This window comes from Ranitomeya imitator, chromosome 7 (genome assembly GCF_032444005.1).
Source record: "Ranitomeya imitator isolate aRanImi1 chromosome 7, aRanImi1.pri, whole genome shotgun sequence".
Taxonomy (NCBI): domain Eukaryota; kingdom Metazoa; phylum Chordata; class Amphibia; order Anura; family Dendrobatidae; genus Ranitomeya; species Ranitomeya imitator.
In genome coordinates this window covers 18,060,334-18,348,691 of record NC_091288.1, presented here as the reverse complement: position 1 = coordinate 18,348,691, position 288,358 = coordinate 18,060,334, and the positions used below count along the sequence as shown (strand labels likewise).

Here is a 288,358-nt window from a genome sequence, read left to right as displayed (position 1 = left end):
TAGATCAGTACCGGACATGCTGCCCATAGATCAGTACCGGACATGCTGCCCATAGATCAGTACCGGACATGCTGCCCATAGATCAGTACCAGACATGCTGCCCATAGATCAGTACCGGACATGCTGCCCATAGATCAGTACCGGACATGCTGCCCATAGATCAGTACCGGACATGCTGGCCATAGATCAGTACCAGACATGCTGCCCATAGATCAGTACCGGACATGCTGCCCATAGATCAGTACCGGACATGCTGCCCATAGATCAGTAACGGACATGCTGGCCATAGATCAGTACCAGACATGCTGCCCATAAATCAGTACCGGACGTGCTGCCCATAGATCAGTACCAGACATGCTGCCCATAGATCAGTACCGGACATGCTGCCCATAGATCAGTACCGGACATGCTGCCCATAGATCAGTACCAGACATGCTGCCCATAGATCAGTACCGGACATGCTGCCCATAGATCAGTACCGGACATGCTGCCCATAGATCAGTACCGGACATGCTGCCTATAGATCAGTACCGGACATGCTGCCCATAGATCAGTACCAGACATGCTGCCCATAGATCAGTACCGGACATGCTGCCCATAGATCAGTACCGGACGTGCTGCCCATAGATCAGTACCAGACGCAGTTAATGACACTATTTTTCTAGACTAACCATAAATTTATGGACAGTTAGTAATCAGGTTGCAAAAGTTTTTTGTTAAAATGTATTGTTGAAAGTGCATAGCAGAATATCCCCTCTTTTTTGCCACTAAATGATACCACCCTAATCCACCCTCCTGGCACTTGCTTCCCCCATTAATACTGTATAGTGGAATAGATCGGTAAGACCCTCAGGGCCGCTCTGTATTTGACCCGCCTTTGTGTTTTTCTGACTCCTATAGCCTTAATGCAGCTGATATGGGGTGTAGAGACTGAGGGGCCTTTCTGGGTTCTTGGGGGTTTTCTCCTTTTTTTTCAGCTTCGTTGATGCATGAAATGAACCATACAAGTGAAGGGTCATTGTCCCCGGCTTTATGACATCAGGCACTTAAGAGTGTTTACATTAGCAAAGTGCTGGGAAGAAATATAGTCTCCGGCCAACTAGTAAATGGAATTAACAGAACTGGTCTGCAACCTGTGAGTTACCATCTGTTGTACAACCACAACTCCCAGCATACACTGCGATCTTACACCTTATATAACATGCTGGGATTTGTAGTTTTATCACCTCTAACGAGCCATGAGTTGGTAATTGCTCGGCTAGAGTGGCAATTTGAGATTTAGGGTGCAATGTCCTTCAGATTATTACTTGCAGGACAACTTGATTACTGCAGAACATGATTCCCAAATTCATGAAGTGTCTCCCCAAACCAAGCCTGGGCATGTGCCCCTGGTGTTGCTGCAGGCCCGGATTTCTTGGAATGTCCATGCCTTTTATTAAGTCTATCTACACCCGTGAGAATGTAAACGTCTGATTCCTGCTGCCCGCGGTTCACCCATCACTCAGCTGTCAGGTTCAGTTCTAATTGTCTTCTTTCATTAATGGATCAGCCAACAACTACTTGTTGACGGTTTCCACACTTTGTATCTTTAACAATGGTACGCATGGTGTATATTTACTGACAACTCTACTGACACAAGAGTCTACAGTATAATACACTAGTAAAGGCAGTTATAGGTGTAAAAAAGTCAACCCCAAAAGGAAATTCGGTCACCATAGTGTGGCGCCCCAGGGTCCTGGTCGTCACAGTAGCATTGCTTTCCTCACGGGGAGAGTGATGTTATGCTTGAAGTCAAGAAGGGATAACTGTAACCAGGTACCACAAACATGCAACACATTCACACTCCAGGCCACCAGGGGGAGCTTCTGATCCTATTTACTAGGTGACTCCCTATATATATATATATATATATATATATATATATATATATATATATATCTGGTAGTCTGTAGGGAAAGTCAGTCAGTTCTTGCCAGGAGACAGACTGGATCAGTCTGAGGCAGAGGAGGGTTTATGGAGCTGTGTGGCCGCAGTGCAGCAGTTCCCGGAAAGAGACATTCAGAAAGCCGAATTGATTGCAGTGAACGTGCAGGAGAGCAAAGCACAGGAGAGGATATCAGGGGGAGACCAGCCCTGAGCAGGCTGCCTCATTCTGAGGTGCAGGGACCGGTAGCCAGAACACCGAGGTTGTAAGACCTCTATGAATTACATCAGAGACCGGCAGGACAGCTGAACTCCAAGTTACCTGTCTGACCTAATACCCAGGAGGCACGGTGACACTCTTAGAGCCCGGGGCGTGCTAGAGTCCCTATAAACCGCCTCAAGTCACCAGTCATATGGGTTATGTCCTATCCTATCCGGGGGACAGAGAGATAACATCTGTGAGGATCTTATGTGAAGCCATAGGCAGTAAGGGACTACAACACCACGGCGCTGGAGGAAGGCTTTGATTTCCACCTGGATAAGGGGACTCTGGACTTGCCTCCAAGCCGGCTGAACCCTGCCTGCCCTGTGATCTGGTGCACTGGACTGTGGCTGCCTGAAGTCTTCAGTAAACCAGATAAAGAGACTGCAACCCAGTGTCCTCGTTCTTTTCTGCACCTCTCACCATCTTCCATCTACACACCGGGAGCCCTGGGGACCTACTTCACCTGTGGGAAGGTATACCATCTAGCTGCCATAACATCACCCCAGAGGACCCCTTAAAGCAGCGTCGGTCCCCACTGACTTAACACCACAGGTGGCGTCATGAACATAAACTCTATTCATTAAATCCCTTTAAAGACCATTCCCTTTTACATGGGTGGGCACGGCCATGGACCGGGTCGCCACCGTGACATCCTCCTGTTAACACCGGACCCGTTACAGATTACCACACGGCCCTGGCAGGGCGACTCAATAACTTATAAGAAATACCTAAAAGCAAGAACTGGACAGATGGAAAGATTCCCATGATATTTCGAGTTAGAAAATGTTACAATTTTACTTTGTACAGTAATGAAGAAGCGACCAGAAGACAATACAGTCTTATGTAATGGTCGGCAGCCGGCATGGAGAACATTCACACTGTAAAGGAAAGGCCATCTGCCTGGGGTCTGAAGGGCTTCATGGGGTCTTTGTTGTGAATTCTGTGGCAGAGCTCCCTCCTGTGGTCACAAGTGGTACTTCGGCTGATTCTCTCTGGGAGCTTCCGTTTGTGGAGGAAAGTGGTACTGCTGCTTCTGAGTTTCCTCCCTCAGGTGATCTGGTGAGGTCGTTAGGTGCTTCTCTACTTAACTCCACCTAATGCTTTGATCCTGGCTTCCTGTCAATGTTCCAGTGTTGGACTTGTTTTTCCCTGGATCTTTCCTGTGGCCTGCTGCTCTGCATAGCTAAGTTCTTCTTTGCTATTTGTTTACTATTTTTTCTGTCCAGCTTGTCTTATTGTTTTGCTGGAAGCTCTGGGACGCAAAGGGTGTACCTCCGTGCCGTTAGTTCGGTACGGAGGGTCTTTTTGCCCCCTTTGCGTGGTTTTCTTTAGGGTTTTGTGTAGACCGCAAAGTTATCTTTCCTATCCTCGCTCTGTTAAGAAAGTCGGGCCTCACTTTGCTGAATCTATTTCATCCCTACGTTTGTCTTTTCATCTTAACTCACAGTCATTATATGTGGGGGGCTGCCTTTTCCTTTGGGGTATTTCTCTGAGGCAAGGTAGGCTTATTTTCTATCTTCAGGCTAGTTAGTTTCTCAGGCTGTGCCGAGTTGCATAGGCAGAGTTAGGCGCAATCCACGGCTGCCTCTAGTGTTGTTTGGAGAGGATTAGGGATTGCGGTCTGCAGAGTTCCCACATCTCAGAGCTCGTTCTATGATTTTGGGTTATTGTCTGATCACTGTATGTGCTCTGACCTCCATGTCCATTGTGATTCTGAATTGCCTTTCATAACAGTACAGGAAGCCAAAAGTGCTAATGATTCTCAATAGAGGGAAAAAAGAAGTTCTGAGACCATTTTTTTTTCTTTGCACTGTGTTTTGTCTTTTTTTCCTCCTAGACATTTGGGTGGTTCAGGACACAGGTGTAGCAATGGACATTAAAGGTCTGTCTTCATGTGTGGATCAGCTCACAACAAGAGTTCAAAATATTCAAGATTTTGTGGTTCAGAATTCTTTGCTAGAACCGAGAATTCCTATTCCAGATTTGTTTTTTGGAGATAGAACTAAATTTCTGAGTTTCAAAAATAATTGTAAACTATTTCTGGCTTTGAAACCTCGCTCCTCTGGTGACCCAGTTCAACAGGTTAGGATCGTCATTTCTTTTTTGCACGGCGACCCTCAGGACTGGGCGTTTTCTCTTGCGTCAGGAGATCCTGCATTGAGTAATATCGATGCGTTTTTCCTGGCGCTTGGGTTGCTGTACGATGAGCCTAATTCAGTGGATCAGGCAGAAAAAAATTTGCTGGCTCTTTGTCAGGCTCAGGATGAGATAGAGGTATATTGTCAGAAATTTAGAAAGTGGTCAGTGCTCACTCAATGGAATGAATCTACGCTGGCAGCTATATTCAGAAAGGGTCTCTCTGAAGCCCTTAAGGATGTCATGGTGGGATATCCTATGCCTGCTGGTTTGAATGAGTCTATGTCTTTGGCCATTCAGATCGGTCGACGCTTGCGTGAGCGTAAATCTGTGCACCATTTGGCGGTATTACCTGAGCTTAAACCTGAGTCTATGCAGTGCGATAGGACCTTGACCAGAGTTGAACGGCAAGAACACAGACGTCTGAATGGTCTGTGTTTCTACTGTGGTGATTCCACTCATGCTATCTGATTGTCCTAAGCGCACTAAGCGGTTCGCTAGGTCTGCCACCATTGGTACTGTACAGTCAAAATTTCTTCTGTCCGTTACCTTGATCTGCTCTTTGTCATCGTATTCTGTCATGGCATTTGTGGATTCAGGCGCTGCCCTGAATTTGATGGACTTGGAATATGCTAAGCGTTGTGGGATTTTCTTGGAGCCCTTGCAGTGTCCTATTCCATTGAGAGGAATTGATGCTACGCCTTTGGCCAAGAATAAGCCTCAATACTGGACCCAGCTGACCATGTGCATGGCTCCTGCACATCAGGAGGTTATTCGCTTTCTGGTGTTGCATAATCTGCATGATGTGGTCGTGTTGGGGTTGCCATAGCTACAAGCCCATAATCCAGTATTAGATTGGAAATCCATGTCGGTGTCCAGCTGGGGTTGTCAGGGGGTACATGGTGATGTTCCATTTCTGTCAATTTCGTCATCCACCCCTTCTGAGGTTCCAGAGTTCTTGTCTGATTACCGGGATGTATTTGATGAGCCCAAGTCCGATACCCTACCTCCGCATAGGGATTGTGATTGTGCTATCAATTTGATTCCTGGTAGTAAATTCCCAAAAGGTCGACTGTTTAATTTATCCGTGCCTGAGCACGCCGCTATGCGCAGTTATGTGAAGGAATCCCTGGAGAAGGGGCATATTCGTCCGTCATCGTCGCCATTAGGAGCAGGGTTCTTTTTTGTAGCCAAGAAGGATGGTTCGCTGAGACCTTGTATAGATTACCGCCTTCTAAATAAGATCACGGTTAAATTTCAGTACCCCTTGCCATTGTTATCTGATTTGTTTGCTCGGATTAAGGGGGCTAGTTGGTTCACCAAGATAGATCTTCGTGGTGCGTATAATCTGGTGCGAATCAGGCGAGGCGATGAATGGAAAACTGCATTTAATACGCCCGAGGGTCATTTTGAGTATCTAGTGATGCCATTCGGACTTGCCAATGCTCCATCAGTGTTTCAGTCCTTTATGCATGACATCTTCCGAGAGTACCTGGATAAATTCCTGATTGTGTACTTTGATGACATTTTGATCTTCTCGGATGATTGGGAGTCTCATGTGAAGCAGGTCAGAACGGTTTTTCAGGTCCTGCGTGCTAATTCTTTGTTTGTGAAGGGATCAAAGTGTCTCTTTGGTGTGCAGAAGGTTTCATTTTTGGGGTTCATCTTTTCCCCTTCTACTATCGAGATGGATCCTGTTAAGATCCAAGCCATCCATGATTGGACTCAGCCGACATCTCTGAAAAGTCTGCAAAAGTTCCTGGGCTTTGCTAATTTTTATCGTCGCTTCATCTGCAATTTTTCTAGTATTGCCAAACCATTGACCGATTTGACCAAGAAGGGTGCTGATGTGGTCAATTGGTCTTCTGCTGCTGTGGAGGCTTTTCATGAGTTGAAGCGTCGTTTTTCTTCTGCCCCTGTGTTGTGTCAGCCAGATGTTTCTCTTCCGTTCCAGGTCGAGGTTGATGCTTCTGAGATTGGAGCAGGGGCTGTTTTGTCGCAGAGAGGTTCTGATTGCTCAGTGATGAAACCATGCGCTTTTTTTTCCAGGAAGTTTTCACCTGCTGAGCGAAATTATGATGTGGGCAACCGAGAGTTGCTGGCCATGAAGTGGGCATTCGAAGAGTGGCGTCATTGGCTTGAAGGAGCTAAGCATCGCGTGGTGGTATTGACTGATCATAAGAACTTGACTTATCTCGAGTCTGCTAAGCATTTGAATCCTAGACAGGCTCGTTGGTCGCTGTTTTTTGCCCGTTTTGACTTTGTGATTTCGTACCTTCCGGGCTCTAAAAATGTGAAGGCGGATGCTCTGTCTAGGAGTTTTGTGCCCGACTCTCCGGGTTTGTCTGAGCCGGCAAGTATCCTCAAGGAAGGAGTAATTGTGTCTGCCATCTCCCCTGATTTGCGGCGGGTGCTGCAAAAATTTCAGGCTAATAAACCTGATCGTTGTCCAGCGGAGAAACTGTTTGTCCCTGATAGGTGGACGAATAAAGTTATCTCTGAGGTTCATTGTTCGGTGTTGGCTGGTCATCCTGGAATCTTTGGTTCCAGAGAGTTAGTGGCTAGATCCTTTTGGTGGCCATCTCTGTCGCGGGATGTGCGTACTTTTGTGCAGTCCTGTGGGATTTGTGCTCGGGCTAAGCCCTGCTGTTCTCCTGCCAGTGGGTTGCTTTTGCCCTTGCCGGTCCCGAAGAGGCCTTGGACACATATCTCTATGGATTTTATTTCAGATCTTCCCGTTTCTCAAAAGATGTCAGTCATTTGGGTGGTCTGTGATCGCTTTTCTAAGATGGTCCATCTGGTACCCTTGTCTAAATTGCCTTCCTCCTCTGATTTGGTGCCATTGTTCTTCCAGCATGTGGTTCGTTTACATGGCATTCCTGAGAATATCGTTTCTGACAGAGGTTCCCAGTTTGTTTCGAGGTTTTGGCGAGCCTTTTGTGGTAGGATGGGCATTGACTTGTCTTTTTCCTCGGCTTTCCATCCTCAGACTAATGGCTAGACCGAACGAACCAATCAGACCTTGGAAACATATCTGAGATGCTTTGTTTCTGCTGATCAGGATGACTGGGTGTCCTTTTTGCCTTTGGCTGAGTTCGCCCTTAATAATCGGGCCAGCTCGGCTACCTTGGTTTCGCCATTTTTCTGCAATTCTGGGTTCCATCCTCGTTTCTCTTCAGGACAGGTTGAGTCTTCGGACTTTCCTGGTGTGGATACTGTGGTGGACAGGTTGCAGCAGATTTGGACTCATGTAGTGGACAATTTGACCTTGTCCCAGGAGAAGGCTCAACGTTTCGCTAATCGCAGACGCCGTGTGGGTCCCCGACTTCGTGTTGGGGATCTGGTTTGGTTATCTTCTCGTCATATTCCTATGAAGGTTTCCTCTCCTAAGTTTAAACCTCGTTTCATTGGTCCGTATAGGATTTCTGAGGTTCTTAATTCTGTGTCTTTTCGTCTGACCCTTCCAGATTCTTTTTCCATACATAACGTATTCCATAGGTCATTGTTGCGGAGATACGTGGCACCTATGGTTCCATCTGTTGACCCTCCTGCCCCGGTTTTGGTGGAGGGGGAATTGGAGTATATTGTGGAGAAGATTTTGGATTCTCGTGTTTCAAGACGGAAACTCCAGTATCTGGTTAAATGGAAGGGTTATGCTCAGGAAGATAATTCCTGGGTTTTTGCCTCTGATGTCCATGCTCCCGATCTTGTTCGTGCCTTTCATGTGGCTCATCCTGGTCGGCCTGGGGGCTCTGGTGAGGGTTCGGTGACCCCTCCTCAAGGGGGGGGGTACTGTTGTGAATTCTGTGGCAGAGCTCCCTCCTGTGGTCACAAGTGGTACTTCGGCTGATTCACTCTGGGAGCTTCCGTTTGTGGAGGAAAGTGGTACTGCTGCTTCTGAGTTTCCTCCCTCAGGTGATCTGGTGAGGTCGTTAGGTGCTTCTCTACTTAACTCCACCTAATGCTTTGATCCTGGCTTCCTGTCAATGTTCCAGTGTTGGACTTGTTTTTCCCTGGATCTTTCCTGTGGCCTGCTGCTCTGCATAGCTAAGTTCTTCTTTGCTATTTGTTTACTATTTTTTCTGTCCAGCTTGTCTTATTGTTTTGCTGGAAGCTCTGGGACGCAAAGGGTGTACCTCCGTGCCGTTAGTTCGGTACGGAGGGTCTTTTTGCCCCCTTTGCGTGGTTTTCTATAGGGTTTTGTGTAGACCGCAAAGTTATCTTTCCTATCCTCGCTCTGTTAAGAAAGTCGGGCCTCACTTTGCTGAATCTATTTCATCCCTACGTTTGTCTTTTCATCTTAACTCACAGTCATTATATGTGGGGGGCTGCCTTTTCCTTTGGGGTATTTCTCTGAGGCAAGGTAGGCTTATTTTCTATCTTCAGGCTAGTTAGTTTCTCAGGCTGTGCCGAGTTGCATAGGCAGAGTTAGGCGCAATCCACGGCTGCCTCTAGTGTTGTTTGGAGAGGATTAGGGATTGCGGTCTGCAGAGTTCCCACGTCTCAGAGCTCGTTCTATGATTTTGGGTTATTGTCTGATCACTGTATGTGCTCTGACCTCCATGTCCATTGTGATTCTGAATTGCCTTTCATAACAGGTCTTGCAAGAAACCGGAAGAGTCATTTTGCAAGGACCATTGTTATATCAGACTGGTGCAGAAGACAGATCACCCCAGGAGTGAAAGCCACATGTTGGCACTCAATTAATACTAGTGGTAGTAGTAATATTGCACCCGTTGTCTCTAGCAGAATTACTAGAGACAGTGAAAGAAGGTAAAACGAAGCAGATTTAAACAAGTTGACTTCTGGAACCCCCAATAAACCAAGATCAGGTTTCTGGAACCTCAAGAGTAGGACCCTGAAGCACCATCCTGAACGGAGGCGAGGTGCACATGCTCAACCGCTTCATTGTCTACAGAACTGCATCGACCTTTCAGGATGGGACTGTAGATCCCATTCTCAATGTTCCAGAGCCCCTATCTGAGGATTACTGAGGTCCCAGAAATTGGACCCCCAGCAATCAGAAAGTTATGGGATGACTTGTTTATGAGGGAATAACCTTTTATTGTTCAGTGCTTATTTCCTGTAGTCAACCAATCAGAGGGTCTTGACCAGAGCCACCAAGGCACCCAAACCCACCAAAAGAAGACGGTCTAAGGGGCTCAACTTACAGCTATACAGAGATGAATGTTCCCTCAAGTCCTAAAATCCATAATCCGCAGGAGCAAGCGGTGTACTGTCAGCCTTAGATTGAGGTTTGCTGACTGGAAATGATGGATCTTAGTGTCTAGAACTCAAAGTCTAAACCCGATAGTCCTCAATAAACCCATGGTACCTTAATGATGAGATGCCCCAATAGCCTCATATATGGGTTACACATCCAAAAATTACTTTACATAGATCATTTTCCTGAAGAGCCTAAGGGCCACCAATATCGCTACTATCATTGCTTCAACGATAGTTGTCACCAATTTTCAGCTTCTTGGAGGACATATCTACTGATACATCGATGTAATGCCACAAATCTAGGAAGATTTGCCATGGTATGGCAGCCATTCATGTACAAAGCTGTCATGGTGGGACGGAAAGGAGCACAAAACGAAAACCGACATCACGGAAGCCCCTGATGGGGTCAAGAACGGTGTTTCAGCCAATGAAACGTATTAATATTCTTGGTTTCCCCAGAAATGCCTTGACCTGGTAATTTCAGATAAAATACCTGGTGCAATTTTGTACATAAGTTAGTTGGAAGGTGGTGAGACAATGTCAGGAAACATGTATGGAAACTGAGGGTAACTGTCATTTCTACCACGTTAGAGAATGAAAGCGATTTCGTTGGTTGCTGTGGTCAAAACCACGGTGTTCCTTTTGTAGAAGACACGTCTGTCTGTTTCATTGAATGAATCTAGTCACTGGAGTTCTCTACGGCATGACGGTGCAGAGCAATACTGAATTACTCATTGACGTAGTGACATAAACTGTCCCCCCAGTGTCCATGTGCACGTAGGTCTGGATGCCCCTATCAAGCAGTAGGTCTTCTGGAGGACTTCGTATGACAACGAGAGTAATTTATCTCCCTAGGCGACATGTCATTTTGCATCATTTGCATTCTGTATCAAATTTATCATTCTGTATGTCAGTGAGATCTTCTGGTGGTGCATTCTGAGCATTTGTAACTCTTTGATCTGTCTTATCTTAGCCCTCTATGTTAATGCAAGGAAACAAAGAGCCTGTAAAAACGATAAAAAGTATATTTTTTAGCCCCAAATATATATTTAAGCAGAAAAAAAATATCCTGATAAATGGACAACCCCTTTTAATACTGATTTGCAGAGCCCCCTCCTGTAGCTGTATGTTGGGATCTCAAACTCTGCATAAAAAAATGGATCTTTGAAAAATTTCAGTTGTTATATTATATCTGAGGACTACATAACCCAGATGACTGGCATGGGACCTACATCAGGAGGTGGGGTGGTGCTAGGTGGACAGCCCCTTTAAGCCATTCTTGATACTCATTTCCTACAATAAATGATACTTCATCACACTTGTGGTTGATGTTTCCCACTGTCAGGAAGATCTAAAACGAGCAAAAGTTCTGGGTTGTCGAGAAGTTTGTTTGACCACAATGAAAGTTCATATAAAGGAAACCTGGGAACCAGCATCTCAGAGATTAGAAATGAGAAAATTCACCCCGTGCAAACTACTTCTCCTATACAGGAACCACTGAAACTCAGGCGTAAAGTCTAGACAACAACTTCATGACCTCGAGTTTGTCTTCTTATTTCTCGAAAAGTCGTTTTACACGTACGCGGAGGAGAGAGACGTGACACAGAACTGCCAAAACAGTGATGTAACTCCGGGCTTGAGATGAGTGTGATATATAAGCCATAGAACTAGTGATCATCATCCGGTAATACATGTATGATATAGAAAAAATGGGGGAAAAGAATGGAAAATCTGAGGTTGTGCTCAAATTAAAGCGGTTATCCTCCTTACAATATACATTGGATCTAGTGATGAGCGAGTGTGCTCGTTACTTGAGACCTCCGAGCATGCTCGGGTGTTCTCTGAGTATCTTGGGCGTGCTCGTAGATTATGTTTTTGTCTCTGCAGCTGCATGATTTGCTGCTGCTAGACAGACTGAATACATGTGGGCATTCCCTAACAAACAGGCAACCCCCACATGTATTCAGGCTGTCTAGCCGCCGCAAATCATGCAGCTGCGGGAACACAAACTAAATCTCCGAGCACTCCCAAGATACTCAGAGAACACCCGAGCATGCTCGGAAATCTCGAGTAACGAGCATACTCGCTCATCACTAATTGGATCCACTAAGACATTAGAGGTTGGAAGCTTCGGTACTCCATGCTAAAAAAAAAAAATAATCTCCAACATCTAATGAAGTTTATTACTAGACTTTTCAAGTCTCCTGAAAAGTCAAGAAGATGACACAAAACATAGAAGACCTCCTGAATTCCTGAAAAAGCTCATGGCACCACAAAAGCCTCCAAGAAAGCCTTTCCATAAGATTTCCTGGCACCAGGATGCTTCCTCCTTGGACAGAGCCTGGCATCCAGACCCAAATTTAGGGGTCAGGTAGGAAATGGTCTACACTACACATTGCACCAAAGAATTTGCCACAAAAGTATGACTTGGGACCTTTAAAATCAAAATCCAAAGCGACCCTTCACTCTTTTTCAGCATAGCATTGTCTTGGCCACCCCCTGTACAGTGTGAATGGGACCCTGCCTAGTGGGGGTCAATCATTATACAGGAAAACGTGAGTTCTGGTGTAAGCCCCCCTTCATTGTGTGCCCCTTCAGGTCTGCAGAGGCTCAAGGGCTCCGGCTTTTGAAGGTTTTCATCACTTAAAGACATTGTTTAAAGTCAGATGGGTTTTCGACCAATAACCTGATCCTTCTAGTGAGAACGTCAGCAATCCTCAGCTGTTCTGCTGGGAAATGTTTTATCCCCCTACAGCGCCGCCAAAGGGAAAAGGAAGCAAATACCCTGCAGTAAATAAATTAAATAGCAAAAGTATATAAAAATAACATTGGGCACTTAGTTAACGTTTCGCCTCTACAGCACCTGGGCAGAAAAGGGGCACCGAAGCTAGCCAGTGCTAAACAACTGACAAGCTTCAACGTAGCGCTTACAAGCTTTATAGCAAAGAGCTTGCAAGCGCTGCACTTCTTGTCTAGGAGGCCGACGGTAATCTAGGCAATGGGCAGTAAACAATAAAATTAAAAAGCCCTCCGTTCTTGAAAGCAGAGAAATAATAATATGTAAATTGCAAAGTTGTTCGTTTTTACAACTATTTGCAAAGATGAGAAAACCCCTTTAAAGTGGACTTTTCACTGCAATTTTTCATTTAAACAACGTACTTCGTCCAATTTCCGCTGTTCCACTGATTCCGAAACAGTTTTTCTTTTTTCTTCTGTGCCCTTATGTTCTAAAGTTAAGTTTCCAGAAATAAAGGTGCACATTGTTCCATCAGCCAACTGGGCGTGTATCATAGAACTTCTCTGTGGGCGCGGCCGTGTTTGATTGGCCGGCATCAGGAGAAAAAAGAGCAAAACCCACAAAGAAGTCCTATGGGAAGAAAAAAAAACTGTTACAGAATCGGCGGAGCAGTGGCAAAAGGAGGAGGAACCATAGATTTAAAAAAATTCAGTGAAAGGTCATCTTTAATGGCAAAGGATGAAAAATACAGATCAGAAGTGGGTACAAAATGCAGAAGTGGTGAGTGGTGACGTGTTTCTATTATACTTTTTCTCTGATTGCTCAACTCCTGATTTTGGCTTATAAATACTGATGTAAAATACTGACCAAATACTGAAGGTGTAAATGTGGCCTTAAGATAACACTTATGATTACCAGGATAGTTAAGGGGAATTATGGCTCATACCGTCATCGTAAAAAAAAAAAAAGGTCCAATATTTTTCCTGAAAAGTCGGATGAGTGTCACGCAATTGCCATACAATTTTCATGCAAGTACAATACAATTTTTATCACCTAGTGTCCAATTGACGTCCGATTAACATGCAAATGCAATTCTTATGCAATGTGATTTTCAACATGAGCTTTTACATAAAATAATTCTCTGTCATTTAAACATGGTTTTCAAGGAAATATTCTTCAATATATATATATATATATATATACATATATATATATATATATTAGATAGATAGATAGATATATGTGAGTGAAATATATTATCAGTGCTTTGCGTGTGCAGCTTACTTGTATTTTATTACTAAATAAATTATTTTATAAAAAAAAATGTAGTAGGATCCATAGAAATATTATTAACCAGCAGAGGGAAAGCGGACATCTGGGGGCAGATGTTTATAGCCTGGGAAAGGAGGAATACCCATGGGGCTTCCCAGGCTATTAATATCAGCTCACAACTATATACTAAGCCTTTACTGGTTACTAAAATGGGGGACCCCCCCAAAAAAAATTACATCAGGTGCCCCTACAATTAATAACCAGCATCAGCTAAGGGCGGATATTAATAGGCTAGGAAGGTGCCATGGATATTGACCCCATACCAGACTAAAAACATCAGCTCTCAGCTGCTGCAGAAAAGGTGCATCCATAAGATGTGCCAATTATGATGCTTAGCTTCGCACTTCCCACTTGCCCTGGAGTGTGGGCAAGTGGAGTGATAATATTGGGGTTGATGTCAGCCTTTCATTGACAGCTGACATCAAGCATCTTATGTATGCACCTTTTGGGGCGGCTGAGAGCTGATGTTTTTAGTTTGGGAGGGGACCAATATCCATGGTCCCTTCCTAGCCTATTAATATCAGTCTTCAGCTGTCTGCCTACTCTTTGCTGATTATTAATTATAGAGGGACACTATGTAATTTTTTTTTTTTTTTGGGGGGGGGCATTTTAATAACCGGTAAATGCTTAGTATACAGCTTGGTCTGAGTGCAATCCGATTTTTTACCTTTTTGCACTCGCCCGTTTTTCTCGCAGATGAGTATGCACCCTTAGGGTATGTGCACATGTTGCAGGCTTGGCTGCAGATCCGCAGCGAATTTGATGCTGCGGATCTTCAGCTGTTTTTCATGCGTTGTACAGTACCATGTAAAAGCTATGGAAAACCAAATCCACTGTGCACATGCTGCGGAAAATACTGCGCAGATTGGCTGCTGCTTATTTTCTGCAGCATGTCAATTCTTTCAGCGGATTCTGCCGCGTTTTACACCTATTCCTTAATAGGAATCCGCAGGTGTAAAAACGCAGGTGAAATCCGCATGAAAACCGCGGTAAATCCGCAGGTAATCCGCAGGTAAAATGCAGGGTGTTTTACCTTCTGATTTTTCAGAATCTACGCAGAAAAATCCGCACATGAATCCACAACGGGTGCACATACCTTTAAAGAGAAAAACATCTAAAAGTTACATCCAGCAAAACTGTGTCTGGTAACAAGGGCCTAAATCACCCTGGAGCTGAACTGGTTAATGGATCTTTTGCATTGCAGAAAATACAATGAATTCCAACAAAGCGAAGAGGAAAAATACCACGCCTGGTCCGCCTCTCGTATAATGCATAGGCATACGGTGCACATCTAGAACACATGTATCCATATAATGCACGCGCCCTTATTACCTGCAGCTATTTACGATAAGGCATTTGATATTTATTGCCTTTTTCCTGCCAAAATTCTGATGTTCACGAACAAAAATGTTTTTCATTACATATTCCGGGCCTCAAGCCCCAAAACTTCAGATAAAAGGGGGAATTTCTCATAAGAATCTCATTTACAATTTATTGCTATGGAGGATGGATATTACTGAGATATTCCTAGTATACGGAACTTTTTAGGGTTTTATTGTGACCTCGCTGAACGTTGCCCAGCGCCTCCCCCAGATGGGATTTATTAGTCCGTGGATCGTCGGCCTCTCCTCTTGGCAGCGATATAAGAGAGCGACGCTAAGATCCCGTCCAAGAATGTATCGGTGCCAACAATGTCTTCATACAGGCGGACAAATATTAGCCGGGTTTTAATCAGTGTATTTTAGTATTGTAAAAAAACGCAGGTTTACGGGGTGTTATTTTTTTTCTTTTGGAAGTCGACGCAGGTTATATTGTGAGAAAATAAACCTAACCCTATATTATTATTTCCTTACGTCCCAAGTTCAAGATTCAAAACAATGACTTCACCGTAGTGAAACGTCGAGTGACGGCATCATTCTGTCGGCCATGCTTTCATCATGCTGCGGAATATTAGTGACCGGATCCATATTGATGACCCTGTGCACAGCGTTAATGGCACTATACACTTGCTGTTGATCTTTTGTGTTTGCTGTTGAGCGGCCGCAGCTCTCAGACGAGTCTCATAACCAAAAATTTTTGTGCAACTTTCCTGCAACTTGCTGTTATGTGACTTTGCACGTGGACCGCAGGCAACGTGTGACCAGCGAGAGGAGATACAACACATTTGGCAGCACATTTGCAACTCTGTGTTGCAGTGAAAGTAGATCACAGGTCGTTATGCAAATGCAACACCGTAGGAAACCATTGGATGAAACAACGCAACAAGAACACTGCGAACTCAATGCCGCGAGGCTCATGTCTCCGTGTAGCTCTAACTTTAAGATTGAAGAAGTTGACTGAAGTGGGATGACTGATAGGTAATAACCGTAGAAATCCCTGCCCCAATGATCATTTACAATTAATATCCCAAGCTGTGTTAAAAGCATAAAGGGATTGCCTCAATGTCCCCTCAGGAGCACTCCGCTCCTCTGCCCCTTGACTTCCTTTTTGTCGGTGGGTGGTGCGCTCCTGAAGATTGATAGTTCTCTATGTGAGACTCACTGCCAGAATCCTTATCTACCCACCAAACAAAAGGTGTTTAAAGGGAACCTGTCACCTGAATTTGGCGGGTCCTTTTTTGGGTCATATGGGCGGTTTTTTCGGGTCTTTTATTAACCCCTTTTTTTCCCACTGGCCACATGCTGGTCGCGAAGTTGACTTGCCGTTGATTCGCTTTCCTCCCTAGTTAACGCGTGCGCAAAGCAATCTTGCCTTGCGCACGCACAGTATGCGTTGCCCAACTGTGGGCAAAGCCGAAAACCGCACTATGTCCCGGAACACAGCAAAATACTTCCGGGACATAGTGTGCCGGCGCATGCGCACTAATGGTTTTCGGCTTTGCCCGCTGTTGGGTAAAGCATACTGCGCGTGCGCAAGGCAAGATTGCTTTGCGCACGTGTTAACTAGGGAGGAAAGAGAATCAACGGCAAGTCAATTTCGCGACCAGCGTGCGGCCAGCGGGAAAAAAAGGGGTTAATAAAAGACCCGAAAACACCGCCCATATGACCCAGAAAAGGACCCGCCAAATTCAGGTGACAGGTTCCCTTTAAATATCTGTCAGGGGAGAGTCAGGAAACACTTGTCCATATTGTTCTCTTGCAGACCCAAACACATCCATTTTTGATCCGAGTCCCAGATCAAATTCTCCCATTGATGTCAATAGGTCCATGAAATAAACAGACAGCGCACATGGGAGTCGTTCACGCGCCATCCATTTTTCACTCGATGGACAGCGGAAGTTTGCAAAATATTATTTTTTTGCATTCAAGAAACACAGATGCCACAGATGATAAAAATGGTCATCAGACAAAAAATGGATGAAAATTGTATCCAGTGCACCAATTCATATTTTTTTTCACATGCAAAAAAATGTAGATATCAATAAATGTTAACACAATAATTTTACTTGAGTGATTAGTCTGGTGATTTTATAAGGTGCGGCCAAAGACATTTGTTAAAAAAAGAGGCATTCCCATATTGTTTCCGGGTGCTACTTTTTCAGAAAAGGAAACAGAGAATTAGATGCCAAGAACAATAAGGTTCTCTGTTGTGAATTCTGTTGTCAAGCTCCCTCCTGTGGTCATGAATGGTACTTCGGCTGGTTCTGTCCATGGGCTTCCTCTGGTGGTTGTGAGTGGGGCTGCGGCTTCTGAGTTTCCTTCCACAGGTGACGAGGTTAATTCGTTAGCTGGCTGCTCTATTTAACTCCACTTAGATCATTGCTCCATGCCACCTGTCAATGTTCCAGTATTGGTCTAGTTCGCTCCTGGATCGTTCTTGTGACCTGTCTTCCCATCAGAAGCTAAGTTCCTGCTTGTTTTTCTTTTGTTTGCAATTTTTCTGTCCAGCTTGCTATTTTGATTTTTGTCTTGCTTGCTGGAAGCTCTGGGACGCAGAGGGAGCGCCTCCGCACCGTGAGTCAGTGCGGAGGGTCTTTTTGCGCCCTCTGCGTGGTCTTTTTGTAGTTTTTTGTGCTGACCGCAAAGTTACCTTTCCTATCCTCTGTCTGTTCAGTAAGTCGGGCCTCACTTTGCTAAATCTATTTCATCTCTGTGTCTGTAATTTTCATCTTTACTCACAGTCATTATATGTGGGGGGCTACCTTTTCCTTTGGGGAATTTCTCTGAGGCAAGGTAGGCTTTATTTTTCTATCTTTAGGGCTAGCTAGTTCCTTAGGCTGTGACGAGTTGCATAGGGAGCGTTAGGAGCAATCCACGGCTATTTCTAGTGTGTGTGATAGGATTAGGGATTGCGGTCAGCAGAGTTCCCACGTCTCAGAGCTCGTCCTATATTATTAGTAACTATCAGGTCATTCCGTGTGCTCTTAACCACCAGGTCCATTGTTGTCCTAACCACCAGGTCATAACAGTACAGGTGGCCCAAAGTATTAATGCATCTCAATAGAGGGATAAGAGAAGTTCTGAGACCATTTTTTTTTCTTTGCAGTGTGTTTTGTCTCTTTTTTCCCCTTTACCTCTGGGTGGTTCAGGATACAGGTGTAGATATGGACATTCAAGGTCCTCTTGTATGGATAATCTCACTGCAAGGGTACAAAACATTCAAGATTTTGTGGTTCAGAATCCGATGTTAGAGCCTAGGATTCCAATTCCTGATTTGTTTTTTGGGGATAGATCTAAGTTTCTGAATTTCAAAAATAATTGTAAATGGTTTCTTGCTTTGAAACCTCGCTCCTCAGGTGACCCTGTTCAACAAGTGAAAATCATTATTTCTTTGTTACGTGGCGACCCTCAAGACTGGGCATTTTCCCTTGCGCCAGGAGATCCGGCATTGCGTGATGTTGATGCGTTTTTTCTGGCGCTCGGATTGCTTTATGATGAACCAAATTCAGTGGATCAGGCAGAGAAAATCTTGCTGGCTCTGTGTCAGGGTCAGGATGAGGTAGAGATATATTGTCAGAAGTTTAGGAAGTGGTCTGTACTCACTCAGTGGAATGAATCTGCGCTGGCAGCTATGTTCAGAAAGGGTCTCTCTGAAGCCCTTAAGGATGTCATGGTGGGATTTCCCATGCCTGCTGGTCTGAATGAGTCTATGTCTTTGGCCATTCAGATCGATCGACGCTTGCGTGAGCGTAAAGCTGTGCACCATTTGGCAGTATTATCTGAGCATAGACCTGAGCCTATGCAATGTGATAGGACTTTGACCAGAGCTGAACGGCAAGAACACAGATGTCGGAATGGGCTGTGTTTTTACTGTGGTGATTCCACTCATGCTATCTCCGATTGTCCTAAGCGCACTAAGCGGTTCGCTAGGTCTGCCACCATTGGTACGGTACAGTCGAAATTTCTTTTGTCCGTTACTCTGATTTGCTCTTTGTCATCCTATTCTGTTATGGCATTTGTGGATTCAGGCGCTGCCCTGAATTTGATGGACTTGGAGTTTGCTAGGCGCTGTGGTTTTTTCTTGGAGCCCTTGCAGTATCCTATTCCATTGAGAGGAATTGATGCTACGCCTTTGGCCAAGAATAAGCCTCAGTACTGGACCCAATTGACCATGTGCATGGCTCCTGCACATCAGGAGGATATTCGCTTTTTGGTGTTGCATAATCTGCATGATGTGGTCCTTTTGGGGTTGCCATGGCTACAGGTCCATAATCCAGTATTGGATTGGAAATCTATGTCTGTGTCCAGCTGGGGTTGTCAGGGGGTACATGGTGATGTTCCATTTTTGTCTATTTCGTCATCCACTCCTTCTGACGTCCCGGAGTTTTTGTCGGATTACCGGGATGTATTTGATGAGCCCAAATCCAGTGCCCTACCTCCTCATAGGGATTGCGATTGTGCTATCAATTTGATTCCTGGTAGTAAGTTTCCTAAGGGCCGACTGTTCAATTTATCTGTGCCAGAGCACGCCGCTATGCGGAGTTATGTAAAGGAATCCTTGGAGAAGGGTCATATTCGCCCATCGTCGTCACCATTGGGAGCAGGGTTCTTTTTTGTGGCCAAGAAGGATGGTTCTTTGAGACCTTGTATTGATTACCGCCTTCTTAATAAGATCACTGTCAAATTTCAGTATCCTTTGCCGCTGCTGTCTGATTTTTTTGTTCGGATTAAGGGGGCTAGTTGGTTCACCAAGATAGATCTTCGTGGTGCGTATAATCTTGTGCGTATTAAACAGGGCGATGAATGGAAAACAGCATTTAATACGCCCGAGGGCCATTTTGAGTACCTGGTTATGCCATTCAGGCTTTCCAATGCTCCATCAGTATTTCAGTCCTTTATGCATGACATCTTCCGAGAGTACCTGGATAAATTCCTGATTGTATATTTGGATGATATTTTGGTCTTCTCGGATGATTGGGAGTCTCACGTGAAGCAGGTCAGAATGGTGTTCCAGGTCCTTCGTGCGAATTCTTTGTTTGAGAAGGGGTCAAAGTGTCTCTTTGGAGTTCAGAAGGTTTCATTTTTGGGTTTCATTTTTTCCCCTTCTACTATCGAGATGGACCCTGTTAAAGTCCAGGCCATTTATGATTGGACTCAGCCGACATCTGTGAAGAGTCTGCAAAAGTTCCTGGGCTTTGCTAATTTTTATCATCGCTTCATCAGTAATTTTTCTACTGTTGCTAAACCGTTGACTGATTTGACCAAGAAGGGTGCTGATGTGGTCAATTGGTCTTCTGCGGCTGTGGAAGCTTTTCAGGAGTTGAAGCGTCGTTTTTCTTCTGCCCCTGTGTTGTGCCAGCCAGATGTTTCGCTCCCGTTTCAGGTCGAGGTTGATGCTTCTGAGATTGGAGCAGGGGCTGTTTTGTCGCAAAGAAGTTCTGATGGCTCGGTCATGAAACCATGTGCCTTCTTTTCTAGAAAGTTTTCGCCTGCTGAGCGCAATTATGATGTTGGCAATCGAGAGTTGTTCGCCATGAAGTGGGCATTCGAGGAGTGGCGTCATTGGCTTGAAGGAGCCAAGAATCGCGTGGTGGTCTTGACGGATCACAAGAATTTAACTTATCTCGAGTCTGCCAAACGGTTGAATCCTAGACAGGCTCGTTGGTCGCTATTTTTCTCCCGTTTTTATTTTGTGGTTTCGTACCTTCCGGGCTCTAAGAATGTGAAGGCTGATGCTTTGTCAAGGAGTTTTGTTCCCGACTCTCTGGGTGTTCCTGAGCCGGCGGGTATTCTCAAAGAGGGGGTAATTTTGTCTGCCATCTCCCCTGATTTGCGGCGGGTGCTGCAAAAATTTCAGGCTGATAGACCTGACCGTTGCCCAGCGGAGAAACTGTTTGTCCCTGATAAATGGACTAGTAGAGTTATCTCTGAGGTTCATTGTTCGGTGTTAGCTGGTCATCCTGGAATCTTTGGTACCAGAGATTTGGTGGCTAGATCCTTTTGGTGGCCGTCTTTGTCGCGGGATGTGCGTTCTTTTGTGCAGTCCTGTGGGACTTGTGCTCGGGCTAAGCCCTGCTGTTCTCGTGCCAGTGGGTTGCTTTTGCCCTTGCCGGTCCTGAAGAGGCCCTGGACGCATATCTCTATGGATTTTATTTAGGATCTCCCTGTCTCTCAAAAGATGTCGGTCATTTGGGTGGTTTGTGATCGCTTCTCTAAGATGGTCCATTTGGTACCTTTGTCTAAATTGCCTTCCTCCTCTGATTTGGTGCCATTGTTTTTCCAGCATGTGGTTCGTTTACATGGCATTCCGGAGAACATCGTTTCGGACAGAGGTTCCCAGTTTGTTTCGAGGTTTTGGCGATCCTTTTGTGCTAGGATGGGCATTGATTTGTCTTTTTCCTCGGCTTTCCATCCTCAGACAAATGGCCAAACCGAACGAACTAATCAGACTTTGGAAACATATCTGAGTTGCTTTGTTTCTGCTGATCAGGATGATTGGGTGTCCTTTTTGCCTTTGGCTGAGTTCGCCCTTAATAATCGGGCCAGCTCGGCTACTTTGCTTTCGCCGTTTTTCTGCAATTCTGGTTTCCATCCTCGTTTCTCTTCAGGGCAGGTTGAGTCTTCGGACTGTCCTGGTGTAGATACTGTGGTGGATAGGTTGCAGCAGATTTGGACTCATGTGGTGGACAATTTGACATTGTCCCAGGAGAAGGCTCAACGTTTGGCTAACCGCCGGCGCTGTGTGGGTCCCCGACTTCGTGTTGGGGATTTGGTTTGGTTGTCGTCTCGTTATGTTCCTATGAAGGTTTCCTCTCCTAAGTTTAAGCCTCGTTTCATTGGTCCGTATAAGATTTCTGAGGTTCTCAATCCTGTGTCGTTTCGTTTGACCCTTCCAGCTTCTTTTGCCATCCATAATGTATTCCATAGGTCGTTGTTGCGGAGATACGTGGCGCCTGTGGTTCCATCCGTTGATCCTCCTGCCCTGGTGTTGGTTGAGGGGGAGTTGGAGTATGTGGTGGAGAAGATTTTGGATTCTCGTATTTCGAGACGGAAACTCCAGTACCTGGTCAAGTGGAAGGGTTATGGTCAGGAAGATAATTCCTGGGTCTTTGCCTCTGATGTTCATGCTGCCGATCTGGTTCGTGCCTTTCATTTGGCTCGTCCTGGTCGGCCTGGGGGCTCTGGTGAGGGTTCGGTGACCCCTCCTCAAGGGGGGGTACTGTTGTGAATTCTGTTGTCAAGCTCCCTCCTGTGGTCATGAATGGTACTTCGGCTGGTTCTGTCCAAGGGCTTCCTCTGGTGGTTGTGAGTGGGGCTGCGGCTTCTGAGTTTCCTTCCACAGGTGACGAGGTTAATTTGTTAGCTGGCTGCTCTATTTAACTCCACTTAGATCATTGCTCCATGCCACCTGTCAATGTTCCAGTATTGGTCTAGTTCGCTCCTGGATCGTTCTTGTGACCTGTCTTCCCATCAGAAGCTAAGTTCCTGCTTGTTTTTCTTTTGTTTGCTATTTTTCTGTCCAGCTTGCTATTTTGATTTTTGTCTTGCTTGCTGGAAGCTCTGGGACACAGAGGGAGCGCCTCCGCACCGTGAGTCGGTGCGGAGGGTCTTTTTGCGCCCTCTGCGTGTTCTTTTTTTTTTTTTTGTGCTGACCGCAAAGTTACCTTTCCTATCCTCTGTCTGTTCAGTAAGTCGGGCCTCACTTTGCTAAATCTATTTCATCTCTGTGTCTGTAATTTTCATCTTTACTCACAGTCATTATATGTGGGGGGCTGCCTTTTCCTTTGGGGAATTTCTCTGAGGCAAGGTAGGCTTTATTTTTCTATCTTTAGGGCTAGCTAGTTCCTTAGGCTGTGACGAGTTGCATAGGGAGCGTTAGGAGCAATCCACGGCTATTTCTAGTGTGTGTGATAGGATTAGGGATTGCGGTCAGCAGAGTTCCCACGTCTCAGAGCTCGTCCTATATTATTAGTAACTATCAGGTCATTCCGTGTGCTCTTAACCACCAGGTCCATTGTTGTCCTAACCACCAGGTCATAACAGTTCTCCCATTTGATAAATGAGGTTCATCTTATATCCATTGATGCAGTCATGTGTGAGGTTTAGAGAGTAGCCATACGTTCAAGTATCTTTCCAGAATAATCTGTCTTATGTGTGTACATGAAGAATAACACTATTTTTGACAATATATCCTGCATTTTTCTATCTCTTCATTTGCAATTGACACTGAGCTAGTGAGCAGATATTAGCTTTTTTGATGTCTCCATACACAGCATACACAGATGTGAGCGATTCCTGTTCTTCATTCCTTAGTTAGCACACAGGTCGAATCAGTAATAGCATGAAGGACCTTACACAGCAATACTGAGCAGTGTAGATGCAAATCCAGATCTGCGGTGAGATGAAAGACTTGTTAGAAAGCTCAGTATTATCTTTATGTGTCTCTGTTTTCTCCCTCTGCTCCTGACTCATCCCCTCTCCCCCAGAGTACAATGGGCTGTCCAACATCTTATCAAGCAGGGAGTCTGTCTTTTCTTGGACACGATGGGCTTTGAGCTGTTTTTTTCAAAGTGAATGGTGAATTAATTATTTAGGGTGAAGGGGAAAGAAGTGGAGTGAAGAAAGAAGCAGATGTCTCTGTGAAGATACATGCGGCTGTACTTTTGATTTATACAAAGTTTGTTGGAAGTACAGTTTCCACGTAACACACCAGGAGCACAAATCTTTTATTTTTTTTGTTATGTTGTATCCAGTGTAGGTAAAATATATCATCCTGGAGTGGAGAGCTTTGCTCATAGCAAAAGTCTCTATAGGTTTTCAGTCCTTGGGTGCAAAAATAAAAAAAAAATACATTTACTGTCGACAGGATAAAATGAAACAAAACAGGTAAAGAACTGAAGCACAACAATGACAAAGTCGTAAAACTTTTCGTTATACAATAATTAAAGAAGATTAGTTAGTTATAGGGCAGGTGGTCAGAGTTGAATCATATTATATTGCCATATTTCTAACGTAAGCATCTACAGTGGGGTTTTCTTCTTCTTCTTGAACAGATGACGACGACACAATGAGATGTTGGTGGGCTTACAACTTTTCGCCGGGTAAATCTTTTCTCTTTAAAGCCTTTTACACAAAGATCCTCCCAGATGTAAATGGAAATCATTGTTGGTCCGGTGAGGTTACGATTAGTATGCCGTCCACCTATTTTCCAAGGGTCCTTTGGAGCTGAAGATTCCAGTCTGCTCCTCCACTGTCTGATTGCCAAGGAGACCCGGTGACAAAAGATGTTCTGTGACTCTTAAGGTTTACATCATCGCCGGGTATTATTCGTAAAGGTTCCCTCGGTCATATTGTGTGTGAGCGGCTTAGAAAGGGCACTACAGGCTCAGTTGCCTCCTTCGTCGCACACAATAGAGCTCTCTTTTTAGAGATTGATGGGCGAGCTACTTTCCAAGCTTCTTCGCTGCCCATAAGGATTTTCAAGTAAGGACCAAGATGTCTTAAAGCGACACTACAGTTATAGATCACGAGAGCCTTATCCCGGCACTACTCCCATATCATATTCCAAAAACAGAAGGTAAATGATGTTTGCTGGGAAGCCTTCATTTTATCTCCCCCGTCCCCTCCATTTTTCCCAATCAAGTGCTAGTATATGAAAAAAACTTAGAGAAAGGGTGTTGTAAAAGGGGTCTGTCACCATGAAAATGGCATCCAAAAAATCCAATCTACTGGTATCATCTTATAGAGCAGGATTGGTGTATAGTCTCGTAGATTGTAACCTATTGATTAAAATCTGCGTCTACTCGGCTTAGGAGTCCAGTGGGCGGTCCTAATCAGTGAGTGACAGCCTTCCCTGTATGAGTATACTTACAGAGATAGTCCGTCACTGTTTAGGACTGATCACCTACTGGACTGTTAGTGTATATACGCATGGAGCTTTTTAGTGGAAATCACGTTGCTTCTTTGGAGAGTTTTGGGATTTTTTTTTTTCATTTTCTGCAGCGATTTTGAAGAGTTTTTGAACCATTTTTTGTATCTTTTTTCTGCAGCCTTTTGATTGGACAGTGCCTAGTTTGGAACAGATTCTTAGGAGCCATTTCAAAAAAGTAACTTAGAACTTTACATTGTTCCTATCAAGCATTTTTCACACCTAAAGCAGGAAAAAAAAACAAAGTTTTTTAATCAATTTTTTTAGGTGTATTTCAGAACTGAACCTCTCCGAAAAAAAAACTCTGTCTGCACATCGCTTTGTATTAAATGGCTTCCCACAATCCTACATCTCAATCTGCTCAGCTTCTGCTGCTCGATACCATGATGTTGGCACATGAAGACAAACTTTTCCAAAAAAGTTGCCACTGAGCTGATCAACTGATCTCTGTGGTTCTGGCTCCTGAAACTCGCTGCTCCGATGCTCAGGAGAAAGTGTCTGACCTTACATTTTCCCCCAGCAAATTGGTGTAGGCAGTGAAATACCGCCTCTTCAATGTGCAGGGAAGCAAAGAGCCTGTAATCCCCATGGCAAAAATTATTTTTATTCCCAAATTTATGCATTTAATTTTCAGAAAAATGTCTGTCAAAGGTAGACAATCCCTTTATTATTATTAGTAGTAGTAGTCAGTGGTGTAACTAGAATCTGATGGACCTCGATACAAAATTTGGACCTGGGTACCCCCTGCATGTTGGTGAGATGTAAAGACCCCGGTAGCATTCAAAATCCTAAAAATTTATAAGGCATGTGTTCACTCCCTCATATAATGATGCCCCTCATCCTGCACCTTCCTGTAATAATGTCCTCCATCCCGGGCCTCTTCTTGGTATAATGACCCCATCCCAAACCCCTTCCTGGTATAATGTCCCCCAATCTGGTACCTTCCTATAATAATATCCCCCATCCTGGCCGCTCCCAGTAATAATGTCCCCCATTCCTGGGCCCCTTCCTGGTATAATGTCCCCCCCTGGCCCCTTTCAATAACAATGCCCCCATCCTGGGCCCCTTCCTGGTATAATGTCCTTCATCCTGGCCCATTCCTATAACAATGTCCCCCAACCTAGCCCCTTCCTGGTATAATGTCCTCCATCCTGGCCCCTCCCAGTAATAATGATGTCCCTTATTTCTGGGTCCCTTCCTAGTATAATGTCCCCCCTCCTGGCTCCTTTGAATAACAATGTCCCCCATCTTGGCCCCTCCCAGTAATAATTTCCCCCATTTCTGGGCCTCTTCCTGGTATAATGTCCCCCATCCTAGCCCCTTCCTATAATAATGTCCCCCTTGCTGGCCCCTCTCAGTAATAATGTCCCACATTCCTGGGCCCTTTCCTAGTATAATGCCCCCCCTGGCCCTTTCAATAACAAAGCCCCCATCCTGGGCTCCTTCCTGGTATAATGTCCCCATCCTGGCGCCTCTCAGTAACCATGTTCCCCATCATGGGCCCCTTCCTAGTATAATGTTCCCTGTTCCATTCCAACGCATTAAAAAAAAAAATCAATGATTTTTCTTACCTTCCTCCCCTCCCAAAATGCACAACATCCTCTACTATACCTGGCACAGGAGCTGGCAACTGATTTTGCCTTGCCCACCACGGCGCATGACGTCACTGTCATATGTCACCTGTGACGGGCACGCCAACGTCAGCTGCTAGCCTCTGCTTGGCTGGCGGCGTGTATTGCAGTGCAGGGATCCGGCGGGTCTCAGCGCCAGAATACATTTCATCTGAATGTGCTTCCTTGAGCGCACATCCAGGTGAATTACGGCACTTGTGTCAGCGGGTCTTCTCGCACGGGCCCGGCCACCGTCGCACCCTCTGTTACACTCCTGGTAGTAGTAGTAATGGTAGTAGTGTGATCGCTAGCTGTATTCTGTAGCCGGGGTGTGTACAGAGCAGACTTTCTCCACATCCTATTTCCACACAGAGGTTACATTTGCTTTGTGATTAGTGAGGTCATAATCTCTTGGCTGGTGAAGATATATTTTATTATTTCAGCGTAGAGACGGATTACTATGAAATAAAACAAAGATGAATTGGGGGAAAGCTGGAAGAAAATGTAGAGAAATCCTCGTCCCTACCCCCGGATCACAACTTAATCCCACAGTCTGCAGTGCTGAGTGCCCCCGGAAATGTTCATATCCAAGAGGTGGATGATATTAGCTGCCTCTATGGTTCTAATCTTACAGACATCCATGAGACGAACTCTGAGCACCTTGGACATGATGTTTGCACCTTGGACATGATGTTTGCAGCGCCGGTCCAGCAGAAGTAAGCCAGGTTATAAGCCCTTAGTCGGTGGCCTCTTCCTCCGGTAAATGTCAGATGGGCTGGGAAGAATGACGGTTTTTAAAGGCCTTATATTGCCATGCGCTAATAGAGAACATCATTAATCCGTATCTCTTTGTCTGCAGGGTAAATAATGTTCGCTTACCCAGCATGGCAAGGCACCAAAAAGCCACTTACCGGAGTCTTGTGCCCATCCGTCATTTCATGGGCGGCTTAAGGTAACAATGAGGTTTCGCCAAATGCTCTTAGGTGCCATTGAGGCGAAGACCGTCCCCGACAGGTTTACTCATTGTCTCTTGTCTGTATGAAGTCGTCTGAGACCATAAACATGTCTGATATCCCAATTCAGGATGAAGATTTGATTTCTCTGTTAAAGAAAATAATTACAGTTGAGAAACGGAAACTATTGTGGCTGCAATGGGTGGTGGTAGTATTTGTGGGGCTCAACATGCAAGCGATGGCTCCATACAAGACGCACAGTCAGAATACACCAAGAAGGTGCAAACACAAGAGGAGTAATGTGTGAGGCAGGATGAAGACAAGGAGCTAGAAATATGGAAGACAAGATTGAACTGTCATGGTGCGGTAACTGTAGGGGATGAAGAGGCAGCACCGGGAATCTGGACCAAGACAACATAGAGGTCAAGGGTCCAAAGACCCCGGCCACACAACAAGCAGGATTATCAAATGTGGGTGTGATTACTTCATTGTGCAGGATGGAGCTACACAAATAAATAGATAAATGGTATAATGCATAGTAAGTACATGACTTACAGCTTATTCCACAGAGCCCAGAAAAGCCAAGCCAAACATTTGTACATCATGGGGGAGAAGCAGGAGATAAGTGAGAATGGGTATGAGGAAGTCAGGTAGGAGGAAAGGTAAGACCGCTATGGAGAAGGAAGTGCAGGAGAGACATGCAAGGGAGTGGTAGGCAGGAGAGAAGAAAAGGCAGGCATGAAGGAGGCAGGCTGGAAACAAGGTAGGACAGGTACGAAGGAGGCAGGCTGGAGACAAGATAGGACAGGTACAAAGGAGGTAGGCTGGAGACAAGGTAGGACAGGCATGAAGGAGGCAGGCTGGAGACAAGTTAGGACAGGTACGAAGGAGGCAGGCTGGAGACATGGTAGGACAGGCAAGAAGGAGGCAGGCTGGAGACAAGATTGGACAGGCATGAAGGAGGCTGGCTGGAGACAAGGGAGGACAGGCATGAAGGAGGCAGGCTGGAGACAAGATTGGACAGGCATGAAGGAGGTAGGCTGGAGACAAGGTAGGACAGGCATGAAGGAGGCAGGCTGGAGACAAGATAGGACAGGCATGAAGGAGGCAGGCTGGAGACAAGGTAGGACAGGCATGAAGGAGGCAGGCTGGAGACATGGTAGGACAGGCATGAAGGAGGCAGGCTGGAGACAAGTTAGGACAGGTACAAAGGAGGCAGGCTGGAGACAAGTTAGGACAGGCACGAAGGAGGCAGGCTGGAGACAAGGTAGGACAGGCATGAAGGAGGTAGGCTGGAGACAAGGTAGGACAGGTACGAAGGAGGCAGGCTGGAGACAAGGTAGGACAGGCATGAAGGAGGTAGGCTGGAGACAAGGTAGGACAGGTATGAAGGAGGCAGGCTGGAGACAAGGTAGGACAGGCATGAAGGAGGCAGGCTGGAGACAAGGTAGGACAGGCATGAGGCTGAAGACAAGGTAGGACAGATATGAAGGAGGCAGGCTGGAGACAAGATTGGACAGGCATAAAGGAGGTAGGCTGGAGACAAGGTAGGACAGGCATGAAGGAGGCAGGCTGAAGACAAGGTAGGACAGGTATGAAGGAGGCAGGCTGGAGACAAGTTAGGACAGGCATGAAGGAGGCAGGCTGGAGACAAGGTAGGACAGGCATGAGGCTGAAGACAAGGTAGGACAGATATGAAGGAGGCAGGCTGAAGATAAGATAGGACAGGCATGAAGGAGGCAGGCTGAAGACAAGGTAGGACAGGCATGAGGCTGAAGACAAGATAGGACAAGCATGAAGGAGGCAGGCTGGAGACAAGGTAGGACAGGTATGAAGGAGGCAGGCTGGAGACAAGGTAGGACAGGCATGAAGGAGGCAGGCTGGAGACAAGGTAGGACAGGCATGAAGGAGGCAGGCTGGAGACAAGGTAGGACAGGCATGGAGGAGGTAGGCTGAAGACAAGATCTGACAGTCATATAGATGTCAAACTGATGACAAGGTAGGACAGGCCTGAAGGAGACAGACCTAAAAAGGTAGGACAAGCATAATGCACAAGCTGGGACAGGCATGAATGAGGCATGATGAATACAAAGTAGTGCATGCACCAAGTAGGCTGAAGACAAGGCTGTATAGGCATGTAGGAGGCAGGCTGAAGACAAGATAAGAAAGGTATGAAGGAGGAGACAAAGTACTACATGCATGAAGTAGGCTGAAAACAAGGCTGGACAGTCATGAAAGTGACAGGCAGAAGACGTGAAGGAGGTAGACCTAAAAAAGGTAGTACAAGCATAAAGGGGCAGGCTGAAGACATAGTACGACAGGTAAGAAAGAGGCAGTCTAAAGCCAAAGCAAAGAAAGATATCCAGCCTTTTGGAAGTAAAAGGTCACCAATTTATAGCTTAAAACATTCTTTGTATATTAAAAATATTGCATGAAGGCAAAAAAAGATGGGTTTTGGACATAGAACTGTCATTAGTCATTATATGGAAGGAGGTAGGACGAGGACAAAGTAGGGTAGGAATAACGGTGGCAGGCAGCAGACAACAGAGTACAGGAAAGAAGAAGGAGGTCAGAAAGAAAACTAGAACAGGAATGAAGGAGGCATTGAGAAGGTAGGACAATAATGAGGAAGATCACATTGGTGTGAGGAAGGAAGCCTAGAACTTGTTAGTTCAGAAAGGAATACATGACAAAGACAAGGCATATACAAGACGGGCAAGTGGCACGGTGATTTTTTTCATAATTATGTTGCTTTCAGAATTTTCCTATCAAGAAAACACCTCCTTTTGTTGTACCAGAAGGACAAAGGAAGAATAGGAGCTTTTGTCAATCTCATCTCCCTCCTCTATAGATGCTCCGCGGAGCCCATCCCCCGCTCTGTCTCTCATCACAATTTCTTCTATTCCCCTTTGTCCTCTTACCTTTTTCTCTACCTTCTCCTAATCTCCTGAATTTATTTTTTCGCTTTCCTTAATGCAAAATCAATGTTATTTTAGTGAACAACAAGTGATGTAAATTAAAGATAGGATATAGGATGATGTTGATTGATGTCCATGTAATCAGCAGTCCATAGGAGACACAAGAAAGTATATGTCCAGGTTAAGAAAAAATAGGCTCAGTCAATGGATTGTGACCCGCTGTCCAGAGGTGCAGCGTGAAACTTTTGGATAATAATGTAAAATCTGAAATACCCCCACACCTCACTTCCTATTTGCCATTTTTTACTAGGTTCTTGTCATGGTACAGTGGTACTTGGACCCCAAGTGCAACAACTACCTCTAATACCCCCTAGAGTTACCCCCTCTATCTGACATTTCTCAGATATCCTATGCACAATAGGAAAAATCCCAACATATAGGAAAATCTTATTTTACACCCTCCAAGACCTGGGTAGTGCCAAAACATTGAGCCCCAAAGTAAGGTATTACATGGCCATCATAAAGGAGAAAAGATTGATCTATGTATTTCATTACCCAGGGTGAGATAATTCCGCAAACCATAAGCGTACAAATAATTAGGGGACCTATGGAAAAATCAGTATGAGGACCCCTTACTCTCAAACAGGTACTCTCTGACATTTAGTAGATGGGGGAGAATGACAATAGGTGGGCTGCACTATGGGAAATGAGGAGCTCTGGAGCTTGAGATAAGAGTATTATTAGTACCAACGCGTTTCGGAACCGAACAGGCACCTTTCTCGAGGTCAAAAAGAACAAAAGACCAATCTAAGAGTAATCCCTTACATTGTTGCTGGTCAAAACTCTAGGAACCTCTTCAGCAGGGTTACAATGGAGGGAGCGATCGTGAACCATGGGAACCATCAGTCAATTCTTTCCATGCCAGTAGCATACATGAATAATACAGGGACATAGAGCAAAGATCAAACTTGACTCCCCATTAGGGCTCTTGGTTTCAATGCTCCCAAGACAGGATCCCTGATATTCGATCATTCTCACCTGTCCTTAGAGCTAGAAAGACGGCAGAAAGGAGCATGCCTCCCAGAAAACACCCACTGACATCTGAACCTCCATGATGGCTTTGTCAGGGGATATTAATGTGCATCAACCTGTGTCTGATAGTCCTTTAATGTACAGTACATCTGTTTATGTATTTTTTAGGGTTATTATTATTATTTATTGTTATAGCGCCATTTATTCCATGGCGCTTTACATGTGAGGAGGGGTATACATAATAAAAACAAGTACAATAATCTTAAACAATACAAGTCATGACTGGTTCATGAGGAGAGAGGACCCTGCCCGCGAGGGCTCACAATCTACAAGGGATGGGTGAGGATACAGTAGGTGAGGGTAGAGCTGGTCATGCAGCAGTTTGGTCGATCGGTGGTTACTGCAGACTGTAGGCTTGTCGGAAGAGGTGGGTCTTCAGGTTCTTTTTGAAGGTTTCCATGGTAGGTGAGAGCAGTGGCGTAACTACCGCGGTCGCAGCGGTCGCCAGTGCGACCGGGCCCGGCAGGTCAGGGGCCCGGGCCCGGCAGGCAGGCTCGGACTGGCAGTGCCTCCCCCCGCTCCAGGGCCCCCCCCCGCCGCCGCCGCTGCCGCTGCCTTGAATACTCACCCTGCTCCAGCGATGGTCTCGGCGTCTGCACTGCAGCTCGTTCCTGCTTGAGCGGTCACGTGACACCGCTCATTAAGATCATGAATATGCGCATATTCATGATCTTAATGAACGGTGTCACATGACCGCTCAAGCAGGAAGAAGGTGCTGCGCCGGCGCCGCCGCCTGGAGTCGGGACAGAGCGCGAGGGATGTCGGCACGGCCGTGCAGTGGGAAGACAGGTGAGTATGAGGGCCGGGGGGACGGGGGATGAAGGAGGACATAAGCCGGCGCGCCGAGCAGGAGCGGAGAGATAAGCCTGCATACAGGGGGGAATATGAGCCATGCAGGGGGGGATATGAGCCATGCAGGGGGGAATATAAGCCATGCAGGGGGGGATATGAGCCATGCAGGGGGGAATATAAGCCATACAGGGGGGAATATAAGCCATGCAGGGGGGGATATGAGCCATGCAGGGGGGAATATAAGCCATGCAGGGGGGGATATGAGCCATGCAGGGGGGAATATGACTATGAGCCATGCAGGGGGGAATATGAGCCATGCAGGGGGGAATATGAGCCATGCAGGGGGGGATATGAGCCATGCAGGGGGGAATATGAGCCATGCAGGGGGGAATATGAGCCATGCAGGGGGGAATATGAGCCATGCAGGGGGGAATATAAGCCATGCATACGGGGGGGGGGAATATGAGCCATGCATACAGGGGGGAATATAAGCCATGCATACAGGGGCGGAATATGAGCCATGCATATAGGGGGGGAATATGAGCCATGCATACAGGGGGAGATATGAGTCATGCATGCAGGAGGGGTAATATGAGCTATGTATATGGGATAGGAGGGAGATGAGCCATGCATACAGGAGGGGGGTCATTATACAGTATTGAGCATCATGTGTGGCCGTTATACAGTATGGAGCATCATTTGTGGTCATTATACAGTATTGAGCATTATGTGGGATCATTATACAGTATGGAGAACTGTGTGGCCATTATACACTATGGAGCACTATGTGTGGGTGGTCATTATACAGTATGGAGCACTGTCTGGCCATTATACAGTATGGAGCAATGTGTGGCCATTATACACTATGGAGCATCATGTGTGGCCATTATACACTATGGAGCATCATGTGTGGCCATTATACACTATGGAGCATCATGTGTGGCCAGTATACAGTATGCAGCATCATGTGTGGCCATTATACAGTATGCAGCATCATGTGTGGTGGCCGTTATACAGTATTGAGCATCATGTGTGGCCATTATTCTATGGGGGTTACATTGAGTTGTATGGCAGGGCTGCAGGGGGGGGGGCCCCATTTGGAAGTTCGCACCGGGGCCCCTAACTTTGTAGTTACGCCACTGGGTGAGAGTCTGATATGTTGGGGTAGAGGGTTCCAGAGTAGGGGGGATACGCGAGAGAAATCTTGTATACGATTGTGGGAAGAGGAGATAAGAGGGGAGCAGAGAAGGAGATCTTGTGAGGATCAGAGGTTGCGTGCAGGTAAGTACCGGGAGACGAGGTCACAGATGTATGGAGGAGACAGGTTGTGGATGGCTTTGTACGTCATGGTTAGGTTTTTGTAGTGGAGTCTCTGGGTAATGAGGAGCCAGTGAAGGGATTGACAGAGGGGAGAGGCCGGGGAATAGCGGGGGGACAGGTGGATTAGTCGGGCAGCAGAGTTTAGAATAGATTGGAGGGGTGCGAGAGTGTTAGAGGGGAGGACACAAAGCAGGAGGTTGCAGTAGTCAAGGCGGGAGATGATGAGGGCATGGACTAGGGGTTTTGCAGATTCTTGGTTGAGGAATGAACGGATTCGTGAAATATTTTTGAGTTGAAGTCGGCAGGAAGTGGAAAGGGCTTGGATATGCGGTTTGAAGGAGAGGTCAGCATCAAGGATTACCCCGAGGCAGCGAGCTTGTGGGACTGGGGAGAGTGGGCAGCCGTTTACTGTAATGGATAGGTTCGTTGGGGATGTTGCGTGAGATGGGGGAAAGATGATGAATTCTGTTTTGTTCATGTTAAGTTTCAGAAATCTAGTGGAGAAGAAGGATGAAATAGTGGACAGACATTGAGGGATTCTGGTTAGTAGGGAGGTGATATCTGGTCCAGAGATGTAGATCTGTGTGTCATCAGCATAGAGGTGATACTGAAAACCATGAGATTCTATGAGCTGTCCCAGGCCAAAGGTGTAAATGAAGAAGAGCAGGGGCCAGACTTCGAGGAGCGGGGGCGCCATCTCTAGAGTGCCAACCTCCATGGCCAGATAGGGCTATTTCTAGGACCATTTAGGGATTTCTTTAATTGAAAAGGGTCACTATATTTTTTCCTGTTTTTTTTATTGTACCCCCTTTCTCTCTATAAATATTTTTGTTATTGGTTCTATTTCTGCTTTGTGTTTTTAATGCATATCTATTAAAGTATTTCATGTTTTTATTACTATTGTCCTTGGAATAGGGATTTTTTTTCACAAGATACAGTAGTTTTCCCTTTACAAACCACATTTTAGTTAACTTGTTCACACTGATACATGTCCAAAAATCATTCACTTATCTTCATAAAAATAGTTCAGAATCGGGTCTGTGGTTTGTTGCAGACAGTAATTTATCAAAAGGGTATCCAGTATTAGAAAACCATAGCTGCTTCCTTCCAAAAACAGAGGCGCACACACTTGTCCAGGGGTTGTGTGAGGTGTAACAATATCACACACAATCATAATCCCGGCTGCCATCATTATTACTTTGTGTCATCTATCTCCAGTTCTGAAACCCTCCAGAAATATAAGTATGATGCACATATATACAAGGATTAAAATAAACTGCCACTTTAATAACCTGCCCAGTGGGTGTATATGGAATGACATAGTGGGAACATTCTGGTACAAGCATCAAATATTCTTTTTTTTTCCTAAAAATCAATCAATAAATAATAATTAAAAAATAAATAAATAATAATTAAAAATAAATACAAAATTCCCATGCAATTATTAATTAAACTGTAACCCCCCTTCCCTTTCTCAGTAGAATTCACCATAGATCTACAGTAAAAGCCGCCTTATAAAATTGTATTTGCATCAAAACAGATTGCACCACTTCTGGTTACAGAAACCACAAAGAAAAGACCGTTAGAAAACCACAAGCGAAAATGTTTACAGTCTATGGAGCTAGGACTGGTAGGTGAATAGAGGAGGGCAAGGAAAATTCTGTAACTCCGAACCTCAGGAAACTTGCTCAACTCCGGCTTGTGGTCGAGTTCTTCCCCCGGCCCTGCGGAGTCGCAGAGGAGCTGATGCTACAAGAAATGTGCTCCCCAGAATGTCCCCAAATGCAGAAAATGTGTCTTGTAATATTTGGACCTAGGAACCAATTCATCAAGCAGAATTCTGGCTTATTCAGACATTTTTTTTTCTCTTAAATGTATATATATTGGGCTAAAAAATATTTTTGCAATTGGATTTCATTGCAGAATTTGCCCCGTTTTCCTCCTATTGCCTCCGTGCTGCGTTGCCTTCTATTACTCAGGTGTCCGTCTATCTCAGTGTAATAAGGTGTGAAGCCAAAGTTCTCAGGTGGATGAAGAAAATAGATCACTTGTGGACTGAAAGAGAATTAAAGGGATTTTCCCATAAATAACATACAGTTAGGTCCATATACATTTGGACGGAGACAAAATTTTTCTAATTTTGGTTATAGACATTACCACAATGAATTTTAAACAAAACAATTCAGATGCAGTTGAAGTTCAGACTTTCAGCTTTCATTTGAGGGTATCCACATTAAAATTGGATGAAGGGTTTAGGAGTTTCAGCTCCTTAACATGTGCCACCCTGTTTTTAAAGGGACCAAAAGTAATTGGACAATTGACTCCAAGGTTATTTCATGGACAGGTGTGGGCAATCCCTTCGTTATATCATTCTTAATTAAGCAGATAAAAGGCCTGGAGTTGATTTGAGGTGTGGTGCTGCATTTGGAAGGTTTTGCTGTGAAGTAAACATGCGGTAAAGGAGCTCTCCATGCAGGTGAAACAAGTCATCCTTAACCTGCGAAAACAGAAAAAAACATCCGAGAAATTGCTACAATATTAGGAGTGGCAAAATCTACAGTTTGGTACATCCTGAGAAAGAAAGAAAGCACTGGTGAACTCATCAATGCAAAAAGACCTGGGCGCCCACGGAAGACAACAGTGGTGGATGATCGCAGAATAATCTCCATGGTGAAGAGAAACCCCTTCACAACAGCCAACCAAGTGACCAACACTCTCCAGGAGGTCGGCGGATCAATATCCAAATCTACCATAAAGAGAAGACTGCATGAAAGTAAATACAGAGGGTTCACTGCACGGTGCAGCCACTCATAAGCATCAAGAAGAAAAAGGCTAAAAAACATCTAAAAAAGCCGCACAGTTCTGGAAGAACATTCTATGAACAGATGAAACCAAGATCAACCTCTACCAGAATGATGGAAAGAGAAAAGTATGGTGAAGGCATGGTACAGCTCATGATCCAAAGCATACCACTTCATCTGTAACACCCGGCGGAGGCAGTGTGATGGCGCGGGCATGCATGGCGGCCAGTGTTACTGGGTCACTAGTGTTTATTGATGATGGGACACAGGACAGAAGCAGCCGAATGAATTCTGAGATATTCAGAGCCGCCATACTGTGTGCTCAGATCCAGCCAAATGCAGCCAAACTGATTGGTCGTCGTTTCATACTACAGATGGACAATGACCCAAAACATAAAGCCAAAGCAACCCAGGAGTTTATTAAAGCAAAGAAGTGGAATATTCCTGAATGGCCAAGTCAGTCACCTGATCTCAGCCCAATTGAGCAGCATTTCACTTGTTAAAGACTAAACTTCAGACAGAAAGGCCCACAAATAAACAGCAACTGAAAACCACCGCAGTGAAGGCCGGGCAGAGCATCAAAAAGGAGGAAACACAGCGTCTGGTGATGTCCATGAGTTCAAGACTTCAGGCAGTCATTGCCAACAAAGGGTTTTCAACCAAGTACTAAAAATGAACATTTTATTTAAAATTATTGACTCTGTCCAATTACTTTTGGTCCCTTTAAAAACATGGTGGCACATGTTAAGGAGCTGAAACTCCTAAACCCTTCATCCAATTTTAATGTGGATACCCTCAAATGAAAGCTGAAAGTCTGAACTTCAACTGCATCTGAGTTGTTTTGTTTAAAATTCATTGTGGTAATGTCTATAACCAAAATTAGAAAAATATTGTATCTGTCCAAATATATATGGACCTAACTGTATATCACTATACACAAGATATTGCTGGAGGTCCAACCACCGGGACCCCAATATGGGGAAGTTTTGGAAGTAAAGTCCACATCTATTTTCTGGCATCAAGCATCCGTGTTTTTAACTGTTCAATTTCTTGGACTCATTCCACTGACTGACAAGCGTCACATCACTTATTTTCCTTGAGAACAAATGATTGGGCATACCGAAATATAACATGTATGATCCTGATCACATGGGATGGTCTGGCAGTCCTGTAATTTTGGCCAACCCTTGTCTTATATGTATACGTCCCTCAGTGCAGATCTGTCACGAGAATCAACAATGCAAACTGCATATATTATTACATAGATAGAATAGAATCTTAGCCCTCATGAGACTGGTGTACTTACTTTGATAATTCAAGTCTGAATGGCTGTATAATTCGTATGCTAAAATGAACATTTTATGAGTCCAGCTAAAGAATACAACTGTTCATGAGTCCTGTTCCTGTTCCTGTTCCTGTTCCTGTTCACGAGTCCTAGTATAATCAATCTCTTGCCAACATGGATGACAGTTGCAGCTTGTACTGAGCAATGTGAGATTTCAGCAGCAGGGTGGAAAGACACGGAGGAGCTGTCAATCAGGCTGGATGGGAGGAGATTGAGCAGCATAATGGAGGGACGCTGAGGAGCTGTGAATCAGGCTAGGTGGGTGAAGATTCAGCAGCAGGGAGAAGGAACATTGAGAAGCTGCCAGGTTAGGTGAGCGACCTTGAGCAGCAACAGGGAGGAGGGACAATTAGGAGCTGTCAGTCAGACGATGTTGGTGGAGATTTGGCAAAGCACTGAGGAGCTACAGGCTAGAAGAGCAGAAATTTGGCAGCAAGGAGGAGAGACACTAGGAGCTGTCAGTCATGCCGGGTGGGAGGATATTCCGCAGCAACAGGGGAGGAGGGTCACTGAGGAGCTTACATGCAAGTAGGGCAGAGACTGAGGTTAAACTTTAAAAAAAAAAAAGGATTATACAGCCGTTCTAACAATTTCAGATTTTCAAAGCAAAAATACCAACCTCATCAGGTCAGAAGTGAGGTGACGGCTATTATTATTATTCCAGCAGCCTGACCTCTGCAGATCCCACCGTTATGACTCATCTGATTGGCCTAAACTCTACTATGAGGCAGCAGTCTGCAGTCCAGTAGGTGATCCACTATGGTCAGAACCCTCAGCGCTCAGACTGCAGAGTTTATAGTGCACTTACGTGACTTTTTCGCACGACAGCCAAGAGGATCATTCCTAAAGTAATTTATCACATTGGTAATGAACGAAGGCAAAACGGCTCCAACCTCACGCTAGGCGGCCACGTAACCCGCCCGTTAGCATCGATTCTCCTTTTAGCTTTTATGTACTTTTTGTCACAAGCTAAAAAAAGATCAAAAAATCATCGCATTCAGGAATAATAAAAACAAAACCGTCCAAACAATGTCAGGTAAGCAGTCTAATGACTCCATGTAGAAAACCTTCAACGGCTTCTTCCTCGCAGTGTGATGTCTTCCAGGTGTCCTATTGTGCCCCGCACGGGATCCTGGCAGGTGATGACTTCACGCCCATCTCCTGCTCCTCCACGGAAAGCTGAGCTCATAGAGGAGTCCGCTCCCATATACCTCCAAGTTTAGTTCTACATAAAAAAATGTACATACAAATATTATACTGGATTTATACACCGCATTCACATCGGGTTTATGTTTTTTTCTGCCTTTTTTTTACTTTCTTGTCCGGTAATAAGAGCAGATGACGTTCTCTGCACATTGATTCACCGCGCAGTTTTCCCAGATTTCCGGCATAAAAATGCTTAAAAATGTCGCAATTGTCTTTCCGCGCAAAGTTGCACAAAACTTTTTTGATACTTTTTTGCAGCACTGACAACATTTAGAAAAGTGGGTGATGGGGCGCAACCAAGCGAGTCCAACAAATTCATCATTATTTATGCCACAAAGGGATACAAAAAGGTAACATTGAGGTAGTTGAAAGATGTGGCAAATTCATAAGGAGGTGCTCTCCCCTTAAAGGGAATTCATAAGAAGGTGCTCTCCCCTTAAAGGGAATTCATAAGAAGGTGCTCTCCCCTTAAAGGGAATTAATAAGGAGGTGCTCTCCCCTTAAAAGGAATTCATAAGAAGGTGCACTCCCCTTAAAGGGAATTCATAAGGAGGTGCACTCACCTTAAAGGGAATTCATAAGAAGGTGCTCTCCCCTTAAAGGGAATTCATAAGGAGGTGCTCTCCTCTTAAAGGGAATTCATAAGGAGGTGCACTCCCCTCAAAAGGGAATTCATAAGGAGGTGCTCTCCCCTTAAAGGGAATTCATAAGGAGGTGCTCTCCCCTTAAAGGGAATTCATGAGGAAGTGCTCTCCCCTTAAAGGGAATTCATAAGGAGGTGCACTCACCTTAAAGGGAATTCATAAGAAGGTGCTCTCCCCTTAAAGGGAATTCATAAGGAGGTGCTCTCCCCTTAAAGGGAATTCATGAGGAAGTGCTCTCCCCTTAAAGGGAATTCATAAGGAGGTGCACTCACCTTAAAGGGAATTCATAAGAAGGTGCTCTCCCCTTAAAGGGAATTCATGAGGAAGTGCTCTCCCCTTAAAGGGAATTCATAAGGAGGTGCACTCCCCTTAAAGGGAATTAATAAGGAAGTGCTCTCCCCTTAAAAGGAATTCATAAGGAGGTGCACTCCCCTCAAAGGGAATTCATAAGGAGGTGCTCTCCCCTTAAAGGGAATTCATAAGGAGGTGCACTCACCTTAAAGGGAATTCATAAGAAGGTGCTCTCCCCTTAAAGGGAATTCATAAGGAGGTGCTCTCCTCTTAAAGGGAATTCATAAGGAGGTGCACTCCCCTTAAAAGCAATTCATAAGGAGGTGCACTCCCCTTATAGGGAATTAATAACGAGGTGCACTCCCCTTATAGGGAATTAATAAGGAGGTGCTCTCCCCTTAAAGAGAATTCATAAGGAGGTGCACTCACCTTAAAGGGAATTCATAAGGAGGTGCTCTCCCCTTAAAGAGAATTCATAAGGAGGTGCACTCACCTTAAAGGGAATTCATAAGGAGGTGCACTCCCCTTAAAGGAAATTCATAAGGAGCTGCACTCACCTTATAGGGAATTAATAACAAGGTGCACTCCCCTTATAGGGAATTAATAACGAGGTGCACTCACCTTAAAGAGAATTCATAAGGAGCTGTACTCCCCTTAAAGGGAATTCATAAGGAGGTGCACTCACCTTAAAGGGGTTATCCAGGACTATTTTTTTGCATAATGGCCCTAAGAACTAACAGGGAGGTAGTTGCCACCCACCTGCCTGTTGTGCCCGGCGCCGTCTCTGCCGGCACAGAGTGGTCACATACTAATGTTGCCAGTGATTCAGCGGCTTTTTCTGGCATTTCTCTTCCACTTTTATCTGCTGACGGGGTATGACTACTGACATCATACTGACTGACAGCCGGTTCTCCATTGCCCAACTGTCAATCAGCATGATGTCCATGTCCTCGCCCTGTCGACTGAGCAACTTGGAAGAGGAAGAACTGCTCTGTTGACCTGGAGCAGCTGAATCGCCGGCAGGAGCGGTCAATGACCTCTCTGTGCCGGCACCAGGGAGAGCAGGCAGGTAGTTTTGCATCTACAAGACTATTAGATTTTAAGCCCATTAGTAAAAATAAAAAAAATAGTCCTGGATAAACCCTTCAATGAGTCGGGCACATTTTACTCCTGCAAACAGTCAAAGACTGGCTTACAAAGCACAAGTCTTGATGAATCGATGTAATAGTATTTTTGTTGTTGGGCTTTTTGCTGCTTTTGGCACTGATGACATTTTTTCAAAGACACAGTATGCTCGTTTATGTGCTGTTTCTATTGTTTTTTTTTTCATGTTTTTAAGGAAAAATGCATATGCTTACAGCTACATATATGTAAGATTGCACACAAGCACTTACTGTTGGGATTGTTACATACATATAAAGTAACCGGCTTTTGAGTTTTTTCCTAACTTTAAATGATAAAACTCATGTACACGGAAAAACAGCATGCACAGAGCCATTGAAGAGGTAGAGCGAGTCCATATGGTTCTGTGTTCTGTAGACACCACATATATTCCCAAATGGTGCCGCCATATGGTGTCACTGCATGGTGTATGCAACTGGAGGCATACAGAGATACAGCATTATAATATGTATTATTATTATTATTATTATTATTAATGAGTACTTCTGCTAACATCATTAAAGGTTAGAGTATGTACACAAAGTGAGTTGATGTGGATTTTTTTGGTTGAAAAATCCACATAAAAAAATGAAAGGGTTTTGGTGCATTTTATTTTTATGGAGTGTTTTTTTTCTGCTTGATTCGGTAGTCAAATTTAGGGTGTATTCGCACTAAGATTTTTTGCAAAGTTTTTGAAACAGAAACTAAGCAAAAACTCTCCAAAAATCCTCCTCAAAACTCATTGAAAACTTGGAGCTTCTGTTCGAAAAACTCGGCAATAAAGAGTCAGTGTGAACAAGCCCTAAAGTCTTTTTTTTTCCAGAAGGATTCTGCTTGAAATTTGCTTAAAAAATTATTTTTAAAAATGCAAAAAAGAATTAGCTTATATGCACTGAAATGTTTTTGGTTTTTTTTACATGGATTTTCCAGCCAGAAAAATATTCACATAAAAAAAAGTCAATATGAACAGACTCTAAATGTTATTTTTGTTATGGTTGTGCAAGAGCACAGTTTTATGTGATTTTAGTAGTAAAATCAACATTAGTTAATACTGATATCAATAATATTTTCATCCATTCCTTTAGTAATTAATTAATGTGGGCTGACTGTATGCCTGCAGCAATTTTCAGATTTTATAGCATTATCTCAAGTAAGACAAAGACTTCAGATCGATGCAACCTACTTAATATGCAACCATCTGTGCAATGGAGAAATTATTTATACTGGTTGGAAAAATGCCAAATAGATGATGGAGTGACAGTGGCACAAACTGGTAGAAACATAAGGAGAAATCAACATGCTGGCACATTCTCCAGTCATTAGGAACCACCTTAAGAAGATTTTTTGTCTAGTGTAGATAGATAGATAGATAGATAGATAGATAGATAGATAGATAGATAGATAGATAGATAGATAGATAGATAGATCATAGATAGATAGATAGATAATATATAAATAGGATGATGATGATGATAGATAGATAGATAGATAGATAGATAATATATAAATAGGATGATGATGATGATAGATAGATAGATAGATAGATAGATAGATAGATAGATAGATAGATAATATATAAATAGGATGATGATGATGATAGATAGATAAATAGATAGATGATATATAAATAGATAGATAATAGATAGATAATATATAATAGATAGATAATAGATAGATAGATGATAGATAGATAATTAGATTGATATTAGATACTCATCTATGAAACACTGTCCGTACATGGCCGATAATGCACAGACCGGCCGCGGGGTCTCCTCACCTGAACTCAGCAGGCTCATATACGCCAATGAGACTGTTAGGTTTATGTCAGGAGACCCCGCAGCCGGTCTGTGCATTATGGGCCATATACGGACAGTGTTTAACAGACACCTGAATTCGGCCTAATCAGACGTCTGATTTTTTTTTGCGTACAAGATATTCTTTTTTCCAATAATGCTTTTATTAAACTTTTTTGACAATACAGATATAAAATTTAGATAAAACACACACAAAAAAAAAAAAAAAAAGGGGAATACAATTTGCACATTCTTGTATCAATCAGTAAGTAAATAAAATAATTTGCCTAAACATAACAAAGAAATAAAAAAAAAAAAAAAAAAAAGGGGGGGGGGAGGGGGAGAAGAACACATGAGGGAAATGAAGGAAGGGGGAAGGGGGAAGAGCACACGGCTTCCACTCCTACATCCTCAGGTTTATATGCGTACAAGATATTCTAATCAGACTCCGATCAGGGAGTGATACAAGCGTCATCTGATTTTCTCATACGTGACGAAATTGAAAAGCAAGACTCTCCACCTTCTCAATGCCGACAGTCCGTGAATATTGGACCACACGTAGATGGACTTGCGTTACTGATTTTGATCCGAACTTTGGCTCAGAATTAGACATGTCTCCAATATTTTCTGCAAACCTCTCACTCCGAGAAAAAAGTCGGACATCTGCATGGCCCCATCGGCTATCACAGGTACGAATGCTATCAGTGAAAATCTGTATGAGGCCTGAGACTGATCCAACTATAAAAACCGCCACCACCGACAAATATGTGCGGCAAAGAAACAACAAACTGACCAGTACCTCGTGAAACAATGAAGCAAATGTGAACAGGCACAAGCCTCTGTAACCGCAATATATACAGTACATAGAAGAGAGTGCAGCAGCCATTGTGTGCACCAAGACATGTAGGCAATGGATATATGGAGTCTGAGGAGCAATACTGCCATATAGGCTATATTCCGCCTAGTGCTAATGCACAAGTTTGTGTATACATGTGTGCGTATATATATCGGTATATGTATATATACAGTATATATACATACACATATATACTTGTGTATTTATGTGCACATAATCCTCTTTTTTATACTTTTTGCCTTTTTTTGTAATTTTTTTTTTCATTGTCTTTATGTTTGAATACACTGGCCATTGAACCCTATTCCTTCCCGAAAAAAAAAGCCTTATCTAATGTTTGTAAGTGAAAGGGGAGATCATTAATCAGCATCCTCTGGAGCCATAAAGCTAATTTATTGAGGAAAATCATCTCTATTAAAAAGAAACAGGTTGTCCTAATTGATAAATACGGCAGGCTGAGCTCATGCCAATTGGACTTGAATTTGACAGCAGGAAAAAAAAAGAAGTTAAATCAGATGAATGATTTTGGAAATTTACACCATGGAAAATTATTAAAAACAGTAAAAACAAAATAAAAGTAAGCTAAAAAAAATAAATAAAAAGAAACATATTACAGAAAAGAAAAAAAAAAGAAAAACAAACCAAAAGTCTAACAATTTTTTCTTACTTAGGTCCCATTAATGGGAGAAGATAGATGATGCTCCATTGCGATAACTGGATCAGTCGAAAAGCATGAAACCCTGTCAAGGTTGGAATTAAAGCCTCTATAAAACACCTGATCCCATCGAGAAAGAGCGAAGACTCGTATCTGTCCTGCAGCACCATCTGCGCATTCATGTCAGATCAATTCCATCAGCGATCTGTTGTTCCTTTGTTTAATATCTGTTTGAATCAAACCTGTTACCATCAATGAAAATACAAGCTAATATTGAAAAATGTTCAGAAATGTTGTTTTTTTTTTGCCTTTTATTATTTATTTTTATACAATATCTTGTTAAGCCGTTAGTCCAGTTGGATTTATAGAAAATTATCTTTCATTGTCACTAAATACAATGAGCGCTGGAGCCATCATATGCCCAGTGGGGGCAGGAATAGGGTGCGGCCCGTTGGCTCACTGTCTTCTCAATGTCGGATCAGAACTGAAATTTTTGTCACTTTAGGTGTTAAAAAGTCTCTGCACCCCCCTCCTTTATATAGCTGTGTTTTACATCTCCTAATTGATTTTTTAATTACAGTGGAATCGATTACAGAAAACTGTTAAGAAAAAAAGAGCATTTAAGGAATATATAATAGTTCTAATAAATCAATGACAAATAGATAAATAATAGATAGATAGATAGATAGATAGATAAATAGATAGATAGATAGATGCAAGATATAGATAATAGATAGATAGATAGAGATAATAGTCTGACCAAGCCATCAACCTCCATGGCCTGACAAAAGGTGAAATCCAGAAAATGGTACACAAAGTCAAAGAGGAATATCTCAGCATCTGGAGGAACGACATAAACAAATCCCAGAAACTGACAATATACCGGAATCTACAGAGGGAGTACAAACTGGCCCCATATCTAGAGAAACTAGAAAACCCCAAAGATCGACAGATCCTGAGCCGGTACAGACTGAGCGCCCACAGCCTACTCATCGAATCCGGGCGGCACCGACAGAACTACAAGCCCCGAGAGAGCAGACTCTGCCAGCAGTGCCCCCAGGAGGCCGTGGAGGATGAGGCCCACTTCCTGCTGAGGTGCCCCAAATACTCCGCAGTGAGGGACACTCACTTCAAGAGACTGTCTGATCTCCTCCCAGACTTCACCTCCATGGAGGAGGAAGAGAAACTGCCGATAATACTGGGGGAAGAGGAAAGTGCAGTGGCCGTAGCAGCGGAATATGTCAGCGCCTGCCTCAGACTAAGAGGAGCCTGATATGTCATGGACTCCCGTACCCCAACACTGGACATATCCCTATCCCCCGACTAAAGAGCCCGATATGTCATGGACTCCTATACCCCACCCTGGAAACATCCCCTATCCTCTAAAAGGAATTTGATATTCCCTGGACCTCTATATGCCCCACCCCCCACCCCCGTATTTTTACCATATGCTTTGGCAATGCTAACATGTACTTAGTCCTGCCAATAAAGCTCATTTGAATTTGAATTTGATAATAGATAGATAGATAGATAGATAGATAGATAGATAGATAGAGATAATAGATAGATAGATAGATAGATAGATAGATAGATGCAAGATATAGATAATAGATAGATAGATAGAGATAATAGATAGATAGATAGATAGATAGATAGATAGATAGATAGATAGAGATAATAGATAGATAGATAGATAGATAGATAATAGATAAATAGATAGATAGATAGATAGATAGATAAATAGATGGAAGATATAGATAATAGATAGATATATAGATAATAGATAGATAGATAATAGATAGATAGAGATAATAGATAGATAGATAGATAGATAGATAGATAGATAGACACAAGAGATAGATAGATAGATAGATAGATAGATAGATAGATAGATAGATAGATAGATAGATAGATTACATAATTCACAGAATCATAGAATGTGGTTGAATTCTCTGGGTGAAAATAGAGATTTTTCACAGACTCTGACAAAGTCTAGAAATGTGATGAAAAATGACTAAGTCCAAGGACACTTTTTGTGCCAAACGCTCTACAACTGTTTTCGGACACTCTCAGTTTTTCCTCTCTAGAAGCAGACACAGGGCGAAAATATTCTAAGTCGCCCCCAAAAAATTTTTCCAGCCAACATTTTTTTTTACATCTGCCAAGCTGACATTTCACCACACATTTGGGACTCTTTTAAGACACCATCAAACACATATTTCCCTCTCTGGGTGAAAATAGAATCATAGAATCACAGAATCATAAAATCATAGAATCCTAGAATATTACAGTTGGAAGGGACCTCCAGGGTCATCCATGCAGGAGTCACTAAACCATTTCAGACAGATATTCTGCTACAGATGGATCTGGATAAGTTAGAAACTTGGGCTGAAAGGTGGCAGATGAGGTTTAACAATGATAAATGTAAGGTTATACACATGGGAAGAAGGAATCAATATCACCATTACACACTGAATGGGAAACCACTGGGTAAATCTGACAGGGAGAAGGACTTGGGGATCCTAGTTAATGATAAACTTACCTGGAGCAGCCAGTGCCAGGCAGCAGCTGCCAAGGCAAACAGGATCATGGGGTGCATTAAAAAAGGTCTGGATACACATGATGAGAGCATTATACTGCCTCTGTACAAATCCCTAGTTAGACCGCACATGGAGTACTGTGTCCAGTTTTGGGCACCGGTGCTCAGGAAGGATATAATGGAACTAGAGAGAGTACAAAGGAGGGCAACAAAATTAATAAAGGGGATGGGAGAACTACAATACCCAAATAGATTAGCGAAATTAGGATTATTTAGTCTAGAAAAAAGACGACTGAGGGGCGATCTAATAACCATGTATAAGTATATAAGGGGACAATACAAATATCTCGCTGAGGATCTGTTTATACCAAGGAAGGTGACGGGCACAAGGGGGCATTCTTTGCGTCTGGAGGAGAGAAGGTTTTTCCACCAACATAGAAGAGGATTCTTTACTGTTAGGGCAGTGAGAATCTGGAATTGCTTGCCTGAGGAGGTGGTGATGGCGAACTCAGTCGAGGGGTTCAAGAGAGGCCTGGATGTCTTCCTGGAGCAGAACAATATTGTATCATACAATTATTAGGTTCTGTAGAAGGACGTAGATCTGGGGATTTATTATGATGGCATATAGGCTGAACTGGATGGACAAATGTCTTTTTTCGGCCTTACTAACTATGTTACTATGTTACTATGTATGTAGATGTCCGTCCAGCCTCTGTTTGAAGACTTCCATTGAAGGAGAACTCGCCACCTCTCGTGGCCGCCTGTTCCACTCATTGATCGTCCTCACTGTCAAAAAGTTTTTTCTAATATCTAATCTGTATCTTCTCCCTTTCAGAATAATTCCATTGTTTCTCGTGTTTCCATGTGCAAATGAGAATAATGATCCCTCTACACTGTGACAGCTCTTCAGATATTTGTAGACAGTTAAGGTACCGTCACACATAACGATATTGTTAACGATATCGTTGCTTTTTGTGACGTAGCAACGATATCGTTAACGAAATCGTTATGCGTAGCAGCGACCAACGATCAGGCCCCTGCTGGGAGATCGTTGGTCGCTGGAGAATGATCAGGACTTTATTTCATTGCTGGATCACCCGCTGACATCGCTGAATCGGCGTGTGTGACGCCGATTCAGCGATGTCTTCACTGGTAACCAGGGTAAACATCGGGTTACTAAGCGCAGGGCCGCGCTTAGTAACCCGATGTTTACCCTGGTTACCATTGTAAAAGTAAAAAAAAAAACACTACATACTTACATTCCTGTCACGTCCTTCAGCGTCAGCTTCCCTGCACTGTGTCAGCGCCGGCCGGCCGTAAAGCAGAGCACAGCGGTGACGTCACCGCTCTGCTTTCCGGCCACCGCTTACACAGTGCAGGGAAGCTGACGCTGGGGGACGCGACAGGAATGTAAGTATGTAGTGTTTTTTTTTTTACTTTTACAATGGTAACCAGGGTAAACATCGGGTTACTAAGCGCGGCCCTGCGCTTAGTAACCCAATGTTTACCCTGGTTACCCGGGGACTTCGGCATCGTTGGTCACTGGAGAGCTGTCTGTGTGACAGCTCTCCAGTGACCACACAACGACTTACCAACGATCACGGCCAGGTCGTATCGCTGGTCGTGATCGTTGGTAAATCGTTAAGTGTAACGGTACCTTTAGCCTTCTATTTTGCAGCTAAACATTCCCAGATCCTTTAACCTTTCCTCGTAGGACATACTTTGCCGTCCGCTCACCATCCCGGTCGCTCTTCCCTGAACTTCCTCCAGTGTTTTGATGTCTTTTTTAAAATATGGTTCCTCAAACTGGACACAATATTCCAGATGAGACCTGACCAAGGAGGAGTAGAGGGGGAGAATTACAGCAAAAATAGCATCACTCCAGAATTCAAGTGAAGCAAAGGAATACCTTTATCCATATAATGTTTTTGTTCCACATGAAACCTTTTTTCAAGCTTGGCCCAATGGTTGCACTGTATATTGTCACCAACAAAAGTGATCAGTGGCGTCCCCCAAGTCATCAAAGAAACCTTTTTGATCTGGACACTATGCTAATTAGCTAAACACCCTTTTAGACACTACAACTCACAGCAGGTACATTGGGAAAACAAAGTCATTCTGGGATCCATTTGTGGAAGTGAGACCAGAGCCAACATTTGCAAGACGTTTGTATGTGCTCCCTATTAGGTTTCTAATCTCCTCTCATAAAACTTCTTAAAGGCTAATGGGGTTTCCATTAAATTGGCCAGAGCATGCATACAGGTGATTAGGGCAGCACGGTGGCTCAGTGGTTGGCACTGCAGCCTTGCATCCAACCAAGGACAACATCTGTAAATGTAATGTGTCCGAGAGCGGTAGTCAAGACCAAGCTGCCGTCTGGTTGTGCAATGGCACTTTATAAACAGGGGGTGTCCCAGTCCCAGTGTGCCGTAGGGTGTGGGGTGAATCACTCTCACTTGTAGGCCGCAGGCCTTCGCTGCTTCCAGGCTTTCATCCTCAGGAGCCGCCGCACACAATGCTTGGTACACCAGGTTCTTTAGAACAGTCAAACTTTTACTAAACAGTCGAAGTTCATAGATGGGATAGGGCACAGACATTCACACTACCTTCATCCTTAGTACAACTCCTGTTCTGCCACCCAATCATTCTGGACTACCCCCAAGCCCGCTGACTCCATCAGCCTCAGCGATTTGTTCTCCACTCTAGCAGTGCACCCGGGACCGGTCACCTGCCCCTCATGTAACTCCATGTGCACTGACCTCGTGATGTCACCATAATACTTTACATTAGGCACACATTACTTTCACATATAAAACCGCACGGCAGTATTCACATAGTGCATCTGTTGTCTTCAGCGGCAGGTCCACATCCCTACAGAAGGAGTTTGTATGTTCTCCCCGTGGGTTTTTTCAGAGTTCTACGGTTTTCTCCCGCATTCCAAAGACTGATAGGGAATGTAGATTGTGAGCCCCAATGGGGACAGCGCCGATAATGTCTGTAAAGCTGCGGAATATGATGATGCTATATAAGTGAGTAAAAATAAAATAAATAAATTAGAGACAGGCAGTGACATTACTGACAACATTCTATTTAAATCTAAAATTATTTAGACTTTTTTAGTGATAGCAAAATATAACAGACATTAAAGACTGTCGAAGTCCTCAGAAACACGAGGAGACATTTTTTGCACTGGAGACTTTGACACTGACATGGATAAGTGGATGGATCTATCCATGGGTAGCAATAAAGACATCAACAAACATCCGGTCCTAATGGGCGTCATCCATCGCTGTCCTTTTAAAAGCACTCCTCCTAAATGTACTACCCGTTTCCTTTTTTATTAGTTATTAAGAACTGGTTGTTAATCACTTCCGCCTGGTAATGGCCGATGATGCAGCCTTTCTGCAACGAGCACTAATTTTACAAACCAAAACACTTGACATAAAAATCTGTAACGTATCCACAGTGGTCATAAACATGGCACTACGGACCGGGGGGGCACATGTGGATATTTTTTTAATAGGATATTTGTAAAGGTGGTTATAAACAATGGGGGTCCCCAAAAGAAGCAGAAATCATCTTCTGTGGGGCAGTAACGCTGGCAGTACAAGTTTCCACCGCTCTGTGAATGTTTGCGGAACCCTTTTGAGTCACCATTCTAGCCAACGTTTTTGGGAAAGGTTGCATTTGGCTCCCAGTATTTTTTTTAATGAGTTGTTCAATCTTCTGCCTATTTTGCGATAGCTGATTCACGCGAACAATTCGACCCTGACATTTTATTTCCTTTTCTGGAACAAAAAGCTTTGGAAGAGGTTGTTGGTGTCCAAATTCCTTTTTAAAATAGAATATATTTATTTGCACATTCTGAAACATCAATACCCCTCAAAATATTCTCCATTTGCAGCCAGTCTCTCTGGTCAGAGGTGAGCAGATGAGGCTCGAATGGAGCTCGTTCCATTCCACCATTAAAATGCCATAGCAACAACTCCATTAAATCCCAGTCAACTCCACAAGTTCATCAATGGTCGGACGGTGATCTCCTGGAATGACTTAGGAAATTTTTGTCATATTTTCATCTTATAACAATAAACAATAACAAAATATGCAAAAGATTGAACAGCCCGTTAAAAAAAAAAAAACACGGGAGCCAAACGCAATCTTTCCCAACCACGCTGGCTCTCATATTGATTTTGAAGAGTTCTGTTAACATTCATTAGTGAAGCCACCCATGGGGACCCCCACTGATCTCAAGAAAGAGGTACTCATATGCCCCTTTAGAATGGAGAGGTGGCTGGTGGAGATTTAAGAGACCTGTTCTCTGCTTTCTCCAACAATGAATGAAGAATATCAGAGACCCTTTCTCGGGATCAGTGTTAATACGTTGGATAAGTGATAACTTTTCATGTTAGGATTAACTTTTTCAGACTGCCAGTCTACTTGACCTTTGGGACAAAAGGAGAAGACCCTTTGGACAATCCGCACCTTAATGGTCTGTTGGTAAATGTTGAGAAAGTAAGGGGGTCACTAAATGGCTCACCCTGGAGGACCTGTAGATTGAGTGATTTAAACCGACTACCAGGGGTGGACTAACAATATGTCCTATTGGGCATAGTCCTGTTGAGCCAATTTTGATTACACAGTGGGTCATCGAAGCTTTCTTGATCCAAGCCACCTACTTGTATTGGCCAGGTTTACCAGTTTGGATCCACCAACACCACAAGACCACTTTAAATTTCCTTCCATAATCACTTTATGTTCCTAATCAATACCTACGGACAACAATTAATTTTCAAATTATTATCATCTAGCAGTTCTGTCATTAAAAACAACCACAGGACCTCCGGACCCCAACCAGGCAATCTTAATAGTGGTTTGGGTCTACTTGCCCCACCTTCCCTTTTGTCCTAGTGTTCCCTCTAAATCTCGAATTTGCAACTATTTTAACAATGAATTCAATTTGCGATTATATTATGTGTTACGTTAGGCAGCACGTTTGTATAATATATTATATTATGTATTTTTATGCTTCCGATAGCCTAAAAAATAATGGAAAATGTATTGTTTTCAAATATTTTTTTCAAATCAATTACTTCTAAAAGGCTCTACTTACAACTGCGTGGGGATGTGCAATCTTATGAAGTTCAGGGCTTCAGTTTTTAAATCTCATGTGTCTTGAAATTTTAGGAACACAGTTATGAAGTTGGATTTCAAGAAATTTGTTACATTTCAGTCTGTTACAGAAAAATATTGAAAATTAGATTTTCCTTTGCAAATCCTAGCCACAAAATGTAGAAAAGATGCTAAAAAGTATTGGGTAATTAAATTATAGATTTCCCATGTAATTAAACATTGCTTAATGGAACCCCTGGGCAGGGGCTGACTGGCAAATTTTAGCCTGGGGGGCAAGTACACAGCAGTGGCCCATGAGTAGCGGCCCATCCTTAAAGGGGTTGTCGGATCTTAAAGGGCACCTGTCACCCCGAAAATCGCGGGTGAGGTAAGCCCACCGGCATCAGGGGCTTATCTACAGCATTCTGTAATGCTGTAGATAAGCCCCCGATGTTACCTGAAAAAGGAGAAAAAGACGTTATATTATACTCACCCAGGGGCGGTCCCGCTGCTGGTCAGGTCGGATGGGTGTCTCCGGTCCGCTGCGGCGCCTCCCATCTTCTTTCCATGACGTCCTCTTCTGATCTTCAGCCACGGCTCCGGCGCAGGCGTACTTTGCTCTGCCCTGTTGAGGGCAGACAAAGTACTGCAGTGCGCAGGCGCCGAGCCTCTGACCTTTCCGGCGCCTGCGCACTGCAGTACTTTGTCTGCCCTCAACAGGGCAGAGCAAAGTACGCCTGCGCCGGAGCCGTGGCTGAAGATCAGAAGAGGACGTCATGGAAAGAAGATAGGAGGCGCCGCAGCGGACCGGAGACGCCCATCCGACCTGACCAGCAGCGGGACCGCCCCTGGGTAAGTATAATCTAACGTCTTTTTCTCCTTTTTCAGGTAACATCGGGGGCTTATCTACAGCATTACAGAATGCTGTAGATAAGCCCCTGATGCCGGTGGGCTTACCTCACCCGCGAATTTCGGGGTGACAGGTTCCCTTTAAGCTACATGTCTACAGTCACTATGTGTGAATCCTCATATCGTGCGCACTATGCTCTGTGAGGATTCTCCGGTGCCTGCGCCGGGAACAGGTTGTCCTGTGACGGCAAACATGCGAGAGATATATATATATATATATATATATATATATATATATATATATATAAAAAACACACACGCACAGTCCCAATGTATAATTGACACACGCACAGCCCCACTGTATATATAGTGCACACACGCACAATCCCACTGTATAATCACACACACACACACACACGGCCGGACAGGGACAAAAAAGCAGCCCTGCCACAAAAAACCCCACCAGTCCACATACTCAAACACTCCCCACCCCCGAAAAGTGAATTTTGCTATACTTTGTCCTGCCCTTCAACACTCCTCTTAAAGGCGTTATTTGAAGAGCCACATGTGAATGGCGCCGAAGTGCGCATGATCGACCACAGGTCCATTTACATGGTGCTCTTTAGCCACGTAGCATATTGCCCAGCCACGTAGTTTACGTAGTATATTGCCCAGCTACGCACAGAGCCACGTAGTATACAGCACAGAGCCACGTAGTATACAGCACAGAGCCACGTTGTATACAGCACAGAGCCACGTAGTATACTGCCCAGCCACGTAACTGGGCAGTATACTACGTGGCTGGGCAATATACTACGTGACTGGCCAATATACTACGTGGCTCTGTGCTGTATACTACGTGACTGGCCAATATACTACGTGGCTCTGTGCTTTATACTACGTGAATGGGCAATATACTACATGGCTGGGCAATATACTACGTGGCTGGGCAGTATGCCCAGTTACGTAGTATACAGCACAATCACGTAGTATATTGACCAGTCACGTAGTATACAGCACAATCACGTAGTATATTGGCCAGTCACGTAGTATGCACCATATCCCTGTTAAAAAAAAAAAGAATTAAAATAAAAAATAGTTACATACTCACCTCCTGGAGCCTCCGGATCGAAGCGTCCGTTCCCCGATGCTTGGCGTGCAGTCCGGTCTGAAGATTGCATTGCGGTCTCGCGAGAACGTACGTCATCATCTCGCGAGACCGCAATGCATGCAGCGGTCACCGGGACGTCGCGCGGAGCGGAAAAGGCCGGTTCCTGATCCGGGGGGGCCACCGGAGGGTGAGTATGTAACTATTTTTTATTTTTTTATTATTTTTAACATTAGATATTTTTACTATTCATGCTGCATAGGCAGCATGAATAGTAAAAATGTGGTCACACAGGGTTAATAGCGGCGGTAACCGAGTGCGTTACACCGCGGTCAATGCTGCCATTAACCCTGTGTGAGCGCTGACCGGAGGGGAGTATGCGGACGCCAAGCACTGACTGCGGGGAGTAAGGAGCGGCCATTTTCTTCCGGACTGTGGCCGTCGCTGATTGGTCGCGGCAGCTATGACAGGCAGCTGGCGAGACCAATCAGCGAATGAATAACCGTGACAGAAAGAAAGAAGGACAGACGGAAGTGACCCTTAGACAATTATATACTGTATATATATATATATATATATATATATATACATATATACATATTTAAGACAGCATTATACTATATTATGATGCATACATCACATAAGAGACACCGCGACTGCTGAATATATATCACATTGAAACTACTGTATATACAATATATAGTTGATACTGCGACTGATGTGTATAGTTGTAGTATCACCTATATATTGTATGTGATACTGTGACTGCTGTACATACATACATTATATAGGTGAAACTGATTATATATATATATATATATATATATATATATGTTTCACCTATATAATGTATGTACAGCAGTCACATTATCACATACAATATATAGGTGATACTACAACTATACACATCAGTAGCAGTATTGCCTATATATAGACTGCTGTATATACATTATATAGGTGATATTGCGATTATATACAGCAGTAGCAGCCAGTATCACCTATATAATGTATATATAGCAATCTGTATCTTATATATGTGGGCAATACTGCTACTGATGTGTATATACGTTATATAGGTGATACTGCTGTGTATACAGTGGTGTGATATATACACACACCCCACAGTGTCACCTATATAAGGTATATACGCATCAGTAGCAGTGTCACCTATATAACATATAGACTGCTATACGTACATTACATAGGTGGTATAGCGATTATATACAGCAGTATCACCTATATAATGTATATATAGCAGTCTATACACATTATATAGGTGCAACTGCTGTTTATAATCACTATACCACCTATATAATTTACGTATAGCAGTCTATATGTTATATAGGCAATACTGCTACTGATGTATATATGTTATATAGATGATACTGCTGTTGTGTATACATGTACATATATATATACATAAACACACCCCACAGTGTCACCTATATAAGGTATATATATGCATCAGTAGCTGTCACCTATATAAGATATAGATTGCTATACATACATTATATAGGTAGTATAGTGATTATACACAGCAGTATCACCTATATAATGCATATATAGCAGTCTATACACATTATATAGGTGCAACTGCTGTATATACATAAAAAAAATTCATCTTGGGAGTTGGGACTAACCCAGGTCCCTGGTGAGGTCGGGAGGATGAAGGGCTGAGGTGGGACGGGTCCTGGCCAGCGTCGGCGATGAAGAGGATCCCAGGCAGACAGGCAGTGGTGAGCAGCCAGTTTTCTCTGACGCTGGTGCAGGCCGGCCAGCGTCAGACGCACACACAGTCAGGTGGAGCCTGGAGGGCGGCGCCCTATGCGCGCGCGCGGGACATTTCAAATCTTTCGTGGTCTGATCTCCTGTGTGCCTGCGCTGGCACAGGCAGCAGACGAGCGCGCGCAGGACCTAGGAACGCGGCCGTGCTCGTGCACTAGCACGGCCGCCGCGGCGCTTCTCAGCCGCCGGCAATGCGCGCGCGCACACACAGGACCTGCCTTTACAAGATTTAAAGGGCCGGCTGGCGGAAATCGCTGCCGGTCCTCCAGCGGCCCTGTCCAGCTGCTCAGGCACCGGCCCGGGGGGCATATGCATTCCTGCCACCCGGCCCAGTCCGCCCCTGCCCCTGGGTGATGCAATGAGCCCTTGTCTGCACCAGCTAAAGAGCACGTTTACCCAGTTTTGCCCACTTAGGTTTTCCTGGTTCTAAATATTAGCAAATATAGCTCTGTATGGGCAGTAGTCAGGTAATTGACATCTTTAAAAAATAGCTCAGATGCAGTTGCTGGACCTGATGGCTCACAAGTTATTTCTGACCCCATTGTTCCGAAATCATTGCTGCCTCGATGGTTCAGAACTCAAAAGCCATTGCTGCCCCGATGGTTCAGAAGTCATTGCTGCCTCGATGGTTCAGAAGTCATTGTTGCTTTGATGGTTCAGAAGCCATTCCTGCCCCGATGATGCAGATGACATTTCTGCCCAGATGGTTCAGAACTAAGGCATTGCTGCCCTTATGGTTCAGAAGACATTGCTGCCCTTATGGTTCAGAAGTCATTGCCGTCCCGATGGTTCAGAAGTAATTTTTTTCCCTTATAGTTTGGAAGCCATTGCTGCCCCAATGGTTCTGAAGCCATTGCTGCTTTGATGGTTCAGAAGCCATTGTTGTTACTGATGGTTCAGATGCCATTCCTGCCCCAATGATGCAGATGACATTTCTGCCCAGATGGTTCAGAACTAAGGCATTGCTGCCCTTATGGTTCAGAAGACATTGCTGCCCTTATGGTTCAGAAGTCATTGCTGCCCTTATGGTTCAGAAGTCATTGCCGTCCCGATGGTTCAGAAGTAATTTTTTCCCTTATAGTTTGGAAGCCATTGCTGCCCCAATGGTTCTGAAGCCATTGCTGCCCTTGATGGTTCAGAAGCCATTGCTGCCCTCAATGGTTCCGAATTCATTGCTGCCCCCAATGGTTCCGAAGCCATTGCAGCCCTTGATAGTTCAGAAGCCACTGCTGCCCCCAATGGTTCCAAAACCATTGCTGTCTTTGATGGTTCGGAAACCATTGCTGCCCTTATGTTTTGAAATCATTGCTGCCCCCAATGGTTTGGAAGCCATTGCTGTCCTTGATGATTCAGAAGGTTCTGCTGCCCTCAATGGTTTGCAAGACATTGCTGTCCCGATGGTTCAGAAGCCATTGCTATCCTTATGGTTTGGAAGACTTTTCGGCCTCGATGGTTCAGAAACCATTGCTGACGTTACGGTTTGGAAGACATTGCTGCCCCAATGATGCAGATGTCATTGCTTCACCTGATGGTTCGGAAGCCATTTCTGCCCCAGATGGTTTGGTAGCAATTGCTGCCCTTTTGGCTCAGAAGCCATTGCTGCCCCTACATTTCACATGTAGACAAGTTACATTACACTGTGTTTTTGTTACTCTATTAATGGTTTACTTATGGGATTAACGTTTACAGTGTTTTTTTCAGGATTAAACTAAGTTTGCACAGCAGGACAAATAAGTAGTCACGTCCACTGACCAATTAGAACCATTTACCAACCTGAATATTTTTTTTCCACCACTGAATTAACATTGGGGCAACGTCGCAGAACATGTCTGTTTTTTATCTTGTTTTGTTATTTTCCCTAAAGTTTGACCAAATATCCTTTAAAATTAAGTGCACAGAATAAATAGAGGCAAAATTTGAATTGTTCTTTTTGACTTGAAACATTTTGGACTTGATAACATTATGTTCAAAATCAGTTTGCATTTTATAAGATTTCTTTTTTTTTTGCAATTGTACTAGTTACAAAAACTATTTCCAACTTTGTAAAGAGCCAATAAATACTGATGAGAACCACAACCGGTTTAAGGATATGCACAATTGTTCGAGCCGCATTTCAATTTACACCTCTATTCAGGACACTGATCAAATAGTACGGCCGAGAACTTCGTTCAGACCTGTCCTGAGGACCCCAGAGGTGACGGAAAGCTCCAGGAATGAACACAAAATCTGAAACAAGCTCTGGAAGTCATTTATGATACTACTGTTCTCATATAGGGCAGAGGGACTTATTGCATTAAAACCAAAGAATCCCACCTCCATTATCAAATGAGTCCCTATGACTATAAAATATTCTCAAAATTAGTATTGAGACATAGGCTCATTCTTATATACCTCCAAAAAGGAATTGATATTAATAAATGATCAGGTATAATTATAGTATAGTAAAATAATATAATCGATAAAGAATGAGATAAGATTAAAAAATGGAATATACTATCAGTGTATAGTAATATAATAACAAAATATAAGATGTAAAAATATTACATACAGCTATTATTGATGTATAGTTATATTCATAATACATAATAAATATCAGCCTAAAATAATATAATGTAAAAAAAAGAAGTTACTGCCTGTGTATAACATATAATAAATCTCAGCTATTAAAAGTAATAATATACAATATAAAATAAATAAATATTATAAATTAATTATTAATATATAGTTAAATTCTAAATATCATACCAGTAAATATTTTACCACTAATATTAATTATATATCAAAATGTAAAACTAAAAATCAGTTGTTATCAGTAAAAAGCAATATAACAAGCTAAAATATGATACAATATATGAATGCACGTGGTCTATTAGTATATGTAATAAGATACAAAATTATTTATCTTTATTAAATTATTTAAAAATGTTAATAAATGATATCTGAAACCCCCAAACTGTGCATAAAATATGCTATAAAATACACAGAAAAACACATCTAAAAAGTAAAAATATTGTAAGCTAAAATAAATGAAAAAATGAAGAAAAAATATATAAAATACGGTGGAGGGGCATAAAAGCGAGAACATGATTTTAAGTGCATATTTCGAGGGTCTCGAATTTTCCCTCCCTCCCCCCTTCCCCAGCAAATCGTATCTCTATATCGTAAATCAGAGACAATTGGACTACAAGCAGAATGAAATGAATGTCATTACATAGTACACCGTGGCGGCACGGTGCCGGGTAATGAGATGCGCCCCGCAGCTTCCAGCTCATGTTTAAATTTCACTCATTATGGCTCATGAATTATTCATCACAAACCTATTACCGGGAATGGTTATACTATAACTTTCCACCTGAAGATGTCTGAAAAGCTAATATTTATCAGGTGAAGAAAATTGTGATTTTCATAAGAGACAAATGTGATTTCTACGGCGCCGGCGCTGCGTACGATTGGAGACAATATGTGTGTATGACAGGTGGATTGTGACGCCGCATTCTTCACATAGTGTTAGCTCATTGTTGGTCGCATCGTGTTACACTAATGTCATGTTGCACGGACTGTTTATAAACACTGGCACTACTGATTGGGAGTGGGGTGCGTCACCGGGTATATCCGGAGGACCGCCAGTGCGGCTCTAAAGGCCTCCAGACACATCTGTTCAAAGTTTTTCCTTTTCCAGTGATTTTTGGTTTCCAATAATAATAATAATAATAATCTTTATTTTTATATAGCGCTAACATATTCCGCAGCGCTTTACATTTCGCACACATTATCATCACTGTCCCCGATGGGGCTCACAATCTTAATTCCCTATCAGTATGTCTTTGGAATGTGGGAGGAAACTGGAGTACCCGGAGGAAACCCACGCAAACACGGGGAGAACATACAAACTCCTTGCAGATGTTGTCCAAGGTGGGATTAGAACCCAGGACCCCAGCGCTGCAAGGCTGCTGTGCTAACCACTGCGCCACCGTGCTGCCCTCAATGATTGGTCAATTAAGGTACCGTCACACATAACGATATCGTTAACGATTTCGTTGCAACGTCACGCTTTTGGTGACGTAGCAACGATCCCGCTAACGATCTCGTTATGTGTGACAGCGACCAACGATCAGGCCCCTGCTGGGAGATCGTTGGTCGTTGGGGAATGAGCAGGACCATTTTTTGGTCGCTGATCACCCGCTGTCATCGCTGGATCGGTGTGTGTGACGCCGATCCAGCAATGTGTTCACTTGTAACCAGGGTAAATATCGGGTTACTAAGCATAGGGCCGCGCTTAGTAACCCGATATTTACCCTGGTTACCATTGTAAAAGTTAAAAAAAAAAACAGTACATACTCACATTCTGATGTCTGTCACGTCCCCTGGCGTCCACTGTGTCAGCGCCGGCCGTAAAGCAGAGCACAGCGGTGACGTCACCGCTGTGCTCTGCTTTACAGCCGGCGCTGACACAGTCAGTGCAGGGAAACTCTCGGCAGCAGCGCGTGCATTAGCAGCGCTCTTGCCGAAAGCAGTTTTAACCCTGTGGACGCCGGCGGGGGACGTGACAGACATCAGAATGTGAGTATGTAGTGTTTTTTTTTTAACTTTTACAATGGTAACCAGGGTAAATATCGGGTTACTAAGCGCGGCCCTGCACTTAGTAACCCGATGTTTACCCTGGTTACCCGGGGACTTCGGCATCGTTGAAGACAGTTTCAACGATGCCGAAGTCGTTCCCCTGATCGTTGGTCGCTGGAGAGAGATGTCTGTGTGACAGCTCCCCAGCGACCACACAACAACTTTCCAACGATCACGGCCAGGTCGTATCGCTGGTCGTTATCGTTGGTAAGTCGTTTAGTGTAAAGGTACCTTTAGACTGATGCCTAACTGACAAACCTTCCTGATCAGTCAAAGACCAGTGAGTGCAACCTTCTTTTCGTTATTGAGAAGTCTCAAGATTTTACAATTTCTATAAAACCCATCCACATCTATTGTAGTGTAAACAGCTGTGAACTAACGCAATTCTGTCGCACCGTGGTCTTGGCGGCCACAGAAGAAGCCAGCAATTATATGCAGCACAAGGTGACCGAGGAGAGAGGGGCCGCTGCAAATTTTGTGTTGACCAAAAATGTTCCTGCTCAGCGTTGTCCTGTTATCATGATATGCCTACAAAATTGATGGGAAATGTAGTGATGACTTTGCCATTACAGCAAAATTTGCCCCTCGTTCATTACTATAGAGAGAAGGTGCCATAATAAGGTGTGGTCCGAATTACAAGGGGCCCAATTCATCATCTGGGCTTGGTTTTTTTAAGTCACGTATTTTGTACCTTGTGGTATTTGTTGATCGTGGAATCATAGAATGTTAGAGTTGGAAAGAACCTCCACGGTCATCGTGTCGAACCCCCTGCTCAATGCAGGAGTCACTAAACCCTCTCAGACCGATGTCCATCCAGCCTCTGTTTGAAGGCTTCCATTGAAGGAGAACTCGCCACCTGTCATGGCAGCCTGATGTTTTTAGTTTCAATATGTTTATTCAAATTTTTGAACATACAACATAATATAACAGTGCATATATAATGTTCCGTGTGGAAGGAATATACAAATTATTGGCACTTATAATCCTTGAGTCAAGTCAACTCAAACTGAGTCGAACAGATAAAGAAAGAGGAAATAAAAAAACAAAAAAAACAAAACCACGTAAGCTATAACATAGACAAGGACAAAGGGAAGAAACAATAGGACAGGGAACATCATTGCTGTCTGCATACTTATAACTATAACATCGGTGGGAAAGGAGTAGTATAACACAATCCCCAAACGCGCACAGACTCTAATTGGAAGGAAGCACACATAGTCAAGTGGACTTCAATAGATAGGGAGATTTCTCCTGTTTTTTTTTTTTTTTTTGACGGAACATTTCACAGTATATACAACCAAGATCAGGCCACAATGCATACAATTATTTACGGAGATAGTGAGATGGCCAGAGCCAAGTGAGCACCAAAGTCAAGGTCCAGCCAGGGGCTCCAGATTTTATAGAAAGTGTTCCATTCATTCGTCCTGGTGGCTTGGATTCGTTCATACAGTAGGATTATGTTCACCCTATCTTTGACCAGTGAGATTGTCAGCGATGGTGTCCTCCATTTGGCAGCTATATGGATCCTGGTTGCCATACATATAGTGTTTACCAATTTATGTATACTCTTAGAAAACCCGGGGTATTTCTTACCTAGCAAGAACACCGCAGGATCCATTGGGATCGATTTACCGAAAATCAGTTCAACAATTGATTTAACCTTACGCCAAAGAGTCTCAACTATTGGGCACGTCCACCAGATGTGTAACATATCACCTGGTATATTACAACCTCTAAAACAATTTTCAGAGATGTGTGGGAACATTGCATGTAATTTTGTGGGTACATAATATGTTCTGTGTAGTACTTTTAGAGAAGTTTCAGTTAGTGATGTCTGATGACTACCTTTGGATAGCGTATCACAGCAAGCCAGCCATGTATCCAAGGACATGGTGAGGCCCAGGTCCTCCTCCCACTGTAGCATATATTTTAGTTTCCCCTTGGTGTGTTGTACATTGAACATGGAGTATAATAGGGATATCATCCCGTTCCCCATTGGGCTATTTATGCACCTCTGTTCAAAGCTTGTTGGACAAAACGGGGTTCCGTGGGGTGAGTTCTGTCTAGCAAAGTGGAAGACCTGGTTAATGCGTAAGGCTTCTCTAGGGGGAGGCTCAAACCGCTGTACAAATTCTTGTCTGGTAAATAATAAATTAAACGGTGAACAAAGATGTCTCAGAGTGGTGATTCCCTTTAAAATCCACCAAGAGTAGTGTGCTGTTTCCAGGCCTGGCTTAAACATGGGGTTACAAAACAGGGAAATGAGGGGGGAAAACCTTGACTGCAATCCGTACTTAAACCTCTCCTTCCTCCATAGAACCAGGGAGAGGGCAGAGAAGGGAGCAATAGTTGCAATATTTTGCGGGAGTTTTTCTTTAGACCATAGGAGGCCGCGAAGTGAGTGTGGTCGTAAGAGGTGAGATTCTAGTTGTACCCACCTGGGGCTGTGTTGATTAGAGTTAAGTTTGGCCATTTGGGCTATTTGGGCGGACTTAAAATATAGTATGAAATTGGGTAGCGATAAACCTCCCATTTTTCTATGGAGATTCATGACATTTTGCTTGATTCGGGGTCTCTTACCATTCCATATGAACCTAGAAATAGTTGACTGAATATCTCGAAGGCTTTTTGCAGGTATAACAACAGGAAGTGATCTAAATAGGTATAAAAATCTAGGGAGGGAAATCATCTTTATTGTATGTATACGGCCTAACCAGGACAATGTCAACCGTGACCACCTAGCTATATCTGCTTGAAAGTTTCTAATTAGAGGTGAGTAGTTCCATTTAAAAAGAGAGGATTTATGGGTTGTAAGATTAATTCCCAAGTAGGTCAGGAAATGTTCCTTCTCTGTGAAGCCAAACTGCGAAACCAAATTCTCCCGATCTCCTCTGGGGGTGTTGATGAATAGAGCTTCCGATTAGTCTACATTAATTTTTAGTCCTGATATTTTTTCAAATGTGTGGAGAAGGGAGAATAAGTTTGGCAGGGTGGAATATGGGTTTGTTAAAGTCAGGAGAAGGTCGTCCGCAAAAAGACTAACCTTATACTGCTCCCCTAGACCTGTGGGGCCTAAAATGTTAGGATTATTTCTTATAGCCGCGGCCAGTGGTTCCATGGCTAGTGCAAATAGAGCGGGGGACAGCGGACATCCCTGTCTTGTGCCTCGCTGTATATCTATAGGAGCAGGTTTGGTTGAGGGAAGTTTAAGATACGCTGTAGGCTTGTCATATATTAATTGGAGGCAAGAGATTAGTTTTTGGGGGAAACCAAATTTAGCCAGTACTGTAAAGAGGTAGGGCCAGGTGACAGTATCGAAAGCTTTTTCGATGTCTAACGCTAAGACCAGAAGTGGCTTCTGAGTGTTATTTGCTGAATGGATGACATTGAGATTTCTTCGTATGTTATCAGGACCCTGTCTCATAGGAATAAAGCCTACTTGATCCTGATGAATCAGTGAAGGGAGAATTTTGTTTAGTCTATCCGTAAAGAGTGAAGTAAATATTTTTAAGTCAACATTTAGTAAAGATATGGGCCTATAGTTTTTAACTGATAAGAGGTCTCGTTTTGGTTTGGGTATAACGGTGACATGGGCGACATAGAACTCAGGAGGCATTTGGGAACCCAGAAGGAGAGCGTCACAAAAATTTTTGATGTGGGGCATGAGGAGATTTCCAAACTTTTTATAGTATAGGGCTGAAAGACCATCCGGTCCAGGGGCTTTACCTGCTTTTAGTTTTTTAATTATTAAATTGATCTCTTCTGGCAAGATTTCTGATTGAAGCTGTTGCGCTATCGGCTCCGTAATTTTGGGGAGATTTATGTCCTGTAGGAAGGTATTTAAAAGATTTGTGGGGGGAGCTGGAGGAGAGGAGTATAATTTCTGATAATATTCTTGAAAGACTTTGTAAATGTTCTCGGGATGAGCTGATATATGTCCTGTATTATCTTTGATAGAGGGTATGGTGTTAATATATTCTCTCGCTCGTAATTGGCGTGCTAGCATTCTGGAGGGCTTGTTTGCCTGCTTATAGAAAGTGGCTCTGGTCCATGACAGGGCTTTTTCCGTACTATTAGTAAGGATGACATCCAACTGTCTTTTAACGTCGTGAATTTGCTTTGTTAGGTAGCGGGATGTAGACAGTTGGTTTGCCTGTTCTAATTTAAATAATTTGGTTTCTAAATTATTCTGGAGTTCAGTTCTGCTTTTTTTACGGTGGGAGGCAATTTTAATTAGAGAGCCGGTGATAAACTTTTTATGAGCCATCCAAATGTTTCCTGGTGTAGAGTCATTGTTTGCGTTAGTTTGGAAAAAAAGCTTTAAGTCCTCAGTTATTTGAGAGGATATTGTAGGATCTGTGATCAGTGACTCATTTAATCTCCATTTAAAAAGGTTGGAGGTGGTGATGTCAAATTTAAAAACGGATAGGACGAGGTCATGGTCCGACCAGGTCGATGAGACATGGCGAGAGTATAGGACCGTTGTGAGTGAATTTGCAGTCGTTATTTGTAGATCGATTCGTGAATATGATTTATGGACTGGTGAGAAAAACATGTATCCTCTTGTAGGCCCATTCATTTCCCTCCATATATCTACCAACCTGTTCTCACTCATCATATGCAAAATTTTTTTCCTGTCGCCCTTGGGAATGTCAGATCTGCGCGCCGAACTGCTGTCCAAGCTCGGGTTCAGGGTCAAATTAAAGTCTCCGCACCAAACTAGGTAGTGGTATGAGAAAAGGGATATTTTTGAAATTATCATTTTAAATACTGTCAGTTGGGTAGTGGCGGGGAGGTAACTATTTATAATACAGAAGTTTTTGCCCTGTAGAGTCCCTTCTAAAATTATGAACCTGCCCTCTGGGTCAGAATACGAGTCAGTTAGGTGAAAGGGAAAGGAATTTTTGAGGAATATGGCCACACCCCTAGCTTTGCGGTCCCATGAAGCTAAATAATGGCGAGTGTATTTGGAATCAAAATACTTGGGTGAGGAAGTGGAGGAGAAGTGAGTTTCTTGTAGGCACAGGATGTCAGGTTTGTGCTTATGGTAGTCCAGAAAAGCTTTTTTCCGTTTGATAGGGGAGTTCAACCCTCTCACATTGTGGGAGATTACCCTACACATGATTAGGCATATATTTACCGCTTAGAGACCTGTTGAGCTGGGCGTTGGTCCATCTCAGCCAGTGATGGCGCCTCCGTTGATGATGAAAGAACTGACAGCGATGTGTAAGTCTAAGGGGAAACAGTAGGAAAGAGACAATACAGGGGAAAACAGACATATACAACAATACGAACAAGTAGATTTGGGCCGTGGGCCCATAAAGTATGGCGATCCAGAAAGCCATAATATAAAGCTTACCAGAAAACACCAGAATTTAGGCAACATGTGGTGTACCCGACGCCTAACCCATTATAATGCAAGACCCTCCCAAGTTATAATGGTGAAGGGGGGAGGGGATTTAAATGAGAGGGGGAGAGGAAGAAAAAAAAAAAATATGGGGGAGGGGGGGGGGCAAGAGTACAAGGTAAGTATTTTTTAGGTAGGTTAGGGCCTATCCAGATAAATTCGGAACCGGAAGGATAATCTATGTTGTTATTATATAACATAGACAAACCCACGAAGCGCGGCAAATCCAGCAGTAGGCTGTGATGTGGCATCAAGACCAAATCAAGTGCTCAGTTAATCATCAGCTGCCAGTCAAGTAATTCGCGTGCGTTGGCTCCTAGTTATGGGAGCATTTTGCCAGTCCTTGGCCGGACGTGGTTTTCTTTGTGGTTGTGGTGGCAGGGAATCAGCAAATGGCAATCCAGCTTTTTCAAGGGCCTTTTTGCCTTCTTCTAGTGAACGGCATATGTGAAGCTCATTTCCCAGAGTGAAGGTTAGAGAAAATGGAAAGCCCCAACGGTATTTGACTTGTGCTGTTTGTAATGCTGAGGTGACTGGCTTTAGGGCTCTTCTGCGGAACAGCGTGGTAGGGGCAATATCAGAAAAAAGACGTACAGAGTCTGGTAGGCCAGGTAGTGTGGAGAGTGGTCTAGCAGCATTTAAGATAAGGTCCCTGGTTTCCTCATATTGCATTTTGAGGACTACATCTCTGGGAATGTCTGGGGCTCTCGGCCTGCCCAGGGCCCTATGAATCCTTGTGATGTGCATCAGAGAGGGATCCACCTCTGGTAAGAGAGCTGAGAACAGTGTGGCAATTGTGTCTTTTAATGCTGTGAAAGACTCTGGCAGACCACGTACCCTGATGTTTCCTCTGCGTGACCTGTTCTCTAGATCTTCACTCCTTAGTTCCAGGTCTATTATACGGTCCGCATGAAGCTTGAGGGTCTCCTGGTCCTCCTCTAAGGCCTCTGCTGTGGCGTCCATCTTCTCTTCAAGGTGTGTTGTGCGCTGGATAATGTCCTGCAGCTGGGTGGTAATGCTCTGCATAGCGGTGGAGACCTCAGAGCGAAAAGTCTCCTGGAGGGTTTTAGTTAACGCCGCAGTGTCAATGACAGCGTCTCCTCCGTTATCTGAGTCCTCCTCGCCAGCTCCTGCGCTGAGCAGCGGGGATGGGGTGGGAGCAGGGATAGTTGCGGCGGCCATTTTAACAGTGCCGCTGCCCGCCAAGAGCTCTGTTATCGAGCGACCCACCGGCTGGCTAGTTCCCCCCTTTTTGGGCATTATCAGTCGCCGGACTCACGGGCACGAGGGGCGTCTGCTCGTTATGAAATCCTCCCGGTTCCGGTGCTCGGCAAGGGTTAAATCAAGCGCCGGGCTGCGGAGCTCAGCAAAGCGCGTCTTGCTCCATCAGAGTCCGCGCATGCGCCCAGCCTGATATTTTTGTGGCAAATTCTTCAAAATGGCTTATAAATTTTGTGCAGAATCCAAAATGACCTTAATAAAAAAAAAATTTCTTTAACCCGTTTTGCAACTTTTTAGATTAAAATGTCACAAAAATGTGATAAGATGTGCATAAAAATGTCAGCTGGACATAAAATGCCTCCAGGGGGGGAAGTGAAATACATTTGAGCAAAATTTTTGCAACTTTCTAAAAAGTGACACTTGATGAATCAACCAAAAACATCTAGCAACCCAAAACCCTGCCGACAAGAACAAGCACAAAAAAAAACAACAGACAAAACAATGGAAAATAGACGTTAAAAAGCAGCAAATGATAAGGTGAAAAAAAAAGAGTAGAAAACGGTTAAACCGAGTCAAATAAAAGTGCAAATACAATAATGAATGGGGCCCATAGTCTCAGAGGGTTAAAAGCCCGAATGAACTTTCGGTAAATTAATTGCTGTCGACCTCTAGCCACCGGGGAGAGGAGATATCGAACGCTTGGGTGACTTCATGATGTGGTCATTTCATGGAAGTCAGTGCCTGACAGACATATCAGGATTAGATTCATTACCTCAGGGGTCCATTTTGGCTTATAAGTGTATATCATCCTGAGAGGAGGTGTCACAACAGAATGGTGAGGAAATTGAGTCATGGCAACCAGTTTTCCGGAGGGTCTCCTAATGTGGTGTTATAATAATATAAAGAAGCATATCAGGACCCCATACACAACTTTGATGACTGCTTTGCACACTCTTGGCATTCTCTTGATGAGCTTCAAGAGGTAGTCACCGGGAATGGTTTTCACTTCACAGGTGTGCCCTGTCAGGTTTAATAAGTGGGATTTCTTGCCTTATAAATGGGGTTGGGACCATCAGTTGTGTTGAGCAGAAGTCTGGTGGATACACAGCTGATAGTCCTACTGAATAGACTGTTAGAATTTGTATTATGGCAAGAAAAAAGCAGCTAAGAAAAACGAGCGGCCATCATTACTTTAAGAAATGAAGGTCAGTCAGTCCAAAAAATTGGGAAAACTTTCAAAGTGTCCCCAATAGGCGACACAAACCAATTTATTTATGTTTCTTTTACAAAGTTTTTATCATTTTTTTAACCCCTTCACGACATGTGCCGTACATGTACTGCGCATGTCGTGAATCCCCCTTTGATGTGGGCTCCGGCGGTGAGCCCACATCAAAGTCGCGACATGTCAGCTGTTTTGTACAGCTGACATGTGCGCGCAATAGCGGCGGGTGAAATCGCTATTCACCCGCCGCTATTAACCTGTTAAATGCCGCTGTCAAACACAGACAGCGGCATTTAACTACCGCATCCAGCCGGGCAGCCGGATATGACGTCATCGCCGACCCCCGTCACATGATCGGGGGTCGGCGATGCATCAGGAAGGTAACCATAGAGGTCCTTGAGACCTCTATGGTTACTGATGCAGGCCTGCTGTGAGCGCCCCCCTGTGGTCGGCGCTCACAGCACACCTGCATTTCAGCTACATAGCAGCGATCTGATGATCGCTGCTATGTAGCAGAGCCGATCAGGCTATGCCAGCTTCTAGCCTCCCATGGAGGCTATTGAAGCATGGCACAAGTAAAAAAAAAATGTTTTTAAAAATATGAAAAAAATATAAAAAATATAAAAGTTTAAATCACCCCCCTTTCGCCCCATCCTAAATAAAACAATAAAAAAAAATCAAACATAAACATATTTGGTATCGCCGTGTTCAGAATCGCCCGATCTATCAATTAAAAAAAAGCATTAACCTGATCGCTAAACGGCGTAGCGAGAAAAAAATCCGAAACGCCATAATTACGGTTTTTTGGTCGCCGCGACATTGCATTAAAATGCAATAACGGGCGATCAAAAGAACGTATCTGCGCAAAAATGGTATCATTAAAAACATCAGCTCGGCACGCAAAAAATAAGCCCTCATCCGACCCCAGATCACGAAAAATGGAGACGCTACGGGTATCGGAAAATGGCACTTTTTTTTTTTTTTTTTTAGCAAAGTTTGGAATTTTTTTTCACCACTTAGATAAAAAATAACCTAGTCATGTTAGGTGTCTATGAACTCGTAATGACCTAGAGAATCATAATGGCAGGTTAGTTTTAGCATTTAGTGAACCTAGCAAAAAAGCCAAACAAAAAACAAGTGTGGGATTGCACTTTTTTTGCAATTTCACCGCACTTGGAATTTTTTTCCCGTTTTCTAGTAAAAGACATGGTAAAACCAATGGTGTCGTTCAAAAGTACAACTTGTCCCGCAAAAAATAAGCCCTCACATGACCATATTGACGGAAAAATAAAAAAGTTATGGCTCAGGGAAGGAGGGAAATGAAAAACGAAAACGCAAAAATGAAAAAGGGCCGCGACTTGAAGGGGTTAACCCACTAAAATAATAAAAAATCTATATAGTTTGGTAATGCCATAGCCATACTGACCTGCGGAAACATGTTTTCACGTCATTTTTACAGCACAACAAACATCATGGAAATAAAACCCAAATAAAACCCAATGTCGGATTTATGTTTTTTCACCATTTCATTGCACCATGAATTTTTTTCCCCCATTTTTGAGTACATTATATGGTAAAATGAACGATGTCATTCAAAACTACAACTTGTCTAGTTAAAAAAACAAGCCCTCATGCGCCTATAAAAGATTTAATATTGAAAAATAACTCCGGCACACTACACTAGCACTCCACGTAATGGGACCTTCCCATGTCTGGGATGCCTACAATGCGCAAACATAAATCTACAATTAGATGTGGTCGTACTCTGCTACCAATACCTGCCCATTTCTCCCAGAATAATCACACCATTGCTTAACTCAAGTATCAAGACATTTATTGGGTACCTCCAACCAGGAGAGGGGGGATAGAGTTAATAAAGTTACGTGAAGCTTATTGGATCCATACGCTGCAGACCCTTTTTCCACTGGGTCTAAATAGAGAATACGAAGTCATGTATTAGGCAGTTATATATTAGTCAGTTTTACATGAGAAATAATAGATAATAATAAGAAAATGAATGTTAAGACCCTCTACTATGGGCCCCAAGGCAATACTTCCATAAAATTGTCCATAGTCCATAGTTTATACTATATCATTCATATTATAGTGTAAATATTGTAATCAAAATTGAGTTTGCTTTTATATTGTATAAATTATCCCATTGATCTATCTATTTGCATATTTTCAATAATGCCGCAAGATATTGATCATATATTTATATCTGTCATGGAAAACCTGACGCTATATTATAACTCTTCTTTTTTTCCTTTCTATTTGAATAGCATGCAGGAACGGATCCCTATTTGTAAAGCCGAGCATGCGCAAGTGCATGCGTAAGTGCATGCGCAAGTGCATGCGCAAGTGCATGCGCAAGTGCCACTGGCTCACTCGGTCTTTTTCGACCACCGGTTCTCTGAATCTGGCGTGGGGTCCATCATCTGTATATGTATCTGATTCTCATATGCATCCTATATGGATCTTTGGCACAAGAGCGCGGGTTACTGCAGGTCATGGCGTATATGGTCCTTTACCTGGGGAATTACTATGCCCTGTCTTCACGTTGTGGGACATTTATCTTTCAATAGCTTTGCCCTATGGACTATATTAGAGGCAGTGGGTTATACAAATAAGCCTGTATATTGTATTAATAATGGATTCCTTTTGTTTGGTATAAAATTTGACATGTAGTCTGGTGTCTACTTTTGTGATGGATGTGACACCAATATAAGTATATATGTATATATGTTATCTTGATTAACTTTAATTTTATATACATTTTTTATACATTATTTTCTTTTTTTATATATGATGTAGGACATAAAATTGAGATTTAATCAACTTATTTATGTAATTACAGATAGGTTTTTCTTGATAAAGGCTAAAATAAGCCAAAACGTTGAATTGCATGCCTTATTTTCTTGAATTGCTCGGATACCGAGTGTTGGACGCACAACAAGGTGCATATTTTGGGAAACCGCATAATAATCTATCTCATTCATTTGGAACGTGTAGTGTGCCGGAGTTATTTTTCAGTATTGACATACGTTTTTCTCCTGAGCACCTCCTTTCAGCAGTGAGCACCCCTTATATTCTCTGACTATAAAAGATTTAAAACGTTAAAGCTCTTTCGAGAAGAGGAAGAAAACATGAAAATGCAACAACCGAAAATTGACTGCATCGTTAAGAGGTTAATGTGCCCTGTCTGAACACGGCCTTACACAACACACTTCCAAAATATGGATGAATTAATAAGTTTTGAAAGAGGGCAAAAAAGTGCAAAATTTGTGCAAAATTGCAGGAAAATGTGATTTGATTAGAATTTGTGAATACTCCTTTACTTCGTGCACCATGATATAGTATATCCCGCGTGGTTACGGCAGTCCCATGTAAACATCCGATTACAGATCAGCGACAGTCTGCCTGCAGTTTGGGATTTCCTGCAGGTTTCATGCCTTTGCTGCCTTCGCTGACCCCCTAATAATTTTATATTCATCTCCAGCAGAAAAATGTCAGATTCTTCTTCACCCCGAACAACGATAATCTTTACGGATCCGTATTTCCATTGATTTCTTAGGATATGACAAACTCAGCTCTGCGACATCACACATATACGCTCTTGTTCTCTGCATTTCTCCAATTGGTGCCTTTAAATGCATTTATTTGCTGTCTGTCCTTTTTTCTCCCCCTTGCCCGCCCCACCACAGGTGATTATTGAGTTTTCAGGACCCTCATCATATCCGAGGCAATCACTCGCCACCGGGAAAATGACTTCACTCAGATAAGTTATCTTATGGTTAATGCAGGAAATTGACTCAATCAGGCAAATCGGCCGCGTCCAGCGGTGGCTGAAACGAGGCGGCTGAGGATTTTATCATCACAGGAGAATGGCTCAATGATTGGACGACTGATTAGCGGAACGACTGCAGACAATGGCCGATGCTTCTGGATGGAGGGGACATTTAAAAAAAAAAAAATCAAGTAAAATAAATGTAAATGTCTAATATTCAATTGTAGTAAGAAGCCGGAAAACTAGGAGGCGATGCCACCATGAACTGGTATATCGGAGCATCATGACTTCCATTTATAGCAGAAGCCTCTTTACATGGGCCAGTAGGGTGAATGAGTGTTCATCCCGTGTAAACATGCAAAATGTTAATTCGTTGGGTATTGGCTAGTTTATGCATCTATAAAATTCAACGTTGTCGGCAGCACATAGGAAATGCGCTGCCGATATTATGTTGCTGTATGAAAATAGAACCATCATTTCATGGTACAATTATTGTCGGCCTCTGGAAACAGAGCCATAAACGAGCGCCAATTAGCTCATATATGGTTGATCGACGCTTGTTAATGGGCAGAGGTCAGGACTTATGGTGGTCAGTGCTGACTATTTTATCAGTCAAACCCTCTGGTATCAGTGGGATCGGCCAACGGTTTAATGTCTATGGCATGGGGGCTTCTGCCCCAAAAGATGATGTCAAGGGAAAAAAGGATCCAGGATGCCTCATTTCAATAGCTGATACATTTGTTCTCTGAGACATAGGCCACTGCCAGTCTGGTCGAGAGACTGAGGAGTCTGGAAGGCACAGAGGAGTCTAGAGGGCGGAGTCTGGATTGCTGAGAAGTCTGGAAGGAACAGAGGAGTCTAGAGGGCGGAGTCTGGATTGCTGAGTAGTCTGGAAGGCACAGAGGAGTCTAGAGGGCGGAGTTTGGATTGCTGAGGAGTCTGGAAGGAACAGAGGAGTCTAGAGGGCGGAGTCTTGATTGCTGAGTAGTCTGGAAGGCACAGAGGAGTCTAGAGGGCGGAGTTTGGATTGCTGAGGAGTCTGGAAGGCACAGAGGAGTCTAGAGGGCGGAGTCTGGATTGCTGAGGAGTCTGGAAGGGGCAGAGGAGGATGGAGGGGATAGAGGAGTCCGGAGGTGACAGAGGAGAATGGAGGGGTGAAAGGAGACTGGAAGGGACTGAGGAGATTGGAGGGGACAGAGTAGACAGGAGGAGGCAGAGGGAAATGGAAGAGAAGTCTGGTGGAGGGACCCATGAGTCTGGAAAGAACATAGGAGTCAAGAGGGTGGAGTCTGGAATGCTGAGGAGTCTAGAAGGGGTGGAGAAGACTGGAAGGGACAATGGAGTCTGGAGAAGTGACTGAGGAGTCAGGAGGGAATAGTGGAATCTGGAGGGTGGACAGAGGAGTCTAGAGGGAACAGAAGAGTATGGAGAGAATAGAGGAGTCAAGAGGGTGGAGTCTGGATTGCTGAGGAGTCTGGTAGGGACAGAGAGTCTAGAGGGAACAGAGAAGTCTAGAGGGTAAACAGAGGAGTCTACCGGGTGACCAGTGGAGACTGAAGGAGACTGAAGAAGACAGAGGAGACTGGAGGGGACAGAAAAATCGACTGATGAGCCTGGAGTGAACAGTGTGGTGTGTGGATGACGGACAAGAGAAGTCTGGAGGGAACAGAGGAGTCTGGAGGGAGGACAGAGTGTGGAGTACTGAGGAGTCTGGAAGGAACTGAGCAGACTAAAGAGTCCAAAAGAGACTTGAGGGGTCAGAAGTGTCTGGAGGGAGAACTGAGGAGTCTTGAGGGGACAGAGGAGTCTGGAAGAAACAGAGGGATCTGGAGGAAGCAGATGAGTCTGGAGAAGGGCAGAGGAGTCTCGAGGCGACAGAGGAGTCTCGAGAAGAGCAAAAGAGACTGCAGAGAACAGAGGAGTCTGAAGGGAACAGAGGAATCTGAAGAGGGCAGAGGAGTCTGAAGAGGGCAGAGGAGTCTGGAGGAAACAGATGAGTCTGGAGAAGGGCGGAGGAGTCTGAAGGGGAGAGGAGTCTGGCAGTAGCTCTGTCATAGAGAACACAGGTGCTCTTGGCTGAGTGTTCTTGTATAAAGGGGAATTGGTAAATAATCTCTTTTCAGTGGCTCCATCCTCATTTAAAGGGAATGTTTGTCTTTGTGCATTAACACTAGTGAGTTTAGTAAACAGAATCCTGAGTTTTCCTGAACCGACTCTGATGTCTGAGTGTAATTACTGCAATAGTTAAAAGACTTAGTGGATAAAACCCAGAATCTGTCAGACCAAACTGATTAAATTAGCCTGTCATGTTCATTAGTGGTAAGTGATGTAAATTCAGAGGCTGCAGAGACACCAAGGAACGGAAAATTCTGCAAATTATAAGTTATAGTTTAATCCCCTTAAAGGGATGGACCCATCAGGCCGGTCAATTAACGAAACTGTGATGAGAAATTTATCTATTTAGTACCAGGATGTATTCACACATTGTAGTTATATTTGGCTGTGACTTTTGAGAAAAAACATGTAAAATGACACTTTGATGCCAAGTTTACCAAGAACCAGATGTAACCATGAAACAGTTATCCACCATGAACAATCTCTTTGTTGTTAAAATGGTTCCATGGAAATAAGCTGCTCACACATCGTCCTGCTGTGGGGACCCCCAAAATGCAGCTGTAACAGCACCTGGCAGCAAGTGTTCAATTCCTCTGCAGCGCCTCCACAGGAGAAATGAAGGATTACATGGTGCCTGTGTAAACTATAGGATTTATACTTTATGGCTATTTCTTATGAGAAAGGAATCTTAATAAATGGGAATATGTCTTACGGGTCATATTGTGCTTAAAACGTTTTTTTTTTTTCTTACTCTTATTGCTCATTCAGACATCCGTGCAAATCATGGACCACAGTACACGGACTGACTGCAGGTCTCCCATCCGGAGCATGACATCTTCATATATTTCTATGACGCGGTCACACTCAGGTAGGGGGAGCAGCGGTCAGTCCGTGCATTGTGGTCCATGAGCGAACCGAACTGCACAGACGTCTGCATGAGCTTTACTCAAAAAAGCCGACAAATTTTCGTCCATTTTTGGTCTAGGTCTCAGATTTTACTATCCGTGTGTCATCTGCGTCTCTTTTATGAGAAAAAAAAATGATGGAAGTTTCTTAAGATTCCCCAGCATCAAGTCAGTGAAAATGTGTGCTCTCCATTTTTTATGCCGATGCATTCAAATCAAAAACTAAAAATTTGGATCAAAATTGGACATGTCTTGGATAAAATTGGCCAAGTAAGAAGGCTATTAGGCTGATATGAGATGTTCAGATACGACAATATCCGACATATGAATGGCATAAGTTCACAGGAGGGTATGAAAAACTATCCGTTATTGATCCAGAAACAAAGGACCACTTGTCAACTGCATCATCAAAACATTTTTATACATCAAGAATTAAAAAATGATAAAAGGCCAAATGATGGGTCCAACATGGCTCTTGGCTCGAAGCCACGTGGTTTTAGTGGGAAACGAGGGAGTCGTTTTCTCTACTTTGGGACCGCCGACAATGAGCTGAGCACCCCTAATCTAAAAAGGGGTAACCAAAATTGTATGTGCAAGTCTTCCGAAGCTCCGAACCTACAAGTCCGAGCATGCGGTCGTGCAAGAACAGACATGTTCCACACCAACTGGTTTCCCGAGCGAAAAGGCAAGAGACAAAATTACCATTAATTGTGTGGACAAAAGGGCATTTTGGTCCCAGCAGAGGTGCTGGGTTTATACATGTATAATTGGAGTAAATGACTGAGATGTAAATGGCACTTTATTTACAGTGGAAGCCTCCATTCTGAACATATAAATACAACCTATTACCAAATGTGCCCCCAATACACAATCACAACCTCCTCCCCCTAGTGAGCCATTATTGGTGCAAGCAAAGCACCTGTGCATCTATGACCGATTCTACATAAAATATACTGACAAAGTATAGGTTCATATGTACCATATACACGCGACGATTTGTAATTTTCCAATATTGCATAGATTAAAGGGGTAGTCCGGTGAAAACAAGTTATCAAGTAAAACAAGTTATCACCTATTCACTTATTGATTGGTGAGGATCCGACTGCCGGAATTCTGTATTGCTCAGGCGCCGCTGATCCCTCACCCTTTCTGCTAAGAAGCAACTTGCAATAGTATCATCATCATGGATTTTACATCCACCACCAAGAAGAGAAGTTTGGGAACAACACATATTTAGGGGGGCTATAGTATTGGCGGTCCGTTGTCTTACAACCACGCTGATCATTATGATTGGTTGACGTCAGTTGCATCGCTATTTTTAAGGCTGGGAATAACGATTTTGTTTCAATGGAGCGTAAATGATGACTGGGGTCTTGGCTGCCCTACTAATCATCTGTAGGGACCATAAACCCTAAACTTGACAATAGGAAGACATTATAAGTAAAGGCCCTGTACACATTTGATTAATGTCGGCGAACCCATCGACTATGCAATATGTATGAGAGCACCGGTCGAATGATCGGGGGAGAGGTTTATCTCACATGTCTGATTTTTTACTGCTGATCGCATTGTTCTCCAGGAGATAAGTCACCGGCCAACTTGTCAGTTGTTGGCTTTTTCATGGAGAAGCATTCGGAAACATTGTTCGGCCGGCAGCCATCTAATGTGTATGGTCGGCAGTTAAACAGGAGGGTATAAATGTCTCTCACCTTCACGTGACCTTGGCATGTTTGGGTCTGTACACTAGTAAATCCCTAACCTGGAGAGATCTATCATGACTAGGTCAACAGAGGTGTTTAAATAACACACATTAAATTGTCTGCGGCAGGTATGGAGAAGGATCTTCCCAGGGTTAGGAGACAGATGCATTCTTTTGGCTAATAGCTGTCCACATCTCAGCTCTCAATGTGAAACCCCTGATGATGAGGAAATGGGGTCAAATTGGAAGATGTGGAGAATCAACTCAGAATACTGGATCCAAATATTACATAAAATAATAGTAATAATTATGAAGAACCAGATGAAGTTGCCAGAAAGACTGGATGTACCAGGTGAAGACGTTGTAAGCCCCAGATACGGGTATGACTGTGAGACTGGAATTACGGCTTATCCTAAAGATTGGAAAAAAATAACCCTGAAGGACTAGAAGAACTGGTGGAAGATATGTCCCAAAGACTGGAAATCACAATATTTGGGGATAATTTACAAGTCTAGAGATACCAGGGGAAGGTGTTAAACCCAAGAGACTGTGTATATTAGGTGTTACCCCAAGCTAAGGACTAGAAAAACTATGTTAAGGCTGAAACCACCATCTGGTGAGACTGTCCTCCCAAAGACTGGAAGGACCAGGTGTGGGTGAACGTCTAGGCTTTGTTGGACCTATTGAGGCTCTTACCCCAAAGACTAGGTCTTACAACAATCCCTGAGGATTGAAAGAACCAAGTGAGACTCTTACGCCAAGATTTCAAAGTAAACATGAAACTTTTATCCTAAGATTTGGAAGTAAAGGGGAGACTCTTAAGGTACCTTCACACATAACGATTTCGTTAACGATCTCGTTGCTTTTTGTGACGTAGCAACGATATCGTTAACTAAATCGTTATGTGTGGCAGCGACCAACGATCAGGCCCCTGCTGGGAGATCGTTGGTCGCTGGGAATGATCAGGACCTTTTCTTGGTCGCTGATCACCCGCTGTCATCGCTGGATCGGCGTGTGTGACCGCGCTTAGTAACCCGATATTTACCCTGGTTACCCGGGGACTTCGGCATCGTTGAAGACAGTTTCAATGATGCCGAAGTCTTTCCCCTGATCGTTGGTCGCTGGAGAGAGCTGTCTGTGTGACAGCTCCCCAGCGACCACACAACGACTTACCAACGATCACGGCCAGGTCGTATCGCTGGTCGTGATCATTGGTAAGTCGTTTAGTGTAACAGTACCTTTTCTGTTATGAAAGGCAATTCAGTACTACAATGGACATAGCGGTCAGAGCACATACAGTGATCTGACAATAACCCAAAATCATAGAACGAGCTCTGAGACGTGGGAACTCTGCAGACCGCAATCCCTAATCCTCTCCAAACAACACTAGAGGCAGCCGTGGATTGCGCCTAACTCTGCCTATGCAACTCGGCACAGCCTGAGAAACTAACTAGCCTGAAGATAGAAAATAAGCCTACCTTGCCTCAGAGAAATACCCCAAAGGAAAAGGCAGCCCCCCACATATAATGACTGTGAGTTAAGATGAAAAGACAAACGTAGAGATGAAATAGATTCAGCAAATTGAGGCCCGACTTTCTTAACAGATCGAGGATAGAAAAGGTAACTTTGCGGTCTACACAAAACCCTAAAGAACACCACGCAAAGGGGCAAAAAGACCCTCCGTACCGAACTAACGGCACGGAGGTACACCCTTTGCGTCCCAGAGCTTCCAGCAACAAATTAGACAAGCTGGACAGAAAAAATAGCAAACAAATAGCAAAGAAGAACTTAGCTATGCAGAGCAGCAGGCCACAGGAATGATCCAGGGAAAAGCATGTCCAACACTGGAACATTGACAGGAAGCCAGGATCAAAGCATTAGGTGGAGTTAAGTAGAGAAGCCCCTAACGACCTCACCAGATCACCTGAGGGAGGAAACTCAGAAGCCGCAGTACCACTTCCCTCCACCAACAGAAGCTCACAGAGAGAATCAGCCGAAGTACCACTTGTGACCACAGGAGGGAGCTCTGCCACAGAATTCACAACAGTACCCCCCCCTTGAGGAGGGGTCACCGAACCCTCACCAGAGCCCCCAGGCCGACCAGGATGAGCCACATGAAAGGCACGAACAAGATCGGGAGCATGGACATCAGAGGCAAAAACCCAGGAATTATCTTCCTGAGCATAACCCTTCCATTTAACCAGATACTGGAGTTTCCGTCTAGAAACACGAGAATCCAAAATCTTCTCCACAATATACTCCAATTCCCCCTCCACCAAAACCGGGGCAGGAGGATCAACAGATGGAACCATAGGTGCCACGTATCTCCGCAACAATGACCTATGGAATACGTTATGTATGGAAAAAGAATCTGGAAGGGTCAGACGAAAAGACACAGGATTAAGAACCTCAGAAATCCTATACGGACCAATGAAACGAGGTTTAAACTTAGGAGAGGAAACCTTCATAGGAATATGACGAGAAGATAACCAAACCAGATCCCCAACACGAAGTCGGGGACCCATACGGCGTCTGCGATTAGCGAAACGTTGAGCCTTCTCCTGGGACAAGGTCAAATTGTCCACTACATGAGTCCAAATCTGCTGCAACCTGTCCACCACAGTATCCACACCAGGACAGTCCGAAGACTCAACCTGTCCTGAAGAGAAACGAGGATGGAACCCAGAATTGCAGAAAAATGGCGAAACCAAGGTAGCCGAGCTGGCCCGATTATTAAGGGCGAACTCAGCCAAAGGCAAAAAGGACACCCAGTCATCCTGATCGGCAGAAACAAAGCATCTCAGATATGTTTCCAAGGTCTGATTGGTTCGTTCGGTCTGGCCATTAGTCTGAGGATGGAAAGCCGAGGAAAAAGACAAGTCAATGCCCATCCTACCACAAAAGGCTCGCCAAAACCTTGAAACAAACTGGGAACCTCTGTCAGAAACGATATTCTCTGGAATGCCATGTAAACAAACCACATGCTGGAAGAACAATGGCACCAAATCAGAGGAGGAAGGCAATTTAGACAAGGGTACCAGATGGACCATCTTAGAAAAGCGATCACAGACCACCCAAATGACTGACATCTTTTGAGAAACGGGAAGATCAGAAATAAAATCCATAGAGATATGTGTCCAAGGCCTCTTCGGGACCGGCAAGGGCAAAAACAACCCACTGGCACGAGAACAGCAGGGCTTAGCCCGAGCACAAATCCCACAGGACTGCCCAAAAACACGCACATCCCGCGACAGAGACGGCCACCAAAAGGATCTAGCCACCAACTCTCTGGTACCAAACATTCCAGGATGACCAGCCAACACCGAACAATGAACCTCAGAGATAACTTTATTCGTCCACCTATCAGGGACAAACAGTCTCTCCGCTGGACAACGATCAGGTTTATTAGCCTGAAATTTTTGCAGCACCCGCCGCAAATCAGGGGAGATGGCAGACACAATTACTCCTTCCTTGAGGATACCCGCCGGCTCAGACAAACCCGGAGAGTCGAGCACAAAACTCCTAGACAGAGGATCCGCCTTCACATTTTTAGAGCCCGGAAGGTACGAAATCACAAAGTCAAAACGGGCAAAAAACAGCGACCAACGAGCCTGTCTAGGATTCAACCGCTTAGCAGACTCAAGATAAGTCAAGTTCTTATGATCAGTCAATACCACCACGCGATGCTTAGCTCCTTCAAGCCAATGACGCCACTCCTCGAATGCCCACTTCATGGCCAGCAACTCTCGGTTGCCCACATCATAATTTCGCTTAGCAGGTGAAAACTTCCTGGAAAAAAAAGCGCATGGTTTCATCACTGAGCAATCAGAACCTCTCTGCGACAAAACAGCCCCTGCTCCAATCTCAGAAGCATCAACCTCGACCTGGAACGGAAGAGAAACATCTGGTTGACACAACACAGGGGCAGAAGAAAAACGACGCTTCAACTCTTGAAAAGCTTCCACAGCAGCAGAAGACCAATTGACCAAATCAGCACCCTTCTTGGTCAAATCGGTCAATGGTTTGGCAATACTAGAAAAATTGCAGATGAAGCGACGATAAAAATTAGCAAAGCCCAGGAACTTTTGCAGACTTTTCAGAGATGTCGGCTGAGTCCAATCATGGATGGCTTGGACCTTAACAGGATCCATCTCGATAGTAGAAGGGGAAAAGATGAACCACAAAAATGAAACCTTCTGCACACCAAAGAGACACTTTGATCCCTTCACAAACAAAGAATTAGCACGCAGGACCTGAAAAACTGTTCTGACCTGCTTCACATGAGACTCCCAATCATCCGAGAAGATCAAAATGTCATCCAAGTACACAATCAGGAATTTATCCAGGTACTCTCGGAAGATGTCATGCATAAAGGACTGAAACACTGATGGAGCATTGGCAAGTCCGAATGGCATCACTAGATACTCAAAATGACCCTCGGGCGTATTAAATGCAGTTTTCCATTCATCGCCTCGCCTGATTCGCACCAGATTATACGCACCACGAAGATCTATCTTGGTGAACCAACTAGCCCCCTTAATCCGAGCAAACAAATCAGATAACAATGGCAAGGGGTACTGAAATTTAACCGTGATCTTATTTAGAAGGCGGTAATCTATACAAGGTCTCAGCGAACCATCCTTCTTGGCTACAAAAAAGAACCCTGCTCCTAATGGTGACGATGACGGGCGAATATGCCCCTTCTCCAGGGATTCCTTCACATAACTGCGCATAGCGGCGTGCTCAGGCACGGATAAATTAAACAGTCGACCTTTTGGGAATTTACTACCAGGAATCAAATTGATAGCACAATCACAATCCCTATGTGGAGGTAGGGCATCGGACTTGGGCTAATCAGACAAGAACTCTGGAACCTCAGAAGGGGTGGATGACGAAATTGACAGAAATGGAACATCACCATGTACCCCCTGACAACCCCAGCTGGACACCGACATGGATTTCCAATCTAATACTGGATTATGGGCTTGTAGCTATGGCAACCCCAACACGACCACATCATGCAGATTATGCAACACCAGAAAGCGAATTACCTCCTGATGTGCAGGAGCCATGCACATGGTCAGCTGGGTCCAGTATTGAGGCTTATTCTTGGCCAAAGGCGTAGCATCAATTCCTCTCAATGGAATAGGACACTGCAAGGGCTCTAAGAGAAACCCACAACGCCTAGCATACTCCAAGTCCATCAAATTCAGGGCAGCGCCTGAATCCACAAATGCCATGACAGAATACGATGACAAAGAACAGATCAAGGTAACGGACAGAAGAAATTTTGACTGTACTGTACCAATGGTGGCAGACCTAGCGAACCGCTTAGTGCGCTTAGGACAATCAGAGATAGCATGAGTGGAATCACCACAGTAGAAACACAGCCCATTCAGACATCTGTGTTCTTGCTGTTTAACTCTGGTCAAAGTCCTATCGCACTGCATAGGCTCAGGTTTAAGCTCAGGTAATACCGCCAAATGGTGCACAGATTTACGCTCACGCAAGCGTCGACCGATCTGAATGGCCAAAGACATAGACTCATTCAAACCAGCAGGCATAGGAAATCCCACCATGACATCCTTAAGGGCTTCAGAGAGACCCTTTCTGAACATAGCTGCCAGCGCAGATTCATTCCATTGAGTGAGCACGGACCACTTTCTAAATTTCTGACAATATACCTCTATCTCATCCTGACCCTGACACAGAGCCAGCAAATTTTTCTCTGCCTGATCCACTGAATTAGGTTCATCGTACAGCAATCCGAGCGCCAGGAAAAACGCATCGATATTACTCAATGCAGGATCTCCTGGCGCAAGAGAAAATGCCCAGTCCTGAGGGTCGCCGCGCAAAAAAGAAATAACAATCAAAACCTGTTGAACTGGATCACCAGAGGAGCGAGGTTTCAAGGCCAGAAATAATTTACAATTATTTTTGAAACTCAGAAACTTAGTTCTATCTCCAAAAAACAAATCAGGAATAGGAATTCTTGGTTCCAACATAGCTTTCTGATCATTAGTGTCTTGAATCTTTTGTACTCTTGCCGAGAGCTGATCCACAAATGAAGACAGACTTCTAATGTCCATCGCTACACCTGTGTACTGAACCACCCAAATGTCTAGGGGAAAAAAAAGGCAAAACACAGTGCAAAGAAAAAAAAAATGGTCTCAGAACTTCTTTTTTCCCTCTATTGAGAATCATTAGTACTTTTGGCTTCCTGTACTGTTATGAAAGGCAATTCAGTACTACAATGGACATAGCGGTCAGAGCACATACAGTGATCTGACAATAACCCAAAATCATAGAACGAGCTCTGAGACGTGGGAACTCTGCAGACCGCAATCCCTAATCCTCTCCAAACAACACTAGAGGCAGCCGTGGATTGCGCCTAACTCTGCCTATGCAACTCGGCACAGCCTGAGAAACTAACTAGCCTGAAGATAGAAAATAAGCCTACCGTGCCTCGGAGAAATACCCCAAAGGAAAAGGCAGCCCCCCACATATAATGACTGTGAGTTAAGATGAAAAGACAAACGTAGAGATGAAATAGATTCAGCAAAGTGAGGCCCGACTTTCTTAACAGATCGAGGATAGAAAAGGTAACTTTGCGGTCTACACAAAACCCTAAAGAACACCACGCAAAGGGGCAAGAAGACCCTCCGTACCGAACTAACGGCACGGAGGTACACCCTTTGCGTCCCAGAGCTTCCAGCAACAAATTAGACAAGCTGGACAGAAAAAATAGCAAACAAATAGCAAAGAAGAACTTAGCTATGCAGAGCAGCAGGCCACAGGAATGATCCAGGGAAAAGCAAGTCCAACACTGGAACATTGACAGGAAGCCAGGATCAAAGCATTAGGTGGAGTTAAGTAGAGAAGCACCTAACGACCTCACCAGATCACCTGAGGGAGGAAACTCAGAAGCCGCAGTACCACTTCCCTCCACCAACAGAAGCTCACAGAGAGAACCAGCCGAAGTACCACTTGTGACCACAGGAGGGAGCTCTGCCACAGAATTCACAACACTTTTCCCTCAACATTGGAAGTAAAGGGTAAAGGAGAGGCTGTTACGCCAAGGATTGTGGTACCAAATGAGGCTGTTATCCTACAGATTGGAGGGAACAAGTGAAACTGTTATCCCAAGGATTAGAAAAAGCAATGTAGACTGTTATCCCAGCATGTGAGACTGATGGATAATGATGTTACCCTAAAAGCTAGAACTTACAGGTGAAGTTGTTACTGCAAAGACTAGAAGTCCAGGGTGTGACTGTGTTACCCCATTGTACAGCGTTGCAGACTATGGCAGAGCCACCTACATAAGACATATTGTTATGTGTCCTCCTGTAGCTGTAAATCCAGATCTACCAGTGACTTTGTGTATTACAAATCACTATAAAGTGTATCGCAGATACCAAGGCCTCCAATCCTGCCGGGAAATAATGGCTCATTAACATCACAATGCCATATAAGAGCCCTGGCACAATCCCCCACTATCCCTAATCGCCCTCTTTACATACAATAGTTGCTTTTCCCCATGTAACAGATACTAAACCTACAGAGCTGCTACATCATCATGGAGCTAGTATATAGCTGATAGTATAGTATCACAATGATACCGTCATCCTCACTGATACAATCTGCGCTCGCTCGTGCCATAAACCATTGCAATAGAAGGATTTATCTATTTCCATGGGTCACATATGAGCTCCTGACATTGCTGTGTGTATTGGGGGAGGAAACATTTACAGAATATTAAGCACAACTGGATTGTTTTTGTAACTACTTTCATCACGTCCCTTTACACTGCTCCTCAAATTGGAATATTAGCAAATATTAGATTTCATAATTTTGGGGGATATTGAAATAAATTAATGCTGATAATGAGGATGATCATTAATAAAAAAAAAAATTTTTTTTTACCCAAAATTATTTTTTACATTTTACAGTAGTAGTAAAACCGTTATTTTCCATTTATTTCCTGTGCGTCATAAAAATATATGATACATCTATGAATTTTAAACAAAACAGGTGTCAGAATGAAGAACAAAAATGTAGCACACAGAATAATGGCCGACGTTGTTTTATTTTACTTAACGATATTCAGAAGACTAGAAAGTTTTTGACCTCTCGTCTTTCAGGATTTGTCAAAATGATAAAATATTTCAATTACAAGCCACATATATAAAATTATGAACTGTTATTTATATGATACCAATTTTTTAGGGCTTGGATAAGCAACATTCAGTACTCCAGCTGATGTCAAACTACAACTCCCAACAGGCTGTGGCTGTCAGGGAACGTTAGAGTATGTTTCCACGGTCCGTAACGGCAGCGCTTTGGACGCAGCTCCGTCCAAAGCGCTGCCGGCTTTTGTACGTGCGGTGATTCCGCAAGATAAATAGACATGCTGCAGTCTATAAAGACGCGCCGCATGTCCGGTTACACAGGTCTGCCACCTTAATAAAATCTCCTCCATTATGATGTAGCATCTGGCCGCTGCGGATGTATGCAGCGTCCAATCCACAGCAAATACTCATTACTTATTACTGATGTCTTCTGTAGAGAATATTAATATTTTTTGTAACATCATTGTTAGGGCTCATGCACATGGGTATATACTATTCTGTATAAGCTTCCCGTCATATGGCATCATCAGGGGTTTAGCTATAGTGGCTGCAGTCGTGCTCGAAAACTATGTTCGAGTCCCCACGCCTGCATGTCGTGCAGCTGTTAGACCTCTTTCACACTTCCATCATTTGGCATCCGTCGCAATCCGTCGTTTTGGGCAAAAAACGGATCCTGCAAGTGTGCTCGCAGGATGCGTTTTTTGCCCATAGACTTGTATTAGCGACGGATCGCGACGAATGGCCACACGTCGCGTCCGTCATGTGATGGATACGTCGTGTTTCGGCGGACCGTCGTCACAAAAGAAAAGTTCAAGTGAACGTTTTCTTGTCCGTCACGCCTGACATTTTCGACCGCGCATGTGCGGCTGAAACTCCGTCCCCTCCTCCCCAGACTGCAGAATGGGCAGCGGATGCCTTGAAAAACTGCATCCCCTGCCCACGTCGTGCAAAACTTTCACAACGTCCGTCGGTACGTCGGCCCGACGCATTGCGACCGACCCCTACCGACGCAAGTGTGAAAGAAGCCTTAGACAGCCGCAACACATGCAGGGATTTCCTAACCAACAGGCAATCCCTGCATGTGTCATTATTATTATACTTTTTTTTTATAGCGCCATTTATTCCATGGCGCTTTACATGTGAAAGGGGGGCAAATGATGACATATGATCAGTGCAAACAACTGAGTCCTTGTAGTTGTTATTATGATATTATTACTATATATAATCATTAATTTATTAATTGTAAATATAGCGGCTACAAATGTAGTAATATTATTGTATTATTCCATTTTTTCTGCAGATTCTCTAGGCTGTACATATTGGACAATGCAAAAATAACATCCAGAACCATCAATGTACATAGATATTCCCCTCCTAAGTATGAAGCAGCCAGGTACAAGGCAGAAGGAGCTCTCTGCCCATGGCATAGTCACATGTGCAGCTGCCCCTCGGTGTGCATGCTCCTCCACTGCAGGACGCTGACATTTCTGGACTTGTTTTCGAGCTGATGTTTTTTACAGATGCTTATCTGAACACAAAACCTTTGCCAGCTGCAGGATAAACAACAGGAGGTCCTGGAGCAGCACAATCAGCAGCTATTGTGAGTGCAGAGAGGGCTGAGGGCATTGGATGGGCGGCTGATGGGTGGGTGCTTATATATAGCAGCGCAGCCTGCAGACACAACTCAATTCTTCCTCTGAGAGTGCTGATCACGGTCCCTGCAGCAAGGACTCACTGAGAGCAGCGCACACACGGTCCCTGCAGCAAGGACCCGCTGAGAGCAGCGCACACACGGTCCCTGCAGCAAGGACTCGCTGAAAGCAGCGCACACACGGTCCCTGCAGCAAGGACTCACTGAAAGCAGCGCACACACGGTCCCTGCAGCAAGGACTCACTGAAAGCAGCGCACACACGGTCCCTGCAGCAAGGACTCGCTGAAAGCAGCGCACACACGGTCCCTGCAGCAAGGACTCACTGAAAGCAGAGCTCACAGTCCCTGCTCAGACCTGCGGCTCATCTCCATCCTGGAAACAGAGGGAACAGCAGACATGGAGCAGATAGTAAGTACCCAGGACTAGATCACTGATCCAGCTCGCTTTGCATTGGTTTTTGCACAGCTCTTCATGGTGCACTTACTTTATCAGTAATTTTGCTAAACATTCTTGTAATACTTCTTTGATGAAAGGAGATAATAGAGTTTCTTAGAATGCTTGAGTTGCAAGTTTATTGCGAGTTAGTGCAACTTTTATAAACTTGTGCAGGGATTAAAAATCTCCTGCGCTAAAGATTTTGGCTTGGAAGGTTGGACTATATAGGACCACCAGAAGTTTTACAGCAATTATAGGTGGTCCAGACATTGTGCTGGTGTCAGGGACGGTGAGGGTGGGCACAGTTACCACTTTCTGCTCCTTGGCATCTTTGTTCTGCTGATTTGGTTAATGTTGCACACAGTTCTGTATTTCTGTATAGTTGTTGCTTTGCTCTGTACTTCACTTATATTACCGGTATTCTGTCATGAGAATCTCTGCTTGGAAAATAGGGCAGAAAATGAGGTGTAGAAAGTCCATTTTGTGTGTGAGATACATGAGAAAGACCTGCACATCATTCGCCCTATATACATTGCTACTGAGCTGATACACTATTTGCATTTTTGGAAATTACCGAACACTTTAGGAACACAGATGAGACAATAGGGCTCTACTATTATTATTATTATTATTATTATTATTATTATTATTATTAATTATATAATAATAATAGGGCTTGAAGAGAAACCTCTAGTAGTCATATGGATTTGCTGGGAGTCAGATCTGATTTATTCTTATACAAGACACTGGCTATAGATTATTATTATTATTATTTATTTATTTATTTAGATAGCGCCATTAATGCCATGGTGCTGTACAGGAGAAAGGGGGTTACATACAGGGTATAGATCTGAAGTATCCAGTCATATTTAGTCTACAATTCCTCCCAACTTGTTGCTCCTTTTCTGGCCAGTTTGTCCCCCTCATTTAGGCAATCGTGCTCCCTTACTCACCTTTTTTTAAAAATCCCGCTTGGTCCTTAGGTCACTGCCCTAAAATCGTTAATTTGTGCAATCGTACTTCCCTTTTATGTTACAAAAACTTTACAAACAGGAGGTGCTACAGTACGCAGGTGATCCGTCTGATATCACAAACCTTATCATGTATGCTAATAAAAAGATCAATGCATAATCCTAATCTACCTGCATGATTATTGGATCGACTGGACACTTTATCAGTAAAGAGTCAATATCACTGAATTGTGGCAAGTGACAATCTGATCATTAATGCAGATAATTTTATTCTATTATAATAACAAAGTTGGTTAAAAAATGCATGAATGGTTTTAGATCTATTTGTTGCAAAATATAAAGATGGGAGACAAATTTGGATTCTCTTTATCCATGTCTAGCCTAAAATAGGACTTTAGTGCAAGTTACATTTGGAGATTCCCTAAATTTCAGCTAGAGGGCGCCATTACATCCATATTGTCAGCTATTGCTGGCTGCCTTGAATTATGTGGACTGTGTCTTTAAAAGCGATTTTATTAGTTACCGTCACCATTAGGTGCCCATTTGGTCTTTTGGCTCCGTGTAAAGGAGCCATTTCTCAAAGCCACATTGACCTGTTGTTGCAATCGAACGACTTTTTTATTGTTCCGTCCCCATTTGCTTCCTCTGACTCGTCTAGAAGCTGTCGGCACTTGTTCCACAGTTGGGCCGGTGTCTAGCACTCGCCATCTGCACGTTTAATGCTGGTGTGTTTGCACACGGATTTTTGGAAACAAACCTTGTCAGTTGTTGCATAGGAGAAATCTTTTGTGCGTTCCTATAATGCAAATATTGGGCACTTAGCAATGACGTGAGCCACATATAGTGATTGCAGGGCGCAGCACTAATGTGAACAGTGCAGGACTCTGAACCATCTCGTCTTTCACATGCAAAGTATCTCGACTGTGTCACGTCTCGCCTGGTACTTCTCAGACTATAGGGGATTTTGTACTTGATTCTCGGTTTTATAGTCTACCTTCTATCGAAATTCATCACTTATTTTTATCTTTTTTTTTTCTTCCAGTTCTCCGGGTCGATAGATTTTCTGGATGACAATACCACAGATCCGAATAACACCGAAGACTTTTTAGATCTTCTGGGTCCATGTTTCACCCAAGAGAACAATGACTTCAACCGAATATTCCTTCCCACCGTCTACTCCTTCATCTTCCTACTCGGAATTATCGGCAATGGACTGGTGGTGCTGGTCATGGGTTATCAGAAGAAGTCCAGAACTATGACCGATAAGTACAGGTTGCACCTCTCCGTCGCTGACCTGCTCTTTGTGTTCACGCTTCCGTTCTGGTCTGTGGATGCCGCCATTGGTTGGTACTTTAAGGAGTTCTTGTGTAAAGCAGTTCACGTCATTTACACAGTCAACCTTTACAGCAGCGTCTTAATCTTGGCCTTTATAAGTTTGGATCGGTACTTGGCCATTGTCCATGCCACCAACAGTCAAGGATCTAGGAAGCTCTTGGCGGAGAAGATTGTGTATGCCGGAGTGTGGCTCCCAGCTGTTTTGTTGACTGTGCCCGACCTTGTATTTGCCAGTGTGTCAGACATCGAAGGCACCTATGTGTGTGACCGCATCTACCCGGTACAGAACAGGGAAATCTGGACCGTCGGGTTCCGTTTCCTCCACATCACAGTTGGACTAATTCTGCCCGGACTCATCATCTTAACTTGCTACTGCGTCATCATCTCAAAGTTATCTCACTCAAAGGGCCATCAAAAACGCAAAGCCTTGAAGACCACTGTGATTCTCATCCTGGCATTCTTCGCCTGCTGGCTCCCATATTATATCTGCCTTACCATCGACACTTTTGGCTTACTGGGACTCTTGAAGTTTGATTGCTACATCGATAACATGCTTCACAAGTGGATTTCCATCACAGAGGCCTTGGCTTTTTTCCACTGCTGCCTCAATCCCATCTTATATGCCTTTCTTGGGGCTAAATTCAAGACTTCTGCCCAAAATGCCTTCACGTCCGTCAGCAGAGGGTCCAGTTTAAAAATACTTTCTAAAAAGCGCGCTGGACTCTCATCCGTCTCTACAGAGTCAGAATCCTCCAGTTTCCATTCCAGCTAACGGTCTGGACACCAAGGACTTCGTTTTTGTAATATGTGTATATATAGATCGTATATTGACTGAGAGGTATAAAAACCTTATTTATACAATTTTTTTTCCATTTTTTTGTATCTCTTCTGTAGGCCGGGCCTAAAGACTATTGATTGATTCACAGTAAACTTTTTTACATTTGTCCGTTACAGTGCCAAATTTACTGTCTCTATACAGGGACCCGTCCAGCATTTCATGAATGTGACGCTTCGCTTCTATGGTTATTGCGTGATACTCCCGACCCCACCGTATCTGTATATATGTGTACATCAGTACTGTCTTGTGTGCTATTTATTCTGGGTGTAGATGGTTAAGGGTGGAGGGTGGAATATGAGGGCTAGCTAGCAGTAATTGTCAGTTTAGGGTCACATTTATTTGTAAATGGGAATCGGTGGCAGATCTGATCTGATCTTTATTCCATATAGTAGAGTAGAGCAAAATGGCCAGTGTGTATTCCAGTATACAATCTCGTGATTTCACAGGGGTGTACATAGAGGAATGGGGGTCCCATAGAAAAAAAATTTATTGAACATCCAAATATTCTCCCATCATATCGATATCACCCAAAATATCTATATTCCACATTATATAGATATAATAATAATAATAATCTTTATTTTTATATAGCGCTAACATATTCCGCAGCGCTTTACAGGTTGCACACATTATCGTCGCTGTCCCCGTTGGGGCTCACAATCTAAATTTCCTATCAGTATGTCTTTGGAATGTGGGAGGAAACCGGAGTGCCCGGAGGAAACCCACGCAAACACGGAGAGAACATACAAACTCTTTGCAGATGTTGTCCTTAGTGGGGCTTGAACCCAGGACTCCAGCGCTGCAAGGCTGCTGTGCTAACCACTGCACCACCGTGCTGCCCCACAGATATCACCCAAAATATCCATATTCCACATCATGTCCATATCCCTCATCATATCCATATCCCCATCATATTTATATCGCCCATCATATCTATTTCCCCCATCATATCCACATCTCCATAATATCTATATTCCCCATAATATCCATATTCCCCATAATATCCATATTCCCCATAATATCCATATCCCCATCATATCTTTATTCCCCATCATATTTATATACCTCCATTATATCTACATCCTCCATCATAACCAAATCTCCCATTATATTCATTTTCCCCCATCAGATCTATATCCCCCATCATATCCATATCCCCCATCATATCCATATCCCCCATCATATCTATATCCCCCATCATATCTATATCCCCCATCATATCTATATCCCCCATCATATCCATATCCCACCATCATATCCATATCCCCCATCATATCCATATCCCCCATCATATCTATATCCCCAATCATATCCATATCCCCCATCATATCTATATCCCCCATCATATCTATATCCCCATCATATCCATATCCTCCATCATATCTATATCCCCATCATATCCATATCCCACCATCATATCCATATCCCACCATCATATCTATATCCCCCATCATATCCATATCCCCCATCATATCCATATCCCCCATCATATCCATATCCCCCATCATATCTATATCCCCCATCATATCTATATCCCCCATCATATCTATATCCCCATCATATCCATATCCCACCATCATATCCATATCCTCCATCATATCTCACAATTGTTTGCCACCTCCATTGACCAAGACTCGGGAAGCCTTGGGGTGTTTCCCCCCTTACTGGTGTAAGCCCAGCTCGAGTTGACACCACCCACTAAGCAATGTACTAGGACCCCCTGTAGGGGACCCTTCTATGATTTTTGACCCCCTTCTATAATTCCATACATTTGGACCAGCGGACCTCACAGATCTCAGGAAACGGAACACTGGACCAGATGTCTATCTTCTAGCCATGACATAGTATTACCCCGACGTTCACATACACTAATCTGGGGGTATATTACGATAAATCGTCTAGCCGTTGTCTGATGGTTGGGGAGCACTGTGGATGGACTGCGCCATGTTGTATGTGATTGCACTTATCTATATGACTGTTAACCTAGATCTTCTCGTGTTTCTGATTCAGTATTGCCGTCCTTACAAGCCATATACTGAGCGCTGTACAGAGTGTTTCTTAATAAATTTGTCAGAAATTATTTCATTGTTGTGTTTCTTTATATTGCAATTGAGTTATACTCACAAATTAGCAGATGCCCCACTTACAGTATTAATGCAACTAATGACTGGGGCATGGGGCTGCTGAAGAACCTCATAATACACACATTGGCTGCTGCAGAACCTCATAATATACACCTCAGCTGCTGCAGAACCTTATAATACACCTCAACTTCTGCAAAACCTCATAATACACACCTCAGCTGCTGCAGAACCTCATAATACACACCTCAGCTGCTGCAGAACCTCATAATACACACCTCAGCTGCTGCAGAACCTCATAATACACACCTCAGCTGCTGCAGAACCTCATAGCACAAATCTCTGCTACTGTAGAAACTTGTAGCACAGATTTCAGCTGCAGAAGAACCTCACAATACACACATTGGCTGCTGCAGAACCTCGTAATATACACCTCAGCTGCTGCAGAACCTCATAATAGACACCTCAGCTGCTGCAGAATCTTATAATACACACCTCAGCTTCTGCAAAACCTCATAATGCACACCTCAGCTGCTGCAGAACCTCATAATACACACCTCTGCTGCTGCAGAACCTCATAGCACAAATCTCTGCTGCTGTAGAAACTAGTTAGCACACACTTCGGCTGCTGAAGAACATCCTAAAACACACATTGGCTGCTGCAGAACCTCCTAACACACTCTCTGCTGCTGCAGAGCCTCATAATACACACCTCAGCTGCTGTAGAACCTCATAATACACATGTAGCTGCTTCAGCACCTCCTAATAGACACATTAGCTGCTGCAAATCATCATAATACACCTTTGCTGCCGCAGAACCTCAATATACACCTCAGCTGGTGCAGAACCTCATAATTCACCCCTGAGCTAATGCAAAACCTCATAATACAACCAAAACTGCTGCAGAACCCCTTTGTAAAGGAGGAGGACATTATTATTATTATTTATTGTTATAGCGCCATTTATTCCATGGCGCTTTACATGTGAGGAGGGGTATACATAATAAACACAAGTACAATAATCTTGAACAATACAAGTCATAACTGGTACAGGAGGAGAGAGGACCCTGCCCGCGAGGGCTCACAATCTACAAGGAATGGGTGAGGATACAGTAGGTGAGGGTAGAGATGGTCGTGCAGCGGTTTGGTCGATCGGTGGTAACTGCAGGTTGTAGGCTTGTCTGAAGAGGTGGGTCTTCAGGTTCTTTTTGAAGGTTTCGATGGTAGGCGAGAGTCTGATGTGTTGTGGTAGAGGGTTCCAGAGTAGGGGTGATACGCGAGAAAAATCTTGTATGCGATTGTGGGAAGAGGAGATAAGAGGGGAGTAGAGAAGGAGATCTTGTGAGGATCGGAGGTTGCGGGTAGGTAAGTACCGGGAGACGAGGTCACAGATGTATGGAGGAGACAGGTTGTGGATGGCTTTGTACGTCATGGTTAGGGTTTTGTACTGGAGTCTCTGGGCAATGGGGAGCCAGTGAAGGGATTGACAGAGGGGAGAGGCCGGGGAATAGCGGGGGGACAGGTGGATTAGTCGGGCAGCAGAGTTTAGAATAGATTGGAGGGGTGCGAGGGTGTTAGAGGGGAGGCCACAGAGCATGGGGTTGCAGTAGTCGAGGCGGAAGATGATGAGGGCATGGACTAGGGTTTTTGCAGATTCTTGGTTTAGGAATGTGTGGATTCGTGAAATATTTTTGAGTTGAAGTCGGCAGGAAGTGGAAAGGGCTTGGATATGTGGTTTGACGGAGAGATCAGCATCAAGGATTACCCCGAGGCAGCGAGCTTGTGGGACTGGGGAGAGTGGGCAGCCGTTTACTGTAATGGATAGGTTCGTTGGGGGGGGGTCGCATGAGATGGGGGAAAGATGATGAATTCTGTTTTGTCCATGTTAAGTTTGAGAAATCTAGCGGAGAAGAAGGATGAAATAGTGGGCAGACATTGAGGGATTCTGGTTAGTAGGGAGGTGATATCTGGTCCAGAGATGTAGATCTGTGTGTCATCAGCATAGAGGTGATACTGAAAACCGTGAGATTCTATGAGCTGTCCCAGGCCAAACATTTCATATTAATGAGAGATGGATGGAAATCTCATTCTTCCTGTTGAAATTAATGTTCTGCAGCAGCTGAGGTGAACATTTCAAGAAATAATGTAACCTCCACTCCAAATTTTTAAGTTCTGTGACCCAAGACAAGTCCGGAGCTCTCTGTACAAGACCTGAATGGGGACCAGCTACCGAAAAGTCAAAACATTTGGAAACATTTGCAACTGGGAGGTCCCCCGGCGCGTCCCCCGGCGTCAGCTTCCCTGCACTGTGTCAGCGCTGGCCGGCCGTAAAGCAGAGCACAGCGGTGACGTCACCGCTCTGCTTTACGGCCGGCGCTTACACAGTGCAGGGAAGCTGACGCCGGGGGACGCGACAGACACCGGAATGTAAGTATGTAGTGTTTTTTTTTTTACATTTACAATGGTAACCAGGGTAAACATCGGGTTACTAAGCGCGGCCCTGCGCTAAGTAACCCGATGTTTACCCTGGTTACCCGGGGACTTTGGCATCGTTGGTCGCTGGAGAGCTGTCTGTGTGACAGCTCCCCAGCGAGCACACAATGACTTACAACGATCACGGCCAGGTCGTATCGCTGGTCGTGATCGTTGGTAAATCGTTTAGTGTAACGGTACCTTTAGAAATGGAGGAATGAAGAGGAGTCCGATCAGTAAGTGGGCAGCGATTAATAATAATAAAAATAATAATACTAATCTTTATTTATATAACGCCAACATATCCCGCAGCACTTTACAGTTTAACAATATTATTTCCCTGTGGTGGCTGAGATCATGGAGACAGATGTTTTCCGGGGTTTAATCTGCAGAATTACCTGTATATCTATGTCTAGCGCTAAACAGGTTATTCCGAGCTGCTGCCAACAATCACTTGCTAAAATCTGTTTGCATATGTTAAGGGAATCCACTTGCATGTGAAGTCGCCTCATCCCGGTGGGATTAAAGTCTCAGGATTGGGAAACAGGAATTTCCTCTATTTAGCAATTCTAAAGTTAAAATCCAAACTCCATGTTATTGCTGTCGTCTGATATTACAGCGTCCGGTAGGACGAGTATGGCGGTCCGGATGAGGAGCACAATCTAGGCAATCAGGTGCAACAGAAAGTGACTTTCCCGGTAATGTGGATGACCAGTCCTGCTGGAGACCCGGTCACTGGTCGTCCTGTTTTACCTAAATACGAATTAATCATTGTATAAGTTCCGAATATAAATTCATTTTCAACCATTTTCTGTATTTCTGCTTCCGGTCAGTGAATGGAGCATCGATAGATTAGAAGCACGCATCGACTAAGACGCAATTCATTATTGTGTTTGCGCCTTTTTTGTATAGTTGTTTGCGTCTTACATATCTTTGCCATCTGCACCTTCCTAAAGTCTATTTTACAATCGTTTCTCTGGTTTTTTTTTTTAACTTTCCGCCATTATGGGGTTTCAACAATTGAGACTTTTTAAAAAGTCATAAAAATTTGGTGCAAATGTATTCTAATCCTCCTGGAGTGATTTTATGTCTGAAAAGTTATTTATTCGGCGCCAAATTTGTGCCATTTTATGAAACTTGCAATTTTTTTGCGCCGAGATGCAACTAAAACAGGTCAGAGACGAAAATAAAGGGTCTTTTTTTTTTTATACTTCGCTCAATATTCAGATTCGAATTTGGTGCTACAAATGTGAACAAATGCAAGACTGAAAAAGAAAAGTGACCTCAAATAAAAACCTGAAAAGATGAATGGAGCTAATTAGTCCTTGGTGCTTGCAGTTGGCATTTGCTACAGTTGTATTATTATTTATTATTTATTATTATAGTGCCATTTATTCCATGGTGCTTTACATGTGAGGAGGGGTATACATATCCAGTTTATGCAATCCTCTGTGAACTTCTATGACACTGCAACTCCCATCATGCCCTGACAGTCACTTGACATCATGTGGTTATCAGGGAATGCTGGGAGTTATAGTGTCCAAAACAGCTGATCCCTGAATCTTCCGCTACAATGTATCAGGGTAGGATATCGGTAGATCAGTTTTTGCTGTCAGTGATTATGATAGCCCATAATCCATACTAATGAATAATACAGATTTGTGTTGGTCCTAGAAAATTGTAATGAACTAATTTATTTTCTCATCTCTAGTTATAAATGTCTGATCACAGGAAGTCCCTTTGGTCCCACTGTCCCCCGTTCGATTCGACCTCTCCATTCATTATCTATCAGACTCGCATAAATAACAAATTCTCTATCGATCCCATAGATAATGAGCGGAATGGATGTGCCCGTGTGTGTCCATGGTTCCATTCGATCATGAATGCCGGACCCCTGTTCCTGTGATCGGTAGCCCCCCTACATGCCTTTATAGAGTCAGTGAATCGATGATAAATGTTCTTTGTGGACGAACTCCATTAATATTAGGGGCGCAGAGCTTTTGGCTGTACTTGGGCCCTAGAACTAGGGGGACCCAAATGGTCCATTTGCACCAAAAATGACAGTATATGGTTCCCACGAATTGTGCTTGCAGCTTTCTGCGAGACCCATTGTTACAAGACACATGAAGCATTTGCAAACATTCCTGGACACATTGTATGTACTGTAGTATGTTTGCTTTGGGGAAAGATGTGAATATCAAAATTTGATCATGTAGGGTCCGTGGTTGGGAAAATATGTGGAAGGTGCAGATTTCTAATGCTCGTTAATAGAAGCTCCCTGAGAATATACATTGAAGAGCCTCAAGTTGGGGGAAGGGAGGGAAAAATATGTCTGATCTCATCATTTACATAACTCACGTCTCGCAACAAAGAAGAGAATCCTTCATCTTCATGGCCACATTATATGGTCAGGGACAGGAATCGGCTGATTTATACACTGGAATGTAAGAATTTAAGGGCTTCAGTCCGTGACCTGCGAAGTCATCTTATTTACATAAGAAAGGATCACTAAAGGGTTAATCCAAAGTACATCATGGAACTGATTATGTTGCTGATTATGAGACTGTGCCTGGCTATGATGCAGCGCCCCAGAGACCTGGTCGTTGCAGTATGGCGCTCTGCCGCTAAGGCGAGTAGCGGTACGTCTGATGGCACTAAAGAGTTCTCCTGACCAGGTATCACCAGAACACATTCCGGCCACTAGGGGGAGAAAAAGGCTTTATTTATTGGGCCACTCCTCACACTGGTAAAACTAGGGGCTGGGGAGGAAGTTAGTCAGAAGCTGACTGGGTTGGAACCAGGCAACATCCCGTGGCAGGGGGTGTTGCGGGGAGAAGACACAGGGGGGTCCCTGTCAGGCGTGGGAACCTGGCAGGTGCCTAGCGACAGAACAGAACGTTATGGAACCGCGCCTGCACACCCCGCGGCGGTATCCAGGAGAGAGACACGAAGGGAAGGATATTGTGGAACAGTGTAAACGAGATCAGCACAAAGGAGAGCCAGTAAGAGTCGTGCCGAGAGAGAGAGAGGCAACATCTTACTGAGGCGCGTAGTCGGTGGCCGGATCACCGTAGGAGTGACTGACTTCAGGCCTTACTTCAAATTCCGCTGGACAGTTAATCATAGGTTGGCTGTCTACCTTCTACACCTACGAAGACATAGGGGGCAACATTGGGAGAGGGGCGTCTCTAGGGTCCTGGAAGACCTGCAAGCCTTCCCGTCAAACGGGTGGCGTCCTAGCCATAACATATCTGGGGGACGTAGGAAACTAGTAACATCTGTAACCAAAGAACGAGAGAGAGAAAGAAAGCTGTAGAGAACGAACGAAGAGAAACAGCAGTTGTGAGGATTATTCCGAATGCTCAGCAGGGTAGGACTACATCACACAGGCGCTAGTGGTAGGCAACGATTTCCATCTGCGAAGGAAACTCTGGATGTGCCCATCGGACCGGCCAGTCTCTGATAGCCCGGTTGAACGTGCTCTGGACTGAGGATATTGAAGCCTTCAGTAAAGAGGTAAAGAGACTGCAACCTTGTGTCCTCGTTAATGCCTGCACATCACACCATCACCATCCACCTTACTGGGAAGCCCTGGGGACATACTTCACCTGTGGGAAGGTATACCATCCAGCTGCCATTCCATCACCCCAGCGGACCCCACAGCAGCGTCGGTCACCCTGACCGAATACCACAGGTGGCGTCACGAACCCCTGACAGACTGAACCCATCACCTTTATTGGACGCCCCTTAGCAGGGTCACGACCGGGTCCAGCCACCGTGACAACCGCATAACCGAGCAGAAAGGACCGGTACCGAGTGACCTGTGGCCCTGTGTCTGGGGGCGATCCAATGACACAGTCTAACGAGGACATTTCCTACAAAAAATACAAAAAGGTCTCTAATGATGACAAAAATTCACATTAAATATGGTCGTCTAAGATTTGTCGGCACAGGTATATGGAAGCAGAAGCTACATGGCTGCATGTAGGGCTCCAGGAATGCATGGTGGTGATCCAGACAGTATTCAAAGCAAGTTATTTGTGTGGAAGGATAAGCGGCTCCCATATGACTTTAGCTTGGATAATACCCCCCAAAAAAAAATCCTGCCAGAAGGTGGGAGTACAAGAAACATTGACTGATTATAAATTATTCCAAAATCTTAAACAATCTAGGATCTGACCAACTCCATATATCGGGAAACCTCCAATAGGGGGACAGGGACTCTGGTGCTGGCCTCCAAAGAGAGGGTTAAAACCCAAGGTCACAGGTGTAACTAAAGCCATAGCAGTCATTGTAGCTTCTATTGGGCCCAGAGGTTACGGAGGGGCCACTCAGGTACATCTTTTTCTGATACATGATGATGTACTGTCATTGTGATTGCTAACGATGCTGCTTTTCAGATCCCCGTTTAAGCACCGTGGCTCAGTGGTTAGCACAGCAGCCTTGCAGTGCTGGGGTCCTGGGTTCAAATCCCACCAAGGACAACATCTGCAACGAGTTTGTATGTTCTCCCTATGCTTGTGTGGGTTTCCTCTGGGTTCTCCAGTTTCCTCCCACATTCCAAAATACATACTGATAGAGAATTTAGATTGTGAACCCCAATGGGGACAGTGCTAAGAATATCTGTAAAGCACTGTGGAATTAATGGTGCTATATAAGTGAGTAAAATAAATATATATAGATCTAATTATCCATTGTACAGTTTGGACCATAGCAAGTAACACCACCTGATCTGCCACCACGTTACCAACCATCCAGAAATTCCTGGACAGTCGCTAAAAAAGCAAGGTTTCCCATAACGCATAACCCATAAAAACAACTGTGATGGGTCCATGATTTTTTTTAAAGATGGAGAAACCCATTCAGATTTTTGTGGCTGTGAGGACGTTATCAATACCATGGATGGCAAGAAGAACAATTTTGGAACAAATCAAGCCAGTGATGTCACTCTGAGCAAGGATCTCCAAGCTGCGACTTTCCAACTGTGGACACATGACACAAAGAGAGCGATCACTGGAGAATGACATTATGGTTGGAAGAATAGAAGGAACAAGACGAAGAGGAAGACCAGCGACCCGATGGCTTGGTACAATCAACATAACGGCGGAGAAGACCCTGGTGGACCTATCCAGACTGCACAAGATCGATCTTCGTACAGAGCATCTATTCATCAAGTCTGCCTGGATTGGGATAATCACTTTACAGTTAATAGTGAATGCAGCTGATGTCTTCACATCAGAATTTTGGGCTGTAGACAGATCTCTTGGAATTTACGGGACCAGCGGAGATGGCGGAGTGCAGCGTACGGCTGGTCTTCAGGACTCCCATTATGAACGACGGGAGCAGCGATGTGCATGATCAACCAACACTCGATTTACATAGGGCTCTTGGTTCATGGGATTGGTGGGGGTCTTAGTGGTCCTAGCAGTCAGAACCCTGCAGTTGGAAACTTATCCCCTTATCCTTTGATCAGAAGATTTTTTTTCCAAAGAGTGTATGACATTTTGTAAAGATCTTATCTTTTTTTGCTATTAATGTCTCTTAGGATTAAGAGAGAAAATCCCCCTAATGGGAGCATGCCCTCAATGTAAGAGGACTCAGATGAACCTAGTAATTGAGAAGTTGAGAAGCCAGAGGTATAACGAGGATCCATCGCCCCGCGGGGAGGCCCTTGAGTTTGTATATTTTTCTTTATATTACAGTCGCCCTAATAAACACTCGACCCTTTATTCTCCGCTTGTCCAATCTCACTTGATTCTATTTTTCTTTAATTGAAGTTCCTTGGAAGGAAGTTGTAGTGGTAGAAGTCATGGCATGGGCTGCCGTGATCCGTCTTCCTTATCTGGCTCACTTGTTATTTTATGGCTGGTTTCATTGATTAAATTAAAACGTCACTCTGCAAATGGTCACTGTGTCCATTTGTTTCATGGGACAGGGATTAAAGGTCTTTTTGTCCTTGTGGACATTCATTAGACTCAAAGAAAAGCAAACATTATAAAGTCAGAGGAGGAGATAAAGATGCGGTTTACCCATTAGTGGGACCTCTTCCTATAAGCTGCTGTGCTAGCTACAAGACAAATGTCTACATTATCTACCGTCAATGCTCATATAGAAGACTTCAAGGGATTGTCCAGGACTAAAGGTCCTTCACACATAACAATTTCGTTAACGATATCGTTGCAACGTCACGCTTTTTGTGACCTAGCAACGATCCCGCTAACGATCTCGTTATGTGTGACAGCGACCAACGATCAGGCCCCTGCTGGGAGATCGTTGGTTGCTGGGGAATGATCAGGACCTTTTATTGGTCGCTGATCATCCGCTGTCATCGCTGGATCGGCGTGTGTGACGCCGATCCAGCGATGTGTTCACTTGTAACCAGGGTAAATATCGGGTTACTAAGCGCAAAAAAAAACCAGTACATACTCACATTCCGATGTCTGTCACGTCCCCCGCCGTCAGCTGACGGCGGGGGACGTGACAGACATCGGAATGTGAGTATGTAGTTTGTTTTTTTACTTTTACAATGGTAACCAGGGTAAATATCGGGTTACTAAGCGCGGCCCTGCACTTAGTAACCCGATGTTTACCCTGGTTACCCGGGGACTTCGGCATCGTTGAAGACAGTTTCAACGATGCCGAAGTCTTTCCCCTGATCGTTGGTCGCTGGAGAGAGATGTCTGTGTGACAGCTCCCCAGCGACCACACAACGACTTACCAACGATCACAGCCAGGTCGTATCGCTGGTCGTGATCGTTGGTAAGTCGTTTAGTGTAACAGTACCTTAAAGCTCCGCATACACGTCAAACTAATGCTGGCCGAACCTCTCAATATCGATGGGTTCGACCCAGACACAGGGTAACAAGGGAATCCCCCGGTGGGCCCTGTGCAGATCTTGGCCCACAACCCCACTGTATGGGCAGTACTTGGCATAATTCACATGATTTACTCTGTACAGAAAAAAGCAGCATCTCATCATTCAGTAACCAAGTTTACTATTATGTAGAGATATAGGTAAATTTGTGAATGAGGGTACTGTAATATTTTTATGCAGGTGAAAAGTGGGCCCTTGGCTCGATCCACAGTGTAATGTATATGGGGGCCTCTGTGTGAAGATTGCCGGGGGAGTTAAGGATCCAGCATGTCTGATTTTGGACCACTGATCCTCTTGTTCTGCCTGAGATAAGCCGCCGTCACATATGTCTGGCAGTGGCTTTCCCATAGAGAACAATGTAGCACTCGGCTGGTTGAGCGCTCCTGTGTATGGGCAAGTCAGGCAGGATATTTATTTATTTATTTATTTTTTTATATAGCGCTAACATATTCCGCAGCGCTTTACAGTTTCCACACATTATCATCACTGTCCCCGATGGGGCTCACAATCTAGAATCCCTATCAGTATGTCTTTGGAAGGATAGCTATCTACCAACTAAATGATTGTCCTAGCCATTATTTAGCAGACAGCCATCTACAGGGTATAGAGGCAAATGGAGTGTCTGGTCTGAGGCTACAAGTCTGCAGTCGCTCTACATGACTGCAGACTTAATCATTCTCACTGCATGCACGCTGTGAGAATTCTCTGGTGCCGGGAGCTGCGGGTACAAGGTTGGACATGTCAAGTCGGAATGTGGCCAGGGGATGCAATCGCATACTTGTGGTCACATGACCACCCGCACCAGAGAATCCCCAAGGTGCAGTGCACCCGATGTGAGGATTCACAAGTCTGCAGTCACATAGAGTGACTGCAGACTTGTAGTCTAAAGGTACCGTCACACTCAGCAACTTTGCAACGAGAACGACAACGATCCGTGACGTTGCAGCGTCCTGGATAGCGATCTCGTTGTGTTTGACACGCAGCAGCGATCTGGATCCCGCTGTGCCATCGCTGGTCGGAGCTAGAAGTCCAGAACTTTATTTGGTCGTCAGGTCGGTGTGTATCGTCGTGTTTGACATCAAAAGCAACGACGTCAGCAACGTTTTACATGCAGCTAACAACCAGCGAGAACGATAAGTGAGTCGCCGTTACGTCACAGGATTGCTCCTGCATCATTCTGGAGCTGCTGTGTTTCTACAGCGACCTAAACAGCGACGCTCCAGCGATCGGCTCGTTGTCTATATCGCTGCAGCGTCGCTGAGTGTGATGGTATCTTAACACCGGACAGTCCCTTTATGTACTTATACATCTTAGGTGGCTTCCTGCCAAAGGGTGGTTTGAATAATCATTTGGCCGGCTGCTATCCTGGCCATGTATACCAGGATAGGGATGAGGGGGCCATGTATACCAGGATAGGGATGAGGGGGCCATGTATACCAGGATAGGGATGAGGAGCTATGTATATCAGGATAGGGATGAGGAGCCATGTATATCAGGATAGGGATGAGGGGGCCATGTATACCAGGATAGGGATGAGGAGCTATGTATATCAGGATAGGGATGAGGAGCCATGTATATCAGGATAGGGATGAGGGGGCCATGTATATCAGGATAGGGATGAGGAGCCATGTATATCAGGATAGGGATGAGGGGGCCATGTATATCAGGATAGGGATGAGGAGCCATGTATACCAGAATAGGGACTAGGAGCCATGCATACCAGGATAGGGACGAGGAGCCATGTATACCAGGATAGGGACGAGGAGCTATGTATACCAGGATAGGGATGAGGAGCTATGTATATCAGGATAGGGATGAGGAGCCATGCATACCAGGATAGGGATGAGGAGCCATGTATACCAGGATAGGGATGAGGAGCCATGCATACCAGGATAGGGATGAGGAGCCATGTATACCAGGATAGGGATGAGGAGCCATGCATACCAGGATAGGGATGAGGAGCCATGCATACCAGGATGGGGATGAGGAGCCATGTATACCAGGATAGGGATGAGGAGCCATGCATATGTAATAGAGTGCAGGGTAGACTATGTCACCACAGAACAGACAGACCAACTGTTGAGGGGGGTTTATTAACAGGGGCGATATTCTCCTCGCAGGGAGAAAACAGTAGAATATAAACTGCAGAAATAACGGTGCAAAATATAGGGGAAGCAGTATAACAGAAGTAAACGGAAGTTCTGATGAGGACTTGCTTGTAGGGTCGTCTTCTCCAACGTAGGCGCCGGCAAACAGCGGCACTTGTCATCCCTCTGTTATCCATGAGCTGTGTAGTCTCTGGGAACCCGCAACCTGGGGTTTGAGGGGTTACTGTGGTGAGTAGAGGGGATGCTAGGCAAACGGGGTCCCGTGTGCTCTGAGTCTTCTGCCTCAACAGTGCAGCCTATCTCGGGAGAACAATGCTCAGTCTATTATTGGGTCTCCCAACAGGAATCAGGGGCTCTGCACTAATGCCGTGGGTGCTAGGGGCTACTGTCTCTGCACGGGTCACTGTCTTTGCACGGGTCAATGTCTTAGCCATTCCATTGTAGATTTTGCTTTATGTTTGGGATCATTGTCTTGTTGGAAGACAAATCTCAGGTCTCAGGTCTCAGTCTCAGGTCTTTTGCAGACTCCAACAGGTTTTCTTCAAGAGTGGTCCTGTATTTGGCTCCATCCATCTTCCCAACAATTTTAACCATCTTCCCTGTCCCTGCTGAAGAAAAGCAGGCCTAAACCATGATGTTGCCACCACCATGTTTGACAGTGGGGATGGCGTGTTCAGGGTGATGAGCTGTGTTGTCTTTACGCCAAACATATCATAGTAACATAGTAACATAGTAACATAGTTAGTAAGGCCGAAAAAAGACATTTGTCCATCCAGTTCAGCCTATATTCCATCATAATAAATACCCAGATCTACGTCCTTCTACAGAACCTAATAATTGTATGATACAATATTGTTCTGCTCCAGGAAGACATCCAGGCCTCTCTTGAACCCCTCGACTGAGTTCGCCATCACCACCTCCTCAGGCAAGCAATTCCAGATTCTCACTGCCCTAACAGTAAAGAATCCTCTTCTATGTTGGTGGAAAAACCTTCTCTCCTCCAGACGCAAAGAATGCCCCCTTGTGCCCGTCACCTTCCTTGGTATAAACAGATCCTCAGCGAGATATTTGTATTGTCCCCTTATATACTTATACATGGTTATTAGATCGCCCCTCAGTCGTCTTTTTTCTAGACTAAATAATCCTAATTTCGCTAATCTATCTGGGTATTGTAGTTCTCCCATCCCCTTTATTAATTTTGTTGCCCTCCTTTGTACTCTCTCTAGTTCCATTATATCCTTCCTGAGCACCGGTGCCCAAAACTGGACACAGTACTCCATGTGCGGTCTAACTAGGGATTTGTACAGAGGCAGTATAATGCTCTCATCATGTGTATCCAGACCTCTTTTAATGCACCCCATGATCCTGTTTGCCTTGGCAGCTGCTGCCTGGCACTGGCTGCTCCAGGTAAGTTTATCATTAACTAGGATCCCCAAGTCCTTCTCCCTGTCAGATTTACCCAGTGGTTTCCCGTTCAGTGTGTAATGGTGATATTGATTCCCTCTTCCCATGTGTATAACCTTACATTTATCATTGTTAAACCTCATCTGCCACCTTTCAGCCCAAGTTTCCAACTTATCCAGATCCATCTGTAGCAGAATACTATCTTCTCTTGTATTAACTGCTTTACATAGTTTTGTATCATCTGCAAATATCGATATTTTACTGTGTAAACCTTCTACCAGATCATTAATGAATATGTTGAAGAGAACAGGTCCCAATACCGACCCCTGCGGTACCCCACTGGTCACAGCGACCCAGTTAGAGACTATACCATTTATAACCACCCTCTGCTTTCTATCACTAAGCCAGTTACTAACCCATTTACACACATTTTCCCCCAGACCAAGCATTCTCATTTTGTGTACCAACCTCTTGTGCGGCACGGTATCAAACGCTTTGGAAAAATCGAGATATACCACGTCCAATGACTCACCGTTGTCCAGTCTATAGCTTACCTCTTCATAAAAACTGATTAGATTGGTTTGACAGGAGCGATTTCTCATAAACCCATGCTGATATGGAGTTAAACAGTTATTCTCATTGAGATAATCCAGAATAACATCCCTCAGAAACCCTTCAAATATTTTACCAACAATAGAGGTTAGACTTACTGGCCTATAATTTCCAGGTTCACTTTTAGAGCCCTTTTTGAATATTGGCACCACATTTGCTATGCGCCAGTCCTGCGGAACAGACCCTGTCGCTATAGAGTCACTAAAAATAAGAAATAATGGTTTATCTATTACATTACTTAGTTCTCTTAGTACTCGTGGGTGTATGCCATCCGGACCCGGAGATTTATCTATTTTAATCTTATTTAGCCGGTTTCGCACCTCTTCTTGGGTTAGATTGGTGACCCTTAATATAGGGTTTTCATTGTTTCTTGGGATTTCACCTAGCATTTCATTTTCCACCGTGAATACCGTGGAGAAGAAGGTGTTTAATATGTTAGCTTTTTCCTCGTCATCTACAACCATTCTTTCCTCACTATTTTTTAAGGGGCCTACATTTTCAGTTTTTATTCTTTTACTATTGATATAGTTGAAGAACAGTTTGGGATTAGTTTTACTCTCCTTAGCAATGTGCTTCTCTGTTTCCTTTTTGGCAGCTTTAATTAGTTTTTTAGATAAAGTATTTTTCTCCCTATAGTTTTTTAGAGCTTCAATGGTGCCATCCTGCTTTAGTAGTGCAAATGCTTTCTTTTTACTGTTAATTGCCTGTCTTACTTCTTTGTTTAGCCACATTGGGTTTTTCCTATTTCTAGTCCTTTTATTCCCACAAGGTATAAACCGCTTACACTGCCTATTTAGGATGTTCTTAAACATTTCCCATTTATTATCTGTATTCTCATTTCTGAGGATATTGTCCCAGTCTACCAGATTAAGGGCATCTCTAAGCTGTTCAAACTTTGCCTTCCTAAAGTTCAATGTTTTTGTGACTCCCTGACAAGTCCCCCTAGTGAAAGACAGGTGAAACTGCACAATATTGTGGTCGCTATTTCCTAAATGCCCAACCACCTGCAGATTTGTTATTCTGTCAGGTCTATTAGATAGTATTAGGTCTAAAAGTGCTGCTCCTCTGGTTGGATTCTGCACCAATTGTGAAAGATAATTTTTCTTGGTTATTAGCAGAAACCTGTTGCCTTTATGGGTTTCACAGGTTTCTGTTTCCCAGTTAATATCCGGGTAGTTAAAGTCCCCCATAACCAGGACCTCATTATGGGTTGCAGCTTCATCTATCTGCTTTAGAAGTAGACTTTCCATGGTTTCTGTTATATTTGGGGGTTTGTAACAGACCCCAATGAGAATTTTGTTACCATTTTTCCCTCCATGAATTTCGACCCATATGGACTCGACATCCTCATTCCCTTCGCTAATATCCTCCCTTAAAGTGGACTTTAGACAAGACTTTACATAGAGACAAACCCCTTGGCATTATCGCTTATCGCTTGGCATTGTTGCCAAAAAGTTTGATTTTGGTTTCGTCTGACCAGAGCACCTTCTTCCACATGTTTGGTGTCTCCCAGGTGGCTTGTTGCAAACTTTAAACGCCACTTTTTATGGATATCTTTGAGAAATGGCTTTCTTCTTGCCACTCTTCCATAAAGGCCAGATTTGTGCAGTGTACGACTGATTGTTGTCCTATGGACGGACTGTCCCACCTCAGCTGTAGATCTCTGCAGTTCATCCAGAGTGATCATGGGCCTCTTGGCTGCATCTCTGATCAGTCTTCTCCTTGTGTGAGATGAAAGTTTAGAGGGACGGCCGGGTCTTGGTAGATTTGCAGTGATATGATACTCCTTCCATTTCAATATGATCGCTTGTACAGTGCCTCTTGGGATGTTTAAATTTTTGGAAATCATTTTGTATCCAAATCCGGCTTTAAACTTCTCCACAACAGTATCACGGACCTGCCTGTTGTGTTCCTTGGTCTTCATCATGCTCTCTGTGCTTCACACAGACCCCTGAGACTATCACAGAGCAGGTGCATTTATACGGAGACTTGATTACACACAGGTGGATTATATTTATCATAATTAGGCATTTAGGACAACACTGGATCATTCAGAGATCCACAATGAACTTCTGGAGGGAGTTTGCTGCACTGAAAGTAAAGGGGCCAAATAATATTGCACGCCCCACGTTTCAGTTTTTGAATTTCCACAACAATTTTAAATAACCAACAAATTCAACGTTCAATTTCACAATTGTGTTCCACTTGTTATTGGTTCTTCACCAAAAAATTGCATTTGGTATCTTTATGTTTGAAGCATGATATGTGGGAAAAGGTTGAAAAGTTCCAGGGGGACGAATACTTTCGCAAGGTACTATAGATGATAGATAGATAGATAGATAGATAGATAGATAGATAGATAGATAGATAGATAGACAGATAGATAATAGATTGCTAGATGATAGATAGATAGATAGATAGATAGATAGATAGATAGATAGATAGATAGATAGATAATAGATGGATAGATAATAGATAGATTATAGATAGATAGATAATAGATAGATAGATAATAGATAGATAATAGATAGATAGATAGATAATAGATGATAGATAGATTATAGATAGATAGATAGATAATAGATAGATAGATAGATTATAGATAGATAGATAGATAATAGATGGATAGATAGATAATAGATGATAGATAGATTATAGATAGATAGATAGATAATAGATGGATAGATAATAGATAGATTATAGATAGATAGATAGATAGATAGATAATAGATGATAGATAGATTATAGATAGATAGATAATAGATAGATAATAGATAGATAGATAGATAGATAATAGATGATAGATAGATTATAGATAGATAGATAGATAGATAGATAGATAATAGATAGATAATGATAGATATGAGATAAGAAATAGTAAATAAAGAGAATAGATAGAGGATAGATAGTATATGACTTCCTTTTTCCAGGCTGATTGATGCCTGTCACTTACAGCAATAATCGGATACTACCAGTGAACATGTCTAACAAGCGGCAGAGAAGTATCCGCAGGTTCTCGTTTCATTGAGTCTCTATTATTGGTTTGGGAAAGGAAATCGGCTGAGGAAATATATTCCTGAATGGGATATACACAGAATAATAGTCTTCGGATACTTCACAATGGTCGCCCTTTGTGCGCCGCCCTTTCATATCACACAATGGCCTGGAAGCAGCAAACCTGGTATAGAAAGTTATTGTTTACTTTTCGGCTTAGGACCCCCCTCCCTTCTCCGCTGGGTCCTGTATAGACATTTAACCTATTCCTTCTCGCCAGTGGATGGGAGCAGCCTCCCAGCCCCCTGATATCGCCCCTGAAGGGGTCATTTGTTTTCCGCACTTTAAGTATGTAATTTCTCATTCCCGAAATGCTTTTAAATTCCTTAGTGCCCCATTAAGAGCGGCTTTTATTCAATTCCACAGAGGTCGGACCATAAAAATGTAAAACAAAGATGAGCGCTGATCAGAGGCAGGCGGCCTTCATTATCATGGTGAATTATGCTGGAGAGATAGCCATGCGAGGAGAAGTCGAGCACGGAGCCAACAAGGCCGATCCTCCAAAAAATAGCAAAGAATTTCTTTTATGTCTCTATGGGACAATTGTAATGGGAGGCAAATGCTGACAATAAAGGCCAAACCCTTCAGTCCTGAGCTCCATGGGGGGATGGGGCAGGGGCTCCGCAGCTTTCTAATTCCGACCATTGAAAGATATAATCCATCCACAGATAGGCGATAATTTACTGACCACCGGGAACCCAACAGATCCTGAGAATTGGGGCTATAAAATGGCCCCGTTGGAATACAGCTGTGGTCGATGCAGGTGAGCAAATCTCAAGAAATTTGTTTCAGGAACATTCGATTCGGTCCAGATAAAATTCTGCTCTGGAATCATGTTTCTTATCCTCTGAGATCTCTGTAGACCCCAAAGCATAAGGTAAAAAAAATAAAGTAAGAATATACTCACCTGTACTGCTGTCGCAGTCCCCTGTCCGTCCCTCCGCTAGATCCCTCCAGTCTTCTCTTCAGCCTTCGCTTGTCAATAACATTGGTTTCGCCCCAAGTGACCATGTGAGGCCAAGTCAGTGACAGAAGATCCGAACCAAAGACCGAAGGGAAGACCTGAACCAGGAGGAGAGCTGCGGCACAAAAACACAGAGTCCGGTGATATGTCACTTACTGAGCTGCTTGCTGTACTTTTCATAAAATCAATGTTTTATCAGCAGGAGATTATTACTAGAGGACTAGTTGTCTGGTGCCATGTAGTCCTCCTGCTCTGAGTAACCACACCCTCACCACTGATTGGCAGCTTTCTAGCTATGCACAGTGTACACGGAAAAGCAGCCAATCAGTGGTGTGGGCGGGGTTATACAGAGCTCAGCAGTCAGAAAAAGTGCTAGATCTACAGCAGATAAAAAAGGGATTTTATCAAAACTGCAGAAAGCAGTAAAGCAAGTGACACATCACTGGAATCAGGCTCACTGCTCCTACATCATGCTGCTCTCAGATGGTTCCGCAAAAACCTGGTGACAGATCACCTTTAATTAAAAAATTGGTTTCATTGACCTTTATGATTTCAGAAATTATTTGAAAATTTGGGTGGAAATAATGTCAAAGCAAGGACATAAAAGAAGGCCACAGACAAGGAAGAATTTGGTGGAGCAGAGAATGTTAAGGGTCCTGGAATGAAGAAGGTCCGACATTCCTGCTGTTACTGAGCCTGGGACGGAGAGATGGATGTGAAGCCATTTGACTTCCCTGCCTTTTGGCCGCAGAAGCGCAGCTGTGTGATGGACTTGGACAGGACAATGGCAGGAGCCACAAGGGCTGACTCTGACCCTTGGAGGCCATTTACCAGGCATACAGCCAGCTTTTATATTGGAAACAGCTGCTGCTAATTACTAAGAAACACCAACACATTAATATACTAAAGTCCAGGACACATAAACCTGCACGGTACCTGCTAGAACCGAAAACCCGTAAACTATCCACCCGTCTGTAATTCCTTCACTCAATAAACACAGTAATGGCGCTTACTATGAAATAACCTAACTTCATGAGCACATTCATCTGAAGACGTTGCTGCTGGAAAACCCTGGCGTCACATATTTTACAGCGGACCTGTCACTTGTTTTTTTTTTTATTGTGTATAAATGCCACCGTTCTCCTGAATCCGGCGATGTCTTTCTCTTGTTTCTGGGTCTCTCCGTTCCTGAGATATGGCCTCTTCTTTCCTATATATTAATCTAGTCAAGTGGGCATGGTCCTCAAGGAGGTTGCCAGGGAGAATTGAGGACCACACCCACTTGGCTATAAAGAGCAGATTCATATACAGGGAAGAGAAGGCCATATCTCAGGAATGGAAAGGAGCAGAAACAAAAGAAAAACAACACCAAATTCAGGAGAACAGGGGCTTTTTCACCAGGTTGAAAAAATATATTATTTGTGGCAAGTGATGGAGATTAAAAGGTCAGAGGTTAAAGTCCAATATGGCCAATTCTGAAAGCAATATCAGCGCCAACATGAGAAAAGTCTTTATAATAATGAGGGTTTTGAGAGTTGGTGATCCCCCCCCGGTAGAGATGATCGATTGGATTTATTCTGTCCTGGTCTAGTATCCAGTCCGGTCTTCCTTGGCATCCTCAGCCTTGCATCCTGAATGTCGCTTGCTACATAATGACGTGGCATGACTATTCTAGTGACTGGGTCTCACCCAACATCATGATTTCATTGCGCCTAGTATATGCTAAAGGCGCCCACCGCCCAGGATCTAGTAAAGTCAGGAGCAGGCTCGATGCCAGATCTGGACAAATCGAATTGCACATCTCTACCTCTGTGACACCCATGTGCCTAGGCCGGGGGCTGTCCTAAGGTTACATATCTTATAAAGGGGATCACCCTTTTATTTTGCTGTGTGCCCCAAATAATCAACATCTTTTATTAAGTTTATGAAAGTTTAAAAAAGTTGCATTAAATTAAAATTACGGTAATCGATCGTCCACTTGATTCTCAAGTATGAGAGTCGAACTTTGCAAAACTTTTTCTGCTTTGGATTTGGACACTTTAGATGACCTGAAAATGGCTCTACGGGCCCCATGGAAGTCAATGCCTATAATGTTACAAGTTATAAGAGCGACTCTGAGAAGCTCATGGCCACTACATGACAAGTGAAAAGATAAAAGAAGCATTGAACCCATCACGACTGGCACTTTCTGATGCCAGAGCAAGCACGAGTACGGGCATGGTCACGTCAACTGGTGTCTTTGGTATTTTGCCGTGTGGTTTCCATGCATGGAAACCACAAAAATGTGAACATACCCTAAAGCTGACCACACTTACAGAAGTAGCCTTATCACTCCAGACCCAGCGTCCTGGCCCCACGCCCATATGATGTGCATCCTGACAGACGGTCAAGATCAAGATAACGGCTGTCAGCAATTGTCTCCTTTACCAACCTTTAAAGCCATTTCCAAATTTACGCTTACGTTAAAAGTCTCAATAATAAAGGATTACGAGATCTGACACAGCGCCAATCTTGCACCGGTCATGGCTGGAATTGTAATTCGGCCTAATCCCTTTAGTCGCAATACCAAGTACAACCTGTGGGCAAGAGTGGCGCTTACACACTCGACCAGCGAAGGGGTCTCACGGTGTCCAAATGTCTTATCAGGGCATAGGAATGTCATTACATCCAGTTATAAGTATCATTAAGATGTAACTGTTTTCCCGCCACCGCCAATTTTCGCAATTTTCATTTTTCTCTTCCCTTTTTCTGAGAATCATAACTTTGTAATGTTTCCATTTTCATAGCCATCGAAGGGATTGTTTTTTGCAGGACGACTTGCAGTTTAGATTGACATCACTGACAATTTACTGAAAAATGGGGGAAAAAATTCTAAATGCGGTGAAATTGGCAAAAAAAAACAAAACATTTCCACCATTATTTGTTAGGTTTTGTTTCTCTGTTGTTGATTTTGCCGCGAGAAAAAATAGGTCAGGTGACATGATCCTCCGGGGCGGTACAATTACTTTACTTATACTGTATATATACTGTACATATATTTATATTTCAGTGGTTTAAAAATTCAGACATTTATTTAAATAATTGGTTTGTGTCTCTATTTTCTGAGACCCCTATCTTTTTGGGGTTTCCATCAATGTTGCTGTGTGAAGAATTGTTTTTTTGTGTTGCGAGCTGTAGTTTTTAATGGTACCATTTTGAGATACATACAAAGCTTTGTTTTCTTTTATTTTTACATAGGGTGACGTAGTGACCCGTGGACAAGTGTGACACTGTTTTTGAAAAAAATACAGCCCTGTTTTTATAATCTTGAAGAACATAGTAATAATTCAGCAAAACAATAAACAGGGATTTAAAGAAACACTTCCAATTAATCTGATACACCGTGTTATACTTACTAATGGCTCTGCAGGGGCGGGGCATGACACAGACATCTAAGGAAAAGAGCCATGCCCCGCCCCCTCGGACCCTGAACTGGGAATTACACAATGTTCCAATTTTTCCCAAAGTGTTTTCTTAAATATTTTCTTAATCATTCCTTTTTATTTACCCCATGACATCCTTTGGAAAACTAATTTTGGAACCTTATTACATTGTAGATGATTCATTATATAAAAAAAAAAATCTGATCTGTTATGTAAAATGTAATTTCCCAAATCTTTCCACATTTACTAATGTTTCGTACAGGCCCTTTGATGACTCCGATAATATCCTGCTGTTATTCCAAATCCAGAAATACATTGTGTAAACTTTAGTTTTATGAGATGAAATAGATTTATAAGAGTCCCAGAGGAAAGTAGAAACTCTACAGAGAAAAGCTACAATTTACTGCTCCGACAGATCAGCACGATTATTTCTAAATGTAGATTTAGCCAAGGAAACTTTAATTTTCCCAGATATTTTTTTACTGTGGAAAATTTGATATTTCCATGTTTTCTAATGTACAAACAAATTAACTGTCTATTGTCTCTTGATAAGCGCCCTGCACCTTTATAAACTTTTTCTTTTTTTCCATTCTCTAATTAAACAACCGTATGTCACAGAGCACCCGTATATTACTTGGTCAGATGCAGCAGTCATTTACCGTAATTGGTGGATATGTAATACTACATTTCACCTGTAGTGGCCGCTGCAGGGAGAACGCATAGCTGAAGACGATCGCGGATCATTCATTGATCAGCTGTGATTTAAAAAGGTTTAAAAAGCAAAAAAAAAAAGCTTTGGATTTTTTGCTTGTTTTTTTTTTTTTATAAAACAGAAGCTGTAACTGTTTTATAGGCTAGAGGGTGAGCTGCAGCAGCTAGGATCTGCAAACAAAGCGGCCGCCTGCACACACTTCACAAATGTGCCCTCAGATAAAGAGTAGTCTGTATTCGGGGACATCTTTGATTTTCTTTAGTTTGATCTTTATTCCCGACTTATGCATAAAACCTCTTAAAAGGAGGCCATTGACATCATAGCCCAAGGGAGCGCCGCTCAGAACAATGTATCTCAGAAGATGGGCAGGTTCTCCTACAGTTTGGGTGCGAGGACTTCTGAGCCTCGCGAGTAAATAGAAGCCGTATTTTTAGCTTCTTGTACTATTTGTGGACGGGCTTGTTACAACTTGAACGTTTTTTTTATGCTTTTGTGCCTTGGAAAGTATAAGCTGGAAGCATCAAGCCTCCTGCAGCAATGAGGTGAAGGTGCCATATGGCGTCCATATCACAGGAGAAGTGTAATCTTGCTGCAATTGGCCGCAAGGGCCGCGCGGCGACATATGCTGCATGACAGCAAATTTCAGACTCACAACCAAAAAAAAACAAAAAACATTTGTGCAACTTGTAGGCCTGCAAGTATTTTAGGGCTGCGATTTTTGCTGGACAAATTGGCCAAATAAGTGGCACCCAAGTCATGGAAGTTAATGGCATGGGGTCATGTGCGACCAGCGCTGGAAAATCCACAACATTTGCTAAGAATTTATGTTGTGGTAGATCTCAGATCGCATTGCGACACCATAGGAAATCATGTCCATGTAGCCCAAGGGCGCGTTCACACAGCATTGCCACGTGCGCAGTTTGTGCAGTGCCACTCGGAGTCCATGCAGGTCCTTAGGCTATGTGCACACGTTGCGGATCTGCAGCTGTTTTCCGTGAGTTTACAGAACCATGTAAACCTATGGAAAATAAAATCCGCAGTGCACATGCTGCGAAAAATACCGTGCGGAAACGCTGCGTTGTATTTTCTGCAGCATGTCAATTCTTTGTGCGGATTCTGCAGCGGTTTACACCTGTTCCATAATAGGAATTCACAGGTGTAAAACCGCAGGTGGAATCCGCACAAAACCCGCCGGAATACGGCGGTAAATCCACGGTAAATCCGCAAGTAAAAAGCAGTGCATTTTATCTGTGGATTTCGCAAAAAAGGTGCGGAAAAATCCGCACACTTTTCCGCAACGTCTGCACGTACCCTAAAGGTACCTTCACACTGAACAACTTAACAATGATATCGCTAGCGATCCGTGACGTTGCAGCGTCCTGGCTAGCGATATCGTTGTGTTTGACACGCAGCAGCGATCTGTATCCTGCTGTGACATCGTTGGTTCGAGCAGAAAGTCCAGATCTTTATTTCGTCGCTGGCTCTCCCGCAGACATCGCTGAATCGGCGTGTGTGACGCCGATTCAGCGATGTCTTCACTGGTAACCAGGATAAACATCGGGTTACTAAGCGCAGGGCCGGCTTAGTAACCCGATGTTTACCCTGGTTACCATTGTAAATGTAAAAAAAAAAACAGTACATACTTACATTCCGGTGTCTGTCCCCTTGCCATCAGCTTCCCGCACTGACTGTGAGCGCCGGCCGGCCGTAAATCAGAGCACAGCGGTGACGTCACCGCTCTGCTTTACGGCCGGCCGGCGCTGACACAGTGCAGGGAAGCTGAGGCCGGGGGACAGACACCGGAATGTAAGTATGTAGTGTTTGTTTTTTTTACATTTACAATGCGCGGCCCTGCGCTTAGTAACTCGATGTTTACCCTGGTTACCAGGGGACTTCGGCATCGTTGGTCGCTGGAGAGCTGTCCGTGTGACAGCTCTCCAGCGACCACACAGCGACGAAACAGCGACGCTGCAGCGATCGACATCATTGCCTATATCGCTGCAGCGTCGCTTAATGTGACAGTACCTTTACTCTACAGAAGTCGTAAACTCTCCCCTACAATCATTTCTTCTTGCATGCCCCATTATATGTATATTCATCAGTTGGGACCTATACTGTTTCCGTTGCAATTTTTGCAAAAAAAAAACTACAATGGGACCAAAACATGCAAAAATATCTGAATAGGAATTTTTTTTTTCCATGTGGTTTTTTATTGAGAAAGGAAAAAAAGACAATGGGTAATAAAGAGATAAAGTGGTAAAAACTTTAGAAAACTAAGTTCTCCCCCACTGAGCGTGCCCTGCGTGACTCCGACAAATCCTGCGATAAGATCCGCTCCACGCCGGTGAGGTACAAGCGGCCTCACCCACGGTCAGGGGATAGGGTGATCGTGTTTTATAAGGGGATTTTGGATTCCTCGGGACGTTTAGTTTTTGACCTTTCAATGCATTGTTTAGTCAGTTTTTACTTTCCGGTGGAATACCCCGTCCCAACTTTCTGCTTCGCTGTACAATTAATATAATGAGGACGGTGCATGATATTTGCATTCAGTTTCCTCTTTCTTTGAAGTTATGATATTTTATTAGGAAAGTGATAGCAGTCTCTGCTCAATTCCAGCCTCGTTCTCGGGGTCTGTGGGGGTCCCGGATAGAGAATGAAGGGTTCCAATTTTGGGTTATGGCTTAGAGAAGGAAAGCGAGAGTCAGACCTGCAACATTTTGATTACTGATTTTAAAGGGATTTTCTACTTTAGGGCAAGTGGACCCCATATTATATACCTAAAATAGCAAACGGAGCAGGTCCTCGCCCTCCTGGGGTCCAGCACACCATCCCATGGTCCAGCGCTGCCTCCACGCCGCTGCTCGGGTTTGCGGGTGGCATAAAGGGGACATTATTACTTTTGGAGTGAGAGTTCAATGGGCATTATTAGTTTTGGAGGCGGCACTAAAGGGGCATTAACACTTTGTAAAGGGGGCAGTCAGGGGACATTATTACCGAGCCTTGTCCGGGGCTCTGGCAGCACATGCTATGCCACTGTCTTTTGGGCGCCCTCTTGCTCCAGAGTCCTGGTACCACTGCGATTTCTGCACAGACCCCTGGATGCTCCTCGGACCCGGACAGGCCGAGTCTTGAAGGTCGTCTTCTCAGGAGACTGCGGTGCCTCAGGCTGACGTATTGTGTGTAGATTAGGAGCCATAATCTGCACCTCTCAACATCTCAGCCGGACAAAGGAGAACACTTAACACACAGTGAGCTAAATAGCCGGTTACTTATGTGGTTACAGACACCTGCGAGTGTGTGAGCGAGAAATAACCGCAAAACACAATAATACAAAGGGCGGACGATGGCGCGGAGAACAAAAGGATTGTCTGAAGCTGGATCCCCAACCACACAAACAGGAATGAACATGGTGGGGCACTCCCTGCAAATAAAGGGCCCGGTGGGTTTTGTGGGTTAGAGAATGCAATGATCAAGCTATGGGCAGAGTTTTTTAGGATGAAGATTCAGTTTTGTCTTAGGCCTGTATATAAATGCCCTGTGCAAAGCCATAGGACTTGTTTCCACCCTCGCCCTGGCATCCAGGGCACATGCCTTGGCAAACTTTCCCCTGGCTTCCACCCTAACACAGGATGTCCTGCTGGGAAGATCATCAGTGATCAGCTGGGATCTGAGGGGTATGCTGGCTGCAAGTGTTCAGTTTTTTAACAGCACTCCCAGAGGTGAAATTAAGTATTACACAATTCTCATTAAAATCAATAGCAAGGCCAAAATGTGCTGTGTCCTCCAAAGATACTGTATGCTCTCTGTAGCTAGAAAATAGATGAAGATTATGAACACGTGACCCTCACAATAGGGTATTTCAAAATGCTTTTCTTTCTACAACTCCTTAAAAAGGGTTATTTGAAAAATATGAAGCTATCCTTTACTCAAAGGATAGGGGATAACGTACAGATTGCTGGGGGTCTGACTGGTGGGACACACAGATCGCGAAGCATAGGGGTTTTGAATCCCATGATTTCTGTAGAGTCCCATCTTAAATGCCGCAGACGTGCACACACTCGAGTGCCGGTACTAGCTGCAATCAGTAAGCGGTCAATACGTTATCCCTTATTCTGTGGCTAGGCGATAACGCCATATTTTGGGAATAACCCCTAATTTATTTATGATGTAGACCTAGTACAAGCTGTGTATCAAACCCAGAAGCCTTAGGGCATGTTCACACAAAGGTTTTTGATGATGATTTGCTGCAAAATCCTTGTAAAAAAAACCAAACCCTCAGACATTGAGAAGATACAGATCTGGATGCTTTTTTGTTCTGGGGATGGAAATCGACCGTCCTGATCTTGTAAGAGATGTCACCTGTCACCAACGCTGATATGACTCAGCTCCACGCTGGAGTTTGTAGAGCATCTGCCTGCAATCTGCGACAGCGCCGGTGCCAAAGTAACCAGCAACTTCTTCCAAAAATGAAGATTACTCTTGTCTCAGAGCCTCGGACCTTGGGCGGGAGCACAAAAGAAACTGCAAACCGAGTATTTTTTGTATGGTGTTTGTCAAACACTTGTAGACGCAGGCGGCCATCCCCCAGGAAAACGCGGCTTCTTTCATGTCAGGGGAGCGCCTCCTCCCTCCTGCCTCCGGATTGTGTTTTGCACTTATGTTACTAGCCGCCCTTTGTGCGCAGTTGGTGCTGTAACACGAGACCCTATAATGCTTGGCAGTAATAATAACCCCAGGTGCCTGTCGCTGCGTATAATAGGCAGGTAGGGCGGCAGCCATGCTTTTACCCTACCCTCTTCAATTACTGCAGAACGCATGACGATTCCCTGAAAAAAATGGAGATTGGGCAGATGTAACACTGGAGGAGGAGGTGCAGGCTATCCTGCATTTATATACATACAGCTTAGTTGATTCATGGACAGCATAAATCTGGGCCTAGCAACATTATTGCAGCCGTGTAGATTTTACATTGTGGCGTTTCAGGGAAAATGGACTGTGAAAATCCGGGTGGGCATTATGCATCTCTGATGACTAGTCCAAAACCGCTCGCAGCAGCTCCCCCCTGCCCTACTCCCCTTGAAATTACAGGTCTCTATTTATGCAAGTGCACAGGGAGAGACCTGTCAGTCAAAGGCAGTGGGGTGGGGTCAAGCTGCCGAGCACTAGCCACCCGAGGTGCATAAGCACCGGTTTTTCAAAGATTTTCATAGTAAAACATAGACGCCTGCAAGAACGCAAGGGGTGTCTAATTCACATTGCTTGTTGTTAGGAAAGAATGAATTACCTATCAGGCGCCCGTAATAGCAAGCGGACAATTAGCTAGAATAATGAGAGAGAGAATGTTTTAAGGCATTTTTATTATTTACTACAAAGTCATAAGTTTCTATCCATTTCATTAGTATTTGGTACCATTGCCCTTACACTGAATGACTTCAGATCTTCTTCATCTTCAGACTTCAGATGGGTCAGATGTTTGGGATCTCCTTCCACAAGCTTCTCACAATAGTTGGTCGGAATTTGGGTCCATTCCTCCTGATATAACTGGTGTAACTGCTCCAGGTTTGTAGGTCGCCTTGCTCACACTGGACTTTTCATCTTTGCCCATAAATTTTCAATAGGATTGAGATCAGGGCTTTGTGGTGACCGCTCCAAAACATTGATCCTCTCGTGTCTCCCCTTTTCCTCATAGTTTGTAAGCTTGCGAGCAGCAGGGCCCTCACTCCTCCTGGTATCTGTTTTGAACTGTATTTCTGTTATGCTGTAATGTCTATTGTCTGTACAAGTCCCCTCTAGAATTTGTAAAGCGCTGCGGAATATGTTGGCGCTATATAAATAAAAATTATTATTATTATTATTATTATTGATTTTGTTATCCTTATGTCACTTTGTTACCATTTTGGCAGTATGCTTCTGGTCATTGCCTATTTGGAAGACCCATCTCTGCCCAAGCTTTATCTTCCTCACTGATGTCTTGAGATATTGCTTCAGTATTGCCACATAATCTTCTTTTCTCATGATGCCATCTATATGGGAAGTGCACCAGTCTCTCCTGCAGGAAAACAATCCCACAACACGATGCTGTCACCTCCATGTTTCACAGTGGGGATGGTATTCTTAGGCTTCCAAGCTTCTCTCTTTTTCCTCCAAACGTAACAATGGTCATTATACCCAAAAAGTTCAATTTTCGTTTCATCAGACCACAGAAAATGTCTCCAGAAATTAAGGCCTTTGTTCCTGTGTGCATTTGCAAACATTAACCTGGCACAGGCCGGTAGTCATGGACTGCACACTCTGGCACCCTATAAATAGTGTCCCTATTCTTGTGTGTTATGCGTCTGGTCCAGTACATTCACTATTCAGCTGCTGGCCTCCTCTGTCTCCACGAGTCCAGGTCCAGGGGCATCCGCACATAAATCAGGGCACATTTGCTTCTAAACAAAGAGTTCAACCTTACGTAGCATCTTGAGTTTAATTGCAGTTAGAGCACAGTACATTTCCACATTCTCTGTCTGTTCCACCTGAGTTGTCCCTTTGCTTAATGGCTCCCTCAGCCCCTGGGATATTCCATCTGGCTTCAAAGTTTCCATGAGTACCATTCCATTTCCCTCACACATCTCCTCATCAGTCTTCCCTTTGTAGGAAGAGAAAAAGGCATGCTTCCCAGTGCCTAGTTCGGGCCGTAGGCCCTGAACATTGCAGTTATGTTCGCTAAAGACAGTTGCCGACGTTCTCATACTGCCAAACAGTCCATACGTCTCGTGCCCTCCAGCCCTCTGGCTTTATACTCCTGCTAACACTAAATCTATCGCGGATCTAATCTCCAACGGTAGACTCACTAAAACCAGGAGGTGCTCCCCTTATCAACTGACCCTGCCCCTTCCCATGCTGGGGCTGATCCCAAACCTACCTCTTATATCTAGTATGCCCACAACTGAATCTTTCCCCTTTCTAACTTATTCCCTTTGTCCTATGCTATACCTATGTCCTATACTTGTCCCTGTACTTTCCCTATATACTATACATAAATCAGATACATAATTGGGTAAACCTAGCAAAATCACCATCCTTTTGTAAAAGACAGAAAATGTGCAGTGAGCCCAAAGAGAGTCAAGGCCTAGACCTACAGGTGCGTCTCACAAAATTAGAATGTCATCAAAAAGTTAATTTATTTCAGTTCTTCAATACAAAAAGTGAATCTCCTACATTATATAGAGTCATTACACACAGAGTGATCTATTTCAAGTGTTTATTTCTGTTAATGTTGATGATTATGGCTTACAGTCAGTAAAAACCCAAAAGTCATTATCTCAGTAAATTAGAATAATTAACAAAAAACACCTGCAAAGGCTTCCTAAGCCTTTATAAAGGTCCCTTAGTCTGTTTCAGTAGCTCCACAATCATGGGGAAGACTCATGACTTGACAGAAGACCAGAAGGCAGACATTGACACACTCCACAAGGAGGGGAAGCCACAAAAGGTAATTGCTAAAGGAGCTGACTGTATCCAAGCATATTAATGGAAAGTTGAGTGGGAGGAAAACTTATTATTATTGTAACTTTAACCAATTTTCAAAGTGAATTCTGCAAATTTTCCCCATCTAAAAACTGAACAAAAAAGACCTTTTATTTATTCAAGAGTGCGAGTGCGTAACTCCGACCTCAGGCTAGTTAGTGACAATAGGGCCACATGCACTTTGTTAAAATTTCTCACCTCATTAAGTTTGTATAATAAATAATATGTGTCTTATAAATCTTTTCCAATAAGCATGGAGGCAGCTTTCAGTACAAGGACTCTTCTCCATAATGAAGTCCCTCTGCGACCATCTCCCAAAGTGTCCCTCCTTAAGATTTATGCTTTGATCTCCACAATCCTATCAGGGGGCAGAAAAGCCACTTGACCTGGACCTCATTACTTGGTGCGGCCATAAATCTGGACAAGTTTTGGTAATTTTTCAGGCTTTCTGACAAATAGTCAATTAGAATAAAAGAAACAAATGTTCCCAGATCACTTGTTTGCAGTCATCACATAGAGGCTGTAATATATACTGACAGCGGACAAATCTCAGGGCTAACAGCCCCCGGGGCTCTCATATTACATTATAGGACTGGAGGATCTCCTGCAGATTTATTACTTGATGAGGCCACTTATAACATCGCTCAAGATGGTGACTTGGATTCTTCATAATACTCAACTGAAAATGATGCAAAAAATGCTACATTTTTGTGACATTTGTTGATGGAGCCATCATTTTATCCTTTCTGACCAGGTAGTAGATGTGCTGAAATAAATATGGATTAAGAAACGGCACCACTTTTGCGCATGGGCTTTTTCCAACATTCACTCGGGGAAGGCAGATAAATTGCAATACCAGATACAGCCATTCACAATGTTTTTTATTAGTTTTTCTTATTACAAAATTAAGCACTGGATCCCAAGTTGCTAGCATGAATCAAAAACGCACTATATCTGATTCCGACTTAGAGCCGTTACTATACTCCAGAGTTGCACTCACTATTCTGCTGATGCAGTCACTGGTACATACATTACATTACTGATCCTGAGTTACATCCTATATTATACTCCAGAGCTGCACTCACTATTCTGCTGGTGCAGTCACTGTGTGCATACATTACATTACTGATCCTGAGTTACATCCTGTATTATACTCCAGAGCTGCACTCACTATTCTGCTGGTGCAGTCACTGTGTGCATACATTACATTACTGATCCTGAGTTACATCCTATATTATACTCCAGAGCTGCACTCACTATTCTGCTGGTGCAGTCACTGTGTACATACATTACATTACTGATCCTGAGTTACATCCTGTATTATACTCCAGAGCTGCACTCACTATTCTGCTGGTGCAGTCACTGTGTACATACATTACATTACTGATCCTGAGTTACATCCTATATTATACTCCAGAGCTGCACTCACTATTCTGCTGGTGCAGTCACTGTGTACATACATTACATTACTGATCCTGAGTTACATCCTGTATTATACTGCAGAGCTGCACTCACTATTCTGCTGGTGCAGTCACTGTGTACATATATTACATTACTAATCCTGAGTTACATCCTGTATTATACTCCAGAGCTGCACTCACTATTCTGCTGGTGCAGTCACTGTGTACATACATTACATTACTGATCCTGAGTTACATCCTGTATTATACTCCAGAGCTGCACTCACTATTCTGCTGGTGCAGTCACTGTGTACATACATTACATTACTGATCCTGAGTTACATCCTATATTATACTCCAGAGCTGCACTCACTATTCTGCTGGTGCAGTCACTGTGTACATACATTACATTACTGATCCTGAGTTACATCCTGTATTATACTGCAGAGCTGCACTCACTATTCTGCTGGTGCAGTCACTGTGTACATATATTACATTACTAATCCTGAGTTACATCCTGTATTATACTCCAGAGCTGCACTCACTATTCTGCTGGTGCAGTCACTGTGTACATACATTACATTACTGATCCTGAGTTACATCCTGTATTATACTCCAGAGCTGCACTCACTATTCTGCTGGTGCAGTCACTGTGTACATACATTACATTACTGATCCTGAGTTACATCCTGTATTATACTGCAGAGCTGCACTCACTATTCTGCTGGTGCAGTCACTGTGTACATATATTACATTACTGATCCTGAGTTACATCCTGTATTATACTCCAGAGGTGCACTCACTATTCTGCTGGTGCAGTCACTGTGTACATATATTACATTACTGATCCTGAGTTACATCCTGTATTATACTCCAGAGCTGCACTCACTATTCTGCTGGTGCAGTCACTGTGTATATACATTACATTACTGATCCTGAGTTACATCCTGTATTATCCCCCAGAGCTGCACTCACTATTCTGCTGGTGCAGTCACTGTGTACATACATTACATTACTGATCCTGAGTTACATCCTGTATTATACTCCAGAGCTGCACTCACTATTCTGCTGGTGCAGTCACTGTGTATATAGATTACATTACTGATCCTGAGTTACCTCCTGTATTATCCCCCAGAGCTGCACTCCCTCTGCACTCACTATTCTGCTGGTGCAGTCACTGTGTACATACATTACATTACTGATCCTGAGTTACATCCTGTATTATCCCCCAGAGCTGCACTCACTATTCTGCTGGTGCAGTCACTGTGTACATACATTACTGATCCTGCGTTACATCCTGTATTATACTGCAGAGCTGCACTCACTATTCTGCTGGTGCAGTCACTGTATACATACATTACATTACTGATCCTGAGTTACATCCTGTATTATACTCCAGAGCTGCACTCACTATTCTGCTGGTGCAGTCACTGTGTACATACATTACATTACTGATCCTGAGTTACATCCTGTATTATCCCCCAGAGCTGCACTCCCTCTGCACTCACTATTCTGCTGGTGCAGTCACTGTGTACATACATTACATTACTGATCCTGAGTTACATCCTGTATTATACCCCAGAGCTGCACTCACTATTCTGCTGGTGCAGTCACTGTGTACATACATTACATTACTGATGCTGAGTTACATCCTGTATTATACCCCAGAGCTGCACTCACTATTCTCCCATACTGATCCAAACTTACAACCTGGGTTACTCCCCAGAGCTGCACTCACAGTTCTGCTGATTGCCATTGAAAACAGTCAGTAATACTTTTGCAAAACACATTATTTCCTGGGTAACAAGTACTAATTTTTGTAAAGTTAATCGAGTACTGTTTGTCCACAATTTAATGTTGGCCCCTATCCATAGTCCTATGGGAATGACGGAAATAGTTGCATGCTGTGCTTGACTTTCTCCAGCAGGCTCGTAAACAATGAATGAAGCCCGTGCATCTCTGTTATCATTCAATACAGATCCGTGCAAAGCCTTGTTCCCAGGATCACTTGGGGTCAGAGCAGTCGGAACCTCGATGATTGGTAAATTATCCCACAAGAATAACTCTTTAAAGACATACAAGAGTCGTAGCTTTACCAGCGGTATGAATCTTATTTAGTGTAATTGTTTTCATAACATTTTATTAATATTTTTTAAATGATAAATTTGTAGAAATTAAAATAAGAAAACATCTCGCTCCGGGTCTGAACTTCTCCAAAAAATTGGGGGAAAAAAACCCATAACTGCGGAAAGCCCAGCGACAGGTGAAACTTAGGAGCCTATGTAACCGGATACAGTTAGTGAGTGGTAGGAGGCCGCAGATACATATGGCCTGATCGTGTTAAGCGTGGAGGTCTCTGAGGAACGGGCCCAGATGGAGCCTTAGATGTCAGCTTCATTGCACGTGCAATTCTAACAATGTGACCCTACCTACAACATTAGGCCTCTCTGCAGAAAGCCAACAACCCCCCCTATATGGATTTATTGACATCTGCACCCCCCCTACCCACTGACAGAGTGGGCCGCAGCAACTTAGATCTTCAGATGCCTCACCCTGACCTCTGACCTCACATACGGCCCTAAAATATACACGGATATCCCACAAAAGTGCATGTAATAAGCATGCGGTGCCATTAACTCGTGTAGTCGTGTAATTATGGGAGTTAGAATGGTCACACGCACAGTCCAGGATCTTCCCGCACAATAGGCAGGAATCGCGTGATAAAAGGGAACACTCCCAGCGAAGTGCGAGACCTTGAGTGATCCTAATTAATAGATTTCTTAGCAGTAAGATACCAATATGGCCATCATGGCTTAGGGGGAAAATCTACAAAAAAAATTCCCCATGTGGGGTTGTTGTCATAGCTTTATTGGCTGTTGTAACCCAGATTTTCCTGGAAATAAACTGAGTGAAAACAAAATATAACCTGGCTACAAGATAGATTATAATTACTCATCATGGGGGTCAGACCTGGCAGAACGGAGCACTTTAATCCCTGTTAGCGCAGTTTCGAACATTACTCCATTCATTCCCTATGGGGGTGACAACCTCCGCTCTACACTTTTTCCAGCAGCACCTGTTGAGTACTATACTTCTTTTAAGCTGTCATGGACACATGAGGAAGGGAAATGACAACTGCTTGTGACCTATACTGACATAAAATATTGTTCCATATTTACAATAATATAACTGCTATAATACTGCTCCTATGTACAAGAATATAACACTGCCCCTATGTACAGGAATATAACTACTATAAAACTGCTCCTATGTACAAGAACATAACTACTATAATACTGTCCCCTATGTACAAGAATATAACTACTATAATACTACTCGTATGTACAAGAATATAACTACTATAATACTGCCCCTATGTACAAGAATATAACTACTATAATACTGCCCCTATGTACAAGAATATAACTACTATAATACTGCCCCCTATGTACAAGAATATAACTACTATAATACTGTCCCTATGTACAAGAATATAACTACTATAAAACTGCTCCTATGTACAAGAATATAACTACTATAATACTGCCCCTATGTACAAGAATATAACTACTATAATACTGCCCCCTATGTACAAGAATATAACTACTATAATACTGCCCCTATGTACAAGAATATAACTACTATAATACTGCTCCTATGTACAAGAATATAACTACTATAATACTGCTCGTATGTACAAGAATATAACTACTATAATACTGCCCCTATGTACAAGAATATAACTACTATAATACTGCCCCTATGTACAAGAATATAACTACTATAATACTGCTCCTATGTACGGGAATATAACTACTATAATACTGCTCCTATGTACAAGAATATAACTACTATAATACTGCTCCTATGTACAAGAATATAACTACTACTAGATTGTGGCCCGATTCTAACGCATCGGGTATTCTAGAATATGCATGTCCCCGTAGTATATGGACAATGATGATTCCAGAATTCGCGGCACACTGTGCCTGTCGCTGATTGGTCGAGGCAACCTTTATGACATCATCGTCGCCATGGCAACCATTATGACATCTACGTCGATACTGTGCCCGTCGCTGAATCAGAAACGTGAGATGTCTACGTCCTTTATGACATCATCGTCGCTGTGCCCGTTGCTGATTGGTCGAGGCCTGGCGGCCTCGACCAATCAGAGAGCCGGGATTTCCAGGACAGACAGAAAGACAGACAGACAGACAGACAGAAAGACAGACAGACAGACAGACGGAAAAACCCTTAGACAATTATATATATAGATAATACTGTCCCTATGTACAAGAATATAACTACTATAATACTGCCCCTATGAACAAGAATATAACTACTATAATACTGCCCCTATGTACAAGAATATAACTACTATAATACTGCTCCTATGTACAAGAATATAACTACTATAATACTGCTCCTATGTACAAGAATATAACTACTATAATACTGCCCCTATGTACAAGAATATAACTACTATAATACTGCCCCTATGTACAAGAATATAACTACTATAATACTGCCCCTATGTACAAGAATATAACTACTATAATACTGCCCCTATGTACAAGAATATAACTACTATACTACTGCTCCTATGTACAATAATATAACTGCTATAATACTGCCCCTGTATAGAAGAATATAACTACTAGAATACTGCCCCTATGTACAAGAATATAACTACTATAATACTGCCCCTATATACAAGAATATAACTACTATAATACTGCCCCTATGTACAAGAATATAACTACTATAATACTGCCCATATATAGAAGAATATAACTACTATAATACTGCCCCTATGTGCAAGAATATAACTGCTATAATACTGCCCCTATGTACAAGAATATAACTACTATAATACTGCCCCTATGTACAAGAATATAACTACTATAATACTGCCTCCTATGTACAAGAATATAACTACTATAATACTGCCCCTATGTACAAGAATATAACTGCTATAATACTGCCCCTATGTACAAGAATATAACTACTAGAATACTGCCCCTATGTACAAGAATATAACTACTAGAATACTGCCCCTATGTACAAGAATATAACTACTATAAGGCCATGTTCACACAATCCTTTTTTTAATGCGGAACCGCCGCGATTTTGCCGCTGCGGGTCCGCAGCTGTTTTCCATGCAGGGTACATTACAATGTACCCTATGGAAAATAGGAACTGCTGTGCCCACATTGCGGAAATTCCCGAAAAAAGCCGCGCTGAATAGCTGCGGTAAAAAAGAAGTACCATGTCACTTCTTTTTGCGGAACTGCAGCGGTTCTGCACCCATTGACCTCCATTGTGAGGTCAAACCCGCAGTAAAACCCGAAGACGAAAAAAATATCTGCGGGTTTTCTGCGGTTTGTGGTGCAGAACCGCTGCAGCAGGAAGTGCGTGGGCGGAGTGTGGCTGCCCCCCCCCCGTGCCCCAATCCCACCCCCATGCTCCGATGCCACCCCCCCGTGCTCCGACGCCCCCCCAGTGCCCTAATCTCCCCCCCTTATACTTACTGGGCCTCCCGGTGTCCATCCGGCCGTCTTCTCCCTGGGCGCCGCCATCTTCCAAAATGGCGGGCGCATGCGCAGTGCGCCCGCCGAATCTGCCGGCCGGCAGATTCGTTCCAGGCACATTTTGATCACTGTGATAACCTCACACTGATCAAAATAAAAAAAAGGTAAATGCCCCCCCCCCCTTTATCACCCCATAGGTAGTAACAATAATAAAATAAAGAATTTTTTTTTTTCCCCACTACAGTTAGAACTAGGGGTAGGGTTAGGGGTAGGGTTAGGGGTAGGGTTAGGGTTAGGGGTAGGGGTAGGGTTAGGGTTAGGGGTAGGGTTAGGGGTAGGGTATTTTCAGCCATTTTAACCCTAAAAAAACTTCCTAGAAAACACACAGACTCTGCAGAGAAAACTGCATAAAAAACTGCACTAAAAAACGCATCAAAAAACACCAAAAAACGCACCTGCGTTTTCTGCCAAGAGCTGCGGTTTTTAGTGCAGAAAAAACAGCAGGGAAATCAGGAACGTGTGAACATGGCCTAATACTGCCCCTATGTCCAAGAATATAACTGCTATAATACAGCCCCTATGTACAAGAATATAACTACTATAATACTGCTCCTATGTACAAGAATATAACTACTATAATACTGCCCTTATGTACAAGAATATAACTACTATAATACTGCCCCTATGTACAAGAATATAACTACTATAATACTGCCCCTATGTACAAGAATATAACTACTATAATACTGCCCCTATGTACAAGAATATAACTACTATAATACTGCTCCTATGTACAAGAATATAACTGCTATAATACTGCCCTTATGTACAAGAATATAACTACTATAATTCTACCCCTTACGTAGATGAATATTACTATGGGGATATTGATTCTTATGCACAAGAATAGCACTATACCTGGTGAAATATTAGCTTTGCAGAGTCAAGGAAAATTTAATTTTGACTCCTTTACCCTTCAGTTCTACTATGTTCATAATCAATAAACAACGAGAACACAGACTAAAAGCCTAAATATAGTTAAAAATAGTTTTATTATAAATTATTCTTAATAAATCAACATAAAATTGGAGCAGGTGGGAACAAAAACCACAGCACAGAGGGACACAAGCAACTTAAGGACCAGCTAGATGTAAAAGAGTCATATATAGAGATATGTATATATGCACGTATGCGTAACCGGCACAGTAATGCCACCAAAAATAGTTACCATATATGTAGTACTCAATATAGTACTTTGGGTAATATTATAATACGGTTACCCCATCAGCACAAGATATAATATAAACCCCATAACAACAGGTGAGAGTTGTTACGAATAATATAGAAAAATAGTGCCAAAAAAACAATATTGAAGCAAGGATAGGTGTTGTGAATTCTGTGGTCAAGCTCCCTCCTGTGGTCATGAGTGGTACTTCGGCTGGTTCTGTCTATGAGCTTCCTCTGGTGGATGTGAGTGGGGCTGCGGCTTCTGAGTTTCCTTCCTCAGGTGACGAGGTTAAGTCGTTAGGTGCTGCTCTATTTAACTCCACCTAGTTCTTTGTTCCTTGCCTGTAGTCAATGTTCCAGTATTGGTCTTGCTCTCTCCTGGATCGTCTTGTGGCCTGTCTGCCCTGCATAAGCTAAGTTCTGCTTGTGTTACTTTTGTTTGCTATTTTTTCTGTCCAGCTTGCTATATTGGTTTTTCTTGCTTGCTGGAAGCTCTGGGACGCAGAGGGAGCACCTCCGTGCCGTTAGTCAGTACGGAGGGTCTTTTTGCGCCCTCTGCGTGGTTGTTTGTAGGTTTTTGTGCTGACCGCAAAGCTATCTTTACTATCCTCGGTCTATTCAGTAAGTCGAGCCTCACTTTGCTAAAACCTATTTCATCTCTGTGTTTGTATTTTCATCTTTACTCACAGTCATTATATGTGGGGGGCTGCCTTTTCCTTCGGGGAATTTCTCTGAGGCAAGGTAGGCTTATTTTTCTATCTTCAGGGCTAGCTAGTTTCTCAGGCTGTGCCCGAGGCGCCTAGGTCTGGTCAGGAGCGCTCCACGGCTACCTCTAGTGTGGTGTGATAGGATTAGGGATTGCGGTCAGCAGAGTTCCCACGTCTCAGAGCTCGTCCTATGTTATTAGTAACTATCAGGTCACTTTGTGTGCTCTTAACCACCAGGTCCATTGTGTTTCTGAATCACCAGTTCATAACAGATAGGTAATAATATACTCAAGTGAAGTGACCGTGTATATAAAATAATATTATTATCATGGGTGTTCACATGGTGTATACATATAGTCTCCTAATGTAAGTGGTGAAATTATGAAAATATTGTCATCAGCTGACAATAATAAATACATGTGGAGTGGATGACAAAATGGCAAGCTGTCCAAAGGATGCGTCCACCCCGACGCGCGTTTCGGCAGATTATTGTACCTTTTTTTTCCCTACGGTTGGATTTTCTGTTTTCAATTTTTGCAAGGTTGTTTCCACAAATCACTCCCATCGGGAAACAATGTACAGTCTGAGTTATGTCAACGCTGCAGTTTTTTAATTGGAACCAGAGGTGACTCCAGGTCACCAATAAGCTACAACCTTAGAAGGAAGATAGACATTTCAATGACTGTCCAATTATATGGAAAATCTGATGGTTCAGAACCTGTCCGGTCCCTTTTAGGCTGCATTCATTTATATCTTCAGTTTTAAAGCTGAAGTCTTAAACAGCTAAAGTTTTACTTTAATTCTACTTCCACATATGTAGCAAATATTTTATATGTACCTGCCTGAAATCGGCTGGGCAAGGAGTTTGGCAAGCTGGAAAGCCCCCAAGGCAAATGTTAGGATTTGTTTCAGCTTTGGGGCTTTTAGGACTGTATTGTGCTTTGGGGTACTGTGGTGCCCCCTGCAGGTCATTTTTCCTTAGTGCAGGTTTATGAAAATTAATGTTTAAAGTGTATTTTGTGATCACATCGTAGATGTGTGGCTTGTTTGGCTATTTTCTTGCTGAAGGAGGCAAGTTTACCTTTCAAATGGGGTATCATTTGTGTGTGTGGGTGCAGTATGAACTGAGATACAAAGCGATCACCGAAAAAGAGTGTTTTGAAATAATATAGAAGAATAGGTCGTGGTGACATAACCAACTTTCTGAATTTTAATTGAATGACATAAACACAGAAGAGCGGATTAGGTCATTACTACTGGAAGTGAGCACAGTATTCCCAGGGGACACTGAGGAATACACTTTATGCAGCAGCTCAGCAGATGTGACCGGCTCTTTAATCACTGCGAGTGTATTAAATAGATTTAGTTATCTCTTAATGAAAGAATCTATAGCAGAGGATGAGGTCATGCACGAAAATGGAGAAATTACGTAACCACTTAGGTATCAGAGGACTTAACCTACTGCAATACACAATAATTATACATATATTTGATTGAAGCCATGTTGTATTGAAAGTTGTCATGATATCTCATTGCACTAAACACGTCCCTTTAAATATGCATTATCACCATGTTAATCTTTGTCAGAGTCAAAAAGCTTCAAACATAATAGCTAGAGAAATGCAGAGTAACCTTTAAAGTACAAATGAAAGCTAGAACCTCGGCTCTGAGAGTGCCCTTGAAATGGTGTAAGAATTGTTGAAAACTGACATCAAAGAAGGAAGCAACTAACTTCTCGTCCTATAGGTTTCAAATGATGTAGCTAACTTTTCAGCTAAGTTCTTCACGTATAGATTTCAAAGAGAGAAGTAGATAACTTTTCCTTTTACAGGTTTAAGATGGAAACAGCTAATAATTTGTTCTACAGGTTTCAAAGAGGCTAGTAGCTATCTTCTCACATGGGTTTTATAATGAGAAGTAGTTATCTTCTCACCTGGTGTGATGCTGAGTCCCTTCTCACGGCAAAGGCATGAGTTGGGATAGTGAAGGAGTCCGAGGTCAAAAGCCAGGAGGGTACGTCATAAACAGAAGGAAGAAACAAAGGCATAGTCAGGTAATGGTTCCGAGGTCAAAATACCAGGAGGATAGCAGATCAGAGCAAAAGGGGTTAAAACTAGGATCAAAACGAGGTCCAAGGTCAGGCAACAAAAGATCAACAAACAGAACACAAGGCACAGAGAGACAAACCACACAATAGCTGAATGTGCGCCTTGCAGAGGTATGGGACTAACAGCACAGTTAAATAGCTTGGTGATCACCTGGGACAATGAAGACCTGGAAAAAACCAGCACCTCCGAGTCTCAGATTGGACAGCCGAGCTCTCAATCAAAACACTGACAGCTCAGCATACCCCTGCACCAGACTGGATGACTGAGCTGTCAATCAAAGTACTGACAGCTTCAGCATGTCCCTGTACCGGATTAGGCGGCTCAGCTGTCAGTATATGCATCCCAGACACACTGAGGGATGGAACCGTGACACATGGATTTTATAATGGAAAGTAGCTAGCTTCTTTTTCAATGCGTTTCAATGTGGGAAGTAGCCAACTTTGCCTTTTACAGGTTTTAATGAGTGAAGTATCTCACTTTTTGTTCTAAAAGTTAAAAAAAAGGTAGGCCACTAACTTCTCATATGGGTTTTTATGAAAGGAAGTAGCTAACTTCTCTTCCTATTGGGGTTTTAAAAATAATAATTTCTCTTACACCTTCCTGAATAGGAAGAAAAGCGAAGACACAAGATTTTTTATGCACACAATGCAGGCTAATGTATTGCCCAAAAATGTCACTAACAATTTTCATCCAAATCTCTGGAAACATGCTTTAAAGAAAACCTGCAATGTACTGCAACTCCACACCAAGGTCTGATATACCGTAATTAGTATTTATGAGCCATTCACAAGGCAATCTGTAGTAATAAAAAAAAAATAACTGCACTTTCCTGTTTGAAGTTGAAGGTCAGTTTAAAGCGTACTTCCACTTTAAATACAATGTCACAGTATATATAACAGATAAAGCCAGAGTCTGTTTACAAATATTTACTAATGCTTTGTGTTACGGCTTTCAATTTATAAACATTGCAGATGTCAATAAGGTGAATTGTTTCTCACATTGTATTTGACGGTTGGCAAATTGTGAACCATGTAAAATATAATACAAATTTGAGAAAGATAGATATAATAGAGATAATAACGAGATAGATAGAAAAAAAGACAGAACATAGGTAGATTAATAGATAGATGATAGATAGATAGATAGATAGATAGATAGATAGATTGATAAATAGATAATAGATAGATCGATAGATAATAGATAAATAGAGATGTAGATAATAGATAAATAGAGAGATAGATAGATACTGGCTCCCATTTTTTCAACGTATCCAGTTCAAATTACTAATACAAAGCCATCCATAACCTGTCTCCTCCATATATCTCTGAACTAATCTCCCGTTATCTTCCCTCATGTAATCTCCGGTCCTCCCAAGACCTCCTTCTCTCCTCCACACTTATTCGCTCCTCATCCAACCGCCTCCAAGACTTCTCCAGAATATCCCCCATCCTCTGGAATTCTTTGCCCCAACACGTCCGACTATCAACCACATTCGGATCCTTCAGACGGAACCTGAAAACCCATCTCTTCAAGAAAGCCTACAGCCTGCACTGACCCCGCTGCCGCCTCATCACTGCTGAAGCTACCGCCTCACCAACACTGGAGCTACCGCCTCACCAACACCGGAGCTACCGCCTCACCAACACCGGAGCTACCGCCTCACCAACACCGGAGCTCCTGCAACCCTCAACCTATTGTCTCCTTCCCCACCGTCCTGTAGAATGTAAGCCCGCAATGGCAGGGTCCTCGCCCCTCTGTATCAGTCTGTCATTGTTAGTTTTTTTACTGTAAGTGATATCTGTAACTTGTATGTAGCCCATTCTCATGTACAGCACCATGGAATCAATGGTGCTATATAAATAATAATAATAATAATAATAGATAGATAGATAGATAGATAGATAGATAGATAGATAGATAGATACAGTTATATGAAAAAGTTTGGGCACCCCTATTAATCTTAAGCTTAATGTTTTCTAAAAATTGCTTTTTTTGCAACAGCTATTTCAGTTTCATATATCTAATAACTGTTGGACACAGTAATGTTTCTGCCTTGAAATGAGGTTTATTGTACTAACAGAAAATGTGCAATCTGCATTCAAACAAAATTTGACAGGTGCATAATTATGGGCACCTCACCAGAAAAGTGACATTAATATATTAGATCCTCCTTTTGCAAAAATAACAGCCTCTAGTCGCTTCCTGTAGCTTTTAATGAGTTCCTGGATCCTGGATGAAGGTATTTTTGACCATTCCTCTTTACAAAACAATTCCAGTTCAGTTAAGTTTGATGGTCGCCGAGCATGGACATAGTAACATAGTAACATAGTAACATAGTTAGTAAGGCCGAAAAAAGACATTTGTCCATCCAGTTCAGCCTATATTCCATCATAATAAATACCCAGATCTACGTCCTTCTACAGAACCTAATAATTGTATGATACAATATTGTTCTGCTCCAGGAAGACATCCAGGACAGCCCTCTTCAAATGATCCCACAGATGTTCAATGATAATCAGGTCTATGGACTGGGATGGCCATTCCAGAACAGTGTAATTGTTCCTCTGCATGAATGCCTGAGTAGATTTGGAGCGGTGTTTTGGATCATTGTCTTGCTGAAAGCTCCATCCCCTGCGTAACTTCAACTTTGTCACTGATTCATGAACATTATTGTCAAGAATCTGCTGATAGTGAGAGGAATCCATGCGTCCCTCAACTTTAACAAGATTCCCGGTGCCGGCATTGGCCACACAGCCCCAAAGCATGATGGAACCTCCACCAAATTTTACTGTGGGTAGCAAGTGTTTTTCTTGGAATGCTGTGTTTTTTTGGCTGCCATGCATAACGCCTTTTTGTATGACCAAACAACTCAATCTTGGTTTCATCAGTCCACAGGACCTTCTTCCAAAAAGAAATTGGCTTCTCCAAATGTGCTTTTGCATACCTCAGCCGACTCTGTTTGTGGCGTGCTTGCAGAAACGGCTTCTTTCGCATCACTCTCCCATACAGCTTCTCCTTGTGCAAAGTGCGTTGTATAGTTGACCGATGCACAGTGACACCATCTGCAGCAAGTTGATGCTGCAGCTCTCTGGAGGGGGTCTGAGGATTGTTCTTGACTGATCTCACCATTCTTCTTCTCTGCCTTTCTGATGTTTTTCTTGGCCTGCCACTTCTGGCCTTAACAAGAACTGTACCTGTGTTCTTCCATTTCCTTACTATGTTCTTCACAGTGGAAATTGACAGGTTAAATCTCTGAGACAGCTTTTTGTATCCTTCCCCTGAACAACTATGTTGAATAATCTTTGTTTTCAGATCATTAGACAGTTGTTTTGAGGAGCCCATGATGCCACTCTTCAGAGGAGATTCAAACAGGAGAACAACTTGCAAGTGGCCACTTTAAGTAGCTTTTCTCATGATTGCATACACCTGGCTATGAAGTTCAAGGCTCAATGAGGTTAGAAAACCAAAAAAAAGTGCTTTAGTAAGTCAGTAAAAAGTAGGTAGGAGTATTTAAAACAAGAAAATGATAAGGGTGCCCATACTTATGCACCTGTCAAATTTTGTTTGAATGCAGATTGCACATTTTCTGTTAGTACAATAAACCTCATTTCAAGGCAGAAACATTACTGTGTCCAACAGTTATTAGATATATGAAACTGAAATAGCTGTTGCCAAAATTTTTTTTTAGAAAACATTAAGCTTAAAATTAATAGGGGTGCCCAAACTTTTTCATACAACTGTAGATAGATAATAGATAGACAGATAATAGATAGATGATAGATAATAGATAGATAATAGATAGATATGAGATAGATAATAGATAGATAATAGATGGATAGATAATAGATGGATAGATAATAGATCGATCGATAGATAATAGATATATAATAGATAGATAGATAATAGATATGAGATAGATAGGTAGATAGATGATAAATGATAGATAGATAGATAGATAGATAATTAGATAGATAATAGATAAATGATAGATAAATGATAGATAATAGATATGAGATAGATAGGTAGATAGATGATAAATGATAGATAGATAGATAGATAATTAGATAGATAATAGATAAATGATAGATAAATGATAGATAATAGATATGAGATAGATAGGTAGATAGATGATAAATGATAGATAGATAGATAGATAATTAGATAGATAATAGATAAATGACAGATAAATGATAGATAATAGATATGAGATAGATGATAGATGATAAATAGATAGATGGAGAGATAATAGATAGATGATAGTTAGATAATAGATATGAGATAGATAATAGATAGATAGATAATAGATAGATAAGTGATAGATAATAGATATGATAGATGATAGATAGATAGATGATAGGTAGATAGAGAGATACAACACATTTTATTTCTAACACATACTACCATTATACTGAGGGGTAGGCCTAGTTATCGCCTAGTTATCGCCTAGTTATCAGCACAGTTTTCACAGCGCCATCGGTGCAGGGGTTTGGGGCTGACGCCTCTCTGACACCAGCGCGTTTCACGATGGCGAGCTTTGATGCGGAGATTCTGTATTCCAGGCAGCAGCGGACACTTAATGTTGATAATGTATAGAATTCAGTTGTTTTCTTTCCACAAAGAGATATTTTCATGAGACTGATAAAACATTACTGATAAATTGATCAAACGCTTCTCTCCTCTATGGAGGCTTTGTCCCGGCATTAAAATACATAGTTATGTCTCAGCTCGGAGCGATGTCATCTGTGTGTAATTTACACAGCAATTTGGCAGAATCAGCAGCATTTCATGACAATCTTCACTCTGTTGTCACCCCCTCAGCTGCTTCCCCTGCTGCTGGAATCAATGGCGGCTTCTTGTTAGGAGGAGACAAATAAGTCTGCGGCTGTCTGGGCTGCACTCACCCCGGCTTCTGGACAATGACTCCATGGCAGTATGGGGTTTGGTTTATTTCAAAAGTAGGATGACACAAAACACTTAAAATATTTTCCATCTTAAGGGTAAGTTCACGCTAGATGTTTTTTTTTTTGTGTTTTTTTTTTTCCTTGGTTTCTCTTGGTTTTTTGGGGGGGGAGTTTTTTTTGTGCGCTTTTTGCTGTGGTTTTGGCATGCTAGATTTGTCTCTTGCGCATGCTGATAAAGCTAGTGATAAAGTCTTATTCCATAGAATCAGGTTTTGGTCCAAAAACCACAGCAAAACATGATATCTGCATTTTTGGTGCATTTTTTCAGCTTTTTTTTCACCACCCATTCAAATCAATGGGTGAAAAACGCTGAAAAAACAGTGAAAGAAGTGACATGCTCTATGTCCAAGAAAAAATGCAAAGCACAAATTACTGATGACCAAAAAAAAAAAACAATGTGAAGGCACGAGAGTTCTGAAATCTCATAGGCTTTGCTGGTACAGAAAAACGGAGCTGAAAATTAGCATAAAAAAGCATGAAAAAAAAAAAAAAACGCATCAAAAACGTCTAGTGTGAACTTAGCCTAAATAAACTAAACATCAGGAAGACAAGGCTTGTTACTAAATGCTTGTATTCTCCACAAAGTAACTTTAGAGCTTATCATTGTGATGTTCCTCTGTTTTTCCTACTAGAAATGTATGTATAAATTGACAAATGGGCAATGGTTAACATTCCCCTTGTTAATGAGGTGTGTCCCTACACAGTCTTGCACTCTTCCAATAGAATGTACAAATTCAGACTGTGGAAAGAAACACCCTATTGACAAGATGAATGATATCACCTAGTTGTCAATCCGTACATGCATTTCCAGGAGGAATAACAGAGGAATACTCCAAAATAGAGTTCTCTAGAGTTTAATGCTTTTAGAATAATGCTTTTACAAAACAGACTTATCATGAAAGATGCGAGGTCACGCTTAAGTTGTTCTCCTCTACCAAATTTAAAAAAAATAATTTTAAGCTGTAACGTAAAGGGGACAGGTCACCTCCAAACAACAGAAGGAGACCACATTATCAAAAGTATAAAATTAGGAAAATAAAATGAAAAAATTCTTGTGTCATTAAGTGATAATAGCTGCTGCCCTCTAGGATTAAGGGAGACTGAAGTTGGCTGAAGTTGGGCTCTCTGCTGTCTCACTGTTTTGAAGAGTTTATGAGACTTCCTGCTTCAGACTTGGGAGAGACAACATTGGGGGGGGGGGTAGAAACTGCGTGTAGTACAGAAGCACAGGGGAGATCTGTACTGCTATCTTACTTCATGCTGGGATATAGTTAGGTAAGAGATGTAAGATGGATTCCTGTGTATTACGGAGCAGCAGGAGAAGGTTAGAAACAGCAACAGAGGTAAATCATGTCACAGCCTTCTCTTCTTTGTGTTGTATCTGTCTGTGCAGAGTGTGTAGTGAGAGACCAAGATTAAAAGGACCATCCACTACTCGGACAACCCCTTCTCAATCACTATGTCCCCCCCCCCCATTATAAAATAATAGCTGCTATCAGTGTGGGACTGGGTTGGCAAAGGCCCACCAATAACATTGACTCTTGGGGTCCACTGTTCAAGACCTGACCCTACTATGCAAATTTACTTTTGTTTCTATGTAATATTAATTTGGCTAGCTTGTTTTCTGCATGATTAGATGACGCCTGTTTCTGCACATAGTGAATTAAGTGCAATAACACTCATTATTAATTATTGTTATTATTATTAGTAAGATCATCAGCACACTGGCGGACACAGACTGAAAAGAGCCCCTGTGCAGGAACAATACATGGGCCTTTTGCAGCACGAGAGCTCCTAAAAATGCAAAATTGCACCTGCTTTGGAGGTAGAAATGGACCCACAGGTTGCACCAATGATATGCCCACAGCCCACCCCTTCATCAGCACTCCTTCACAGAGGCCTACCGCCCAGGGTACCACGTGAATGATCCCCAAAAGTTTATATACTTCATGAATCTTCAACAAAAAAAAAAAAAAAAAACAATTTAAATTCAATAAAAAAAAAAAATAAGAAACAGAAAACTCCGGGTTTTCACGTTCATCTTCATCCAAGTTTGCACTTGTAATGTTTAATTAGGAATCCACTGTATTGTAGCAGCGGGAGGCTCGTGATGTTATTACCAGCAGACTCCAGATAACAATCGCTGTCACCGATCGCTGCCTGAAATTAATTATATGTAGCTCGGCGTAACGAGATGATATTAACCCTGCAAGTATCTGCTTCCAAAATAAATCCAGTGCAAAAAAAGGACCAGTCCGCAGTTTACAGGAGATGCTGGAATTATATCCAGGAGCCGAATACAATACCCCACACGCTTCTGTTTTTCTCTCTCTATCGGCCCTCGCACTGTTGACATTTGGTGGCTTCACGTGAAAAGATTTTTGTACATGTCGCCACTCGCCATGTTGTTCTGCGTCCGTTGGGATCTTTTTCACATCAGTTTCCTGATAGCCTTGCAATATGACTTATGATAAAAGCCAAACCAGAATCTCAGTGTTTCGGGGTAATGCCCCTCCTCAGTGCAAAGCATGAGCTCTGATTTGGCTAGGTGAGAGACTGGGATCTAAGGGGTAAGTTTGTCCTTGTGGAGAGAGGAGCATGCATGGCGTATAAGTCTCCTCACTCTGGTTTGTCACTCTCCACATGGTGAAATATTACCCTTTAGATTCCAGTCTTAGCCTCTCACCTAGCCAAATCAGATCTCATGCTTTACACTGACGAGGGGCATTACCCCGAAACACTGGGTCTGTAAATTGAGATTCTGGTTTGCTTTTATCGTAAGTCCCATTGAAGGGTCAATGTTGACTGTTAGGATTGCTACTTCCAAAAGGCGGCGTTAAAGTTCAGGTCCTCCTCCTCTCTGAAGAGACGATTTGCATATTTAATTTCCCAGAGAAGCATGCATGGCATATAAGTCTCCTCACTCTGATATGCCAGGCCTCACGTTTCCTGTAACACACTTCAGGCAGCATGAACGATGTGATGTGTTCATTTAAAGGTACGTTAATAAGCCGGATTCAGTTTTTATGGTGGCTACAAAGAGGAAGCAATAAGAAACCAAACGTGTGAGAGTTCACATGGGAGTTTTTTTACAAAATGGTTTCCAAAATCCAATTTTGAAGTGGTTTTCGGATGGGTTCCAAGTGCGGACTAATCCATAAGAATGGGCTAATACAAGGTGAAAATCTGGAGCAAAACTCCTAAGGATCTGTCTAAAGTGGTTACCATTGATTTTGGAGCAAATATGTCAGATTTTTCGGATGCGTTTTTGCTCCGTGTGAACATTGTCTAAGCTTTCTTATTGTTTTATGTGGAGAGCAGAATGGTGCGAAAATCAGAAACCATTTCTAAAACTCTGAATTTGCTTTTAGTGGTAAATGCACATTGTTGTTTATGCAGTTTTTTAGTGAGTTTTTTTTCCGACAAAGTTTCTTTAAAAACTGTATTAAATCTGAAAAACCTTTTAAAAACCCTGACTTGGATTTCTCTTCAAAACTCTATCGAATTTTTCCTCCTCCAAATACTCTGTGTATACATACTCTAATGAAAAAACAGCACCAGAGTATTTGAAGCAGTTTTTGGTGTGGATTTAGGAGCAGCATGAAAAATCTTTGTCAAGAAATTCTGGGCTGTTCACAAGGAGTTTCTTTATGTGTATTTTTCTAGCCAACAATAAAAAAAAGCTTTCTTTCCCTGCTTCTACGGATTAAGTAGTCATATTTGGAGTGGGTTTTTTTTTTCAAGCAGAAAAGCTTCTTTTTCTATGTGGATAAAAAAAAATCATTGAAAAAACAGTACCATGTGCACGTAAGAAAATTAAAAGGAAGCTTATTCAAAGAACATTTGGAGTTTGTCTTTATCCAAATAGAGAAAAGAGACAAATAGTCGACATACTGGACTATTTGTGGACATATCCAAGCCCTCTCCATTTCCTGCCGTCTTCAACTCAAAAATATTTCACGGATCCGTACATTACTAAATCAAGAATCTGCAAAAACCCTAGTCCATGCCCTCATCATCTCCCGCCTTGACTACTGCAACCTCCTGCTCTGTGGCCTCCCCTCTAACACTCTCGCACCCCTCCAATCTATTCTAAACTCTACTGCCCGACTAATCCACCTGTCCCCCCGCTATTCCCCGGCCTCTCCCCTCTGTCAATCCCTTCACTGGTTCCCCATTACCCAGAGACTCCAGTACAAAACCCTAACCATGACGTACAAAGCCATCCACAACCTGTCTCCTCCATACATCTGTGACCTCGTCTCCCGGTACTTTCCTGCACGCAACCTCCGATCCTCACAAGATCTCCTTCTCTACTCCCCTCTTATCTCCTCTTCCCACAATCACATACAAGATTTCTCCCGTGCTTCCCCCCTACTCTGGAACTCTCTACCCCAACACATCAGACTCTCGCCTACCATCGAAACCTTCAAAAAGAACCTGAAGACCCACCTCTTCAGACAAGCCTACAGCCTGCAGTAACCACCGATCGACCAAACCGCTGCATGACCAACTCTACCCTCACCTACTGTATTCTCACCCATTCCTTGTAGATTGTGAGCCCTCACGGGCAGGGTCCTCTCTCCTCCTGTATCCTCACCCATCCCTTGTAGATTGTGAGCCCTCGCGGGCAGGGTCCTCTCTCCTCCTGTACCAGTTATGACTTGTATTGTTTAAGATTATTGTACTTGTTTTTATTATGTATACCTCTCCTCACATGAAAAGCGCCATGGAATAAATGGCGCTATAACAATAAATAGTAATAATAATAATAATAATAATAAATGATAGTGCTATTTTTTCCCATGTCTCCCATGTCATTTTTGGAACCATTTGTGTTAGTTTATCTTTACAGATTCTGAAGCTGATCTGCTTCAGAATCCACTAAAACAAAAATAAAAGCGTGTACATGTCCCTTGTGCTCTAAAAAATGATGCAAATGTAACTTCTAAATTAACCAAAGAAGAAAAATGCTTCATATACAAAAAAATGCAACAATAAAATCTCAAAAACCACTGCAAAAAAAATATTTTTTTATTCTGGTTTTTTTTTTTTTTGCGTATTTGAATTGGGTTTTTCTGGCTGAAAAATCCACATCACAAAACTCAGTGTGAAAACACCCGAGGTCGCATGTCAGCTGAGCTGTTAGATTTTTTCCATAACTCGCTGGGGGTGTAAGCCCAGATTTTAAAGTTGGGGTCAGAAAAGTGTATGAAAAATCGTCGGCGTTTCATACAGAAAGCTAGGATGATTTTCATTCATATTGTCCTCCGTGTGCCATGTGTGTCTGTTTCTTACATCTGTGTAACAACAGCATTTTAGTCCTTTTTTTTTTATGTGACATCTGTATCTATACATCAACATTAGAAAATGTTCCTTATAGAATAATTTTCTAAGTTACCGTAATAATGGCAATGTATCCGTAAATATTGGATGCATTAAAAACTACAACTCGTCCCGCAAAAAGTTAGTATTTATCTATATGCTTGTCTCTTCACCTGTTTTTATAGCTGTTCTTCTCTTTATTTTTCCCAATGTCCTTTTTTTCCTACCAAACCTTTATCTTCCCCCTTTTCATCCTTTACCACCCTTAATTTTCCCCTTATCTTTCATCCCTTTAAATTTTGCTTTTTTACTTTTATGTTTTTATCTATTTCTACATTATTGTGTAGTCATAATATGCCTCCTGCTTTTTTGTTTATCCCCCATTTTATGTAAAAATCCCCCTAAATAAAAACTATTTAAACAATAAAGCAAAAAGTTAGCTCTCATATGGCTATTTCGATGGAAAAATAAAAATAAAAAAAGTTATGACTCTTGGAAGAAAGGGAGGGGAAAAAAGAAACCCCAAAAATGGAAAATTGACTAGGCGGGAAGGGGTTAATATCTCAGTAAAATTCAATTTTTCACCAATATGTCGCTGCTCTATGTAAACTTACAGGTGTCGAAAGTTGAGGAACAGTCCCTCTACTATGCGCTGCGGACAATACAGCTGTGCGGAGGATTATGCATCCCTAATCATACTCCTCATACATCAAACAAGTAAATAAAATCTATTGTCCCTTGTTATCAGGTTGGGAAAGATCAGACTATAACATTCTTTAATTGAAAATAACCATATATCACATATTTCTGCACTATACTTGCTCTTGAGTTTAGGTTTAGTGTTCCTTCCAAAATCAAAAACTAAGTATGCACAGTCCCGGAGATCCATAGAGGGTATATGACATAAAAAAAGAGCATAACACAGCATCACCATTGTCCACAGCTAAATCTGTGCTTGCAGCTGAGCAACATTTAAAGAGGACGTGTCACTTTCCATAAATATATAATTGTTTTATCTTGTATAAATGCCGCTGTTCTCCTGAATCCGGCGTTGTCTTTCTTTTGTTCCTGCGCCTCTCTGTTCCAGAGATACGGCCTCTTCTTCCCAGTACATAAATCAAATCTTTTTTAGCCAAGTGGGAAGAACTGATAACCCCGCCCACTAGTTTACAAACAAGACTAGATTTGCATACAGTAAAGAGAGAGTCGTATCTCAGGAACGGATAGGTTCAGGAAGGAAAGAAAAACAACGCCGGACTCAGGAGAACGGCCACATTCACACCAGGTAAAAAAAAAAGATATCTTTATAGCAAGTGATAGGCCCCCTTTAAGTAAAATGCTGCAGTACCAAACAAAACCATGGACAAGAGTGGTGCTGTTTCATATTTTTCTAATCCTAATCTTCCCACTTACATTTAATCCCGTTCTGGATTCTGAAATTAAAGACTCAAATGTCAGTTTCCGGCTCAACAACCATGTTGCTATTTCGCTCCATTTGGCGCCAAAGCGCCCTCGTTTATAACAGCGCAGCGCAGTGATGAATGTCAGCTCGGATTCTGTCCCTTGGCAGCCTTACATTTTCCCATGCAGATAAGATCAGGTTATTATCTTCACGTTGTGATAATGGTCTAATTAATCTTTTCTCACCTCTGAGAATTTACATGAATGCATTAGGCAGATGTTCCCGCCTGAAGCTGATCCTGTGGTGACGCTTGTCCTTCATCTCGAAAGAATAATATTCCATCTTGAAAAGTATTAAAAAAATTTGTCAAAATTCTAAAAACTATTAATAAGTCACTTTTTCCCGATATGTGGAAAGATGGCGCCCACTCTTGTTCATCCATCGATTTGAAAAAAAGAAAATACATATTGATAAAATACAGAAAAGAGAGATGTGCAAAAGTTTTGGCAATCTGTTCCACACACAGGTTTTGGATCAATTAATTTTTTAAAATATTTTTTAGTTGTTTATTTTATTTTGACGATACATTGTTTACAGCTCCTACGGAGAAGTATGTGTCTCCATTGTAGCAGACAAATCTGGTCTGAATGTGCAGTCATACTCCATTCAATCTGTCCTCAACCTCTGGCTAATGTAACAGATATATCTTAGAAAGAAGTAATGGACAAATTAATGAGAATATGAGACTGCACAAGGTTGTTTTTTTGTTGTCTGTTACCTTGGACACATATGGGTCTGCATAGCGTCTGTAGACACAAAGCAGGAGGAAGTTATTAATACAGACTGTCTGCAACATTATTATTGTTCATAGTAAATGCATTGTAGCAATAAAAAAAGACTACAAAGAGGTAGAATAATTTCGGCAAGGGGAACTCGTCACTACTTTTTACGCCCCTGTTACTCTTTATCTTTTTTTAAGGTGTCCCTTTATCTAATATTAGAAATTGAATTATGAAAATAATAAAAAGTTACATTGCTACATTAGCTAGGAGCATAATACTTTGTAGGAGTCACATGAAACAAGGGAAGATAAATTGAGATAGGCAAATAATATAGGTAAACAAATATAGTGGGTCAAAGAAAGGGGGACAGTCGGTAAATGGCCAATCGAGGAATAAAGGGAGAAGGAAATCTGACCATAAAAGTCCCAAAACGTCAGAAATAGTGAACCAAGTCCCACACACCCGTTGCCTCTGGGTGATCCTCGATTCTGCCATCACTTTCAAGCCACATATCCAAGCCCTTGCCTCCTCCTGCCATCTCAAACTCAAAAATATTTGCCGGATCCCTGCATTCCTCGACCATGAAACCACAAAAACACTAGTCCATGCCCTTATCATCTCCTGCCTCAACTACTGCAACCTCCTACTCTCTTGCCTCCTCTCTGGCACCACTCCAATCCATCCTGCACTCTGCTGCCCGACTAATCTACCTGTCCCCCCGCTATTCCCCGGCTTCTCCCCTATGTCAAGCCCTTCACTGGCTTCCTATCACCCAGAGACTCCAATTCAAAACCCTTACAATGACATACAAAGCCATCCACAACCTGTCTCCTCCATACATCTGTGACATGGTCTCCCGGTACGTACCTACACGCAACCTCCGATCCTCTCAAGATCTCCTTCTCTACTCCCCTCTTATCTCTTCTTCACACAACCGCATCCAAGACTTCTCCCGTGCTTGCCCCATACTCTGGAACTCTCTACCCCAACACATCAGACTCTCGCCTACCATGGAAACCTTCAAAAAAAGAACCTGAAGACCCACTTCTTCCGACAAGCCTACAGCCTGCAGTGATCCTACTGAACCGCCGCACAACCAGCTCTACCCTCTCCTAGTGCATCCTCACCCATCCCCTGCAGACTGTGAGCCCTTGTGAGCAGGGTCCTCCCTTCTTATGTACCTGTGTGCCTTGTTTTTTGCTCATGTTTAATGTATTTGTTTATATTTGCCCCCTATTCACATGTAAAGCGCAAAGGAATAAATGGCACTATAAAAATGTATAATAATAAAAATAATAAATACTTTATTTGTATGTAACCCCCCTTCTGGAATCAATGGTGCTATATCAATAAATAATAATAATCATATTTTATTACAATCAGGTGACAACAAATAGAATAAAAAAAACAATGTCTGACAAAGGCGGTAGCCATAACGCGCGTCAGGGTGGAAGCCACTTCGGGAATACGGAGCTCGATATTGTAAGTCCATACATTATTTTCATTTATCCTTCAAGCATATTGATTCCTGTGATGGCAAACATTATAAGCGGCAGATACTGGTCCACCTATGACAGATACGAGGCAGGAAGAGCGATTTTTTTTTTTACTATACCAATGCTTAGGACTACAACCTTTTTTCTGTATTGGCACTTTACATACATGTGGATTTTATATGATTGACTATGCACTAGCACTTTCTAAATACCATATATTGTAAGATCATGTAATCCTTTTGCACTAGCACTTTACATATGGATTTTGTCATATAATCTATATTGGTATAAACTATACATGAGCTGTATATGTGAATGATGCCATCTTAATGTGCCAATTCCTATGGACTTCCTATAGATACTCCTTTACTTAATTTTGACCCTAATACCCTCTACCCTTCTTCTGGACATCAGTCAATATTTTTCTGGGTGTGCGCCCCTTGTTTTTTTATTACATTCCTTAAGGCTACGTTCACATTAGCGTTGCGCGCCGCTGCGTCGGCGACGCAACACACGACGCACAAAAAAACGCGCGCAAACGCACGCAAAAACGCTGCGTTTTGCGACGCGTGCGTCGTTTTTTGACGAAAATCGGACGCACGAAAAAATGCAACTTGTTGCATTTTCTTGCGTCCGACGCTAGCATCGGAAACGACGCACGTGTCGGAAAACGCAACAAAAAAAACGCACGCGTCCCCCATGTTAAACATAGGGGCGCGTCGCCGCTGCGTCGCCGCTGCGTCGCCGACGCAACAGCGACGCACATTAGCGGAACGCTAATGTGAACGTAGCCTAACTTATATATTTTGAAGGCATTGATTTGTTATTTTATTTGTTGTCACCTGATTGTAATAAAGTATAATTTTGGTTCACTATTTCTGATGTATTGGGACTTTTATTTCTTGGATTTCTTTCTCTCCTTTTTTTCTTCTCTTTTTAGGAGTCATGAAGGTGGAGCCACATGGCTGAAGAGTCATGGCAGCCAGATTGTAAACAAGCCTAGGATACAGACCCTATGTGTGCGTTGGTTGTTTTTTTTTCTGGAGGGGACTAGCCCTTTGGTGCTGGGTTGCTCTTTTGTCTGCGGGACAGTAAGTTCTGGGTAGCTCTTTTTATGACCTCACCCTAAAAACAGATGCGTCAAAGATAGAATTGTTTTAGGAGGGAAAGATCTTTATTAACAGAATAGGCTTATGTCCTACATGCCAAAGGCTGGCAGAACATTTACTGCAGATGGTTTGTGCCAGAGGAGGTGCAAAATAGCCATTCTTGCAGGGCTGTAACTTAAAAATGACAACTTTGACCCCAATCACCCAATAGGTGTATCCATTGGTGGTGCTTTTCTCTGGCAACTTCCACCAGAGCTCAAGCCTTTTTAGCTAAAGTCATGCCCATCCATTCCCTTTCCCCTGTACTCTCCACGCCCCATTTATTACCTATCTATGCCCAATTCTCTGCCTCCCTGAATGAAGGAACATTGAAGAATAGCTGTTTTCCTGAAGGATTTGCTAACTCTTTTGGAGTCCGCCAATTTTCCCCTTATTCCAGGAGCCTCCAGGTTTTTCTGGGTGAGTTGCCAAATATGCCATAGGAGGTGCAATCTCCCAAAGGTGTTTGATAGAGCTCAATGGTCCCGCTACCGACAGGAGAACCCCAGTGTTCTAAATGGCACAGGAGGGTGCAAACATTTTACATCAGGACTCAGGAGCTTGAAGTTATTATTATTATTTATTGTTATAGCGCCATTTATTCCATGGCGCTTTACATGTGAGGAGGGGTATATATAAAAACAAGTACAATAATCTTAAATAATACAAGTCACTACTGGTACATAAGGAGAGAGGACCCTGCCCACGAAGGCTCACAATCTACAATGGATGGGTGAGGATACAGTAGGTGAGGATAGAGCTGGTCATGCAGCGGTTTGGTCGATCAGTGGTTACCGCAGGTGGTAGGCTTGTCGGAAGAGGTAGGTCTTCAGGTTATTTTTGAAGATTTCGATGGTAGGTGAGAGTCTGATATGTTGGGGTAGAGGGTTCCAGAGTATGGGCGAAGCACGGGAGAAGTCTTGTATGCGATTGTGGGAAGAGGAGATAAGAGGGGAGTAGAGAAGGAGATCTTGTGAGGATCGGAGGTTGCGTGCAGGAAAGTACCGGGAGACGAGGTCACAGATGTATGGAGGAGACAGGTTGTGGATGGTTTTGTATGTCACGGTTAGGGTTTTGTACTAGAGTCTCTGGGTAATGGGGAGCCAGTGCAGGGATTGAGAGAGGGGAATAGCGGGGGGACAGGTGGATTAGTCGGGCAGCAGAGATTAGAATAGATTGGAGGGGTGCGAGAGTGTTAGAAGTTACATCTAGGACCAGGACTAAACCCTTGGAGCCTGGCTACAACTTTATCAATAATGACCCATTTTCCTGCCCATAGTCTCTTAACACAAGGACAATAAAAACTCCAAAGGCTTTTCATGGATTTCCCAGTAATATTGATTGACAGGTAAACAAATTAGCAAAATGTTAAAGGTCCAAAGAGAAAAAGGGCTATTTGCTGACAAATATTAGCGCAGATGATCTCCCCGTCAGGGCACATGTCAAGGGGATTAGAGAGTATGCACAAATGAAGGTTATTTGAGTTCTGGGAGTTAAGTTTCTTTGGTGACCCTGCACCATCCATGGGTCGATCACTTACTCTCCTCACACTGACTGACCCATAACTGTAATAATACGATACCCGTATGACATATTTCCCTGACATATGTCTGCGGCGCGTCCGATCACTGGGTGTTTGATGGTCCGCGAGTCACCGCAACCTGTGAAAAACTCAGAATTTCACGGTTCTTGAAAGTCTCAGCAAATGCCATATAGAGTGTCAGGATCACAGAACTTTCCAAATAACAGAACATTTTCTCTTTTCCACCAAAAACATATTAGTCATGTAATCTATAGGAATGTGATGACATATGTGCGCAACATAAAAGAACGCCGTAATACTGCACAATATTAATGTCTCCAAGATGGATACTTGATCCTCAATAAGAATAATTTACCATGGAAGGTCACTGGGGCAGTCGTATGAGTCAATGGAAATCCGGAAAGTCTAATAACCCAACACAGTACTGCAACATCATTTACAATTTACAATAAAATATTTTTTTAATTGATAATCCAAAAAAAATCTGATAATCTGGAAAAAAAACCTGCAATATAAAATACAATTTGAAGGAAAATTTACTCTGAAAAATCAGCAATGTAATGTAGAAATTACAGTAAAATGTATTTGACCAGGCAGTTGATAGCCAAGAATTTTTTTATGTTTAATGTCATTTCATAATCCAAAAACTCTGATAATGTGGGACAAAATTACAATATAAAGTGGAATTTACAGTAAAATATCTTTCATCTGGTATGTGGTCATTATATAATTAAGATAATCTGGTATCAAAATTTGTATTAACGAATCTTTAATCTTGCATTTGATAATAAGGAAATTCTGATACTTTGGCCAAAAAACTACAACATAATGTGTAATTTATAGTAAAATATCTTGAATCTGGCACTTGATTATCCGGAAACTTTGATAATCTGGGAAAACAAAATGCATTATAACGTGGAATTTACAGTAAGATTCCTTTACTCTGGCACTTGATAATCAAGAAATTCTGATAATCTGTCACTAAACTGCAATGTAATGGGACATTTACAGTGACACTTCTTTAATCAGGTATTTGATGATCAAGAAATGTCAATATTATGGAACAAATCTGCACTATATAGTGTGAAATTTACAGTACAATTTATTTAATCAAGTTTCATAATGAACAAATTCTGATAATTTGGCACGAAATTGCAACTTAGGTATGTCATTTGACAATATAGAAAGTGAAAATCTTAAAACAATATAATGTGAAAATTATGGTAAAAAAATCTTTAATATGTCATTGGATAATTAATAAATTCCAATAATCTGGCACAAAACTGCATTATAAAGTGAAATTTAGATGCAGCGGTCAATCATGTCAGCAGCATATAAAAGGTTAAGGGTATGTGCACACATTGCGGTTTTTACTGCGGATCCGCACCGTTTTTCACACTGTGGATCCGCAGCAGTTTTCCATGCGGTGTACAGTACCATGTTAGCCTATGGAAAACAAAAACCGCTGTGCACATGCTGCGGAAAAAAACGCGCGGAAACGCTGCGGTTTATTTTCCGCAGCATGTCAATTCTTTGTGCGGAATCCGCAGCGGTTTAACACCTGCTCCATATTAAAAAAAACGCAGGTGTAAAACCGCAGTGGAATCCGCACAAAAAACACGGAAAATCTGCAGAAAATCCACGATAAATCCGCAGGAAAAACGCAGTGATTTTGCCCTGCGGATTTATCAAAATCAGTGCGGAAAAATCAGCACACCAGGACGCAGCGTGGGCACATACCCTAAGAACGGTGGTGGGAGCAATGATGTCGGACACTCATTAACCCTGTCTGACCATACTTATAAAAGGCCCCTGGGTTTGCCATCTTACTAGTCTCTGTGTTTGGGCTTCATTAGAGCTACAAACAGTGGCGTAACTTGAAGCTCATGGGCCCCAATGCAAAAGCTCCAACAGGGCCCCCAATTATTGCAAATCTAATAGTATTGGTCTGTTTATATAAGCAAAAGGGAGTTTTGGGGCCCCCTCGGCTCCAGGGCCCTGGTGTGATTGCAATCCCTGCACCTATTGTAGTTATGCCCCTCTCTATAGGTGATAAAGTGAATGCAGGATCCTGTCCCCTAATAAGGACTAATTAAAAATGTAAAAAAACCCATTAAAAATATGTTTATAAAATATCAGAATAAATTATATATTTAATGTGAAATTGTGTATTTTATATATTTGTCATTATTATTATTATTTATTATTATAGCGCCATTTATTCCATGGCGCTTTACATGTGAGGAGGGGTATACATTATTATTGTTATTATTATTAATGATAATAAAAATTTAAAAAAGTAGATAAGTTTTGCATCACCATAACTGCAAAGTATTGTGAAAACAAAATGCTATACTAAAAGCGGATCGCACTTACATTATATAGTAAAATAAATTAAGTTATTTAAAACTACAACTTGTCCCGCAAAAAAAAAGAAAAACCCTTACAAGGCAAAATAAAAAAGTGAGGGCTCTTGCAAAAAAAAAACAAAAGGGTTAAAATTATAAATGGCCGTAGCTTTATCAAAAGTGTCTTAAAGAATAAAATATATATATCTTTGTTGCTCATAGCAACCAATCACAGGGCAGCTCTCATTTTACCAGAGGTGGTTAAAAAATGAAAGCTGAGCTGTGATTGGTTGCTATGGACAACAAAGATAAATGAGGCCTATAAACGTGAACGCAGCCTTATGCCAATACAGTTGGACTGTCCTAGGCTGTAATAGGAGATGTCTGCATATCTGAAGAGCATGTACAAGTGCCAGAGAAATGTTAATGGCTGTGCCACCTTCCAGGGCAGTCATAAAACAAGTAAGAGTGGTGCAGCGGGTGTGAATCAGGACCACTCCTCTCTTCACGCTCTTTCTGGTGCTTGAATCTGCTAAGACTGTTAACAACATGAATTGTCACCATGATAAAATCTCCAGCTCTTGGTTTACAGCCCCCCTCCACTTTCATCATCTGCACTTTGAACCCCAGAGACTTGACTTTATTGATATCCATGAAGCCTAGATGACTTCCTGAGACTGACCAGCTGCCCCTGCAGATGTGGGCTCACTGCTCGACATCCCAATGACCTCTCAACATATGGCAGCAAGCAAGAAGCCAACCTGTGCATCCAGAATCATTGCCATCCTGGCTGTGGTGGCACTACAAGTCCCAGGCAAAGTCTGGCAGCCTTTGTCTCCACTGGTCTACAGCACATTATCACCCAGAGTCCCCATCAGTATCTTGTGACATGTACACAGAACTCAGACTTCACATATGGATCGGATCATGATGTACACAAGACCCCAACTCTGCAGCATTTCTGACCTGTCACCTATACTGCAAAGCTAGAGGTCCGGGCCATAATAACACCTTCTAACACTATATCGGTCTATATATAGAGTGAACTACAAACAATTAAGTCACTGTGTACATGCATTACACTACTGATCCTGTACTGATCCTGAGTTACCTCCTGTATTATACTCCAGAGCTGCACTCACTATTCTGCTGGTGCAGTCACTCTGTACATACATTACATTACTGATCCTGAGTTACATCCTGTATTATACCCCAGAGCTGCACTCACTATTCTGCTGGTGCAGTCACTGTGTACATACATTACATTACTGATCCTGAGTTACACCCTGTATTATACTCCAGAGCAGCGCTCACTATTCTGCTGGTGCAGTCACTGTGTACATACATTACATTACTGGTCCTGAGTTACATCCTGTATTATACCCCAGAGCTGCACTCACTATTCTGATGGTGCAGTCACTGTGTACATACATTGCATTACTGATCCTGAGTTACCTCCTGTATTATACCCCAGAGCTGCACTCACTATTCTGCTGGTGCAGTCACTGTGTACATACATTACTGATCCTGAGTTACATCCTGTATTATATCCCAGGGCTGCACTCACTATTCTGCTGGTGCAGTCACTGTGTACATACATTACATTACTGATCCTGAGTTACATCCTGTATTATACCCCAGAGCTGCACTCACTATTCTGCCGATGCAGTCACTGTGTACACGCATAACATTACTGATCCTGAGTTACATCCTGTATTATACCCCAGGGCTGCACTCACTATTCTGCTGGTGCAGTCACTGTGTACATACATTACATTACTGATCCGGAGTTACATCCTGTATTATATCCCAGAGCTGCACTCACTATTCTGCTGGTGCAGTCACTGTGTACACACATTACATTACTGATCCAGAGTTACATCCTGTATTATACCCCAGAGCTGCGCTCACTATTCTGCTGATGCAGTCACTCTGTACATACATTACATTACTGATCCTGAGTTACATCCTGTATTATACCCCAGAGCTGCACTCACTATTCTGCTGGTGCAGTCACTGTGTACACACATTACATTACTGATCCAGAGTTACATCCTGTATTATACCCCAGAGCTGCGCTCACCATTCTGCTGATGCAGTCACTCTGTACATACATTACATTACTGATCCTGTACTGACCATGAGCTGTAGTCTGTTATACTCTAGATCTGCATTCACAATTCTGCAGGTTATAGAGTTGAAATCTCCCAGTTATTTCTCGAAGTTAATGTGTTGGAAGCAATCCCACAAGTTCAAACACATCCGATCCATCTTGTCACTTACAGGACCTAAAGGATCTGCTGCTAATGCCTTGTTTTTAGAAAGCATGGACATCTTCAGAGATCTTGTGAAGTCCATATCTTGATGGATCAGAGACGTTTTTGCTGCACGGGGAAGTGCTGTGCAATATCAGACAACAGGTTTTAATGTTATGACAGATCACTGTATACAGCAAATGTAATGAGTCTGCTGGACACTTCTGGCACACTGTAGGTTATTTGGCCCCACTTCCATTACATTGGTATTATATCCCATTAAATTCATAGCCCGAGCATCACACCATGAATTGTGGCCAAGAAAACCAATGACCGAGTCACAGGTACTATACTAACATAACATACCGTATAATAGACAAGAGGCCAGAGACAGACCCATGTAAATAGGAGTATGGAGTAATCTTTGTGCTTATTCCAGCTCTGAAACACAATCACTTCCTTTCTGAGCCCCCTATACTGAGCCTTCAGTTCTCCTGCATTCTTACTGCTTGGTCAGCGGGAGGTAGAGGCACTGCTCCACCATATCAAACAGGACTGGAGAATGAAGCCATTAAGGCAACTGTCAAGAGACCGAACATAATACAACGCTATCGGTTTCCTACAATATCCCTCACAAAAGACAGCCTCCACCAACTGCACCAACTGCTCGGATAACCGCCTTTCCAGGATAATGGTTAAAGAGTTACATTTTCACTTTTTAGTTCTCTTCAATATCTAGAAAAAGTTAAATAAATATTCTGCAGTCCATTTTCCGTAGTCTTATCGGGAGCTGCTTGTTTTAGTAAATACATGTATTTCCCAAGAAATACAGAAATACTATACTAATGCATCCATGTGTTTTGTTCCTCTTCTGTGTCTCATGTCTGTCCTCCATGTGTCTTTTCCACCAAAGACATCTCATGTCCATGCTCAATGCATCTTTACCATGAATGTTTCTTGTCCATCCTCCACGATTTATTCAACATCCACATCTTATGCCTGCCCTCCATCTTTCGTCCACCATTCTTATCTCATGTCCATTCTTCATGTCTTTTGTCCCTCTTTAAAGTCTCAAGTCTATTTCCATGTGTCTTGTCTGTCTTCCATGTTTCTTGTCCATCCTCAATGTCCAACATTCATGTCACATATCTGTTATGCATGTCTCTCATCCATCCTCCATGTCAGTTGGACATTCTCCAAGTCTGCTGTTCCTCATTTATGCTTCATGGCTATCTGTCAAGTGTTCGTTATTGATATCTCTTGTCTATCTTCCATTTCTCTTGTCCATCTTCTGTGTCTCTCGTCCATCATCCATGTTCTTGTCTGTCCTTCAAGCATCTTGTCCAGCTTTCATGTCTCTTGTCCATCCTCTGTGTCTCTCGTCCACCATCCATGTTTCTTGTCTGTCCTCCAAGCATCTTGTCCATCTTTCATGTCTCTTATTCATCCTACATGTCTCTTGCCTACTGTCCATACTACTTGTCTATCCTCCATGAAAATGATCACCCTCCATATCTCTTGTCCATCCTTTGTGACTCTTGTCCACTATCCAGGTTTCTTGTCTGTCCTCGATGTCTCTTATCTATCCTCCGTGTCTCTTGTCTACTATTCATGTCTCTAGTCCATCCATGAAAATGTTTACCCTTCATTTCTCGTGTCTATCTTCGTTACTTATGCACCATCCGTGTTGCTTGTCTGTCATCGCTGTCTCATGTAAATCCCTCATGTCTCTTGTCTATCCTGTGTCTCTTGTCCACCATCCACCCCTCTTGTCTGTCATCTATGTCTCTTTGCCGATCTTTATGTATCATGTCCATCCTCCATGTCTTTTGTGTACCATCCAAATCGCTTGTCTACCATCCATGTCTCCTATCTGTCATCCATACTTAAGGTCTGTTGTCCATCCTTCATGTCTCTTATCCATCCTTCGTGTCTCTTATCCATCCTCTGTGTATCTATTTTGTCCACCATCTATTTTTTCTTGTCTGTCAACCAGGTTTCTTCTCCATCTTTGTCTCTTGTCGGTCCTCCATGAAACTGATCTTCTCCATGTGTTATGTCCATCCTCCATGTATCTTGGCTATTGTCATGTCTGTCCTTTATGCGAATCTACATCTCTTGTCCTTGTGTGAATTTGTTCTCCTAGTCTTCTGTTTCTTGTCCTTCCTTCTTTATCAGATCCCTTCCAGAATTTCCTTCCTACCTCTCCACTATATTACTTACCCAATGTTTCCTTAGCTTTTTATTTTTCCTTTTCTTCTTGCCACTGAAAAATACATACTTAGTGGTTATTGGTTTGGCTTTACAGTATGTCTGGCAGCTGCCTATCTCCTTACCCTTACTGAAAAGACACGGACACTTGACCAAACTAAACATGCTTGATTCTTAGGAAATACAGTATAGCGGTTGGCCACCATCTACTGTCCCATATCTCATTTTAAGTCTAGATATCCTGGAATAAGAAAGTTTCCTTCCCAACCCCACAGAAAATTGGCAATTATTCTATAAAGTATACTTTAATTATAAATGTAACCCAAAATTATATCTGGTTTACAGATTTGACTATGGAATTGCCATTATTTGTCTTACTGCAGGACAAGAGGAAGGAGAGCTGTCGGTCTGCGGCCACTTAACAAAGCCAACACATTTCATGTTATTGTTGTTTTGAAGATCCAGTAGAATTTGTGTTTTTGGGAATGGGGAGGGGTGAAAAAAAGAAAGATCTGGTAGACAACATGCACGTTTCAAATGTAAGCACCCATTTGACAAGGTTTAAACAATCAACACACAAATGTAAATGGGGCCCAGCACCTTAGCGCCTGACCTGTGAACAAACTGGGGCTAAGTCAACATTCGAGATGAAGAGCTAAACTCTCACAATTAAGAAATTGGAAGGAAGGTCCAACAAAACAATGATGTTTATTATCAGGTAATTTTGAAATGTGTGACCAAAATTATACAAAGAATCAAAGAGTGTGGATAATCTTCCAAAAGTCAAGAATAACGGATGGATATGGAAATATCTTTTCTCGAAAAACGTAAAAAATGTTATGTGTTTGGTGATGATGTAGATTTAACGCATTAGGTCCCATGTCCCACTGAGCCACCATCTTGCCGATTATCACCTATTCAAGGTGTACGAGCACCTCTATTGTACATACATATCAATGAAATGACTATTATTAAATAAATAATAAATGAGTATTGGGGGTCTGATGGGTTGGCATTTAATGGCATTGTCAAAAACAAACAACCCTTTGCTCTATAGGAGTTGTCTTGACTCAACATGATAAATTGTTAAAATTGCAAAGTGCAAGTAGAAATGGAGGAATTTATGATTCTATACTTTACTGCTCATTGCCTTGGTTACTGACCTCCACCTGCCAGTGGTGGTTGGTGTCCTAGGAGTGTGCGCGTGCATGCACTTTGCTCTAAAGCTGGCAAGATACTGGATTCAGACAGCTTCAGTGTCCTGCAATTCTCCAAGACTGCAAAGGCAAAGCTGACTGTGCCATCAGCATGGGAGAGCGTGCAGTTCAGACCACGAGTTCAACCATGCCATTGGCCAGAACTGTCAATCTTCAGGAGGGCACTGCCCTCTGGCAAGTAGGAAGCCGAGAGGCAGAGTGACGGTGCACTCCTGAACATAAAAAATGAGAAAACATCTGTTATATAACCAGTCCAGGACAGCTGCAAATTCACCATAAAATGTACACAGATAAAGGTAATCATTCGTTCCAGGTCATGTGTAGACATTAGTGTGGATAACTCCGCTACCCTCCATAGAATCTTATGAGCACCAACTGTCATTTCTTTTCTCTGCAATGGGGAAATCTGTATTCGCTGAGGACATATTTTACAGGTCGAGTGTGAAAGATCAGTCCAGGAGAAGAAAGAAGCAGATTTCTATTATATGATACATTATATTACAAAGTTGCTTATTTTCATGTGTATTATTGATTTAGGAAATACAAATTAAACAAAAATTTCTTTTAAGCTCCAATCCCATTGGAAACACCCCGGACTAACCTTAAATGCCCACTTTTTGATGATATTTATACAATATCGCCCATTTAAAGGCTAGGACATCTCCGACTTTGCCAGGATTAAATATGAAACATTAGAATATTTTGTACTTTGCTTAACTCAGAAAACTTGATTTAACATTTGGGGGTCTTCGGGGCCCGGACATGGATGTGGTCACAGAGTCTTCACCATCCAGTGGATGAACAGTGAATCATGCTTTTCCCCACTTTTCTTGGTTATTAGTGATCCGTTGGTCTCCTCCGTCCATCCGCCATCTCCCCGCACAAGCACACACGCACACTTTCCAACCAGTCCTGGAGGTGGAACCAATGACCCCATTTTAGGGAAACAAAATCCATCCTTATCCTAAATATGGCAATCACCGGATCCAGATCCCGGGATTGTAGGAGTTTATATTTGTAACCGGTATTTTTTGGAGATGTGTCGGAAGCTAGAATTGCTAGAGCGGAAGCAGGATTAGCCAACTCGTTCTCCCCAAGAATTACTTATACATTTACATATTTTATTAGAATTTATTAGAATTCTGCACTGTTCTTTTCCTCCGTTGTTCTTCTTCGTAATACATTAATACATCTCCCTTGACAAGATGACATGTCAAACTGTTTGCTCACAGCGAGCACGGGCTTGTAAAAAAAAAAAAATGTTATAGCATATTGTTCCTGAAACTTCAGGTGACTTTTATGAATAAGCTGTCCTGTGTGTACAGGTGGAGTAACACTATTTCTGGTCATTATAGGATTTGCATCCTGTATTTTTCTCCAGTTTTTCCCTCTGCGGGCTCTATCTCTAATTTACAGGTGTCTCTGAGCTAGTGAGTGAACACTAGCTGCATCACAGCACACACAGAAATTTGAGATTCCTGCTCTCCTGACTCTGTCTAGCACACGTTCAGAAGCAGCAGCAGCATGGATTACATCATATCTTCAACGGTACTGAGCTGTGCATATGTGAATCCAGCTTTGGTGTGAGATAAACACTAACTATAAAGCAGCAGAATAGAGGACTTTATACAGCAGTATTGAGCATTGTAGCTGTGAATCCAGCTTTGGGGTGAGATAAAACACTTACTGGAAAACAGCAATTTATCAGTGTGTGTTTTTCATTTATCTCTCCTCTTATGGAGACCACTTATCTTCCTTTCTTCAAAGACATGACCCTCTAAACATTTGAATGGCCGATGATTGAATTTATCATCGCTGCAAACCCATGATCTTATATTAATTCTGAGGGTCTGCTGTTACATCATCCAGAAAAGCACACAGACTGTCTACCATGTCGCTCTGACAGTGAGTGATAGATGTGACCGTGCCGCTGCAGGATTCTGCTGGCAGGAGTGGGGCATTATTTTTACAGACATCTTTGCGTCAGGTCATTATTTTCAATATGGAACAGATTTCCATTCTCTCACACCGAGCTTGTGTGACACACGTAGGCGATACATCTCGTCAGAGACTGCTCCTGGTGTATGCAGGCCCATGGTGGGCCGATCATCACTTTTGATCTTTATTCATCTCCTTTCAAAAGCTAAAACTTTTTTTTTTTCAGGCGGCAGAGTTTTATCAATACTTGATTTTCTTGCAGTAGGAGCTATGGTTTTTATCAGTACCTTTTTGGGGTCCCTATACAACATTCTGATTTCTTTTTAACCTATGTTTTGGATTGATTTTTTTCCGTTTAGGTGATCGCATAAATGGGTATTCAGGTGTTTGAAATCTAAATCCATCAACACTTTAAATCTTCTATCTGTTGCTGCATTCCTAAGAAGTTAGTGTTTAATTCACATGAGATGCCCACCGGCATCAGGGGCTTATCTCCAGCATTCTGTAATGCATTCTGTAATGCTGTAGATAAGCCCCCGATGTATCCTGAAAGATGAGAAAAAGAGGTTAGATTATACTCACCCGGGGGGCGGTCCCACTGCGGTCCGGTCCGATGGGTGTCGCAGGTCCGGTCCGCGGCCTCCCATCTCCATAGGATGACGTCCTCTTCTTGTATTCACGCTGCGTCTCCGGCGCAGGCGTACATTGTCTCCCTGTTGAGGGCAGAGCAAAGTACTGCAGTGCGCAGGCGCCGGGCCTCTCTGACCTTTCCCGACGCCTACAGTACTTTGCTCTGCCCTCAACAGGGAGATAAAGTACGCCTGTGCCGGAGCCGCAGCGTGGAGACAAGAAGAGGACGTCATCGTATGCTGTAGATAAGCCCATGATGCCAGTGGGCGTAGCTCACCTTCGATTTTGGGGGTGACAGGTTCCCTTTAAGTGCTCTGGGTGGGACAGAGCACTTCCCAAGGTCATTTCCCCACCCAGCACCGGCCTCTTTAGCTTGATCAATAACTTACTGTCTGTGTGATGTCAGGCCCCAGGCAAGGAAATCAGACAGTGAGCTATCAATCAAGCAGGAGGAGGGGGAAGGGGGTGATATTAAATTTTACAATATTGTAAAAGTTTATAGAAGTATTGCACTTTACCCTGCAGTAGTGTAATATTATAGTATATTATACAATGACAGTTGTAGGTGTATAAAGATGACAGATACCAGGATTATTACCATCATCATCATCATGTCTTACTACTTCACATGCGGAACCTCCTACTCCAGGAACCTGACCGCTCTCTTCTTGTTCCTACCCGAGACGCCCCTCGTTACACTCACCCACAGACTGTAGTGTGTCACCGTGAATTCCTTCCCCCTTTCGATTCCCGTGCACGTTGGTGACGGAAGCCGGCTTTTCGGGACTCGCTGGTGACACCCGCTGTGGTATCCGCCCGCCTGTCATCGCCATGACCAAGGAGGAGAATAAGGGGTAAGATGCGCGGCCGGGCGGATTATTAACCCCTTGCGTGCATTACTTTAGCGGCAGAGCAAGAGGTACGTGTCACGTGAATGTTGCATCAGGAGTTGTGGAGCTTCTAGTGCTGGAGGCGTCTTTCCGCTCCTGGACAGGCTGGGACTTGTGGTACTGTGCCAGCTTGCTGATGGACAGTATTGGGGCAGTGTCTGGTTGTCACAGGACATGATGCAATCGCTGCAAGTCTCCTGCTGTCACATCAATGCCAAAAGTGACCCCAGCCCCTCATAGTGGGGCGCGGAGAGGGGGCAGCGAGACAGTGGCCGACAGTCCCCACTAAGATACCCCCCAAAAGTGTCAGTGCAGAAGCCCCCGTACCAATGTGCCAGCATGTAAGTGTTCTGCAGGATCCTCTGTGACGGACCCCAGGCCAGCCCCTAAAGTAATTCTGACCCCAGGCCAGCCCCTAAAGTAATTCTGGCCCCAGGCCGTCCCCTAAAGTAATTCTGACCCCAGGCCGTCCCCTAAAGTAATTCTGACCCCAGGCCAGCCCCTAAAGTAATTCTGACCCCAGGCCGGCCCCTAAAGTAATTCTGACCCCAGGCCGGCCCCTAAAGTAATTCTGACCCCAGGCCGTCCCCTAAAGTAATTCTGACCCCAGGCCGTCCACTAAAGTAATTCTGACCCCAGGCCGGCCCCTAAAGTAATTCTGACCCCAGGCCGGCCCCTAAAGTAATTCTGACCCCAGGCCGGCCCCTAAAGTAATTCTGACCCCAGGCCGGCCCCTAAAGTAATTCTGACCCCAGGCCGGCCCCTAAAGTAATTCTGACCCCAGGCCGGCTCCTAAAGTAATTCTGACCCCAGGCCAGCCCCTAAAGTAATTCTGACCCCAGGCCGGCCCCTAAAGTAATTCTGACCCCAGGCCGGCCCCTAAAGTAATTCTGACCCCAGAGGCCATCCCGTAAAGTAATTCTGACCCCAGAGGCCATCCCGTAAAGTAATTCTGACCCCAGAGGCCATCCCGTAAAGTAATTCTGACCCCAGGCCGTCTCCTAAAGTAATTCTGACCCCAGGCTGGCCCCTAAAGTAATTCTGACCCCAGACCGTCCCCTAAAGTAATTCTGACCCCAGAGGCCATCCCCTAAAGTAATTCTGACCCCAGGCCGGCCCCTAAAGTAATTGACCCCAGGCCGTCCCCTAAAGTAATTCTGACCCCAGAGGCCATCCCGTAAAGTAATTCTGACCCCAGGCCGTCTCCTAAAGTAATTCTGACCCCAGGCTGGCCCCTAAAGTAATTCTGACCCCAGACCGTCCCCTAAAGTAATTCTGACCCCAGAGGCCATCCCCTAAAGTAATTCTGACCCCAGGCCGTCCCCTAAAGTAATTATGAATCCAGACCGTCCCCTAAAGTAATTATGACCCCAGAGGCCATCCCGTAAAGTAATTCTGACCCCAGGCCGTCCCCTAAAGTAATTCTGACCCCAGGCCGGCCCCTAAAGTAATTCTGACCCCAGGCCGGCCTCTGAAGTAATTCTGACCCCAGGCCGGCCCCTAAAGTAATTCTGACCCCAGGCCGGCCCCTAAAGTAATTCTGACCCCAGGCCGGCCCCTAAAGTAATTATGAATCCAGACCGTCCCCTAAAGTAATTATGACCCCAGGGCGTCCCCTAAAGTAATTCTGACTCTAGGACGGCCCCTAAAGTAATTCTGACCCCAGGCCGTCCCCTAAAGTAATTCTGACCCCAGGCCGTCCCCTAAAGCCTGATTTAACTTCCTTAGGTTTTTGCACCAAAAACGCAGCAGAAACTGACGTCTTTGTTTTTTGCTTAGTTTTTGCACTTGCTCATTGCTTTCTGTGGGTGAAAAAACACTGAAAGAAGTGACGTGCAGCAGTTTTCCAAATAAGTCAGGAAAATACAACCAATGTGTGTGCATGGCATTTTTGAAATCTCATAGACTTTGCTTGTACTGTAAAACGCTACTTAAAATTTGCATTAAAAAATGCTGCAAAAATCCTATGTGTGAACGTAGCCTAAAGGTTTCTTTTTGTCTGTGACAGCTTCTTTCCAAACACTGTAGCACAGTCGTCCCGATGACACAGTGCAGATTGCACAATCCCCGGTCAGGAGCAGAGCGGGCGCCATTACTGTGATCACGTACATGGCGGATACTCACTCTTGATTGACAGCCACATGTGCTGCCTCATTCATCCCTGGCACAGAGTCATGGTGGGCAGCGAGGCTTCTCCGGCTCATTAGTCATTATATGACTGACAGGCATACATGGTGACATTCCAGGGGTCTCTGTATTATCCCTTCCCCCGCTGGGTTTGGTCTTTATTTAAGGATGGTGGCAGCAGTCACGTCTTTGCAGGCGAGGCCCCGCGAAGTGAGTTTTGACAGGCAGGTGCCATGTTAGAGCTGGCTATAATTACATGTGCTGGCGTACTGAGCATATAAATGTGTACTACCTCTTTAAATAAAGAGACACAGTCACCAGTCAAGATCTATTCCTATAATTCTTAGCTTTCTGTTTCTAGGACAGCTGGGTGACAAACAATATGGCTGCCATTACATTCGTGCTCAGGTCACAGCCTGCATTTTCTAGTATTCATATTGGGTTTTTTAGGACAATTTTTTTTTGCAGATTTCTGTAAAATCTGTACCAGGATCAGTAAAAGGGGAATAACGGTGTTTGCAAATACTTCTTATTCATCTTTTAATACAAAGTTTTATAACTGTCGAAGGTACTTTTGGGAGGGGGTTTATGAACCTCTTACAACTGTTTACTGCTGTGAAAAGTTGCAAACGTTGGGGAAAACATTTTGAAACTTTTCCCCTCTTAGCTCTTATGTAATAATTGTCCAGAAGTGATTGGCTGCAGCCTGCAAATGTACTATATTGCAAATCAGAAAACGAGCAAAGATTGTAGCTGAAATCTGCCCCAACTGAGATCCAGGATATCTGGCTGCCGAAAGATGTACCAGTCTTGACAAATGTCCCTCACCTTACCAAGATCTCTGCTTGCTGTCAATGACTGAAATCATTCCTTACTAGAGCCTGAGAACTCCCCCTGACCATGTGCTACACTGTAAGGCTATGTGCACATGTAGATGAAACCTTTGCGGATTTTTCCGCACCTGTTTTGAGAAATCCGCATGTAAAAAGCACTGTGCTTTACCTGCAGATTTATATTGGATTTTATGCGGTGTTTGTGCGGATTCCAGCTGCGGTTTTATACCCGCAGATTCCTATTATGGAGCAGGTGTAAACCGCTGCGGAATCTGCACAAAGAATTGACATGCTGCGGAATAAACAACGCTACGTTTCCGCGCGTTTTTTTTCCGCAGCATGTGCACAGTGGATTTTGTTTTCCATAGGTTTACATGGTACTGTAAACTCAGGGAAAACAGCTGCGAATCCGCAGCAAAATCCGCAACGTGTGCACATACCCTAAGGGTACATCCACACGGGTCAGATAAGCAGCCGAAAGTCCGCAGCAGAAATGAACTGAATATTCAACGTGTACTCCACAGTTTGCAATTTATAGGGTGAAAACCACAAAAGAAATTCACAACAAAATCTACAGGATTTCTTGCAGATTTTCCTAATGTGGAAATCCTTGAGTGGACGTCCTCTGACACACCACCTAACTATGTCGGTTGGGACAATAATTATGTTTCCTTTCAATAAAAGCAAGCAAAGATCCTGAAATACAAAATTTAAGTTGCAGAGCGTTTCATCCTGCAGCACAGAAAAGAAGGTCTGCGGGGGCCGCTCTGCTCCCTCTATGTGTGACGCAGGTGTTCGGGGGGCGATCACAGATTAAGGCGCTGTGGTTTGGAGCAGGTTTGTGTATACACACGAGACCCTCATCTTCCTCATCCTCTGCCAAGTCTTTTGTTGTGCCCCCGCCATCGTTGTCATCACATCCACACCTGTAGCGTTTGTTAGCGGGGGGGGGCTTTAGGTAGGCACGATGTAGCCTGCGGGGGGGGGGAGGGGGTAATCTGCTCTATCACCAGACTGCAGGCAGTCTTCATACTCGCCGTGGTTTCTGGATTATATCAGTATGTCTGCCATCACAGCTCACACATGGGACATCGCTCTGTTCTCCCAGACATATGACATAATAGTGCATGAAGGCATCTGGGTCATGAACCTGCGATTATCGGTGGGGGAATGGTGGTAAAATACAGCCACACAACCACAGGGATTGTAAAAAAAAAAAAGAGATCCTCTCGGGCAGTGATCAGGATCCTCACTCCCCAGTAGCCATGCAGTGTAAGCCCAAAAAGGTTTGCCTGCATATAATGCATTTATAGAAAAACCAACATAAATTTAGGTCAGAATTCCCATAAGTTATATGCAGATTTTGATGCTGATTTTTATTTATTTATTTTTTTTTGCAGAATTGGCACGGACTTCACCTTTTGCAATGTTTAGGGTGAAATTTGCAGCAAAAAAAATCTGCCCTAAAACCTCCATATAACACATGCAGCTACTGCAGTGAATTTGTGTAGATTTTGCTCAGAAATCTGATGCTTAAGCACTTCTTTAATGAAAAACGTTTGCTTTTAAAATCCAAATCGCAGGTCAATTTATGTGCAGAAAATATCCTCGTCGTGTAGATGAGGCTGCTGAAAAATCTGTGCTCTAAATTCACAGGAATTATGCAACACTAGATGGTGGCCCGATTCTAACGCATCGGGTATTCTAGAATATGCATGTCCACGTAGTATATTGCCCAGCCACGTAGTATATTGCCCAGTCACGTAGTATATTGCACAATGACATAGTATACAGCACAGAGCCACGTAGTATATTGCCCAGTCACGTAGTGTATTGCCCAGTCACGTAGAATATAGCACAGAGCCACGTAGTATATTGCCCAGTCACGTAGTGTATTGCACAACGACATAGTATACAGCACAGAGCCACGTAGTATATTACCCAGTCACGTAGTGTATTGCCCAGTCACGTAGAATACAGCACAGAGCCACGTAGTATATTGCCCAGTCACGTAGAATACAGCACAGAGCCACGTAGTATATTGCCCAGTGACGTAGTATACAGCACAGAGCCATGTAGTATACAGCACAGAGCCACGTAGTATATTGCCCAGCCACGTAGTATACTGCCCAGTCACGTAGTATATAGCACAGCCCACACAGTATATAACAGTGGCCACGTAATATCTAGCACAGCCCCCGCAGTATATCACACTGCCCATGTAGTATATAGCAGCCACGCAGTATATAACACAGCCCACGTAGTATACAGCAGTGTGGGCACCATATCCCTGTTAAAAAAAATAAATAATTAAAATAAAAAATAGTTATATACTCACCCCCTAGGATCCACTGAAGCTCCGGCGAGACCGCTAAGTCTTCTGGGTAATTTCGCAATGCACCACTTGGAACGGAAGATGGCGGCAGGCGCGAGCGGCTCGGCGGACAACGGAGGGTGAGTATAGCAGGTTTTTTGTTTTTTTATTATTTTTAACATTACATTTTTTTACTATTGATGCAGCATCAATAGTAAAAAGTTGGGGACACACAGGGTTAATAGCAGTGGATATGGAGTGCGTTACCCGCGGCATAACGCGGTCCGTTACCGCCGGCATTAACCCTGTGTGAGCGGTGACTGGAGGGGAGTATGCGAGCACTGGGCACTGACTGTGGGGAGTAAGGAGCGGCCATTTTCTTCCGGACTGTGCCCGTCGCTGATTGGTCGTGGCTGTTTTGCCGCGACCAATCAGCGACTTGGATTTCCATGACAGACAGAGGCCGCGACCAATGAATATCCGTGACAGACAGAAGGACAGAAAGACAGACAGAAAGACGGAAGTGACCCTTAGACAATTATATAGTAGATATAGATTCACATTTGAGCTTTTTCAGACTTGCTTTGTTTGTTTTCTCATATATTAAATGAAAAATTTAGATTTTCATCAGCCATTTGGATCAGATTTTCATCTGCTTGTCCATTGTTATCATCAGTTTTTTTTTCCGTATGCCGCCCCCCAGCCCCTAGAAAAAATAAATACATATATTCTCCTGCCCATTACTTGTATGAATAATTATGAGCCGTGATTTGGTCAGACATGAGCATGTCTCTGTGATTTTTTTTTCCAGATGCGTGAGTGTGTGAACAGTCCCTTAATGAGGCCTTCGGCTGCGATCACACACTCAAATCTTCAACGGCATATAATGCCACGGATTAGAGGAAAGTCCTCGTCAAAATAAAAAAAAATGTGAGATTTGTTGCAGATTCGCTGCGTTGCATTGCAAAAAGCGACATCTGCTGTAAAAATCTGCAGCATAAGATTGTGCTTCTGTGCTGGGATTTGTAGTCCCATAATAGCTGGAACGCCATAGATGACTACCTTACTGAGGACTTGCTTTGCTGAACTCTATTTTTTTTGCTGGAGTTTCCCATTATGTGGCTCATCCAGTCGAGTGCCCTAAATCTTTACATTCTGATTCTGATACATTGTAACAAACGTGAGCTCTATGGACTGGATGCATCTGAATGTAAACGATTATCATTTCCATTTTTTGGCTGCAAGCAGAGATGTTGAACTACACATTGTCAAATTCTTGTTAACCTTTAACCCTGCATCAAAAGAATGATGAAATATTCTGGATGATTGGCCGGTCATAGAAAAGTAGAAAACAAAATCAACTTCTAAGAAAACAGAACTTTTCTGCCCCAAATCAGCAAATTATTAATTTGTAAAATTCTGCACCATGTTGTCTGCTGGAAGTAAGGGCCTGATTATCAGATTTTCTGGGTTAGAGGATGAAGGATTCACATCAGGAATTGTTCTCTCATTCCTCTAAATAGAGTATGGATCTGATGTTTTTTTTCATGGTGTGACCCAGAGCCGGCGGGTATGATGCCACAGAGGGCACAGAGAAGCCGCCATGTCTGCGGGAAGCGTCCTCCTGTAGACAGATTTGATGAGGCCGATGTGACATTGAACCTGTCGTCTGCATTCCGCTCTGTTTAGGATGAGGACAATGGATTGCGGATGTGGGGGGTCTTAATTCAGTTGATCCCCCTTTCCCCTCCATAGGAGGTGACTAGGCCAGGCAAGGTATTGCAGCATTCTCCGAAGCGAGCGTAAGTGTTCTGGTCCCTTTAAACGGCTGATTGTTGGGGTGTAGTTGGACTCCATAGGTCCTTTAGTGAAAGGTTGTACTAATGAAAGGCTAGCTAATCCCTATAGTAGCTGTAATAACCTAAATCTGAGTCACCACCCAACTTTCCTAGAGTCCTGAATGGCAGTCCTCCATATGTAAATGAGAAGGCAGCTGTCTCAATCAAGGGACTAGGAAAGCTGGATGACCACCCCTGTGTCAGGTGTTGTGCAAACATATTTATTTCCACCCAACTTTCCTGGGGTCAGGAATGGCACTAATGCTTAGCTGTGTAGTAATATTGAGAGGAGAAGATAGGTTGGCTATTCAGGAGTATAGGAAAGCTGGGAGGCAACCCTATGGAAACTATAATAACCAAATAGAAGTTACCACCCAGCTTTACCAGGGTCCTGGATGGCAATTATGCCTAGTTAAGTTGTAATTTAGGAGTAAAGAGATGATTGGACTTCCAAGGGTCTATGAAAGTTGGGTGACGACCTCCAAGTGAGCTGAATAGTATCCGAGGAGTTGACAGCAAGCTTTTCCGGAGTCCTGAATAAAAAATATTCCGTGCTACTTAGTAATACAGGAGTAGGTTATGTTTATTCAAGTGAGTAGGAGAGCTGCGTGGCAACTGCTGTATGTCTGTTACCCATCTTTCCTGAAGCCCCGAGTGACAAATCTACCTAGTCATGCGGTAATATGGGAGTGGAAGAAGCAGATGTACCACTCAAGAGTCTGTGAAATCTGGGTGACTATGACTGGCAGTTTTAATGACCTAGATTTGGGATACCACCCAGCTTTTCTGAAGCCCTGAATGGCACAAACAGTAATATGTGAGTGAAGGAGGCCATTGTGCCATTGAGGACTTGTGGAAAGTTGTGTGACAACATGTATGGGTCCTGTAGAGGCCTCTGTATTGATTACCACCCAGCTTTTCTGGAATCCTGACTGTGTAGTGATACAAGGACAGCGTCTGTGGGTGCTGGAATGGCTCTACATGTTCTTGGCTGGTAACTTTTTTTCTTTTCTGTGGCTTCCAGTACGTGTTGCTGGTGTGCACTGGTATCGTATGTGTTCAGCACCCGGCGTGCCGGCTCCACCTGGTTCATGTGACGCCGTGAAGTTGGCGTCTGTATCGCTCCATCTGCGGGGGTTACATCACGTTCTGTATCTCGTGGTTTCAGGATGTGGCGAGATTTGTGCTGCGTTTACATGCGGCGCTGCCCGTCAGCTGTCATATCACCTGCCGAATATCGCCAACATAAGAAGAGGCAATCGTAGTGTTTTGGGGTTTTTTCACCTCTTTAAGTAAAAAAAAGCATAGAATGCAATAACCTCTGTTCAATCAGATTTATAGATTCCGGATTATCAAATGTTCTGATGTTCTGGATTATACAACAGTATATTTATTTATATATTTTTATAAATAAAAGTTACTAAATGTAAAAAAAAAATATTGCTTTATCTTTTTAAAGGAACTTTTGTGTAAATAACGCTAAAAGCATTTATTTTTACTTAAACGCATGCATTTTGGACCAGAAATAATTTTTTCTACTAAGTTCCATTGAAAATTTTTTGACGTTTGCCTCCTACAGCGCTGAATGTTGGCGCAATCTATTGCTGGCTGCAGAATGAGTTAACTGAGGATCCATTAGTGAGCTGGACAGTTCGTATCTCTTACCGTATTTGTCTTTTTTCGACCTCCCGTCAGCTGATTTATTTTCAGCTCAGCCTTGATGTGGTCATAAATCAGCACAAAAGCTGAATTCAGATGGGCGTATTTCACTGTTCGTATATGAACCGTAAGGCCCGGATGGACAGTGGGTCTCCCGACCCGAACGTATAGCTTCCTATATGTCTACAAGGCTTTAGGTTCTGGTCTGGAGACCCGTAGTCAGCCCGGGCATTGCGGTCTGTATTCAGGCCGTGAAATACCTGTCTATTTGTAGTTACAAACTCCCCATAAGAACGAGCTCACTGCGGACTTCTCAGTTATCTCCTTCTGCAGCCAAAAATATGCAGGGAAACAAAGGACCCGCAAAAGCCAAAAGGTGCAACATTTTTAATGGAAACGCATTTGATAAAGTGATTCTTCAGATCATTGCACCAGTAAAAGTGCAGCTTTCTATGTTGTGTTCCATTCTCTCTACTTCTAGGATCCCCGTCTGCTGTCAGCGAATGGAAACAATTCTTAATTACACCCATAAACTGAAATTCTGCACAGGCCTGATACCTCTCATGTAAATGACCGTTTTCTGCCATTGTATCCAGTCCAGGCAATCTGCAGTTCTGGATTCAGATTAGAACGTTTTATTTGCACTGATACATTGTAGCAAAATATGGTAACATGAGCAAAAGTGCAAACAATAAATCTGCCTTTCTGCCACTGATGCAGGGTGAACTACATGGAATTGCAGTTTTTCAGCCTTTGGATATAAACGAGAATGTTTCCAGTCACTGACAGCAAGCTGGAATCGAAGCAAAGTCTATTGGAAAGTTGCAGGATTTCTTATTTCACAGCGATTAAGCATCATTTACATTAGACCGGACCGTCCCTTTAAGCCTCCAGATAATTGGTGTAATTAGAGTGCCCTCTTAAGATCCAGTCGCTCCTTTTTCCTGCACGTCTGGCACTGTGCACATAATAATGATGAGGGTTCGTTAGTGCTGCCATGGGAACCTGGCGGCATTGTGAGTAAATATTTGAGCTCATTTGCATACGTGGAGAGAGCGCTCATTGTGTTTATGAAGTGCAGCGAGCGCGGACCTCCCATATCGCAGCATGCAGACAGATGGATTTAGCGTCCGCGGCTCATCTACTCTTCACACGGGCTCACTTCATTGTCCGGGGGCTAGGAGTATGGCGAGCTCAGGCTTTCACTGCAAGTAGTCATCACAGTTTGGGGGTCACTTTTCTGGAATGAGGGGGTAAATCAGTGCAGTCAAGAGTGAGTCTATCTGCTCCGTAATCAGACTCACACGGGTTATTAAATATAGTCCATAGGAAAAAGCAGCACAGACAGGCGACACGCCGCACCATAGGGAGAAGATGACCCAGGGGGTCCCTGCATCCATTTAGTCAGAATTTTCCCAGAAAGTACTTCCCTGGTAAAAGTGAATTCAGACCAGCCAGATTTACTACAGATTTTACCTGCATCTTTGCACTGGGAAAATTCGCAGCAAATTGCAGACAGTATAAGAAAAGTACAAAACGCATCTTCATGCTGCAAATATGCATGTGATGCCCCTGGTCAGTTCACACTGCAGATTTTCTCTTCAGTATCATAGACTCATAGAATATTAGAGTTAGAAGGGACCTCCAGGGTCATCGTGTCCAACCCCCTGCTCAATGCAGGAGTCACTAAATCATCCCAGACAGATGTCTGTCCAGCCTCTGTCTGAAGACTTCCATTGAAGGAGAACTCACCGCCTCTCGTGGCCGCCTGCTCCACTCATTGATCATCCTCACTGTCAAAAAGTATTTTCTAATATCTAATCTTTATCTCCTCCCTTTCAGTTTCAATCCATTAGTTCTCGTGTTTCCATGTGCAAATGAGAATAATGATCCCTCTACACTGTGACAGCCCTTCAGATATTTGTAGATGGCTATTAAGTGTCCTCTTAACCTTCGTTTTTGCAAGCTAAACATTCCCAGATCCTTGAATCGTTCCTCGTAGGACATACTTTGCAAATCACTACCTATCCTGCTCCAGTTTTTCAAAGTCTTTAAAATGTGGCACCCAGAACTGGACACGGTATTCCAGATGAGGCCTGACCAAGGAGGAGAAGAGGGGGATAATTACTTCACATGATCTAGACTCTATGCTTCTCTTTAAACATCCTAGAACTGTATTTGCCTTTTTTGCTGCTGCATCACACTGTTGACTCATGTGCAGTCTGTGATCTATTAGTATACCCAAGTCTTTTTCACACGTGCTGTTTAGTTCTATTCCTCCCATTCTTTAAATGCAATTTTCATTTTTCTTGCTCAGTTGTAGAATCTTGCATTTCTCCCTGTTAAATACCATTCTAATAGTTGCTGTCCATTTTTCAAGCATATCTAGAACCTTTGTCTGTCTTTTCTAGTGTTGGCTATCCCTCCTGTATTTGCATTGTCTGCAAATTTGATCAGTTTACCTTCAGTTCCCTTGTTTAGATCATTTATAAACATGTTGAGCAAACTCAGGCCAGGACAGAGCCTTGTGGTACCCCACCTGAAAGACTTTTCCTATTGGATGTGCAACCATTTACCACCGAGTACGGTCACTGAGCCTGTTATGAATCCACCTAACCGTAGCCTTTCAATCCCATACTTTGTCATTTTTTCAATAAGGATAGCATTTATCAAATGCTTTGCTGACGTTGAGATATACTGTATCTACCGCATTTCCCTGATCCACCTAGTCCGTGATTCCATCATACAAGGAAATTAAATTAGTCTGACATGACTTGTTTGTGATGAACCCATGCTGGCTGTGGTTAATTACTGTGTTCTTATTCGAGTACTTGGATACATGTTGTTGGCAGTGACCAGTAAACGATGTGATGGCGCTGTGCTCTTCAGCTCCATTTACCATTTATATCTGACCACCTCCAATCAGATATTGACGACTATCATCTATATCTAAGTAATCGAAAACCTCTAGTTTCATTCATTCATTCATTTTCAGACTTCCCCAGTCACGGATAACCACTTTGCTTGCAGCCAAATTTAATTTTTTTTTATCTTGTGGGGGTTTCTTTCCCAGTAATATAAGCTTGATGTGACTTTCATGTATCCAGACTACTACTTCATTAGCTCATTTGTCAGCACAGTTTCTATCCTGTGCCTCTAGGACTGGCTGGAAAGATATACAGGTGCTTCTCACAAAATTAGAATATCATCAAAAAGTTCTTTTATTTCAGTTCTTCAATACGAAAAGTGAAACTCATATATTATATAGAGCCTTTACAAACAGAGTGATCTATTTAATAATAATAATAATAATAATAATAATGTTGTTTATTTCTGTTAACGTTGATGATTATGGCTTACAGCCAATGAAACCCCAAAAGTCATTATCTCAGTAAATTAGAATACTTTATAACAACAGCTTGAAAAATGATTTTAAAATCCAAAATGTTGGCCTACTGAAATAAATGAACTTTTTGATGATATTGTAATTTTGTGAGAGGCACCTGTATTTCTTCTCCATGTGCGACCCTCCTTACCTGTTGGGGGTCTCGGCTAGATAAATGACTTACAAACACTCTGCAGTAGTAAAATAATAGGTTCCCCTTAAAAGTTTTCTATCATTCGATTCATGCGTTCTCATGGGAAGAGGAGACAAGAACTGCAGACCCCTGACCATGATTCCACCTTGGTATGCAGTCCGCTCCATAGACTTGAATGGGGAGATGTGACCGTGTGCCCATTTCTGCATTAAAATGTGCCCCTGGATGCAGTAGCAGATGGAGGGACCACCTTTTTCACACTGGGTGGGCAGATATTTACAGCATATCCTGTGCTTCTTACATAGATAAAATCTTAGGGTGAGAAATCCCTACTATTTTGGCACATCTGATGTATATTAATATCTTGTCTTTAGGGGGCATGTGTTGCTCTGTTAATACCCCCGTCATTAGGGCATGCCTCTCGGGAACATCTTATATTTAGCCAAGAAAGCCCCCATCAGCAGGAGCGGCTGAGATGAAACGTCGGGATCATATTTTTGTGCTAATTGACTCTTCGCTTATCCTTTATTATTGAACTGCAGATATAACTGGGGCCAGAGGATAGAAAAAGAACAAGAGTCCTCCACAGCGTACCATCAAAGGGCTGCTGGAAATAACACCCGGCTCGTCTGCCCAGAAATGGCTGCTAGCCCCAAAAGTTTTGGGTAGTCTGATGTTCACTTCCGGCTTATGGTGGTCATAGGATTTTGATAATAGTCCACATGGGAGCATCATACAGAAATGGACCCCCATACACTTTAGATCCCACTTTTTGTTAGGGCATTGGACACCCATCTAATGTGTATGGGCGGGAAGAAGATGTCAGTGAAGATAAGGATCAGGCATATTGAATATTAACATGCTCAATCCTTTTTGTGTTCAGGGAAAGATGATCTCCGAGCCATGTGTATTTTGGGGGTCCATGGGAATAGCTATCTATTACCTGGTGTAAATGCCGCTGTTGTCATGAATCGGGCGATGTTATTCTTTTGTTTCTGTGCCTCTCTGTTCCTTATATTACATCCCTTTTTACCCTGTAGACCGCTCTGGTCCAATTAGTCAAGTAGGTGTGGTCCTCATGAATAGGACCACGCCTTTTTGGTAAAAGACCAGATTTATTTACCAAAAAGAGGGGGCCTTGTCTCAGGAACGGAGAGGCGCAGAAATATAAGACAAACTCCGCATTTACACCTTGTAATAAAAGGACCTATTTCCGGCAAGTGATGAGCTCTGTAATCATGTGCTGTTCTCTCCCCTTCTCCGTAGTTTTGGTTTTGCGGTTCCTGTAGAATTTCCCTTCTCATCGTACCATTGTCAGTTAAAAGCCTCTTAACACGAGCTCAAAATGGATAAATTATTAATTAAAATTCACGAGCGGTTTATGGCATGTCATCGGCGTGAAGGACAACGGCGTTTTATCACGGACGTCGCCGCCGATTGTCTGGAGCTGACGAGTCCCTGCAGAGTGTGATGGTAATGGGATGTAAATGCAGCGCAGCGGAGGGGCTCCGGGATGTGGCCCCGGCCTTTTGTTACGCCACACATCAATCATCCCCGCTCCGCCATTGTGCAGACGCTTACATTTAGCCTCACGACGCCCGCGAGACCCTCACTTACAAATCACATTTATCTTCCGATAGCGCAGATTAATATGGCTGCCACTGGAAACCAGTCACATCTTACACTGGTTACATCGGATTCTGTTTTGTTTTTCAGATACATTGTGACAAAGCAGGAAGCAGTTTCGTAACAATGTAGCAGGTGTTTAAAGGGACACTATCCTTATAAGTTTATACCGTGTCTTTTTATCCTATTGTTGTCTGTTATCAGTGAGATGAGTGAAGCCCCCAGCAGTGGGCACAGATGACCCACTTTGCTGAAGGATGATCCTTGTGAAACTTACCTGTCCGGGAAGTCAGAATGGCAGAGATATCTAAAAGAAGTGGTACGTAGCTCATCGATCACACGCCCAACACGTCCCGAGTCTCCTGATCCCTCCCAACAGACTCCCATCTTATGACTTCATTGTGGTGGGCGACCATTGATGCCAGTAATTGGCCGAGCTGGAACAGGCACGGGAGCGTCCGGTAATCAATGAGCGGAGTATCGATTTTTTTTTTTTTTTTTTTTTTTATCCTTTTCCCACTTTTACCTTCTCCTCTTAAGTTTTCTGAGTTCCATGGAAATGAATGGAGAGAACTGCACACCCATGACCCCTCTATTCTTAGATAGATGCGTGTCCCGGTGGTGGCATCCTCATCTATTGGGCATTGGTGGCCTATCCGAAGATGGGACCATTGCGCCACGATTTCTGTTATAATCGGAAACCACGTCTCGAGTCTGATAGGAGCCTTAGATCCTGACGAGTGTAAACGCAAAGTCCCATTTACAAACAGAAAGCAGAGATTTGGGGATAATAAAATCCAATGTATTAAAAAAAAAAGTGGAAATGATTAAGCTTTATTTATATGGGACCTGACAACCCCAATTTAGGAAGAGTAATGGGCACAAAGCCGAGGCGGAACAAAGCGCAGCGTCTCGTCTCCTTTCTCCGCTTGCTCGGCGGAGCGTCGCCCTCTTCATCATGTTGCGTCTCTCGCTGATCATTCACCGTTCTGGACTGAAATTCCCCCATGTATAAACCTAATCATAGAGCGATTGGCACATTAGCCGAGGCCTGAGACGCCCGAGGAATTTCTCCGATCAGAAGTCAAGTGCAAATGGGGATTTTCTCGGCGTGCAGATGGCGCGCTGGTGACAGCCGAATGTACAACGCCAATCAATTAAGCAATTTGCCCTCGTACAGAACGTCGCGGAATCTAAGGTAATCCCACATAAAGCACCACGGCCTTGAAGGCTCCTGGTAAAGCGGCGGCCGCTGAGTGACGGGGAGACTCGGCTCGAGTTCCGCACATTCCTCCCAGTCCGTTCTCATCACTTTCCCCACAGCTGAGCCCCCGGCTTCCCATGTGTGTCGTCTACTTGTAGCCTTAATCCCGTAATTAAAGGCCAGCCTGTCCGCCATCATGACTGGCAGCCGCCATTGTCGTCTTGATGTCCCGAAGGTCAAAGAATCCGGTAAATATTCATTCGGCATAAACCGGCCCCATGTGGAACAGCCGGAGACCAAGGTCGTTAAGTGGCTGCAAGAAGCGACTCCACCCAAGGTCAGATTGGTGGCCCGGAATTAGTCGCAGGGAGGCTAAAGCAATACTTGCACTTTTTTTTTATTTTGCAAAATGTTTTATTTTTAAAAAAATTGGAAGCTAAGTGAAATTTTTCAAAAAGTTGCACATATGAAATCGCACATGATTTGGGAAGACCTACTGAGCCGGGCTCTGACATTAACAAAAACCACATGCGATGTGTAGACTCGTCTCCAGCCTAAATGACCCCCGTTCCGGCTGGTAAAGTGTGTGGCCGGGCTAGTGCAAAAAGGGACATCTCGCTCCTTCACTGAGCGGCCGCGGAGGATGGTGGGATCCCGCAACCCCAGAAGTTGGGAACGACTTTAGCTCAAAAGGGGCACGTCGAAGCGCTTTTGTTAATAGGTTATTTCTAGAAAAATCACCAATGTGTGGCTGCCCACTCTTTTGTGAAAAAAGGGGCATCTCCCGACTGGTGAAAAGTCTCTGTAAATACATGTATTTGGGGCTAAAATTATTATTTTTTTACAATTACAGTAGGTTTGTTTTTTTGCACAATTCTGACTGCAGAATGAGTTAACTGAGGATCCAACAGTGAGCTCCTTCTGATGAGGATTTGGTAACTTTTACCTGTCTTTTTTTCTTAGCTTCTCTCAACTGATCTGTGACCATATCAAAGTTCAGCTCAGAAGAAGACAGATGAGAATAAAATCTCCCTATTAGGCTGTCGTTACACTAGCAGTGTTTGGTCAGTATTTTACATCAGTATTTGTAGCCAAAACCAGGAGTGGGTGATAAATGCAGAAGTGGTGCATATGTTTCTATTATAATTTCCCTCTAGTTGTTCCACTCTTGTTTTTGGCTTACAAATACTGATGTAAAATACTGACCAAATACTGCTGGTGTGACGACAGCCTTAGAAGAGGCTTACTGACGGAATCTCGGTTAACTCAATTCTGCAGGCAGCAATGTGCAGTGAAACAAAAAGCCTGTAAGAGCCAAACAGAGCAAACAGAAATACAAAATACATGTAAAAAAATAAATAAAAAAATCGATTGTGCCCATATTCTTACATTTAAATGTTGCAGTTGTCACGAAGCTTTCCAACAGAGGATCATTCATGTTATCTCTCGTACAAATCTCTTTAATTTATAGCTGGTAGCACATGCTGAGATTACACAAGGGGTCATGCTGCCGAGGGGACACAAGGGGACATGCTGCCGAGGGGACATAAGGGGACATGCTGCCGAGGGGACATAAGGGGACATGCTGCCGAGGGGACACAAGGGGACATGCTGCCGAGGGGACACAAGGAGACGTGCTCCCCAGGGGTCATGCTGCAGAGGGGACATGCTGCCGAGGGGACACAAGGGGACATGCTGCCGAGGGGACACAAGGGGACATGCTGCCGAGGGGACACAAGGGGACATGCTGCCGAGGGGACACAAGGGGACATGCTGCCGAGGGGACACAAGGGGACATGCTGCCGAGGGGACACAAGGGGACATGCTGCCGAAGGGACACAAGGGGACATGCTGCCGAGGGGACACAAGGGGACATGCTGCCGAGGGGACACAAGGGGACATGCTGCCGAGGGGACACAAGGGGACATGCTGCCGTGGGGACACAAGGGGACATGCTGAGGGCACACAAGCGGACATGCTGCCGAGGGCACACAAGGAAACGTGCTCCCCAGGGGTCATGCTGCAGAGGGGACATGCTGCCGAGGGGACACAAGGGAACGTGCTCCCCAGGGGTTGTGCTGCCTAGGGGGCATGCTGCCGAGGGGACACAAGGGAACGTGCTCCCCAGGGGTTGTGCTGCCTAGGAGACATGCTGCCGAGGGGACACAAGGGAACGTGCTCCCCAGGGGTTGTGCTGCCTAGGAGACATGCTGCCGAGGGGACACAAGGGAACGTGCTCCCCAGGGGTTGTGCTGCCTAGGGGGCATGCTGCCGAGGGGACACAAGGAAACGTGCTCCCCAGGGGTTGTGCTGCCTAGGAGACATGCTGCCGAGGGGACACAAGGGAACGTGCTCCCCAGGGGTTGTGCTGCCTAGGAGACATGCTGCCGAGGGGACACAAGGGAACGTGCTCCCCAGGGGTTGTGCTGCCTAGGGGATGTGCTGCCGAGGGGACACAAGGGAACGTGCTCCCGAGGGACTCGCAGCCATTAAACATTTTGACGTTTGCTCGCTGCTCACTGAATGGGAGCCATCGTGTATATGTCAGGTTTTGCTCCTGATGGTATGTAGGGAGCCACATTTCTGAGTAAGTTGTTGGCCACTTGTTTATTTATCCAAAAATTTCCGTAGGAAAAGCCATTTTTCCTCTGTTGCCACTGTGGGAAATGCCTTTGTTATGTTGGATTTGCACTGAGCCCATCTGACGGACGTGTAGATCTGGATTCTGAAGGTTCCCCCGATGACTAACGTGTTTTGCCCGTCCAGCGCCCCACAATGGCCTCTGATTCAGAAGACTGCGGTGCCCGATGCCAGGCAGGTGCATGCACGAGCCGGACATGAATGTGTTTGCTGCGCTGTGGCACCTGTTGCTGTTATTGTGCTGCTTTCCTGGCTGCTGGGATTGTGGCTCGGCGCCTGTTCTCAGGATCACATCCTCTCGTGCACAGCTTTGGGGTCTATACTTAGTGTTCCTGTGCGTACGATCCTGGGCCGCGCGCTGCCACCGCTGACTATAATGATCTCCTAAGTTTGTTTAGACAGCTACTAGGAGTGTACAAGCCAGAGTCTATACATGACCCATTGTAAGTGGAAGAAGGGGATGCAGCGGGGTCACGTTCCTCCCTGCAGAGAGTGACATGTCAAGCCTGACATGCCAAGGTGAGGAGACTTGACATGTCAATCTCCGCAAGGAGAAACGTTACCCCTTGGATCCTGGTCAGACGTCTCACTCAGCCAAACCAGATCTCACACTTTGCACTGAGGAGGGGCAGTACCCCGAAACAGTGTCTGCAAATTGAGATTCTGCTTTGGCTTTTATCTTACCGTAAGTCATGTGACAAGGCTCGTTAACGGGTCAATATTGACTTGTAGGATCGCTACTTTCAATAGGTGGCGCTAGAGTTCTAGTCCTACTTCCCCTCTAAAGAGACAATTTGTAGAAGTGGAAGAAGTTACGGTAATTGTATGGCTCTGTGCAACTGTACTATAATGACAGGCTATGGTGGCATTATTTATTATTGACAGAGCATAACCTGTATGGCACTGTGCTAAATACAACCATACTGTAAGCATGCGCTATGGTGGCATTATTTATTACTAGATTGTGGCCCGATTCTAACGCATCGGGTATTCTAGAATATGCATGTCCCCGTAGTATATGGACAATGATGATTCCAGAATTCGCGGCAGACTGTGCCCGTGGCTGATTGGTCGAGGCAACCTTTATGACATCATTGTCGCCATGGCAACCATTATGACATGTACGTCGATACTGTGCCCGTCGCTGATTGGTCGAGGCAGCCTTTATGACATCATCGTCACCATGCTGTGCCCGTCGCTGATTGGTCGAGGCCTGGTGGCCTCGACCAATCAGAGACGCGGGATTTCCAGGACAGACAGACAGAAAAACCCTTAGACAATTGTCTAAGGGTTTTTCCGTCTGTCTGTCTTTCTGTCTGTCTGTCCTGGAAATCCCGCGTCTCTGATTGGTCGAGGCCGCCAGGCCTCGACCAATCAGCAACGGGCACAGCGACGATGATGTCATAAAGGACGTAGACATCTCACGTTTCTGATTCAGCGACGGGCACAGTATCAACGTAGATGTCATAATGGTTGCCATGGCGACGATGATGTCATAAAGGTTGCCTCGACCAATCAGCGACGGGCACAGTCTGCCGCGAATTCTGGAATCATCATTGTCCATATACTACGGGGACATGCATATTCTAGAATACCCGATGCATCTATATATATAATTGTCTAAGGGTTTTTCCGTCTGTCTGTCTGTCTGTCTGTCTGTCCTGGAAATCCTGCGTCTCTGATGGCGGCCTCGACCAATCAGCGACGGGCACAGTATCGACGTAGAAATCCCACGCCTCTGATTGGTCGTCATAAAGGACGTAGACATCCCGCGTCTCTGATTGGTCGAGGCCGCCAGGCCTCGACCAATCAGCGACGGGCACAGCGACGATGATGTCATAAAGGACGTAGAAATCCCACGTTTCTGATTCAGCGACGGGCACAGTATCGACGTAGATGTCATAATGGTTGCCACGGCGACGATGATGTCATAAAGGTTGCCTCGACCAATCAGCGACGGGCACAGTCTGCCGCGAATTCTGGAATCATCATTGTCCATATACTGCGGGGACATGCATATTCTAGAATACCCGATGCGTTAGAATCGGGCCACAATCTAGTATAGTTATATTTGGCATAGTGCAATACCCAGCATGCTTTGTACATAATAAATAAAGCCGCCACAGTCTGTTCTTATAATACGGTTGTATTTAGCACAGCTCCATAGCTGATAATCTTTATACTTAAATAATGCCACCATAGCCTACTCTTATAATCCAGTGGCATTTAGCATAGTGCCATACCCAGTATGCTTTGTACATAATAAATAATGCCGCCACAGACTGTCCTTATAATACAGTTGTATTTAGCATAGTATCACATATAATACACTTTGTGCATAATAAGGGTAGCACGGTGGCGCAGTGGTTAGCACAGCAGCCTTGCAGCGCTGGGGTCCTGGGTTCTAATCCCACCCAGGACAACATCTGCAAAGAGTTTGTATGTTTCCTCCGGGCACTCCGGTTTCCTCCCACATTCCAAAGACATACTGATAGGAATTCTAGATTGTGAGCCCAATCGGGGACAGTGATGATAATGTGTGCAAAACTGTAAAGCGCTGCGCTATATAAAAATAAAGATTATTATTATTATTATTATTATTATAAATTATGCTGCCAAAAATTAAGTACAGAGCATATTGGGGATGGCACTGTGCTAATTATAACCGTATTATAAGGCAAGGCTATAGCGGATTTATTTATTTACGCAGCATATCCTGCGTGGCACTATACTAAATACAACTATTATGACAGGCTATAGTGGCATTATTTATCTATAGAGCTTATGTTATATGGCACTCTGCCAAGTACAGCTGCATTATCATGACACAATATGGTGGTATTATTTATGTAGAGAGCAAATCCTGTATGGCACTGTGCTAAATAGAACTGCATTATAAGGACAGGCTATAGCGGCATTATTTATGTACAGGGCATGTCATGTATGACACTGTGCTAAATTACAGCTGTAATATAACAGTAGACTATGGCGGCATTATTTATTATGTATAGAGTATTTGCCAGTGCAAAAACTGTAGATGTGAATGTGTATAACACCCTGTGATTGAAGAAAAGGTGTCCAGCGTCAGGCAGCTGCGGCACGAGTCACCGCATTAATGTGTTTGCTGCCCTGTGATACCTGTGAGGGTGATTGTACTTCTGGCTGCTGCGAGTCACGTAAATATATTGTGAGTAATAGGAAAATAAATGACAAATAAAGTCACCAGGAAATGTGCAGTCAGTGAGAACCAGGGAGCGAGACCAGGATCAGAGGAGGATCCATCCATGATATGTCACATGTAGACGTGGGTTCTGTAACCGCTGTGCTGTTCTGCGACCCTCCATAGAAGCCCCCTCTCTACTCCTGGTAGGGCCAAATGGGGCCCCGTGATCATGATATTGAGGATCCGCGTCTATCAGATGTTTATGGCACAACCTGTGCACACCTACGATGCCCATTCACCTTGTGGATAAATGCGTGGATTTATTTTCTACCCCTCTGCGCATCATTTATGTACTGTGTGGTGGTGTCAGAGCCGTCATGGCTGCAGCATCGAAAGACACTAATATCACAAGGGATGGATCAACCAACAATGCAGAGTAAGACCCCAGTGACTCAGCCACAAAGAGCCGGTGTCATGTAGCACAGTCTGCTGCCCGATGTACCATGTCCCTCCTGTCAGTCTAGACGGCATCAGGTCAGCCCGACGAGGGGTTAACAACGAGAAATGCTGAGCCTGCGTCCTGCACTGCACCACCATGGCAGATCATCTCCCATCAGAGCCTTCCTGTACTTAGACATTTATTATCACACCTATACGATGTGCCTGTCATTCGCTGCATAGTGGGGAATAATCAGGGTCAGGGGTCCCCTGTTCTGTCTATTACACCAGTCAGTGAGGCCACTGCTGGGCACATCTAGACAGGGAATGAATGGATAGGGGGTCCGACATGTGCACGGCACTCTACATTCTGAGTTACTCTATAACTAACTTGGATTACTTGTAGTTTCTACTGATGCTTTATTATACTCCAGAGCCGCACTCACTGTTCTGCTGGTGCAGTCACTGTGTGCATACATAACTGATCCTGAGTTAGATCCTGTATTATACTCCAGAGCTGCACTCACTATTCTGCTGGTGCAGTCACTGTGTACATACATTACATTACTGATCCTGTGTTACACCCTGTATTATACTCCAGAGCTGCACTCACTGTTCTGCTGGTGCAGTCACTGTGCACATACATTACCGTACATTACTGATCCTGAGTTAGATCCTGTATTATACTCCAGAGCTGCACTCACTGTTCTGCTGGTGCAGTCACTGTGTACATACATTACATTACTGATCCTGAGTTACATCCTGTATTATACTCCAGAGCTGCACTCACTATTCTGCTGGTGCAGTCACTGTGTACATACATTACATTACTGATCCTGTGTTACACCCTGCATTATACTCCAGAGCTGCACTCACTATTCTGCTGGTGCAGTCACTGTGTACATACATTACATTACTGATCCTGTGTTACATCCTGTATTATACTCCAGAGCTGCACTCACTATTCCGCTGGTTCAGTCACTGTGTACATATATTACATTACTGATCCTGTACAGGATGTAAGTTAGGATCAGTAATGTATGTGCTCAGTGACTGCACCAGCAGAATAGTGAGTGCAGCTCTGCGGTATAATACATGATGTAACTCAGGATCAGTAATGTAATGTATGTACACAGTGACTGCATAAGCAGAATAGTGAGTTAAGCTCTGGAGTATAATACGTGATGTAACTCAGGATCAGTAATGTAATGTATGTACACAGTGACTGCACCAGCAGAATAGTGAATGCAGCTCTCGAGTATAACACAGGATGTAAGTTAGGATCAGCAATGTATGTACACAGTGACTGCACCAGCAGAATAGTGAGTGCAGCTCTGGAGGATAATACAGGATGTAACTCAGGATCAGTAATGTAATGTATGTACACAGTGACTGCACCAGCAAAATAGTGAGTGCAGCTCTGGAGTATAATACAGGATGTAACTCAGGATCAGTAATGTATGTACACAGTGACTGCACAAGCAGAATAGTGAGTGCAGCTCTGGAGTATAATACAGGATGTAACTAGGATCAGTAATGTAATGTAGGTACACAGTGACTGCACCAGCAGAATAGTGAGTGCAGCTCTGGGGTATAATACAGGATGTAACTCGGGATCAGTAATGTAATGTAGGTACACAGTGACTGCACCAGCAAAATATTGAGTGCAGCTCTGGAGTATAATACAGGATGTAACTCAGGATCAGTAATGTATGTACACAGTGACTGCACCAGCAGAATAGTGAGTGCAGCTCTGGAGTATAATACAGGATGTGACTTAGGATCAGTAAGGTAATGTATGTACATAGTGACTGCACCAGCAGAATAGTGAGTGCAGCTCTGGGGTATAATACAGGATGTAACTCAGGATTAGTAATGTAATGTATGTACACGGTGACTGCACCAGCAGAATAGTGAGTGCAGCTCTGGGGTATAATACAGGATGTAACTCAGGATTAGTAATGTATGTACATAGTGACTGCACAAGCAGAATAGTGAGTGCAGCTCTGGGGTATATTACAGGATGTAACTCAGGATCAGTAATGTATGTACACAGTGACTGCACCAGCAGAATAGTGAGTGCAGCTCTGGAGTATAATACAGGATGTAACTCAGGATCAGTAATGTATGTACACAGTGACTGCACCAGCAGAATAGTGAGTGCAGCTCTGGAGTATAATACAGGATGTAACTCAGGATCAGTAATGTAATGTATGTACACAGTGACTGCACCAGCAGAATAGTGAGTGCAGCTCTGGGGTATAATGCAGGATGTAACTCAGGATCAGTAACGTAATGTATGTACACAGTGGCTGCACCAGCAGAATAGTGAGTGCAGCTCTGGGGTATAATACAGGAGGTAACTCAGGATCAGTAAGGTAATGTATATACACAGTGACTGCACCAGCAGAATAGTGAGTGCAGCTCTGGGGTATAATACAGGATGTAACTCAGGATCAGTAATGTAATGTATGTACACAGTGAGTGCACCAGCAGAATAGTGAGTGCAGCTCTGGAGTATAATACAGGATGTAGCTCAGGATCAGTAATGTAATGTATGTACACAGTGAGTGCACCAGCAGAATAGTGAGTTCAACTCTGGGGTATAATACAGGAGGTAACTCAGGATCAGTAATGTAATGTATGTACACAGTGACTGCACCAGCAGAATAGTGAGTGCAGCTCTGGGGTATAATACAGGATGTAACTCAGGATCAGTAATGTAATGTATGTACACAGTGACTGTACCAGCAGAATAGTGAGTGCAGCTCTGGGGTATAATACAGGATGTAACTCAGGATCAGTAATGTAATGTATGTACACAGTGACTGCAGCAGCAGAATAGTGAGTGCAGCTCTGGGGTATAATACAGGATGTAACTCAGGATCAGTAATGTAATGTATGTACACAGTGACTGCACCAGCAGAAGAGTGAGCGCAGCTCTGGGGTATAATATTATTTTGGCCTAGTAGAATTAGATTTGTGCTGACAGATTTATTTTGTCCCCTGCCCATAAATCACAGATTGTGCCAGATTAGGGTCACAGAGTCATAGGGGTTCACATGAAGTGTCGCCATTGTCAGCGTCCTAATTGGAAGAGGATCCTTCTTCATTTTGTGTTTGAAATGCTTGTTAAAAGAAATATCCCATTATTATTTCCAAGCTTTTGCTTCCCTAGATATTTCCTGTTTTTATTTTCTGGAAGAGCGAAAAATAAATGTTTGAATGGAGAGAAACCGAACAAATCCTTCTAGCAAACAAAGGCCTTGCGGTCCCTTCCCCCGGCTCCAGCCCCCATACTATGAATGGGTCCGGGGTTCCCACTGACTGAAAAGCTTCCTATAGGAAGTGGAATAAATAGCAGATGGAAGCGGCGAGGTCGCCTTGTGGTATCGCTGCACGCCGGCATCACTCTCTATTCTCGCTTTTTGCTTTGCAGTGCGGCCGAGGACCAGGCGCAGTCCAAGAAAGCGCAGAAGAAACAACAGAAGGAAGCGGAGAAGGCAGCAAAGAAAGCTGAGAAACAGGCCAAGCTGGTCAGTCCTACCTCTCCTTACACAAACACCCTGAGAAAACAATGGCGCACACAATAAACAATCACTGCACCCCCCCAATGTCATGTACAGTTATAGTCCTGGTGAAAGGTGTCATGCAGAGCACAGAGGTCACAGCCGCCCCCCTGATGGTCCGGATCTATGGGGATCTGCAGGTTACAAAATCAGTGCAGAAAACCCATATAAAGAACATTGCTCCAATGCATCTAAAGATACTGCAACCGTTTTGTGTCTGCAGCTCCTATCCAGGCCAATGTGAATGTGTCTCCATGGTTACAGACAACAAACTCATGGTGTGTAGTCTGATGCTGCCGTCAGATGTTACTAATAAGCTCCAGTTTTGCAAAAAGCTAGAGGAAATGATAGATTTAAAAAGTAATGAAAAGTTTTAAAACTTTCTAGTGTACTCTGTATTTCAGCACTTCAACAATTTAAAGGGGTTTTCTGCCCCCTTTATTTTATGTTATCCCCAGTGCTGCGTAGAATTAAGAAAAGCACGTTCTCGTCTATTGATCTCCTCCTACTTATCCATCCTGCCTCTCATCAGTTCCCTCTCCTTCTCTTCTGCTGTGATAGACATGTGACCGCTGCAGCCAAACAGTGTCCCCAGCGATCGGCTGCAGCTATCAAGCGCCGACTACAGTGGAAAAACATAAGAGATGAGACAATGAGGAGCAGGGGATTGATAGACGAGTATATACGGTAATTTTTCTTATTCTTTTCCCACACTGGAGCTACATGTAAACTTTCAGAAAAAGACATAAAATCCCTTCAAGATCTCTGCTTGCTGTCTTTAAATGTAAAAAAAAAAATTCTGTACCTTCAAATTGCAATAATGCCCCCCCCCCCCGTTTTCAGCTCTGCCACTGTAGTTAGATTTAAGGGACCGCCCTGGCTTATTAAAGGCCCCCATGGCTGTCCTGTAAGGTTGCAAATAATAATAATTAGAATAAAATAAAAATAAATTTTAAAATTCTCTAAATTGAAAAATGAAGTGAAATGTTCACAAAATGATACAAAATTATTCTAAATATAAAAGAAAAAATACATAATAAATGGACAAAAGACTGAAGGGGCTGAGACCCAGAATCACTGGAGATGGCGCCTTCATTCACTGGGGTCCTAGTGGTCAGACCCGTCCGATCATAAAGCGACGGTATATTCTAGCGATACCCCATTTCTCTATCGGACAGTAATATCCCGTTATCTGTTCCCTTAGTCACACATTCACGTACAATAATTTATCATTAAAAAAATTGCAGAATTGAATGTTTTGTACATTGTGAAGAAGAGAGTTCAATGTCAAACTTTATTATAAATATATTTGAAAAAGATAAAATATCAGTAAACAATGTGTGTATCTGACATCTTTTCTGTCATTGACTTCTTTTTTTTTTTTCTGTTTGCTTCAGGCCTCTGAGCAGCAAGCGGATGAAGGAGAGGTAAGGGGCGGAAGTGTTTGCCGCCCTGGGGAGGGTTTTTTTACACCTTAATTTGTGGTTATTACAGGGGGCAGGTGTCATTACAGATCTTGTTGTTTTTTATCATATTGTGGAATAAAGAGTTATCATGTTATCACAGAGACGACTGCTGGATCCCTGCAGCTATTCACACAACCCTCTGTCTATAAGGCCCTATCATGGTATATAGACATCAGAGAGGGGGGGGCACGGTGTACTTACATTACTTATCCTGCACTGATCCTGAGTTACATGCTGTATTATACCCCAGAGCTGCACTCACTATTCTGCTGGTGCAGTCACTGTATACATACATTACATTACTGATCCTGAGTTACATCCTGTATTATACTCCAGAGCTGCACTCACTATTCTGCTGGTGCAGTCACTGTGTACATACATTACATTACTGATCCTGAGTTACATCCTGTATAATACTCCAGAGCTGCACTCACTATTCTGCTGGTGCACTCACTGTGTACATACATTACATTACTGATCCTGAGTTACATCCTGTGTTATACCCCAGAGCTGCACTCACTATTCTGCTGGTGCAGTCACTGTGTACATACATTACATTACTGATCCTGAGTTACATCCTGTATTATACCCCAGAGCTGCAGTCACTATTCTGCTGGTGCAGTCACTGTGTACATACATTACATTACTGATCCTGAGTTACATCCTGTATAATACTCCAGAGCTGCACTCACTATTCTGCTGGTGCAGTCACTGTGTACATACATTACATTACTGATCCTGAGTTACATCCTGTATTATACCCCAGAGCTGCACTCACTATTCTGCTGGTGGAGTCACTGTGTACATACATTACATTACTGATCCTGAGTTACACCATGTATTATACTCCAGAGCAGCGCTCACTATTCTGCTGGTGCAGTCACTGTGTACATACATTACATTACTGATCCTGAGTTACACCATGTATTATACCCCAGAGCTGCACTCACTATTCTGCTGGTAGTCTTCAGCCTAGCATTATGTGGCACTGAGAATCCCTCGGATACATTGTTGTCTGTTTGGTTCCAGCTGTAGGATTTGCTCTTATTCTGCAGATTGATCTTTGAGGTCTTGGCAGCAGCAGTGGAGGAACCTGTCTTATAGAGGATGAGGAGCCTCCGGTTTTGGCCGCGGTTCTCTTCCTCCTGCTCAGGATAATTTTGGAGAGGACGTGTCAAAATAGGAACAATGTAGAAATGTCGGCTTGTTGGCAGCGGTCGTTATTGTGGTGCTCGGATTGGTGGTTTTTGTGGCCTCTTGTAGTTTTTTCTTATGTCTCCTCTGTGTCAGTCAATTACTTGTGTGTTTTGTATCTTCTCTCGTTACACAGGACTTTGCCAAGGACAGATATGGCGTTTCTGCAATGATCCAGTCTCAGGACAAACCAGGTATTTCTGTGCAATATTCTGTGCGCCGTCTCCACATTTACACCTTATCAGCTATAACTCACTCCTCATGTGTTGGCTCCAATTGTAGGATGATCACAAAAATGCAATCTTCTAAGAGAAGCAACATGCAGCACTATGACCAGCCTGAGACTAGCAGGGCCTTCTGGGAGTTGTAGTCCCACAGTCGCTAGACCCCTGCATAGAGCAACATTTCAAGCAATAACAGAAAAGTGGTCGTCTCATGTTAGTAAATGGTCAAGACTGCAAAGTGTAAAAACGGGAAACTTTGCAATTTACCGCCTGTTAAAACGGTTCTCAAGAGCGGAGGGATTTTTATCTTTATACTTTCCTTCTCGTTGCCTCGCTTACCGGCCACCTCTGCAATGTCACCCCCCCTGGCGTTTTTAACTAAAAGAGCCATCTTGTGCAGCACTAATGCTGCATTCTGTCTAGGTGGCTCTTTATTTGGGGTCCCTTCCAACACTGAAGTATTCGTTTTTATAATTTGCCCGCCATACCTGTAGTCTGTCCAGGGGGTATGTCTTTTCCCCCCCCCCCCCCGGACACAAAGCCTCCCCACCATCACTCATTTCCTCCATGGACCGCCTCCTCTGCCTTCATTTACGTCCCCGGCGCCTGCGCTGTAATTTTTTTTTTTTACGGGCATGCACAGATTTCGCTGCCCTTCAACTCTCATCACACGATAGGAACTTACAGCGCAGGCGCCGGGGACGTTAATGAAGGCAGAGGAGGAGGCGCACGGAGGGGCTGAGTGATGGCTCGGAGGCGGTTGTGTCTGGCGGGGGGGAGGGGGGGGGGAAGACGTGCCCCCGAGCAGACTACAGGTATGGCGGGCAGATTATAAAAACTAATATTTCAGCGTTGGAAGGGACCCCAAATAAAAGAGCCACCTTGACAGAATGCAGCATTAGTGCTGCACAAGGTGGCTCTTTTAGTTAAAAACGCCAGGGGGGTGACAGGTTCCCTTTAAGACAACCCCTTTAACATGCAGTCATACAAATAACACACATAGTTAGACAACATGGAGCCCCGCAGTTAAAGGCGTCTTCCTAGGTTAGAAAAACTTGGTTACTGACCGTGGGTTGTGAAATGAATGGAGCTGAGCTGTAATACCGCACACGGCTCGTGGTCAGGAGTGGCGCTGTTTCTGAAAGAAAGCAGCCTTTTTTTTTTTTGTTAATCTTAGAGAAGGGTTACTACTGTCAATACTTTCCCTTTTATATCTTAAAGGGTTAATCCCAAAATAACACTTTGTCCTCTATCTTCAGGATAGACGATAACTTGCTGATCACTCGGGGTCCCTGGATTCCTGACAATGGAGCTCATCAGCTCCGTCCTGACCTTCACTCCGTTTAATGCCTTTAGTGGGACAGAAACAGGCGAGCGCTGCACTTGGCCATCCAATAGACAATGAATGGAGAAGAGGCCGCACAGCTCCACTCTTATAGACAGGGCGCAGAGCCCAGATATTGGGTTCACTGGGGGTCCCAGCGGTCAGACCCCTGGTGATCAGCAAGTTATGCCTTATTCCGAGGGTAGGGGATAACGTGTTATTTTGGGACTAACTTATAAATGCAGGTAAGTCATGGTAGGGTTATATTCCAGCAGAAAGTCCTCGCACCGCACTGGGATCATTGTGCTCTGCATACCCCAGAGGACGGCTGCGTCTCCTTCTGTCCCCCTAAACATTCCAGGCTCGGGGAGATGTTATTTCCCAATTAGATTTTGCATGTTGGAATCTGTTATTAGCGATTCATAACCGAAAAGTAAACGGAAAATGTTAATAATGAGAAGTCGACGGTTAATGCAGAAAGATTAAACCTGCAAATAATGTAATCGCCTTTTATTAGCAGCAGCCAGGAGCTATTAGGGGAATTCCAGGTGCCGGTCGCCGTTTCGCGGTCAGGATTAACGGCTGAGCGTGTCTCCGCAGGGAGCGATGTTCTTGGATGGGTCTCACCTGCGCAGGTGAAAGAGAGATTAGAAATGTGTATACACCCAAGTGGGGCGACGTCTGCAAACAGAGCAGTCCTGCTTCACAGAGGGACCACCGAGCATCACATGCAGAGATTAAAGGGGAAAAGTGGACCCCAAACACTTTTATATACGTAAAATAACAAACAGACCGTTCCCAGGACCAGCGACGACTCTGCACCGCAGCTCCAGGCTCTGCATTCTCACTGCAGCAGTGATGTCGACTGCACACATCAACACTGCAGCCAATCGCTGAGCTTAGCGACCCTGCTAATGTGGACATGATGATCCACCGAGATCGGTGATTGACTGCAGGGGTGACTTTACTGCATAGAATCTGTGCATTTAATTGGAGGCTGACAGATGGGCTGCTGTTGCAGCCAGTGCAGCAGTCTTAGGCTGCAGGTGTTTATTTTTATCATTTCTGTGCATCTCATTGGGATAAATCTATGCAAAAATAGGGTTATTTCACTGCAAAAAACCTCCCAGTATTTCATTTTCCCTTTCTCCGTACAGTTTTCCTTAGTGGTTTGCAGACAGGGGCCGGCGTTGCATCAGACGAAGCTGAGTCAGCACCTGGAAATAAAAACCTATGACAGCCATAATTTCTTTTTTCTTTTTATCATCCAGAGAGGGTCCTCGTGAGAGTGAAAGACCTGACGCTGCAGAAAGCGGATGAAACAGTCTGGGTCCGTGCCAGGGTCCACACCAGTAGAGCAAAGGGTAAGCGCTTGTATGGCTCCTCTAACATGGTGTCAGTTGCATCAGTCTGATCTTCCCTTACTGGAAGGGTCACTGTATCGTTATACTGGAAGGGTCATCGTCTCGTTATATTGGAAGGGTCACTGTCTCGTTTTACTGCAAGGGTCATCATCTCGTTATACTGGGAGGGTCATCATCTCCTTATACTGGAAGGGTCACTGTCTCATTATACTGCAAGGGTCATTGTCTCCTTATACTGCAAGGGTCACTGTCTCATTATATACTGCAAGGGTCACTGTCTCATTATACTGCAAGGGTCATCGTATCCTTATACTGGAAGGGTCATCGTCTCCTTATACTGGAAGGGTCATCATCTCCTTATACTGGAAGGGTCATCATCTCCTTACACTGGAAGGGCCATCATCTTATACTGGAAGGGTCATCATCTTATACTGGAAGGGTCATGGTCTCCTTATACTGGAAGGGTCATGGTCTCCTTATACTGGAAGGGCCATCATCTTATACTGGAAGGGTCATTGTCTCCTTATACTGGAAGGGTCATCGTCTCCTTATACTGGAAGGGTCATTGTCTCCTTATACTGGAAGGGTCATCGTCTCCTTATACTGGAAGGGTCATTGTCTCCTTATACTGGAAGGGTCATCGTCTCCTTATACTGGAAGGGTCATTGTCTCCTTATACTGGAAGGGTCATTGTCTCCTTATACTGGAAGGGTCATCGTCTCCTTATACTGGAAGGGTCATTGTCTCCTTATACTGGAAGGGTCATCGTCTCCTTATACTGGAAGGGTCATTGTCTCCTTATACTGGAAGGGTCATCGTCTCCTTATACTGGAAGGGTCATTGTCTCCTTATACTGGAAATTGTAACTCATCCCACAAATTTTGGAGGCAGTGACCCAAAGAAAACCTGCACATTTGGGAACCGCTGCATTTTTGCTGCAATGGAGAATAAAATTAGATTTTTTTTTGTACCTTGCGATAAAAACAAAAAAATAACGCAAATTAGAATGGCTGTTTGTTGTTGTTGCTTTTTTGCAATAAAAAAAAAAGTTATAATAATATTAAAAACTAGTCAATACGTTGTATGTTTTCTAAAGTAATGCCAGTAAAAAAAAATGTTTTTAAAAATGCCCTTTTGCAACTTATATAAAGAATAAGTTAATACGTTCTGGCTCTTTAAAAGCAAGGATTAAAAAATAAATAATATAATAATATTTTATTTTCTGTGTCTTCGCATCGCGTGTTAACTTATAAATATTACAAAAGGCCAAAGGTCTTTTTTCAGTTCAGTAATTTAGATGTAGGAGTAAAATTTAGGACATAATTCTCAGCCTGGTAGTAAAATGACGTCATCCCCCTCCCACCCTATTACTTGACCACCCATCCTCTGTGCTCCCCAGGCGTGGCGTACATTTCCCAAATGTCAAGTTGTTATTTTAGTCCTGCAAAAAAAACAAAACCCACCAACATTCTCTTACACTATCCCAGACCCAAAGCCCATTGTGATGCAAAAGGGTATCTGCCATTCGTGATTGTCGACTGCGCTGAGTGACTGCTGAGGAAGTGGTGCCGTCCGTCCGCTGCTGCACCCGGCAGGCAGAAGAATCACCAGGATATTTTATTTTATGCAATGTCGTTGTTTTTTTTTTTTTTGCAGAATTTATTTAGTCTAAGCCTCATCTTTTAATAATAAAAGTAAAAAATAAATATATATATATATAAGAATTCATTAGTGAGCTCATATGTCTGACTGGAGACTTTATAACTCTCAGCTGATATATGGCCACAGACCTCATCAAAGTCAGATGTGCAGGGAAACAAAGAGCCTGCAAAAGCCAAACGGTGCAAATTAAGAAAAAAAAATGAAACCCATTTGCAAAAATTATTTTTTGTCCAAAATATGTACATTTAATTAAGAAGAAGAATTGTCCCCAAAGATGGACAATCAGTATAATGGGGCCTCTGACTACAGCACAACAGTTTGATAAAGGAAGACGTTGCAGCTATGAATGTTGGTAGCCCCCCGTCTTGGAGTTTCTCTGTTTACAACATTGACTTCTGTACATTATTTTAGGCTTTTTTTGATGCCCCTGTTTGTTTCGGGTCCATTCTTTCCCTCTTTGTGTACATTGTGCCACCGCCGCGCTCACAATCCACCTGTACTCTGTTTCCGCTCCTCAGGAAAGCAGTGTTTTCTGGTCCTACGTCAGCAGCAGTTCAACGTCCAGGCCCTGGTGGCTGTGGGAGACCGTGCGAGCAAGCAGATGGTTAAGTTTGCTGCCAAGTAAGTAAGCAATTCTAAACTGTTGTCAGAGCAGACAATGGTGAGAACCCCCCCGTCCATCCGTCAGGGCTGGGACCACTCTCACACATTTACTTCAATGCTCCATTTGTTTAAGAAGGAGAAAAAATTGGGGGCGCACTCGTTTAAGATTGTCACTCCACCGTCGCGTTGAATACATTACTTTCACAATGGATTCCAGGGCCCGAAATCATTTGAAGCCGATGAAGCAGCAGTCTATCCACATTACACCAAGCACAAAAGGCCTGGCCGCGTCTTCAGGATTTTAGGGAGGATGTGGGCACCATGGGGGGGTGTATAAGCAGATTTGCTAACTTTTTTCAACTTTCCTAAAACTTTTTTTTTTAACAAGACAATGCTTTCTGGAAAAGAAAGTAAAAGACTCGAAGGGTTATTCTCAACATTAAAAGTTATCATCTTTTCTAAGGATCAGCCCTCCTCCAGTCTTGAGAACGGGGCTCTGAAGTGCATGTGTGGCATCACGCCATTTATTCTGCATGGGGACTGCTGGAGGTAGCGGAGTTCAGCTCTCGGCTTTTTCCACCAATCCCGTAGAAAATGAACGGAGCGTGTACGTCCACGGTTGTCTTCGGAGGGTGCGAGTCCGCTGGAGAGGGAGCGCGAGCCTGCTGGAGAGTGGCGCGAGTCCGCTGTAGAGGGCGTGCAAGTCTTCTGTAAAGGGTGTGGGTGGGTCTGCTGGAGAGGGTGCAAGTCCGCTGGAGAAGGGCGCTAGTGCCCTGGAGAGTTGCGCAAGTCCGCTGGAGAGTTGCGTGAGTCCGCTGGGGGTTGCGCGAGTCCGCTGGAGAGTTGCGCGAGTCCGCTGGAGAGGGTGCAAGTCCGCTGGAGAAGGGCGCTAGTGCCCTGGAGAGTTGCGCGAGTCCGCTGGAGAGTTGCGCGAGTCCGCTGGAGAGTTGCGCGAGTCCGCTGGAGAGGGTGCAGGTCCGCTGGAGAAGGGCGCTAGTGCCCTGGAGAGTTGCGCGAGTCCGCTGGGGTTTGCGCGAGTCCGCTGGGGTTTGCGCGAGTCCGCTGGGGTTTGCGCGAGTCCGCTGGAGAGTTGCGTGAGTCCGCTGGAGAGGGTGCAAGTCCGCTGGAGAAGGGCACTAGTGCCCTGGAGAGTTGCGCGAGTCTGCTGGAGAGTTGCGTGAGTCCACTGGGGGTTGCGCGAGTCCGCTGGAGAGTTGCGCGAGTCCGCTGGAGAGGGTGCAAGTCCGCTGGAGAAGGGCGCTAGTGCCCTGGAGAGTTGCGCGAGTCCGCTGGGGGTTGCGCGAGTCCGCTGGGGGTTGCGCGAGTCCGCTGGAGAGTTGCGTGAGTCCGCTGGAGAGGGTGCAAGTCCGCTGGAGAAGGGCACTAGTGCCCTGGAGAGTTGCGCGAGTCCGCTGGAGAGGGCTGCAGCTCCGACCGCTGGTTCCGAGGCATATACTGCTGGAACTGGAGAATCAGAAAAAACCTGCGGGATATTCCGGGTGCTGCCAAAGGATGAAGGATGTCCACAGTCAGGTAGATGAAGAGCTTTTGTTTTTTGGGGTTTTTTTTTTTTGCATTACGCGTTACCTCAGATACAACTGTACGCCGAAATGCGTGATACAATAATATCTGACTTTGGACATCCTTCATCCTCCGGCAGAGCCCGAATATCACGCAAGTCTTTTTCTGATTCTCAAACCTGCATTCATTATATATCTCCGCACCCGGGATTCCCACCAATCAAAATGTGTCAGCGTTTGTATAAAAATACATTTATACTTTAAGGTGTGTTTATAGGTCTTACCACCATTGTGAATTTTCCTTGGCCCCTATATTAAGCCAGTCCTCCGCCCATGCTCTGGAAGGTGGCTGTATATTTGCTCTCCGCAGGGTCTGCAGTTCCCGTCTTCTTGCATCTCGGATGCCGCTGCACCGTGGACACACGTGGGGGCAGGGTAGGGTCCGCGCCGCCCCCTGCAATCCCCCGGCCACTGTGGCCACCTTCCTGGATGCTGAAGGACGGGAACGACGGTCTCTACAGAGAAGACAAGCGGAGGGAGCGAGGTCAGGTGTCCATACATGGCAGACGGAGCGTCCCTTTAATATACATACACTTGATTTATTCACCCAGTTTATGGCGATTTCACGTGATATTTTCCTATCATGGCTCTTCGTCCTGCTGCCACATGCTATGTCTCCTTCTCTGACATGTCTTATTTAGCATTCACCTTGAAATAACAATTACACAACATCTTTTTTTTTTTCTGCAGTGTGCCATTCCTCTGTTAATCCTCCTGGAACTATATGAAGTAAATTGATAACCTGGTTCCCCTTGTCTTGATCATTGGCTTTGACCCTCGGACAGATGTCCACTGAGTGTTGTCACTGTCAGACTTTGTAGAGACTCGCCCTATTGGCAAGAGGAATGGTCAGGCCTGGTATTACTGACTTCCAGGAGGAGTAACAGAGGGATGACATAACACGTCCTGGGTAAAGATGCACAGATGTCAGGAGAACAGACGAGTCCAATATTAGAAGACAGTTCTAGGAAAATGTTCCTGTTTAGATGGAAAACTCTTGTGTATCACAGTGTGACCGTCAGATAAGCCACAGTATTGCGCGGACTGGCTTTTTCCAAATCCCTTTATTTAATTTGCTAAATATGTTGTATCTTAAAGGGATTGATTGTAATAGAAGAAGCCTCACTTATTTAGGAAGAACTATTGACTTTCATGCAAAATCAAGGTAGTTGATGGGATCTGGGCGTTACAGAAAGATTCTCCTCTAGGGGGAGCTCTCTGCATAGAGTTTCACCATTGACTTCCAGCAGTCTGCAGTGAGCTCCCCCTGGTGGTGGCTGCAGGCAAGTGAAATTTTATCAGTTTTCCTACATTTATTCCTCTCTTTTGTTGAAGCAGCGATGGCCGTAATACTAACCTGCAGTCTCGGAGGATTATCCCTTTTTTTACACCAAGTTTTGACAAGAAGCAATTCATTAAATCTGAACTCTGTTGTATAGAGTCCCCGGGGCGGGAGCTGTGGTTGGGAATTCCCGGCTGCTTACTTCATATACAACCACAAGTCTTAATAGATAAATTACCCTTATAAATATCAGAATTTTTCTCCCCCCCCCCCCACTTCTGCAATTCTAAAGGAGGCAACGGCGACACAATTAAAGGCAAATCTGATTTTTATTGTGAATATCACAGAAACGGGGATTTCCTAATATGATGGACGAGGAGTAAAAAAAATTCTGTTACAATTCCTTTAGTCCAGCTCAGATTGTAAAGTAATCCGGATTATCAGATGAGTAGTGCAAAAGTCACATATGAAATTGGGAAGGGTTTATAGTATATCCTGGTCCTGACACCATGCATTGGGTCAGTGCAGCTAGCGGCAGCAAATTGAGGGGGTCCCAGATGTGAGACCCCCCACATGGTGCGTCCTGTGTTATTAATCCCATCTTCTGCGATGCCTCCTTTCTCTCTTCACCATCCACATGATTTTGCACTTCTGGACTATAAAGACAAGGATCAAAGCAAAGTCGCCATTTTTTGCTGACTCAATGAATGAACAGATGCACAGCATTCGTTTCTCTGGAGCTGGGTGTGATTGACAGCTCTGGAGGCCATACTGCTGCCCGGGGCGTCTTCAGTAACTGGCCAATAGACTGACCACTTTCTTATAATGACACCGTCCTGCCTCGGGTACGTTACTTAATTAGCCGTCCATGGTGGCTCATATGTTTCTAATTAGTAACCTGCAATTAGTGAGGAATGATTGACAGGATGAGCGGACCAGCTCGCCCTGCATTATCCCCCTTCCCTTTCTGTCTAAAATGAAAAAAAAAAAAAAAACAAAGCATAAAATGACAGAAAATAGAACAGAAAATAGAAGGAAAATTGTGCCTAGTTATAGCTAAATTTGGAAAAGTTAATGTCGATGTTCTGCTTTAAAATAAAAATGCCTGAAAAATCGCTTTACAACTCTTCCCATTCATTTCTATTGTAAAACCACTTTACTGTTCAATGTTTGCAGCATTTTCATCTCTTGAAGGATCGGACATATTGAAATCCAACATGCCCGATCCTTCTGTCTGCAGACCTCACAGAGATGGGAGGCCCCTATATACATTACACAGGTGAATAATCCCTCCAGGTTCAGTCCCAAATGTGTAGATTTTGGAGGGGGGACGCTCACTCTTGAGTGGGGGTCCAGCAGGGTGGGATCGGCTGGTGCTGCTCGATCCCTGATGATTTCTCCTCTTGGTGGAGTGACTTTGTTTCATCCCCAGTAAACAAGCTGCTCTTACATTGTTATTACGCCATTGTCCTGTTTTCTTCCATTTCCTCAGGTTTTTTTTTTTTTTTTATATATATATATTTTTAGTCCGGGAAGGAGGAAGCTCCAGTAATAGATGTTTAGTCTCCTGAAGATCTATGTATGTTACCTTAATGGAGGCGAGAGAGTGACTGATTCACCAAAACAAGCTGCCGTGTCCGTCCGCACATCCAGCAGGGGGGGAATTATTCACTTTACTCCATGGAAGTCAATGAAGAATTATGGCCGCTCATAGAAGAGAGCATGCGTTCCCTCCGATATTCTGTGAATGAGAAATACTATAGTGCCCCTTTATAAAATAAAAATAACCTCTACTCACCTCTCAGTACTAACAGCACTGTGCGCAATGCAAGCGCTGCAGACGATCTGCACCCGGCAGCCTTGTTTGAAGTTGTAAGACGACTTGCTGCAGCAGGAGCCTCTCCCCTTTATTGGGTCACCAGCTGAAGATGGACCTGGTCGCAGGAGATTAACCTCTCTGTTCCCTGCAGGAACACTTCATGGTTTAGGGTTGGCGTTCCCTTCAGCTCCCCCTAGTGGTGGCTTCAGGGAGTTAGAACATTGACGTGAGAAGGGCAGCTGGGGATTTGTTGCTCTGTATCAGTAAGCTTCACGACTCCCTCTGTTTCAGGATGGGCCAGTTAATTTTCTTGGGGCTGCTCACTGGCAGCAGAGTTCGCACTTTAGGCAGAGGATTTAGAGGGCACCATGTCGCCATTGTTCTTTTATAGAGTAATGTTACACTATGAAATCAGAGCAGCTACAACAAAGCTATATACACAGGACGTCATGTAATGCTTCATCTCCCCTGCGGAGGCACTGCAGGAAAATCGAACATTGGCTGCAAGGTTTTCCACATGGTAAAAAGTGTCTGTACACTGACCGGCAATCACACAAATTAACATTTAGGAGGACCCTCATTCCTGGTCACTGGCACATAGTAACAATGGATACCCTCGGGCATGCATCGGCCACTCATGTGTGCAGCGGCCCCTCGTGTTTGCGTGTCCCCCTCGTGTGTGTGTCCCACCCCCCTTCCTGTGTTTGCATTGGCCCCCTTCGAGCTTGCATGTCCCCCTCATGAGTGCATTGGCTCTTCATGTGCGCATTGACCCCTCATGCTTGGGTGTCCTCCTGGTCTGTGCATCGACCCCTCATGAATGCATCGACCCCTCGTGCTTGGGTGTCCCCCTCGTGTGTGCATTTACCCCTCATACTTGCGTGTCCCCCCTGGTCTGTGCACCGACCCCTCATGCTTGCTTGTCCCCCTCGTGTGTGCATTTACCCCTCATACTTGCGTGTCCCCCCTGGTCTGTGCATCGACCCCTCATGCTTGCTTGTCCCCCTCGTGTGTGCATTTACCCCTCATGCTTGGGTGTCCCCCTCATGTGTGCATCGGCCCCTCATGCTTGCGTGTCCCCCTCATGTGTGCATCGGCCCCTCATGCTTGCGTGTCCCCCTCATGTGTGCATTGGCCCCTCATGCTTGCGTGTCCCTCTCATGTGTGCATTGGCCCCTCATGCTTGCGTGTCCCCTCATGTGTGCATCGACCCCTCATGCTTGGGTGTCCCCCTCGTGTGCATCGGCCCCTCATGCTTGTGTGTCCCCCTCCTGTGTGCATCGGCCCCTCATGCTTGGGTGTCCCCCTCATGTGTGCATCGGCCCCTCATGCTTGCGTGTCCCTCTCATGTGTGCATTTACCCCTCATGCTTGTGTGTCCCCCTCGTGTGCATCGGCCCCTCATTCTTGCGTGTCCCTCTCATGTGTGCATTTACCCCTCATGCTTGCGTGTCCCCCTCGTGTGCATCGGCCCCTCATGCTTGCGTGTCCCTCTCATGTGTGCATCGGCCCCTCATGCTTGCGTGTCCCTCTCATGTGTGCATTTACCCCTCATGCTTGCATGTCCCCCTCGTGTGTGCATTTACCCCTCATGCTTGTGTGTCCCCCTCGTGTGTGCATTTACCCCTCATGCTTGCGTGTCCCCCTCGTGTGTGCATTTACCCCTCATGCTTGCATGTCCCCCTCATGTGTGCATCGGCCCCTCATGCTTGCATGTCCCCCTCGTGTGCATTTACCCCTCATGCTTGCATGTCCCCCTCGTGTATGCATTGATCCCTCATGCTTGTGTGTCCCCCTCGTGTGTGCATCGGCCCCTCATGCTTGCGTGTCCCCCTCCTGTGTGCATCGGCCCCTCATGCTTGCGTGTCCCTCTCATGTATGCATCGGCCCCTCATGCTTGCATGTCCCCCTCGTGTGCATTTACCCCTCATGCTTGCATGTCCCCCTCGTGTGTGCATTTACCCCTCATGCTTGTGTGTCCCCCTCGTGTATGCATTGACCCCTCATGCTTGTGTGTCCCCCTCGTGTGTGAATCGGCCCCTCATGCTTGCGTGTCCCCCTCATGTGTGCATCGGCCCCTCATGCTTGTGTGTCCCTCTCATGTATGCATTGACCCCTCATGCTTGTGTGTCCCCCTCGTGTGTGAATCAGCCCCTCATGCTTGTGTGTCCCCCTCCTGTGTGCATCGGCCCCTCATGCTTGCGTGTCCCTCTCATGTGTGCATTTACCCCTCATGCTTGTGTGTCCCCCTCGTGTGCATCGGCCCCTCATTCTTGCGTGTCCCTCTCATGTGTGCATCGGCCCCTCATGCTTGCGTGTCCCTCTCATGTGTGCATTTACCCCTCATGCTTGCGTGTCCCCCTCGTGTGCATCGGCCCCTCATGCTTGCGTGTCCCTCTCATGTGTGCATCGGCCCCTCATGCTTGCGTGTCCCTCTCATGTGTGCATTTACCCCTCATGCTTGCATGTCCCCCTCGTGTGTGCATTTACCCCTCATGCTTGTGTGTCCCCCTCGTGTGTGCATTTACCCCTCATGCTTGCGTGTCCCCCTCGTGTGTGCATTTACCCCTCATGCTTGCATGTCCCCCTCATGTGTGCATTGACCCCTCATGCTTGCGTGTCCCTCTCATGTGTGCATTTACCCCTCATGCTTGCGTGTCCCCCTCGTGTGCATCGGCCCCTCATGCTTGCATGTCCCCCTCGTGTGCATGTCCCCCTCGTGTGTGCATTGACCCCTCATGCTTGTGTGTCCCCCTCGTGTGTGAATCGGCCCCTCATGCTTGTGTGTCCCCCTCATGTGTGCATTGGCCCCTCATGCTTGCGTGTCCCTCTCATGTATGCATTGAACCCTCATGCTTGTGTGTCCCCCTCGTGTATGCATCGGCCCCTCATGCTTGCGTGTCCCCCTCATGTGTGCATCGGCCCCTCATGCTTGCGTGTCCCCCTCCTGTGTGCATCGACTCCTCAAGCTTGCGTGTCCCCCTCATGTGTGCATCGGCCCCTCATGCTTGCGTGTCCCCCTCCTGTGTGCATCGGCCCCTCATGCTTGCGTGTCCCCCTCATGTGTGCATCGGCCCCTCATGCTTGCGTGTCCCCCTCCTGTGTGCATCGACTCCTCAAGCTTGCGTGTCCCCCTTATGCATGCATCAGCCCCTCATGCTTGCGTGTCCCCCTCGTGTGCATCAGCCCCTCATGCTTGGGTGTCCCCCTCCTGTGTGCATCGGCCCCTCATGCTTGCGTGTCCCCCTTATGCATGCATCAGCCCCTCATGCTTGCGTGTCCTCTTCATGTGTACATCGGCCCCTCGTCCTTGCGTGTCTTCATGTGTGCGTTGGCCCCTCACGTTTGCTTGCCCCCCTTATGCATGCATCGGCCCCTCGTGCTGGCGTGTCCCCTTCATGTGTGCATCGACCCCTCGTGCTTGCTTGTGCCCCCTGTGCTTACATCAGCCCCTCGTGCTTGCGTGTGCCCCCCGTGCTTACATCGGCCCCTGTTCTTCCCTCCTGCACATCTGTAGTATGCCTGTTTCAGCAGCAGTGTTGGACCCTAATGACTCCCGCAGTATGGCCGATTGTCCTGTGTATTGTCTCCATCTTCAAGGCGCTCATTAATTCTCCAACTAATGATTCTTCTGACACTGGAAATTACAAAGGGGCCAGTGAAAGCCGAGTGTCCCCCGAGGGCACGGGGAGGATTCTGGAACACCCAGCAGACAAGCATTCATGACTGACGTCCTGCTATGGGCCCGCAGCGGGGGGCTACCTTTATGTGTGCCCCCCCAGGTACCTCTGCTCCGCTGTATTACAGAATGCCCCTGTATGGGGACGGCTCGCAGATTACTGAGGGTCTTTGATCATTTTCATACGGGGCTCTATCTCCAGACACACCAATTAGCTTGACGAATTTCCTGCAATCACAAGGATGAGGAGCAGCGTGGTCCTGGGGGGGATTGTGCATGAATACTGTAAATGTAGTGGTCACATGGATCTTCCACCGAGTCACACGTCCCTAGATATATGATTGATTGTGCTCTGTGCCGTTGCTGCAGGAGTCATATTGGGGTCCCTGGTGGACTCATGGGGGCCCTATGGTGAGATGGGAATCGCCATATTGGCTGATGGGATTAAAGTGATGGCTCCAGTGGAATATGGCTAGTCTCGGAAATGCCATCCCTTTATCATAGGTGGGGGGTCTACCCTCTGGGACTCCCCCTGATTTGGAGAATACATATGTGTAGGGATCACATAACAGTGATGACCCCAAATTATACATCAGCAGTGACGGATGGCAAGAAAAAGACCAAGGAAACACTAAGATTTGTAGTGGGCTGAGCCTGTTAGGGTCTGTGTACCCCCTGACTCTCCTCCTGTGGGGTCTCAGCTGGACCACACTGTGCACTCCTCAGGGTCTGGGGTGCAAACTACGTGTGGATGCTGGGAGGGGAAGCCATCGATCCTTCTCTGTAGCTGTGGCCTTCTGGTCCGCAGGAACAGGAAAGGCTTTATTTGGGGTCTTTCTCCTTTGGAAGGGGGCTGTATAGATCACTTCCTTGTGCACTTTTTTTCGTGTGTGGCCCGCTGCATGATTTTTGGCATATCGGATGGAAATAACCCTAAATTGTGGCAGGTTTATTACAGGGGCCCTTTACACCTTGCAGTTGCTGCAGATGCTGCGCGCTTCTTATTTTCTAGTATTCTGCGCCAGTCTATAATAAATCGTCTCCGTTTGCCCCAGTGTAATGGATGCAGATAATCCATGTTGTAAACACATCCGTGTAATAATCTGCTCGTCATTGGTTTCTATCAGTCATTGCACTAATTAGAGAGACTTTTACTTTCCGCCTTGTCGGGCAGCGACGGCTGATCCAGGATGTGACCTCTCGTCCCCCATTAGATTGTTGTCTCCCTTGTTTGTTTGTCCGGGGTAATGCGGCTATTTTGGTCCCATCTTTCCTGGATTTGTTTAGACTGTGATTCTATATGCAGCTTTAATGCAATATCAGACCCGCAACCCACGACCGATCCTATATATATATATATATATATATATATATATATATATATATCCGATGCTGGTATATGTGGAGATGACACTGGGTGAGGAGCCTTTATTGGTGGCCGATGATCTGCAGGGGTCTTAGATCATTATTATAGGAGTATCAATCTGAGCATGTTCTTCCACACCTATGACTGTATGCACCAGGCACAGTTATGGGGGGCAGATAAGGGTCTTCCCCAAAAGTGTTCCCACAAAGCAGAAGCTACAATTGTCCACAATGTCCTGTGCTGAAGATTGAGTTCCCCATCACTGGAGCTGAGGGTCCGAGGTCGCCCCCCCATTACAGCACATAGCATTATCCACCTCCACCATCTGTACAGGGGGCACAATGCAGTCAGGGGGTAACGTCCTCCTGGAATCACCAAACCCAGACTCCTCCATCAGATAGATTAGTGCGATCCGTCACTGCACAGAACCCGTCTCCTCCAGAGTCCAGTGGTGGCGGCTTTACACCGCTCCATCCGACGCTCGGCATTGTGCTTGGTGATGTACGGCTGCATGAAGCTCCCGGCTGGAGCTCACTATTTTTGCTGATACCAGAGGAGGTCTGGACTATGCAGTTTTGGGGTCAGCAGAGCGGTGATGACTTTTCTGCCTTCTGCTCCTCAGCACTTGGCCCCCGCCCTGTAACATTATGGGGTCTCCACTTTGTGGACGAGTTCCTTCCACTTCTCAGTAATATTAGTCACAAGTGATGGGAGAAGATTCAGGAGAAAGAAATATGATGGACGGACTTGTTACCCCGATGGCTCCTATTATAGGACCACGCTGGTATCCGTGAGCTCCGCACCACCGGCCGGTCTGTCACATGGTAGAGGCTGACGGATGTTATACACCGGGGGTGAGGAGCTGGATGTTATACGCTGGGGGCGAGGGGCCGGATGTTATAAACAGGGGCCTATGGTGCTGTTGAATGTTATACACTGGGGCAAGGGTCCGGATGTTATACGCCAGGGGCCTATGGTGGGGTTGGATGTTATACGCCGGTGGCGAGGGTCCGGATGTTATATACAGGGGCCTATGGTGGGGTCGGATGTTATACACAGGGGTCTATGGTGGGGTCGGATGTTATACACCGGGGGCAATGTGACTGAATGAAAAGCCAAAATTCCTTTTATAAAATGCATACCCCAATATCGTCCTCCATGTAGTGTATGTTGTTTGCTGCACGTCTGAGCGCACCGAGGCCTCCATCCTGATGGTCGGGAATTATTTTACAACCTTGTAAACCGAATGTTTGTTTGTTTTCTCCATCATTTCTGCTTCAGTATCACCAAGGAAAGCATCATAGATGTGGAGGGCGTTGTGCGGAAGGTGGACCAGAAAATCGAGAGCTGCACCCAGCAGGACGTGGAGCTTCACATCGAGCGGGTAAGTGACCCTCGGACACTGCTGATCTCATCCGTAGCAGCCGATCAGCCGGAACTCAGTCGTGTGCCCAAGAACTCCACTCGGTTCTACAAAACTGCTGCCTTGTGCTGCTGGTTTCGATCGTGCTGGTTGTACTGGTAAATCACACTGAAACCTTGTGCTTCACCACATCCCAAAACCACTGTAGGCTGCATTAAAATTCATTTTTTTTCGCACAGTTTTCTGCTACACGGCACAATGAAGCATCAATGACACCCTAATAATAGTCATATGGAAGTTGTGCATCAAACATACACTGTCCGTTTTCCTGAAATATTTGCAAATTGTCCCCAAAAATGCTGTAGAACGACCGATAAGTGCGGAGTAAGAGAGTGAGACTCCGGCTGCAGATGAGTCATTACAGCACCGTGCGACATCTGCTCGTCTCCCCAACACGTGTTCCGGTCGCGGTAACGGTTTTTTGCAGTTTTACACTGGTGGCCAGGTGCCGTCTGGGGCTCGACGGTCACAACAGTCTCAAGTTATTTCTGTCCTTACTTTCAGGTGTTCGTGATCAGCGCCTCTGAGCCCCGTCTGCCCCTGCAGCTGGAGGATGCAATGCGGCCTGAAGGCGAAGGGGAAGAGGTGAGCCGCATTATTCTCATACCTATAAGGAGGGTCTGGCAGGGTACTCGGCGCTGTGCAGAGATACTGACGTGACCCGTAGTGTTGGGAGAGCAGTGATGCAGGAATGGACAGCCGCATTATTCTCATACCTATAAGGAGGGTCCGGCAGGGTACTCGGCGCTGTGCAGAGATACTGACGTGACCCATAGTGTCGGGAGAGCAGTGATGCAGGAATGGACAGCCGCATTATTCTCATACCTATAAGGAGGGTCCGGCAGGGTACTCGGTGCTGTGCAGAGATACTGACGTGACCCATACTATTGGGGGGAGCAGTGATGCAGGAATGGGCAGTCGCATTATTCTCATACCTATAAGGAGGGTCCGGCAGGGTACTCGGCGCTGTGCAGAGATACTGACGTGACCCATAGTATTGGGGGGAGCAGTGATGCAGGAATGGGCAGTCGCATTATTCTCATACCTATAAGGAGGGTCCGGCAGGGTACTCGGCGCTGTGCAGAGATACTGACGTGACCCATAGTATTGGGGGGAGCAGTGATGCAGGAATGGGCAGCCGCATTATTCTCATACCTATAAGGAGGGTCTGGCAGGGTACTCGGCGCTGTGCAGAGATACTGACGTGACCCATAGTATTGGGGGGAGCAGTGATGCAGGAATGGGCAGTCGCATTATTCTCATACCTATAAGGAGGGTCCGGCAGGGTACTCGGCGCTGTGCAGAGATACTGACGTGACCCATAGTATTGGGGGGAGCAGTGATGCAGGAATGGGCAGCCGCATTATTCTCATACCTATAAGGAGGGTCCGGCAGGGTACTCGGCACTGTGCAGAGATACTGACGTGACCCATAGTATTGGGGGGAGCAGTGATGCAGGATGGGCAGCCGCATTATTCTCATACCTATAAGGAGGGTCTTGCAGGGTACTCAGCGCTGTGCAGAGATACTGACATGACCCATAGTATTGGGGGGAGCAGTAATGCAGGAATGGGCAGCCGCATTATTCTCATACCTATAAGGAGGGTCCGGCAGGGTACTTGGCGCTGTGCAGAGATACTGACATGACCCGTAGTATTGGGGGGAGCAGTGATGCAGGAATGGACAGCCGCATTATTCTCATACCTATAATGAGGGTCCGGCAGGGTACTCAGCGCTGTGCAGAGATACTGACATGACCCGTAGTATTGGGAGAGCAGTGATGCAGGATGGGCAGCCGCATTATTCCCACACCTATAAGGAGGGTCCGGCAGGGTACTCGGCGCTGTGCAGAGATACTGACGTGACCCATAGTATTGGGGGGAGCAGTGATGCAGGAATGGGCAGCCGCATTATTCTCATACCTATAAGGAGGGTCCGGCAGGGTACTCAGCGCTGTGCAGAGATACTGACGTGACCCATAGTATTGGGAGGAGCAGTGATGCAGGATGGGCAGCCGCATTATTCTCATACCTATAAGGAGGGTCTGGCAGGGTACTCGGCGCTGTGCAGAGATACTGACATGACCTGTAGTATTGGGGGGAGCAGTAATGCAGGAATGGGCAGTCGCATTATTCTCATACCTATAAGGAGGGTCCGACAGGGTACTCGGCGCTGTGCAGAGATACTGACGTGACCCATAGTGTTGGGGGGAGCAGTGATGCAGGAATGGGCAGCCAAATTATTCCCATACCTATAAGGAGGGTCCGGCAGGGTACTTGGCGCTGTGCAGAGATACTGACGTGACCCATAGTATTGGGGGGAGCAGTGATGCAGGAATGGGCAGCTGCATTATTCCCACACCTATAAGGAGGGTCCGGCAGGGTACTCAGCGCTGTGCAGAGATACTGACATGACCCGTAGTATTGGGAGAGCAGTGATGCAGGATGGGCAGCCGCATTATTCCCACACCTATAAGGAGGGTCTGGCAGGGTACTCGGCGCTCTGCAGAGATACTGACGTGACCCATAGTATTGGGAGAGCAGTGATGCAGGAATGGGCAGCCGCATTATTCTCATACCTATAAGGAGGGTCCGGCAGGGTACTCAGCGCTGTGCAGAGATACTGACATGACCCGTAGTATTGGGAGAGCAGTGATGCAGGATGGGCAGCCGCATTATTCCCACACCTATAAGGAGGGTCTGGCAGGGTACTCGGCGCTGTGCAGAGATACTGACGTGACCCATAGTATTGGGAGAGCAGTGATGCAGGAATGGGCAGCCGCATTATTCTCATACCTATAAGGAGGGTCCGGCAGGGTACTCAGCGCTGTGCAGAGATACTGACGTGACCCATAGTATTGGGGGGAGCAGTGATACAGGAATGGGCAGCCGCATTATTCTCATACCTATAAGGAGGGTCTGGCAGGGTACTCGGCGCTGTGCAGAGATACTGACGTGACCCATAGTATTGGGGGGAGCAGTGATACAGGAATGGGCAGCCGCATTATTCTCATACCTATAAGGAGGGTCTGGCAGGGTACTTGGCACTGTGCAGAGATACTGACGTGAACCATAGTATTGGGAGAGCAGTGATGCAGGAATGGGCAGCCACATTATTCTCATACCTATAAGGAGGGTCCGGCAGGGTACTCAGCGCTGTGCAGAGATACTGACGTGACCCATAGTATTGGGAGAGTAGTAATGCAGGATGGGCAGCCGCATTTGTGTGACTGCGTGGCGTCCGGTGGGCTATGACCGGGGCTGAGCCGCAGCAACGGACACATGCAACTCAGTATATCGGGTCTTTATTTGCAGAAAGCATATAGGGAAGATAGACCCCCAGCTAGCGCAGGAAGTGTCTGCCAGGTACTGCAGCTCCCTGGGAAATAAGTATGCAAATTAGCTCTCTCCTAGAAGAATAAAATCTGCCTCTCTAGTGCCCCCTATAGACAGCACACTCAGTCCTGTCTTATGTGTCTTTTCCAAGCTCCTGATTTGTGTGACAGATGTTTTGCAGCGGTGGTCGGACGCCCGTGACCGGCCCCCAGAGACTGAGCGCTCGTGTGTCTACGTCACCGGCGATGAACGGAAGTCATTGTCTTCTGCGCATCTCCTGTTTACAGTCACTTCCACAGGAGTTTTTTCCTTTCTGTCCGTGAGAAGCTCCTGTGTAAACATCTCTCTGACATCGCAGGGATCTCACAAGTCGCTGATCCGCCCATGTGCAGACACGTGTGCTAAAAATCTCCACTATGACAGGGATTCATTACAGTGAAATTAAAGGGAGTGTGTCATCCCCAAATGACAGTAAAAATTAAGCATATCACCCCTTTAAAATTTGCCCCTTTTAGTGTTCTGATTGCTGCCTTCGTTCTGCAGAAACTGAAGTTTAATCTAATATGTTAATTAGGTCTTTAGTGCACCCTGGGTGTGGCCAAGAGGCTCAGTGCACTGTCCGGCCCACTTTTTTTTTGCATATCCGCACCTCTTACTGATGATTGACAGCAAACATTGCTCGCTCACAAGCCAGCGCTGCCAATCAGTGATGGGGCGGAAAGACTCACTTAGAGGACGGCAGCTGCTGCGGCAGTGTCATATTATATACATTATATTAGTGTTTTCTTAATGTCCCATCAGTCGTTTCATTGAACACCACTTCTTTCTCCAACCTAATATGGCTGATACCAGAGAACAATAGATTGAATCAAATCTAGACGATGTATACAGGATAGGTAACTAATATATGATCTTTAGGGTCTGAGCGCTGGGACCCCTGCCAATCCTGAGCATTGGAGTCCTGTGCTCCCCTGGTGAACTATGCATTCACTTCCATGGGAGTAGTAGTGCATATGTTTGACCACCGCTCCCATAGACAGTGGATTGCACCGTGGTCACACATGCGATAGATGTAGCATTGAATGGGGGGACTGACTATCTGGACCCCCAATGATCTTGAGAACGGAGGGTCCCGCATGTGCAGGACAGAGGTGCGCATGCACTCTACCACTCCTGTGGAAGTAAATGGAGCAGGGGGATATGGATGCACATGGGGGACTCTGGGATCTGTGTCGATCCCTGCGATCGGACCACCACCGATCATACCATTATCATCCGCCTGGTCTGTCTTATTGAGCACCAACCCCAAGTTAATAACCTGTCTCTGATGTCCTTAGGCCTCTAGTCGGGGTCACAGTCAGAAAATCGCTTAAAGGGCAATTACATTTCTTACATCTGCAAAAAAAAAAAGGGAATTGCTCTTTTAGCATTTTCCTTATGTACCAACCTCTTCCAGCCTTTATAATACACTTGTAAATGACCTCATCTGCTCCGTCAGGGTCCCCGGATGTTGTGATACTACAACTCCCATCAAACACGGACAGATGATGGGAGTTGTAGTTTCGGCCGCACGCATTATATATCAGACACTTTTACCTATTTGCAGACGCTTTATAGAAATTTTTTGCTTTCTGAACTTTTTCTGCTCTTTTTCCCGGTCTTGTATTGTGAGTTCCCCAGCGGGACAGTGCGAGCGGCCCCGGAGCCCTCCGTGTATTATGTTACCTCGCTTGATGTTTTCTGAGTGATTTCTTTGTGTTTTTTTTTTTTTTTTTTCTGCTTTAGGAAGGAAGAGCTACTGTAAACCAGGATACTCGACTGGACAATAGAGTCATTGATTTACGGGTAAGGATTGAATTCCAGAGCATGAAGCGCTTGCCCTCCTGATATCGTCACCCCCCGAGACAAGCACGTCTTTACTGCAGGTGCCTATCACTTTACGTGGCACGACAGCCCCAGGAGATCTCCCCGCCGGCCATCGCCGCACAAGGAAACCCGATAAAATTCACACCCATCATTTCTGCCTCTCTCCGCCATCTTGGGCCTGCATGTCCCATGATGCTTCTCCTGGGCGTTACGTGGCCCGGTGTGGACCGATACTGTAGATTATGGAGATAGTGGCGAATTGCAAACAGGAAGCCGGATAGACATTGATACAGGTGAAAGGCCCAGGAGGGGCAACACACTGCAGCCCACTGCAGGGAAAGGCGGAGCTAATTGCTAGAAATAACCCTAAAATGACCGAGGGTCTCTTGTCAGATTAAACCAACCATCTGCGATAAATGTGCAATAGGTGGGAAGGTCAGCAAGTGCTGATCTTAGAAAAAGGAACCTGTCAGAGCGTTTCTAGTAATATGACGGTATTAAAGATTGTCCCTCGATTAAAAATGATACATTTTTTTTGCAGAGAACCCATGTGTCAGTCATTAGAAATCTAGCATCGAATTCTTATGCAAATCAGGCCAGAAGTGCATCGGGGCGTGTCAGTGCACTCCAAGGGTTTCTCCTAAATGCATTAACACAACCCAGGTTCACTTTCAGGAGCCCTTTAAAGGGACACTCCAGACAAAACTGATATCTACTATATGACAGGTCATTGAGTTCTAAATAAAATTATTATAATCTCCTGTAATCTCATTTGTATGCTGTCGCTTTTAAAAATTGAGAAATCTATAAAGAATTCTTCTGAATGTGTCCCAGGAACTTTGCCCTTTGCTCCTTCCTCCTCCTCAGAATCCTATGTCTTGCTGTTGCATGACTGACTGCAGCAGGAGCCTCCCCCCACTGCTTTGTTTGCTGAAGAACATCAGGAACAATAAGGCCATGTTCACACGTTCCTGATTTCCCTGCTGTTTTTTCTGCACTAAAAACCGCAGCTCTTGGCAGAAAACGCAGGTGCGTTTTTTGGTGCGTTTTTTGATGCGGTTTTTAGTGCGTTTTTTTATGCTGTTTTCTCTGCAGAGTCTGTGTGTTTTCTAGGAAGTTTTTTTTAGGGTTAAAATGGCTGAAAATACCCTACCCCTAACCCTAACCCTACCCCTGACCCTAACCCTACCCCTAACCCTAACCCTACCGCTAACCCTAACCCTGCCCCTAACCCTAACCCTAGTTCTAACTGTAGTGGGGGAAAAAAAAAAAAATTCTTTATTTTTTTATTGTCCCTACCTATGGGGGTGACAAAGGGGGGGGGGGGGGGGGGGTCATTTACTATTTTTTTTATTTTAATCACTGTGATAGATTATATCTCAGTGATCAAAATGCACTTTGGAACGAATCTGCCGGCCATTTTGGAAGATGGCGGCGCCCAGGGAGAAGACGGCCGGACGGACACCGGGAGGCCCGGTAAGTATAAGGGGGGGAGATGAGGGCACGGGGGGGGGGGGGGGAGACGTCTTCCTGCACCACAAACCGCAGAAAACCCGCAGATATATTTTTGATCTGCGGGTTTGACCTCACAATGGAGGTCAATGGGTGCAGAACCGCTGCAGTTCCGCACAAAGAAGTGACATGGTCCTTCTTTTTTACCGCAGCTATTCAGCGCGGCTTTTTTTAGTGCATTTCCGCAATGTGGCCACAGCGGTTCCTGTTTTCCATAGGATACATTGTACTGTACCCTGCATGGAAAACAGCTGCGGACCCGCAGCGGCAAAATCGCGGCGGTTCCGCAGTAAAAACCGCACTGTGTGAACATGGCCTTTGTGCCGCTTTTGTAAAATAAGCCGCAAACCTCATCTTTCTGCCAACAGGAATGGATAATTCTATCCTATGTTTTCTAAAAAATTTCTACTGTATAAGATGACTTAAAACTGTAAATGTATCTCCGGTTTACTTTTTCTATTCATTTTTTATGATTACTGTCCCTTTAATTTGGAGCTTTGCCACCGCAGACCTCTGTGGATTACTCACTGCCGCACCGCAGGGTGAGACACTCGTCCGAGTCATGAGACGTTCCGACAGTCGTCTGGCAGTTCTGCTGCAATCCCTGACAACAATTGAATCACTTTATATTTTTATATATTTGTTTTGCTTTTTTTTGTTGCTTTCAGACATTTGTATGATGTAAACAAGTTTGACCCAGACGGGGTCTGATCTGTGCACGATGGTGAACTTCTGTATTCTGGAGACCTGCGAGTGCGCACAAGCTGCAGGGACCTGTGTAGTTATGTCCCCATAATTGCACCATCCGCGTAGCATTAATCACCCCACACTCCCATATTGCTCCCATCTCAGTAAAATGTCCTAACAGAAACATTCTGCTGAGTGCAGAGCTGAAATCTCCCATCATCCCCTGCTCGTACAGTGTGTGCTCTAAAATGTAGTAAACTGACGTATTATAGGAGCTCAGCTAAACTCTAAGGATGGATGTATGAGGACTGTTCTCATCAACAATGAGAAGAATAGTGAGTGCAGCTCTGGAAGATGTAACTCAGCATCAGTACATGATAATTAATGTATGTACTCCAGCAGAATAGTGAGTGCAGCTCTGGAGCATAAAACAGGATGTAACTCAGGATCAGTAATGTAATGTATGTACACAGTGACTGCACCAGCAGAATAGTGAGTGCAGCTCTGGGGTATAATACAGGATGTAACTCGGGATCAGTAATGTAATGTATGTACACAGTGACTGCACCAGCAGAATAGTGAGTGCAGCTCTGGAGTATAATACAAGATGTAACTCAGGATCAGTAATGTATGTACACAGTGACTGCACCAGCAGAATAGTGAGTGAAGCTCTAGAGTATAATACAGGATGTAACTCCGGATCAGTAATGTAATGTATGTACACAGTGACTGCACCAGAAGAATAGTGAGTGCAGCTCTGGAGTATAATACAGGATGTAACTCAGGATCAGTAATGTAATGTATGTACACAGTGACTGCACCAGAAGAATAGTGAGTGCAGCTCTGGAGTATAATACAGGATGTAACTCAGGATCAGTAATGTATGTACACAGTGACTGCACCAGCAGAATAGTGAGTGCAGCTCTGGAATATAATACAGGATGTAACTCGGGATCAGTAATGTAATGTATCTACACAGTGACTGCACCAGCAGAATAGTGAGTGCAGCTCTGGGGTATAATACAGGATATAACTCAGGATCAGTAATGTATGTACACAGTGACTGCACCAGCAGAATAGTGAGTGCAGCTCTGGAGTATAGTACAGGATGTAACTCAGGATCAGTAATGTATGTACACAGTGACTGCACCAGCAGAATAGTGAGTGCAGCTCTGGAGTATAGTACAGGATGTAACTCAGGATCAGTAATGTAATGTATGTACACAGTGACTGCAGCAGCAGAATAGTGAGTGCAGCTCTGGGGTATAATACAGGATGTAATTCAGGATCAGTAATGTAATATATGTACACAGTGACTGCACCAGCAGAATAGTGAGTGCAGCTCTGGAGTATAATACGGGAGGTAACTCCGGATCAGTAATGTAATGTATGTACACAGTGACTGCACCAGCAGAATAGTGAGTGCAGCTCTGGAGTATAATACAGGATGTAACTTCGTATCAGTAATGTAATGTATGTACACAGTGACTGCACCAGCAGAATAGTGAGTGCAGCTCTGGGGTATAATACAGGATGTAACTCAGGATCAGTAATGTAATGTATGTACACAGTGACTGCACCAGCAGAATAGTGAGTGCAGCTCTGGGGTATAATACAGGATGTAACTCAGGATCAGTAATGTAATGTATGTACACAGTGACTGCAACAGCAGAATAGTGAGTGCAGCTCTGGGGTATAATACAGGATGTAACTCAGGATCAGTAATGTAATGTATGTACACAGTGACTGCACCAGCAGAATAGTGAGTGCAGCTCTGGAGTATAATACGGGAGGTAACTCCGGATCAGTACAGTATTTTGTGCACACCTCTGTGTACTATATGGTATATGCGGCAGTCTGACCTCCAGGCCCCATAACAATCTACAGAACATAAGGGTGTTGTGTTTTTCTGGAGTGCTGCTTCTTCTTCGCTCTTCTCCAGAGCTGACAGCATGTCTTGCATTCTGCTGATCAGCGGGAGCCTCTTCATGGTCTCCCACTGTTAACACATCGATTGCCTGTCCTAAGGATAGACCATCAGTGGATATTTCTGGGAAACCAATTTAATTCTATAGACAGACATTACCTATGAAAAGATGAGCTGTATGTGCGCGGAGCGGACTCGCACTGACAATGAAATATCTGCACAGCTGTGACTCGTTGCAGACATTGATGAAACCACCGTGAGACCGTGATTCAGCGCCGCGCTGTAAACAGGAAGAGAAAACACTCGCTATTATTTGCACGTGCTACAAAATAAACCTCTATATTTTTCCTGAACGTTAGTTCCTTTGAAGTATTGTTCTACTCGGGTGCATTCATCTGGGGGGCCGCACGGCACCGAGCCCCTCACCGGTCCAAGAACCTGACCCAGAAGACGCGGCGGCGCAGTCCTGTCCCCGCACTGCACCTGTTTATAAGACGTCTGTTCATTACCAGGTCGTGTGTTCTGGTGGAGCGGCGTATGGGAAAGGACTGCGCACAAATATTTCACATTTTCCTAAAGTAATCCCCAATAATGGTGTCGAGCCCCCAATGTAATTCAGCTCCTTCCTGTCATTGTGGACAAAGGTCAAACAATAGCGGCAAAGTGTTTGTGTTACAGGATATCATTCATACAGGGAAATATGGAAAATAAGAGCTTGACATGTGGGACCTCCGCTATAAAGAGTAAATGCTGAAAATAGTACAGGATGCATAGCAATAAGTAACGTCTGCGTTAGGAGGGGTTCAAGGGTTCGAGTGATAGAGGGGTCCGAGTACCAGACCTCGCCGCGGCCAGCTTCACATCCCACACAGGCAATAAAGGAAAATATAGTGCCCAGTGTTATAGTACTTATATTCCTGTACATAGGGGGCAGTAGTATAGTAGTTATATTCCTGTACATAGGAGCAGTATTATAGTAGTTATATTCTTGTGCATAGGGGCAGTATTATAGTAGTTATATTCTTGTACATAGGGAGCAGTATTATAGTAGTCATATTCTTGTACATAGTGCCCAGTGTTATAGTAGTTATATTCTTGTACATAGGAGCAGTATTATAGTAGTTATAGTCTTGGTACATAGGGGCAGTATTATAGTAGTTATATTCTTGTACATAGGAGCAGTATTATAGTAGTTATATTCTTGTACATAGGAGCAGTATTATAGTAGTTATATTCTTGTACATAGGAGCAGTATTATAGTAGTCATATTCTTGTACATAGGAGCAGTATTATAGTAGTTATATTCCTGTACATAGGAGCAGTATTATAGTAGTTATATTCTTGTACATAGGAGCAGTGTTATAATAGTTATATTTTTGTTCATATGGGCAGTATTATAGTAGTCATATTCTTGTTCATAGAGGGCAGTGTTATAGTAGTTATATTCTTGTACATAGGGAGCAGTATTATAGTAGTTATATTCTTGTATATAGGGGCAGTATTATGGTAGTTATATGCTTGTACATAGGGGCAGTATTATAGTAGATATATTCTTGTACATAAGGGCAGTATTATAGTAGTTATATTCTTGTACATAGGGGCAGTGTTATAGTAGTTATATTTTTTGTTCATAGGAGCAGTATTATAGTAGTTATATTTTTGTACATAGGAGCAGTATTATAGTAGTTATATTCTTGTACATAGTGAGCAGTATTATAGTAGTCATATTCTTGTACATAGTGCCCAGTGTTATAGTAGTTATATTCTTGTACATAGGAGCAGTATTATAGTAGTTATAGTCTTGGTACATAGGGGCAGTATTATAGTAGTTATATTCTTGTACATAGGAGCAGTATTATAGTAGTTATATTCTTGTACATAGGAGCAGTATTATAGTAGTTATATTCTTGTACATAGGAGCAGTATTATAGTAGTCATATTCTTGTACATAGGAGCAGTATTATAGTAGTTATATTCCTGTACATAGGAGCAGTATTATAGTAGTTATATTCTTGTACATAGGAGCAGTGTTATAATAGTTATATTTTTGTTCATATGGGCAGTATTATAGTAGTCATATTCTTGTTCATAGAGGGCAGTGTTATAGTAGTTATATTCTTGTATATAGGGGCAGTATTATGGTAGTTATATGCTTGTACATAGGGGCAGTATTATAGTAGATATATTCTTGTACATAAGGGCAGTATTATAGTAGTTATATTCTTGTACATAGGGGCAGTGTTATAGTAGTTATATTTTTTGTTCATAGGAGCAGTATTATAGTAGTTATATTTTTGTACATAGGAGCAGTATTATAGTAGTTATATTTTTTGTTCATAGGAGCAGTATTATAGTAGTTATATTTTTGTACATAGGGGCAGTATTATAGTAGTTATATTCTTGTACATAGGGGCAGTATTATAGTAGTTATATTCTTGTACATAGGGGCAGTATTATAGTAGTTATATTCCTGTACATAGGAGCAGTATTATAGTAGTTATATTCTTGTACATAGGAGCAGTATTATAGTAGTTATATTCTTGTATATAGGGGCAGTATTATGGTAGTTATATTCTTGTACATAGGGGCAGTATTATAGTAGTTATATTCTTGTACATAGGAGCAGTATTATAGTAGTTATATTCTTGTACATAAAATTGATTCGGTTCCCGGTAATTTGTGATTTGCGTAGAAGGATTTGTCTCTTCGATTACTGATCCCACATTGTTGTAATTCTTGTTTATAACAGTTTTTTTCCTCTCTTTGTTCTGAAAATAAACTGTGAAGTGTTTATGGGATGGATAAGTTCAGCGGACATAGTTGGAATATCATATGTGACCCTTCACAGTCGCCATAGGGTTCATCTTTGCGGCAGTGAGAAGTGGCTACTTGAGGCTCGGAGCTGCTTCTAGTGCCGTGTGATGTTCCCATGTTTTTCCGCTATTTGCATCTTCCGCTCTCCAGGAAATCCGGATTATACATTCATGAATAATTCTCAGTCCGTCAATACAAGAGTCTCACGGAGCTTCCTAAGGTGCAATACAATGGCTGTGTTTGATAGAATATTGTAGAGAAATAAAAGTCAGAATATTTTTTATTTTTGTCATTCTATTAAGGAACATTTCCCTTAAAAAGGAGAAAAACTTCATGTCAATTCAAGTCCTTGTCAAGTTTTCGTCTATATTTAATCCAGTTGCATCTTGGTTTTCTTTTTTAACATGCCCAATAAAGTTATGAGGCACTAATTGCGACTAGTCGATCGCTCATAGCTGCAGTTACCCAACTTTCCACAAGCTACGAATGACACAACCTTTTACGTGGTCTTTCCCAGAGTGGAGCATTGGAAACTCTACAAAATCCATCACTACGATCATAATGGCTGCAATGAATAGAAATCGGTTATGTATGAATATATGTTATTATGTTTACTAATGTTGAATTGGTGCGTATGAGGAAACCCCTGTGACTCACATATAGCTAATTTGTGGACTCAGGAGAAGGCATGTGCACTTATACCATGGAGAAATGGTTTCGGTGGGGTTGCAACTGTGATAAATTCCCATTGCTCTTTCTGTTTGCAAGACCAGCTTACTGTGACATGTGCTTGTGGCACTGCAAGTTCAGAGTTTTCTGGGTGTCCTCTACTTGTGGAGTAGCAAGTCCAGAACTCAGAGGGTGTCCCTGCTTGTGAAGCTGCAAGCTCAGTTGGTGTTCTCTGCTTTTCGAGCTCCTAGTTTCGAGCTCATTGGGTGTCCCCTGCTTGTGAAGCTGCAAGCTCAGAGCTCAGTTGTTCTCTGCTTTTCGAGCTCCTAGTTTACATCTCATTGGGTGTCCCCTGCTTGTGAAGCTGCAAGCTCAGAGCTCAGTTGTTGTTCCCTGCTTTTCGAGCTCCTAGTTTCGAGCTCATTGGGTGTCCCCTGCTTGTGAAGCTGCAAGCTCAAAGCTCAGTTGTTGTTCCCTGCTTTTCCAGCTCCTAGTTTACATCTCATTGGGTGTCCCCTGCTTGTGAAGCTGCAAGCTCAGAGCTCAGTTGTTCTCTGCTTTTCGAGCTCCTAGTTTACATCTCATTGGGTGTCCCCTGCTTGTGAAGCTGTTAGCTCGGAGATCAGTTTGTGTTCTCTGCTTTTCCAGCTCCTAGTTTAGAGCTCAATGGGTGTCCCCTACTTGTGAAGCTGCAAGCTCAGAGCTCAGTTGGTGTTCCCTGCTTTTCGAGCTCCTAGTTTAGAGCTCATTGGGTGTCCCCTGCTTGTGAAGCTGCAAGCTCAGAGCTCAGTTGTTGTTCCCTGCTTTTGGAGCTCCTAGTTTACAGCTCATTGGGTGTCCCCTGCTTGTGAAGCTGCAAACTCAGAGCTCAGTTGGTGTTCCCTGCTTTTCCAGCTCCTAGTTTAGAGCTCATTGGGTGTCCCCTGCTTGTGAAGCTGCAAGCTTAGAGCTCAGTTGGTGTTCCCTGCTTTTCGAGCTCCTAGTTTACAGCTCATTGGGTGTCCCCTGCTTGTGAAGCTGCAAACTCAGAGCTCAGTTGGTGTTCTCTGCTTTTCGAGCTCCTAGTTTAGAGCTCATTGGGTGTCCCCTGCTTGTGAAGCTGCTAGCTCAGAGTTCAGTTGGTGTTCCCTGCTTTTCGAGCTCCTAGTTTACAGCTCATTGGGTGTCCCCTGCTTATGAAGCTGCAAGCTCTGAGTTCAGTGAGTGTCCCTAGTATGTGGATATGCTAGTTCAGAGGGTGTCACTGGCTTGGGGAGCTGCAAGTTCAGAGTTCAGTAGGTGTCCCCGAGTTGTTGTTCTTTTAACTTTGCACATTTGCTTTCTGATCTCCTCAATATTACACTCCTGACATGATGGTACAAGATGTATATATGAGATGGGCACATACAAATGGAAACCAGTGCCAGATTTAGGAGAATAGTAGCATTTACACTAAATTTAAAAAAAATACATATGAGGCAAGCGAAAGATTCTATTTTAAAAGACTAAAAATCAAGAGCAAAAATAAACATGGAAAATTCATACTGTTTATCTTATGTAGAAAATGCATTATAAAATTACCCAAAATATGAAAAAAATATGCATCATAAAGAATTATATAGTAACCATAAATACTCAAATGTCTCATTATGGCTTCTTGTATAACTTTCTTCTTCTTAGATTTTTTACTTTCCGTTTGCAATTTTGTTAATCTCACCTTCGATCTTCAATCAGGTGGTGACATCACATGTTATTCTGAGATAAAGCAACATGTGTGTTACCAAATAAACAACAAACTGATAACTGCTAAACCTCGGCGTAAAGCAATAAAGAAGTGTGTCAGTATGACGTGTGTGGAAAAAAAAAAGGTGAAGCAAAGCAGAAGGCAGCAGGGTTAATGAGTTTTTTCAGGTCTAACTTAAAACAAATGAACCCAATCTGATCCTGTTTGTTAGTATAGTCATTGCAATTTTTTTTTATATAATTCCAGATCTTTATAAATGTCAAAGTGCCGTTTTCTTTCAGATATAGGATTGTTTCAACCTTAAGCCTCCAATAGGGGCAGCTCAATACATACTCAGCTTCATAGCAAATGCATCTTACTCTTACGTACTGCTTCTTCCATGCTTGTTTGTGGATCTGCAAGCTCGGTGTGTGTCCCCTGAATGTTGCGCTTTACGTTCAGGGCTCAGTAGGTATCCATTGCTTGTGGAGCTGCAAGTTTAGAGCTCAGTGAGTGTTCTTATGTAGGTGCTGGTTTAGCTTTCATTGAGTGTCCCCAGCTTATGAAGCTACAAATTCAGAGCTCAGTGGGTGTCCCCATCTTATGGAGCTGCAAGTTCAGAGCTCAGTGAGTGTCCCCATCTTATGGAGCTACAAATTCTGAGCTCAGTTGGTGTCACCGACTTGTGAAGGTTGAAGATCAGGGCTCAATGGGTGTCCATTTTTTGTTGAGCTGCAAGTTCAGTGCTCAGTGGGTGTCCCCTGCTTGTGGAGGTTGTAGATCAGGGCTCAGTGGGTGTCCATTGCTTGTTGAGCTGCAAGTTCAGTGCTCAGTGGGTGTCCACTGCTTGTGAAGTTTGAAGATCAGGGCTCAATGGGTGTCCATTGCTTGTTGAGCTGCAAGTTCAGTGCTTAGTGGGTGTCCCCTGCTTATGAAGGTTGAAGATCAGGGCGCAGTGGGTGTCCATTGCTTGTTGAGCTGCAAGTTCAGTGCTCAGTGGGTGTCCCCATCTTATGGAGCTACAAATTCAGAGCTCAGTGGGTGTCCCCATCTTATGGAGCTACAAATTCAGAGCTCAGTGGGTGTCCCCATCTTATGGAGCTACAAATTCAGAGCTCAGTGGGTGTCCCCATCTTATGGAGCTACAAATTCAGAGCTCAGTGGGTGTCCCCATCTTATGGAGCTACAAATTCGTAGCTCAGTTGGTGTCGCCTGCTTGTGGAGGTTGAAGATCAGGGCTCAATGGGTGTCCATTGCTTGTTGAGCTGCAACTTCAGTGCTCAGTGGGTGTCCCCTGCTTGTGGAGGTTGAAGATCAGGGCTTAGTGGGTGTCCATTGCTTGTTGAGCTGCAAGTTCAGTGCTTAGTGGGTGTCCCCTGCTTATGAAGGTTGAAGATCAGGGCGCAGTGGGTGTCCATTGCTTGTTGAGCTGCAAGTTCAGAGCTCAGTGAGTGTCCCCATCTTATGGAGCTACAAATTCAGAGCTCAGTGGGTGTCCCCATCTTATGGAGCTACAAATTCAGAGCTCAGTGGGTGTCCCCATCTTATGGAGCTACAAATTCAGAGCTCAGTGGGTGTCCCCATCTTATGGAGCTACAAATTCAGAGCTCAGTGGGTGTCCCCATTTTATGGAGCTACAAATTCGTAGCTCAGTTGGTGTCGCCTTCTTGTGGAGGTTGAAGATCAGGGCTCAATGGGTGTCCATTGCTTGTTGAGCTGCAACTTCAGTGCTCAGTGGGTGTCCCCTGCTTGTGGAGGTTGAAGATCAGGGCTTAGTGGGTGTCCATTGCTTGTTGAGCTGCAAGTTCAGTGCTTAGTGGGTGTCCACTGCTTGTGGAGCTGGAAGTTTAGAGCTGAGTGTCCACTGCTAATGGACCAGCAAGTTTAGTGCTCAATGGGTGTCCTGTGCTTGAGGAGCTGCAAGTTCAGAGCTCGGTGGTTATTTCCTGTGTTTTCACCCTAAATGACAGAGTCTTTCCTTTAATGCAATCCTTGTAATAATTTCTTTAGTGCCTGGAACTGCATTTTGCCCCAACATGTCCTTCAAATCAATTTGTCTTTTTGAGGGCTGCATTTTGGATCTAGGCACACCAGCTGATAAAGGACCTGGTATAGTGATAGTAATGTAATGATTGGTATTATTATAATGTAATGGCACCAGTCTTTGCTCAGATCTTTTTATCGCCTTGTGTTTTACGTTGTAGACCTCCACCAGTCATGCCGTCTTCACCCTCCAGTCTGGGGTTTGTCAACTCTTCCGGGAGACACTAAGCAACAAAGGATTTGTGGAGATTCAGACTCCCAAAATTATATCAGGTTTGAAATACTGATGTTTTTTATGTGATTTTACAGTCGAGGGGAGTTTAAAGGGAAATGGTCTCACTTAAAAGATGGTGAATTGTTCTGGCTCACATATACTGGGGGGAACCATATACTGAGGGTCCCATATACTGGGGGTGTATGTGGCCTGCACAAGAGGGATATCAAAACCGGTCAGTGGGGATAAAAATAAAATTGCATACTACTTGACTCGCACAGTATCGCCTTGGAAGGCACCAGCGCTACTGCCGCCATGGAAGATTTGGTTTTTTAGATCCTGCAAGAGCCACTTATTACATTTAATGTAGACTGAATATGAGAAACGATCTTGAAAATGAAGTTATTGAAGCAATTTTTCTTATTTTCAGACGCACATGAGATTAATATGTGGTTATTTCATTCTAGCGGCCAGTGAAGGGGGAGCCAACGTATTCACTGTGTCCTACTTCAAAACCAGCGCCTACCTAGCCCAATCGCCACAGCTCTACAAGCAAATGTGTATCTGTGCTGATTTTGAGAAAGTGTTTTGCATTGGACCTGGTAAGAAATTCATCAACATTTGGCCATAATGAGCCATTAACTGATTGATATTGAAATTAATTGTAATAACTAGTAAATGCTGCCGTCTATGTACAAGAATATAATTACTATAATACTGCTCCTATGTACAAGAATATAACTACTATAATACTGCTCCTATGTACAGGAATATAACTATTATAATACTGCTCCTATGTATAAGAATATAGCTACTATAATACTGCCCCCTATGTACAAGAATATAACTACTATAATACTGCCCCCTATGTACAAGAATATAACTACTATAATACTGCCCCTGTGTACAAGAATATAACTACTATAATACTGCCCCTATGTACAAGAATATAGCTACTCAAAAACTGCTACTCTGTACAAGAATATAACTACTATAATACTGCTCCTATGTGCAAGAATATAACTACTATAATACTGCCCTATGTACAAGAATATAACTACTATAATACTGCCCCTATGTACAAGAATATAACTACTATAATTCTGCCCCTATATACAACAATATAACTGCTATAATACTGCCCCTATATACAAGAATATAACTACTATAATACTGCTCCTATGTACAAGAATATAACTACTATAATACTGCCCCTATGTACAATAATATAACTACTATAATACTGCTCCTATGTACAAGAATATAACTACTATAATACTGCCTCTATATACAAGAATATAACTACTATAGTACTGCCTCTATATACAAGAATATAACTACTATAGTACTGCCTCTATATACAAGAATATAACTACTATAATACTGCTCCTATGTACAAGAATATAACTACTATAATACTGCCTCTATATACAAGAATATAACTACTATAATACTGCTCCTATGTACAAGAATATAACTACTATATTACTGCCTCTATATACAAGAATATAACTACTATAATACTGCCTCTATATGCAAGAATATACCTACTATAATACTGCTCCTATGTACAAGAATATAACTACTATAATACTGCCTCTATATACAAGAATATAACTACTATAATGCTGCTCCTATGTACAAGAATATAACTACTATAATACTGCCTCTATATACAAGAATATAACTACTATAATACTGCCTCTATATACAAGAATATAACTACTATAATACTGCTCCTATGTACAAGAATATACCTACTATAATACTGCTCCTATGTACAAGAATATAACTACTATAATACTGCCTCTATATACAAGAATATAACTACTATAATACTGCTCCTATGTACAAGAATATAACTACTATAATACTGCCTCTATATACAAGAATATAACTACTATAATACTGCTCCTATGTACAAGAGTATAACTACTATAATACTGCTCCTATGTACAAGAATATAACTACTATAATACTGCTCCTATGTACAAGAATATAACTACTATAATACTGCTCCTATGTACAAGAATATAACTACTATAATACTGCCTCTATATACAAGAATATAACTACTATAATACTGCCCCTATGTACAAGAATATAACTACTATAATACTGTCCCTATGTACAAGAATATAACTACTATAATACTGCTATATACAAGAATATAACTACTATAATACTGCCCCCTATGTACAAGAATATAACTACTATAATACTGCCTCTATATACAAGAATATAACTACTATAATACTGCCCCTATGTACAAGAATATAACTACTATAATACTGCCCCTATGTACAAGAATATAACTACTATAATACTGCTCCTATGTACAAGAATATAACTACTATAATACTGTCCCTATGTACAAGAATATAACTACTATAATACTGCCTCTATATACAAGAATATAACTACTATAATACTGCTCCTATGTACAAGAATATAACTACTATAATACTGCTCCTATGTACAAGAATATAACTACTATAATACTGCTCCTATGTACAAGAATATAACTACTATAATACTGCCTCTATATACAAGAATATAACTACTATAATACTGCTCCTATGTACAAGAATATAACTACTATAATACTGCCCCCTATGTACAAGAATATAACTACTATAATACTGCCTCTATATGCAAGAATATAACTACTATAATACTGCCCCTATGTACAAGAATATAACTACTATAATACTGCTCCCTATGTACAAGAATATAACTACTATAATACTGCCCCTATGTACAGGAATATAACTACTATAATACTGCTCCTATGTACAAGAATATAACTACTATAATACTGCTCCTATGTACAAGAATATAACTACTATAATACTGCTCCTATGTACAAGAATATAACTACTATAATACTGCCCCTATGTACAGGAATATAGCTACTATAATACTGCCTCTATATACAAGAATATAACTACTATAATACTGCCCCTATGTACAAGAATATAACTACTATAATACTGCCCCTATGTACAAGAATATAACTACTATAATACTGTCCCCTATATACAAGAATATAACTACTATAATACTGCCCCTATGTACAGGAATATAACTACTATAATACTGCTCCTATGTACAAGAATATAACTACTATAATACTGCCCCCTATGTACAAGAATATAACTACTATAATACTGCTATATACAAGAATATAACTACTATAATACTGCCCCCTATGTACAAGAATATAACTACTATAATACTGCTCCTATGTACAAGAATATAACTACTATAATACTGTCCCTATGTACAGGAATATAGCTACTATAATACTGCCTCTATATACAAGAATATAACTACTATAATACTGCCCCTATGTACAAGAATATAACTACTATAATACTGCCCCTATGTACAAGAATATAACTACTATAATACTGTCCCCTATATACAAGAATATAACTACTATAATACTGCTCCCTATGTACAAGAATATAACTACTATAATACTGCCCCTATGTACAGGAATATAACTACTATAATACTGCTCCTATGTACAAGAATATAACTACTATAATACTGCTCCTATGTACAAGAATATAACTACTATAATACTGCTCCTATGTACAAGAATATAACTACTATAATACTGCTCCTATATACAGGTATATAACTACTATAATACTGCCCCTATGTACAAGAATATAACTACTATAATACTGCTCCTATGTACAAGAATATAACTACTATAATACTGCCCCCTATGTACAAGAATATAACTACTATAATACTTCCCTCTTTCTAATATCTAGGAGGATATACAGGACATTAACTCCATATATGCTGCACTGAGTGCTGGTCATTTTGGAGATAAATAAAACTATTTTTTTTAGATGATTTCATTATTTTTGGGCTTTGACTTATTATTTGGGCTATAAGAAGTATGAAGCCGATCGCTGCGCTGTGTATAATTACTAACACTTATAACAGATCTAATGCCTCTGTAATTATCACACAACGATTATCTTTTGCCCGGAGGAGAATAATTGGCATTAAGAGTCTGAGCTCATTCTGGGAGCAAAGTAATTTAATTATCAAAGTAAGTGATAAAACTCTGCATTAGCGGGGGAGGGGTGACCTCCTTTCTGTTTTGCACTTTCTTTTTTTATTTTGCTTTGTTGAAGCCATTCGCGTCATGTACCTGAACATGTGAGTGACGGAAGGATTAATGTGGACGATGTGATGTTTATCCACACCAGAGAATGTTATGTGATCGTATTTATAAATCTCATATGTTTGTAGAGGTCGTAGCTTTGTTTTTCTGTTAGAGCTCCCAATCCACTGCCGTGCACGGACCCCGATCACGGACCCCAGTTAGTCCGTCTTACTGTTCGGGTTCGGCATCCCGAACATTGGCTGTTTGCTACGCTGTCATCTGTGTGACTGAGTGAGAAACACCAGCAGCTCTGATCGGCGATAAGTCAGTTACTGACAGCGTGAGCCAGCAGCTGTGATCGGCGGTATAAAGGTTACCGCTGGTCACAGGCGTCGGCTGATGAGAGAGTACTACACTCATCAGCGTACGCTTGTGCTTGCTGTCGCTGTTGAGAGTGTTCATCTGCCGGCTCCTGTGCTATAAATAAATAAAAAGTGATGTGTGGCCTCTTCTGTTTTTTATAACCAGCGCAGGCAAAACCAACAGCTGCAGTCCAGAGCTGTCAGATTTATCATGGCTGGTTATCAAGAATAGAGGGATCATTTTTTTTTTTTTTTTGGTAATTATTTAAATCATTTTTTTTTTTTTTCAATGGGGTGGGGGTTCCCCCATTCATGACAACCAGCCAAACTAAAGCAGATGGCTGGGGACTGGTATTCTTAGACTTGCAAGGGGTCATGGACTTTCCCCAGCCTGAGGATAGCAGCACGCAGCCGCCCTAGAAAAGGCGGAGCTATTAGATGTGCCAATTCTGGCGCTTTGCCCGGCTCTTCCCACTTGCCCTGTTGCGGTAACAAATGGGGTAATAGGTTTGGGGTTGATGTCAGCTGTTTTATGGCCGCTGACATCAAGTCCAGAGGTTAGTAATGGAGAGGTGTCTACAAGACAACTTCACTACTAACCCCATAGTTAGACTGTAAAAAAAAAAAAAAAAACACAGCCAGAATAAAATCTTTAATTGAAATAATGACACAGACCCCCTTTACTTGAAATAAAAATTATAAAAAAGCAAAGTTATACTCATCTTTATTCCCATGTCATCTGTAAAAGACAGAAAATAGTAAACAACCATAATTCTCACCTTTACGTCTAATCCGCCGATGCCCATGTCCCCTGTAAAAGGAGAAATATAATAAACAACCATATCCCTCACCTGTCCAAGTGAAAATAATCTATATCTGTCCCACGAACATACGGATGATTTGGATAGTCGTCACTGCTAATGAACTCGTGACCTTTCTCATGGGAGCTCAGCGCTACACACTACAGAGCGTTATTTCGCTCCTGTCTCCGTGTGAGCCAGCTGCGTGGATAGCAGTCATATCACTGATGTGACCTCTATCCAAATCATCCTGATCCTTGTGGGGCAGATATGGATTTTCTTCATGTTGGACAGGTGAGGGATATGGTTGTTCAGTATTTTGTTTTCTTTTACAATTTACAGGGGACATGGGCATCGGTGGATTAGCCGTATAGGTGAGTACTATGGTTGTTTATTATTTTCTGTCTTTTACAGGTGACATGGGTTTCAGTGGATTAGGTGTAAAGGTGCTTATAACTTTTCTTTTTAAAAAAACGTGAAAAAAAGTGTCACTGTCTTTATTTCAATTAAATGACTTTAGTGACTGCAAGTAATTTTTAAATTAATTTATTTATTGCACAGGCGTTGGCTATTCAATTCTCTCTTCAGCCTCGCCTGTTCTCGCTGTTATCAGCAACTGCAGGCGTACGCTGATGAGAGTAGTACTTTTTCATCAGCCAAACTTGTGACTGGATGTTTGAGCCTCCCATTCATCTGAATGGGGTCCGTGTTCGAGTTCGGGTACTGTTCTGGTTCCCGAACCAAACTTTTTAAAATGTTCGGCTAAACCCACCGGACCGGAATATCTACGGGTTCCCCATCACTATTAGAGGGAGCTCACTACATACAGATTTATACAGCCACCACTAGAGAGAGCTCACTACATACAGATTTATACATCCACCACTAGGAGGAGCTCACTACATACAGATTTATACAGTCACCACTAGAGGGAGCTCACTATATACAGATTTATACAGCCACCAATAGGGGGAGCTCACTACATACAGATTTATACAGCCACCACTAGAGAGAGCACTACATACAGCTTTATACATCCACCACTAGGAGGAGCTCACTACATACAGATTTATACAGCCACCACTAGGCGGAGCTCACTACATACAGATTTATACAGCCACCACTAGGGGGAGCTCACTACATACAGATTATACAGCCACCACTAGGGGGAGCTCACTACATACAGATTTATACAGCCACCACTAGGGGGAGCTCACTACATACAGATTATACAGCCAGCACTAGATGGAGCTCACTACATACAGATTTATACAGCCAGTACTAGATGGAGCTCACTACATACAGATTATACAGCCAGCACTAGATGGAGCTCACTACATATAGATTTATACAGCCACCACTAGGGAGAGAGCACTACATACAGCTTTATACATCCAACACTAGGAGGAGTTCACTACATACAGATTATACAGCCAGCACTGGATGGAGCTCACTGCATACAGATTTATACAGCCACCACTGGATGGAGCTCACTGCATACAGATTTATGCAGCCACCACTAGGGGGAGCTCACTGCATACAGATTATACAGCCACCACTAGAGGGAGCTCACTACATACAGATTATACAGCCAGCACTAGATGGAGCTCACTACATATAGATTTATACAGCCACCACTAGGGAGAGAGCACTACATACAGCTTTATACATCCAACACTAGGAGGAGTTCACTACATACAGATTATACAGCCAGCACTGGATGGAGCTCACTGCATACAGATTTATACAGCCACCACTGGATGGAGCTCACTGCATACAGATTTATGCAGCCACCACTAGGGGGAGCTCTCTACATACAGATTATACAGCCACCACTAGGGAGAGAGCACTACATACAGATTTATACAGCCACCACTAGAGGGAGCTCACTACATACAGATTTATACAGCCACCACTAGGGGGAGCTCACTACATACAGATTTATACAGCCACCACTAGAGGGAGCGCACTACATACAGATTTATACAGCCACCACTAGAGGGAGCTCACTACATACAGATTTATACAGCCACCACTAGGGGGAGCTCACTACATACAGATTTATACAGCCACCACTAGAGGGAGCGCACTACATACTGATTTATACAGCCACCACTAGAGGGAGCTCACTACATACAGATTTATACAGTCACCACTGGATGGAGCTCACTGCATACAGATTTATACAGCCACCACTAGAGGGAGATCACTACATACAGATTTATACAGCCACCACTAGAGGGAGCTCACTGCATACAGATTTATACAGCCACCACTAGAGGGAGCGCACTGCATACAGATTTATACAGCCACCACTAGAGGGAGATCACTACATACAGATTTATACAGCCACCACTAGAGGGAGATCACTACATACAGATTTATACAGCCACCACTAGAGGGAGATCACTGCATACAGATTTATACAGCCACCACTAGAGGGAGCGCACTGCATACAGATTTATACAGCCACCACTAGAGGAAGATCACTACATACAGATTTATACAGCCACCACTAGAGGGAGATCACTACATACAGATTTATATAGCCACCACTAGAGGGAGATCACTACATACAGATTTATATAGCCACCACTAGGGGGAGCTCACTACATACAGATTTATACAGCCACCACTAGAGGGAGCGCACTACATACAGATTTATACAGCCACCACTAGAGGGAGCTCACTACATACAGATTTATACAGCCACCACTAGGGGGAGCTCACTACATACAGATTTATACAGCCACCACTAGAGGGAGCGCACTACATACTGATTTATACAGCCACCACTAGAGGGAGCTCACTACATACAGATTTATACAGTCACCACTGGATGGAGCTCACTGCATACAGATTTATACAGCCACCACTAGAGGGAGATCACTACATACAGATTTATACAGCCACCACTAGAGGGAGCTCACTGCATACAGATTTATACAGCCACCACTAGAGGGAGCGCACTGCATACAGATTTATACAGCCACCACTAGAGGGAGATCACTACATACAGATTTATACAGCCACCACTAGAGGGAGATCACTACATACAGAATTATACAGCCACCACTAGAGGGAGATCACTACATACAGATTTATACAGCCACCACTAGAGGGAGCTCACTGCATACAGATTTACACAGCCACCACTGGATGGAGCTCACTACATACAGATTTATACAGCCACCACTAGAGGGAGATCACTACATACAGATTTATACAGCCACCACTAGGGGGAGCTCACTACATACAGATTTACACAGCCACCACTGGATGGAGCTCACTACATACAGATTTATACAGCCACCACTAGAGGGAGATCACTACATACAGATTTATACAGCCACCACTAGAGGGAGCTCACTGCATACAGATTTATACAGCCACCACTAGAGGGAGCGCACTGCATACAGATTTATACAGCCACCACTAGAGGGAGATCACTACATACAGATTTATACAGCCACCACTAGAGGGAGATCACTACATACAGATTTATACAGCCACCACTAGAGGGAGCTCACTGCATACAGATTTATACAGCCACCACTAGAGGGAGCGCACTGCATACAGATTTATACAGCCACCACTAGAGGGAGATCACTACATACAGATTTATACAGCCACCACTAGAGGGAGATCACTACATACAGATTTATACAGCCACCACTAGAGGGAGATCACTACATACAGATTTATACAGCCACCACTAGAGGGAGATCACTACATACAGATTATACAGCCACCACTAGGGGGAGCTCACTACATACAGATTATACAGCCACCTCTAGGGAGAGAGCACTACATACAGCTTTATACATCCAACACTAGGAGGAGTTCACTACATACAGATTATACAGCCAGCACTAGATGGAGCTCACTACATACAGATTTATACAGCCACCACTGGATGGAGCTCACTGCATACAGATTTATGCAGCCACCACTAGGGGGAGCTCACTGCATACAGATTATACAACCACCACTAGGGAGAGAGCACTACATACAGATTTATACAGCCACCACTAGGGGGAGCTCACTACATACAGATTATACAGCCACCACTAGAGGGAGCTCACTACATACAGATTATACAGCCACCACTAGAGGGAGCTCACTACATACAGATTTATACAGCCACCACTAGAGGGAGATCACTACATACAGATTATACAGCCACCACTAGGGGGAGCTCACTACATACAGATTATACAGCCACCACTAGGGGGAGCTCACTACATACAGATTATACAGCCACCACTAGAGGGAGCTCACTACATACAGATTATACAGCCACCACTAGAGGGAGCTCACTACATAGAGATTTATACAGCCACCACTAGAGGGAGCTCACTACATACAGATTATACAGCCACCACTAGGGGGAGCTCACTACATACAGATTTATATAGCTCCTATTAAACTCTATTTTCCGTACGCTCACTCTAGTGGCAGCTACAGGTCATTACATGGCAATCAAGTTGCAGCCAACTACAATGAGTGTGTCAGCTGCTGTTACTCACTGTCATGTGGCAGAAGTCCCTGCTCCCATGACTTTCTTAAGGGGATTGTCTTTGTTTTTAGTTTTTTAGTTCTTCTTTTTTTTTTTTTTTTTTTTTTGCAAATTCAGTTTATTTATAAAATTTCTGATCCTTTTTAATAATATGCTTTTTGTTTCCATTCTTCTGTTCTCACTACTTTAAAATCTCTGAATCTGAAAACCAGTATATTCCTCTTAGTGCTCACAGCTGAGAGTTTGCAGCATTTGTATATAATCTCCACATTTCCATGGGAACAGTCGGACTTCTTGCAGTCAGCCCAAGAGAACGCTGTGCTATTGATGCGTTCAGCGTAAAGATGATTGTCTTCAATTGTAACAAACCCTCAGTTGTGAGAGTTATTCGGTCAGGATAGTTTTTCTTTCATTGAGTTTTATTAAGATTAGAACGTGTTTTTTTTCTTGACAGCAAGCAGACATCTTTGAAAATGGGAAGAATTGAATGAACACTGTGTATTGGAAAGTTGTAGAACTTTTATGTTATACGGTGATTAAACCTAATGTGTAAATCTGGAGCCAGATCCTGTGCTCGACCCATGGAGGGTCCGGGGTGTTACCGCTCACAGCAGTGGTGCCACCGCACATCTACATGCACAGGAATAGATGCTGCTGTAGTATATGGTCTGTGGTGGAGTTTGGCGCCCTCCAGTGGGTCTCCCGTGTAACTACAATTTTGTTTTTAGTCTCATTCTTAATGTTTTTGTGTGCTGTTACATTAATTCTTTATCAGTTTTTGGTGACTTTGTTGCGTTTCTTACAGTTTTCCGTGCAGAGGATTCCAACACTCACCGGCACCTGACGGAGTTCGTAGGCCTGGATATCGAGATGGCGTTCAGCTACCATTATCATGAAGTTGTGGATGAGATTGCGGACACCCTGGTTCAGATATTTAAGGGATTGCAGGAAAGGTAATGACTTTTTGTGACTCATGTGGCAGGTTGGAGGCGGTTTGCATGGTCTTGCAGGCCAATGCTGTTTTTCCAGCGACATTCACAATCATAGCAATGATGATAAATAATAATCATCTACTATGTAATTGTCTAAGGGTCACTTCCATCTGTCTGTCCAGGATATTCATTGGTCGCGGCCTCTGTCTGTGATGGAATCCAAGTCGCTGATTGGTCGCGGCAAAACGCCCATGACCATTGCCACGACCAATCAGCGACGGGCGTAGTCCGGCGGCAACATGGCCGCTCCTTCCTCCCCGCAGTCAGTGCCCGCTCCGTACTCCCCGCAGTCACCGCTCACACAGGGTTAATGCCAGCTGTAACGGACCGTGTTATGCCGCGGGTAACTCACTCCGTTACCGCCGCTATTAACCCTGTGTGACCAAGTTTTTACTGTTGATGCTGCCTATGCGGCGTCAATAGTAAAAGGATCTAATGTTAAAAATAATTAAAAAAATAAAAAATCATTATATACTCACCTTCCACCGCCTTTCCTGCTCCTCGCGACGCTCCGGTAGCCGCTCCATGCAAGCGTCAGGTTCCAGTGGCAAGGATGGTATGCGACAAGGACCTGCCATGACGTCACGGTCATGTGACCGCGACCTCATCACAGTTCCTGCGCGAGAAGGACCTGCCATGACGTCATGGTCATGTGACCGCGACGTCATCACGGGTCCAGCGCTACCAACCCTGGGACCAGAAGCTGCCGAGTGCACCGCACACAGGCGACAGGACTACAAGGGCTCCCTCGGAAGGTGAGTATATGTTTATTTTTTAACCTGTGACATACGTCACTGGGCAATATACTACGTGACTGGCCAATATACTACGTCGCTGGGCAATATACTACGTCGCTGGCCAATATCCTACGTGGCTGGGCAATATACTACGTCGCTGTGTAATATACTATGTGGCTCTGTGCCGTATACTACGTCACTAGGCAATATACTGGGCAATATAACTACGTCACTGGGCAATATACTACGTGACTGGGCAATATACTACGTGGCTGGGCAATATACCTACGTCGCTGGGCAATATACTACGTCGCTGGCCAATATCCTACGTGGCTGGGCAATATACTACGTCGCTGTGTAATATACTATGTGGCTCTGTGCCGTATACTACGTCACTAGGCAATATACTGGGCAATATAACTACGTCGCTGGGCAATATACTACGTGACTGGGCAATATACTACGTGACTGGGCAATATACTACGTGACTGGGCAATATACTACGTGGCTGGGCAATATACTACGTGGCTGGGCAATATACTGGGCAATATAACTACGTCGCTGGGCAATATACTATGTGACTGGGCAATATACTGCGTGACTGGGCAATATACTACGTGACTGGGCAATATACTACGTGACTGGGCAATATACTACGTGATTGGGCAATATACTACGTGGCTGGGCAATATACTACGTGGCTGGGCAATATACCTACGTCGCTGGGCAATATACTACGTGACTGGGCAATATACTACGTGACTGGGCAATATACTACGTGACTGGGCAATATACTACGTGGCTGGGCAATATACTGGGCAATATAACTACGTCGCTGGGCAATATACTACGTGGCTGGGCAATATACTGGGCAATATAACTACGTCGCTGGGCAATATACTATGTGACTGGGCAATATACTGCGTGACTGGGCAATATACTACGTGACTGGGCAATATACTACGTGATTGGGCAATATACTACGTGACTGGGCAATATACTACGTGGCTGGGCAATATACCTACGTCGCTGGGCAATATACTACGTGACTGGGCAATATACTACGTGACTGGGCAATATACTACGTGGCTGGGCAATATACTACGTGGCTGGGCAATATACTGGGCAATATACTACGTCGCTGGGCAATATACTACGTGGCTGGGCAATATACTGCGTGACTGGGCAATATACTACGTGACTGGGCAATATACTACGTGGCTGGGCAATATACTACGTGACTGGGCAATATACTACGTGGCTGGGCAATATACCTACGTCGCTGGGCAATATACTACGTGACTGGGCAATATACTACGTGACTGGGCAATATACTACGTGACTGGGCAATATACTACGTGGCTGGGCAATATACTACGTGGCTGGGCAATATACTGGGCAATATAACTACGTCGCTGGGCAATATACTATGTGACTGGGCAATATACTGCGTGACTGGGCAATATACTACGTGACTGGGCAATATACTACGTGACTGGGCAATATACTACGTGATTGGGCAATATACTACGTGGCTGGGCAATATACTACGTGATTGGGCAATATACTACGTGATTGGGCAATATACTACGTGACTGGGCAATATACTGCGTGACTGGGCAATATACTACGTGACTGGGCAATATACTACGTGACTGGGCAATATACTACGTGATTGGGCAATATACTACGTGGCTGGGCAATATACTACGTGATTGGGCAATATACTACGTGATTGGGCAATATACTACGTGACTGGGCAATATACTACGTGGCTGGGCAATATACCTACGTCGCTGGGCAATATACTACGTGACTGGGCAATATACTACGTGATTGGGCAATATACTACGTGACTGGGCAATATACTACGTGGCTGGGCAATATACCTACGTCGCTGGGCAATATACTACGTGACTGGGCAATATACTACGTGACTGGGCAATATACTACGTGACTGGGCAATATACTACGTGGCTGGGCAATATACTACGTGGCTGGGCAATATACTGGGCAATATAACTACGTCGCTGGGTAATATACTATGTGACTGGGCAATATACTACGTGACTGGGCAATATACTACGTGACTGGGCAATATACTGCGTGACTGGGCAATATACTACGTGACTGGGCAATATACTACGTGACTTGGCAATATACTACGTGATTGGGCAATATACTACGTGGCTGGGCAATATACTACGTGATTGGGCAATATACTACGTGATTGGGCAATATACTACGTGACTGGGCAATATACTGCGTGACTGGGCAATATACTACGTGACTGGGCAATATACTACGTGACTGGGCAATATACTACGTGGCTGGGCAATATACTACGTGGCTGGGCAATATACTACGTGACTGGGCAATATACTACGTGGCTGGGCAATATACTACGTGATTGGGCAATATACTACGTGGCTGGGCAATATACTACGTGGCTGGGCAATATACTACGTGACTGGGCAATATACTACGTGGCTGGGCAATATACTACGTGACTGGGCAATATACTACGTGGCTGGGCAATATACTACGTGGCTGGGCAATATACTACGTGGCTGTGCAATATACTACGTGGCTGGGCAATATACTACGTTACTGGGCAATATACTACGTGACTGGCCAATATATTACGTGGCTGGGCAATATACTACGTGGCTGTGCAATATACTACGTGGCTGGGCAATATACTACGTGGCTGGGCAATATACTACGTGGCTGGGCAATATACTATGTGGACATGCATATTCTAGAATACCCGATGCGTTAGAATCGGGCCACCATCTAGTAAATTAATAAATGTCGAGAAAGTTTGTTCGCTTTACAAGTGCTCCCTCTTGTGGCGATTCTAGTTATTGCAGTCACACAATTTATTTATATTCGGGGTCGTCTGACTTCCTTATAACTGGATTTACTTGTATTGATTTTTTTTTTTATAGATTTCAGACTGAAATCCATACAGTGGGCAAGCAGTACCCTTCCGAGCCTTTTAAGTTCCTGGAGCCCACGTTACGCCTAGAGTACCGTGAGGGTGTCGCAATGTTGCGTGAGGCTGGAGTAGAAATGGGAGATGAAGAAGATCTCAGGTGAGTATTTTACCTTGATATTAGCAAAACATATAATAATTCTACTGCTGTGTGTTAATGGGGGTCATGGTGCAGTGTAGGTTCAGCCATAATGGAATTTGCTTGTCTGCAACAGACTGAACATAAACAAGGCTCATTGCTGGATTCACAGCCAAACTGCTCAGTACTTCAGTATAATACCTTCCATTTTGCTGCTTTTTAGTAAGTGTTTATCTCACCTCAAAGCTGGATTCACAGATACACTGCTCAGCACTGTTGTATAAGGTTCTGCATGCTGCTGCTTCTACCATTTTCCACATAGGGACAGGGGAGCAGGAATCCCACTTGTTTGTGTGCGCTGTGTATAGGAGACATCATAGCAGGAGGTCTCCGCTAGCTGAACATTAGGGAAAATGCAGAATACAAGTCATATAATGGGCAGAAGTAGTGTTATTCCTCGGGGCAGCTAATTCTGAGACATAAGGTACATAGAAGTCTATGCAGCACTTTGGAGCCTCCATCACTATGAAGATCTATTATGGTCTATACAGAGACCTCACTGCCTGGTGTAGACATCATGGACTTACTCTGTTTTTTTTCCCCAGTACTCCCAATGAGAAACTTCTGGGACGGTTAGTGAAAGAAAAGGTGAGTTCACATTTCTCGGCATTATTATGCAGATAGTTACAGTTTTCTTACAGTAACAATAATCCTGCGACTCCAGCTTGACCGGTAGGCTTACTATCCAATGTACGGAGAACTGGTAGATGCTGACGTCAGATATTCTGCTCTGTTTATCTCTCAGTACGACACTGATTTCTACATCCTCGATAAATATCCATTGGCGGTGAGACCCTTCTACACAATGCCCGACCCCCAGGAGCCAGTGAGTATTATACCCATAGTAGGAGTGTGCAGCATTTCAGGACGATCCTAGGATCCCCAGTGTCAGTGTGCCTCAGTCCTAGGATCCCCAGTGTCAGTGTGCCTCAATCCTAGGATCCCCAGTGTCAGTGTGCCTCAATCCTAGGATCCCCAGTGTCAGTGTGCCTCAATCCTAGGATCCCCAGTGTCAATGTGCCTCAATCCTAGGATCCCCAGTGTCAGTGTGCCTCAGTCCTAGGATCCCCAGTGTCAATGTGCCTCAATCCTAGGATCCCCAGTGTCAGTGTGCCTCACTTCTAGGCCGCCCAGTGTCAGTGTGTATCAGTCCTAGGATCTCCAGTGTCAGTGTGCCTCAGTCCTAGGATCCCCAGTGTCAGTGTGTCTCAGTTGTAGGCCGCCCAGTGTCAGTGAGTCTCAGTCCTAGGATCTCCAGTGTGAGTGTGCCTCAGTCCTAGGATCCCCAGTGTCAGTGTGCCTCAGTTGTAGGCCGCCCATTGTCAGTGTGCCTCAGTCCTAGGATCCCCAGTGTCAGTGTGTCTCAGTCCTAGGATCTCCAGTGTCAGTGTGTCTCAGTCCTAGGATCCCCAGTGTCAGTGTGCTTCAATCCTAGGATCCCCAGTGTCAGTGTGTCTCAGTCCTAGGATCCCCAGTGTCAGTGTGCCTCAATCCTAGGACGCCCAGTGTCAGTGTGTCTCAGTCCTAGGATCCCCAGTGTCAGTGTGTCTCAGTCCTAGGATCCCCAGTGTCAGTGTGCCTCAATCCTAGGATCCCCAGTGTCAGTGTGTCTCAGTCCTAGGATCCCCAGTGTCAGTGTGCCTCAATCCTAGGACGCCCAGTGTCAGTGTGTCTCAGTCCTAGGATCCCCAGTGTCAGTGTGTCTCAGTCCTAGGATCCCCAGTGTCAGTGTGCCTCAATCCTAGGACGCCCAGTGTCAGTGTGTCTCAGTTCTAGGACGCCCAGTGTCAGTGTGCCTCAGTTCTAGGACGCCCAGTGTCAGTGTGCCTCATTCCTAGGACGCCCCGTGTCAGTGTGCCTCAGTCCTCGGATCCCCAGTGTCAGTGTGCCCCAGTCCTAGGATCCCCAGTGTCAGTGTGCCTCAGTCCTCGGATCCCCAGTGTCAGTGTGCCTCAGTCCTCGGATCCCCAGTGTCAGTGTGCCTCAGTCCTAGGATCCCCAGTGTCAGTGTGCCTCAGTCCTAGGATCCCCAGTGTCAGTGTGCCGCAGTGCTGGGTCTCTCAGTGTCAGTGTGTTGCAGTGCTAGGTCTCTGTGTGCCGCAGTGCTAGGTCTCTCAGTGTCAGTGTGCCACCGTCTTTGGTCCCCCAGTAGCAGTGTGCCGCAGTGCTAGGTCTCTGTGTCAGTGTGCCGCAGTGCTAGGTCTCTCTGTGTCAGTGTGCCGCCGTGCTAGGTCTCTCTGTGTCAGTGTGCCGCAGTGCTAGGTCTCTCAGTGTCAGTGTGCCTCAATCCTAGGACGCCCAGTGTCAGTGTTTCTCAGTCCTAGGATCCCCAGTGTCAGTGTGTCTGTTCTAGGATCCCCAGTGTCAGTGTGCCTCAATCCTAGGATCCCCAGTGTCAGTGTGTCTTAGTCCTAGGATCCCCAGTGTCAGTGTGCCTCAATCCTAGGACGCCCAGTGTCAGTGTGTCTCAGTCCTAGGATCCCCAGTGTCAGTGTGTCTCAGTCCTAGGATCCCCAGTGTCAGTGTGCCTCAATCCTAGGACGCCCAGTGTCAGTGTGTCTCAGTCCTAGGATCCCCAGTGTCAGTATGCCTCAGTTCTAGGACGCCCAGTGTCAGTGTGCCTCAGTTCTAGGACGCCCAGTGTCAGTGTGCCTCATTCCTAGGACGCCCCGTGTCAGTGTCTCAGTCCTACGATCCCCAGTGTCAGTGTGCCTCAGTCCTCGGATCCCCAGTGTCAGTGTGCCCCAGTCCTAGGATCCCCAGTGTCAGTGTGTCTCAGTCCTAGGATCCCCAGTGTCAGTGTGCCTCAGTCCTCGGATCCCCAGTGTCAGTGTGCCTCAGTCCTAGGATCCCCAGTGTCAGTGTGCCTCAGTCCTAGGATCCCCAGTGTCAGTGTGCCGCAGTGCTGGGTCTCTCAGTGTCAGTGTGTTGCAGTGCTAGGTCTCTGTGTGCCGCAGTGCTAGGTCTCTGTGTCAGTGTGCCACCGTCTTTGGTCCCCCAGTAGCAGTGTGCCGCAGTGCTAGGTCTCTCAGTGTCAGTGTGCCGCAGTGCTAGGTCTCTCTGTGTCAGTGTGCCGCCGTGCTAGGTCTCTCTGTGTCAGTGTGCCGCAGTGCTAGGTCTCTCAGTGTCAGTGTGCCTCAGTCCTAGGATCCCCAGTGTCAGTGTGCCGCTGTGCTAGGTCTCTGTGTCAGTGTGCCGCAGTTCTGGGTCCCCCAGTGTCAGTGTGCTGCAGTGCTAGGTCTCTCAGTGTCAGTGTGCCGCAGTGCTAGGTCTCTCAGTGTCAGTGTGCCGCAGTGCTAGGTCTCTGTGTCAGTGTGCCGCAGTGCTAGGTCTCTCAGTGTCAGTGTGCCGCAGTGCTAGGTCTCTCAGTGTCAGTGTGCCACAGTGCTAGGTCTCTCAGTGACAGTGCTAGGTCTCTTAGTGTCAGTGTGCCACAGTTCTGGGTCCCCCAGTGTCAGTGTGCCGCAGCGCTAGGTTTCTGTGTCAGTGTGCCGCAGTGCTAGGTCTCTGTGTCAGTGTGCCGCAGTGCTAGGTCTCTGTGTCAGTGTGCCGCAGTGCTAGGTCTCTGTGTCAGTGTGCCGCAGTGCTAGGTCTCTGTGTCAGTGTGCCGCAGTACTAGGTCTCTGTGTCAGTGTGCCGCAGTGCTAGGTCTCTGTGTCAGTGTGCCGCAGTGCTAGGTCTCTGTGTCAGTGTGCCGCAGTGCTAGGTCTCTGTGTCAGTGTGCCGCAGTACTAGGTCTCTGTGTCAGTGTGCCGCAGTACTAGGTCTCTGTGTCAGTGTGCCGCAGTGCTAGGTCTCTGTGTCAGTGTGCCGCAGCACTAGGTCTCTCAGTGTGAATGCTGCTTATGGTTATATTTTCTTCTCCCTATTTTTGCACAGAAATATTCCAACTCGTACGATATGTTCATGAGGGGTGAAGAGATCCTGTCGGGGGCTCAGAGAGTGCACGACGCTCAGCTGCTGACGGAACGGGCGCAGCACCATGGGATCGGTAAGAAATCCGGATTACACAGCTGGGGCCGATCGTACATCACCCCGTGGTCGTGTGTATTTCCAGATAGAAGTATATGATCTGCAGACACTGGAGAGTCCGCCAGCAATAATCACAAGCCTGAGCATTGGCAGAGGAGCTGTGTACACAAAACGGGAGACTATTTGCTGTATTGTTTTATTGCAGTCGCACTGGAGCAATTATAAATGGCTGCAAAATTATTGAAGACCTTTAAAATCATAGAAAAAGTCATGCGCTAATTTTTTTCTTCTTAAGACTTGGAAAAAATCAAGGCGTACATCGACTCCTTCCGGTACGGAGCTCCACCTCACGGCGGCGGCGGCATCGGTAAGGACGGGTCACTTCTAGGTCCTCTTCGTTCCGTATACTTTCTCCCCCGTGACTCCCTGTTTTCCTCTGCCGTAGGTCTGGAGCGGGTCACCATGCTGTACCTTGGCCTGCACAATGTCCGCCAGACCTCCATGTTCCCCCGTGACCCCAAGAGGCTGACCCCATAAGAAGCCCCCGGAGCTGGAATCACCTGCTGGCCACCACCATCTTGTGCACTATGGAAGTCGTCCCGCCGGGCTGCCGCCAATCCTGTTAGATCTCCTCCTGGTCCCGGACGGGTTTATAGCCTGTAGATAACGGGCAGCGCTAATCCTGTGATCACTAACCGCCTGTCTGGGCCGGAGACCCGTAACCGCGTACGATAACGTCCTAATCAACGCCTTTTATAACGATAATTGCACAGTGCCGTAAAGTGCCGAACGCTGCAAAAGCAAGTGACTCCTAATGAGGCAATTAGTAAAGTACTTAAATACGATCAAGGTCGTGCGACTTTTCTTTGGGGGGGAATAATGGCGTCGGGGTTCCTATATCGATGTCCGATGGGTGGAAGGACCTGCAAAAAATGAAGAGGTCGTCGCTCCTTGACTTTCCTTGGTCTGACCCCCATCAGCAGAACACCAGCTGGATCAGACCCCTCTAAGGTCAGCAGCCTGAGAGCTAACAGCATGGCAGCAGTAGGGAAAGCCTCCTGCCATTACGGCTCCTCCACGTGACACCCCTTTATTAGGCTGACATAGGGGCGGCCCACCCATGCAGAGCATGAAAGACATCATATGTAGGTAGCTGCTAATACGCCCCCCTCCTGTAGAGGGCACTGCTGTGTAAACGTGCGGACAGCTGCATCTTTCCCCTATCACAGCTGATCGGTGCAGCTTTCTGCTGACGGATTTCTGGCCAATCACTAAAGTCCAAAGCAGGGGTAGTGCCAAAGCAAACCGGCCTAGATCTGAGCGTCCTGACCTATGACTGCTAGAAGCGGCTCCTCTCCTGCCCACGGGTGTAGGTGAATGGAGCCGAGCTGCAGTACCACCTATAACCTGTGGACAGATATGGCGCTGTGTTTGGAAGAAAAGCCTTTTCGGCTTGTCGCCTTATGTGCAACCTCATTAAAGGGGTCGTCAACGTTTGAGGACATTTTTTTTCCTTTAAGTGGCTATTTAATTACCATTGCTATTTGGTTTTACTAAAAAAAATTACACCGTTTTGGCTTTTTCAGGCTCCTTGTTTTTCTGCGCAGTCAATTTTAAGATGATCATAAATCAGCTGAGAGGAGCTCAGAAAAGACGGATAAGGGTTAGAAACGCCCAGAATGAGCTCACTGACTTCTGCTCAGTTAGCCCATTCTGCAGCCAGCAGTAAACCGCGCAGCACAGCAGCTATAAAAGGCAAATAGTGCAAAATATTTAATGAAACTCGATGACAAAAATTCTTTGTAGCCAAAAGTATTTAAGTAAAAACAAAATAATCTCCACAAAAAGGTGAAGAAGTTTATTAAAGAGGTATTGTTATCTCCAAGATCACATCCCAATATGTAGTAGGAGTAATAATAATATTAGCAAATACCTCCAATTAGAAATGTGGTATAGTTCTTCTGATTTTCTGTATCGCTTACCCCATGCGCAGAACATTGTAGTAGCTTAGGTATCCATGATTATGACCACTATCAACTAAATCTCACTATATGAGTGGTTTTAACCATGGATACCTAACCTTCTGCAATGCCCTGCACATAGCAAATCAGAAGAACTATACTAATTTCTAACTGGACGTATTTGTTAGTATTCTACCTACTACATATTGGGATAGGATCTTGGAGATGGGAATACCCCTTTAAGCACTGGTTTGTGAGTACAGAAGCCGTCCGATGCGCTCGGAGCCGTACGTCAGACCCCGGTCATATATTCAGTCCTCTGACAGGAGGCGCTGCCGGTTACTGTCCGATCTCCCGGCTCTTGTGCTGCTGCTGTCAGGACCACTTCATATCACAGGAATAATGGCGCTATCCGCGGAGCGTGCAGCGCGCAGATAACTCAGATTTACGAGCCGCGTCTCAATGTCATCGCAGCCAAGTTCTCAGACTCAAAACTTCTCACTTGTCTTTCCGAAGTTACATCTTATACCTTGTGCTGGAAAGGAAGAAGCCGCCAGCGATCCTCCAAAATCACAACTAACACCTAATGACCCAGACGCCCTCATCACTCATCGGGTGGTGTCGTTCGCCAACAGCGCCACCATGTGGAGGACTGAACTGCTGCTCCCTGATCGGAGATGAAGAATATTAAAGGGGTTCTCTGCAAATAAAAGAATAAGAAAATGTCATTATAAAATAAATTATTAAATAGCTTTATTTAGCAAATCACACTCATTTTGTCTAGGGAGGTGATCAATATTAAATTGTTCATCACCATGTTACGCTGATCGAAACAATTGCTTATGAGCATGTGTGGTAAGAAGCTCCGCCTCCTTCATATGTAAGAAGAGGCTGCTCACACTGCTGTCCACCCTAACTGATATAATACTAGAGATAATAGGAGTGCTGAGGTAAGAGGCTGCTCACACCACTGTCCACCCTGTCTATCTGATCTAATACTGGAGGTAGCAGGGATGCTGAGGTAAGAAGAGGCTGCTCACACTGCTGTCCACGCTGTTTATCTGAGCTAATACTGGAGGTAGCAGGGATGCTGAGGTACGAAGAGGCTGCTCACACCACTGTCCACGCTGTTTATCTGAGCTAATACTGGAGGTAGCAGGGATGCTGAGGTAAGAAGAGGCTGCTCACACTGCTGTCCACCCTGTCTATCTGATCTAATACTAGAGATATCAGGAGTGCTGAGGTAAGAAGAGGCTGCTCACACTGCTGTCCTCTCTGTCTATCTGATCTAATACTGGAGGTACCAGAGGTGCTGAGGTAAGAAGAGGCTGCTCACACTGCTGTCCACCCTGTCTGTCTGATCAAATACTGGAGGTAGCAGGGATGCTGAGGTAAGAAGAGGCTGCTCACACTGCTGTCCACCCTAACTGATATAATACTAGAGATAATAGGAGTACTGAGGTAAGAGGCTGCTCACACCACTGTCCACCCTGTCTATCTGATCTAATACTGGAGGTAGCAGGGGTGCTGAGGTAAGAAGAGGCTGCTCACACTGCTGTCCACCCTGTCTATCTGATCTAATACTAGAGATATCAGGAGTGCTGAGGTAAGAAGAGGCTGCTCACCCAGCTGTCCACCCTGTCTATCTGATCTAATACTGGAGGTACCAGAGGTGCTGAGGTAAGAAGAGGCTGCTCACACTGCTGTCCACCCTATCTGATCTAATACTGGTGGTAGCGGGGGTGCTGAGGTAAGATGAGGCTGCTCACACTGCTGTCCACCCTGTCTATCTGATCTAATACTGGAGGTACCAGAGGTGCTGAGGTAAGAAGAGGCTGCTCACACTGCTGTCCACCCTGTCTATCTGATCTAATACTGGAGGTTGCAGGGTTGCTGAGGTAAGAAGAGGCTGCTCACACTGCTGTCCACCCTATCTGATCTAATACTGGAGGTAGCAGAGGTGCTGAGGTAAGAAGAGGCTGCTCACACTACTGTCCACCCTATCTGATGTAATACTGGAGGTACCAGGTGTGCTGAGGTAAGAAGAGGCTGCTCACACTGCTGTCCACCCTGTCTATCTGATCTAATACTGGAGGTAGCGGGGGTGCTGAGGTAAGAAGAGACTGCTCACACTGCTGTCCACCCTGTCTATCTGATTTAATACTGGATATACCAGGGGTGCTGAGGTAAGAAGAGGCTGCTCACACTGCTGTCCACCCTGTATCTGATCTAATACTGGATATACCAGGGGTGCTGAAATAAGAAGAGGCTGCTCACACTGCTGTCCACCCTGTCTATCTGATCTAATACTGAAGATACCAGGGGTGCTGAAGTAAGAAGAGGCTGCTCACACTGCTGTCCACCCTATCTATCTGATCTAATACTGGAGATACCAGGGGTGCTGAAGTAAGAAGAGGCTGCTCACACTGCTGTCCACCCTGTCTATCTGATCCAAAACTGGATATACCAGGGGTGCTGAGGTAAGAGGCTGCTCACACTGCTGTCCACCCTAACTGATCTAATACTGGAGATACCAGGTGTGCTGAGGTAAGAAGAGGCTGCTCACACTGCTGTCTACCCTATCTGGTATAATACTAGAGATATTGGAGATGCTGAGGTAAGAAGAGGCTGCTCACACTGCTATCTACCCTGTCTATCTGATCTAATACTAGAGAACTGTGGTGATGAGGTAAGAGGCTGGTCTATAATAATTTTCAAGACCTTTTCTTGCTGTCAGTGAATGGACCATGCTTGATAATCTCCAGAGTGATGAAATGTTTTAAGAACTGGAGACCGCACCTGTATGCCCTTTTGAAGGGTTAACTCATGGCTGCACCATGTTTTCTATTTTCTGAGGTATTGTTCACAGGTCACACAGTGTTGGCACATTAAATATTGGTTTCGGCTGCTCTTTCTCACTTTAAACTTCTGATAGACATTTTCAACTAGACAACCCTAGAAAGGTCCGATATTCGCCAGATTTGCGGGGATTACGCCCGCAGTACTGTAATCTGTGCATACATCGTCCTTTATTTACAGTAACAAGAATGTGTATTATGTAGGTCCAGACAGGGATTGTAGCCAGTCACATCACCCATCTGAAGGTGAAACAAAACCTGGCACTGTCGATCTCTGACAGCAGTACAGAGGGCCTGGCACAATCATTCTGGCACCCATCAATCACAGTGAGGCATTGTACTATGTAGTAACCTTGGATCTGTCCCCATATCTATGTAGTAACCGTGGTTCTGTTCCCGTATCTATGTAGCAAGCTTGATTCTGTTCCCGTATCTATGTATCAAGCTTGGTTCTGTCCCGGTAGCTATGTAGTAACCGTCTATACTTGGGCCCGCTGCACAATGATGGTGCATTTGATTCAAGGCCTAGACAGGTAAGCACCTTTGCCTGTTTTTTTTGGTGTGTTTTCCCGTATCTATGTAGCAAGCTTGGTTCTGTTCCCGCATCTATGTAGCAACCTTGGTTCTGTTCCCGTATCTATGTAGCAAGCTTGGTTTTGTTCCTGTATCTATGTAGAAACCGTGGTTCTGTTCCCGTATCTATGTAGCAAGCTTGGTTCTGTTCCCGTATCTATGTAGCAAGCTTGGTTCTGTTCCCGTATCTATGTAGTAAACGTGGTTCTGTTCCCGTATCTCTGTAGAAACCGTGGTTCTGTTCCCGTATCTATGTAGCAAGCTTGGTTCTGTTCCCGTATCTATGTAGTAACCGTGGTTCTGTTCCCGTATCTCTGTAGTAACCGTGGTTCTGTTCCCGTATCTATGTAGCAAGCTTGGTTCTGTTCCCGTATCTCTGTAGTAACCGTGGTTCTGTTCCCGTATGTATGTAGCAAGCTTGGTTCTGTTCCCGTATCTATGTAGTAACCGTGGTTCTGTTCCCGTATGTATGTAGCAAGCTTGGTTCTGTTCCCGTATCTATGTTGTAAGTAGTGATGAGCGAACATGCTCGGATAAAGTGTTATCTGAGCATGTTCGTGTGCTAACGGAGTATTTTTGACATGCTTGAAAAATATGTTTGAGTCTGTTAGGCAATCCCTGCATGCGTTATAGCTGTTTACCAGCTGCAAGACCTGCAGCCATGGGGACGCAAACGTATTTTTTGAGCATGCCGAAGACATGAGCATGGTGGGATAACTAGTTATCCGAGTGCACTCGCTCATCACTGGTACGCAGCAAGCTCGGTTCTGTTCCCATATCTATGGAAAATGATATCAGGTCCAGCTGTTCTTTCTCATGCTGAACTTCTACAGCTTCCAGCTCTCTGCTCAGCGCATAGAAATACTGCAGGAGATGTCATCCTGAGGACCCTAAACAGGTCCGCCATCCCCCGGCATTGGGCCCCGGAGCCGCCATCCCCCGGCATTGGGCACCGGAGCCGCCAACCCCCGGCATTGGGCCCCGGAGCCGCCATCCCTCTGCATTGGGCCCCGGAGCCGCCATCCCCCGGCATTGGGCCCCGGAGCCGCCATCCCTCGGCATTGGGCCCCGGAGCCGCCATCCCCCGGCATTGGGCCCCGGAGCCGCCAACCCCCGGCATTGGGCCCCGGAGCCGCCATCCCCCGGCACTGGGCCCCGGAGCCGCCAACCCCCGGCACTGGGCCCCGGAGCCGCCAACCCCCGGCACTGGGCCCCGGAGCCGCCATCCCCCGGCACTGGGCCCCGGAGCCGCCAACCCCCGGCACTGGGCCCCGGAGCCGCCAACCCCCGGCACTGGGCCCCGGAGCCGCCATCCCCCGGCACTGGGCCCCGGAGCCGCCAACCCCCGGCACTGGGCCCCGGAGCCGCCATCCCTCGGCACTGGGCCCCGGAGCCGCCATCCCCCGGCACTGGGCCCCGGAGCCGCCATCCCCCGGCACTGGGCCCCGGAGCCGCCAACCCCCGGCATTGGGCCCCGGAGCCGCCATCCCCCGGCATTGGGCCCCGGAGCCGCCAACCCCCGGCATTGGGCCCCGGAGCCGCCATCCCCCGGCATTGGGCCCCGGAGCCGCCATCCCCCGGCATTGGGCCCCGGAGCCGCCATCCCCCGGCACTGGGCCCCGGTGCCGCCAACCCCCGGCACTGGGCCCCGGAGCCGCCATCCCCCGGCACTGGGCCCCGGAGCCGCCATCCCCCGGCACTGGGCCCCGGAGCCGCCATCTTGATGATGCTGGGCTGTAAACTGTAGGGTTATAACACTGTACACAAAACAAATAACTACAAGTTCAAGTCTCCTGCTGAGGATTAAAATAAAGTGAAAACAGAAACTACAAAGGGTGAAATACAAAATAGGAGAAAAATTATATTAAAAAATGCTAAAGAAAATTGGGTGAAAAATTAAAAAGACTGAAAAGCAAATATAATGAGTGTGGCACAGTGTGTATGAGATCTGACAGGCCTTGCATGTGAACGTCTTCCTTTCCCCGCTAGGTGGCGCTCTCACCACTACACTGGCTGCCAACTCTGTCCAGGGAACAACGAGTTAACTCTTAGCCTGCGCTGATCCGCCTCCTTCCTCAATGGCGCGAAAACTTGCACCATCCCTCTGCCGCTATTGGCTGCGACTGGCGCGAAACCGGTCACGTGGTGCCGGAGATTGGCGCGAAACTCCAGCGTTGTCCTCCCAGCGAGCAGGAAGCGGCTTCTCCGGTCGGAAAGAACCGAGAGGACGATGGACGTAGCCGAAGCCAACGTGACCGCCGCGGCCGCCGCCGCCGCCCAGCAAGTGAAGGACGAGGTGGCGGAGAAGTGCCAGAAACTGTTCCAGGACTTCTTGGAGGAGTGAGTGTCCCGTCCGCCATCATAGCTGCGGGTGGGGGCACGGAGAGGCCGGGACCCCCGGGGGCAGCAGACAGAGGGCTTCATCTGCCCCAGGGGATGTGGTTGCTATGGGTAACTGCCTCCTGTACGGGCAATACCCCCCCTGGCGCTGCTGCCATTGCGGCTTCTGTCCTGTTAATGGGTAAAGTGGCAATAACTAGTCTGCAGTGATGATCAGGTGGACTGTCCGATAGTTTACTGCCCGTTGCTTAGGTTACCGGCCACCTCTACAGCCTGGAGTGGCCGGTTTCCTAGGCAGGGCCTGCAGACTGCTCAGGAGCAGGGTCCGGCCTGTGTCCCCTCCCCCGATGCTGCACAGGTAGATCTGTCATCAGAGGCCGGGGGGGGGCTCCACAAGATGGAAACTCGAGACATCCCCTTTAAGTGCCCCCAGCGGCGGCCGTGCAGATCCAGGTTTACATGCGCGGTCTGACATCGTCATCTGCTTGACATGTAACAACCTCTGTGTGCACATGGCCTTATAGAGAGGCTTTATATGGCTGCTGCGCCCACGGAACGGCGCATGTACACACTGTGCGTCCGACACGCTGCACATTATCCGGAGCAAAACCTGTATCCAACCCTGCGTGTTTATAAATCCGCGGCAGATTTCTTCAGTTAGTGCGACGGTCTCCTGCACAATGCTGGCGCTGTGCTGCGTGGAGTATACCCGTAACGTGCATGGACGCTGGCCGACCCGTGGCCACAGACCACTGCTGATCAGCTACATGGAAGCCCAACGGCGACAGGACGACCTCGCTTCCATGAGCACAGAATGATCATTAAAGGGAACCTGTCACCCCCAAAATCAAAGATGAGCTAAGCCCACCGGCATCAGGGGCTTATCTCCAGCATTCTGTAATGCATTCTGTAATGCTGTAGATAAGCCCCCGATGTATCCTGAAAGGTAAGAAAAACAGGTTAATTTATACTCACCCAGGGGCGATCCCGATACGATGGGCGTCCGGTCCGGGGCCTCCTATCTTCTTACGATGACGTCCTCTGGTCTTCACACTCCGGTGTACTTTGTCTGCCCTGTTGAGGGCAAAGTACTGCAGTGCGCAGGTTCTAGGCCTCTCTGACCTTTCCCGGCGCCTGCGCACTGCAGTACTTTGCTCTGCCCTCAGCAGGAAAGACAAAGTACGCCTGCGCCGGAGCCGCAGCGTGAAGAAGAGGACGTCATCGTAAGAAGATAGGAGGCCCCGGACCGCGACACCCATCGGACCAGAACCGGACCGCCCCTGGGTGAGTATAATATAACCTCTTTTTCTCATCTTTCAGGATACATCGGGGGCTTATCTACAGCATTACAGAATGCATTACAGAATGCTATAGATAAGCCCCTGATGCCGGTGGGCTTAGCTCACCTTCCATTTTGGGGGTGACAGGTTCCCTTTAATGCTATTGTTCTGGTGTGCATAAAATATTATTCTTGGCAGCACATGTCCTGATAATAAGCGTTTTGCTCGTTTGTCATGTGATCAGCAGCTGGATTACACTGCTCAATTCTAGGTAAACTTGAGTTCCTAGGACTTCTCATCCTCGATAATCATCCAGTGTAATTGCACAATTTCGCGATGATCTATCTCTAGTTTGGACACAGATGGTCAGAAGAGATCCTGTGTCCTGGACTGCAGCCCGGCCAGTGCAGGCAGCAATTGCAGGGGAATGGTCCTTCAGCTCATTACTGCTAGGGGTCTTGAAGTGATGGCATATCGTTGGTAATATGACACACACAATAATAGGAATATCCCCATCTGGAATTAAACTTGGTCGCTATGCAAAATCCAAAAATTACATTATATGTAGTATACCACAGGGTGGAGAGAAACCATCTGGTCGCCCTGATTATTGTAAGGTGTAAATGGCATTAATTTTTTTTCCACTATAAACTTAAGGTTCCAAAATCCCGATGGAGAAATAAAGTATAAGAGTGACGCGGAGGAGCTGATCCGGCCCGAGAGGAACACGCTGCTCGTCAGCTTCCAGGACCTGGAGCAGTACAACCAGCAGCTGGCAACCACGGTGCAAGAGGAGTTCTACAGGTGAGGCCACTGATGATAATGATGATGGTGGGGATGATGATGATGGCCAACAGTTACCAAAAGATGTGTCTGAGGCGACCGGTCGCTCATCATGACTTTCCTCCTTTAGAGTCTACCCATTCCTGTGCAGAGCAGTCCGGGCATTTGCGAGGGACCACGGCAATGTTCCACAAAACAAGGAGTTTTATCTGGCTTTCCAAGACCTTCCAACCAGACACAAGTAAGAGGCTTCTGTATGAAAACACAGACTAATTATCTTTGGAGGCAGATGTCGTCATTAGCGCTTGCTGCAGATCAAGCTCATTAGCGGTTCCTTTCCATTTATGGGGTCTCTTCAGTCAGATCCAGCTGGTCCATGCAATAATGCATCTAGTGATGTCAGCATCCCATTAAATATGGGGCTGACTGATCATGTAACTCACTGATTTGGACGGTTTATCCCGAGGCTGAAGGTAAACATACAGTGGACAGGGTGGATGCAGCACCTCTATAATCTACAGTCATTAGTAGTGAAATATCCACTGACTGTGACTCTGTTCTCAGGATTCGGGAGCTGACTACTCCCCGCATCGGATCCCTGATGAGGATCAGTGGTCAGGTGGTGCGGACCCATCCCGTGCATCCCGAGCTGGTCAGCGGCACCTTCTTGTGTTTGGACTGTCAGACCCTGGTCAAAGATGTGGAGCAGCAGTTCAAGTACACACAACCGAGTATCTGCAGGAACCCGGTGTGCGCCAACAGGAGGAGGTTCATGCTGGACACCAACAAGTCCAGATTTGTGGATTTCCAGAAGGTAATGTTTCGTGCTGTGGAGAATCCCTTTAAGAGATGTTTGGTATATTGTAGTGTATGACTGCTGACTCCAGCCTTGTTGTTTTTGCAGGTCCGTGTCCAGGAAACACAGGCTGAGCTCCCCCGGGGCAGCATTCCTCGCAGCCTCGAGGTGATACTGCGTGCAGAAGCAGTGGAGTCGTGTCAGGCTGGCGACAGATGTGACTTCACAGGGTGTCTCATTGTGGTCCCTGATGTGTCTCAGCTTTCTACCCCAGGTACTGATATGTGAGACATCTAAAGATAAACTGCTATGGATATCTTCTGTTGTATCAGAGGACATTGATTTCATATCTAAAGATCTGTTTACACAGACCCACAGGCGGCACCAGAGACCTCTGATCAGTAAACCTTAACCCCTTAATGACGGCCAATACGTCTTTTAACTGACTTGAGATATAAGAGAATAGCCTCCCCACACAGGTGACAATCCAGCAGCTGTCGGCTGTACACTATAACTGACAACTTTCTGCATCAGCCACGATCAGTGTTTGCACCGTCCAAATCTGTTTAACCCCTTAGATGCTGCTGTCAATAGTGACTACATCATTATAAATGGTTAACATACAGGTCCTTCTCAAAAAATTAGCATATAGTGTTAAATTTCATTATTTACCATAATGTAATGATTACAATTAAACTTTCATATATTATAGATTCATTATCCACCAACTGAAATTTGTCAGGTCTTTTATTGTTTTAATACTGATGATTTTGGCATACAACTCCTGATAACCCAAAAAACCTGTCTCAATAAATTAGCATATCAAGAAAAGGTTCTCTAAACGACCTATTACCCTAATCTTCTGAATCAACTAATTAACTCTAAACACATGCAAAAGATACCTGAGGCTTTTATAAACTCCCTGCCTGGTTCATTACTCAAAACCCCCATCATGGGTAAAGGCCCCTTCACATTTAGCGACGCTGCAGCGATACCGACAACGATCCGGATCGCTGCAGCGTCGCTGTTTGGTCGCTGGAGAGCTGTCACACAGACCGCTCTCCAGCGACCAACGATGCCGGTAACCAGGGTAAACATCGGGTAACTAAGCGCAGGGCCGCGCTTAGTAACCCGATGTTTACCCTGGTTACCATGCTAAAAGTAAAAAAAACAAACACTAGATACTTACCTACAACCGTCTGTCCTCCAGCGCTGTGCTCTGCTTCTCTGCTCTCCTCTTGTACTGTCTGGGAGCCGGAAAGCAGAGCGGTGACGTCACCGCTCTGCTTTCCGGCTCACAGCCAGTACAGGAGGAGTGCAGAGCGCAGCGCTGGAGGACAGACAGCGGTAGGTAAGTATGTAGTGTTTGTTTTTTTTTACTTTTAGCATGGTAACCAGGGTAAACATCGGGTTACTAAGCGCGGCCCTGCGCTTAGTTACCCGATGTTTACCCTGGTTACCAGTGAAGACATCGCTGGATCGGTGTCACACACGCCGATCCAGCGATGTCTCCAGGGAGTCCAGCGACGAAATAAAGTTCTGGACTTTCCTCAGCGACCAACGATCTCCCAGCAGGGGCCTGATCGTTGGTCGCTGTCACACATAACGATTTCATTAACGATATCGTTGCTACGTCACAAATAGCAACGATATCGTTAACAATATCGTTATGTGTGAAGGTACCTTTAGACTAGCGACCTGACAGATGTCAAGAAGGCCATCATTGACACCCTCAAGCAAGAGGGTAAGACCCAGAAAGAAATTTCTCAACAAATAGGCTGTTCCCAGAGTGCTGTATCAAGGCACCTCAATGGTAAGTCTGTTGGAAGGAAACAATGTGGCAGAAAACGCTGTACAACGAGAAGAGGAGACCGGACCCTGAGGAAGATTGTGGAGAAGGACCGATTCCAGACCTTGGGGAACCTGAGGAAGCAGTGGACTGAGTCTGGTGTGGAAACATCCAGAGCCACCGTGCACAGGCGTGTGCAGGAAATGGGCTACAGGTGCCGCATTCCCCAGGTAAAGCCACTTTTGAACCATAAACAGCGGCAGAGGCGCCTGACCTGGGCTACAGAGAAGCAGCACTGGACTGTTGCTAAGTGGTCCCAAGTACTTTTTTCTGATGAAAGCAAATTTTGCATGTCATTCGGAAATCAAGGTGCCAGAGTCTGGAGGAAGACTGGGGAGAAGGAAATGCCAAAATGCCTGAAGTCCAGTGTCAAGTACCCACAGTCAGTGATGGTGTGGGGTGCCATGTCAGCTGCTGGTGTTGGTCCACTGTGTTTCATCAAGGGCAGGGTCAATGCAGCTAGCTATCAGGAGATTTTGGAGCACTTCATGCTTCCATCGGCTGAAATGCTTTATGGAGATGAAGATTTCATTTTTCAGCACGACCTGGCACCTGCTCACAGTGCCAAAACCACTGGTAAATGGTTTACTGACCATGGTATTACTGTGCTCAATTGGCCTGCCAACTCTCCTGACCTGAACCCCATAGAGAATCTGTGGGATATTGTGAAGAGAAAGTTGAGAGACGCAAGACCCAACACTCTGGATGAGCTTATAGGTACTGTCACACTAGACGATATCGCTAGCGATCCGTGACGTTGCAGCGTCCTCGCTAGCGATATCGTCCAGTGTGACAGGCAGCAGCGATCAGGCCCCTGCTTGGAGATCGCTGGTCGGGGAAGAAAGTCCAGAACTTTATTTCGTCGCTGGACTCCCCGTAGACATCGCTGAATTGGCGTGTGTGACACCGATTCAGCGATGTCTTTGCTGGTAACCAGGGTAAACATCGGGTAACTAAGCGCAGGGCCGCGCTTAGTAACCCGATGTTTACCCTGGTTACCATCCTAAAAGTAAAAAAACAAACACTACATACTTACCTACAGCCGTCTGTCCTCCAGCGCTGTGCTCTGCACTCCTCCTGCTCTGGCTGTGAGCGTCGGTCAGCCGGAAAGCAGAGCGGCGACGTCACCGCTCTGCTTTCTGGCTGCCCGGCGCTCACAGCCAGACCAGAGAAGCAGAGCGCCGAGGACAGACAGCGGAAGGTAAGTATGTAGCGTTTGTTTTTTTTACTTTTTAGGATGGTAGCCAGGGTAAACATCGGGTTACTAAGCGCGGCCCTGCGCTTAGTTACCCGATGTTTACCCTGGTTACCGGGGACCTCGGGATCGTTGGTCGCTGGAGAGCTGTCTGTGTGACAGCTCTCCAGCGACCAAACAGCGACGCTGCAGCGATCCGGATCGTTGTCGGTATCGCTGCAGCGTCGCTATGTGTGACGGTACCTTAAGGCCGCTATTGAAGCATCCTGGGCCTCCATAACATCTCAGCAGTGTCACAGGCTGATTGCCTCCATGCCACGCCGCATTGAAGCAGTCATTTCTGCCAAAGGATTCCCGACCAAGTATTGAGTGCATAACTGAACATTATTATTTGTTGTTTTTTTTGTTTGTTATTAAAAAACACTTTTATTTGATTGGATGGGTGAAATATGCTAATTTATTGAGACAGGTTTTTTGGGTTATCAGGAGTTGTATGCCAAAATCATCAGTATTAAAACAATAAAAGACCTGACAAATTTCAGTTGGTGGATAATGAATCTATAATATATGAAAGTTTAATTGTAATCATTACATTATGGTAAATAATGAAATTTAACACTATATGCTAATTTTTTGAGAAGGACCTGTAGTGTGGGGGCTTCCTATTTATCCCAATTGGTGCCCTCAGATCATGATTGTGTGGTCCTGATGTTTGCGATGGCAATTCATGACCAAATAGCGGCCTTAGTCTGTCGGCTGTTGTAACCTGTTCAGAAGTTACTGTCATTTAGGTGGTAAAAATACACATTTTCATTTGTCATACCACTTTGCATTAATTCCTGTAAAGCACCTGAAGGGTTAATGAACTACCTGACTGCAGTGTTCAATATGTCTGGGGGTGCTGTTTTTAAAATGGTATCGCTATTGGGGGTTTCCCAACATGAGACCCCTAAAGTCAATTCAAACATCGATAGTTCCCTAAAATAATAAATGTTGTAAATTTCCTTGAAAAAATGGAAAATTGCGACTACATTTTTAAACCTCCTAAAATGCTAACAAAATAAAAACATTTTACAAATGGTGCTGATGTAAAGCCGACATGTGGGAAATGTTATTTATTAATGTTTTGCTGTGGTATGACTATCTGGATTAAAGGGATAATCATTCAAACTTTGAAAATTGCTAATTTTTTAACATTTTTCTCAAATTTTTCATATTTTTTATAAACACAAAACATATTGACCTAAATTTACCATTATCATAAAGTATAATGTGTCACGAAAAAACAATCGCAAAATCACTGGGATTTGTTGGTGTTGCAGAGTCATTACTACATAACGTGACACTGGTCAGATTTCAAAAATTTGGCTCCGTCACTAAGGGGTTAAGGTACCGTTACACTAAACGACTTGCCAACGATCACGACCAGCGATACGACCTGGCCGTGATCGTTGGTAAGTCGTTGTGTGGTCGCTGAGGAGCTGTCACACAGACAGTTCTCTCCAGCGACCAAAGATCAGGGGAACGACTTCGGCATCGTTGAAACTGTCTTCAACGATGCCGAAGTCCCCATGTAACCAGGGTAAACATCGGGTTACTAAGTGCAGGGCCGCGCTTAGTAACCCGATATTTACCCTGGTTACCATTGTAAAAGTGAAAATAAAAAACCACTACATACATACTCACATTCCGATGTCTGTCACGTCCCCCGCCGTCAGCTTCCCTGCACTGACTGTCAGCGCCAGCCGTAAAGCAGAGCACAGCAGTGACGTCACCGCTGTGTTCTGCTTTACGGCCGGCGCTGACAGTCAGTGCAGGGAAGCTGACGGCGGGGGACGTGACAGACATCGGAATGTGAGTATGTATGTAGTGATTTTTGGTTTTTTTTCACTTTTACAATGGTAACCAGGGTAAATATCGGGTTACTAAGCGCGGCCCTACGCTTAGTAACCCGATATTTACCCTGGTTACCAGTGAACACATCTCTGGATCGGCGTCGCACACGCCGATCCAGCGATGACAGCGGGTGATCAGCGACCAAAAAAAGTCCTGATCATTCCCCAGCGACCAACGATCTCCCAGCAGGGGCCTGATCGTTGGTCGCTGTCAAACATAACGAGATCGTTAGCGGGATCGTTGCTACGTCACAAAAAGCGTGACGTTGCAACGATATCGTTAACTAAATCGTTATGTGTGAAGGTACCTTTACAGGGCTCAGCCATTTTTCTGGGCAGAGTCCTGATTATACAGGATGGTGCTCCTGCAAGGACTACTCTTTTGTGATCATTTTGTCTTATGAACACTGGTTTTTGCAAGATTATCATGAAACCAGCATTCCTAGGAACTGTTCCTGATAATCTTGTGATGTAAATGAAGATTACCGTATATACACGAGTATAAGCTGACCCCCCCCCCCCCCCTCCTAATTTTGCCACGAAAAACTGGGAAAACTTTGACTCGAGTATAAGCCTAGGGTGGAAAATGCAGCAGCTACTGGTAAATATCAAAAATACAAATAGATACCAATAAATGTAAACTTAATTGAGACATCAGTAGGTTAAGTCTTTTTGAATATCCATATTGAATCAGGAGCCCCATAAGATGCTCCATATTAAAATATGCCCCATATAATGCTCCATACAGTGTATGATGGGTCCCATAAGAAGCTCCATATTAAAGTATGCCCCATATAATGCTGCACAAATGTTAATTATGGCCCCATAAGATGCTCCATACAGACATTTGCCCCATACAATGCTGCACAAATGCTGATTATGTCCCCATAAGATGCTCCATAGAATCATTTGACCCGTATAATGCTGCACAAATATGGATTATGGCCCCACTAGATGTGGCCCGATTCTAACGCATTGGGTATTCTAGAATATGCATGTCCACGTAGTATATTGCCCAGCCACGTAGGTAACAGGTTTAAAAAATAAACATATACTCCCCTTTCGAGGGCCCCTTGTAGTCCTGTCGCCTGTGTGCAGTGAACGGGGCAGCTTCCAGTCCCAGGGTTGGTATTGGCGCAGGACCTGTGATGTCGCAGTCACATGACCGTGACGTCATGGAAGGTCCTTCTCGCATACCATTCTTGGCCCCGGAACCTGCCGCTTGCACTGCCGAGAAGAGAACGCGACAGCGGAGGGTGAGAATAACCTTTTTCTTTTTTTTTTTTTTTATTCTGATTTGTAACATTAGATCTTTTTACTATTGATGCTGCATACGCAGCATCAATAGTAAAAAGTTGGTCACACAGGGTTAATAGCTGCGTAACCGGAGTGCGTTACACCGCGCTCCGGTAACGCTGGCATTAACCCTGTGTGAGGGCTGACTGGAGGGGAGTATAGAGCGGGCACTGACTGCGGGGAGGAAAGAGCGGCCATATTGCCGCCGGACTGTACCCGTCGCTGATTGGTTGTGGGCATTTTGCCACAACCAATCAGTAATTTGGATGCCATGACAGGCAGCGACCAATGAATATCCGTGACAGACAGAAAGACAGGACAGACAAAGATGGAAGTGACCCTTAGACAATTATATAGTAGATAAGATGCCCCATACAGATATTTGCCCCATATAATGCTGCACATGGCCACATAAGATGCTCCATACAGAGATTTGCCCCATATGCTGTTGCTGCGATTAATTAATAAAAAGAATAAAAAAAAATTAAAAAAATCACATACCTCTCAGGCCCCCGGCACTTGCGATATTCACCTGCTCCGCGTTCCACCGCCTCTGTCTTCTCCGTCCTGTGCACCGACGTTCAGGCAGAGGGCGGCGCACACTAATCGCGTCATCGCGCCCTCTGACCTGAGCGTCACTGCAGTGGATGCGGAAGACGCAGCGGCGCCAATGGTGGAACGGAGAGCAGGTGAATATCGTGCACTGAGTTACATTCACCTCCTGGCGTGGTCCCTGGTTCCCCGACTCTGGCAGCTTCTTCCTGTAGTGAGTGGTCACATGGTACCGCTCATTACAGTAATGAATATGCGGCTCCACCCCTATGGGAGTCGGGTCCATATTCATTACTGTAATGAGCGGTACCATGTGACCGCTCACTACAGGAAGAAGCTGCTGGGGAACCAGGGACCGCGCCAGGAGCAGGTGAGTATTATTACACAGCTCTGCTGCCCCTCCCCAGCCGACCCCTGGGTGTGACCCGAGTATAAGCCGAGAGGGGGACTTTCAGCCCAAAAAAGTGGGCTGAAAATATCGGCTTGTACTCGAGTATATACGGTAAATTGCTACACGGGGTCCTTTAGATCCATGTATGATGCTGTATCCTTGAAGGTATTCTCCTTCCAGATTAACTTCTGTATCAAGCTGACTTCCATCTTTGGTGTCTGACAAGTTTTCGGCACTTGCTCTGTTAATAATAAAACTTGTGCATGGGATTTGCCAAGTGTCACATCAGCAGTATCTCTGCTTCCAGGATTGAAGTTCAGGATATTGAACAAACCCCTTAAGTCAGAGATTTGCATTTCTTGTGTAATGTTGGAAAAGGACATGCACCCATAGCTCCCTTGGTGCCCAGGGGTGTAACACTGTGACCCATGGATGGAAAGTCTGAAGGGATTTTATTTTGCACACAGCGGCTTGTCCTCTGGACTCTCTTGTTGCATCTGGAGCAGTTTTGATATAATTGTTAGCAAATTGCATTAATTACTGCAGCTATTGAGAACCTATCACTGTGATCTTGCCAGTAGAAGTTGTTTTGTAAATTTTTGCAAAAAAAAAAAAAAAAAGATGTCTGGTATAAAGTGCACAACCTACATTGTTCCTCACAGGCATCCGCGCTGAGACCAGTTCCCGGGTCGGGGGAGCTGAGGGCTACGAAGCTGAAGGAGTCCGTGGTCTCCGTGCTCTTGGAGTCAGGGACTTGTCTTACAGGCTCGTATTCCTTGCTTGCTATGTTGCTCCTACAAATCCCAGGGTGAGTAACATGGAGACAAGGACAAGCCACAGTTTATTCTAGTAGCCTGGAGCGAAGATGCCCGTCCGTGGGGGTCCCTGTCGTCACTTTCACTAATGGTGAAACATATGTAAAATCTTCCATGCTAGATGTTCTGTAACTTTTACCATTTTCTTCTGTGACAAGCCTAAGTGCGTTCCTTGTTCCATACTCCCGAGTTGGTGTTATCCCCAAATTTAAAGTATACCTGATAATTCGCCATCTTCAGCCCTAAGAATGATAGGTGTAAATTCAGACCCATCTAGCTCAGAACGAGGACTGACTCCTACTTTTGCTTTTCAGTTTGGTGGCAAGGATCTTCATGAAGAAGACATGACTGCCGAGAGCATCAAGAACCAGATGTCTGCAAAGGAATGGGAGAAGGTGTTTGAAATGAGTCAGGACAAAAACCTGTACCACAACCTGTGCACCAGCCTGTTCCCCACCGTGCACGGTAAGCGAGGCCTCCCAGTGCGACTCCTGCAAAAAAACTGCGCAGCCATTTATATATTCTATAACCCTGTATCTCCCTCCCCTGCAGGCAATGACGAGGTGAAGCGAGGCATCTTGCTTATGCTGTTTGGTGGCGTTCCAAAGACCACCATGGAGGGCACATCTCTGCGGGGTGATGTCAATCTGTGCATTGTTGGAGACCCCAGTACAGCCAAGAGCCAGTTTCTCAAGTGAGTGTCGGGCTGTAATCACTTCTAAAACACAAATCCAAATCAAGCTCGATTGTTTCCAGGAAAGTGGAGTGACAATATGGCTGCTGTATCATCACACGGCTGCTTCAGGCTCCTGAACTAGAATTCCGGGCTGTAATGGATGTATACAGAGTACCACGGCAGGGACTGTTGTGCCTCCTGTTGGATGCAGCCTTCTTCCTAAGAGTCAATATCGACTCTTTAAGCGTCTGAGACGTTTTCCCGATCTGTGTTCAGCTAGGACACTATCGTGCGATAAAGCAGTAACCTTGTATAATAAGGCGGCGTGCATCTTGGCCCGGCAGATAGCCTCATGTTATATGATGGACCCTACCTTCTATGAAATGACACCGAAGCAGTTGCTGTAGAGAATCTTTAATGCCATGAATCCCATTGCGAGGAGGAATCACGGAGACTGTTGTCCTTCCACGGTGCATGTTACACAACTTTCCCCCGGCCTTTGTTCATTAGGACATTACACTAGCCGTGAACGCTGACTGAGATTACTCTCGTCTGGACCTATCTATTCGCCCCTTTTTTTTTTTTTTTTTTTTTTTTTTTCGTAAAATAACCGGAATTGGATTTTGGTGCTGACTGGTTCTGCTAATGCACATGTTTTAATTAGGAAAAAAGAACTGACTCGTGCAATTGTTTCCCACCCTCACAGGCACGTGGAGGAGTTTAGTCCCCGGGCCGTGTACACAAGCGGGAAGGCTTCCAGTGCTGCCGGTCTGACTGCGGCGGTAGTGAAAGACGAGGAGTCTCATGAGTTTGTGATAGAGGCCGGAGCGTTGATGTTGGCCGACAATGTGAGTCTCCTGGATTTTGATTTCTGAATTTCTTAATGTGTTTTTATTTTCAACCTGACAAAAAGGTACAATGGCAAAGTGCTTGTAAAAACTTACAACTTTGCTATTTGCTTATTACAAATCCTCTATTAATGGATGTCTGATATTACAGCTCCGCTCCATGGAAGTGAATATGGCTGAGCGGCATTATCAGACACAAACTGTAGATGGATTGTTTTTAGAATATAGATATTTTATTTAAATCTTCTTGAAGGGTTGTCAAGTCTAAAGTCAGCAAGCTGCTGAATTGGGAGAGAATTGTGGTCACGTGCGGACTAGTCTCACCCTGCTTCAGTATTCTCTGAAGGACAATAAGAAATGATAGTTTGCCTATATTAACTCCTACAGTTCTCCAACAGCACAAGAAAATCTGCGCTGTCAGTTATTACTACTTAGGCCACAATAATTTTATTTAAGCATCTTGTCTGTTGGGTTATTTCCATAGTCCAGCATATTGGAGGATCTTGCTCTTTTAATCCCAATCTCAGATTTTGCAACATCTTGCATGTTACACATAGCATCTGCATATATTGAGCAGCGGTGACCGCAGTCTGCAAGAGGTACAAGCATCCTGCGGAGCTGCGAGTAATGCCTAGTAACACCGGGGCAAGCAGCTATGCTCTCAGGAGAGGACACATCTGTGCTTTTGTCCTTTATATCTAGTTTGGTGACATCTGGTCACACAGTATTATAACCTTTTCAGGGCGTATGTTGTATCGATGAGTTTGACAAGATGGACCTCAAGGACCAAGTCGCAATTCACGAAGCTATGGAACAGCAGACCATTTCCATCACCAAAGCTGGTGTTAAGGTAAGCGTCCCCGACCCTCGGTGCAAGGATGGAGCAGTTATCACAAGCCGTACATCACTTCCCTGACCTATCCTTCTTTTATAAAAGGCCACACTGAATGCGAGGACGTCCATCCTGGCGGCTGCAAATCCCGTCGGGGGCCGATACGACCGATCAAAGTCACTGAAACAAAACGTGAACCTGTCTGCTCCCATCATGTCAAGATTTGACCTTTTCTTCATTTTGGTTGATGAATGTAATGAGGTAAAGTATCTACATTTAACCCAAGCGTATGAGGATCCAGTTCCTAACTTTTTTTTTTTCTTTTTTTCAATATCTCTGCTGCCTTTCAATTGAAAGTAAAAAATAATTGAAGTTTTATTAAGTTTTCCAATAGTTTAGGAATGGTGGTAAAAGTAATTGTTGGGGGGTTAGTCCCCTTTCTGTTACCCAGTAGGGCATGGGAACTCCAAAAATATAATGATGTGATAATTTCAGGTGACTGATTACGCCATTGCTCGACGTATTGTGGATCTTCACTCCAGGATCGAAGAGTCTATCGACAGAGTCTACACCCTCGATGAAGTCCGCAGATATCTGCTCTTCGCCCGCCAATTCAAGCCCAAAGTGAGTTCCCAATAAATAAGTCTCAGCCTCGACATTGTGTACTTCTTTTTTTCTTTTACCTAACCAGATTTATTTACTTATTTTTTTTAAAGATCTCCAAAGATTCAGAGAATTTCATAGTGGAACAGTACAAGCGTCTGCGTCAGAGAGATGGATCTGGGGTCACCAAATCCGCGTGGAGAATTACCGTCCGACAGCTGGAGAGCATGATCCGTCTGTCCGAGGCGATGGCGAGAATGCACTGCAGCGATGAGGTGAGGATTTATTTTGCTGTATAGAAAAGGAGAACGGAGTACCTTGGCATGTTGAAGATTTGCTTGCTGAAAATCCACTGAATATTACAGTAGCGATGTAAATAAGATCCAACTAAATCTCATTTCAACGATGCATCAAAAATTGACCAGCATGAAGTACTTTAAATCCGAAGCATCGTTGTGTAGATCTTATTGTGTATTTCGTGTTTTGCAATGGGGATAATTTGGGGGATCACCACCCTTTTTGCTATTAAATCTACTGCAGATTTTTTTTTTTTAAAGTCCTGGATAACCTCTAGTTCGTCTTTTTCTATAGTTTGAATCTCCGTATAATGCGATCATCGCAGCATTGCTTAGATTTTCTCTCGCCCCATTATCCCGCACTGTGAATTATATTAATGTCCTAACATCACCTCTCACCTTTTAGGTACATCCTAAACACGTGAAAGAAGCTTTTCGGTTACTGAACAAGTCTATTATCCGGGTTGAGACTCCAGATGTGAACTTGGATCAAGACGAAGAAATGGAGGAAGAGCATCAGGAAGACGTCAATGGTGAGACCTGGTTCCTGCTTTCTGCAAGTCTTGTCTTAAAAGTTCACACTTTACTAAATTTTATGTTTTTTTTTTTTTGTTTTTTTTTGTTAGGCGATGCCGGAATACCCAACGGTCACGTAAATGGGATTAATGGCCACGCTGAGGAACCAAAGGAGACATCTGCACCTAAACCTTCCCTGCGTCTCAGCTTCACAGAATACAGGCGAATCTCCAACCTTCTGGTCCTGCAGCTGAGGAAGATGGAAGGTCGGTCTCTCTCCAGTCATATGTGTATAAATGTACCATTCTGGCACAATCGGGGTCAATGTTTGCTATTTGCTCTTTTGCAGATGATGATGAATCTTCCCAGAAGAAAAGTGAGCTCATTAACTGGTACCTGAAGGAGATTGAATCGGAAATCGACTCTGAAGAAGAACTCGTTAACCGCAAGCAAATCATTGAGAAAGTGATTCACCGGCTCGTTCATTACGTGAGTCGCTGTGATTATATTTTGCTTCTACAGATAAGACGGCGGCGGAATCCGCTCTGTTGTAATTAACGCGCCAAATCCTCATTTATTAGAAAACTCCATATTTGGAGAAACGCACTCTTATCTCTCCTGGATGTTCTGCTGTAATGTTGCCATATTATTATTTATTTATATAGCACCATTAATTCCATGGTGCCTTATATCCATGTCTGTATGGCAAGCAATATGTCTGCCATCAGACAAGTCTATGTAGTGCTGACACGTTCAGCAGCGGTGGGCAGGTTGTAACCGATGCAACTCACAATCCCGTTGGGTGTCGAACGTACGCTAGGGCCAATTTCACTACCAATCTCTTAGATTATTATTATTTATTATAGCGCCATTTATTCCATGGCGCTTTACATGTGAGATAACCGTGGTCCGGAAAGCCGTACGCCCGTCTTAATTCTTGTGTAATGTTTACAGATGCATTATTGTAAGTTTTTCGATTTTACTTTTCAGGATCAAATCTTGATTGAATTGTCACAGACCGGCCTGAAAGGCTCCAGAGAGGATGAGGATGCTACGAAGGACGAGGACCCTTTCTTGGTTGTGAACCCCAACTACTTACTGGAGGACTAATTATCCACGGACACATGGAATTTTATTTCTAAGGACTTTTTAGAACTTTTTATCTTCAGACTTTTTTTTTTTTTTCCCCCCCACGCATTTTATTCCTTAAGTTTTGGGGTAACACATTTCCTTAGGTTATAACAACTTTCCCTCATCTGCTTTTCTGCAGTGACCAAAGCAAGGAAAAATATCTTGTACCAGTTTTACCACAAGCCATCATTGCTTATGTTATTGGTAAACTAAATTTGGTATTTGGGCCCTGGAACCCTGAACGTGGTGTCCTAATTTCTGCGGAAGAAGTTTTTAAAGGATTCAGTCATTTTACAGAATGTCAGTCCAGTTTTTTTTTTTTTTTTTTTCCCTTCCTGTTAAAGGGACTTTTTAGATATCTGTGACTCCTAAGAGGCCATCGACGTATGGTCGTTCTTTTGGGACTGTCAAATCAGAGGCAAAAGTGAAACAGTGACTTTTCTGCAGAACCCAACATGGCGCCATCCATACACCTGTGGCGGTGTCCGGTACTGCAGATCACTTCTCAAATGGATGTAGATTTGATGGCGGCTGCTTCTTTATTCAGCTGCTTGCTGTGGGATCCCCCCAGGAAATTATGCAGTTTTGACTCATTTCAAGGCCATCAATATTAAATTCGACAACATCCCTTTAAATGTCTTTGAACTGACACATCACCATTTTATTTGCATTTTCTTTCTGTTCTGTTTCTCAGTCTGTAATTAGACATTTCATGCTTCATCTTTCTGAATATTTTTGGCCTTTTATTCTGTCCAGTTACCTTCTGCCATTTTGTCTCTGGATATTATCCTGTGTATTACGCACCAGGTCATTTTATACGGCTTACAATAAGTGTTGTAAATTTGTCAAAATACATTGCAACTTTTGTGTTAATATCTTCTTTTTTTCACAACCTCGTGCTGCAGGTTTAAAGTCCTCGGCATGACAACTTGCACTGTAGCTCACATTGCAATGAGTGAAGTGTGCAGAAATTCTGTAAAATCCGTAGTATAATTTGATAGGTTGCTTGTTTCATATGGTCAGTTTTTGGTACAACAAGTCTCGGCAGCGTTCACATGAGATTTCTTAAAATGTGCAAAATTTAGTTTGTAATACACACCTGAGTTTCCTAAGCAGAAACTGCAGACCTGATGTTGCATGCATCTCTGCTCCAATGTGCTCTCATCCTCATAGTAAAGCGGACCAGAGCAACGCATGCAGTAACTTTATATTCTACCATACCAGAGCCATATGTGTGCTGTATGCATCCCATTGGGGGCTCACATCTAGATACCCACATAAACACGGTGAGAACATGCAGACTCCTTGCAGATGTCATTGGAACCCAGGGCCCCAGTGCTGCAAAGCAACAGTGCTAACCACTGAGCCAACGCACAGACATCCATTGTTACAGCTGATAGAGCTTATTTATAATGGAGATATTCAGCTGATAAAATATAGGCTCGTCCCTCACCTATGCAGGTTTAAGATATTTGTACATATTAATCCCAATGCATCAAAGCTGTCACACCAGACATAAAAAGCATTGAAAAGTCACAGAATTTTAGAGCAACTTGATTCTGACTCCAGCACATCTCATCAACCCTGATGTGAACAACGCTGATCTTGATGACTTTGGGACTGTTGCAGATTTGATGTGGATTTCCCGTAAAATGCACACCGCAATACAGCAGACATTAATGAAACATTTTCTGCAGATGTAGAAATGTGCTGCGGCCTCAACCCTTTTGTAATGCAAATGGTGAAAGCTGCTGCAAAACTACTAGGAAATCCAAATGTAACATGCTGATTACTCTAACATTTGCACCAAAACTGCTGCAAGTGACCATATCCTTATATATTACAGAGGTGTGTTTTTTTTTTTATTACTACTTCCTTTTTCTGATTGGGGGGCATGGACTGCGGTCACTGTTGTAGACTGTGCTCTTCCCCCCCCCCCCCTTCAAAACATCATGAGTGATGTCTGTTTTGGGGGCTGAGCTGGCTAGTGCTTGCTCTACTGAGCTTCCATCTGTTGTCATTTCCAACGGATGCACAGTGACGGTGCGCTCGCTAGCCGGACCTCCACACAAGGAGCCAGCAAAAGAGCGCACTTTTGGTGGTCATTGTCAGGCTATGTGCACACGTTGCAGATTTTGCTGCGGATTTGACGCTGCGGACCTGCAGCAGTTTTCTATGCATTGTACAGTACCATGTTAAAGTATGGAAAACAAAATTCTTTGTGCGGATTCCGCAGCGGTTTACATCTGCTCCTCAATAGGAATCCGCAGGTTGATTCTGCACAAAAACCGCTGCAAATCCGCAGTGCGGTTTACCTGTGGATTTTGCAAAAACCGTGCGGAAAAATCTGCACACCATTCCGCAACGTGTGCACATAGCCTTAGACGAATAGCAAAAGCAGAGACCAGCTCTGTCCCTACAAGTGATTTTTCAAGGAGGATACAGGCTGTGGTCACTGTTGCAGCCTCTGCCCACTGGTGATGACTTTTTCGATGGTCCCCGGCATGCAGTGGGATTCTCCGAAGTGTCATCTAAGATGATGTAATAATAAAGAAGAGTGAGGGGAATGATGGGGACTGTACTTTAAAAAGTGTATTAGAAAAGTTCTGATCATAAGTAGGCATTTAGGATTAAAATACATTTTAGTTCCGGACCCCACCTTTATGGTATGTGCACATGTTGCAGATTTAACTGTGCAGATTCTGCACTTCTTGGCAGAAAACGCAGGTCAAAATCTGCACCTTTTTTTGGTATATGCACACATTGCAGATTTCTTCCCCCCTCTTTTTTTTTTTAAATATATTAACCCCTGCAGAGTTCTATTATGGAATGGGTGCAGAAACGCAGCAAATCTGCAAAAAGAGCTGACATGGTCCTTTTTTGAATCTGCTGCATTTTCCGTGCTGATTTTTCCACACCATTAGCCCAGCGTTTTTTTTGCCATTGATTTACATTGTACTGTAAATCGCTTGCAGATCTGCAGCGTTTCTGCGCTGAAAAAACGGTGCAGATCTGCAGGAAATCCGCAAGCCTTTATTATCCATGAAGTGAGGCTCTCTAGTATGTTCATAATCCTCATTTCCCCAGTGCATCTAAAATTAAAGCAACACTGCAAATAAATGGAGACATTATGCTAAACCTTTGTGTCCGGCCTCGAGGCAGAGCACGACGTTCTACCATGGGTCCTGCCATTTTGGTCTTCCTATAAAAACACTTTCCAAAACAGCCTTGAGGTGAGCCTGGAGCAGATTTGTATACAGCTCTTGCGTTAAAGGGAAAGGGTATTAATTTGCCTTCCGTGGGTATGTGCTCCTGGCACTCGTGGGAATATTTTATGCAAGTAACCCTTTATTACCGGGAACATCTCATGAAGTGTGGTCCTGGGGTTGGCGCATACACTCACTGGCTCCAGCACCTGCTAATAATTTACGATTAGCACAGTGAGCATGCCATCCATGTCATAGATTAACACACGTCTGTCCATAAATCGGCTTCAGCAGTTTCCTTATCTAGAGGAGATACTGCACTTTACAGCCCCGGCTATGGAATAAATGTCATTACCAGTGTACGGTGGCTAACACCGCTGACAATGGGAGCTGTGTGGAGAGGGGTCCTCCTTCTCTTCATCCCCTCACTATGTTATGGCATCTCCAAGCCCACAGAGAAGGACTTCATGGTCATCGCTGGACCCTTATGGAGTCATGGGTGCAATAGTGAGGCTCTTAATAATATAAGAGATCAGATCCAGACTCTACAGCAGTACAGTGTCACCCATTACAAGGTGCCGCTGGACATGGAGGACGGGCAGCTGCAGTGTTACAAGACTCTTCTCCGGGAACTGAATGGCGCCAACATTAGACCAATTGTGATCTTACATGATGGCAACATCAGTCGTCTTTCTGCAGGTGGCTCCAGCCCTGATGAAGCCTATGCAGAATATGCGGAATTTGCATTTCGTTCATTCGGAGATTTGGTCGGCACCTGGATAACATTTGATGTCCGCACAGTTGTAAAAGACTTGCAATACCTAAAGATTCTGCTGAACGCCCATGAGAGGGTGTACAATATCTATCACCAGAAGTATTCTGCCGGCGGTAAGTGTTATGATGAATGGAATAACTGCGGCCGGTCATGTTGTGTCACCAACCTTCTACCATGTCTGTAAGGAGCTTGTGCACCGAGCGCACTCATGGGGGGCAGATAAGGGTCTCCCCAAACTGTTCCCACAAAGCTGAAGCTACAATTGTCCACAATGCCTTGTGCTGAAGAATTAAGATTTCCCTTCACTCAAACTCAGGGACAGATGCCACCCCCTGATAAGCCCATAGCATTATCCTCCACCATCTGTACAGGGGGCACAATGCACTCAGGGGGTAACGTCCTCCTGGAATCACCAAACCCAGACTCCTCCATCAGATAGAGAAGTGCGATCCATCACTGCACAGAACACGTCTCCTCCAGAGTCCAGTGGTGGCGGCTTTACACCGCTCCATGCAACGCTCTGCATTGTGCTTGGTGATGTACGGCTGCATGCAGCTGCACGGACTTGAAGCTCCCGGAGGGGGCGCAGTTTTTGTAGTGATGTTAAAGGGACACTGTCACCTGAATTTGGAGGGAACAATCTTCAGCCATGGAGGCGGGGTTTTTGGGTGTTTGATTCACCCGTTCCTTACCCGCTGGCTGCAATATTGGATTGAAGTTCATTCTCTGTCCTCCATAGTACACGCCTGTGCAAGGCAAGATTGTCTTGTGCAGGCATGTACTACGGAGGACAGAGAATGAACTTCAATCCAATATTGCAGCCAGCGGGTAAGGAAAGGGTGAATCAAACACCCAAAAACCCCGCCTCCATGGCTGAAGATTGTTCCCTCCAAATTCAGGTGACAGTGTCCCTTTAATACCACAGGAAGTCTGGACTCTGAAGTTATGGGGTCAGTAGAGCGGTGGTGACTTTCCTGCTTTCTGCTCCTTAGCCCTCGGCCACCCGGTAAGGTTACGGGGTCTCAATTTTGTGGCTGAGTTGCTGTGGTTCCTTCCACTTCTCAATAATATCACAGGTGATGGGGGGGATTTAGTAGGAAGAAATGCCATGGATGGACTTGTTGCCCCGGTGGCTCCTCTAACAAGGCCACGCAGGTATCAGTGAGCTCTGCACCACTCTCACATGTTAGTAAAGGCTGACGGCACGGCGGGGGCCGGATGTTATACACCGGGGGCGACGTTTTTGGAGGTTATACATCGGGGATAATGAAACTAAAGGAGTTATTTCAATATAACACTTGCGGCCCCATACTTTTCTCCTCAGTTTATAAGGGACGTGTATCTGCGAGACATCAGGGGCCATAACAAGGGACCACAACTTACATAAAGGGACTTTAGCATTTGGCTAGTATGGGTTAAGGCTACTTTCACACTAGCGTCGGACTCGGCCCGACGCACTGCGTCGGGCCGAGGTTTCGAAGCTAGCAGTGAATGCGCCGCACAAAGGAGGCAGCGGATGCATTTTTCCTGCACATCCGCTGCCCCATTGTAAGGTGCGAGGAGGTGAGGGCGGAGTTCCGTCTGCACATGCGCGGTCAGAAAAAGCGGTCCGTCGGCAGTTACATGTAACGTTTTTTGCTCCCGGCGGTCCGCCACAACATGGCGCAACCGTCGCACGACGGTTGCGACGTGTGTCAATGCGTCGCTAATGTTAATCTATGGGGCAAAAACGCATCCTGCAAACAACTTTGCAGGATGCGTTTTTTTCCCATAAACGACGCATTGCGACGTATTGCAAAAGACGCTAGTGTGAAAGTAGCCTAACTCAGTACTCTCATCAAACACATTTGCAGCTGTCACCTATGATTATAAACTACTAATAATAATAATAATAATGACACCGCCGGTCTTCATGCATTTGTGTTGTCAGGTGGACGGATAGCCATTGCTTTACCCTCGCCGCTCCTGGACACCTGTCTATCACTTCGAGGGAACTTCCTGGTAAATATCATACTAACATTTACAACACCACATTTTAGGCATTTGAGTGTTCTGCCTCTAAGAACGCCACCAAAATTGCCCCTTTTGGCCACAATTTTTGTAAACCTCATCCCTTTTGCGGTCTGGTTTGGCAGATTGTCCAGTCAACTGTGAAATACATTTCTAGCTTTCATGAAGAAGCCAAAGTCCTTAATGCAAAATCTGTAAACGAGCCCCATCTACCAAGTGCCATCAATACTGATATCGCCATATGTGGTAGAGAGGACTACAGGCCCTCCGGTACCCGGGCCCTCTGAGCCACCTATGGCTGCCTATAGATGTTCACACTGTCACTGTTATTCCATACAAATTACATTCTACTTTTTTTTTTCCAGAAATCTATTGATTTCCTTGCCCTGAATTTACGACATGATTGTAAGAATTCCCAGGAAATGCCGAACTGGACAACAGATAAGGTCAGAGGAGAAGCGAAGGTACTAGGCCTCATTTATTAAAACTGGCCCTGTTGCCTATAGCAACCAATCAGAACTCTGCTTTCACTTCTTCAACAGCATTGTAGAAATGAAAGCTGCACTGTGATTGGTTGCTATGGGCAATGAGACCCCAGTGATATTGTACTTGGTGACCAGGGGTAATTCACATATTTTAATTGTCACACTTCTGCCCCTTTATCAAAGGCAGTCCCTTTAAGAGGCCATTTGCTTTCTCAGATTTACGATCCTTTCTGTTTGCTGATTAAAGTTCACTTCCCCCATGATGATGATAGGAGGACATGTTTACTAAGATTTCTGGTCTCCTGCGATGAATCCATTATTTACAGGCTTGATAGCCGTATGTCGTCCTTCGGCCTCACAGTCCAGAGTTCATGTTATTAATGATAATAAGTGTACGTGCAGAAATACTGACGATCTCTCAGATGAGCTGGTGAATCCCCCTCATGGCCAATTCACACAACCGTATTATCACACCAATTTCTGGTCAGACTGCAATCACAAAATTTCTCGGCAAATTCATTAAAAAACTGCAAATTAATTTGCATAGGTACCGTGGTCCAATGGCCTTGTCATTAGTCCGTGGTTGCAGGACTGGGGCCCTGCCCGCCTTCTCCTGCAGGAATCCCTGACATCTCTTTTGATTAGTAGGCCTGGCAATATTATTATTATTATTATTATTATTTATTTAGCACCATTAATTCCATGGTGCTGTACATGAGACGGGGTTACATCAAAATACAAATATCACTTACAATAGACAAACTAACAATGACAGACTGATGCAGAGGGGCGAGGACCCTGCCCTTGCGGGCTTACATTCTACAAGATGGTGGGGGGTTGCAGTAGCTCCGATGGTGTAGAGGTGGCCGTGTGGTCTTTACAGGCTGTAAGCTTTTTTTGAAGAGATGGGTTTTCAGATTCCATCTGAAGGATCCAAAAGTAGTGGATAACCGGACGTGTTGGGGCAAAGAATTCCAGAGGATGGGTGATATTAGGGAGAAGTCTTGGAGGCGATTGGATGAAGAGCAAGTCAGTTTGGAGGAGAGAAGGAGGTCTTGGGAGGACCAGAGATTACGTGAGGAGAGATATGTGAAGATTTGTTTGGAGATATATGGAGGAGAAAGGTTATGGATGGTTTTGTAGGTCAGTATTAGTAGTTTGAACTGGATAAGGCTACTTTCACACTAGCGGTTTTTTAAATCCGTCACAATGCGTCGTTTTGCAGAAAAAACGCATCCTGCAAAAGTGCTTGCAGGATGCGGTTTTTTCCCCATACACTTCTATTGACGACGCATTTGCGACGGATTTGCACACTTCGCATCCGTCTTGCGACGAATGCGTCGTGCTTTGGCGGACCGTCGGGAGAAAAAAACCCTACATGTAACGTTTTTTTTCTCCCGACAGACCGCTTTTTCCGACCGCGCATGCGCGGCCGGAACTCCGCCCCCACCTCCCCGCACCTTACAATGGGGCAGCAGATACGCCGGAAAAATGCATCCGCTGCCTCCATTGTGCAATGCAGCAAACGCTAGCGTCGGAATCTCTCCCCGACGCATTGCGACGGGGAGATTCCGACGCTAGTGTGAAAGAAGCCTAAGCTGGGAAATTGGGAGCCAGTGAAGGGATTTGTAAAGGGGGGAAGCAGGAGTGTAGCGAGGAGAGAGATTAATTAGTCGGGCAGCAGAGTTAAAGGGACTCTGTCACCTGAATTTGGAGGGAACAATCTTCAGCCATGGAGGCGGGGTTTTCGGGTGTTTGATTCACCCTTTCCTTACCCGCTGGCTGCATGCTGGCTGCAATATTGGATTGAAGTTCATTCTCTGTCCTCCGTAGTACATGGCTGCACAAGGAGTTTGGAGGCTGCTGACTGGCAGGTGTCAATGGGGATATTGAAGTCACCCATGATGATGATGGGAATGTTTGCAGAGAGAAAGTGAAGAAGTCATGTGGACAACTGGTCAATAAAGACAGTGGTCGGGCCTGGAGGTCGGTATACAACAGCCATTTGGAGGTAGTAGGAGAAGTAGATGCGAACAGAGTGGACTTCAAAAGAGGGGAGGATAAGGGAGGGTAGAGGTGGGATTGGGTTAAAGGTGCAGTTGGTAGAATGGAGAAGGTCCACTCCTCTACCATGTCTGTTGCCAGGGTGGGGAATGTGGGTGAAGTGGAGGCTGACGTAACCTAGCGCAGCAGGGGAGGCTGTGTCGGAGGGTGTGAGCCATGTTTTGGTGAGGCCCAGGAAGGAAAAATTATGAGAGTTAAAGAGGTGATGGATCTCATGGAGTTTATTGCAGATCGAGCTGGCATTCCACGTCATGTGTGTCATACCACGATGATGAAGTCATGTCAGGTCAACAAATCAGAAGTGGAATCGGGGATTCTTACAGGTGGGAGAATGTTTTTACGGCTCGCATGCGGCAGGCATGGACTACGGATGAGGCTACTGAACCCATGATCCTGCCAATCAATTTGCTCATCTCTAGGATCCATAGATAAGCGGGGAGGGCTCCAGCTTCAACTAGTTGCCTTACAGCTAGAAACAAGTCTGATCTAAAGTTTTGTGAAAAAGAGCAAAAAAAAATGATCTGTTGGGAAAATATAGATGAATACAGATTAGTCTCATTATGACAAAACATAATGGTCATCCCAAGAGGGTGACAATAAGATTTTGGTTATTCTCCCATGTATTGTTTTGCAGCACTACGAGAAGACTGTGGAGATTCTCATCTTCAGATTTTCATTGGCTGACTGTAATATTGTATCAGAGGAAGATAAATTTGTTCTCACCTTCCATGTATATTCAGGTAAGATGGCGGCCATTGAAGGAATGACTATTGTGTGCACAGCAGAGGTGTCAAACTGCATTCCTCGAGGGCCGCAAACAGGTCATGTTTTCAGGATTTCCTTGTATTGCACAGGTGATAATTTAATCACCTGCACAGAATGATTCCAGCACCTTGTGCGATACAAGGAAATTCTGAAAACATGACCTGTTTGCGGCCCTCGAGGAATGCAGTTTGACACCTCTGGTGTACAGTACAGTACAAGAAGGAAGGAACCTGAAATAACAGAAACAGTTACTCAACTTTTTATATAGTTTTGAATTATGATCACATAAAATGATCTTTTAATCTTCTGTTTCTCTATAGAAATCAGTGCTTCTGTTTCCAGCCTCATGGGATATGACATAAGTTATATATTACCGACATCATCTGCTGGGACAGGAAGGTGAGCCAGTGCCAAGGTGAAATGTGCAAGAAAAAGCGCCTCCTTCTTCTCGTTTGCTCTCATCCTTATCTCTACCTAAGGTGCCACCTTCCGATCTGGCTCTTTATAACAACTCTCTGCTCTGCTTATAGGAGATCTTTTTTTTAATATAGATATTAACCCCCTTTAAGACTGAAAACCAATGTACACACAACGATCCAACCTGGCAAAAAAAAAATGGTGACGTTAGCAGCTATTTAATTGACCCGTGAATCTCACACACTTGGGCACAAAACCTCACCACCAAACCTGGGCGGTCCGGCTATTCTTCACTTGGGTCTATCTTTCCTGGTCACCCACCTTTAGTGTCAGATTTACCAGCTCTGTAGACCCAGCTGACCCCCCATATAGGCATTGGTAACTCCTTACCAATTCTCATGACTACTCAGGATCGTGTAATTTTGGACCATTTTACGCACTTGGCACCCCACCACTGATGAGACACTTGCCAATAAGTCTTTAGTTTGCTCGCTTCAACCCCTATATCATCAGTACTGACTGTGTGCAAATCGCAGAAAAAAAACATAAAAAAATCCTTGAAAAACATAAAAAGCAATAAAAAAGAAGGAATGGTGGAAACCCATCAACTTAGCTAAGATGTATTTGCACTGACCTATAGAATCCACTTATCCCACCTATCCTTTTATCATGGCCTCATCTTATGGTTTCGTATTGAACCTACCAAGAACATTGAACCCACAAAGTTACATCAAATCTCAATATTAAACAACAATATAAGCCATTGCATTCAATCTCATCCTGTTACCTTGATTTTCATGGCAGGGGTCAGATCTCCTCCGTTGTAATGCTTCTGAAAATGGGACATGTTTCTGGAGAGTCTCATGCATGAACGATCTAACTGTAGACCATCCAAGAAAAAGGCAGAATTGTAGAAAATGTTCTAAGGTTTATATACCATATAAACTATATATAAGATCTTGGCGTTAATTCACATAATTTATTCTATAACACAGATCTGAAACTGTAGCAGACAAGTCTTCATCATCCCGTTCAGTATTCACCACAGTATGGAATAAATTTGCCGCCCAGACTCCAGCAGAGAGAGACGCCTTCCTACACGATACATTCCCTGAAGGTTTCCTCATGGGCTCTTCATCTTCAGCCTTCAAAGTAGAAGGGGGCTGGACCGCAGGGGATAAAGGACAATCCATATGGGATGTTTTTGGACAAAATGGCCAAGCTGATAACAATGCCACCGCCAATGTGGCCTGTGATAGCTACAATAAGATTGACTATGACCTGTATCTTCTGAAGGGTCTACAGTCTAAGGTCTATCACTTCTCCATCTCCTGGTCCAGAATATTCCCAACGGGACTGAAATCCAAAGTCAATTCCGCCGGCGTGAAATATTACAACAAATTAATCGACAGGTTAATCAAAGAAAATATTATACCGATAGTAACTTTATATCACTGGGATCTACCCCAAGCTCTGCAGGAGTCCGGAGGCTGGCAGGATGACTCCACCATCGAGGCATTTATGGAATATGCAGATTTCTGCTTCAAGAATTTTGGAGATAGAGTTCAACATTGGATAACGTTCCATGAACCTTGGGTCGTTAGTTACGCTGGTTACGGCACCGGAGAACATGCACCTGGGATCAGAGATCCAGGAAATGCCTCCTTCAAGGTACAAACAGAAACTATAAATTATTTCAATAATTTGCATAAAAATGAAATTCTTTAAAGAAAATATATTTTCTAATCTATGTGGTGCTTAATTTTTTTTTTCTGTTAAAGTTTTTTCATCAAAGTAAGTATATGGTAAAAAAAACCTTTCCTGTTCTGTAGAGATCAATTTTCAGAAGTCTCATTATCATCACGAGCAGAGTGGGGAAAAAATCAAGGTGCAGTGAAAAAAATGCAATTCCAATATTTTTTGGATTTTGTTTTTACAACACTCATTGTACACTAAAAACTAACCTGATTCTTTAGATCAGTATGATTACGGCAATGAGAAAAATTTAGACATTTGTAAAAAAGATATATACATATATATATATAATTTTATACAGCCATTTTCTTAGACCAGTAACCAGGCAAGATGGCTGGCACAGTAATAATGTAATAATGTACGGGAAGTAATAAATAAATAAAAAAAAAAGCTATAATCAAAATATTGAATAGGTATCAGTGCTTGACGTTAATAATATAATACAATATGTAATATATAATATACAATAGGAGCTTCTGCTCATTGTGTGGGAATAGGAATCCAGTGGGCGGTTTCACTCCATTATTTATAGCCTTTTTTTATAAGTGCTTATATACAAAGTTGGCTGTCGGTCACTGAATAGCACCGCCCACTGGACTCCTATGCATTTACAGCATGAGAGGTAAACTTTAAGATACACTAAAAGACAAAAGGGACATTGTTTCCAAACTAAAGAAACCAGACCTTATTGTTATTATGGACAATCACTTCATGTAACTGGAAAATAATGTGCCCTATAAAACATTAGTTATATACAACCAGTAAAGTCACAATGGAAATATTTATATTTGGCTAATGTACGGCGTCTCGCTATCTCTTCAGGTTACTATGATCGTGCAGAATAATATACGAAAACTGCAGATTCACAATAATAATTAGATCCTTGCAGACTGTTCTCACACCATGGAGGTTATGAGAATAGATAGGTATTTCTCTAACACAGTCTTCTATGTTATATCTTATAGGTGTCACATAACATTGTGAAAGCTCACGCTAAGGCCTGGCATGTGTACAATGACAAGTACCGGGCGTCGCAGAAAGGTCAGGTGGGAATCTCTCTGAATTCAGACTGGGCAGAACCAAAAAATCCCAATAATCCAGATGACGTGAGCGCTGCTGAGCGATATCTCCAGTTCATGATCGGGTGGTTTGCCCATCCAATTCTTATCAATGGGGACTACCCAGAAGTCCTTAAGACTCAAGTTCTTGACATAAATAACCAGTGTCCCTCCACAGTGGCAGCACTGCCCACATTTACTGAGGAGGAGAAGGCCTACATCAAAGGCACTGCAGACTTCCTTGGCATCTCCCACTATACTTCCCGGTTGGTCAATGTCTCCAAAAGCCAAAGTTGTGATGCTAATTATGAAAATATTGGAGGATTTGCTTCACACGTGGATCCATCATGGCCGACCACCGAATCTCCATGGCTCTATGTGGTGCCATGGGGTCTCAGAAGGCTTCTGAACTTCGTCAAAGAAGAATATAGAAAGGGAGGACTACCCATATACATAACTGGAAATGGTATGCCAACGCCATACACCGGAGAGGTGTTCAATGACACAGCTCGGGTTGAGTACCTGACGGCTTACATCAATGAAGCCCTGAAAGGTAAGTCTACTCACATCCATAGCTGAGCGGTCACTGACAATAGATCTTATATCTCAGAGACTTTAGAACATAACTAGCTCACTGTAAATTTGATTTATGTCGTATTTTTCTAGGGTGGTTGGCTATTTTGACCCTGTAAACCCTTATTTCTTTACAGCTGTCATAAATGATACTGTGACTCTAAGCGCCTATATAGTCCGTTCCCTCCTGGACGGCTTCGAGGGACCAGAAGGGTACAGTCAAAGATTTGGTTTACATCACGTCGAATTCGAAAATGCAAACAGACAAAGGACCCCCAAACAATCCGCCTACCTCATTTCCAGCATTGTAGAAAATAATGGTTTCCCAAGGATGAAGATGGTTAAAGAGGTTCCTCGTGCAAGATCGATACATGCAAAAAAATTACCAGCTCTACCAGCTTCAGAAGTTCCCTCTAATGCTAAAGTTGTTTGGGATAAGTTCTCGGGACAATCTGCTTTCGAAAGGGACATGTATCATTATTCTATAGTCCCAAGTGATTTTAACTGGGGAGCCTCAACCTCAGCATATCAGATTGAGGGAGGGTGGAACGAGGATGGAAAAGGATCAAGTATATGGGACACATTTTCACATATTCCAGGAAATATTTATGAAAATAGCAATGGGGACATGGCCTGTGATAGTTACCATCAGCTGGATGCAGACTTGTACATGCTGAGAGGTCTAGGGGTAAATAGTTACCGTTTTTCAATCTCGTGGTCTCGAATCTTCCCAACTGGACAGGGCACAGTCAATAATCAGGGAGTTGAGTATTATAATAGGCTTATTGATGGCCTACTGGCAAGCAACATCTCACCCATGGTGACCCTTTACCACTTTGATCTTCCTCAGGCTCTCCAAGACTTGGGTGGTTGGGAAGATGATAGAGTGCTAGATGCTTTTCACAGCTACGCGGACTTTTGTTTTAGAACTTTCGGAGATAGAGTCAAGTTCTGGATGACTTTTAACCAACCTCACACAATTGCTGTTGCTGGTTATGGCATTGGTCTCTATCCACCTGGGGTGAAAGATGATCCTGGTTATGCTCCACACAGAGTGGCTCACAATCTAATTAAGGTCCATGCCAGAGTCTACCATACCTATGATGAGCAATATCGGAAAAGTCAAGGAGGCGTCATTTCTGTGACCCTCAACACTAATTGGGTGGAACCTAAAGACCACACACAACCAAGGGACATAGAAGCTGCTGATCGCTACCTGCAGTTCACCTTGGGGTGGTTTGCACACCCTATTTTCAAAAATGGTGACTACCCAGAGGTAATGAAATGGCAAGTGGACAACAAGAGTGAGTTACAGGGTCTCCAAAAGTCCAGGCTTCCAGCTTTTACAGATGAGGAGAAGACCTATATCCAAGGATCAGCCGATGTGTTTTCCATAAACATCTACACTACAAAAATAGTTCAACATAAAACTCTAACCCTCGTTCCTCCATCTTTCCAAAATGATATTGACATCCAAGATGAGTTTAACGATAACTGGCCAGAAACTGCTGCTGAAAATCTCAGGGCAGTAGCCTGGGGCTTGAGGAGGTTGCTTAACTGGGTAAAAGAAGAGTACGGAGATGTCCCCATATACATCACTGAAAATGGAATCGCAATGGACAGTATCCCGATTTTGATGACACTGCCCGAATTTTCTATCATAAGACGTATATTGATGAAGCCCTGAAAGGTTAGTCGCATTTTCTTGGAGCTAAATAAACTGATTTAGTTATAGTTTACTAAATTTGGTTATAACGTAATGACTAAGACAATATCAATGGGTATAAAGTTAATGGTTTTTCCAAAACCAGCACGGAGGTAGGAGACATGTTTTTCTAACCATATATATTGTTAAGTAGATTTTCTTTCTAAAATGAGGATGCAACTATAATTAATGACTCCATTCTAACCCCCAAAAGCTCTCAGTGTGGACGGAGTGAATCTGAAGGGTTATTCTATGTACTCACTCATGGACGCCTTTGAGTGGGTTAATGGATACCGAATACGGTTTGGCCTTCACCATGTAGATTTCAATAATCCTATGCGACCAAGAACTGCAAAACGTACCGCGATTTACTACGCCGAGGTCATCAGCAACCATGGTATCCCCATGTACAAGGAAGAAGAATTTCTATACGGAGAATTTCGGGATGATTTCGCTTGGGGCGTTGCCTCCTCAGCTTTTCAGGTTGGAGAAATCTTCATTTTACCCAAGTTTTACAGTCAGATGTGAAATATGATGGAAAACCCCAATATAAAGCTGCATCTACCTAAAAATAATTGCCATATATTTACTTTTCAAATCCCCCTAAAAGACCCCAATTAGATTAATGTTGTCTAAACTGCTGATTTTGGTCAGGCAGGACCACCTTCAAATGTGTATTGAGATCTCCTGACTCTTTCCCAACACATGGGAGAAGGATTGAAAATGTTTAATTACAGCACCCGATATTTAGGTAGGCGCTTACTCTCCTGAATGAAAACATATGCATGCTCAGCTGAGTGTGCACGTGTATCAGGGAGTCAGCAGAGATACCTACCTACATCATATGGGCCCCTTAATTTCTCAACCAGTTGTTTCATGGTCCCCCCTCTGGAACTGACATGGGACCATCACAGCTGATCAATGATGTCCTCTCCATAGTGACGCCAACACTTTGGCAAGTGATTGGCTACCATAGTCACTTATTGATTCTAGTAAAGAAAGATAGGTGTTGTTCCAGAATACAACCCAGGTAGTGGTTGGATACTTCTTCTTCTTCTTGTAAAATAAATGTCCCAACCATCCGGGTTGAAAGATAGATTTTTCAATCTCTGGAGGTTCTTCTTTGCTCTTAAACACTCTCTACGAGTGCAGTTGTCACCTTTCACACCAATTCCCACAAACTAAAAAAAAAAATAGATATATTGTACATATCCACCATTTTGTAGGACTTTCAGCAAGAATATTATAATACAGAAAAAAAAACAATAAACCCCCATTATTTTTCCTTTCCTTCTAGATCGAAGGGGCTTGGAGGGCTGATGGGAAAGGGCTCAGCATCTGGGATCAGTTTTCTCACACATCATCTAAAATCGAAGATGATAGTAATGGAGACGTGGCGTGCAACAGCTACTACCGGGTTGACGAAGACATAGAACTTATCAAGGGTCTTGGGGTCTCATATTATCGATTCTCAATCTCATGGCCGAGAATTCTCCCAGATGGGACTAAAGACCACGTCAACGAAGCCGGCCTCAGTCACTATTCTCGCCTGATAGATGGTTTACTTACTGCCGGCATTACACCACAGGTAATAAATCACCTTTATATAGCACCACCAGTCCGATGAGTTGCAATTTCTCTCTTCTTTTTTTTTTTAGTTATTTCCTTGCTCTCGTCTGTTCAGGTCACTATTTATCACTGGGATCTACCTCAAGCTTTGCAGAACGATGGTGGTTGGGTGAACGAGACAATAGTAGAAAGGTTTAAGGACTACTCTGAAGTTCTCTTCCAAAGATTGGGAGACAAAGTGAAGTTCTGGATCACTCTGAACGAGCCATACATCATTGCCAACCTGGGTTACGGAGAAGGCGCCTTTGCACCAGGTGATTATACGTTGTAGCCATTGGATAAGTTCTGGCGCTGCACTGGGGTCCAACCTTACATACCTCTCCCATACCCTACCCGTCTATAGGAGGTATGGACTGTTTTCATGGACTCCAGGCAGTTATATCTTCGTTGCAGATTGTAATGCTCTGTTTTTTCTTTCCTTAAAGGAGTCAGATCACCCGGGATTGGTGTGTATTTGGCAGGACATAACCTAATTAAAGCCCATGCCGAAGTATGGCACCTGTATAACGATAAATACCGAGCCTCCCAAGAGGGTCTTATCTCCATCACCCTCAACTCTGATTGGGCAGAACCGATCAACCCTTATAAGCAAGAGGACATCGATGCAGCAGGGCGGTACATGATGGTACGGAAAATCTATTTACAGGGTTCTTGTAGAATATTGTTCTAAAGTGGCTATCTCAGTATTTTTGGAGTGGGGCGGTCATAATATTTAATTCATGCTGTTATGATCTACAACATCTCGACTTTGACCACAAAAACCTCAGTGAACAAATGGGATCTCAATGATTTATAGTAGTTACAATCTTGTACATAAGGGGCAGTAGTAGTTATATTCTTGTACATAGGGGCAGTATTATAGTAGTTATATTCTTGTACATAGGGCCAGTATTATAGTAGTTATATTCTTGTACATAGGGCCAGTATTATAGTAGTTATATTCTTGTACATAAGGGCAGTATTATAGTACTTATATTCTTGTACATAGGGGGCAGTATTTTAGTAGTTATATTCTTGTTCATAGGGGGCAGTATTATAGTAGTTATGTTCATGTACATAGGGGCAGTATTATAGTAGTTATATTCTTGTACATAGGGGCAGTATTATAGTAGTTATATTCTTGTACATAGGGGCAGTATTATAGTAGTTATATTCTTGTACATAGGGGCAGTATTATAGTAGTTATATTCTTGTACATAGGGGCAGTATTATAGTAGTTATATTCCTGTACATAGGGGCAGTATTATAGTACTTATATTCTTGTACATAGGGGGCAGTATTATGGTAGTTATATTCTTGTACATAGGGGCAGTATTATAGTAGTTATATTCTTGTACATAGGGTCAGTATTATAGTAGTTATATTCTTGTACATAGGGGCAGTATTATAGTAGTTATATTCTTGTACATAGGAGCAGTATTATAGTAGTTATATTCTTGTACATAGGGGCAGTATTATAGTAGTTATATTCTTGTACATAGGGGCAGTATTATAGTAGTTATATTCTTGTACATAGGAGCAGTATTATAGTAGTTATATTCTTGTACATAGGGGCAGTATTATAGTAGTTATATTCTTGTACATAGGGGCAGTATTATAGTAGTTATATTCTTTTACATAGGGGCAGTATTATAGTAGTTATATTCTTGTACATAGGGGGCAGTATTATGGTAGTTATATTCTTGTACATAGGGGCGGTATTATAGTAGTTATATTCTTGTACATAGGGGCGGTATTATAGTAGTTATATTCTTGTACATAGGGGCGGTATTATAGTAGTTATATTCTTGTACATAGGGGGCAGTATTATAGTAGTTATATTCTTGTACATAGGAGCAGTATTATAGTAGTTATATTCTTGTACATAGGGGCAGTATTATAATAGTTATATTCTTGCACATAGGGGCAGTATTATAGTAGTTATATTCTTGTACATAGGGGCAGTATTGTAGTTATATTCTTTTACATAGGGGCAGTATTATAATAGTTATATTCTTGCACATAGGGGCAGTATTATTGTAGTTATATTCTTGTACATAGGAGCAGTATTATAGTAGTTATATTTTTGTACATAGGGGCATTATTATAATAGTTATATTCTTGTGCATAGTATGATAGTGACATATTGTAACAATCATGTATTAACGACTTTCAGTTTTTCGGTGGCTGGTTTGGATATCCTATATTTAAAACTGGGGACTACCCAGATGTTATGAAGACCAGAATTCGAGAAAGGAGCCTCGCTATAGGACAGTCCCAAAGCCGGTGCGTATGCTGACAATGACAGAACAGCCTGCATCATCCATGTAGTAATGCTTATTTCATCATGTCTTTCGGATGGATGTTTTCAACTTCTGGAAGACTCAGTAAAGCCAATGGCATGTCTACCATGCTTTTTAAAAATAAAAACCTGTCGTCCCATTCATGCTGCCAGGACAATGTAAAGCATGAAACTGAGATACTTTGAGTATTTCAGGGAGATCAAAGCTTCAAAAATCATGGAGCCACGGAGTAAAGAGTCAGAGCACACGTAGAGGAGTTTGTTGGGTTCTTCATATTTGCGTATAAATGCAGTTCTGTCAGTCACGCTGATCCGAGTGTGACGAGGACGGAGGGATAGATCCTGTGGACTTCAGTCCCTGTGCCCAGCTCATTTATAAAGCCATGTTCCGCCTGCATCGTCACGTGTAGTACATGAAGGGACTGTTAGACCGGAGAGGTGTAACAGTCCCTTCACGTCTAGCAATACCAGCATAATCGAAGATGATTTGGAGATGCAAGACTGTGTTAGGCTCTGTTCACATCTCCGTTATGGATCCCATTTATATGCAGATACCATTTACTTACAAAAGGGAAGATTGGGAGCATTGCACGTTTATTTGAAGGTAAATGGAGCTGCATGTGCTGTAAAAATGATCGAGGCCCCTCTGACACAGGTGCGAACATAGCCTTACAGGGGAGGCTATAAAGGAGGAAGTTCCAGTAGTCTTGGCGGGAAATGATCAGGACATATAGAACTATTTTCAACATTTTTGAGTGAAGGAATATCCAAGAAGTATCATTTCTCCTTGCGGAGATTGCCATGCTAAGCATGCCGAGATGAGGAGACAAAGCCGCAATGCTCCTCTGGGAAATATGCTAATTATTAATTAGGAAAATTGTCTCTTCAGAGAGGAAGAGGACTAGAACTCTAGTGCCACCTATTGGAAGGTAGCGATCCTGCAAGTCAATGTCAACCCATTAACGAGCCTTGTCACATGACTTAGGATAATAGCCAAACCAGAATCTCAATTTGCAGACACTGTGTTTCGTGGGAACTGCCCCTCGTCAGTGCAAAGTGGAGATCTGGTTTGGCTGAGTGAGAGCCGTCCGACTGATCTCCAAGAAGTATAATTTCTCCTTGTGGAGATTGACATGCTAAGCATGCCGAGATGAGGAGACTTAAAGCCGCAATGCTCCTCTGGGAAATATGCGAATTATGCAAATTGTCTGATTGAAGGAAAAAAAAACTCAAGTGAGATGCCTGACTACATAACGGTAGGTTTTCCTCTCTTGCTATTGCTACTCATGGTTTCTATGACTTTCATCATCAGGCTCCCAGAATTCACTGAAAGTGAGAAGCAAAGAATAAAAGGGACATACGACTTCTTTGGCCTGAACCACTATACTACCGTGCTGGTTGGGCACGCGATCTTTGGAATAGACTATCAGACTTATGAAGGAGACAGGTAAAGGTGACAGCGAAAATGTAATCCGGTCCTAAAGAAAATCAACAGGAAATTTGATGTATTTTCTGTCCATCATTCCAGGGGGGTTTATTTACTGAGTGACAGAACCTGGCTGACATCTGGTAGTGCTTGGCTGAAAGTGACGCCTTTTGGCTTGAGAAGGTTATTACACTGGATAAAAGAAGAGTTCAACAACCCTGCCATATATATCACAGAAAATGGAATATCCGAGCGCGGGACGAATCTAAATGACGAATGGAGAACGTATTATTATAAGCATTATGTGAATGAGGCGCTGAAAGGTACGAGATTACATACAATGCAAGCAGAATATGTGCAAGTCATTCAGCCAACCCTAATATCTGGAATAGATTAAGAATGCAAAAGCACTTTATATAGAAGGAGACATATTTATAGCAAAGGCACTGACATCTTACAGACCATTAACATACTCTTATACGCCATAATATAAGTATATACTATATACAAGAATATACCAACTATAATACTGCTCCTATGTACAAGAATATAACTACTATAATACTGCCCCATGTACAAGAATATAACTACTATAATACTGCTCCTATGTACAAGAATATAACTACTATAATACTGCTCCTATGTACAAGAATATAACTACTATAATACTGCCCCTATGTACAAGAATATAACTACTATAATACTGCCCCTATGTACAAGAATATACCTACTATAATACTGCCCTCTATGTACAATAATATACCAACTATAATACTGCTCCTATGTACAAGAATATAACTACTATAATACTGCCCCCTATGGACAATAATATACCAACTATAATACTGCTCCTATGTACAAGAATATAACTACCATAATACTGCCCCCTATGTACAATAATATACCAACTATAATACTGCCGCTATGTATAATAATATACCAACTATAATACTGCCGCTATGTACAAGAATATAACTACTATAATACTGCCCCGATGTACAAGAATATAACTACTATAATACTGCTCCTATGTACAAGAATATAACTACTATAATACTGCCCCCTATGTACAAGAATATAACTGCTATAATACTGCCCCTATGTACAAGAATATACCTACTATAATACTGCCCCTATGTACAAGAATATAACTACTATAATACTGCCCCTATGTACAAGAATATAACTACTATAATACTGCCCCTATGTACAAGAATATAACTACTATAATACTGCCCCTATGTACAAGAATATACCTACTATAATACTGCCCTCTATGTACAATAATATACCAACTATAATACTGCTCCTATGTACAAGAATATAACTACTATAATACTGCCCCCTATGGACAATAATATACCAACTATAATACTGCTCCTATGTACAAGAATATAACTACCATAATACTGCCCCCTATGTACAATAATATACCAACTATAATACTGCCGCTATGTATAATAATATACCAACTATAATACTGCCGCTATGTACAAGAATATAACTACTATAATACTGCCCCTATGTACAAGAATATAACTACTATAATACTGCTCCTATGTACAAGAATATACCTACTATAATACTGCTCCTATATACAAGAATATAACTACTATAATACTGCCCCTATGTACAAGAATATAACTACTATAATACTGCCCCATGTACAAGAATATAACTACTATAATACTGCTCCTATGTACAAGAATATAACTACTATAATACTGCCCCTATGTACAAGAATATACCTACTATAATACTGCCTCTATATACAAGAATATAGCTACTATAATACTGCTCTTATGTACAAGAATATAACTACTATAATACTGCCTCTATATACAAGAATATAGCTACTATAATATTGCTCCTATGTACAAGAATATATCCACTATAATACTGCTCCTATGTACAAGAATATATCTACTATAATGCTGCTCTTATGTACAAGAATATACAGTTAGGGCCAGAAATATTTGGACAGTGACACAAGTTTTGTTATTTTAGCTGTTTACAAAAACATGTTCAGAAATACAATTATATATATAATATGTGCTGAAAGTGCACACTCCCAGCTGCAATATGATAGTTTCCACATCCAAATCGGAGAAAGGGTTTAGGAATCATAGCTCTGTAATGCATAGCGTCCTCTTTTTCAAGGGACCAAAAGTAATTGGACAATGGACTCTAAGGGCTGCAATTAACTCTGAAGGCGTCTCCCTCGTTAACCTGTAATCAATGAAGTAGTTAAAAGGTCAGGGGTGGATTCCAGGTGTGTGGTTTTGCATTTGGAAGCTGTTGCTGTGAGCAGACAACATGCGGTCAAAGGAACTCTCAATTGAGGTGAAGCAGAACATCCTGAGGCTGAAAAAAAATAAAAAATCCATCAGAGAGATAGCAGACATGCTTGGAGTAGCAAAATCAACAGTTGGGTACATTCTGAGAAAAAGGAATTGACTGGTGAGCTTGGGAACTCAAAAAGGCCTGGGCGTCCACGGATGACAACAGTGGTGGATGATCGCCGCATACTTAATTTGGTGAAGAAGAACCCGTTCACAACATCAACTGAAGTCCAGAACACTCTCAGTGAAGTAGGTGTATCTGTCTCTAAGTCAACAGTAAAGAGAAGACTCCATGACAGTAAATACAAAGGGTTCACATCTAGATGCAAACCATTCATCAATAACAAAATTAGACAGACCAGAGTTAAATTTGCAGAAAAACACCTCAAGAAGCCAGCTCAGTTCTGGAAAAGTATTCTATGGACAGATGAGACAAAGATCAACCTGTACCAGAATGATGGGAAGAAAAAAGTTTGGAGAAGAAAGGGAACGGCACATGATCCAAGGCACACCACATCCTCTGTAAAACATGGTGGAGGCAACGTGATGGCATGGGCATGATTGGCTTTCAATGGCACTGGGTCACTTGTGTTTATTGATGACATAAGAGCAGACAAGAGTAGCCGGATGAATTCTGAAGTGTACCGGGATATACTTTCAGCCCAGATTCAGCCAAATGCTGCAAAGTTGATTGGACGGCGCTTCATAGTACAGATGGACAATGACCCCAAGCATACAGCCAAAGCTACCCAGGAGTTCATGAGTGCCAAAAAGTGGAACATTCTGCAATGGCCAAGTCAATCTCCAGATCTAAACCCAATTGAGCATGCATTTCACTTGCTCAAATCCAGACTTAAGACGGAAAGACCCACAAACAAGCAAGACCTGAAGGCTGCGGCTGTAAAGGCCTGGCAAAGCATTAAGAAGGAGGAAACCCAGCGTTTGGTGATGTCCATGGGTTCCAGACTTAAGGCAGTGATTGCCTCCAAAGGATTTGGATGTCTTCCTGGAGCAGAACAATATTGTATCATACAATTATTAGGTTCTGTAGAAGGACGTAGATCTGGGTATTTATTATGATGGAATATAGGCTGAACTGGATGGACAAATGTCTTTTTTCGGCCTTACTAACTATGTTACTAACTATGTTACTATGATTTGCAACAAAATATTGAAAATAAAAATATTTTGTTTGGGTTATGTTTATTTGTCCAATTACTTTTGACCTCCTAAAATGTGGAGTGTTTGTAAAGAAATGTGTACAATTCCTACATTTTCTATCAGATATTTTTGTTCAACCCTTCAAATTAAACGTTACAATCTGCACTTGAATTCTGTTGTAGAAGTTTCATTTCAAATCCAATGTGGTGGCATGCAGAGCCCAACTCGCGAAAATTGTGTCACTGTCCAAATATTTCTGGCCCTAACTGTAACTATAATGCTGCTCCTATGTACAAGAATATAACTACTATAATACTGCCCCCTATGTACAAGAATATAACTACTATAATACTGCTCCTATGTACAAGAATATAACTACTATAATACTCCCTATTATTAGATTTCTCTTCTTTTCGGCAGCTGTAAAGTACGATGGTGTTGATCTCCGCGGTTACTCCGCCTGGAGTCTGATGGATAATTTTGAGTGGGCGACAGGTTACACTGAACGGTTCGGATTGTATTACACAAATTTTTCTGACCCCAATCTGCATCGTCTTCCTAAAGCGTCTGTGAAATACTATAGATCGGTGGTTCAGTGTAACGGTTTCCCTGACCCACATAACGGGTCTCATCCTTGCCTTGATCCAGAACCAGAAGGTGAGTGTGTAAACTCCTGTAACATAAGTGAAGAGACCCATAAAAGGTGTAAAAGTGTCAGATGCTGATCCTTTGAGATGATCCCTGGTCACTAATTGACATACTTCTTGATATCAAGGTCCAAGTATCACATGTAACTAGTAGGCCTTGTTCACCAAAAATTCCCTTTTTCCAGTAGGTACAACTATGGGGCCCACAGCGAGTAGTGGCAGCCACACTACAGAACCCTTGGAAGATCCAGAACCGCCATTTGTGAACTTTCTTGGACTAAAGATCTCCACCTCGGATGCGATGATCGCTTTATATGTGGAATTCGCCTTCTTACTTGCCGTCGTGTTCCTTGTTATTTTATTTGCATTTATGAACAGTAAACTCCGGAAAGAAGTAAAGCTTGCAGAGTTATTTTAGTTGTGAGCAAAAAATCATGAAAATATCACCATAAATGTGGAAAAAAAACAATAAAAACTTATCTAATTTTATGTGTGAAGTGTATGGGGATTGCCAGACATAAGCCGTGAGGACATTGAGAAATAATATCATGGATCTACAGTTGGTTACCTGAAATCATGAAACAGTGCCAGCAGAGTACCCCCATAAACCGTGCCAGCGGAGTACCCCCATAAACAGTGCCAGCAGAGTACCCCCATAAACAGTGCCAGCAGAGTACCCCCATAAACAGTGCCAGCAGAGTACCCCTATAAACAGTGCCAGGAGAGTACCCCCATAAACTGTGCCAGCAGAGTACCCCACAAACAGTGCCAGCAGAGTACCCCCATAAACAGTGCCAGC

General features: G+C 44.1%; 5 protein-coding genes and 1 long non-coding RNA gene across 6 annotated transcripts; all 6 read left to right on the top strand.

The window, feature by feature from the left end:
• The first annotated feature begins 30,036 nt into the window (after positions 1-30,036).
• LOC138645829 (uncharacterized) lies at positions 30,037-44,651 on the top strand. Its single transcript, XR_011314769.1, has 2 exons — positions 30,037-30,101; positions 44,377-44,651. It is a non-coding gene; the product is annotated as an uncharacterized lncRNA (long non-coding RNA).
• Positions 44,652-86,553: 41,902 nt separating this feature from the next.
• CXCR4 (C-X-C motif chemokine receptor 4) lies at positions 86,554-92,166 on the top strand. Its single transcript, XM_069732873.1, has 2 exons — positions 86,554-86,915; positions 88,956-92,166. The coding sequence occupies exons 1-2, from the start codon at positions 86,904-86,906 to the stop codon at positions 90,018-90,020; spliced, it is 1,077 nt and encodes a 358-aa protein (XP_069588974.1). The 5' UTR covers positions 86,554-86,903; the 3' UTR covers positions 90,021-92,166.
• Positions 92,167-160,221: 68,055 nt separating this feature from the next.
• On the top strand, positions 160,222-240,619 carry DARS1 (aspartyl-tRNA synthetase 1). The gene is made up of 18 exons (XM_069732872.1): positions 160,222-160,383; positions 185,240-185,336; positions 186,767-186,796; positions 188,166-188,223; positions 190,849-190,941; positions 193,122-193,224; positions 204,213-204,315; positions 204,859-204,939; positions 209,475-209,534; positions 221,071-221,182; positions 221,591-221,725; positions 231,742-231,889; positions 235,617-235,763; positions 236,348-236,390; positions 236,548-236,628; positions 239,682-239,793; positions 240,070-240,141; positions 240,220-240,619. Exons 1-18 carry the CDS (start codon positions 160,361-160,363, stop codon positions 240,309-240,311), a joined length of 1,590 nt encoding a protein of 529 aa, XP_069588973.1. The 5' UTR covers positions 160,222-160,360; the 3' UTR covers positions 240,312-240,619.
• A 5,335-nt stretch (positions 240,620-245,954) lies between these two features.
• On the top strand, positions 245,955-246,890 carry LOC138646073 (MAPK-interacting and spindle-stabilizing protein-like). Its single transcript, XM_069735541.1, has one exon. It carries the CDS (start codon positions 245,955-245,957, stop codon positions 246,888-246,890), a length of 936 nt encoding a protein of 311 aa, XP_069591642.1.
• A 418-nt stretch (positions 246,891-247,308) lies between these two features.
• Positions 247,309-264,133, top strand: MCM6 (minichromosome maintenance complex component 6). The gene is made up of 17 exons (XM_069732871.1): positions 247,309-247,506; positions 249,444-249,590; positions 249,700-249,810; positions 250,134-250,383; positions 250,474-250,639; positions 258,206-258,351; positions 258,673-258,823; positions 258,911-259,052; positions 259,741-259,882; positions 260,625-260,732; positions 260,820-260,975; positions 261,210-261,338; positions 261,431-261,592; positions 262,020-262,146; positions 262,240-262,395; positions 262,479-262,618; positions 263,120-264,133. The coding sequence occupies exons 1-17, from the start codon at positions 247,397-247,399 to the stop codon at positions 263,237-263,239; spliced, it is 2,463 nt and encodes an 820-aa protein (XP_069588972.1). The 5' UTR covers positions 247,309-247,396; the 3' UTR covers positions 263,240-264,133.
• Positions 264,134-266,800: 2,667 nt separating this feature from the next.
• Positions 266,801-288,048, top strand: LOC138644462 (lactase/phlorizin hydrolase-like). Its single transcript, XM_069732868.1, is given in 18 exon segments — positions 266,801-267,354; positions 269,172-269,242; positions 269,617-269,715; positions 272,435-272,540; positions 272,886-272,964; positions 273,978-274,653; positions 275,703-276,348; positions 276,506-277,990; positions 277,993-278,058; positions 278,288-278,556; positions 279,371-279,661; positions 279,758-279,956; positions 280,128-280,327; positions 281,858-281,967; positions 283,296-283,430; positions 283,512-283,732; positions 287,333-287,569; positions 287,748-288,048. Coding segments are annotated over 18 exon segments (5,625 nt in total). The 5' UTR covers positions 266,801-266,849; the 3' UTR covers positions 287,978-288,048.
• Positions 288,049-288,358: the final 310 nt, after the last annotated feature.

Coding starts and splice junctions, on each gene's coding strand:
- LOC138646073 (XM_069735541.1), top strand. CDS start 245,955: ATGATATCAGGTCCAGCTGTTCTTTCTCATGCTGAACTTCTACAGCTT.
- MCM6 (XM_069732871.1), top strand. CDS start 247,397: ATGGACGTAGCCGAAGCCAACGTGACCGCCGCGGCCGCCGCCGCCGCC. Junction 258,824..258,910: donor CCTGTTCCCCACCGTGCACG/GTAAGCGAGGCC, acceptor CCTCCCCTGCAG/GCAATGACGAGGTGAAGCGA. Junction 261,593..262,019: donor GAATGCACTGCAGCGATGAG/GTGAGGATTTAT, acceptor CTCACCTTTTAG/GTACATCCTAAACACGTGAA.
- DARS1 (XM_069732872.1), top strand. CDS start 160,361: ATGACCAAGGAGGAGAATAAGGG. Junction 221,183..221,590: donor GACTCCCAAAATTATATCAG/GTTTGAAATACT, acceptor ATTTCATTCTAG/CGGCCAGTGAAGGGGGAGCC. Junction 231,890..235,616: donor TTTAAGGGATTGCAGGAAAG/GTAATGACTTTT, acceptor TTTTTTTTATAG/ATTTCAGACTGAAATCCATA.